General features: G+C 39.9%; 1 protein-coding gene across 3 annotated transcripts; it reads right to left on the bottom strand.

Moving 5' to 3' along the window:
* Positions 1–8,985: 8,985 nt before the first annotated feature.
* ARID5B (AT-rich interaction domain 5B) lies at positions 8,986–200,811 on the bottom strand. Of its 3 annotated transcripts, XM_048858417.2 has the most exons (10): positions 154,443–154,839; positions 153,813–154,067; positions 135,123–135,348; positions 90,785–91,015; positions 54,545–54,657; positions 45,846–46,050; positions 43,282–43,334; positions 33,554–33,651; positions 19,440–19,638; positions 8,986–14,963 (listed from the first exon to the last, which is right to left on the bottom strand). In XM_048858417.2, exons 1-10 carry the CDS (start codon positions 154,461–154,463, stop codon positions 12,801–12,803), a joined length of 3,564 nt encoding a protein of 1,187 aa, XP_048714374.1. In that variant the 5' UTR covers positions 154,464–154,839; the 3' UTR covers positions 8,986–12,800. The 3 variants fall into 3 exon arrangements, with proteins under 3 accessions (XP_048714374.1, XP_074986923.1, XP_048714375.1); XM_075130822.1 differs by lacking the exons at positions 153,813–154,067; positions 154,443–154,839 and adding an exon at positions 200,338–200,811; XM_048858418.2 differs by lacking the exons at positions 90,785–91,015; positions 135,123–135,348; positions 153,813–154,067; positions 154,443–154,839 and adding an exon at positions 56,034–56,160.
* Positions 200,812–210,863: the final 10,052 nt, after the last annotated feature.

Below are 210,863 nucleotides of genomic sequence, written 5' to 3'. Positions count from 1 at the left end.
TTATGTAAACCTTAGAAAAGCAGAATAACATCTGCACTTTTCCAAAAAGGCACCCAAGTAGCTGAGCCCCACAGAGAGCCTAGCATCTTCCCTTTCCACACATTCTCAGATGTGCACCACAGAATATCATCATTTGTTTCATACATCGACGTCTCTGATGCCACGTGTGATTTGTCACCGCATGGACTTTTGCTTTTTTCAAGCTAGTGCTCAGACTTCAGGCTGTGGGTGGATGAGATATGCCTGGGGACCCATGCTAAGGCAGCATCTAAGGGCACTCTGGTAGCTGGTTGGCATGTGCAATCAGACCCTGAGCACTGCACACGGGTGCAAGGATCGGAGAGCTGGCAGTACCTTGCAGGATGGGACCCTTTGTAAAGACAGAGGAATGATTGCCTTGAGTCTGCTAATTGTCTAATCAAGGATTTGTAAAATTCTTGTGTATATGGCCATAAAGGCAGCTGGAAAGCAGCCCAGCTGCTGTGTGATTAAGAGGAAGGTATTCTAGGTTTGCAGTCATTGATAAAATGAAACAGTTATGGATGGATAACAAATGTTATATTTTTCTTATTTTCTCTGTGTGAGAAAAACAAAGTTGGTTTGGCGGTTGCTTAGTTAATTTTTTAGCTCTAGTACTGTTGTTATTATTTGTTGTATCGTCACCTACCTCTTATGTACTTTTCACCCATAGATCTGAGAGTCTACACTGGAGATTAAGTATCATCACCATTCCATAGATGGGGAAACCGAAGCACAGAGGTGAGGTGACTTGGCCAAAGTCATATAGCAACGTCATCAGCAGAGACAGGTCTCTTGACTCCCAGTCTAGTGCCCTATTATCTGGACCACACTGCCAGCCCAATGTGAAGTCTTCAAGCTGAACTTCCTGGGCTTCTTAAGACCCTTTGGAGGGGATCCCATTACCACCAGGTGCACATGGTAAGGGAAGGTGCATCTATCTACCAAGTTTCAGAGTAACAGCCGTGTTAGTCTGTATTCGCAAAAAGAAAAGGAGTACTTGTGGCACCTTAGAGACTAACCAATTTATTTGAGCATAAGCTTTCGTGAGCTACAGCTCACTTCATCGGATGCATGAAGGATTCATCCAATGAAGTGAGCTGTAGCTCACGAAAGCTTATGCTCAAATAAATTGGTTAGTCTCTAAGCTATCTACCAAGGAGTCTCATGAGGCTTGTCAGGGGCATCCCTCCCATAGGCCCTATGTTTGTGAGACCTTAGGAGATTGGGCATTATGTGGTAGAACACATCTCATGGGTGTTGCTGCAGCCAAGTGCCTGAAGAGAACCTGCAGCATGGGCTAGTTGGGAGAGCTGATGGGAAGTGCACTACTGCTGAGGTGTCACAGGGCTGGAGTACTAGCCCTTCTCTGGCTTCTGCAGCTAAGAAACAGCCCATGGTTTGCTACAGTGGGACTCCCCTTTGATAATCTCCAGGAGATGCATCAGGTGGAGATGGCAGACAGAGGACTTCAGCCTTCACAGTGGCCAGGCAGCTTGTTTAAAAGGCACTTCAGCTCAGCTGGATGAAATGCTTTTGATAGCTAAGTGGCAAATGCACAGCCTGTTACTGCAGCTCTGTTTTCGTGTAGTTTGACTAGATTGTAAGCTATTTGCGACAGGGACCATCTTTTGGTGTGTCTGTACAGCACTTAGCACAATAGGCCTGATCCTGAGCGCAGTCTGGGATTGTTCTTGTTCTTTTGAACCAGTTTTAAAAAACTTTACTGCAGGGAGGAGTGTTTTAGTTAATTTCCAATTAACTTCTGAAGTGGCTAATTCTTTTCCAAGATGTCTATAAAAAGATAATCAGCCAAAGCAGTTACAGGCCCTGTACTTTTATATGCAAGAAAGAAGGGTCAAATTATTTAGCCCCCCCCCCCCAAAATATCCAGGGGACACTGCTTAAAATGGCATTAAGCTCCCCATACAGGGGCTTGCCCATCACATTTCAAAGTCTCATTCCTCAGGTAAAACACTAGATGGAGTATGTAACATTTTTTAAATGAAAAACACTTCCATGAATGCAGGATAAACAGAGCTAGGAGAAAACAAGCACTAGGGGATGCATATAAAAGTTAGGTATTATGATATAATAGACCTAATTTTCACTGGGATTCATTCTGAGCCAGCTCTAAGGCGTGTGGGAAGGTATCTTTGCCTCTCAGCTACAGAAGGGGAGCAAAGCTACTCTCCAGCTAGGGTGACCAGATGTCCCGATTTTATAGGGACAGTCCCGATTTTGGGGACTTTTTCTTATATAGACTCCTATTACCCCTCACCCCCATCCCGATTTTTCACATTTGCTGTCTGGTCACCCTATCTGCAGCAGATTCTTCAGCCTCAGTGGATCTACATAATCACAGACTCAAGAATATATTAGAAAATAGTAGGGAGAGTTTGTTCTCGTCTATTGGGTAGCATCCTCATTATTCTTAAAAATTCAGCACCTAAGGTGCTCTTCAGAGCAGAGGGACAATATCAAGGCTACACATAGTGACACTGGCTGGCTCATACAACAAGTGCTGTTAGTGTCTCTTCCCCGCAACATCCCCTTCTTTAACACATCTGATTGAGTTTCCCAAAAGCTGTCTAAGAGCTCTCCCCCAACACTGTAAAGGTTCTCAGTCCCTCCCCACTATGCAAAGTTAAAAGTGGAGCATGGAAAGGGGCAGAAAAAGGCCTTCAGCCAGGGATGGCCTGGAATTTGCAGTGGGCATAATATGGGTATATGTAGTTATAATACTGAAGATCAGAATGTCTACATACATTTTGGTGCACTATTTTCTCAAGGAAGTTATACAAGTCATGACTCATATTTCAGTGTTCAATATTATATAAACAAAAGTTGAAAACATTTGATTATAGGAAAATGACAATAATGCAAAGCTGTAGGCTTGAAGCATTAAGCAATAGAAGCATGTGGCATTAGATGACCAGTCCAGGTCCATCTGGCCATGCAGCATTCTGTAGCAGAAGACCAACTCTGATGTAGTGGATAGATCAAGGCTGTTCCTCAGTTCTGAATGGATATATCCGAAGTTTGAAAAGATTTATTCTATGCTTGCTGTAATTGCTGGATACTGATGATTACTTTTCCCAGTTTAAACCAGGTTTAAGCTGGTATTTACCAATGCCCTGTGTCCTAAACTAGTTTTTCCTGGGAAATTGCCAGTCCTGCCTTCAACAAAGGAAATTTTTAAGAACTCACCTTTTCATTTACTCTTTTCCTTTCTTTGCATTTTGCTTGCTTGAGGCTTCCCTGAAAGAAGCTTGTGGCTCCTCACACTCTAAGAAACACTGGGAATTAGCTAGTAGTTTCTTAAAGTAACTAAAGGGACAACAAAGATTGCATGTGATTAAATGATTGGGCATAGCATGCTCTTGCCAGTAGCGTTCTCAAACATCTTTTGGATACTATTGCAATGATGATAGGCACAAACTACCAGACACTGTGTTAAAAAGGAAGCTTTGAGAGCTCTCAGAAATAGACTCTGATGCTATCCCAGGCAGTACTTAGGCCTATGCTGGAAACTGCAACTAGTGGTATAAGACCCTCCTATTCCAGGATCTCATCCCATACCTGGCATGGTGGTGGTGCTGGTTCCTGGGGTAGAACGCTGCAGGACCAGTGCGTGGCAGAGCGTGCATGCCTCTGGAAACTTCCCCAGTGTCAGGCTGTGGGGGATATCAGTGTGTGCTGGTCATTGATGCACTGAATAGACAATAATAAAGGTGTCTAACACAATTATTCTTTATGTAAGGTATTAAGCAGAGAGCCCAGATCATTTAGAAAACAACCACCTCCCTGAATGAAATGCTCCTCACTCTAGCTCAACCCTTCTCTGTGTGTGTTATCTGTGATTAGGTAGACAGCATACTTCCCTGCCCCCCGCCCCCAGCTTCTCTCTGATGAACATGGCTAAACATGCAGAGCCTTGTTATAACCTTCCAGTCTCCTCTGCCATGTGACCTCCTGATCAGCCTCAACAGCTGAGCACAGATCCCGACCAGATGACTTGAGTGCCAGGTGACCTCTCCCCTGATAAACCAGTTCTTCGGAGTAGGTGCCTGCTTTCTGGCTTGGGTGTTCGTGTTTGAATAGATGCCCACCGCCAATATTTAACAACACTTGCTAGCCTTGTGCCAATCTATGGAGGCAAAAGTACAAGAGAAAAGGCAAACAAACCCACATTCATAATGGCGTTTGCAGTCTGATAAAGCCACATACAGAGCGTTTAGTAGATGAAACGGAATTATTTAGAGTACATAGACAAAGTCCCTAGCTAGTCACACTGTGCTGTCATGTCTGCATTAACTGGAAAATCCTGTTGCAACATGGATGTCCCTAACTGGGTCAGGCAACCACGGGCCAGGGCAGTTAGACTTGTAGGCCAAGATTTTCAAAAATGAGAGTCTAACCCTAGGCTCCAAGCTCCAGCGGTAAGCTCCAGTTCTAAATATGGGCGACCTCATTTGCTAACGTGCTGAGTACCCATAACTCCCACTAATGCTGTGTAAGCAGCACATTTGAAAAGCAACCCAACGTACTTAGCAGTCTAAAGATGTATTCAGGAGCCTGACTTTGGGCCCACACTTTTGAAAAGCTATGGTAACATTTTCAAAAGCACCTAAAAGTAATTTAGGTGCTACACACCTTTGCGGCTTTGGGCCTACGTCGCTTTCGAAAATGAGTCTTAAGAACCTATGTCTGATTGATTTCAATGTGAAAAATCCCTTAGTTTTAAAAGGCATTTAGGTGCCTAAGGATGCAGATAGGTGCGTAAGGGCATTTTCAAAAGCAGCTAGGTAACTAACGCCATTGACATTCAATGTGAATTGAGCTACAATGGCTCAGATGCTCAAAGGTTTATGTGCTTAAGGCTGCCTGAGAGGTACGTGCCCCAGTACCTTTAAGGAGCTGGGCCTAAGTGCCTCATTTAGATTTGAAAATGGGACTTATGAGCCTAGAGCATATAGATATTTTTGAAAATGCTACCCCGTGACCATATGTCCTGAGGGAAATGTGCTTGAGTTAGACAATCCTCTGTAGGCACATGGGGAGCTAATGCTGAGCAACCACCTGAAAACTTGGCTCTGAGTAAAGGTGCAAAAAAAGGTGCTGTGCCCTTGCAGTTTGAAACAGCTTTTAAAAACTTTTTCGTGCTGAATAACCAGCCTTAGCAGTAGCACCTCCTGTCTGCCACTGAAGGCGAAGGGGTGGCACCACAAGGGCCCATTCAGGCTGCCAACAGTCCCAAAGTGACCGTTACAGTGGAGACACGCTCAGTTTTAACTTCAGATGAGTTGGGTTATTCTGTCAGCAGAATGCAGCAACTTAATCCGAGTGGAAAAGGGAGCAAACCAGAGCCTGCTTTTGTCATCGTTCACTGGTCACGGCAGTATTGAAACATTGTGCAGGAATCGTGAATAGTTCCTCTTGCTCTTTTTTTTTCTACTCTCCCACTGAATTTTAACCCTGTCAGTACAGCGATCCAGACTAACATTAAGCACATTCTACAAAAAGTACTGACCCCGAAAAGAAGAAGTAAAGCACCCTAATAATAATCCTTTGCTGTTCTATAGCACCTTCCATTTTTAGATTCACAAAGCAATTACCCATTAGTTACAGCTGGGGAAACTGAGCCACAGCATGGTGAAGGGGCTGGCCCGTGATAATGCAACAAGTGAGTGGGCAGCGTCCAGCTCCGTGCTGAAATCCCCTGTGACCCAGTCTGCTGAAAGGACTAGACATGCTGCCTTCAGTCTGAACATAAATATCAATGTTTTGCGTAATTTACGAAGAAAAGATTTTGTTTTTCAAACTAAACAACATCATTTAATTTGTAAACCCTGTATAAACGCATGCCTTGGCAGCACACAAGCTTGTGCCCGGTTACTTTAAGCAGCGTCTAGCCCTGCATGGCTGCTCTGATGGCATTTGAAGGGTGGTTTATTAATGTTCAGCTTAGACCTGTTCCTTAAATTACGTAGACTGACCACACAGCCTTCTGCACTGGTTTAACTACGTTGATATAAAAGTGTAACGCTGTATGTAGATGTGCCTTTAGTAATGCGCAGCTACCAACCCCTGGGTCCCGTTGGCTCCCTCTGCCTTCTGAAGCAAGCCTGCATATTTGACTGATTAAAAAGGGGTTGTAATAGGTTCAGCTCTGCAGCGGCACCATAGTGGCAGAAATTCAAACTGCAGTGTATTATGCCGCAGGTACCACCAACAGCAGTGCCAAACACACCTGCACAGGGTGTGTGCCTGTCCTGGCCGGTAGCAACAACGTATTATAATAGATTGCCATAGCAGGTGTTCGTATCCCAGCCATATAGAGTACATGACACGTTCTGACTTTGGGCCAGATGGGCTACCCCAGTGATATAGTTTCAGTACATTTGAAACCCTTTCTATAAGGGCTCAGCACTGCACAGAAATGGGTCCATAGACTCACTGGGGCGGCCGGGGTGGGGGTGGAAAGACACCCCCCCCCCCATTACTTGCACTGATGCATAACTTACCATATGTAACTGACTAAAAAGGGTTAAAAAAGATGACAAAGGGACCTAAGGTCCATTGGGCAGCCTGCCACACTATAGCTGTGGTGTGCAAACTGTTCCAGTCCCCCTCCCAAATCCACAGACTCTCTTCCCACCTCCCCCACCCCCGCCCCATTACTCCAGTGCCAAGGATTTCTCAGCAGCAGAGCCTGGGCTGAAGATAGAGCTGGGGCACAGCACTGGGGCTGGGGGAATTGCTGAGGGCTAGAGGCTGAGTTGGGCTGGGTGTGTGCGTGGATGTGTGTGGAGTGTTTGTGTGTGTGTGTGTGGGGGGGGGGGGGGTTAGAGACAGGTGGAGCTGGACTGAGGAGGGCCAGAGAAGAATGGCCGGGGGCATTGAATGGGATTGGGGTGGAGCTGATCGGGGGGGTGGGGGGGTGTGAGCATGGGTAGCCCAGGCCCCGCTGCACCTGCCACCTCCCCCCACAAATATTCCTCTGTGATCCACAGTTGGGGCGGGGGGCACTGCACTCCAGTAGCCAAATACATACCATTTAAACATTTGACGTGTAGCTGGTCAAATTACCCCGTGCTCTCATTCTGCTCTGCCTCCCCAAGAGCAGTAGATGGGCATCGACCTAAAACATGACGGGGAGGCCTGCATTGTGGTCCCAGCTCTACAGCAGATTTACGATATGCTGTGGGGCCAATCACCTAGACTGACATTTTTCAATGGCACTTAAGGAAGTTAATGGGATTTGGATGCCTAATATGTTTAGGCAGCTTTGACGATCCCAGGCATTATTCCCACTGTGCCTCAGTTTCTCCAACTACATAGCTAATCCTTTGTGTGTGTGTGTGTGTATGTGTCATTCCTTAATATTTAAGCACTTTGGCAGGTGCTGTAGAATAGTGACATTCACCCCTTCTGTGCAGGAGGCCTGAGTTGGGGAGGACTGGAATGCCTTAAATCTGCAGGCAGGCCATAGGGCTGAACTGCAGCATTTACATGAGCCCAGGAAATGCAGATGCCCCTGTGTGGCTTATGGCATGTGGAGCACTTTGACAAAGCCTTTGCAGCTCAGTCCAGCTCCCCCCATATGTAAAATACAAATGCTGCCTATCTAAAACATTTCTCCGCATTGATGTCAGCTGTTAACACAGTCCCTCACTTAGTAGCTACCAGGATAGCTCCTTTGAGTTCAGTGCAACTGCACTGATTTACACCCACCCCTCATCTAGACCCTCAGTCTTTCTGGTATTGTCTCTCATTTCCCTAATGTTTTTGGTTATTTTCCTTAAACCACGAGCTATGTCTGGCAGCCTCATCTGGTGCTATCAGCGTAATCAGTATTTGTTCTGTTGTACTGATGATTGATGAGATACCATTCTCTCGCTCTCTGTGCTGTACACGGAACTAGTTCCTTTGGGTGGGAGCTTATTTTGTTCAGACTGTCAATACACTAACTCGGTGTTTGCAGCGTGCTTTGCGCTCCTCAGCTGGAAGATGGCACGTGAGTTCAATGCGTCATCATCATAATTGCCAGTAGCTTTACCCTATCGTCCTGTAGGGTACAGCCGATGAGAGGGAAGCCCTAACATAACGTGGCGTCAGCTTTTGGGAATTTTGATGAGGTCACGCTCACTTTTGCTTGGTGCTGGGAATTTATGGGTGTGGGGGAGGTTTCAGTGTAGTCTATGCATAGGATGACATGCATTCTAGTTCTGAGGGCCCATGGAATCACTTAAGCCATTAATTGGGACCATGCAATGGCCCTAAGCATTGTGGTGAATTTGCCCTTAAAGCTGAGGAGGTCTGGTATATGGCTGCAATGTAAATACATGCTGAAAATACACAGAAGTAAATGATGTTCTCCAGCTAGACAGGCTGGGAATGTAACAGTGTACTGGCATATTTTATTGAAAGGCAGTTTTTTTAAAGGGCCACCATGATTTTTGGAACCAGCTGGGAATATAACTAATGTGAGGTTTAGTTAGAGGTTGTTTACTGTCATCAACTAAATTCCTAGCTAACATCTGACTCCAGAGTCTTTATTGTTGGTTGAGCCAGAAAGAAGAGAGATTGATTTTCAGATGCCATCCTGAATCTGCAGTGCTAGCAGTTAGAAAAATCCCATTCTGAAATGCAAATGGAATAAATGTATTGTGGAAGTCATTGTCTGAGCCTGAATGTTATCCAGTGAAGGACTATTTTTACAGTCCCTTCTGACCATAGCCCCACTTTAATGAGAGAGAAGTGCAGCCATGGAGGAACCTTGAAGATGCCTGTCTCTTCCTCCTTAGGAAACTGTGAACTTCCAGTTCTTTAATCTAATCATTAGTGGGAGGGGATATTTTCTCAAGAGAAGCCAATATAAAAGGGTTGAAAGGTCGTCTGGGATAATATGTAATCCCTTGTGATAAGAGCTATTTACAGAATTATTAATCAAACACAAACGGGAACAGATAGTAGCCTTTTTTATTAAATATTACAGTGGATCAAAAAGTACAAAATATCTTTTGCCTGCTATGTGATTGGGAAACTATTGGCACATAATACAGTATCAAAAGCATTAATAAGTACAATTTGGAAAACATACAAAAATGGAGTGTTTATAGTTGGCTCAGCTTTATTTCTGGTAGTGTTTAAACTAATGCAAAGGTTACTCAATAACCTTTTAAATGGGATACTATATCATATTACTGGGCCGTTTTGCTATATACAGATAATCACCTTACAGAGCATATAGGCTACATAACTTGAATCACAAAAAGTGTACAATATTTACAACAAATGAAAGGTAAAAAAGTATAAACAGCTAGTAGATTATGCTGCCATTATTAGAACATATTTGAAACTGGGGGAGAGGGGAACAAGTAAAATATCAAACACATTTACAGCAAACACCTAGTAAGTGCTTATGATAATAGTTTCAATGTTGTCAGCCTCACATAAGTGAAATAATTCCCATTTCTCATTAAAATCATGACAATTGTAAAAGAAGACCAGCTGTGACCTGACTGACCACCACCACCACCACACACACACACACACACACACACACACAAAAAGTGACTATGTTGAACAATGAATTAAAGAAATTAACCCTTCTCTTTGAAGGCACACTACACAAAATGTTTTAGTGACCTCATAGACGCATCAACATAGTAAGATACAGTACTTAAGGACTCATGCACCAATTCAATAAGTTGTAAAGTAAATACTTAGTTGCAACAAACTACTTTGTATGCCCTGATACGAATGGGAACTTATCTTGTCCAGTAACTAAATAAATATGACAGATCTATTGCGAAATGCAATCATTACAAATTTTGACCCTTACTAGAAATATATTTTGTTGCGAAAGTCAGTTAGGTTCTGTTTTCTAAAGTTAAACTCAATCTGTAACCAGAAGTTACAAGAATATTGTTTTTGCTGGGCTTTTATATTTAATTGAATCTCACAACCTTCAGAATCTGTAATGAATCTTGAACATAGTACATTTGAATTGCAACATTTCTTGGCACTGGTTCTTGGTAAATATATTTATGACTCTATTGCCAATTAGATTCCACAGTTTCCTTTACAACCCTACCAATAACAATGGTTTTGATTGCACAAAGAAAGGCTTGTGCAATTTCATTCAATAATAAGGCCCCTTGAACTCAAACAATGCAAACAAAGCCCCATTTAAGACAGTTTAAAAAAAAAAAGTAGTTCTCAGCCAATGGAGAATTCAATGGTCTTTCTGAAAGATTTCCCAGATTTCTGGTAAGAGTTTTTAAACAAATAATGTACTACTTCTGCTGGGGAGTTATGCCACCATTTCTTTTTATTTGTCCTGATGTTTTGCCCAGTATATTATGAGCTTCCTCAGACTGAAACAGCAAGTCTCCTCATGGAATAAATGAAGGAAAAAATCCTGCCCCCGCTACCCCCCGCCAACTCTGCACTGTGTTAACATTGTTTTAAAATGCTCTGATCAAATTCCAACGTGTCATCAAAAGTGAAATAAGAGACTTGTTGTAAACAAATGCATGAATCCAGGATGTATAAAATATTATAAACAAATAAGAGAAATGTTCCATTTTCTGATTAAATGGCAGGCACATACATATTTGTGTTTGCTGTAGGTTTATACATTTCCCCCCAACCCTCCATTTTTACATGATTTAGGTCTCATGCAACTTCACTAGAGATGCCTTCTATGCTATGGCCTGTGACCAAATGAGCTTGTGATTTTGTTTTCTATACAGTATGTGGAATAGCAGAATAATTTGCATTGGCACATTTATATTCTAGATTCTACTAGTCTGTTTACTGATCAATTAAATCTTGTTTTTCCACAGAAATATGAAGTATTTAATTGAAGAAAGTGGATCTTTAACAGTAGATGACTTCATAATTCTGGTTTCCACCTTTGGATATTAAATATGTTCCATAATATATTGTAATTGGCATTATATCCTGGGAAGTTCTAATAAGATGCGTGGCATGCAAGGTGTTTCCATTTTTATTTTTAACAGTTTTGATCATGCAGCATTTGAATAATAACTGAGATGGTTTAAATCATAACCCATTTTCACATTGTCAAATACCTCCAAATTTAACCTCTGACTCAATTTCTGTATTTAGCTCTCAAGTGACCATATGCATAGGAAGGTTCTTTCATTATGGAAACTGAAAACCTGTACTCATGGGCTTTTTATACTTACAAATTATTCCCAATGACTGGGGTTAGTTGTTCAGCATGAGTGCAGAGGGCTATCACAAAAGGTGTGCAGGCTTTAAGTCCCAGCTATGCAAATCATCACAGCTCCTTTGACTTCAGCGGAGCCATGCGGATTTTTGCCAGCTGAGAACCTAGCTCTCTGAATAGGGTTTACCTGATGCTTAGGCTTTGTGCTAGCTGGGGTGAGTTTCACTTGATCTGAACTAGGAGGAAGGGGCTGGGTAAGTGAGCATCACCTCTTAACCCACTATTCAGAATATTGAACCTTGGGCGACTATTTAGTGGTATTCTTCCTTGTGGGGGGAGGCACCTGCCCCCATCCCATCCCTGTTTCGAGGCACCGGACTCTTAAAACCTTTTGATTAAAAAATAAAGGTTGGCTCCTGTTCTATTTTTTGACATTCTTAACGTATTCTTACAACCCACAAATCTGTCTTCTGGACTCCATTGTTACTCAGCAGCTTGTTGCCAGTAAGATTTTGTTCTTTATTTCTCTGGTATGCAGGAGGGTTTCACAGCCTAGATAAGGTAAATACAGTTGTTAACAAATTCACAGACCAAAAGCTTCTGTGGCCAGTAAAGCAGTGTATGAGCCATTGTGACAACACCAGTGGGAGCGACAGGTGCTCAGCACCTATCAGGAACAGACCATAGAAAAAAAAAGAACTTTGTTTGCATCAGTTGCATTGTTGTATAATCTACAGTATGTTTATAGCCTGAACCAATTGCTTCGGTTTGTAAACAATAATGTCACCACCAAAAAAGCTGCTCAAAAGTATAAGAACTGGAAAAACTACAAACACAAACACACACACACACACACACACAAATTAGGACAGCCACAGCCTTTAAAATAAGTTGCAGATAAAATGATACTGTTTAATTTAAAAAAAAAAAAGAGCACATGATATACTGGACAAATGAAACTATATAAATTATGTGACCAAATGTGACACTGATAGTTTTCAAAGCGGATATATACAGTCAAATTAAACAGTGTTTACCTTTCTGTTCTAATAGTGTTAAAATGAAGAATCTATTGCAGTTTTACTATACATTGCATTGATTGAACCTTTGAAAGTCAGGAAAGTTACCCCCCAAAAGCATATCTATTGATTGTGTGTATTCCCTGCCTCCTTCTCTTTTTCAGATTCATCTAGAGTTCCATTCAGTCAAGGACTATCTAAGTACCCTCATCCTCCACTCCCTGAAAAAAAAAGCAAGTTTTTCCACTGGCTTCAAAGAGATCACGATCTGTCCCTAAACTTCCATTGGTTTGCTCTGATCTTTGCTCTCGACGTAGGTAAGACCTTTCAAAAAACTAATATGCAAAATGAAATGATTTGGGGAGTAGGTGTGGGAGCTGGAATTACAAACTGAAAAGTTGTTTTGTCTCAATCAGATCTGAAGCATTCAGCTACATGGGATGAGACTTACTGGTTAACAAAAATATTGATTTCTAATTCTGCAAGACATTATCACAGGGAAAGGAATGTAGCTAACAACATTTTTTCCTCCGATACTTTTTTTTTAAAAAAGGGATTTACAGTTTTGTGCTCGGATGTACAGAAGACAGCTGGGAAGGTGGAAAGGCAGCTTGAGGATTTATAGCAGCTAAAGGATAAATGCTGTTGTGCAAAAGGTCACCGTATGAACTTCCTACAGGTGTTGCTGCAGCTAAGTGTCTATAGAGCTGCTGAGAATTTGCAGGGGATGTAAGAAATTGTCTTTGCACCATGAAGGAATGAAGAGCCAAAGGCTGCATTAGTGGAGAAAGCACAGTCTGATTTTTCAAGTACTGCAAAGGATGAGAATATCCAGCTGGGATGCGATTGTTCAACCCCGCACACAGAGTTCCTGGGTACAAGCCTGTGAAGATAGGGGTTGAAAGGGGAAATTTGTGGCTTTCCAACATGTTGCCAGAATGTAGACCATGAACTGATTTGCTGCCTTCGCCCTCTCGGTCGGGAACCTTTTCCTTTGCAGGTGCCTCCTTTGGTAAGTGCAGAGGGGAGACAGCTCGGATTTTTTTTTCAGAAATGACTTTGTCCAAATCCTCTAGGTTCCGTTTTAAAGGCCGAGCTGCCCCAATGTTTTGGGAGCTACTTTTGCGGCTTATTATTGGATGGACCATTCCTTCCATCTTTCTTAAATTCTCAAGTCTCTGATTCTGCTGTTTTCCGGACCTGTGAAGGGATTCACCATGTTTTTTAGGTGCTGACATGGTCATCGGAGAAACACGGCAAGCTTTGGGATTACAGTCTATGCTCACCCCCTGGCTGCCTGATGCATGGAATTGGGAAATACTTTTGCTTTCTTGTGGCACCATTGATGAATGCGGGAGACTGGACCCTGGAGTCTTTACAATCTGTTTGTGTACGCTCTTTGGAAGACTCAAATCCGTAGGCTGATCATCTGAAGAGGCTTCCACTGCAGTCTTTTTTTCTTGCTGATGCAAAGATGGGTGATAATTTAAATTAAGTTTTTCTTGGTGTTTGTGTTGAGCAAAAGTAGAAATATTTTCTGAATCTCTGAACATGTCTCGAGGGAGGTACTTTGATGTCTGTTCATTATTAAGGTGGTGTTCCGTGTGCCTATAAAGGCTGTGCAGATGAGGAGATGAGTAAAAGTCTGCCAAGAAACTGGGCACATGGGAATGCTGCAGTGCCCTTTTCTCATTCATTTTATCTTTGCAGTCCTGGATATCTGGCTTCAGTACATAAGATTCAGCAAGAGAGTTAAGGTGATGTTTTGAAAAATCACAACGCTTGGGATCTGGTTTACTTAACATGTCAGGCTTAAAAGCTTCATTAATAGATTTCCTTTCCTCTGAATTCTTGGTTTTAAAACTCTGCACATGTTGTATTACAGATGGTCTATTAACTGCCACAGAATCAGAATTGGGGGCATGGGGAGCCTGAGATATGCTTGCAGACAGTTCATCTCTGCTGTTTAATTTCTTTTTGCTAATCAAAGGTGGAGGTGACCCATAAGGATAACTACATGACAGGGTTGCCCCACTGACCTGCGATAGAAGTTTTTTCTTTGCCAGTGGTGACATGATGCCTGGATTACCCTTTGAATAGATTAGTGGTGTGTAACTAAAACTGGGATCATCGTTAATGGAACCTGGCAGTTCCTTTTCTTTGAACATGTCAAAATTCTGTACCACAAGAACTTTGGGCGTTTGCTTTAGTGCATTGTGTATGTCGTCACTTCCTAACTGATCCAGTTTCACGGTGCAGTTTGCAATATAATCCGCCATCTCTGGCAATTTATCGTCTTCCATGTCGTTTTGACCTGGTAACTGTACTTGGATTGCAGGGAAATGATTAAAAGTAAGTTCTTGGGGTTCACTTTCTAAACGGTCTGTAAAACTGTGCCCTCTTTGCTCTTGCTTTGTGGCATCAAGGGCATCTATTGGGGTGTGCAAGGGTTTGTTGACTGTTGGCTCCAATATGGTATCCTCTTCAGGAGGCACTGAAGCCCTTGAAAAAGAGACTGAGTGCTGAACTTCCTCCTTGGACTTTTCACTGTTGGAGCTGCTTTCCACCAAGTCTGTCTTTTCCAGAGATACTGGCCCTGTTGCCTCTGGCAGAAGAGGCTGGGACCCTTCAATGGGTTTCTTGGTCTCCTCCACTGCAGGATGCTCAGGTAAACTTTTCTGGTCTGAAGAGTCTTGATCCTTCTCTTGTTCTGACGAAACCTAATAAAATGTTTCAATAGACAGTAATAAGAATACAGTGTGTGTTGACAGATTGCCTATAAAATCAAATACAGTACACAGAAGCTTCTTTTGGAAATATGTTTGTCACTCATCTTGTTGAAATCTGAAAGTTTTAATACCATGTATCAGATTTTAAACAAACCAATCTAACTCCCCAAAATACTGGAAAATATACCCACACCCACATTAATGACACAATAAGACCTATTAAAATAGCAAAGCTTGTAACCAGACTATAAATAATTGGATCATCTGATGATTTGACCAGATAGTTTAATGGTAAGGTTGTCTTCTTTCTGAATCAATTTTCTAAATAAATAATTGCACTTTTCACAACACAACTGAGAAGAATGTAAAATATTCTCAGTATTCTATCCCACCTATGAAAAATATAGACCAGTCCAAGTTGGCTTTTCTTATCGTGTCTATATTGTAGATATAATCCCTTCAGTTTGGCTATTTTGAAATTCAGTGACTGCAGAACAGATGAGCCACATTTCTTTAAAATGTTAAAAATTCTAGAAATGGAATACTAGAAATCAGTGCTGTAGACTGAGAAATCACTGGTATAGCGTAACTGGGGCATGCTTTTTTTATTAATGGATTAAAATGAAGTTGTCAACATTCAGAGAGTAATGTGTGCGCTATTACAAATATAGCTTTTATAAGTTGTCGTCAATGAGACTGCAGCTCTTTATGCTTCTCCATTAATAAAGCTTGTGTGCACAGTTCACACTATTCATTCCATTATGTAGACGAATGAACTGTGACCCTGGAGGTCATTATAACGTTCCATCTGTCATACAGCTGACTGACAACCCTTTTCAAAATTGCTGTCATTCTCCTCTGACATGCCTTGGTAGAAGACAGTCAGAAAACAGCAGCATTGTGTGAGCCTTTTATTATTATTTTTTTTCTTTCTTTCTTAGTTGTAAAGATAAGCGGCATCAAGAAAGTTATTATCCAAATGCTGCATTATGGTCTATCATGTCAGGGAGGGATATAAAAGTATGTAATGAATCACAACCATCTTAAAGATTTATTTCTTCACAGCTGCTTTTAAATATTCCTCTGTGTTGGGTTTTCCTATTAGTTACAGTGTCTGTTAGTCTTCATAAGCACTATTTTTAAAAAAAACCCTAATAGCTGCCTTTTTCAATTCAAATACCATCATTAGTCCTTCACAAAGTACTATCACTGGTCTCCTGAGATTATACAATTACAGAAAAATACCAGACAGATGAGCAAAGCAGGGAGGAAAGGCAAATGAAATGTAATAATTGTACGTTCTTGCTCTTTGTTTTTGTTAAGCAACAGTTTGAATGAAGTTTTAGCTATTTTAAAGACATGCACAATGTAAGGCTAATAACATTTTTTTCTTCTATTTAGTTACATTGAGCAATGTCATTATGACTCCTATAGAATAAAGGAGTACAAAACTGAGTAATCAGCTAAAGATTCTAGTCTCCCAGTGACATCCCTGTTCATGTTTATATCCAGGAAAGTGGTGAAAGTGCCTTAGGAAGGACTGTACTCTTACATCTCTTTTTTACTTTTATAACTACTCCTGGCACAGATCATCCCCTTCCATGGAAAGCCAGCTTGCTTGGGGGTGAGGTTTGACCCCAACCCTAGATGTGGTGGATCCTTGAGGATTTTCAGATGGCCAGAGCCATCTAGCCAGAGGCCATGTGCTTCTGCACCTGATCAATCCCCAATGACCTCTGATTGCCTAGCAGTAAGGCTCCTTTGCAGACATGCTACCAGGGCCTTTCCTGGCTGGGACTGCCCCCCACAGGTGAGTTCACTGGAACCACTATAGCCATCAGCTGTACTATATTTTCTGATTAATTTTCCTGGGGACCGAGAGAGAGATGGTGTGGATATTCTCACCCCAGTTCTTGCCACCCACCCCAGCCTGGACTCTAATCCCACCGCATTCAAATGTAGCTCCTCAGGAGCTGAACATACAGCTGAGCCCCTCTTTCTCATGGACACTGTAGGGGCATGATCTGGGAGCCCATGGCGTGGAGCCCTCATTCGAGGCAAAGCACAGAGGAGTGCTGCAGCTGTGGATATTTCTATGCTAGAAAGCCCCCCAATTTAGGTGGTTACATAGTGCTTGTGCAGCTGTCCTGACCCTGCACCAACCCCAGGGATGCAGTCCATTATGTCACCAACTCAGAAGGCCATTTATAGTGGCTGGTCCCTGCGCAATGATTTCAGGGGAGGCAGAGTTACCCCTGCATCGCTGAAGATGGATGGATGGTTTATTGACAACTAGGGAGGCTAAGTGGGCTGTACAGGCTTGGCGTTCCAGATCTGAATAGAGCTTCTTTAGGGAAGTTCAATTCCATGAGCTATTGCCGTCACTGAACACCCACCCATAGAACAGGTGCATATACCCTCCACTCCAAGTTACACACTGAGTCCAGCTATCCTGTGGATAACTTGGCCCAGTAACATAGCCATTCCCCTTATTGCCTCATAAACAGGGACAGCATTTGGCCCTTAGTATTAAAAATATCTAAGCTACAATCAGACAGCAAAGAATAATTCTGATACAGGAGGTAAAATTTTACAGTAGGAAACCACTATAATTGTGCATTACAGTGTCTATGGCTCTATTTCTTACACATTTCCGACAAACACTGCTAAGAACTCTTCCTGAAACTCGCATACAAAAATAACTGCAGTTTAAGCAGCAGGAAGTTTGAGATATAAAACAACAAAAGCAAGGAAATTCAAAGTTAAGACTGACACTCCATCCCTGGCTCGTTATGTTGTGCTTAGCTGCTGCAGTACATATGGTATGTAACATAACTCACTGATCTGAGACCACGGCAATAAATAACCAGGCACAAAGGGATGACTGAGGAAAGGAATGCTAGCTTTAACTTTGCATTTCCTTGCTTTTGGCAATTTGTGTTGCAACCTTCCAGTTACTTAAGCATGTTTTTTGTGTGCTCTTTTCTTTATATATTTGTAATTAGTAGTGGAGATTTTTACAGTGTTTCTTGCTTTAAAATTGAAATTCAAGGAAAAGTCTCTCTCTGTGAAGTATCAACTTTAAAGGCTCTGTTGATTACGTCAGTATAAAACACACATTCTGAATCAGGCAGTCTCTTATGGGTCCATTGTAAACCTGACTTTTGGGGTTTTTTGACATGATTATAAAAATTCACTATACTTGAAACTTAGCAGACAAGGCCTCAGCCATGTACATATTTAGCTGCTTTGCTATTTTTAAGCCATAGAAAGAAGGATTTTTGGTAGTCATGTCAAACTAGATTTTCAGACTGGTCTAAATCCAGTACATCTGTACATGCCAGACAGCAATTGCATCGAAGGGACTGCTAAGCTCTGTTGGCTACACAAAGCATGTCTTAAAAATTCTTTAAATACTTATTTCCAAGAAGGGTTGTAATGGCTATTGTGATTTCCAGTCAAGGGGAACACAGTATATTTTGTATGCCACAGACAACAACAACTTGATTAGGTCAATGGCAAAGGGTGTACAATACTGTATATAAGAGAGGGAGTAGGATTTTCAAAAGTGTCTCAATGATGTCATAGCATAAGTCCCAGTGACACTCAATGGGACTTGTGCTCCTATGTCACTTGCATACTTTTGAAAATCCCACCCACCGTGTGCAATACTAAAAACTCTTATGTACATGACTTAAAACAGATAAAAGTGTATTCTGCTGACTCCTGAGGGCGAGCCTGTTGCAGGCTCTGGTCCTGTAAGCTACTCTATGAGGTCTGATCTCTGGGTCTGCATGGAGCCCCACTTAAGTGAATGGGGCTCTGCATAGGTGTAGGGGTCAGTCCATTTGAGAGAGCTTGAAGGACAGGGGACTATGGCAAAACTCCCATTGACTTAACTGGGAAATCTGTCAAGATTAAGGACTACAAGGCTGTGACCCTTGAATTTTAGATTTCAACCCAAAGGGGATATTTAGTCTTGTTAATAATCCAGGAAAAATGAGTTTTTGATGGAAATGTGAATACATCCATAAGTGTGGAAGTGCCATTAAAAAGTCTGCATTTGCCAACATTTACCACAATGTTATCAGAGGCATTTCAGTTCCCCCTACCCTATATTTAGAGTAGGAAATCACTGTGGAAAATGCGTGGTTTCCTGTTGGCTAGTGTTGACTTTTTAATGGTGACCACTGGATAATACAATGAGCAGAAACTGTATTTCCTAAATCCAGTCTTGGTATTTTGCCATCATTTCTATGCAACATGGAACTTGCTGGTTGCTGTTTATAGCCCAGCACAATCATAACACTCAGAATGCCAACACAATTGGATTTCAGCTACTGAGCAAAGGAAGGCCAACTCATTTCGGAATTGTCAGGTTTAAATGATTTATTTTATCATTGGGTTTTATGTTATTAAAGCAGTACATTGTTAATTGAAAAGTTAAAAAGAAGGAAATTAACTAACCTCAGATACATCTTGGGGTTTCTGTGCATTATCTTTTTCTTTCTTGCTCTTTTGGTTTTCATTTTTGATGCGTTTTGTTCCAGACACTTTTGTTTTAGTTTCACTCTCCTGGGAACTGTTATCCTGTTTTCGAGGTTTCACTGGAGGCAATGGCTTATCTTCCTCTCCTTTAATAAATCTTTCATATGGCAGGATTAATCTAAAGGATTAAGGAACAAATAATTGATCAGTTTTTGCAGTTCTCGTAAAGAAAAAAAATGTAGCACCTCTGAGCAGTTTATTTAATAAACCTAATTTTTCTACAGCATAAACACAATTCTGTAACCTGGACCTTAATATTTATCCCACATATGATAAAGCAACATATTTGGCAAGATTCTCAGCTGGTGCCAATCAGTGTCATTCCACAGATGCCCACAGAGCATGTTGGTTATGGAGCTAAGGATATGTCCCACAGTGTTTTCAACTCGTTTAAAAGTCAATCATATCTTTCTTTTGGCTGCCTACTCCTAAACCTGTAGAGTGAATGCCAGTAAAATGGTACAAAGCTAAGGCAACCTAATAGCACACCCATATATTTCCAGCCTGGAGGTGAACATAAAAGCTGTAAATTTGCATGTAGACTGAAAACTTGGGAGAGAGATTATTTCACCCTGCCTCCAATGGAGGGTGTAGAACAATTTGACTAGCACAGAGCTGCCTTTTCTGGCAAATCCATGAAGTGAAAGCTAGGTTGGTCCCCATTCTGGAGGATGTTCCTTTGCTCTTCTGTCAAAGGGCAAGAGGGGTGAGGGTTGCTGCTCGGAGGACAGTGGCAGGGGGAGCATGACAAAGCAAATCACAAAGATTTAAAAAATAAAGAACTTTAATTGCAGAACTTTCTTCAACAAAGGGTGTGAAATCACTTTTTAAAAAAGAAAAATCTCAAAAAGTTTGAGTTTTAATCTATCTGTTTTCCCTTTGCAATGTAGCTCTTGATCTAAAAGGAAAAATAACTGATGTAATTAAAAGGGATGGATTGCATTACAATCTCAGTTTCAACTTCAGTGATTAAAGTTTTTATAATGCATTTGGTATGATTAATGACTCACTGTGGGATTAATACAAGACTCAGACTTTAAAAATATGAACTTTAATACAACAAACATAATTTGTTTAAAAAAAAAGACAAGTTGACTCAATGAAGAAAATGTACTTTGCTTATAAACAACATAAATCTGTACAAATGCTGGGAATCCTTAATTATCTTGAATCTAAGACTCCAAGGCAGAAAACTCTTTGGTTCAGATATATGTTTGTTATCCTACAATCAGTTTCCAACCATGCAATTTTGATTTAAATACTTAGATGCTGAAACACAGTTTGGGCTTAAGAGAGCAGAAATTAGATTGTTTGTGATCTTAATGTTTCACATTTTAATAAAATACAACATAATTTATGTTAAAATATAAACCTAATTTATGCCATATTAGAAACAAAATTTAGTAACTGAGCATGCTCTGACATGGTATGTGCAAAGAGGCGTGAATAATATTTTCTAGCCCTGAATTTGGCAGTGCTCCAGTAATGAAGCTAAGCAGAGCCCACAGGGAATATTCATCTTCAGATCCCATTACAAACTGAGTTTAAACATGTTACAGCTGCTAAAACTGGAAACTGCTCCCTCTATGCAGCCTTAGCAAAATAATATATAGTTGCCAAATACCTGCTTCCCACTGTAATATTACAGTTAATGTTTATATAATAAAAAGCATAACTAGGCAGAATAAGAAAAAATAATCTTGTTCATACTTGAGGCTGGTAAATTTCATTTGTAAAGCACAAATATTCATGAAACACTTAATATCTCCCTCTGCTGCATGCAGCATTTGGGACTTTACTAGAGAGACAAGTTTTGGTTTCATATTGGGCAATATTTATATCTTACTGCCATGTGTTAAATATTTAAAGTCACTTTTAATAAAAACACATTTTATTGCTATAATTGTTCGCACTGCGATAGGATTGTTTGACTTTGTTTTGTTTCCATGGGAACATGTCCTCCATTTGCAATCTCCATATACCCTCAGTAAATGTTTCAATAGCTGTTCATAGCTCTAGATGAGATGAAGATGATATTGTACCGCTAGTGGTCCTTTTAATAAAAGATACTATGTGATTAACCTTCTGGTTAAGGCAGAAATCGGAATAAGGATGGGCCTGACAAGATAAATCACTTTTAGCATTCTTTCCATGGATTCTTTTATGGCACTTTCTGACAAAGGTTCCTCCTCTTTGTTGCCATATAGAGCACCAGGACTCATTAGGTTTGGTGCTAATTAGGAACCACAGCTTAAATGTCCTTTTCTAATCTTAAGAGTTCATGTGGGAATACAACATTTTCATTTCAGTTCTTTTTCACTGAGTTCAGCAGTTGGCTCTGAGACAGCAGTAAAAAATACATTTCACATAGCTGGTCAAAGGCCTAGAGCCAGCAGCAGGAAATCTGGAATTAAATGTTTCTTGTATCGGGAAAGAGGCATGACTAAGGTAAAACTGAATCAAAACACACGGATGGCTTGTTCTAGAGGTTTCCCCCCCTTTTTAAACTAAGGCCCAATGTGCTGCTGTTTCTCTACAGCACAGAGATAATTTGTAAGCACGCGCATACATACATACACAGGCACAAAGCAAAAAGGAAGCATACATGAATATGCACTGTGAGGCTCTAGAGAAGCCTAACACCATGAACAATTGCTGCTTCATATAGAGATTTCCGTTTGTTACAATTTGCACTGAATGTTTTTTCAGTTATCCTGTCATGGTACAACATGATTACCCACAGGATATGATCTTATCATTTGATTATTAGAAGTTTTTATAGTACAAGAGTAATAAAGCTAATACAGCTTTCAGAATATTTAAACAACCAGCTAATACACCATTAAAACACACTGTTCTTATCCAATTTAAGGTCAACGTTGCCCAACACAGGAAAAATGTGGTTATCTATAATACAAATAGGTTAGCAGAATGCAACATGCCTGGAACTAGCTCAAGATTTTTGTCAAATATTTGCAGCACAACTAAGATTTAATCAGTCTTCAAGCATATAAAGGTAAAGACATATTAAAAATATGGCTACCTGGAATACATTAAACTTTAAAATAACAGCTAAATTTTCAGCTGGTTTGAACTGTAACTGTGTTTCACATGGCAGGGCTGGGGTAAGTACCAATGTATTCATAAGAAAAATTAAAAGAATATTTTGTGGTCTAAAGAATATTTACTCCTAAAGACTGCAAGCAGCCCAAATAAAAGGGCCTTTATCATGATCAAGATTCCAATATTAAGATTAACAAAATGTATTATTTATAAGGCAATTAACATAAATAGAATATGTAAGCAGTAGTGTATTAAAAAAATCTGTCCAAAGGCAGCAGATTTTTAGCAGCATGAGGTTTTTTTCCCTTGGAATGAAACAAGAATAACATTTTCCAGCCAAGAGCAGAAACAGTAGGGGAGTCTTTGCTATCACAGAGCTTCTTATTAAATTCAGTCACTGTGAAAACTGAGACTTTACAAAATAAATAAATAAAGACAACTTAAAATCAATACAAGTTAGATTAACAAATCAGTGTTATACTAATCCTGATTTATTACAATCAGCAATATTAAGTTTAATCACATATAAATGGCTAGTCTAAAAATATTCTGCTTTACTGAGTCTTGAATTAAATAATGGTGCAGAGTGTACCAAGTTTTTAGATCTGCATCATCTGATATTATGAAAAATTCAATGTACTGCTCTGCAGCAGATGTCAGAGGTCAGCAAATCTATTACAGTAATGTAAGTAATCTGGCTTTCTGCCAATTTAAAAAGAAAAAAAGAAAGAAAGAAACACAGAGGCAGATAATTTTATATTTATAAATTCTAAAATCCTCCAGGGACTGCATCTTTTTCCCAACAAAAAGCAGAATTCACATCAGAGAAATGTATTTCACCCTATAACAAACATATCTTCGTCACTGGCATTTCATAAAAAGAAAAAGAAAGAAAAAGCCCTTAATCTTTATAAATCAACATTTTTTCCAGCTACAGGAAAAAACAATGCAAAATTTAATGTGAACCAGTAACCACTAACGTTTCATATATTGATTAATGCACACACAGAATGAATGAGCTTTTTAGCTAAACTCTGCTTCATAGGACATGAGAGAGTGTCTATTTATAGGAATAGTAATAATAATTAATAAAATGGTTAGAATAATGTAAAGGGTCTGACAAACCCAGGAGGAGGAGGAAAATTAAAAGTTAAGGCTGCCAATTCTTTCTTTAACTCTCCCCACTGTGCTGGGGTACTACAGGGCTCTCTGATCAGGAAGTGACCATATGTACAGTACACGATGCTCTATCCACAGGCTCCATAAGGTGAGTTATGGGCGCAAAGGCAGCTTGGGTGCTGAAGTCTAAACCCTTTCACTATTTTAACATAGCTCATGCCTGGGTTTAATTCTTTCATTTCTTTCTTTGTGAATGACAGAACAGAAATTCCCCAATGTGTCTCCCTTTCATATCCTATTCTCTTCTCTAGTATTCCAGACTTAACACAATGCAAAATGGAAACTTTGGATTTTTTTAGGGATGATTTAAAGGTCTGGTGACCAGGTTTTTTCCATTCGCAGCTAAGGGTTCAGAAGCCTGACTGAAATTGAAAGGCAGAATATTTCAATCTGATAAATGAAACAAGTTTGTTTTACACAATGCATAATTAACCTGTGGAACTCATTGCCACTGGATATCACTGAGGCCAAGAGCTTAGTATGATTCAAAAAGGATTAGCCATTTATATGGAGAGTGGCAATGTCCACAGTTACAGCAGATAAGATTTAAAAATACAGAGAAGGGATATAAACCCTTGTATTTCAATCAAGGAATAAAAAAACTCACACTGACAGGGGTTTGGAAGAAACTTCTATTTCCATCATTGTCCACTATGCAGTTTCTTGCACCTCCTTCTGAAGCACCTGATCCCAGCCATGCTTAGAGACCAGATAAACTGGACCACCTGTCTGATTCAATGTAGCAATTGCTGTGCTCCTAAAATAACAGCCCCATCACATAAACAATAGCAGCTGGGTAGGGCTGCCTGACACGTCTCAGACAAGAACCTGAGATTGGAGTTCAGAAGTTAGATTAAAAATGGGAGGAGTGAGTCTTACCCACTCGTGGTTCTCTACAATAAATTCAGTACATTTATGCTATGGTGATAGGCATAATAGAAATGCCAAAATTCATATTACAGCCTCAATCACCCTGGCCTGATTTTGTTTCCTAAGTTCATGGCAAAACTTCCATTTACTTGAAGGGGAGCAGGAATGAGCCACTGTGATCTCAATGGGATGTGTTTCTTGCTTTTTTAATATGCTACTGTTGAAATGAAAACCCATAATTTCTCAAAGCCATATGGCCTGATATTAGAAGCAGCACTATCATGAAAGGCATAAGATCATGCCATCACTTTAGCTAGAGGCTTTGTCATGGGATACAGTGCTCAGCTGTTTGAAAGCATAGGAAAACTGGACCAAGAACACAGCTCCTAATGACCAAGGCAAATATGCAGTAGAGGAAGGGGCAGAAGAGAAGTTCAAAACCAGAGGCCTGATCCCTGAATCCAGAAGAGGAAAATGAAGTGTGCTGGGGGAACCAGTAATGTATTCCAAAAGGCTGATTTCATTTGTACTGTGCAGGGGTTCCGAAAGCAAGCGTTGCACTCTTTTGTGTAGAATACAATAACAATCGCATCATTTGCATTTGTCTGAAGTACGAAAGGGGCATGTATTTTATCAGTACAGACAAAATTTGTTTGAGTTCAGTTTTGTTCCCAGAGAACTTTCCTGCCTTACAGAAATGGATCTTTCATCTTTTCATCAACAACTTGCCTTACAGCACACTGGGAGTGCTGCTGGGTATGGAGAGCGCTCACACCATTGAGAGGTGGGAACTGCCTGTGTGTAAGAGAGTTCAAACACACTTTGATTTAAATAAACTGGAAATTAGTGATATTACAAACACCGCCGTTGATTTACCTGAGCAGTCTGAGGATGAAAGCTTAGGAACTCTCCATCCTATAAAGCAATAGGAAAAGATAAAGGACCAAATCCTATCCCCAGTGACCAGCCCAACTAGATGGGCTGGATGCAGGGGATGGGCACTGGGCCAGGGGTGCTGTGGGGAGAGAATCCTCCAGGCCACTCCAGAGAAGCTTCTTTAGCCTATGTCTCTGTTGCAAACACCATCTTCTCCACCCAATGCAGTAGTAGTCGTAGTGGATCCACACAATTGCTCACCCACCAGCCCTTCCTGAGCAATGCCTACCCACTAAGGTGCAGGGAGCTTTGCAATGTTCAGCCTTCCCCCCGTGACGTGCTCAGTCCACAGCAAAGTTCGGTGCAGAAGAGGGGTGGCACTCAGAGGGAGTTGTTTCTGTATAGGGACTGAAGTTGGCCCTCTCCCTTGTTTGGGGTGCTCAAGGGATTGGGAGCACAGCTCCTTGTGATCCCTCCTCCACATGCAAGTGACAAAGACAATCTGTCCTTAAGCATTGGAAGAGAATGTCCTACTATCAAAATACATTTTTACATGTAAACTTATTTCTATTGACTTCAGTGCTGGCCAGTAAGTCTCTAAAACTGCAAAACAAGTCTTGAGTAAGTTCTGCAAAAACACAATGTTCTGAGATATTTTGAATGGGCAGCTAAGAATCTGTTTTAATTGTAAACAATTCCATTCTTCTGTCATCTGATACTTTATTTTTTAAAAAATTTTGTGAGGGAGGGGAACCATGCTTTCTGAATTTTCAATAGTTCCTTTGTTAAAGCATCTGTTACTCACATAATTGAAAAGATGTTTGTTCAGTGGCATGCTTGAGACTACAGTTATTTAATCTTAATGATAAAGCCCCGAGGACAGAAAATCATAAGTAAAAACTTCTTGTTATTTATCAAAAAAGAAAAAGGGCTAACACACCTAATCTATCCTCAAATTTAAATTCATGCTTGATAGAAAACTACTGATACAATTCGCAACTTCCAAAGTTTTCTTAGAAGCTATGAAGAGTTCGGGATAAAAAGCAGGGTGAAAAGCAAAATAAAACAACAAAGCTAGTATGACAAAGAAAAACTGCTGTTTGGCAAGTTTTTTGGGTCAAACAAAGAACTAGCTGTAGTTTACAGAATGACATAACACTTAATTAATTTTTCCCTGAGGATGTTTTCACACTCAGTGTAAACCAAAACCTTCTATTAATTACAACTTGTATTAAAGACAACCATAAGCATTTTTATATAGATGTTATAATAGGCTCCTATTTTTCTATCTAGGAGACTGGTGGCTGTTTCTTACAGAACACTGTTGAAATGCCCACACTTTATGAAGTTATCTAAATACTTTAAGAAAACCAAACAGTATTTGTGTGGAATGCTAGACTCTCTTGCATATTGAATTACTTTACAGTATCCTTAGGGTAGAAAGTCTTTATAGCTGTTAAAGAGAAACCTTTTAAGGGCCTTATTTTGACCTGGCTTGTTTCCATAACACAATGATGAGTTGTTGTTTTTTACATAAGAGCTGCCATACTGGGTCAGACCATAGTCCATCTTGCCCAGTATCCTCTCTCTGGCAGTGGCCCATAGATTTTTTGACCACTGTTGCACACTGAGTGGGAGTTTTCGGAAAACTTTCCATGGGGACTCCAAGATCTCTTTCTTCAGTTGGTAATAGTTAATTTAGAACCCACCATTACATATGCATACTGGGGCAGTGGTGGGAGAGCAATCAGTAGAATGGAGCTCTCCTATTTAGCTTTTGCAATCTTCTGTTGTCACCTAGATTTTTTCTTGTGCACAAGGATATATATTTAGTATGTGCTGCAGATCTCAGATATTACAGTGCAAGTACAGTTTAAAAAACCAGATAAACTAACAGACTGTTTCTCAAAGTATGGGACACACCTTCCCTGGTGGGTCAAGAAGAACTACCCAAAGGGGTACATACAGACCTCTCAGTTGTTCTCCAGTGTTTCAGCTTTCATTTCTTAAAAAAAGTTAAGTTACTAACTGTTATGGTTGGGCAGAAAACTTTCCAAATATGAAGCAACTGTAGCTGATACCTGAGTCTGCAGAAAGTCTGAAACAATGACTCTGAGGTATGAATTGCCCCATTCATTTCAATGGGTGCTAATTCGATGCTAATTAAATACTTGCAGTGTCAACATTGTTAACTATTTCACTGTTCATCAAAGCATGTAAGACAGAAGTATCATATTACAAATATCAACTGCAGCATTTCCCAAGTTGTACGTGTGAACTCTCTGTGTTGAGCAGGGGTAGGCAAACTTTTTGGCCTGAGGGCCACATCGGGTTTCCAAAATTATATGGAGGGCCGGTTAGGAAAGGCTGTGCCTCCCCAGACAGCTAGGCATGGCCCAGCGCCCACCCCCTATCCGACCCCCCCTGCTTCTCGCCCCCTGACAGCCCCCCCCCCCCCCGGGACTCCTGCCCCATCCAACCCTGCTGTCCCCTGTCCCCTGATGGCCCTCCGACCTCTGCCCCATCCAACCACCCCTTCTCCCTGACCTCCCCCGGAACTCCTGCCTCTGACTGCTCTCCGCTGCCCCAACCAACCCCCCCTCTCCTTCCTGACTGCCACCCTCCAGGACGCCTGACCGCCCCGACCCCTATTCACACCCCCACCCCCTGACCACCACCCCGAACTCCCCTGCCCTCTATCCAAACCCCGCTGCTCCCTGCCCCCTTACTGCGCTGCCTGGAGCACCGGTGGCTGGTAGCGTGACAGCCGCGCCACCCAGAGCACCAGGACAGGCAGCTGTGCCGCCCGCTGGAGCCAGCCACGCTACCGCGCAGCACAGAGCACCCGGTCAGGCTGGGCTCCGCAGCTGCGCTGCCCGGCAAGAGCTCGCCGCCCCACTGCCCAGAGCATTGCGCCGGTGGTGCAGTGAGCTGAGGCTGTGGGGGAGCGGGGACAGCAGGGGAGGGGCTGAGGGCTAGCCTCCCGGGCCAGGAGCTCCGGGGCCGGGCAAGAGGGTCCCGTGGGCCGTAGTTTGCCCACCTTTGGTGTAGAGACTGCTATGGGGAAAATGTAAGGTCTGGCGGTCAGAACAAGGCCCTTACATTTTATTGCTCACACTTTACTTTTTTTATTACCTTTTGCTTTGAGCTTTTAAATATGTCACAAATTGTTTTTCTTGTAACCCTTATGAAAAATCCCTAATGCAACGTCATGAACATTACAGAAACGGAGCCTCTTGTTTACCCAGGACAATGGATGCTGTCAATCATGCATTTTGTGCGAAAGCAAAAGAAACCCCAAACCCTTTGTGTGAAAACCGCATCTGCGTTATTACTAATATCCTAGAACACACTGTGAAAAAGAATATTGCTTTGCAGAAAAGTAGCCATTTCCGATTGTTTCGTGTACCAATGATAAAAGATCCAGATCCTGAAGTGAGGTGTGAGAAGTGTCAAGTTGTGTAGGTTGGGGAGGAAAGGCTCAGTCTGAACCAGATACTGTTCATAACACACTCAGACTGAGCTTCTTTCTGTTATCACCCAAAATAACTGCGTTAAAGAAAAAAAGTAATGACCAAAATAACAACCATTCGTAAGCTTTGTACAGTTCGAGTCATCTACATAGTAACAGCCCCACAATGGGAAAACATTAATGCTTTTTATATTGGTAATCATCATCTGTAACATGAGCAATTAAGAACAGTCCTAATGGACTATGGCCAAGAGCCTGGTACTAATATTAAAAACTGACAGAGATGAATAGGTTTGGAAGCAAAACTAGGCTGACAAAGGCATTTTTATGAAGTGCTTGGGCCTATTTGATTTAAACCAATCAGAGGCAGGTTCAGACCAGTCAGGCCTACAGTGACAATAATGCATTCATTGGCATTATATGATTCCTGCAAGGCTTTAAATAAAAACATCCATTGATTCTATTCAGCAACCTGCACTTTCATTCTGACACTCATTAATAAACCAAAAGTAGCCTAACTAATACACAAATAACACGTACGGAAACACTGGCAATCTTGCCTTGTTTTAAAATGAAAACATTTACTGGAAACATGAAGCATGTTACATGAAAAATGAATCACTTGATAATGCATACTAAATCGTTCTTCCTCTTCCAGAAAAACAAAGCAGACAGACTCAGTGTTAAAAGCAAGCTATCTTAGTCACAGTGATTACTATGTGCAATGCTGAGGTAACAGCATTAGAGGTCTGTTCATTCCAAGCTGTTGGCTACACACACACTGTCAAAGTTCTGTGAGCTGGCACCCAAATCCAGACTAAATTCTGCAGCTGTCACCCTTCATAATGCTAACTTTAGAAGAGGTGATATCGTCCCGAATGCCATTGGGTTTCAGGTGATGTCTTGGCCCTCTACCTATGCATAGTTAGTTTTAAGCACCTACTGAAAGACAACTCTCTTCGTCACAGTGATCAGAAGATTCAGCTCATCTCTCTGGAACGGTGGTGGGCAACCTGTGGCGCGCGGGCTGCATGCGGCCCATCAGGGTAATGTGATTGCGGGCCGTGAGACATTTTGCTGACATTGAGCGTCCGCAGGCACGGACCCCCGCGCCGCCCAGTGGCCGCGGTTCGCCGTTCCTGGCCAATGGGATCTGTGGGAAGCTGCGCCCAGCATGTTCCGTCAGCCCGCAGCTCCCATTGGTCAGGAACAGCAAACCACGGCCACTGGGAGCTGTGGGGGGCCGTGCCTGCGGACGCTCAACATCAGCAAAATGTCTCGCAGCCCGCAATCAGATTACCTTGATGGGCCGCATGCAGCCCATGGGCTGCTGGTTGCTCACCGCTGCTCTAGAACCAGTTCAGAACTTTCTGAAACTCTACCCAGCAGGAGGGAAGACTTCCTGAGAACATCTGGGAGCAGGCCTCCGGCCTGGATAGACAAACTCATGTTAGCTCTGCTGTTGCTGGAGTGCTCAAAATAACAGGGTAATGCCATACACAGCTTGGATTAGCCACCTGAGTCCAAGCCCATCCCACCCTGTTCCCAAGCTTAGGCTGTTAGTCAGCTCTGCTGTCCAAGTCACAGCATCCACACTGATGTATTTAGTGCAATAACTTGACAAGAGCTAGGGCAAGTCTGTCCCCCCAGGCTGGGAAACATGCTCCCAGCTGCAGTGCAGAAATAACCCTCCTCAGCATCAAGAAAGCAGCGCAATACCAGACCAATGGGGGGCAAGTACTATTTCACTCTGAGGCTTACTAATGCTGTCACTCAAAGGTCATTCAAACTCAAGCATTTTCAATATTTTAAAGCCAGTGTGTAAACTACTACTAACTTTTTCATCTTAGGAAAAACTAGCTAAGGCAACATGACTGTCAGTGATTTCCAGTTTTAAAGAAGAACTGCAAGGCTAAGCCAAACAACAGTAGTATCAGAGAAGTCAGGGAATCATGCAGTCTGTCTCCAGTAAACAGGGAAAGGCCAGCAGACTTCAGAAAGGAAAAGTAAATTGTAAAGCAGTTCATTTTTCTGCTGAATGTCCCACACAGCCTGAATAGTGGGGTCATTCAGTGCCTACTTCCAGGCTTAACTCAATTTCCAGTTATCTTTGCAGCTCACCTTTAATTTAAAAAGCGTACATGTGTCCTGAATCAGAAATTCTGATCTATTTCTGTAGTGCAGCACTAGTTTTAGATTAAATGTCATCAGAGCATTTTGGCTATAAATGAGCATTACATTTTCAGCTGCTGTAGTCAGAATTACCAATTGAAACAAACCAAGGCAACTTTATTTGTCTTTTTCAGCATGAATACTCTTTTCCTGTGGTGGAAAAAGTAGCTAATACTCTAAATCCAGAGATTAGCCCGGCCCTGCTCTTTTCAGATCAAGATTTGGTAAAGGATAGAATATGAGTTTCATGCTTGAGGCTAAATGAAGATTAGGCTTCAGATTTAATGGTGCCAAATCTGACAAGATTTCAACACCAAATGCCATCTTTTGATGGCATGCACATGAATTAGAAAATAGGCCTTTTCTGATTTCAGGTCTAAGCCAGAACCACAACTATAAGAAAGAATTTGAATTCAGGCATTCAAATCCAAGCCACATGAAATATGAAGGAGTTTGGACCGCAGGAGTTCCACCTAAGGCCTCTCTCAATGATAAACCAAAAAAAAAGCCTTTTCTTCAAACAACTCATTGAGATGTCTGCGGGGGAAGTGTATTTCTCCTTTGGTAGCCTAGTGAATGCTCGCGAATCCAAGGAGTGTCACGAATCTAGTTCACGTTGCTATTAGTGCACTGGGTTGGAGGTACATAAGGACAGATTCAGACTGACATATTTTTCAGCATAGCCTCATTGAACTGCTCAAGATGGCACATGAAAAGCATATCTATATATCAAGAGCAGAATGTATGGTTTCATATGCAAAATAATAAACCACTAACATGATAGGGGAAGGAAAGAAAGGGATATTCCTGGCCCCACCTTTGTGTCTGGCTCATTCATCTCTCCACGACTACAATGGAGTCTCTCTTAGCAAGAGAGCCTCTCCTTTCCACTTTTACAATTTCATTCTAAAGCCCAGTAGAGGCCTCTATGTCTTCTGGGCCCAGCCCGACTGTAATGTTTAAATCTCATGTGCTTCTCGGGATTCCCTGTCAAATAAACAATATGCTATAAAATACATCTGGTGAGGGGAGTCCCAGCCTGCTGGATTTGAACAGATCAGCTGGCCCAGGCACAACAGAAAGACAAGGGGCCTGTTGAGGGTGCAGTGATGGAGAGGCAGAGTCTAATGTCAGTTCTGATTAGCACACAATCTGATCAGTCAACTATGCATACAAAACATTTGTTCATTCCCCTTTCATGTTAGTGGTTTATTATTTTACACATGCAACCCCAGAGTATATTCTTCTCTTGATGCATAGAGATTTACTCATGTGACTTCTTGGGCACTCAGATGAGGTTACACTACAAAGTGTGTCAGCTGGAATTTGCCCCTGTGCACTGTTAGCCAAGTAAAACATCTTACCCTGTTGATCCTGTCTATTTGGGTTGGATTCCAGAACGTTTCTAACTCTAGCTTTTGTGATGGCGGTGAAGTAGCTTCTTCATAATGGACCAAAGGGCCTTATGTTGGGGGTACCGATGTTGGAATTTAAGATTAGCAATTCCCCCCATCAGTTATGTTATTGTATCCAGCAGTATGTCCAATATCTAATGCTCTACAGTAAGGTGCAGAACTCATGCTGCATATAGCTTAATTATGCAATGCTTTGCATGGGCAAAACCAAATGCTTTCCTCCTGACCTCCACAGGCAGCCGCTTCATAACCTGGAACATGAGGTCAGATTTCCCTTATTTGAACTTGAATACACACACACACACACACACTTGATTAATAGTAACTGTATAAAAAAGAATGCCTTTCAAAAAATTCCAACAGTATTTTATTTAATGTGTGTTGGCTTCCTAAGCCCTGGAAGTTATCATCTACATTGGAAGAACAAGAAATCTGCAATTCTAACCAGCAACACTGGCTGCAAAGAAAAACAGTGTGTTGGCAGCAGCTTCTATGCAAGGAAGAGAGAAGAAAGTACCGAGGAATAGAAATGCAGTGCTTTGCATGACCTTCAATATTAACAGCATCCAACAATGCGGGCAACCCCATTATTTTGGATCTTGACAACTCGCCTAATTTGTATTCCTGAAAATTTCTGAATACAAATGGTAGACTCAATTAGTTGTCATTTAGTATTTTCTCTTTAATATGTTTTGTTCAATTTTGCAGCTTCTCTACTAGAAATGCTATGGTAAAATGTAGGTATGAAGCAAAAAGCAATCAGATGTGTGTGTTGTTTGTTTTGCCATTGGAGACACACACACTCTGGTTTAAATTACAGTGGATTATAGGACTACATTGTTGGAAGAATATTTACTATGCCTTTAAGAGAGCTCTCTCTCGCTCTCTCTCTCTCTCTCTCTCTCTCATTCTTTACAGAATGCTTTGAAGGCTCTCCAAATTAATTTTTTCTTTATTAAACAAGCATTTCGTATTAGTTATCTTACCTTTCATAATGTCTGCGGGTACATGTAGCAGCACTTGTGCTTCCAGGGTTACCGCCTAATTCATCATAAATATGTTTCCATTGTCGACGGGCTGTTATCTGTAAAAATGGCAATGGAAAATTTAATCTTGCATCTTTACAGATTCTACAGCATTTGAGTTCACAGCAACAAATGCCATGTGTGGTACTTTCAGAACAGCATGAAATACAAATACCATAAAAGCCCTCGCAGAATGTATAGTGTTCCTATGCTTTTTTGGTAAGATTACATTATATTAATCTGTTTTCTTTTTTCTAAGATGGGGTTTTACCATTAGTTCATTGTCAAATCACAAGCAATTCGGTCTTGCAATAAAGAACCTCAATCAATATAGGGTCATTACCATCAGAAGTTATGCAGACAAATCCCGCGGTACATTATGAAAATGAACCGAGAACTAACCACAAATAATGAGTATGTAGTTATTTTAACTGAATTAGAGAAAATAAATCTGTTGCAAAATCCAAATCCACCACAGACTCCCTAAATCCACAAAAGCATAGGCTGTAACTCTATATGTTACAAGCTGTTTATTTTTATCCATTTATGTCAGTAAAATATATAGATCAAATGGTAATGAAATCTTAACTTGCTCCAGTATTAATATTTGAGCTATGTATTTTATTGGACTAAATCGAAGAAAATAAACATCTTCTAACATATTGAGTTGCATTCCATGGTTTTGTTTTTTGTACAAAAATTAGGATTCTGCAGAATAACAGATGGAAGACCTGGCAAAAGAATTGTTTCTGAATGCCACCTCGTTATTTTATATATTCTGCTATATTTAAACCAGGAAGAAAAACAGGAATAGGACAAACATAACAGATCACTCTCTTCTCCATGCAGCTCATAAAGAGGGCCAGTGGGAAATTGTGGGGAAAAGATTGAGACAATTGTGGGGGAATTTTGTCATTTGCTTTGGAATGCTGTGGAGCTTAATATATTCAGACCCAGAGGCTTCTTCAAAGTTACCCACAGAGCTGTCAATAGAGGTCACTTAGGAGCTAAAGACAGCAATCAGAAGAAAACAAATATCATAACTTGCAATCTGGGGCCTATAATTTTAATCTAAAGAAGAAGAGATTAGTATGGTGGTTAAATATTACAGGCGAAATGGTGCCTTCTTCTGCTTTGCATAAAAGGAGATCCTTCCTTTGCAGAAAATATGCTCTGAAAACAAAAGGATAGCCGGAGATATGTTATTTGGTAATGTAATAATTTCTGTGAAGGTTTCTGACGTTTATCATTTGTCTCGTTCTCATTAGAAATAACTGTCACCTACTTCTAGCTGCAGGTAAAATCAAAATGCTACGATACTTTATTCATCAGTAGCTTGAGCTTGTCACAGAAACTTATGTGAAAGTATTTAATGCATATTTTGGGGAAAATTCAATATTTAGCTGCAATCTTCATCCAACCTTTTTGTTTTACATAAAGAAATGACTGCATTCACTCTTTTCATTTCCTTCTTCCTTAACCCCCACAAAGTCTGCAAGCAAGAGGGGAATAAGATGTGATATATCGCAATTAAGGGACAAATTTTGGTTAAATGGATGATTTAAATAGGAGTCATACCCTCCACTGAGGTCACAGTTTGGTCCCAAGTGTATTTCGTTCAGTTTCTTACATCACCTCACCACCGTAGTATCTATTTATCACTACAGTCTATCATAACCATGGGGTTAAACTCACAGCTCAAAAAAAGCTGAAGTCACGAGTTTAACCCCATAGTGATGCGAGCATGTGAGCATGAATGGATTCTTCTTCCGCAATTAACTGTTTGTTAAGGGCTTGCTCTTACTTCCGGTGAACTCAACAGGAGTTTTGCCATTGGCTTCAATATGAGCAGGATCTGACTCGATGGGGCAAATGCTTGGCTCTGATAAAGCTGTTTTGCACCACTTGAAGAGCACAAAACCACCTTAAACCCAGCCAAGCTGCTAGCTCTGGATTTTCCTGCTATAGAAGCATCTCTGGATAGTGTTGCTGGCCATTTCTAGTTCTCAAAGCATAGGAGTGTGCTGTGGACGAGTTGGAGGAAGGTGATCCCTGTGTACTACAGTGGCATGATGAGGGTTGTTGCAGGGGGCTGTAAATTAGAGCAGTCCATAGGCCTCCAGCAGCCCCAGGGATTAGTGGAATGCAAAGGTGTATAAAATCACCATTGACCCCATCTTGTGTCCTGAGCCAAGCACAGCTCAGCTGAATCAAAGGATTGGGGTGTGTCTGTGGGGGGCGGCAATGCTTGTTTGGCTGAGAATATTTATACTATTTATAAGTTGTAAGTTAAAGCAGAAGGTAAGAGTGAGCAACAAAAAGATTAGAGCTTCCATTTTCAAAAGTGCCTAAGTGACTTAGAAGCCTAAGGTCCATTTTCAAAAGTGATTTGAGCACTTAGGAGCATAAGTCTCATCTGAAGGCAATGGTAATTAAGCCCCTAAATCACTTTATCACCCTTGAAAATTTAACCCTAAAACTGAAATGTAACAATTTCTTTAAAGTAGTAGAATATGCTTTATAGATTTCTGTCTCATCTATACTAATACAAATATTATTATTTACAAAACATGGTCATTAAATTATTTATTTCTACTACAAATTCAACCTGCTGTAAAGGTCAGTACGCCACTGAAATCAATGGGGTTGTGCCTTCTTATGTCAGGGCTAAATTTAAAGTGCTGATGTAGTGTACACAGCATGGCACCGAGTACCTCTTGTGCTTGAAAAGTCCAGTTGTTATGATTAATACATTTCAAAAAGGCCCAAAAATGTGATTATAATTTCCTTACCCAACCTGAACAAAATATATGATTGTGAAAACTTTACCAAACAGAAGCTATAGCTACTGTCATTCAGGGTATGATCATTCAAATTTAACATTAATATTGTCCAGGTCAACATCAAAGCTTCCTTTGGTCCTTTAATTGAAGTCACTCACATCTGCCTTCAGTGACGGACATCCTAGTGTAACATGGGAAAGGCGCTGTTTGGTAATGGTTTTTCCACTGTTGTTATCCAGCTGCAGTATATACTACACAATGATTAGTCAAGCTAGGTCAATACAAATAGTGTCCTGACTTGGAAAAAATGTTAAATGTATTCTTGACTAAGGGGATATCTACATTAGGGCATTAGTTAAAGCATATTAAACCCATGTGGATGCTCTCATTCTGAAGGGAAGTGGCAACAATGTTTGAAGGGGATTCGCTAAAGCTAACTCAGGCTACTAGATGAGAGTGTCCACATGGGGTTTGATGGCCTTTAACTCGAGCACTAAATTCACACCTTTCGTTAATTTGGTTTAACTTTCCTGAGTGCCACTTGTACAGACCTGCTTTAATATTGAATGCTTCAAAGGCTGAAACTACCCTGCTGGGTGAAATTTCTTGTTTGTCCATTGTCTATGCTTCTGTCAGTGCTCTTGATAAACTTTGCTCCTAAAGCCAGAATGCTTGGAATACCCAAATCGCCACTACATTTCAAGGAAGTTGCATCACATGTCACCCTCACCTTCACCTGCAGTGGCTTTTCTCACCAGTGCTGTATTTAGTTCCAAAGTGCTTTTCAGAACTCTCCAGACATTTGCTCCATTCTATCATTCCAAGCTCATTTACAACCATGTGGCTCCATTCATTATAATGTGCCTTTACGTAGTTAAGTTAAAACACTAATTTTCAAAACACATTCCGTGTCCTCTTTTTGGATGCTTGAGTTTCTTACATAAATGGCCTGATATATGCATGCAAGGTTGTGCATGTGCAAAGATGTAAGTATGTCCTGAAAAGCACTGAGCACTGTTGTGTGTGGCTGTATACCTTCCATGCTGAGCACCTTACAGGACTGAACACACAGAGGGCTACTTTTCAGGCACTTCAGACCTAATCTCTGTGGTAATCATAGAAAATATTTTAGGGTTTAAATCCTAGGGTGCTAAAGAAAATGAACTCTCTGCAGTTTCCTACCTGCAATACCTACTGTTAGCTACCTAACACAAAGGCAGTACGTTTGGCATACACAGACTATGAAACTTACTAAAATAATAGGAGTACTTGTGGAACCTTAGAGACTAACAAATTTATTTGAGCATAAGCTTTCATGGGCTAATAATAATAATGTTAGTTCCTGTGCTCCATTCCAGGACCTCTAGCTTTCCAAAACTCCATGACATAATTCTTGGCCAACAGAATTTAAAATTAAACAAGAGATGGGTCTATGCAGATGCGTGAAGTCAGATTCAGATATCATAAAAACAAAGGCAAGCAATGATCAGTTACACATTACTATGTCAGCCATAGGCTGACAAAATTAAAAGCAATAACATTATAAATAAAAGGAGAGGACTGCTTATAGAAAAGCTTTTAACTGATGCTTTGGCTTTAAAACATTTTAAAAGTTATTTGCACAATAATCCCCATCACCAGCTCTCGCTCTCTCACAAAGTTTAGCATTTGTTTATTTCATGCTGCATACCTAACAATGATTTAACGGCCATGATGCTGACCCCATGTTTGTATGGCACCTTTCCTCCAAGAAGTATCTCAAAGCCCTTTAGACACTGATTTTGCACAAAACATGTACATATATGTATGGCTTTGCATCCCACTGCTTTATAGGCATCTTTGGGATGAAAGGTGGCAATAGTTTAATAGCACGTAGCAATACTATGCGACAGTTAGGGCACAGAGTAAAGAAGAGTATCACAACTAATTCAGGACAGATTAATTAATGGGAGGGATAGCTCAGTTGTTTGAGCATTGGCCTGCTAAACCCATGGTTGTGAGCTCAATCCTTGAGGGGGCCATTTAGGGATCTGGGGCAAAAATTGGGGATTGGTCCTGCTTTGAGCAGGGGGTTAGATTAGATGACCTCCTGAGGTCCTTTCCAACCCTGATATTTTCTATGATTCTGTGAAATTATGTACACTGGTTTAGCCAGAATACTGGTGATTGATGCCTTAGGATCTTGGGTAACATTGTCAGAAGCTCCTAGGCTACTTAGGCTAAGTCCCATTTGAAAAAGCAATTTAGGTGCCTACATCCCATCTGTATGTTAGTACATCCAGCCCCATGGTGTCTCCTTTAAATATGCTGATGTATTGCTCTAATGCTGACTCAGAGGGAAAGGTGTCACTTCCTGATTCACCAAAAATAGCTCCTTCAGCACTTCAATTTCCCTGGAAGTCTCCCATCTATGAACTGCTCCAGCTTGACCCAGATTAGCTTAGGAAGAGTGACAAGATCACAGTCCAAGGTAGTACAGCTACAGTGGCATTTAATTCAATAGAAACTGAATCATTTTATCTTTCTCTCAGGGGTGTTGTGAGGCTTTAGTTCATTTATGTTTGTAAAGTGCTTTAAGGTCCTAAGGTGGGAAGCACTATGCAAAGTACTTTGCTACAGTAAAAGCTTTGTTATTCGGCATGTTGTGGGAATGGGGGGTGCCAGTTCGTCAAAAACTCTGATTAACTAAGAGTTATACTTACCAATCAAGGGAGGGAGCTTGGGTGCGAGAAGGGGCTCAGGGCTGGGGTGCAGGAGGGGGTGTGCGGCACGTGCTCTGGGAGGGAGTTTGGGTCGGGGAGGGGGCTTGGGGCAGGGGGTTGGGGTGCAGGAGGGGTTTTCGGGTGCTAGATCCAGGTGGCACTCACCTCAGGCAGCTCCTCGCAAGCAGCCACATGTCCCTCAGCTCCTAGGTGGAGTCGCAGCTAGGCAGCTGTGCACACTGCCTCTGCCCGCAGGCTCCACCCCCACAGCTCCCATTGGCTGGACAGAGCCAGCGCTCGGGGCTGGGGCAGCGCATGGAACCACCTTGGCCATTCCCCCGCCTAGCAACAGCAGGGACATGTCGCCACTTCCGGGGAGTCAGGCAGGAAGTCTGCCGGCCCCGCTTCAACCGGACTTTTAATGAGATATCAGAAATGCCAGTTTCTAGAGCTTTCTGTTTGGTAAAGTGCCAGATAAAACAGCTTTTACTGTATTACTATGGTAGATGTCAATTTCAGCAGCTAACCTAAATGCTTACTTGAAGGGAAGTGGATCCCCCATGGATTTCAAAAGAGATGGCTCCATTTTGTGAGGAACTAGCCAAGCCTTTGTTTTTTTATTTAGCCTGTACTATGAGCCAGTGAGAGTTATATGGCACTGGTGATCGATATTACAGAAATGTTCCGACCCTTCACTACAAATAAACTGAGAATCTTTAGCAGAAGCACAAACATAAACGACACATTGGGACTGATAATGACCTGATACTAGCAAAATACATGGTGTTATGCTGATTTTACACCAGCACGAGATCAGAATCAGGCTCAATGGGCTTACACTGATGTTAAGTGAATGTGAGACCCGAACCACATCAGTTAACTCCAGCCAATTGTTCTATCTCTGCTTTACCAATAAATGTGTGTAACCACTTTTAGGACTCTTTAAAAGAGTTTGCATGCCGGGATAGGCAGGATGGGGTGGGGAACATAAAATCTGTCAGCTTTGATTATTCCACCGAATGTGAGAATGTAAACTTTACAGCTATTTCAATTAAAAAGTATCTGCACATACTAGTCAATAGCAGTCAGGCAACTTGCCATTGTAAGTGCAAATGGGTAATTTTAATCACACCTATATTTGCTTTCTGTTTGCAAAATGCATGCTACCCTAAACCACGCCCATATCTATATATGTCTAAGTGTTCTTTTCTTATGACAAGAAAACCTCTATTTCCAGGCAAAAGAAAGTTTCCAGTAGGAATGTAGCTAGCTCCTATTGCCCCCCAAGAGAAAGGTGAACAGAAGCTACTCGCAGCACAGAAAGCCATGGAGAATAATTATTTCATCCAACCTCTACAATCATTTACTCTGAAGGCTCCATTTGGCCTGATTTTCAGAATTTTTGATTTTTGAACACTCAGAGCTCCCATTGACTACAGTGGAGAGGACACATGCTCAACACCATTTGGGTCATAGATTTCTTCCTATGTGTGTGATTGTGGCAAAACTGGAGATGTGAATGGCTAGCCTGAAATAATCCCACTATCTCAAACTAACACCAGAAGTTTGGGAACATTTAAAGGTGACCAACAAAAATAAATAAATTCAAGTGGACTACATAATAATCAGAATATAGGATAGATTTAATTTAGATCTATTTATACTTTATTTAAGGACAAATTCTGCCACTCTTTAAATTGAATAGGTCCCTGCCATGCAGATAGTCCTATCAGTGCCCATGGGTTTATTTGCATACTAGAATACTCTGTGTGCACATCGGTGGCAGAATCTGGTCCTTAATAGACGACACTATCACTAAGTTGCTTGAAATTGTACACTTGGGAATGAATAGGTCTATCCATGATTCTGGAATAAATATTGCCAAACATCCCATTCTAGCCCCATGGGGCCTTTTTTCTCTCTCATCAATGCACACAATAGCACAAACAGTTAATTGCACTTTCTTAAATTCCATGGTGGTGAGTAGGGTGTGAATGGGTCAGAAAATGAGTGAAAGTGGGTGAAAGGGACAAAACACTCTAACAGTCTCCAATTTAGCATTCAGGATTATGACTGTACTGTAGTCGCTGAGGGTTTGGACAGAGGAAGACGTGTACTAAGAGGAAGAGCAAGAGGTGCAGCTAAAGCAGTATCCCCCACTACATACAAAATTTAATTTATGCCCAAACCATCCTCATCTGTCCCAGAGTAAGACAGTTCTTCAGTTCTGCTGTAAGAAAGTATAAGTCTCACTGATTTCAAAAAGAGTGGATCAGGCCCACTAGCTTCAATGGGAGTTATTCTAGATTATGCCAGAGCTAAATCAAATATCAGAATATCAAACTGGTGTAAAAATTATATTCATTTTGCACACCCAGTTGCAAACTACCCTACTTATGTGCTTACACATCTTTTGTGATCAGCACATACTACCATTTACGTTTCAGTTGAATAATCCCAATAAGCCTGTTCTCCTGGAAATGAGGAATGCCCTCATCATTTGAAGACATCTATTAATGAAAAAGGACAAGAGGTTTGAGAGAGGGATGTACTGTCACTAATTTCTATTGAACAGTGATACGCCTCATATTTCCCCTCAGACCCTCATTCCCCTTGCACCTTTCCATTACTGATGATAATCTCACTATTTTACCTGTCACCCAGGCTCACACTCTTGGGTTCCTAGTCAACTCCTTCCCTCCTCTCCACATGTTCAGAATTTCCCCAAATCCTGCCAGTCCACCTTGTTAAACATGCCTAAATCCATCCTTTCCTCTCTCATTCTGGCACTAAAACCCAGATTTATGTCTTGCTTATCCTACTGCAAACTCCTCCATGCTGGCCTTCCCTGCTTCTATCCTCATTCCCTGCAAGTATATCCAAAACATTGCTGTGAAAATTATCTGCCTCCCTGAGCATTCTGAACATGTCACTCTCATATTCAAATCTCTTCACTGCCTTCTCTTGAGTTTTCTGGATCAGGTTCAAGTTTTCAGTCCTTACCTTCAGCACATTTTACAACTTGGTGCAATTACTCATAGCTCATAATTACTGTAGATGTATATCTATGGTAGCTATTTGTACACATATACACAGGAACATACACACATCTGGGTGCATTTAATAAAGATGTTACATGTAGATTAATGAAAGGAAGCTAAATTGTAAAAACCAAATCAAATATCTCTATTACGAACACTAGATACTTGGTTTCACAAAATCTCCACCACACTCGCCCCAGTATAGCGATGATATTAATTAATAGAACAATATGCTTTATTGCGTGGAAAGAAACAGTGTTTATTACATTTTGGCTCAAATCAGTTTGAGTTTCTTGATTTTGTGTCATTTCTCAACAGTACAGATACATCCCAGATTACTTCGTAAACAAAGCAAAAATAATTTCCCCCAACCAACTGCAGCAGGAACTGCACAACTTAATCAGATCATTGTGTGTAAAGAAAATATTTCCAATGACGACATCTTCCTATGTCAATTGGTTTTTATTACAGATGTCATCTCTACATGCGTATTAATGCAGCTCTTTCTTCTCATTTCAAGATTTTAATCTAAGTTTTTTGCTCTAATATTTTATTAGTTCAAAATACATGCTCTAAAATCCATGGCCATCAAATTTTCCTGTGAGCTAAAAATAAACTGCTCTTGTCAGATATGGTTAGTTGATAAAAAGCGTCAGAGACTTTTCTGAATTACTTTGATAACTTCCTGTTTATGTGGTACTGACCCTTGTCTAATAAAGGCCTTTTACACTAGCAAAAAGGAGAAGATACTGCAACATACTATCCCTTAATGGCAATACTGATTACTTTTGAAAGCCTTTAATACATTTCCCATATTAGACATGAACAGATGTCAGGGATGTTGCCAAGCGAAATTTCTTTTATGCAATCTTGGCTTGTTGTACAATAATAGCCCTTTCTCAACATGGGAAAAAATTACAGACCCAACTAATTTCCTTGACAGGGAAGAGTTACATATGTTTTCCACTTGTAGTTTTTACGACAAGTTTACAATTTTGCCAAACCTGGAACTAATTGGGACCATTTCCAAAAATGGCCCAATAAACCCACAATGTGTACAGCTATTCTAAAATGCAGTAAATGATTGTTTGCTTTTACATTTTTTTCTAACAGGGGAAAGTTAGATTGCACAATTATTCCATTTAAGTTACTTAAACACTTACTGTTTCATATCCTCCCAGTTTTTGAGCAGCTTGAAACATAGTCCAAAGGTTAACTGTTAGAGGGACAATAAGTATTTAGATAAGCATTCCATTAACCAACTTATTTCAAAGAAATGTAAATTAAACAATTATTTTAAAGCAAAATAGAAAAAAATGTTCACAAACCCTGAAAAAGCTCTTGAGAAACAATTTACAAAAGGTATGTACATAATTTGAAGAGTGACAGTTACTCCTTATTATATCTTTTAAAAAATAACATGTGAAGGAACACATTTAGATATGTCTACAGGAGTGAAAATTACATTTAGACAGAGTTACGGAGTTTATTCTACTTTTCTAATAAGAAACACAGTATAATAGCTGCATTTTACATGTTCCCATAACTCTGCCGGTAAAAACTAGCACAAAGGCTATTATTTTTTAAAAACAGTTTTAGTTATCAGTAAGAGCTTCAGCCCACGTGATATAGAGCAGCCATTCACTAAACAACAATATCTTATATGTACTGCAGCTCAGATAAGTACCTCCATAATCAATACACTGTAGGGCCATGTGAGAATGCACTAATGGAGGGAGAATACACAGGCATGGTATTTGTCCTAGCACATCAGCACACATGTACAATAGACAGCCATAATTTGGTTGCGAGTGCTGGCAAGCTCAAAGGTGGAGACAAGATAGAATTACCACTATATTTCTTACTTCAGAGTTGTGGTGGTCCTGCCTTGCCTTTTGTGCACTATCAAGCCTTGACAGGGCTACATGGTGATGGTGGTAGTGGTGAGAGGGGACAGAGGAAACACCTTCAATATGGCCTAGCAAGAGCCATTCTTCTTTGCACTCCCTCCTGCATAGTGCCTCTTTCCACATGACTGCCTCCCACCTGTCCCGTACTCCACAGCTGAACAGGGCCATAATGTGATGTGCTAATTCTTTCATTTATTTATGTATCTTTAATTGATAGAAGGGTAACTGATGGTGATCATGTATTAAAGACCTATACAGGATTTCAGCAAAACATAGTGACTCCCAGTGGCATTCATACAAATATATCAAGCCAGAGTCAGCAATAATGCAGATCAAAGAGGACAGAATTTGTTCACCCACAGGAGAATTCTCTGTAGTAGTGTACATACTGGTTTCTCCCCTCTAACCTATTTATATTAGCAATATTTACACATATCATGTCAGACAAATATAGACCCCAGTCCTGCAAACACTTACACACACACGAGTAAATTTTCTCACAGGAGTACATTTACTCGCTTAAGTGCTTGCAGGACTAGGCCCATCCACTGTAATGTATGTCAAGCAACCCTATACAGTTCAGCTAAATATTATTGTATGATTCTACCACAGACCTGGGTATTTTGGAAATAATGGCCTTTCTTATCATTTGAACCTACAGTATCTCCTGGCTTGGGGTGTGTGGGATAATATGAAAATAAAAAAGCACTCCTCCACATAAAACGTTCAGAAAGTCTCATTGTGCAATTTCAAAGCTAACAAGAGCTTAGTTTAGGCCTTGATTTAATCTGAATCAATGCATAATGCAACAAAGCTGTTCATAGTACATTAATTTTACTTCTATTTCAAGCAGCCAAAACATTGTAATCACTCAGAGTTATATACGTTTATAATGGCTGCTAGAGGTCTGTTGCAATCAGTGCCAATTGCTATTAGGTATGTAAATTGTTATGTAAAACATACAGGTTTGACATTCTTCATCAAAATAACACATGGTTTTAATCTTTGGAGATAAGTTCGAGTAAATAATATTTCAAACCATGGATTTCTCCCTTTAAAGTAATTTAAGTACCATTCAATCTATAGACAATATATACATACATACTGTATATATAATGTGTGTGTACACACACACACTTATTTTTACACACACACATATATCTCCCAGGTACAGCTTTGTTGTAAACTCTGAAACAGCCCTACTTACTATGCAATATTTATGCTGAATTTAGTTACAACTGCATCTTCTCCACCTACAATTGCTTTACAAATTGTGTCACTAAAAACTGTACATGCCAAAGCAATTCTAAACATTGTATTCTGTGTTAAACAGATACAGTCTATTTTTATAGTCTCTGAAGTCAGTAATTTATTGCCTATAAACAAATTTTTAGGCTTAAAAATATGATCCCTTTTCTGCCTTTCTTGACCGCCTTTAAATGTCTCCCTTTAATATCTGTCTTTTCATAAAGAACATCTGGGCACAATAAATGTACGTCACATTATTAACTCAGAAGAAAGGCATTACAGACACTGCAGATTTACAAAACAGAAAACTAGAGAGTTTTCAGCATGCCTATTTCTAGTCATAATCAGTGGATTTAAACCTATAAATATCCTGCAGCAACTGCCCCAGAAGGAAGAGATGCAAATCTAGAAGTAAGAGACAGTAAAATGTCTGGACTGGAAAATGTGTAAATATAAACACAGTCACAAAACCAAAAAGGTTTTAAAATAGTCTCAGTGTTTGCATGTTTTCTACAAAGAAGCCAAACAGTTCTAAAACATCAACAAAATTTGATAAAAATTATACTTACTCTGCTTAAAACCTAAATAGGGTATTCGTTCAATGGGTGTTTTCCTTTCTTTCATGTATTTATAAAGTGCCACAAGGAAAACCTGCTCATCAGCTCTGCACTCTTCACCTACAGCAACCTTTGATTTATCTTCACTTGAGCCTTTTTTACAGTTGCTGTTGTTACTTTTGGATTTGGGCAAAGCTGACTTAGCCTCACATTTTACCTGGAAAACAAAAAGATGTCATATCAGATCTCGGTAATTGGCTGACCTTTAATTTGCATTTAAAAGATGAACAAAAAACTGCCCCCACACCCTCGCCTAACAAGTGTGTTTTTTAATATGAAGGCCAAACCACACAACTGAGTTGAGGGTGGTAGGGGGAAGCTATTTATATTACCTTGCTCTGAATCTTATTCACAACATTTTAAAATGGCCACACATTTAAAAAACTCTTGTAACCCAACAGCAATGTTCTCTCCAGATCTGTATTTTTATTACCCACCATCACTATTCCACGGAGAGCTCCCAGCCCTCACATACACTCAAACAGCAGCAAGATGAATAACCACCCTCCTTTAGGGCTTGATGCTGTGCGCTCCTGGGAGATAGTGAGCACCCTTAACTCTTACTGATTTCAGTGGGAGGTGCGGGTCTCAGGACTGCACAGGCATGCTTAGCACCTGACAGCATCATGCTCATAAAGGCCACAACTTTTTTTCTGGCCCATCAAAATATAGGCCAAATCCGACGGGCCTTATCCAGTCAAAAGTCCCATTCCCAGCAATGGCAGCTCTGTATGATTTTGGACCTAAGGCAACAAGGCTTAAGCATGTGCTCAAAATTGAATACTTTGTTGAATCAGAGGACCATTTAATGTGAGCCATTTTCTCCCTTTTCCCATGTATACCATCAGTAGCCTCCAGATACACAATTCCCCAAACTGCTCATTTGCCTGCTGACCCAGCCAATGATATTAGTGTGCCAATAAGGGAGTAAACAATATGGAACCATGTTAATTCTCCAGTACTGAAAACAAGGAAAACAAGAGAAGAAGTAGACTAATCCTGCAGTCCTTATGCAGATACAATACTGCCGCCGATCAATTAAATTTCAATCCTGTAATAGTTTATGTATCTCGATAATGAAGAGTACAAGGAACATTAAAAACTATTTTTGGAAGTTAGCCAACCTGGTTATTTTATAATGTGTGATCAATACTTTTACAGTAAATACTAGTAATAAAAAAATACTCTGCTAGAGGGGATGATGATGGTTACATGATTTATTTTGGAAACAAACTGTTCCTTCTACATAGGTACGCATTACAAGAGACTTTCCGATGTTTCCATAACCCGGGTGGAAATCTTCCTTGTGTCTTCAGAAAGGGAAAAGGGATACTGTAAACAAATTATTTCATTTCAGTGCCTGGAGGGAACAGCATGGACTAGTACAGGGATCGGCAACCTTTGGCACTCAGCCCTCCAGGGAAAGTCGCTGGTGGGCTGGGCCAGTTTGTTTACCTGCAGCAGCCGCAGGTTCAGCCGATTGCAGCTCCCACTTGCTGTGGTTCACCGTCCCAGGTGAATGGGGGCTGCGGGAAGGGCGGCCAGCACATCCCTCGGCCCGCGTCCCTTCCCACAGCCCCCATTGGCCTGGGACGGCGAACCACAGCCAGTGGGAGCTGCGATTGGCTGAACCAGCGGATGCTGCAGGTAAACAAACTGGCCCAGCCCGCCAGCGGCTTTCCCTGGCGGGCCGCAGGCCAGAGGCTGCCAATCCCTGGACTAGTAGCACAAACACTGGACTGAGAGTCAGGAACCCTTGGATTTTAATGATCGACTGGCACGGATTCACTCTGTTGCTGTGAGTTGCCAGGGCTAGGTTATTTAATCTTATTGTGACTCAGTTTCCCCACCTGTAAAATGGGAAATTTACACACATGTCTGTGTTTTGGGAATAAGAGCTTTGAAGCTGAAGAATGTAAGGCAAGTACCATGTAGAAATAGAAAATAAACCAGAGAAGGGTCAAATTATCAAATGTTTTACTTATGTCAAAAGAAGTTATCCTACCAACACTTCTGCATTTTTCTACCATTTTTTAAAAAGCAGGGGCAGGTCTCTTTTCCAAAGCATTAAAACAATGATTGAGGGCAGGATGCTTCCTTCTTCTTATATGGGCTGAGGAAGGAATTGGTGGCAGGTTCCCTACATGGTCTCTGTCTTCTTGAAGAAACATCTCTGTGGGATGTTTTCAATGGAATAGCCTTTTGGAGCCTTACATCTCCACAACAAAGAATCACTGGGATTAGAAAATTGGGTTTCCCTTAAAAGATTTATTTATTTTATCCATCCATCCATTCATCTAGGTGCTTTCACAGTATTCCTCAATATTCTCTGGTCTGATGTTAGGAAGAAATATTCTTCCTATGATGCAATATATTGTGTTCTGCCTTTTAGTCATATTTACTTGATGAGACTTCTGCAAAGATCAAAGCCCCATTGAGAGCACAGTGAAACTAATGGAAGTCTTTTCAATAACTTCAATGGGCTTTAGATCAAGCCCTTATTTTTTTTGTTTGGAACGCAAATCCCTTGGGTTTTTTTTACTCTGGTTACCTGGAAAATTATTCAAAGGCATCCCCACACAAATTTTATACTATATTATCATTATCAGTGCTCTGCAGAGGGCTAAGTTAGACCTTCCAGTATAATAATTTCAATAATTTCCATGTTTTTTAAATTGAGCCATAAATTTGTTGCAGGATAAAACTTGGAATAAACATTCCCAGACTGGGAGCATTTTTCATTTTCAAAACACGCTTGCTAGAAAAAAGTCCATCGGCCCATTTTCAATATGTTTTATTTTAAAATAGGGTGATACAAGCAAGCAATGATGGCTTACACATAAATTATAAGTCAGAAGAAGACTTATTCACACAAAAGCAAATTAATGGTAAGGGAAGTTATTCTCTAGTAGACATGAGGGAATAAAGAAAATAGGATGAAAAAAAGAAATTGGAAGTGAGGAATCTTTATGTAATACACAGCTTCCTCCACCTCACTACACAGAGCCAGGAGGTCAAAGTGTCTGCAGAACTCAAAGGAGCCAAAAATGCCAAGGAAGGGCACATAAGCAGTCTCAGATTTGATGATCCCTTGAGAAAAGCTGCAGTGTTTCATACTCTCAGTGTTCCAGGCATAAGCCTAGTTTCTGGAACGTCACCTTTATGTGACAGGCAATATGAATTAATGATCATTGAATAATTAGGACCTACAGAGCCAAATTCTGTTCTTGATTAAACTGGTATAAATCCAGCATAACTCCACTAATGTCAGTGGAGTTACTCCATGTTTACACTGTCATAACCAAGATCAGAAACTGACCCAAAATTCTTATCCCTCTTGTCATAAATATAAAGGGAAGGGTAAACCCCTTTGAAATCCCTCCTGGCCAGGGGAAAGCTCCTCTCACCTGTAAAGGGTTAAGAAGCTAAAGGTAACCTCGCTGGCACCTGACCAAAATGACCAATGAGGAGACAAGATACTTTCAAAAGCTGGGAGGAGGGAGAGAAACAAAGGGTCTGTGTCTGTCTGTATGCTGGGTCTTTGCCGGGGATAGACCAGGAATGGAGTCTTAGAACTTTTAGTAAGTAATCTAGCTAGGTATGTGTTAGATTATGATTTCTTTAAATGGCTGAGAAAAGAATTGTGCTGAATAGAATAACTATTTCTGTCTGTGTATCTTTTTTGTAACTTAAGGTTTTGCCTAGAGGGGTTCTCTATGTTTTTGAATCTAATTACCCTGTAAGATATCTACCATCCTGATTTTACAGGGGGGATTTCTTTATTTCTATTTACTTCTATTTTTTTATTAAAAGTCTTCTCGTAAAAAACGGAATGCTTTTTCATTGTTCTCAGATCCAAGGGTTTGGGTCTGTGGTCACTTATGCAAATTGGTGAGGCTTTTTACCAAACCTTGTCCAGGAAGTGGGGTGCAAGGTTTTGGGAAGTATTTTGGGGGGAAGGACGCGTCCAAACAGCTCTTCCCCAGTAACCAGTATTAGTTTGGTGGTGGTAGCGGCCAGTCCAAGGACAATGGGTGGAATATTTTGTACCTTGGGGAAGTTTTGACCTAAGCTGGTAAAGATAAGCTTAGGAGGTTTTTCATGCAGGTCCCCACATCTGTACCCTAGAGTTCAGAGTGGGGGAGGAACCTTGACACCTCTAAACCAGTGGTTTTCAACCTGTGGCCCACCGACCCATGGGGCTATGTCTAAGATTTCCAAAGTGGTCCGTATACCTCCATCCAAAATTTTTTGGGGTGTGCAAATGAAAAAAGGTTGAAAACCAGTGCTCTAAACACAGTCTTGGATCCAGTTTAATAGGAGTTTGCAAAGTGTTGACTACTTTTTTTTTTTTAACTTCCCAGAAGGCATAAAGAGATGGACAAAGACAACAAATGGGGGGAGCCCTACTTGGCCACATTCTCTGCAGCACTCTGCTAGTGGGCCTTACTGATTCTGTTATAAAACCAAAGTTCTAAATTTCTTCTGTAGGAATTTAACTTCTTTTCATTATAGCCACCCTGGATAGTCGCCCCATATCTCTTTCTAAAAAATCTGACACATTTCCTCATACCACATTTATACCAGGTGAGTTGAGGTGCAATCCCCCCCACACTTACTTTGATGTATCCCCTTCACTATATTTGAGACCAGACTCCATCTGGATCCAGTAAACTGTCAGTTACTTTCCAGATCCCTGGGAAAGTTATCCCAACCCAATTGAACCAGCTAACAGTAATTCATTTGCATGATTGATAATGGTTGGCCCTGGGAAAATCATTTAGTTTTTGAGTGTGTTCAGAGAACTCTAAACTCCTTTCCTGATTATTCAATTTTATAGTGAAGACTGGGATTTTCAAAGAGACTTTCAATTGGAATTGGGTGCCTAATTCCCATGGGCCTCTTTGAAAAATCCCAACCCAAAATAAAGCTTGATTCCCCTGTGGCAAAAATGACAGTCCACTGCCAACAGGACGAGGCTGAGGATAGAGGAAGTGGGTATAAGGAGTGGGGAGGTTTTTCTATGACGACTCTGGAAACATCTATCCATGTCTTTATTATATGCTCTAGCACTGGATGTGTCACTCATGGCAAGTGACAGGAGATCTTCCAATTACTGACAACGGGGACAACGCTCATGGATAAAACCTTACACTCATTTTGTTCTGCCAGAGGCCACATACGCACCTCACAGTTCCCTAAAGAACCAGATTAAATTATTTTAATTAGATAACGTTGGAGATCTAAGAATAACTCTTCAGGTCTGATAGTGTGCCAGACCACTTGTGACTTTTGGAAGAGCATATGCTGGTAACATAAACTTATTTCCCAGCCCTTGCCACCCACAAGAAGTGAGAAATTGATTTCAGTATTTGCACTAGGGGATGTTGTAATGAGTACATTAATTTAGGGAACAATTTCCATGTTTAACAAATTAATCCTTCCACCTCTTGGAACTGGCAGATCAGACCATTTTAACAAATCTTATAACCCATTTTTACAGATGTTGAATGGGACCTTCTATGGCAGCACAACACCAAGAAAACAGGATGGTTTAGTTTCAGATGTGGTTAGGTTCCACTAAAAATTGTGGAAGTCTATCCAGTAAGGATGACATATGAAATATTAAAGTCTCAGGATTCTTGGGAGAGTTTAGGCCACTGTTCATAAAAGAGAGAGTTTGAGATATTTCTTCCCACCTGGGATGAAATCCTGGCTCCATTGAAGTTATACTGGAAAACTTCAGAGGCCAGGATTTTATCCCTTGTATCTTTCAATCCAAGGATACTCCTAGTTGGTATAAGGTGGACAAAAAGGGCAGCACAAAGATCAAATGCAAGAGCAGGCACATTTCCTGGTGGAGGTATGGGTTTCTCAGTACAGAACTCTCAATCCCCGGACTGTTGATATAGTGCTGTAATTCAGTTTTTAAAAGGCTGCCGGAACTGGAATTTATTCCGAACTGAAACCAAATCAAATGCCTTTGTGTGTCAAGTAATAGAAAAAGTCCACACTCTTGTTTGCTCATAGTTAAGATAAACAAGCTTAATGAAAACTAGAGCCGTAATGGTTTTAAAAGCTTTTTAATCACTCAGTGACAGCTAAGAACATGAAGTTTAGCAAGTGGTTATTACTATGTGGTCTGAGCTGGTCTTGTACATAATCCTGACAGGATCAAAACCTCAATGTTCAAAATCCCAGCACTTTTCCCATGTACCTCACCTATGGGGCTCCAGCTACGAGAGAACTGACAGGCCACACTACTTCCCTCAGAAAAAGCCGTATTCCCTAGGAAACTGTCTGTTTGCTAATAACAGCAGTCAACAATGGGATGCCCTGCATCAGTGTAACTACTAGTTACATGTAAGTGTAGATGAGACAAAACCATTTCCAACACCATTACCAAAAACAATATTGTGACTGACACTGAAAGTGGTTTTGTCCCATCCACACTAGGAGTTAAACCATTTTCAACACTGGTTTAGGTGAACCCATTGACAGCTATTGTTAGATATAGGCCAATTTCCTAGGACAGAAAAGGGAAAATCTTCAGGGGAACCCAACTTGGATCCAAATATGACATCTGTGTTACCCAAGCATCCAGCAGTAAGGGTGAGAAACTGGGTTGGTTTCAACCCTTTCCACAAAGAAGACACAAAGTGCTAGATAAAGACTCAAACAGCTTGAAGTTCAATAAGCCTGTGTTTGAGCCATTCTGACTTGCTGGGAACTCATCCAGTTTAAAATATACACTCAGTCCTGCAACACATATTCATGTGACGAGTCCCAGTGAAGTCAGTGGGACTACAGGCACATGTAAGATTTTCAGCATCAGGGGCTATATAATTAACACTTTTATTATTTACAATGAAATACAATTGGACAGGATAATGAATGTTACTAATGTCTGCACAGTAATGAGCACAGTATGGCTAGATAAACAGGTAGATATTTCTTCTTCTATGAAATATTCTTACGTTTGACGAGTAAAAGTGTCCACATTGATAGAATAGAGATAATCAGATAAGGTGGGTTTTAGAAAATTGCCTACATACACATTGTATACAGCATAGACTATAATTACTTGAATGGTGCTTCGAAAATGCAGTCCATCACGTGCTTTGCAGTACAATGATGTAACCCACAAAGCATGGGGAATTTAGCCAAATTGGAATATTTTCATTGCAGGCTTTGCAAATTTGTATATATCTGAAGCTATAAAGTTCTGACAAAGTCCTAGCATATTTTTCAGGGTCCTGAAAGTCAAAACATCAGGATCCAGTTCCTTTTAATTGATGTCTGGGCATAACAGGGCACACGAAGGAGGGTAATGCTGACTTAAAGACACAGTTTCATCATTAACTTTGGATTTCTTTGCTGTCCTCAATTTATGCCATGATTTTAACGTAACTGAAAGCGGGGGAGTGGGAGATGGTATTTAATTTACCCTCCTATGGGTAATAGAGAATATAACACTTTCACTTGACCTCTTTAACCCCGTAATCGCCCCAGGACATGAAGCATGTAAAACAAAAAAGAACTTGGATGGCTCTGTAGAGGTTCACTGTATTTTCCAAAGAAATATTCACAACAATGGGGATTCCTTTCAGATGCCCATCCATAGAATTTGCTGAAATGTAAAACTCAAGGAGTTGGCATGGAAATTAAATCTATGCACACCTACTTGGTCAATATTTAGAGTATCATGGTGACAGAATTCGTGCTGAAATAGTTAGGAGTCTATTGGTATGTCCCTCTCTAACTTTCTGTCTTTGCATCTTACAGCTTGACCCTGACAATTTGCTCTCAAATTTAACTTGCCATAAATGTCCTGAAGGAGCCTTTAGTGGAATTTTTTTTTAAAAGAGAAAACCAAACTCATATTTAAAACACACACACAAAATACAAAGTAATTAATTAATCTACAGAAAATTAGTTTTAAAATAGTGTTAGCAGATGGACTGAAACCCACAAAAGCCTAAGAGTTAAACGTAAAATTACAGACTGACAGTGCAACCTTCACTAACAATGTGTAGCTATGTACCCCAGCCCATTGTATAAGAACATACACTATCCCAAGACCTCTGGAATGTCTAGGCACAACAGCATGTGTTAAAGATCCAGTCCAGACTTTTAGCTTTCATTCTGAATTTCTTTCATTGCCTTCCTTTTAAATCAGAACCTTAACATTCCTCCTCTAACATACTTTTTTTGCTTCTTGGAAATCATTATTTAGAGGCAGCTCTCATTTCAGACTCTGTTTATCTTCAAATGTATATTTAGAATTACACTGTAATGGTGAGACTACTTCTACTGGTTTATTTTTAATATGAAGATACTGTCACAAACTATTTTGTGTGTCACAGAATGTGAAAACTAGCACTAGATGCCATAAAAGCTTAATCACTGCCCTTTTCCCAGCAAGCCCATAGCCTTAGATTTTGAGTGATTAGGTTCTAGGTGATTATTGCTGTTAGTAACTTCTAAAGTGGAGGCAGTCTAAAGTAAAAAATACAACTTCTTGAAAAGAATCTGCACTTACTTACATGAAAAAATTATACTCTAAATTTGAGACGGTCTATTGGGAAACAAAGAGGACTACATTGTTAAAAAAAAAAGTGTAGTTAAGAGAATACTGCAAAATGATTTACCTTGGCAACAGCTTTGCTTTCAGAATTATTGTTGGAATCTTTAACACCATTTAATGAATCTCTTCTCTGTGGGCATGGCTTCTTTTTGCGTGGTCTGCCTTTAAGATTTGGCGCTGAAAATTAATTGAGAACAATTTGAGCACATTCTCTTATACAAGATTTTTAACTGCTGAAAGCATAATAAATCATTCCAATGAAATCAGTCACAGATATGTACACATCTATCTACAGGAAAGGCTCATTATGACATTCTCATCCTCTATGGGTTACATCTTGATATACTATACATTTCTACATCATATCTCTCAAGGTGTATCTATGAAATTTCAACATATCTAATTAATATAAAGTCAAGCATTTGGCTCCAAAGAACACTTCCAGAAAGTCAAGTATTTCTGCATGGTATCAAAAGACCAAAATAGAACACTGACACAGAACTTTGCATTAATCAGCATAATGCATCTATTTTATCCAAAGTGTAAGTACTAAGTGGTGTTTTAAATATTTGAAAATATTGGTCCTTCAGAAGAGTTTTGAAATCTTAAACTTCCCAACAAATCTAATGAGTTTTAATACAATATGTTATTCCTATCAAAGTTCTTTCATTAAGAAAAAACCCAAAGTATTTCTAAAAGTACAAAAGTATTAACGTAATTGATGGTTTCATAAAAACATAATAGTTAGATACGATACATCTTAATTAAAATGAATGACTTCCAGTTTTATCCAATACTTAAGATGTTTTGGTAAGATAGCTGTGAAATACCATACTGAATAAAGCCTGGCCATTCTGAGCTATATTTAGAAAACTGGTATATAGGTCATATAAGAGAAAAAAATATCAGACTTCTCTTTCAATTATTATAGCACAAGACCACTTATAACCCACATACAGAAATAAAAGGCAAAGCAGATGCTTTGTTCAATATTAAAAATGTCCTGCATATGCTTTCAAATTTAAATCAGCCCAAGTCACTAGACTACTCCAGCAACGTTAAAAATGATAAACAATCATTAACTAATGACTATACTGGAGAAGATAATTTGCTTTAAACCTTTAATTTCTAGGTAACCATTGTTTTCATTACTTCAAAGGATGATTATAACAATGTCAGAAATCTAAACACCACAAACCTCTTGAGTGTCTTCTAATGGTTTCTAATCTTACATTTGTTACATAGTAAGCCAGTGATTTCAGGACATTTTACATTTTAATCAGTTTGCAAACACAGTAAAGGGCGCTACTTTGATTTTATACTTTGAACAACAGTGTCATTTTTGGTTTGTTTAGAAGAAAAAAAAAAAGATAGCAGTCCTAGGTTTAAAACAAAAAGTCCAAAAAAATTCCGGTTTTGTTTCAGCACTGACACACTGTAAAACATCCTCTGAAGCACATTCTGCTTATTGAAAAGTACCAGAGGAAGCAATGCTGAAATTGTCCTCTGAGGCTAACATGCACAATGAAACAAAAAGATAAAGAAATTATTACCCATTCCAGTCGACAAACATCTGTCTGATTTATATCTGTACTCATGAATGCTACAGCATGTGACTGCACACTACATCCCTGGAAGTCTCGACTTGGTGTGGATGTCAGTCTTACACAAAATGAGCACTAGGAGTATTTGCTCTGTGCTTACAAATCCCCTCCCCCAGCTGCTCCATTACTCATATAAACATAGATGAGTGACTAGCACAGAGTGTGGGATGAACTCGCTGGACTTCAGCTTTTGCTGCCAGGCTGCCAGCTAGTGCTTTACTATCCCACCTTAATTTATAACTGTAGTTTGTGTTTTCATCTTAACCGTTTTGCTGATCCTGACTTCTTGTACACTGTTGGGACGTCATTTTGAGTTCCACAAATCCTAAACTACACGGAGCCTTGAGGCAAGGTGTTAATATCTTGTTTAAAAAACACTGTGTTAAAAAAAAAAAAGTTTCCTCAATTTATAACAACTTGGCACAAGTACTAAAATGTTAATGACCACCATAGAATTAATGGACCAAATTCATCCCTGGCACAATTCAACTAAAGTAATTAGAATTACAGGGATGAATTTTAGCCCAATATACTTTTATTTGAACTACTTTATTTTTATTTATTTATTTGTCTTTTTAGAAAGAAACAAGCAGGACTAGTTCAAGGCTTGATGTCTTTCAAAGACATTTTTTATCCTGAGTTTTGGCATTGTACTTTGTTTCATACTAAAAGCACTCCTAATGTTTTGTTAAAAGCTTTAAAAGCAAAAAAAAAAAAAAAAAGCATTTGTTACTAAAATTCCAGGTATATTGAGCTTGCATACGAATACAGTTTGAATTGGAACACTACATGGCAGGCGTGAAACAAAACTGTTATAAAATCAGGTTTTTTACATCATTTCAGTTGCTAAGGAGTTGCAGCAGAAATATTGCTCTTTCTAGAATGCTATAGAACTACCTCACATATGACATACTAGCATTTTACAATCTAATTCAAATCATATATACAAGTAACGGAAAAGCATGAATATAAATTAATACTGACAAGAGCCTTTCACTCTGATGGCTTAGGAGAAGGCATTTGCCTCTAAGATCCACTCCATAAAAGAAAATATTTGAAATATTTCCATTCACACTTGAAACATATACATCAACATTTGCTCCCAAACCCATTACAGATATTGTTCTAAGACTGTTTAAATTTCAACTATATCCATTTTGTGCTCTTGAGCTGTGATAACTGACTAAAGCTGAGTGAATAATTCAAAACAAATAATGTATTTGACTAATTTAGCCTCCTTTTCAGCTTGTGGCATGTTCATGAACAAACTGCTATTTCCTTGAATTTGTTTATTCATAGTTATTCCTACTGCAGTTTTTAAAAATACTCTGCAGTTTGATTATGAACAGTTTTCTGAGAGAACTGGATATTCAAGATGTGTTGGCTGGTTGTGACTGATCAGATAATTCACACAATTTTTTTTTCCTGTTCCCTGACTGGATGAGAAATTTTGGCATGAATACTCATGTATATATGTGAATGGAAAATTTGGTTTCTGGGAATACTCGCGCATATGGTTTGAAATTCACTTTCTGCAAACATTTATGCCAATAAGATCTGATAACTTCAGTGGTCACAGAAAGTCAACACGAGCAAAACAAATGAAAGTGAAACTCTGAACAAATAGTTATAGAAAACTGATGTTACTTATTTGTCACCATTCTAGTCAATGTGACCTACCCCATGTCCAAAAATGAATCTGGGAGGTTTGAAATACTATCAGTTTAAATAAAAGCCATTTTTGCTGTAAACTTGACAACATATTCCTCTTTATCTACCTGGCTGTGCGTAATTTTCTCCTCCTATAGCTAAGGGAAGAGAGCAAACCCAGCCACTGAAATGCCACTGGAACCCTTGGCGGAGTGCAGCACGCACTCATCAGCATGGTGCAGTATATCTTAAGGGCTGAAAGGTGCTTGGAACCTCTCCAGCAAGTGTACACCACAATGAATCCTGAAAACACAGCCCAAATCCAAGAGCTTCAGTTTCAGCTCTGAACGTCACTATACTAAGTTGTGAGATTTTCAAATTGGGATCTAGGCAGATTCTTTCTTAAAGCCCTTAGCTTCTACACACTTGGAATCTAATTCAATCTTCAGTTACAAATAAAATGTATTCCGTCAGGTCATTCTCGTCCCCATCAATAAGTTACCACATAGTCTGGAACAATTCCATAGCACTGGAGATCTCTGCTCCAGAGGGTCAGGCATTCAGATAATAGATGTGCTGAAGTTCAAGATGCATGTGCATTGACAGTGCTGTGTGGTAAAACTTGCATAGCACCTGCTCACAATATGAAAGGTTCAAATCTACTTGTCTAGGCCATGATTCAGCAAGGTACTTAAGCATATACCTTTCTTTTATGCATGTGAGTACCCCCACTGAAATCAATGAAATTACTCATGTGCTTAAAAGTGGACCCTGGTCTTCAAGATTAAAGTTTATTTCAAGTTTAGTAGTTCACCAAGAGGATTAAATTCACTCACAAAATTTATACATATAAAAAGAAGTTATCGTCACAGTTAAAATTGTGATTCAGACAGCAATCTAAAACAGAGCAGGAAAAGACTGCACGGGAGAATGCTACTTCAACTGCTGAGGTCTGCCAGACATTTCAGGTATGTCCAGGTAAAACACACCCAACTGTGCTGCAAAATGTAGCAGGCATGAGCTAACATTCCATAGATTTCTCTGGTGTGCTAGTCTATTACTTTCACGTGCATTTAATAATTTTGCTGGCCACTTTTGCTAAATTAACAGACAGAAAGGGGGCCTAATACATCACTCTGTTCTGCCATTTTGCAGCAGTGTGATTTCATTAATTGAGTGGAGAATCAGACCCTTGTTTCTTAAAATCTGATTTTCTCCCTCACAACCCATCTGCTCTTCCTACTTGGTCATGCAATGAAGTCATAACACTGGCCAGAAGTCTGATGCCATGGACACAGGATTATGACTACACTGCAGCATCAAGCAAAAGGTGCAGATGAAGAAAAGTTTATTTCAAATACAAACATTTGTAATAGTAAAACAATAAAAGGGAAGTATAACAAATTACTGACAAAGTAAATGGTATATGTATAGTATGAATGATCTTGTTTTTCAGTTTACTACTTCCTGGTAGTAAAGTCCTGTATTCCTGATTAGATGAAAGAGCATGAAATGGAAATAGCATGAATGTCAACAGTTACAAAAGCCATGATGACAACCATCCCTTGACAGCTCTTCCCATACAGGAAAACAGCTTATTGCCACCTTAGCTGTAAATTCTCAGGAGAAATTATTTATAGGGATCTGCTCAGAGATGGGAACACTTTTTTTCCTGTGTGTGAGGTGGGATGAGATTTGGCAGCCCAGTAAAAATCATATACACAGACTGTGAGAGGGTATTTCACACAGTTTGATATCAGAGGTCAGTGTCTATGGGAAGATCATGGACACTTAACCAGCGTGATCAAAAATTTTGCCACATGGCAGAAAACAAAAAGGCAGCAAGTCATTCACTGACGCTGGGGTGGGGGAGCAGAGAAATGTAGACTACTTATCTCCTTGCCATTGAGGGGAGAGGGAATACACTCCAAGGACATTCACCTCCATGGAGGCTAGGTGGAGTTATCGCTGTCTCCTTCCCTTGGAGTTAATGTTAGGAAGGGAGATGGCTTTCATTCCCACCAAAGTCTCTACTGGGGTCCTGCCAGCAGAGGCTCCTGAGGAGAAGCTCTCTATAGTCACATCCCCCACCTTCCTGAGCCATACCCATCTATTTTTTATGCTGCACTGGCCCACTACATGCAAGGATGGCAGTGGTAGCCACTGTGATACACAGCAAAGCAAAGGCTGTAATTTATTTCCCTACTAGCTGGTGTGTGTGTGTGTGTGTGTGTGTGTGTGTGTGTGTGTGTGTCCTTAGAATATTCTAGCCAATTGGTGAAAGAAATCAAGTTTAACTATCATTAGCTGTGTTCAACTTTTTCTGAATGTTCCCTTTGTGGTTATCCACAAGCTCCTTCCATAATGACAATCAAACAAAAGAAACATTGCACAATCCAGCTCTTGGTAAGTTTATGAGTGTGAAAGGAAACATTATGTTCATAAATTTCTGACACTTTTTCCTCTGTCCAAAATGCACACAAAAACATGTTTTAAAAAGAAAATTAGGAGTTGGTCCTTATCATGACTAAGTAGCTCTTGGTATCTTGAAAATAAGATTTAACCATTCTGTGCTTCAAGCTAGCCCACCTCCTTCCAGACTTTGGCTGAACATAATATAGCTTTAGAAAATAAATCATAACAAATGCTACAAGAGTTTTTTTTACATAGACAGACTGCAATTACCCCATATTATATGTAGCACAACAAAAGAGGGCCAAATTATCTGTTGGTGTAAACTGGTATAGCTTCATGGACTTCAGTGAACCCCTGTAAAAATTTGGTCCAGGGTCTGTTAGGCCCAAAGCTGACTTTTAATAGAACTGCCACAGACTTCAAAGATAAACATCAAAGCTCCAAAGTTCCTGTTACCATGAGTGAAATATATGTGGCCCTGTGCTCTGCCTCCTTCCACATCCTTATGAGGGTGCAGCACATACGGGAGCAAAATGGAAGACAGTTCTACAGGCTGCTCCCTCCACATGGTCACCTCTCTCCCTCCCGCTATTCAGAAAAAGAAGACCTGGTAAGGGTGTAAGGGAAGCCACATTTAGCAGCATGTTCTTGGGAGAACCATAGAAAAAGGGGGCATCAAGCTAAGGCTGATCAAAGCAGCATGATCATTCCTGTGTGCCCTGAGATCTTTACTCCCCCTGCCCAAAAGGCCACAGAGTGGGCCGATGACTGATGACAACACACTTGCTGGCCCTGCTGTACTTTAATAGCTGATGGGGACTGCAGAGGGAAAGTCCCTTTGCAGGTCTGACCAGGAATCTGCAGGGTCAGAGGAGGAGCCACAGATCCCCTGCCTCCATTGGCCCAACCCTCTGTAACACTGCAAGTTCATCAGACCAAGGGAAAAAAGCATCCAGTTCATACCGCACAGAGCCATGGGCTTCACTGTCTTAGTTTGTTCCTCCCCATGCGTGTTTGAACATAAGGGAAAGTACCGAACATGGATTTCAAGAATTATTAAATAGCATATTTGAATTTTGGAACTATTATAGTGTATTCAGTAAATTCTATGCACTGAAGCACTGTTTCTCGCTACATATTGAGGCAACAGAGCTACGATACAATTATGTAGTACGTTTATGTACTGTTAAAATTCTGAGCCGTACACAAACCAGACTAGTACACACCTAAGCTCTGAATCTTTCCTTTCCTGAGAGCACATCCCCAGGATACTGGAGAGATCTCACAGCACCATGTGGGTACAGCCACACTGGAGTGTAGGTACAGACAAAGGGATGGCAGCATGCCAGCCTTGGTGTTGGCCTGACTGGGTTTTGTAGGATAGTGTTACAGTTTAAAATATTTTTGGACATTGCTTATAATCACAAGTCCAACTAGTTGAATCCTCATGATAATACTGTTCTCTGGATTTGTGTATTTTGACTGACATAAAAGACATGTTGTTATAGGGAGGGTGAGAAAAAGCGGCTTTTGCCCAGTTGAGATCCAGCAACAGTGGCATTGTGTCAAAATTGGTGCTGCAGCCAAGAGTCTTTAATGAGAGTGGAATGTATTACCTCATTTGTCATACCTGGATCACTTACGCATGCTAAGTCCAAAATAACCTTGGACTTTGCTGGCTGCTCAACAAACCATGTAAGTAAACAGTCCTGTAGTAATGCCTAAAACATGTACCCTTTCTTGATCACTCTACATTACTTATTCTAGCGAATGTCTAAGCAATTGTAATGCCCCTGATCAAAGTCTCAGACTTTTTCAGGGCTCTCTGAACTGCATAACTATTTCGTGATATGACTTCTCATCCTGGCCTCTAGGTTTTAACGTTTCTCAGAAACACTTAAAAAGAACAAAAAAGCCTATCACCACTTCCTTAAAAGAGGAATGTCCTGTTCTGCATTTCTGCAAGGTAGCTGTTCTGCATTTCTGCTTCTAACTTGTAGTGCCATACTGCTTCTTGCAGCTTGTAGAATTTATTTCTTTGTTATTGTTTTGTGGAAGGATTGGGGTGGAGGAGAAGCAACGGTACTTTTGCCTACAGCAAAGATGATTAACCATACCAATACAGAAACCAAGTGACTTTGTAATAATATTCAGGGCCACAGTTGGACATCTGGCATGGGACTGAAGGGATGATTTAAAACTGAACCTTGCGAAGAGTGGTGCAGATGCACTCGGGCCTTGAATTAAGGTAAAGAGATGGATGCTACGCCCTGGATCCCAGAAACCCCCAGAGTTGATCAAGTGTGACGGAAGGTGGCAGGCAGTCACTCACAGAGAATGGCACACACAAAGATTATTATTACATGTTGCACCTTTTAAAACATAATTACTAGAAAGCCAACCACCTTACTAAAGAAGGGTCCCTTACCATTCACCCCCCATACAAGGGAGCTTCCAGCATCCCACAGTATCTGGAAGATAAGAATGAACGTATCGCTGTATTTAGGTGAAGTCTCAAAAGATAGCCTAGGATTAGATTATCTCCAATGTGATTTTGGACTCATAGCTGCCACCTTGACTTCCTCCTCTTCTTGGCCTTCTTTTTTTAATATCTCTAACCTCATCCCCAGTCCCTGTTCCACATCCCAAGTTACAGGTTTTGCATTTAATTTTTGAAAAGTCCATGTATTGGCTACTGCCTCCTGGAAGCAGCACCCACTGCACACAGACTAAGAGAAGCACAGCTTCTGAGCTTATGCCATGAGGAGAGGGTGGGCAGTCGGCACACAGCATGGGATTGTGCAGATTGGGGTGAAATGAAAGTGGCCCATAATGCAAGGCAAAAGCTCAAATGTCAGGCAAGGGTGGAAAGTCAGACCCTAGTTTAGAAAAATCTCAGTCATTTTAATTTGGGGAAACTTTTCTATAAACCAAGATACAGGGCCCCATCCTGCTGTACCCTTCCCCCCCCCACATCCCCCAATGGAAATCAGTGGCAAACTCCTACTGATTTCAGTGGCAGCCAGACTAGGTTCCTACCTTTTTCAATATAGAGATTAATATTAATCCTTCTAACACAACCTTCAGAACAATATTTCCCTTTATAGCAGGATTTTACTGCTATTGCTATAAATACTAGTCAATATTTGTGTATGTATCTGTACACAAACACAGACTCAAGATAGATAGATATTCTGAGTGTCCAAAAAGTTTTAATATTAAAGTATTTTTTTCATGTTCTTCTAATCCAAGGACTTGCTCATTCTTTTCTGTAATTTATATACACTGTGGACTTATAATGGAACATGTCAGAATAAATCTGAAAACTATTGTGGACTCGATATCCTTGAGAGAGGCACTCAACAATTTTCTAACTCATAAGTATACAGAGTGTACTTGTGTAACCATTTCTAAAGGTTTTGTTTTGGAAATGAGATATTCTATTCTCAATGTGGGGAAAATCAATTTGCTTCCTCTCTAAAGAAAACATTCCTCATTTGGAAATAAGTGGAACAGACACTTTTTTGTGGGGATTAATATGGAGACATTTGACTTGTTGCAGATTGATTTTGGGTTTGCCTTTCCCGCTCCCCAGACTACTGCTTAAAAAAAAAGCAAAGACCACCACTGTGAGGATGACTATTTTAATTATTTTGTTAAAAATAGAAACACTGGATGTATTGCACATATCACACTAGATAATTAAGGGCCTGATTTTGCAGAAGACTGAATGTTTTCAAATTCCACTGAACACAATACAAATTGAAGGCACTGAACCGTGCAGGATCAGGCACTTGGACTAATTTTCTTCACTGCTAAATGGCTAGAGTTCAAAACTTTTGCTATAAAGGCTTGTTGCTTCCCTTTCGCTATGTTAGCATTGACGAAAAGAATGAGTTTTTCGATGAAAAGAGTGAGTTTTTGGAATATTCACAACAGGAAGATGGACATTAAAGGTTAAAGCCCTGATTCAACAAAGCACTGAAGCACACACCTAACTAGCATGTAGGTAGTTCTGTTGGACTTCAGTGGAACTAGTCTCCATGATTAAAGTTAAGCACATGTTTAAGAGCCTTGCTGAATTCAACCCTACATCCAGTTCAACAGGGGAGCAGGATTTAGCCCACAAAGAAGAAGCTATCAGAGTTAATTATAAAGTAGGACATGTCTGGACTGTGGTAGAGTATCTGACCCTTGTTCATTAAAGTTTTTCTTTCCCCCAGTGTGAAACTGACTTTTAGCCTCCACACCCACAAACTTCAATGGACACTTGTGTATGTTGCTTCCAATTACAGTGGACTCTGAACTTGGTATCAGATAAAACTGTATGCCGATCACAGCACTTGCAAAAGAAAATCTGACTCTTTAGAATATTCTGTGTTTTTTTTTAAACAGGGCAAAAGAGTGAACAGGAACAACTGATTATGTAATAGCCAAGACAAAAGGACTGCAAACACAGCAGCGACAAATGACAGTGCGCTGCTAACCCGTGTAAATCAAGTAATCTCATCCAAACTGGGCAAAACACACAATGCGCCAATAGCAACTAACTTCTCATTAGGAACCTTTACAAAATAAAAGACAAACAAGAACATACAGCACATGTTAAGGAGGTTTTCCTGGCAACATTTCCTTCTATTTCTGACAAAAACTAGCATTCATTAAACTGCTCTCTAGCAGAGTCAGCACTACTCAATGAAGACATGACCTACATACCTTGATAATAAGATAGCTACATACCCAATCATTCCCACACAGATAGAAAGATTAGACACATCAGCTGAGCTGACAGACAGGTAAGAAATGGGCATTGTAATAAGAACCTAAATAGATACATAGAGATTCGCCCAAGAGGAGTAAAAAGGCATATTTCCAGGAACCTTGCTTTTGGGATTGATAGTGGGAGCTATGAAGCCATGAACACCTTACTGCTCGCATGTGGAAATGACAAATAAGTTATTTAAGCCCCTTATTGCATTACTCATTTGTATCACATCATTGTGGCAAGTAAAACTGCTTTACTTTAAACATAAGAATGCTATGGGTTCACTTTCTCCCTTTCCTTTTCTCAGAACTCTACCACTGCACTGGGATGTCATTATAATTTGCTAGAGACACTCACACTGGTTGAGGATGCAAGAAGTGAGATTAGCAGAAACTATGGCATGTACTCCGTTCTTGAGATCTACCTGTAACTTCCATTAGAATGAATAGCGTGAAAGGGAATCAGGTGGAAAATGCACCCAGACAGCAAGGGTGGGATTTTCCAAAGCACTCAGCCTTGGCCTAACCCTGCCCCTATTGAAGTTATTGGGTTACTGGTGAACATTCCACTCTAGGTGCACAGTATCTCCACTGTGCAGCATTGTGATCAACTGAAAAATTATTATTGGGGCCACAATGATCACAATTTTTCTCTAGTTGCTTTATGAGCCGAGTTCTAAAAAATGTGTCCATTTATGTGAGTACATGTTGGTGGTACCAACATTCCGCCTTCTCTCCAGCAATTTTCCAGACCCACATTTCTTTCCAGTAATCTTTCTATATCTAGGTATGTATATGATCCTCTTCCGTGGTTCTCAACCACGGGTATGTGTAAGCCTGGGGGTACATCAACTCATCTAGCTATTTGCCTAGTTTTAGAACAGGCTGCATTAAAAAGCACTAGCTAAGTTAGTACAAACTAAAATTTCATACAAACGACTTGTTTATACTGCTCTAGATACTATACACTGAAATGTAAGTACAATATTTATATTCCAACTGATTTATTTTATAATTATATAGTACAAATGAGAAAGTAAGCAATTTTTCAGTAATAGTGTGCTGTGACCCTTTTGTATTTTTATGTCTGATTTTGTAAACAAGTAGTTTTTAAGGGAGGTGAAACTTGGCGTCTACAAGACAAATCAGACTCCTGAAAGGGATACAGGTATCTGGAAAGGTTGAGAACCACTGCCCTATAGTATCCCTACACCTAACAAGCATTCCGAGTTAGAAATAACAATCCCTCACCCTCTCTTTGTATTGTCCCATCCAGTAGGAGATGGATCTTAATTAGTTTATAGGAGTTTTGTTTGTCTGTGTGTGGGCAAGTGAATGGATGTGTCTGCGCATTGTGTATGTGCATAGATGATATATTTATTGAGGGAGAGCCACGTCAGAGAAATTAGTTTTGTATTTTTGGTTCAGAAAGCGGAGAGGACCACAGTCACTCTTATTTCTTGCAGGAATGATTTCAATAGTCCAGGTCCAGCTCCTGTTACAGTTTGTGTCCCACACTCATAAGCCTCCCTTGGCAGTTTCATCGAGCCCCTGTAGCGTAGCTGTCATGAGAGGCAATGGTCACAGAATGAGAAACTATCTTTCAGGTAGCTAGAGCTTTGAATAGCAACACAGAGACCTTGAACTGGGTCTGCATTCCTTGGGATTCAGACTTGGAGCAGGGCAGAGCACTGGGGTGATGTGTCCACAGTGACCTGAGTTACTCAGCAAATGGGAAACTGTATTTTTCACCAGCTGGAGCTTTTTCAGGGAGTGCAAGAATGGAAATAGTAACCATAGTCCTCATCATAACACCTGAGAGGTTTGTGGTTTTAAATAGAATAGCCCTGCTGTAAACCCACTGAGTTCAGTTTAATTACTCCCAATTTACACAGGTGTAAATAAGATCAGAATCAGGCCCATCTTTGTGTGATTAGTAAGCACTTAAACAAAAATCTATATACAGTGAAAGTATATTATTATTCTTTACATTTTAGTAACATAGAGCAAGGTTTAACATTAACTGTGAAGATGGTTGTGTAATGTTCTTTTGCAGTCAGTGTTGGTTCTTAGGAAATTATCTGGGTGGATTAAACAGAAACACGATTAAACAGTTTACACATTTCCTTGTGTTTCTGATGTCTAACTATAGCCGTGTTTGTCCCCATCTACAGAACTGTTTTATACCACATGGTATGCATATTTCAGCATCCAGCATTATTAACTCATGACCAACTGTCAGTTGATCATTATCTAACACATGGGGTCTCCAAAAAATCCTTATTTGGGCAAAAGCAGCCTTCTCAACCACTCTGTCTATATTTTCCCCTCAGAAGAACTTTATTTGGATTATTATTTGCTGTCAATGGAAACTCAGAGGTTATATATGTAGAAATTTGCAGACAGGGAAATAAATCCTCAATGAGTTTAAACACTTAGTTGATATTAAAACCATCTCCAGCTTTGTTTAAAGAAAACTCTCAGTTGCCCTCTAGTGTTACATGAATGTCATGCAGAATAGCAGCAAGAGAGAGGGAAATACACACAAATTGTACAATCATGTTTAAAATATTCAGGGATGAACATTTTCAAGAATAAAGATCACAGAACTTATCCTAATTTAATATTACGTGATCTACTGTACAGATAATATTTCTTATAAACAATGAGGAGGAAGTTCTAACCTTGTGGAATTACAAACATGATGCTGGGATTATGTTTACCACTATACTTGCGATGTATGGCAAAATGATTTTATGAGTTAGAACCTCTGAAAAGAAGACAGTACCTACTGCATTCTATATCGTTCATTCATAACTAAAAATAGACTGGTGTATAAGCTGGTTCAGCTAGGGAACACAGGAGTCTGTAGAATTCCCTAACATAGAAGAGAGTTTGCAAAAGAATCAGTATGTTTCTGAAAATGGACAATATATATAAAGATTTACTATACAAAACCAGGTATATATGTACACTGTATATCTTCATATATACCCATTTTCTTTCTATACAAAGCAAAAATATCAAATACAGCCTGAAACTATAAATTTAATAATAGATTACCAAATTAAGTCTGCACAATCACTTCATTAAAAAAAACATTTCAATGTAAAATACAGCTGTAGGGGTTTGGACAATTTCCTGCATAATAGATCCATCCCTGAAATGTAAATAACACCGGTATTAAAACAAGCCAATAAGGGTACATCAGGAAAAAAAGAGTACATGAAAACATAAATGCACTTTCCAGCCTATCCTGCCAAATCTTTATTTAATTTGAGTGCTGCTTTGATAAATCACTATTGCTTCAGTCAGGGTTTTTTTTTTAAATGTTCTGTTATTCTTAACACAACTCCAGGGCAGATTAAATCTTAACATTTGAAATATAACAAACCAACAGAGTTTTGCAATTAGAATTATTCACTTATTTCCTGTGTATCATCAGCATTCCTGAAAGAATGTTGCTATAACATTAAACAACAGTGTGATCTTTAGAAATACATGATTTGCTTGTTCTGGTTTTTTCCAATGCAATTGTGCAACTTTAAAATCCTCTTCTTTCCCAATTCCTTACTCCCAAGCATATGCCCTTGATAGTGACTTATAATGTTTATAAAAAAACAAGTTTGAGGAATTTTTTTTAAAAAGGACTTAAAAACCACCTACAGTATCACTCAATGGTTACACATTCAAAAAAGATAAATATAGCTCTATCTGGAAATGGAAATCCATAAAAACTTAATTATAAGGATTTCTCTTTTTAGTTTGACAAGACAGAAATGCCACAAGAAGTACATATGGCAATTCAAAAAACATAATCAGGGAAAAGGCAAAATGAACATTTAAAAGATGAATAGTTTAGATTTGCATAATCTGATATTTATATAGCACATTCTTTCCAAATGGATCACAGTGTTTTTCAATTTTTAATCTCGCTCAGCATACAGATTATAGCTATAGGAATCACTTTTTCCGTCACCAAAGTGCAGCCTCCTCTGGGGTAAATTGGGGCATTTGTTTAACAGCACACAGCAACACTACACAACCACATTAGGACAGGCAAAATTACATGCCTGAAACTAGAGTGGGAATTCAGGTATGTATCCAGGCCTGATCATATAATGAATTCTGCGTGGGTGGAGCTCTGCACACTTTGCAGAGCCTCAGTGGAGTTCAGTAAAGGATCCAGACTCCTCCGGGTAAAGCCTGTCTCTTACCATGTATTTACACAATGGTGGGTAGTTCCTAGGGGCCTCAATTTCATCAAGGCCCCTAAGTATTACTGCAATAATAAGTAGAATATAATTACCTTATTATAAATTGCAGTTTGGCCAGATACAAGGATTAATACCCCACGCCTTGTGAAAGATGCTATGGGATTTTGAATGACCACAGTGGGTAAGGACTTCACGTTTACATATCATCTGGAAGGACCTCAGCACAGTGTCTTAACACCACCCTGGGGGAATGATTCTGTTCTGGCAGAAGGAAACACCATAAAGCCACAGATTCACCAACACTGTATCTGGGTTTTTCCAAAAAGTCTCCCATGCAAGTGCTTATCCAGCCTGATGCTGCTTAGCTTAGGAAACCTGACAAAAATCACAGCTTAGAGAGAATAAACACCAGAAGTGTCTACATAGCTACTTTTCACTAGCTTCAAACACCTCGAGCCAATCCATAAGAAATGAGCACCTCTAACAGATTTCCATGTTTCGTATTAAGAAGATACGGACTTCTGCTGAGATTAATATCAAGATTCATCAACTCAAGAGGTAAATATTGACTGAGGCAAAGCAAAAATCAATACTGGTCAATATTTACTCAAGACACATTAAATCTAGACATAATGTTACATACATTCTGAAAGCCTATCAGAAATCTCTGGAAGTCTTCATTATGGCTAAGGATTTCAAAAGTGTAACCCTGTTTCCTTTTAAACCAACATTCTAAATGGAGAAGAAGTTAGAGAGAACCTATTATTCATCTAGTGCAAAGTGAATTATAGCTTTCACTGACCACAGCTGTAGCCAGAGCAGAGGCACATACAGTATTTACATATGCTATCTGTCTGGTTTGCATTCCAAACGTCAGTATTTCTGACCTCTGAGGATATGAACAATAAAAATGTACTGATTCATCACACAACATTGTTTCAGACAACCAGGATTTTCTTCTTGGGTAGGAATGTACCCTGCTCCCCTCCCAAATATACATAAATTCAGGCTGAAACTTTATCTCAGGGTTCTGCTTCCCATGAGCAAACTACTTTGAGGATGCTGTCAATCAAATCTTTGGGGGAAGTTAGTTACAGCCTTATTATTTACTGTGGCAAGTATATTAGTCCTAATATTTATCTCAGGTTCCAAACTTACTCTCTCATTTCTGAATAGGTCTTCCACCTGGCCATTTTTGTTTGAGGCCACAGTGTACTCAAATAGCCTACCACAAAGTAGGAATGTTTAAAATAGAAATTCCAAATAATTTATAATGATTAGATTAGATTTTCAGAGGCACTTGAGGAAACTCTTCACCCAAATCCCATAGAATTTCAATCGGATTTGGGATCCTATCTCCCTCAGACACTTTTGAAAATGCCAGCCAAAGTGAACAATAAATGTGTAGTTCCTCCTTCTCTTTTATTCATCCAGATTCAAGTACCAAAACATGGTAATGAACACCCATTTTCAACTCTGTGCCCATTCAAATGTAGTATACGGTAGATCCTATGACCATTGGTGTCAATGAGCTTTGGATCAAACACTAATTGTTTTATTCCATTCATATTCTTATTTTGTTCTGTATTCATCCCACTCTTCTCTCTCTAGTACCATCCCTCTCTACTGGTGAATGGGATGATTTTACTTTGCTGTGAAGTCAAAATGAAATCAGCCATACCCCACACCTTTCTTCAGGGCTGATCTACACTACAAAGTTAGGTTGGCTTAACTAGATCATTCAGAGCTGTGAAAAATTTCAAACTCTGTGTGATGTTGTTAAGCCAGCCTAAGCCCCCGTGAAGACACTGCTAGGTCGATGGAAGAATTCTTCCATCGACCTAGGTACTGCCTCTCGAAGAGGTAGATTTACTACAGCGACAGACGAACCACTTCCATCGCTGTGGTAAGTGTCTACACTACAATGTTACGGGCTGCACCACTGCAGTGTTTCTAGTGTAGACATAGCCACAGTGAGTAACAACAGTGTTCTGTCATTCTGAAACTTCTCCTTCAGGCTTGGTGAGACAAAAAAAATTCAGGAAAGGTGAAACTCCAAATGTGCACAGTTCTAAACTTTGGTGATGGTGTAAGCTCAGATGTATAAGATTCACTGTTTCTTATAAAGCAACTAAGTCTTCGCAAAGAACTAAAATGTATCTGCTTCTGAAATAATATGGAAGCCATAATGTGGAACTGAAGTTTAAATTCAAATATACATTTTTTTAAAAGCAATAAAATGCTTTTCTAAACCAGGAGATAGATCTGCAACTTAAAACTTAAAGTAATATAATATTTTAGAACTTTAATAAATAATGCTTTTACCTTGGTTACGAAATAATAACCTGCCATGAAAACCCAGAGATTAGAGGTAGGAAATCGTTTGACAAAAATTAAAATGTCACACTTTTTATAGAACTAAGTGTTATAATTATTGGTGAAATACCCCTTTTCAAACTTGTTAACACAAAATTAACAATTATATACATCACTTAATTTTATAAGTGCATATCTCTTGAAGAACCCATTAGCTAACCATGCCTCGTTCAGTTTAAATATATACATGCAGTACTTGTAGCACGGAGGGGATATAACTATGTCAATGCTGGCACTGTACACCCTGAAATGGCAAGTGGTATTAAACTGAGATGTAATCATGTTGAAAGGGAAACATTAACAAACAGCAGACAATTGAGAAGAAAACACAGTGTGCTTGTGTTCTACTACATGTGCTTCAAAACCTTATATAGCTGTTCATTGTCTATTTCATCTGGCTATGGTCCCGGTTTGTTCTATTCTATGGTATACTAATTTTACAATAATAAACTATTACACAAGCTTTATGCAGTCATGCATATGAAACGGTTGTGGAAGACATTACATTTGATTATCTTTCTACCAAAGACACCATCTTGAAATTAAACAATGGCCTGGTAGAAATATATATGAGTTAAAAGGGGGAAAAAATAGATCTTCACTAAAAAATAGAAATAATGTTCAATCTCAGAAGTGCAGCCTTTAAAAACAGAGATCTCCCCCCTCCAAAATTCACACTCCAAACCCTCCATGAGTATACTACAGATAAATACCGCTAAACTGACAATATTACATGAGGGTCAGCATGGTACTACACCATATTGAGTTGATGACAATTAGTGATGTTGGAAATGCAAATATTTGTTATACACCACCTTTAGGTAAAAATGAAGCAAGGCATTTTACAAAGACAAAAGGAATGTGTGAAATAGTTTAGGTTTAAAAAAATGATGTATTTATTTATGCTTCAACATGAATTGATGAGATGCCTAGGTTAACAGTTGTCTGTACTTTGGACAGTTGCTAGATGGTTACTGCAAATAGAAAAAATGTAACAAAGGAAGTTACAGCGTATGCAAAGATAAGGTCCAAAACAGCGACTTCAGGTTCTGCATTTGCCTATGGAATTATCTTGGAATCTTCTACTAAACCTGGAAATGAACTTTAATCACACTGGTTCAGGATTGGTTATATTTAGTCATGGAGCAGTGCCAAAAGACACTATTGGTTTATAGTATCACTGACATATTTACATCTAATATCTCATCAACCATTAAGGGCAGAAATAAATGTCTTTTACCATTGGAAAGGGTGCGATTCTCAGATCTCCAAGATATAAACGATTTATTTCTGGCCCTGCCAAGTCACAAAACACCAAAATTTAAAAATCATAGTATTTTGATTACCATCTTGCTTTCCCCACAAACTTCGATTCCAACATTTTAGCAGCTAATCTCCCATACCACTAAATCTAGTAAACCAATGTTTTATACGGGCCCGAGGGACACTACCACAATGCAACCAAATCTTGCCAAAAGCCGAGGCTCAGCTTTCAGATGACATAGGGTCTGATTCTGCCCCACTGAAATCAATGGCACTTTTGCATTGACATCAGTGGGAGAAGGATCAGATCCAGGTAGCTTCAACGCCACATTTTGATCTCAATTACACTGGTATAAATCCAGAATTACTTCATAGATTCCTGTGGAGTTCCTTTTGATTTACATGAGAGAATCTGATATCAGAATCTCATCATTAACCTTCATCTTTGAAGAAGAGCTTGTCAAAACTCAGAATTTCTGTCCAATAGAAAATTCCAGCATTTTGAAATTTGTTTTCGTCCCACATCAGGACAAAAAGTCAAAATATCAATTTGTTTTTATGGAACAGACAGTTCCGATAAATGTTGGTTTGGAATACTCAAAATGTTTTCTTTTGACATTTCCAAACAAAACGAAATGTTTCCGCATTCCCAAATCAAAATGTTTCATTCATTTCGATTTGATTCAGCCATAGTCTGTGTTCCCCTGAGCTGCCACTGTGCCTTGTGGGAGTTGTAATTTGAGTGCCTCATGCCCTCTCTGAGTTCTCCTCTATGGGTGAGGCTCCTTTGCCAAATTAACTCTCCCGTGATGTACCATGTCAGTTCACTGAGACGTGAGACTGTGGAATATCATGGAAGATGTAGTCTAGCCGGGCAAACCAGCCTACAGCGGCATGAGGCCACCTGAACTACAGCTCCCATGATGCCCCACAGCAGCCAGATTATTGTTGAAATGACTGAACATGAAAAGTTTTAATTCAGTTGGACAAACTAAAATATTTTTATTTGGGCCAACCCAATCCCAAATGAAATGTTTCTTTTCAGTTTTACTGATGGAAAATAGAAGCATTTCAGCAAAACTGAAAAGCCCCGTGGAAAAATTTGTTTTTGGGGAAATAGCATTTTCCATAAAAGCATTTTGGTGGGAAATTCCCAAGCAGCTCAGCTTTCAAGGCTCATGAAATACGAGTAGCTAAAATCATGTCAGAATTAAAATGGGGGAAAAATACCTAAGTGGAGAATCAGAAAATGGAAGGAGAACGGTAGCGAAGGTCAAAGTCCCATAGAGTGGGTTTATTTGTGTGTTTAGACTTGGGTCTAAAGAGCCCCCCGAACCCACCAGAATTTTGAAGTGTTGAAGGCTGTCCAGCTGCAGGTGGGATGTGGCTCATGGGGTGCTACAAAGCCTTCCCCCAACAACTGATGAGGTCTTTTGTTTTGTTTAGACTGGGTTTTGGCCTGTGAGACTAACAAAGCCTATCAGACTTAGACCTCATTTCACGGGGTGTAGATGAAATCCTACATCTTGTTTAGACTGTTGTTTTATTTGGATGTAAAGACAAGTTGGATATTTGTTATCTCAAGACCTCCCCATTTCCATGAATATTAACTTTTGGACCCAAATATGCAGCACAGCCCTAATGCCTTTCCTTAACTCACCTGAAATGAGAGCTCACATTTCTATTCATTCATCTCAGCCCCTCTTGCTCTCCAGAATATTTTTTGCTGGTTGCTAGGCAGCTATTGTTGAAAATATGCATGAAGTATTAATTGTCTGAGCAATTAAAAATTCTTTAAAATTGAGAACATCACCATACCTAAAATAGGATGTTTCCCTTACATCAGGCAACTCCAGATACAATGTTGGGAATGTTGATGGCTGCAGTGTGTCAGGGGCTGGATGAGTCTTGAGAATTATTCACACACAGTACACGTCACAGAAACAAACAAACCAAAAAAATTAATAACCTCATTCTATAACAGAGCCTTATTCAACAGATAAATTACTTCATGTCTTGTTAATCTTTTTGCTTGTTACTTTGTTTACAATTTTCCATACTTTTCCTCTGACATGTACATTTCATATTTTCATTTTTTAAGCCACTGATGACTTTGGGCTCCTCTGTTATTACAGTTAATTTTAGAACTTGCTGAACATATCAGCCAATTATCTTCTAAACCCAAAATGGAACCAGCAAGTTTATTCTTACTTGCTTCACTTCAAAGAGATACTGTAGCCTCATTGCTGATGCCAAGTGCTCTGTGCTTCATACCAGTAAATGCAGATTTCATTTTATAGAGGTTTTTTTTTTCTTCTTCAAAAAACATTCCAATGTCATGATCAAGCTCGAAAGACAGTAAACACAGACTTCCATAAATTGACTCTAACTTCTAAACTAAGCAGCTGAAAGGATTTACAGCTAGGTAGGGTTGGGGTTTGTGTGTGTGTGTGTGTGTGTGTGTGTGTGTGTGTTTTAATAACAAACCCCTCTCTGTCATAACTAAACATACACAACACACATCCAACATAATGACAGAAAGAGTTTCATAATTACCACCACCAAAAAACCTTAAAGAGCTATAATTTTTGGTAAATCAGTCAAATGATTGTAGTGCATTCTGATACGATCTAATAAGGATAACTACATTGCTGATACTTGAATGTATTATTCTGCTACAAAAGGTTGAGGGAATAGCTTAAGTATTTTATTAAAGATATTTTTCCTGCTTTTCAAACATTGATTTTTCACCCATAGCCATTATAGAATAGGCCATGGGACTGTCTTGGTACATTTCAAGAGAACCAGTAGTTAGGGCTGCAAGATCAGGATGTACATTCCATGTCGTGCTTAATTTCACCATTGAAATGAGAAGCAAAACTATCAATGCCTATTTAAAGTACACATTCCATACTATTGTAAGGAATAGTTTTCACTGTTATATGAACTTTTATTTTATTCCCACCTTCCCTGCTTCTTTCACTGTAGCCTACTGTAATAGCAAGTCTGAAATGAAACCCACTTTGGGCTCCAACAATGCTGAAAGCTTCCTTATAGCAGCACCCCTGTCATTGTGACACCAGCTGTTGTTTGTGTATGTTGTCCTCATTGACAAGGTTATTACAATTGCCCCTTTCAGTTTCCCTCTTACCCTTTCTGTGGGTTGAAGCCACCTGTTTAAAATCAAATTCCTCCTCTTCTTGTACTCAGGTGGTGCTAACAGACTTTTCAATTAACACAGTCTTTCAAACTATTATGCAAAAAGTTCAGGTAACTAGAGATACTCCTGAAGGATCTATAAAGAGTCACATTAAGTCTGTATGTGATTTTGGAGCATGTTATTAGTTAACATATTTTATGAGATGCTATCAAGTTAGATTTTCAAATCCTGCCACAACTAAAACACAATAGGGCAGTTACAACACTTCCTATGTAGGGCTAATGTATTAGGCACGATCTGTGAAATTAAAAGCCAACAACTATGCTTCAAATGTACAGCTCGCTAGTACAAATTGAAAGGTAGGCGTATATGTCTGAAGAAGGACAGAGCTCAGTAAGTTCTCCAAACTCCACCAAACATTGGACCACGGCTGAATTTGTCTAGCTTCAGCCACTAGATCTTGTTATGCCTTTGCCTGTTAAACTAAAGAGCCTCCTACTATCAGAAATCTTCTCCTTATGTAGTTACTTATAGACAGTGAGTGCAAGTCACCTCTTAACATTCTCTTGGATAAACTAATACATTGAGCTTCTTTAGTGTCTCATTTTAAGGCAAGTTTTCCAGACCTCAAATCATTCTTGTAGGTCTTGTCTTAACCCTTTCAAATTTTTCAACATCAGTTTTAGTGTGGAACCAGAACTGCACACAGTGTTCCAGTAGTGATTTCTCTAACACTATAAACAGTGCTAATACCCACCGCTCTGTTTCATACATCTAAGGATCACGTTTGCTGTCTTAGCTACTGCATCACACGATTGGGTATCCATCATTATCCCTAAGTCCCATTCACAGTAATAAGGACCAATATAGCTGCCCTGACTCACATGGGGGATGTTTGACTGATTTGAATTAGGTAAAGGACTAAGGCAAAGCTACACGTATTAAAGGCCAAAAAATCATACTTCCATTGAAGTCAATGTCAAAACTTCCACGATTTCATTGGCATTTGGTCCTCAGTGTACAGACAGTCAAAGTTTCATTGTACAAGTTCTAATGGCTATTATAAAGCTCAGAGAAGCCAAACCTATTATTTTTTCTGCCAAAGGTAATTACTTTTTGATTTTTGTCTAGTTAGGAAAATATATTCACTACTCACCCATAGAACCAAAATATGGGAAGGCACGGTGTATCCATTTACTATTACTGGGAAGAGGTGGTGTTTAGAAATGCTCAGGGGTAGTTCAGGTAATGGCAGGGGAATAAAAAAAATAGATTATTGAGGGGTTCTTTTGCTTTTTAGCTTGAGTTATGAACCAGTCAGAATGCTGACATTCACCACGCTCCTCTCTGATCAGGTTTATGATGAGTGAGTTTGGAGACTAAGGGCCTGATCCAAAGCCCACTGATGACAGTGTAAAGACTCCTGTTGAACTCAGTAGGCTAAGGATCATGTCCTTATATCCTAGTGCCTAATTTCGGGGAGTAGATCATATCACAGTTTTTTCAAGTGGTACATGGGTATTTTGCTAATGCTTTAAAAACTACAATCATGTCAACATGACATTTAAAAATCTGCAGAAATCACAGTCTCTCTCCAGATCATATTACTAGGATATTTTAAAATATAAAAACTACTCAAATTTGCTATTAATTTTTTCCTCTATTAATATTGCTGGCATATTTAAAATATAAACTACTGACATTTGCTATTCATTTTTTTCCTTTGACTTGTCTCTACATTGCATCATCTCCCAATTACTGTGATTTTGCTGAGTATGCCAGTTTCTTAAAGGCCCAGCTATAAAATGTATGGACTAATTGTTGAGCAGAACTGAAGAGCTATTAAAACTGCAATAGTACAGCACTTCCAGTGGTAGTCTATTATTTCTACATGATTGGTTTTGTACAGCTCTAACTCATGCATTGAAACTCTTAGATAAATTAACTCCTTCATTTTGACATAAGCATCACAGAGAGAATTAAACATGAATGAACATTTTTCTTCAGATATTTGATATGTAGTATAGATCATTTTAAATGCATGTTACTGAAGATTACATATTATTTGAATTGAGAGCAGTTTACTGTTTTATAAAGACTATAATAAATTGATTTTGATTTCAAAATTATCCCCATGTTCCTATTTCATATTTCTCTGTCATATACTTGTTGGACTATGTTTACAGAACTTTATGAACTATAATATACATCTCAGGCATTTCTAAACAGCTATATAATAGTGGGTCTGAAATGTACACATTTTAAAGATTACTTTGTGAACACCAAGCTCTTTTCCCAGCTGTTTTACATTTTGAATTTCCCAATAAATGAATAACATACTAAAAAAGCAAACAAGATCTGACATTATTTAGTCTAAGTTTCTAAAATGGCGTAACATCTGTAGCTAAAAACAATTTTGAATAACTATATTTAACTATCATCAGTATTCAATTATTCAAAACTAGTTTTCTTTACAGTCCAGCTATGTGACTTAACAATGTGGTATTCAAATGTTTCTTTTAATTGTTTCGTCCTTCCAACAGCCACAATACAGCAAAATGAAAAAAAAAATATTTTCTCATCTCTTTTTTATATATATTCATGTGACAAACCCATGATCTCAGTTAAGTGCCACAACTGTTCATTAACACGCATCACAGTCACACAGTCAGTTCTACAAGCTTTGATACCATGCCAAAATGAGGGGCTCAGCAAATGGCACTTTGACCTTTTCACTACTAACTTCAGTCTTTATTAAAATCTCTGAAACTTCAGGTCTGTCTCCTGCTTTACCATCTTTTATCTGCTTTATAAATACCAAATATTCACTCATTAAACAGAAAAATTTGCTACTTTCTTATGTAATGCTAGATTCCCCTTTCCACTCACAACTGGCTTGTGAAATGCCTTTGATTAAAAAAACTAAAGAATTCTAAATCTGCCTTGCAGGCTCATTTCCAGAGCACTCAAGCATGTTGTCCAATTTTGAAAATCTATCAGGATACATGTAAATTTATCCAAGTTTCAGAAGAGTCAATTTTCCTTGTTGAATTTTAAGTAACAATACATGAAATGCTCTCTCTCTCTCTCTCTCTTTCAAAAAGATGCTCGGGTGGCTTCAGCTTGACCATTTGGGTTGGGACAGAGACTGATCTTTTCCCCAGCAGGACATCCACTGCCAACAATAGAGTCACCAAAACCACTGGCACCAAGGAGTTAAATGTTACCCCATGAGAGACAAATAGAGGCTTTGATCATTTTTATGGTTCTCAAACAAAGATAGTGGGGAAAATCATGCAAATTATTTTGGCTAATTGTAACTAACTAATTACAGGTAAGAAAAATCAGAAAATGTTCACGAGTCATTCATGTGTTTTCATTCTTTGTAAGCTGGCTGGCACACCCTGGCTGCTTCATTTCTTGCTTTAAATAAGTAAGCCCTGGAAAATATGTATAGTATTTGGAACTACAGGGAAGGACATATTAATTCAAAGGTGGCTTTGTATAAGTTTGCATTTTCCATATTTGAAATGTAGCTTTAAGGAAACTCAGGACCTGCCTACAGCGTTTAATTTATACCACCCTTCACCCAAGGATTAGCTAGACTGTATAAACTACTTTTTCCAAGTTATACAATGACAAGGCTTAAAAAACGGAGGTATCATCATTAAGCAACTCAGTAGCCTTGGCTGATCCTATTAGCAGTACCATTCGGGAACCGAGAAAGCCCTCTGCTAAAAAAGACTTAAAGTAATGGGTATCAATTCCAACTCCTTGAAATGTGTACACTCACCTGGGTATTAGGGAAACTATTTGCTCTTAGATGCATTACTGTAGTCTGATTAAAATAATGACAAATATTTTGGAATTTCCATCTGAAGCCAAAACAAAATTATTCAAGTGCACTCCAGAAGGAACAAAGCTTTTTTAGTACCTTCAAATTAACTTAGGTAAGTTTACAAATGGCCTATACGTAAAACAGCATTAACTAAAATTACATTTGTTTTTATTGAAAAAGAGCCTCAAGTGCTGACATGTAAGGTATGACATGTGATACATAATAATTCTTTTAAACCAGTTCTGGCATAATATCTCCCAAGGCATAATAACCACAAATGACTGCTTTAGTTCAGAAACTAGCCAGAAGCAAAATAGATCCATGTAAAAGTAGCTTTAACCGTAAGTACCTCAACAATATTTTATGTCACTTTGTAAAAAGTTAAAGGAGTCCCATAATAATTAACAACAAAAACTTCATGTTCTTTACTATTGTATGGTGATTGTGAAAGGTTATTTCATAGCCCCACAGCTGCCAATGCTGTAAATTATGCAGGCACCATGAAGCATTAAGAAGAAATAATAGCAATTTAAACTAAGGCTGACGTAATTCATGATAAACAGTCATTGGAAAATATTACAATGTTGTCTTTTTTTGAGTGGGTTTAATCAGAAGAATGTGACCATATTCTGACATAAACCATTTCTCGTTTCCATTGTACTGGCTTTTGGAATGTTGGCACTGAGACTGGCTGCAAAGTTCTCTTCTATTCACAATAATTACTGATTTTAAGGCTTGAACACCTGAGGGAATGTAACAATGTACATTTGGTATTCTGATTGATTGAAAACTCTTCCAAGACAAAGCTCAAGAGCTCTGGCATGCATGGTGGTCCAAGAGAGAGACTGAAATTGGAGAAACATTAAACAAGGATGCTCTAAAGAATACATATCAAAAAGATGACTCCAAAACTGTCAACATATCCAAATGACTTTGTTTTCACATTCACCGTGAGCTTACACAGACTCTGTTTTACTGCCCTGAAAACGTGGCTCTTAATATGGTTTTGTTAGCTGAATCACAAAAGCAGCAACACACTGAAAATCAAATATGGGAATCAGTAATTTTAAAAATTGTATCGAAACCCACTTAATTAACAGAAATCAATACATGGGTACACACATTATACTTATGTGATAAATTACATATATCACACACATTTGTCCACCTCACCAGTACTCTGCCCACTAATCTTTTTTGCTGGAACTATTTCTGACATCATCGTTATCCTAAACCTAAGCAGATAACACTTTTAAACCATATCACACTACCATGTATTCCCTAAAAAAAGAGAGAAGAATGATGGTTTTCTGGTTGAGGCATTGGACTGGAACTCCAGAGACCTAAATTTCTATGCTGCTGAGCCACAGACTCTCTCAGTAAAACCTTTGCAAAATAAAACGTATCATGTTATGTTACAGCACGTGATCATGTTATCGGTCTGTATTGTAATGCACACACAGGGAGGGCAGAGTTAAGGTTGCATGCGAAACTTTAACTTGGGAGTTTCTTGATTTTTAAGTGCTTAACACAGCAACCTTAACGCTTCTTCACTATAGTATTTTTAAATGGAATTTCTAAGCGCGTACATGGATGGGTTTTTTGTTTGTTTTTTTGTTATTCACAAGAAAGAAAGATGGGGGTGGGAGGAGGAAGCTCAGATGCTACCTCCTTAAAAGGTCCATAGGAGGGAGCCGCCCTTCTCCACATCTCAGAAGCCGCACAGTTTTACCTTTCAAACTGACAAGAGATTGAGGGAATGGTTCCTGTAAAGCACTGAATGAGGAGCCCTGCCTGCCTGACAACGCACTGTGTGCTATCAGTGAGGCCCGGTGGGCGCTGAACAGGCCAAGGCTCTTACAGAGCGCTGTCTCATTCAATGTACAGTTTACAAGTGTGCTCTGGACTATGCTAGCTTTCATGCCAGGTATGAAATATATATGCACACATATTATAAAGTGTGCATACCTCACTGCAGATTTACAAGATACTGGATGCCCAGGGAATACGGCAGAGGTTGAGGATGTATAGTGCTGCCTACTGTACTCTGAATACTGGTTGAAGAGCTTAAAAAAAAGCCAATGAGATTTCACATAGGATTCACCCCTCCAATAGGCTTTACTGCGGGGGGGGGGGGTGTGAGCATATAAACCTGAAAAAAATAATTTTCCTGTAAAAAGTGACTACATTAGATATTCTCTAACAAGGAAATTTTAGATTCTGGTTTTGTTTAGTAAAAGTGAATTTATGGAGTATGTGTAGAGCTCAAAAATATGGTTGCTATTGAAAAATATACTTAGCAAAAAAAGGAAAGAAAGAAACATATTTTGCTTCTTTTGAGTTTATACGGATCACAAAATAATAGAAATGTAGAGCTGGAAAGGACCTTGAGAAGTCATCTAGTCCAAGTTTATCTCACTTTACAACATGTTAAATTCTTTCACTTAACAACTCACTGCTAACGATTCTGCTAGATTCTGCTTTCAGTTAATCTGGTGTAAATCTTGTGTAACATCCACTGAAGTGGATGGCGTTATTCCAGATTTACACCACTGTGAGACAGAAAAGGATCCATTATCAGTGTTTATTGCTGCAAGTATACAAATATTTTATCCTTTACAATGAGTGACATGATGCAAAACTTGCAAATATTTATTTTTAGATGTGGGGGGAAAAAGCAATTAGAGCTAAAACTGTTAAGAATGAGGAAATCACTTAACAGAAGCAATTAGGCTGGGCATATAAACAGCTCTGCCTTCCGATATTTTATTCAAATGCTGCAGAGCATACTGGGAAATATCACTTGTTTAAAAAAACTGGAAGTATTATTTCACAACTGCAAAATCAATCATTATAAACAACGTCTGGGGATCATTAATAACTTACTCTACAGTTGGATTAACAAAATTAAAAAAAAAAAGATCTGACCAAGAATTCAAAACATTTGCAGATTTTCTCTTTAAAACTAAAGGCTTATGTTTGTAGAGATGAGGGGAAAATATATATATATATACACATACACATTAGATATAACTCTGTTATGCATTAATCATTACTACCCCTCTAGCTACGTCCTGTTTTTTGTTTTGGGAAAGTTAAAAATTATAATATTTAGCTAAACCACTCTACCCAGAGCCATGGAAAATATTTGCATATTTTTCAGACTGCTGAAGATGCCACTGTAAAGCTGCATCTGAGGAGGTCCCAGCATCCATGCTAATACAAAAGCTTTCATATACTCGTATAATATTTTTAAGAACACATATAAATGCTAAAATGTTCTAGCCTTACAACTGGGATACTAGCAACTTTCCCGCCATAGTACCATACTTGTATTAAAATACAGTACTGGACAGCATGCCCTGGGCACATTAAAAATGGTGGTGGAAAAAACTAAATAGATTCTAAATAACATTAAAGAATATATTTTTCAAAATCCATGGAGTAAGTTTTTCTCGCTACTTGACTTGAAAACAAAATGAATTTTCTTCTTAGGGGGTTGCAGGCTCAATCTGGCATGTTGCTGAGCACTCTGGTCCTACTCCAACAAAGCATTTGCACATATGCATATCTTTAAGCACATGAGCTGTTGGGTTTACACTAGAACCCTAATTCCTGTTATACAAGTCATAGGAACAGACCAGAAGCCTCAATCCCAGCAGGCCAGGTTACACCCACTATTACAGGGCATGAGCAGGAGACAGGCAGAAATGGCTTACTGTTCCCCACAATGTACACTTTTTAGACCAGTGGGTTCAAGCCCACTAGCCATATAATCAGCTGCCCTTTTCTGACAGGGAGCTGTGTGGTGCATAGGATGGGTAGACTCCTGGGTGTGGGCTTTCCACAGCCTAGATCCCCTGTGTCTACACAGCAAAGATATTGGGCCTGATTCTGATCTCACTGATGTCTAAAGTCAATGGAAAGACTACTTCTACCTTCAGGGGGGTGTATATCAAGCCTTGGCACTGTGGTAAATCAGGAATAGCTCCACTCAAGTAAGTAAAAGTTACACTAGCCTAAAACCAGTGTAAGATCAGAATCAAGACCATTATATTTTCCCCTTCCCTGGATGCATGGAGAAACCTGAAAGGTTTTACCTCACCCACCTTGTCTTCCTACAGCAGGCACTCGCCCTGCTATGTTACCAGAGGGGTATCCATGGGGGTGGGCAAGTACATTTTTTAAAAGAGAGGAATAGAACACTGAAATGCTTTTTTTTAAAAGAGTAAAATAATGCAGCATAGAAGAGTCCAGGGAGCACTTAAGCATGAAAGAAGATGCCATCTGCTGAACTTGTCAAATCTACCAACACATTCTGGTGCTGGATACAATCCCCAGAAGGCACAGAATTTGGGACATGTTGAGAAAACTCTTGCTTTCGATCACATTTAATGCCAGCTAATTAAGCTTTGGTAGAACTCTTCTAATGGAGTCCAAATGTTGGTGTGGTAAAACATCCTTCCCTAGACAAATCTTCTGGATAATGAATGCTGACCATGCAGGAGAGCTGCTATTCACTGATACAGACTATATCAGACTGAGCCAAGAATAACATGCATCAAGATCTCTTCATGATCCATAGAAAGCAATGACTGATTAATATTGAGAACAACAAAATTAATTTAGATGTAAGAGATAAATACAGAGTGATGGGGACCACTAAAAGAAGGGAGAAGACCCCCAGATACCTTTCCTGAGGAGGGAATAGCATTTTTTATGATCGGAGGAAGGACAGTCCTGAGATTAAAATACCGTCCTCGGCATCAGGAGATCTTAGCTCTAGTCCTTCTATTGAAATAAGTTACAGTGCATGTAAAGGAGCCAAATGCCAATAACGCCAGTATTTTACTTTATAAAAAAATGTTTTCGTCCAAATTGAGACCTACATACTAAGGTTGGGTTAAAAAGGAAGCTGCTTTTGAGTTACAGGAATAAAGAAGTGTCACCAACAGGAAAGTTCTCTGTATTTTATTGCACTGGAACTGTGCATATTTTTAAAGTAATTTTATATGCCAGTTTTTTCTAAACAGTTGATTTTATCTAGGAGTCACAAAACTCTGGCCGTGGAGACATATATAGAAAGCAACAACAAAATTTCAGTTATACTAGTACTAATGGCACCACTGCAATGTCTCCAGTAGTCTGCTTTCATCCTGCTCATTCTTTATGGAACATTAGCTAGCCCCCACAGTCCTCTCTGCTCTACAGCCCAATCCTGGAGCCCTCTCATCTCAGCCACAAATTACCTGGCCAAAGAAGACCAGCTAGATAACATTATTTTTTAGACCAGAGGGCATCCTTTTATTACCGCATAAGCCCAGGAGGGTGACCATAATGCCTTATATAGTGATCCTAACTTTGCTAACCTAGGAAGTGAGAGGTTTCAGAGTAGCAGCCGTGTTAGTCTGTATTCGCAAAAAGAAAAGGAGGACTTGTGGCACCTTAGAGACTAACCAATTTATCTGAGCATAAGCTTTTGTGAGCTACAGCTCACTTCATCGGATGCATTCAGTGGAATTTTCCACTGTAGCTCACAAAAGCTTATGCTCAAATAAACTGGTTAGTCTCTAAGGTGCCACAAGTACTCCTTTTCTTTTAGGAAGTGAGAGACTCTGCTTTCTACATTGTTTTAGGGAAAGATGGGGATTTTTTTAAGGAGATAATTTTTCCTAATGTAAGTGATATACTGTTGGTTTTTAAGGAGGAGGGAGGGAAATGGGTACTGTAATGACTTTACACGTCATTTTCCAATTAGCTGTTTTTTTCTGTGCATTGATCTTTTTATGTAAAAGGAATCAGTTTCATTTTTCAGGGGGAAAATTGATATTAATAGTATAACTAGATACAGCTCTTTCACTTTTTGGTATGAACTGTTTAGTAAAAGAATGTCCTTTACAGACATTAATAAAACTTTTAACTTTCTTTGGGGGGTGAACAGGTGTTTATTGTAACCCAGGGACGAAACAGCTTTTTTAATGGTATATTGGGCCCAACGCGCTATAAAAGTAATCCAGAATGATTTAAAATTTACCAAGCATATTTGAAAAATAAGGAAGAAATGTTATCCAGCTTTCCCTCATACTCTGCTTATATTTAGAGCAAGCACATGCACAAAACCAAGAAAAAAGTCTCCCTGTTAACATCTAATAGCCATGATATTTATTATCCACCATACTGTTGAGATGAAACATTCTGCACCAGCTTCTCAGCTGGTGAGGTCCATGGAGCTGTACTGATCTATATCATCTAAGCATCTGATCTTCTGACTTTTAAGGCCTGTGCCCAAACATTCTTATTTTCTTGCTTGCTGTTTGCTGCTTGTTCCTGAAGCCAATTTGACATCTCGTTCATTACAAGCAACAGAAGAGACATTTGAAGACAAAGTTTCCAGAAGCTAGAGACCTCCTTTTACATGCAAATGTGCACATTGTGTGCACATCTACAGCAACCACCCATACAAATATGACAGTAGCACGCATAAATGGGTAATTAGACATCTACCCATCTGCACAGACAAGGCCTGATCCTCCTCTCACTGTCATCACTGTGCATCGGCAGTAGCTCCAGGTGTGAACCTGGCATATTGGGAGAATGAAGCCTATCCTTACCTAATGTGCACAGACAATTGTAATAAGTGCATGTGCAACTCCAGGTGCACATTTGCACCACACATTTCAGCACACTGACCCGCAACTCCCATTTTCCAAAAAGCGGCTGTTGACGTCTGTACAGACAGTTTTACCTATGGCTAGTTCACTGGAATTTATAATGAAAATTAATAGGGGCCCTTACTTTTTTGTTCTTTTCTCTTCTTTGGCAGCATATATATCTGCCTAGCAATAAAAGTAAACGACAGGCCTTTACAAAAGTTACTCCATAATAGCAACCAAAAAAATGAATCATATGCAGTGTGTATTTTACTGATAGTTTTCTGTTTAAGAGAAATTAGTCAATGGCCCATAAGCAATCTTTTCAGGGAGTTTTTTTACATACCAATTGATGTGGGCATTTAGAGGGAAGTGAATATGTGTATGGAATCTAATCATGCATACATGAAAATACAGTGGGATCAAGATGGAGAACCAATCCCCCTTGATCCTTTTTCCCTGGCCTATTTGCCCCTTATGGAAGGATGGGGAAGAAGGAGGATGTAGCAGGGATTCTGACACTGGCCTGCCTTCTGATTGGCTGCGTGAATGCCTGCTTTCAGAACAACCTTTCTATTGGCCATCTAGAATCCTAGTGGACCTAAAAGTAGTCACAGATAGGGATCATGCCCCTTGTTTCTGCCCCACAGTGGACAATGGTGCTCCTGCCTTTTTGCCCAAGTTCAAATTTTCTCAATTCTTTTGCTCGTAACCACTATTGCAGCTCGTTTTCTGTATGGGTGATGCTTGTCTGCAAGGGTATCTAACTGATCTTCCTTGGGGTGGAGGAGACATGCTGTTTAACCACGGCTGTTTCCATTCACTTTGGGTATCAAGAGATGTGAACTCAGTTTGATACCTCCTATTTCCTGTGCACATGCAAGCTCACAATTTTTAAGTATGTTTGCCTTTGAGAGCGGGATCCTTCAAGCCAGTTAGATAAGTTAGTAAGTATTTACCACCAGTAAGGGTGAAACTTCCAGGCTTCCTTATCACAGCAATCTTTTCCTGGTAAATTTAAGAGAAATTAAGGGCTAGACATGAGTGGGTCCATTCTCTCCACTGCAGAGCTGCGCCCCTTATTACTTGCATCAGCAATCAGACTGTGAAGCCAATTTGCTAAGCAGGGCCTTGGTAGGGTATATCTACATTGCAATTAAACACCAGAGTCAGCTGACCCGGCTCATGGGGCTCGGGCTGCAAAGCTGCCATGTAGATGTTTGGGCTCAGGCTGGAGCTTTGGCTCTGGGACCCCATGACGGGAGAGGGCTCCCAGGGCTCAGGCTGTAGACCAGACTTTGGGACCTGGCAATGGGGGAAGGTCCCATAGCCCAAGTTCCAGCCCAACCCTAACATCTACACCACAATTTTACAGCCCCGCAGCCTGATCCCAGTTTGCCAGCCACAGGTGTTTAATAACAGTGTAGATTTACCCATAGTGTCTTTGGGAAAAGATATGGAGAAGAAGAACGGGATGTGCTTATGCCCAGATTCAGCTTGCAATGCCTGCGGGCATTCATTGCAGTAATTTATCTAAATTAACCTGAGGCCATTCCCTGGTGGCAATCCTGCAGGAAGTTCTAAGTGAATGTAGGGGTCCACCCATGTGGAATTCCTCACAGGATCCGGATCTAAAATGGTGTGTAGGTAATCTTCTTCCACCCATGTCTGTGATGATTGACAGACACAGTCTAGCTGCCCTTGCCACTTACAGAACAATTTCCCACCTTTCTTTTTTTCATGAAGAACACTGAGGCAAGATTTTTTTCTCCTGTGTTGCTGTTTTCCCCCCCCCTTCTCTGAACAGAAAAAAGGTCATACCTAGCAGAACAAAATGTTCTTGCTAAAAATGCATAATAAAAACTGGGAGAAAGTTTGATGGAAGAACATTTCTCTCTATTAAAATGGTCTAACATGTACAGCAGCTCCTATGCTATGGTGAATGGAGTTCTTTGTCTAGGTGTTTTTGGTATCTCATTTGTTACACACTGTATTTATCACAAGGTGCTGCAGTTCCCAGAATAAGTGTAAGATTTTACTGAGTAGCACAATAAGTAAAGTAGATCTCGCACCCACATCAGAAATCAGAATGGGTAAGAGTGTTCTCAAAAGGAGCTGTGAGTGTAAGATACCCTCTTAAAGATTTTCACTTCCTTTGTAATTAATGTAGATATTTTAGGAACGGGAGAAATATACATCTGTACCTTTCCCTTGGCCTTCTGCACCCTTTTCCTCACATTATCTTTCCCAGTGTAAGAAACATCCAAGACCATCAAATTAAATGTGTCTGGATTTTTTTAACAAACACCTTTTAAGAATGTTATTCACATTTATGTAATCTAGTCTCCTCCTCAGATTTGAGTGATAAATACCAGTGCCTTACCTTAGAGTAATCCATTTATCTACAGTACCACCCTGCCTGTTTAGATTTAGCAGTCATTACTTTACACATGTGACATCAATCTACATGTTATCAGTGTAAACAGTTTGTATAACAACGTGTTGCACATTTTATTGTCCTGCCAGCAAAAAAAAAAAAAGGTACTTTGTGTACTGCATGCAACCAAGGTAATCTAACTGACACCATACATTTTACAACACAGCCACAGAATTATATGTAGCCCAGTCTGCAACATCCTAACACAGCAGGCCTTGCAAATTTTACCACATCATTAGTTTTGTAAATATATTTACAAAGACTGCCAGTTTTTCTTTTAGTTATTTAAAGAAACCTGCTGGTTAAATTAAACTGAATTTCAAATACACCTAATTAACTTGGGGGAAAAGATTTCTTTGGCTCTGGTTTGATAATCAGATAATTGTCTTGCAAAGGTCAAGAGAATGGCATAGCTTTCAGAGCCTGAACAAAGGCACTAGCTGTAGTTTGCCAAATGTGGTTCCTGTATTGCTCCAGTTCTCTTTGACTCACCTATTACTAATATCCCATGCTATACTTACATTATAGGTCCAACTATTTCAACAAAGCTGTCGTCAAGGAATGACCCGGAATAAAATATAGTGCAGAAAAAAGATGGCATGCTCATCAAACTCCTAAAATAACCTTCCTAATGTAAGAAGGATCATCAGTTAAACCCAAACTTTATATGCTATTCTGGATATCTCAATGTAAATAAAAATGAAGATGACACTATCCTGCCATTGGACCAGATTTTAAAGATATTTAATTCATTTTTTCCCCAGTACCAACTAATATCTCAGGTCAATAGTTTAATAAAACTCTATGACATTTTACTGAAAGTAAATGACATGTAGGGGCCAATCCCTTACTCATGTAATCACGAACTTCAGTGCTGCCATTCATGGAAGAAAGAATTTCTCCCATGAGTTAATGACTGCAGGATCAGATCCTACAAGTCGGCATCCTTAGTCTTATAATAAAGCAGGTCTGCACTGCATATATGAAACACCCAATTCCAGTCACAGAGGTGCTGAATCAAGGGCACAACTCACAGGAAGGATTTAGCACTTTTAGACTCAAACTCTTCGCTTTGGCAACACTCCCATTGAAGTTACCACGACTGCCAGTCTAGGTTTGCACCAACACATAGTGTATGGTTGCTCTTTCTTCTATGCCCTGTTAGAAACAAACAGTCTGCGCCAGGCGTTTGAGCACCTAGTTAGAAACCAGGCGGTCCTGAGTTCTAATGCTAACTCTGTTTCTTTCATATGGCAATAGTGGAACAGTGAAAGCAACTGTGTGACTACAAACCTTGGGCAAGTCACTTGGTCTCCCCCTGTAAAACAGAGATGATAATAATACAGTTGACTACCTCCAGAGCTGGTGTGAGGGTTAATTAATGTCTATAAAGCACTCTGTAAACATGCTGTAGCATGGGTAGGCATTATTATTATTATGAGCACTGTGATAAGAGATATCCGATAGCTTGTTTACAATGGGACACTCAGAGAGTCTTCTCTATTTTGCACTACTTAGCATGTTGCAGCAATGATTCCTTTAAAAAAAAAAATTCATAAAACTAGAGTCCTGAAGGGAAAGCTACAGTATAGGTTAACTGTCAAGGTAGGTCATTTCAAACCCTAACAAAGTATCCCTTTAATTTACACTGAATAATTGTGCAACGTACTCCACCCTAATAACATCAACCGTGGGTGTGATAAATAGAAGTTGTAACATGGAGACTGCAAGTAGAGGAAAGCCCATTACCAGCTCAGAAATAGTGAAGGGGGCAGCACATTTGGTACTTAGCACTTCAAATGTAAATAGCATTGCTCTTCTTTAAAGGATTCACTCTATTATGATTTTTCACTTGGAAACATGTAAACTCTTAAATGGGGAAAAATGCTTTTTCTTGTCATACAAAGAAGGTAGTTGCAAAATGACTTACCAAACTCATCACATACACTTTCATTTTCTATAAGAGTTGGATGATCAAATGTATCCCGACAGTAAAGGATTTGGGGGTTCTTGCTGATTACTGCAATGCCACCAAGGGCTAAAACGAACTGGTCTGTTAGTATTGAAGATGGCTTGTCTTGAACACGCTTTAGCATGGAACGATATCGACAGTACTGTGGATAACTGAGGATTAGCAAATTTGAATCTTCGTCATCCTCACCTGGAAGAAAAATATCTAAATTAATTATATTTAATATTACACAAGGAGTAATGCAAAAAAACAAAAAAAAAAACCCCAAAAGCAAATAAGGGAATGTATCCGTCACTTCTGGGGCACAATCCAGCTCCCATTGAAGTCAATTGCAAAAGTCTCATTGATTTAAATGGGAGCAGGATTAGGCCTTCTGCTCTTCAAAGTTCTATCTTCTGTAGGAAAGTATTTTTCAAACACAGAGAAGGCCAACCAATAATACAGACAATGATACATTCACACCCTTTTTTCTTACAGATTTAGGCCCAGACTCTAACACTGTTACTCACAATGAGTCTGACCTTACACCACTGGAGTAAGATACTACTTGACTTAAGTGAGGGTGGCAAAATCTGTCCTTAGCTATTCTGAAAGTGATATCACACTTCATGAAGTTTGTTGTAAATGCTTTAATAGAGATATTTCATGACCATTTGTACTAAATTTCTATATAGTCTTATTAAACTAGTCTTTATACCTTTAAAGTCTTTTTAAAGATAATTAATTGATCACTATGGATCTTCTTTCACCCTCCTTTGAAATATCTAGTATTGGCCACTGTCATTGACAAGATACTGGACTAGACAGGCCATTGATCTGATCCAGTCTGGCAATGCCTGTTATCCTAAGCAATCCCACCAGATGGAAATAACTTTCCTCACATGAACTGTAAAGGTAGTACCTCAACAAAACACATGTACAGTACAATGCAGTCAAATGAACTTCTCCATAGCTTCTTAATTACAGATCCAAAATGGAAAACATCCAAAACTGAGATTTCCATTCTGTTATGTTTTAAACAACATTAAGCATCAAGGTAGCTGATTTAGAAAGATCACAATAACGTCTGATCTGGTAACCAGTGGGAAATGTAATAGCAAATGACAGAACATATGAAACAACAGAAGGCATTGGTATGACCTTTGCAGGCCACTGTCCTGCTGTATTTCTATTCATGTTCACTTAAGTCCTCACACTGATTAGCGGGATCTATCTTTCTATGTCTATCTATTGAGATGAGCTATAGTCTGTAGTTTACACTTTCTAGTCTACTGCTTCATTACTGAGTAACCTAGCCACTATTTCTGTCATCAACCAGATAATTAAATATTTAATCACACTACCAATACCCACATAACCTTTCTTCTTCTTAAGTGAATAGTATGCTTCAAATGTTAGAAAGAACAGTAGGAGAAATCCTGGTCCCACTGAAATCAAAGGTAAAACTCCTATTGAGACTATTTTATTCTTCATGTCTACAGGTAATGCTCATTTTGATTAAGTTTCTAAAGCAGAAATACAGAACTTTTTTAAAAGTATGAAATGTGTGTTTTGAGTGATAATATGGAAAAAAATAAATACTAACGTACTTTAGACTTTCTCCAAAACTCTACTGTTATAGATGAAAGCATTATTTGAAAAATCAACATTACATGTTAAGCTGAAAGTACTAGTTTTACAACAGTTCTTGAAAACAATCACTTTCCTAAGTACTGAGCCTTTTCACCTCCTCTGGCGTCAACAGAGGAAACCAAAACCATTCCTTTTGTCTACATGCATGGGTAATACCTTTTGGTACACACCATCTGAATGACTGTTCTAAGAAAGGTAGACTTTGTATCTTTTGGTCAGTTAGGGTGTGGCATGATCTTTTTATTTATCCCATGAGCGAATGCAACAACATGATTGTGAAAATAGCACCTTGCTGTATGTGTCGTCTCTCCTCATTCATAAGAACCCCTAAATCAGGATCAGGGGCCAGAGTCTTCAAGAGACAGCAAGCACATGATCCATCCTTGAGGTACAATGAAAGTTTAATGTAGGCCTGCTACTGCTGCTCTATCTCTTCACAGAAGTATTGGTGAATTAAATCTGTTGATCAGACAGCACTTTTCTTATGCCAGGATGTGGTCAGCCTTTGTAACAAGGTGTATATAAATATGCCTCCCATAAGTCTTTGTAGCAAACCATTTGTTTCCACTAAAATGTATAATAAGTCACTACACAGAATTCTGTACGCTGTTCTGGGCTTGATGAATGACATTTTAACTCAAGCTGATTCCATCAAATAAAGCCAAATCACCATTTACAGAGCTGTTATTCTACATATTTGTTGCTTTAGCTATTTTTTTGCTTCTTATGCAATTCGTAAGTGCATAAACAAATTTGGATGGAAAGCTAAGCAGGCAATAACTGTCGCCAATACATGCTTTGTAATGCATTTTCCCCTTCCCTATTCACAACAGGTTCAACAGAGAAATCTAAGAATGGATAAACTGCACTTTTTTTTAGCGAAAGACAAAGAGTGTTCCTAGAACAAAGATTTTCTTTCACCCACACCCACAGGAGCAAAGAAAATCAAAGTAGATCTAACCCCAAGAAAATAGACCCCGCCCCCCCAAAAGGAGTTTTCTTCTAAAAGAATCTAGTGTAGATGTCATCCAATTCCATTAGTGTATTTGGCTGTACTTGTCTGTATAAAAGAATCAGAACGAGTTTGCTGCCGCTATAAACTGATATTTAAACAGTGATAATCACTTACCCTTAAAATAAGGAAAAATAATTTTATTTTAAAAATATTTCATTAAGCTCTTATTGAACAGAAGACGTTAAATTACTGAAGCTAATTTTAGTTTCAATAATGAGAACTGTACATAGTAAAAGATTATACCTACAGTACATTGCTTGTAAGGCTTAGCTGAAATTACTCTAATCCTATACTTATATCATAATTACATATTTAATAACCTCTTTCAATGTCAATTTTTCATTTATTTATATATTTCAAGTTCAAAACAGATTTCTGTAGAGAAATGGTAATTACAATGTGTGGTTCCACCCGTGCTTTGCAAATATTAATACTAACTATATATGTATAGATTTAATCCATATAGTTTCTTTGAAGCGGTGGGGCAGCTTTGGCATGGTCTGGCATTCATGTTGAATTGCATGTTGTTCAAGTTGTCTTTGTATGAGCTTCAGGGAACACCAAACACAATGAATCTATGCAGCATTGACTTTCCAAATGAGTACAGCCATTTTTGATCTTTCAGATCAAAAATTACTTACAGAAAGAAAAGAGATATACAGAAACTTGCTTTTTGTTTGCTTGTTTCTGAAACATCAGACTATAATGGTTATTGCTAACCACCATAATCTACTTCTAACATCAGTAAGCTTTTTTCTTTCTTTAGAAAGACCTTCACACCAGGATTTTATAGAGCTTGATGGAAAAAGTATGCATGTTCCTTCCTGCACCTAATTGCCTCTACTGCAAAATCTGCCAAGTATTTTGCCCTTTAGTTCTTTTAATCGTATTAGTGTGAATGCATTTTGATGCCAACAGAAACAAACATTTAAAGATTTTTGCTTAAAAGAGTCCAAATAGGCCTATGTTAGAAACACAAATTCTCCACTTCCTCCCCGAGTAGATGTAGTTATTTTTCAAAAGAAATATGAATTTGCTCTTCTCATAGGACTAAATGTCTAGTTTCAACCCAATTTAAGCAAAATAATGTCAATATTCACTGCTCTCACAATGATTTATGCTACCTTCTGTTACTTTATTATATTAGACATTCCTTTCTCTAAGCTTTATACTTTCACTGTGCTCCTAGCAACCAAGCAAAGGCTCAGCACCAACTTTATGTATGTGGCACAACTCCAGATTTCACTGTTATTGATAATTATATTGAAGTTTTAATTTAATTGCTACTCTGTTGTGACACAGAATATTTTTCATAATAAGACAATTCTCATTTGCTGCCCATTCATTTCTGATATTACTGAAAATGAATTTTTATTCCAGAAAACAGAAGTAGAATAATGATACAGATAAGAGTACATACATCTGTTACTACCATTACCAACACTGTAATGTGAAGCAAAAAAAAATTGTGAATATAATTTCTCGGAAGGTAATTTTCCTTTCAGTCTAAGTGCTCTTAGTCATCTTACAGTTGCTCAATGATTTCCTGTTCTAATTACAAGACATTATACAGAAAGGCGTTTGTAAAAAGGAAATGTGCTAGAGCATAAGACTCAATAGCTTGAATTGGCTGGTAGTATTTAAAATTCCAAACTTGTGCATCAACTTTATCAATTCTCTGTTTCAGCTTTGTGCAATGTGTCCCACCACAAATCTAAATATCTCCCCCAAGGCAGTTAAGTTAGCACAAATGTATACATCAAAGAGGAAAATACACTCACAGCTAAACTGCTGAAAAAAAGATCAGTTATTTTTTTCTCACTGAAGCTGTTAAATTGGAGGCAAGCCAAGGCAAGGAGTGGAAAATATTAAAAAGTAAAGAGCTTGATTAAAAAGAGACAGAGAGATTCAGTCCTAAATCTAAATGAATGTGCCACAAAGTATTTCATAAAAACATACTGTGACGTAAATTACACATCAGTATTGTACTGTTGTGGTTATTTTGAGAAATAGTTTGTACTGTAAGTCAGCTGGTAAAGCCCCACCCTTAATGATTTTGTAATTCTCTATACAGCAATCAACTGAAGCAGTCATGAAATTGCCAAGAAGGAAAACAGACAGAGCTGTAGAGTATGTAATAAAAAGATAATGTACTTTTAACATAACAGAACTAGAATATTGTTTTTATTAACTAAAAAACTACTAAAAGGTCCCAGGCTTGCCATTTGTTTTGATAAATGTTAACACAGGTCTTCATAAGATAAGCAATGAAAGTACTAGGGGAACTAAATAAAGTGGGACGATGCATTGGTGTATGGGCTGCAAATTGAACAAGGCAGTTATTTTGAATGCACAGTGAAAATAAAGAAAGATGCAAGGCTTTGACCATCAAACTTTTTTCCTGAATAATCTGCAAAGAAAACTATGAAGAGCATTAACACAGCTGCTTTCTTTCGTTGCAGATTGTTACGAAGAAGGCCTCATGGATGACATGCCTATCTTAATTTATTTACCATTTTCTACATACGTTTATTTGGCTACATTGCCAACAAGAAGCAGAGAATCAGTAATGGATGAAAAAGTGGGAGACTTTTAATGATAAAGAATGGAAAGGGCTAGCCACGTCAACTGACTGGGACTAGAGCTTTCAATGGGAGTTGAGTGCCTGACTCCCTTAGACGCCTTTCAAAATCCCAACCTGCATCTCCACGGCCCTGCAGCAAGACTGGAGTCTTAGCTCAAAGTCACCAGCTATCACCAAGGCAGGTTAAAATGACAGGTCTCCACCTGCGGCACCTGGATCTGCAAAGCAGATGCATCCATCTGGCACTGTCAGTAGGTGACACAGTAGCCCGCCTGGCCCCCTATGCAAAGGCCCATATTTGGGCAGGAAGTGGCTATCTTACCTGCACCTGCCATCTGAGAAGATAATAAAGCTTTACCCCATGAGTGCTAATGAACCACAGAGCTGCCACCCTTGACAGAAGGTCACTATCCTCCTATCTTTACCTCTCTGTAAAATCAGTATACATGTGTATGAGAAATGGAGACATGTGGCTGTTTCAACAAAAACCAATGACTGTGGACCATAAAGGAAGTAAAAACAAATCTACACCATGAACGTGTCCATTACAATAAAATCCAAGAGCCGTAACACAGCTGTCCAACAGGGATAAACAAACTATACACATAATTATGAAAAACAGTAGAACTATGAGAAGGGAGGGAGAAGAAAGAGCTGGTACCTGGTGTGCAAAGTTTTAAATTGACTCACCAGGTGAATAAGGATCACCATTCCTCACCAGCTCCTTCTACCACCACCCAGTCACAACTGCCTTGTCCACTGTCAGGTGTGTGCAATTGATGCAGTTTCAATGTCAATAACATGCTAAATCTCTGAGTAGTCCTGTGGGGCATGGGACATTTCTCCTAGCCAAAGAGCTCTTGCAGGCAAGTTATTGTTGGCTGGGTGGGGAGAATTAATCAGCACACACTGCTGTCCTTTCTGGTAGTCATGAAGTGAATGGATGCAATATGGACCATTTCCCTTTGTCCGAAGAAATAGCTGTGACTTCAACTTCATCACCATGGGCTTCAATCAGCTATTCTACAAGGGCGAAGCATCTTCTGCGTTCTACGGCATACTGGTGATCTCCCCCCAGCCGCGAAAAAGAGGGAGCACACTGAAGAGAACTCTTAATTTCCAGCCTAACATTTCATTTCTGCTGTCTTCATTTGTTCTTGTAAAACTACGCAGTATGCCTTGACTAGGTAATTAACTACAACACTTTTAAAATATTAATGTTTGAATTATTGCATTTAGTTCATGAAGAAATGCAAATAAAATAATTAGTTAACCCTGCTAGATGAACCTGCAAATCTTTGTTTTCAGGATTAAATAAATTTGGGTAAATTATCCACACAACAGGGATACGGCTTTGTTGACAGGACTTTTAGGAAGTAAAGCCACCCATGTTTACATGTCCCTGTTTTATGCAACTCCCCTCTGTTTGAATGCTAATGCAATCAAGAACAAAGGCAACGTATTATAGTAAATGGAATAACGTGATTTTTAATGTGTTTACTGGATAATGGCGACATTAGCAAGTTGTCCATCACAATCATTTTCCATGGATATTTAGTTGTCCTATTTTATTTTTAAATTGATAACTTCAAATAGAAAAGATATATGGCCAATATACAGAATGAAATGCAGACAAAATCTTTCTGGATGTGTCAGATGTTTTTCCCCCCATAAGGAGAACAGGGGACTAATTCACAGAGTCTTATGTCATTTCCACAACCCCTCTGTTTTCTGTAAGAACATCACTAGTTCAGAGAGTTCCTAAAATTAGTTTAACATCTGAAAGAAAGAAAACACTTACAAATCTACTGGAGACTGAAACTACTGTTCAATCCCACGGCAATGCAGTCATATAAAACCCCCAGCACTATCTAATATGTACTTAAAGCCTGGGGCTGAAGAACATTATTTTACAGCTAGTGATTTGGATCTGATCTGTTCTAGTCCTACTTAACAAAGTCAAAATTGAGTATGTTGATCAACGACTGGCAGTGGACCCACATAATCAAATCTTCCATAATATTTATCTTGTTAAATCATTTTAAATTCAAATAATAAATTCAATTTTTGTAGAAGATGAAAGAGATTTAATACTGAAAAGGAGAATTATGTATACAAGTATCCAACCAGACATTCTCATCCTTTTTTATACCATGAACAAATATCAAGCTAATCAAAACTGCAGCTCCTGAGCTCCCTCCCCCACCGAATCTTTTGTACATCTTGGGAAGCAGATTCTGAGGTGCTTCTAGCATTTGAAGAGGTCTGGCTGACAAGCATAATAATATTCAGCTCTTATATACACTTTTCATTCATAGCCCTCAAAGTGCTTTACAAAGATGAGTAAATACCATTCTTCCCATTATACAGATAGAGAAACTGAGAGAGGGCTTAAAGAAAACCTATCCAAGGTCACAAATTCTAGTAAATGACAGCGCTAGTAAGAGAATTCAGGGACGAAAACCAAGTCAATGGACGTTTTGCGATTGACTTCAATGCGGCCAAGATTTTCACCCCAGTTTTTCCCAATTCCCAGTCCAATGCACTATCCACCATTCAGCTAACATGCTTCCAAGAAAGACCAAAGAAACTGGCAAAATTCACATTGGACATAACCAAACAACTCTATGAGGTTGTTCTTGCCTATTCCACAGGTGAATTAGGCTGAGAAAATGAGAGCTGGCTCAAGACGCTCCACACTTTCCATGTTAGACAATTGCCAGCAACTCCCTCAAAGCTCACAAATCACACACTGAGGACCACAGTTTTCTTTCTTAAGGGAAAAATAGTCTGTTTGAAAATTATTTTCTGTGTCCTATCTCACCCTTACTTTACAGAATTACATTGTGTGTCTTCTTGTCCTCCTCTCTGGCCTGGGAGACGCTATCTTCCTTCTCTCTTGTCTGGTATTTTTCAGACCCTAGTTTTCATCTCCCAGTTAGTGGTTGGTAATTGCAACACAGCAGAAGCCAAGGGTGCAGAAAATTTAGCTCTTGCAAAGGGTACAGCCAAGTTCAGAAATGGGCTCTGATGTGCTCTCCTATCACCCCCCAAGAGATTGGAGTTGTATGACCCAACCCAAACAAAAGTGAAACTAAAGATTTGTTCTCTCTCTATTTTTAAAGCTATAGGACTAGTTTTGGAAATGAGTCAACCCAAATCCTCAAGGTGATAGATCATTTCAGGAAATCACACACGGTGATACAAAAGGTTTTGTCATCTGCCTTATTAGACCTCTAAAGAGAATGTAGATGGGGGAAAGGGAGAATGAAAATAGACCCATGCAAAGGCTCGCTGTTCTCTTTAGCACACTGAATGTTCTGTGTAATATGGAACATTCGAGTTATATGTACATCAGCTTTGAAAGAAATGTTTATCCTGGTTGTCTTGGTTACTGATAAGACACTTCAATTCCGCTGATAATGAAAAGAATGAATAAAAAAGGAATAAAATATAATTTGGGAATATGACGAGGCCAAGAAGAGGAATCAAGTGACATCAAACAAGCTGATTATAATTTAAATGTCTTTATTTTTCTGTATTTGCTTTTAAACAATCTAATGCCCTAATATGGCAGCTGCTTCAGTTTTAGCAAACAAACAGTAAAAATCCCTTTTAATAATGAAGGAAAAATAATATATTTTGCTTTAACTGAATTCAAACACCATTTCATTTTTTTTCTGCCGTGGGATTGGCACAGTGAACAGCCAGATAATAAGTGTTATCATTCACACAGACATAACTGAACCAGCACTTTGTAGTTAAATGCAATTCACAAAGTGCAATTTAACTGCACCATTTTCAACAGTCACTGAACACCATCCAAAGCACCAGTGAAGTGTAGTTAAATCAGGCCCTGATTCTGCAAACACTTAAGCAGGTGAGTAACTTTACTCATGTTAATAGTTCCATTGACTTCAATGGGACTACTCATGTGCTTAAAGTTGTGCTTATGCTTAAGTGTTTTCAAGACTTGGGCCATACATTGTACTTAAAAAAAAAAATCTATGTTTTGGTCTCCTTCCATCCAAGATGCAACATAGCATCTTCATTGCCCCGCCCTGACAAAGCAACTTTAATTTTGAGGTTGCTTAGTCGTAGGGCTTTGGGAGATAAATGGAAAATCTGATGTTTTCAAACCACCTTTTTGTCTTTCAGTGTCTAGGCATTCTGATCATGCCCAGTGCTGTGGTATGCCCTTCACACTATTTCGTTAGTTGCTACATTTTTAGCTACCTACCTCAAGCTGGGGAGAGAGCACATGTGTACCTTTCTCTTATGCCAAAATCAAAATGTTTCTACAGAACCTCCAGAGCCAGTTATTTGATCAGTAGCAACAAATTTCTGCCACATCTGGGTATCCCCAGATACCCTGCCTTTGATGGCTGACCTGAGGAAACTGAGAAGATGAAGACCCCTCACCAAATTCCATTTAAAGGTCCTAACCCTTGATTAAATAGGTTATGTTGCCCTTATTCTGCCAGCTTGAAACAGTCTGTGTCTCCCACACACAAAGAGAGAGACATTTATGCACCATTAGTTAAAAGGGACTGTTATCACAACCTTTTCCTATAAGGCATAATGAAGTGCCTTCACTTTCCACTATCCCCAAAAGTATGAGTCAAAAGCCTTATCTTTGTTTTTCATGCAAGAGCCCTTTCACTATCATTCTGAAAATTCAGAGGAACTTTGGCCCCCTTGAAATAGCAAGTACAGTAGCCACCACTCTCACACGCCATGTAATGAGGGGTGGAGGGTGGAAACCATCCAGTGATTTAAACAGTTAAGCTTTGCTCTTGACATTTATGCCCTCTTTGAAACCCTTAATGAAATTACAACCCTGTTAATTCTTGCAGGGTATAATTTATTTAGTATACATAAAAACTGCCTTTTACACGATTTACAGTTTACAACACACAGGCAATATCTGGCTCTGTATAAAAATAACGAGCTCACTAGAGTGATTTCTCTGACACATGGAGAAGTGAGAATAATTACATTTTACTGAGTGTGTCTCATTACATTGATTTACATAAGATTTTCAAAGCTGCAAAAATATTATTTTCAATTTCATTTGTTTCTAGCAATTCTCTGTGAAGGTGGTTAGTAAAACCTTCAGCAATCTTCATCAATATGGACCAATATTGTACCCTTCTCATGTGGACATGTGACAGAGGGATAATAGGGTCTAGTAACACCACAGTCAGGCGTTTCTTTTCTATTTAATGTTTCCGTGTGTGCCAAACATAATGTAACAGACAAGTGTTAGAGAGACATGCAGGGAGGAGGAGGAATAGAGAGCTTTAAAAGAGATCCTTACTAGAGACGCAGTATGCTTAATCTTCAACAACATTCAGTAGCAATTTATTTGCAGCCATTTTCTCTGTTAACCTTTCACACTAGAACAGGTAAGATAGAGCACAAGACAATTTGTCAACTGCCAGATAGGAACAAAAGAACCAATTTTAAGAAGCTCCAGTATTCTTTTATATTTGTTTTGCAACATTTTAATAACTTTTTGTGGAAGCCAATCAAAGAAAAGAAAAAAAAATCAAGCTAGGAAGCAAAAACTCTGTTAAAAATATTTTACAGATAAACTCATGGTATCTTTTTCAGCATAATTACACATTTCTGCTCTTAGAGCCCATAGTGAAAAATGCATTTAATGCTGGGAAAATGTGATTGTTTTTAAAACAAGAATAATCACACATTTCCACTTGTTAATTATTTTCTTTAGTCTTTTCTGTCCATCAACCAATCTCTATGCAACAAGTGTCTGTTATCCACTACCACCTGGGAGCATCTCTCCTCCTTCTCCATGACTGAGTGAAAATGAAGATGAGATGGAAGCAGAACATAAATTCATAAATCATAGGGCCAGAAGGAACCATTGTGATCATCTAGTCTGACCTCATGTCCCAAGGAATACCTTATCTTGAAGGAAAACAATAAAAAGGAGGAACAGAGGAAAAAGATAGCTAACATTTGCCCTCTCTTAGATAACACTGAATAGCATTTTGACAGGAAACTAAGGGATATCCAGGAAAAAGATGAGGGAGGGGGGAAAGGTACTGGATTGGGATTCAGGAGACCTGGGTTTGATTCTCAGCTGGGCTGCAGACGCCCTGTGTGATCTGTGATAAGTCACTCTGGGACACATTCTCATTTCTTTGGGGAAAGGAACTCTCCAGGCATCCACCCATGGGGTTAGGAAGGGGCAGCTCCTACATTTGGATTCCTTCCTCTGCCAAGAAAGGGGGTGTATTGGGAGGAGCAGGGGGCATGCTGGGAATGGGTGGGTATGAGGTAGAGCAGATTCGTGCTATTTGGCCAATTCTTGACCATTAAAGCTTATCTTTGGTAAAAGAAGAGCCCTCAACTTCATTTTTAAAGGAATGTTTCTGCTGAATAAGCACATCTAGAGTGTCTGATGAGCAGGCAATGAAATACCAACAACTTGGCTGGAAATCTGATAAAGTGTTCAGAAAATTTATTAATTTTATTAAAAGTTAGAAAGCTTCCTTCTAAATTCCCTTGGAAAATTTTGTGCAGGTTTCCCCATGTTATTGAACATTAGTTATGCCCTGAGAGAAGTGTGATGCACAAATGGAGAGAAATAAGCACCTGACAAGTCCGCTTGGATCAAATCCTGGTCTCACTGAAAAACTAGCTTATCTATCAGACTTCAATGAGACCAGGACTTGGCTCCTTCTGATTTGTTTGTTAATGGCATCTTTAAGAGAGATGCAAGAATTCATGGTGAGAGAAGATGTGCAAGTGAAGAAAGAAATTGTTAGGTCAGCCTGAGAGGTAAAGTCTGCTGGTTAAGGGATATATGTCCTTATCGAAAGCCCATTGAAATCAATGCAAAGACTCCCATTGACTTCAGTAGACTCTGAATCAGGCACTTTACTATACAATTTGCTGTTCTATACAAAATCAGTTTTTTGGGGTGGGGGTCTTATCAGAAAGCATCCTTTTTCTAGACTGGATGATGAACAGGGAGAGCTGGGATAGACTTCTTCCCCTGCTCTTTAAGAAAGGAGAGATGTGCCCTTTCAAATGAGAAAGGATTCAAGATGACAGGTATTGGCCATTCACTTCAAAAGAGATGGAAAGCCTTTCCGAGATCTTTCAGGCCTCATATCCTAACTGAGGACTGTTACAGTGTTACCCAGTGGCGCTGGAACACTTTTTGGAGTGGGGGTGCTGAGCTGTACCCCCCTCACTGCCCCCTAGAGCTGGGGCTGGGAGCAGGCCCATGGCTCTGGGAGGGGGGGATGTGGACAGGGGTAAGGCAGCCAGGATTCCACATGCGGGGCCAGCGGTCGGGGCGCCGTGGCTCAGCAGGGACCTTGGGTCAGCAGCGAGCCACTGGCATGGGGCTGGTGGCCGAGTGGGACTGGTGCCCAAAAGGACCCAGGGCCAGCAGCGGAGCCCTTAGGCAGTAGCAGGGCTGACGGCTGGGACCCCAGCCAGCAGGGGCGCAGGGCTGGTGGCTGGGACCCTGTGCGCAAAACCTGGGGGTGCTACAGCACCCCCCCCCCCGCACCCTACTTCCTGCGCCTATGGTTTTACCGCTCCTCTGCAGAGTGCCAGGAAACAATTTCCCAGGCTGGAGGAGAGGTTGTGGTGTATAAACAGTCTGGAATGGCACCACAAAAAGGTTTCCATGCATTTTACATTCTCAGGCACAGAGAGAAAAGGATTTTAGGACTGGTTATGCCTGGAGGATAAAGGCAGCAATTGTTAGTCAGAACCCACATTAGGGTGAGGTTCCTCCCACTTCTTTCTCTAGGCAAATAGTCCCTCCAAGTCTTCCACCAGGGAGGAAGCCTCTAGTGAAATATGCCCAGGAGGGCCTGGTGAGCAAGTCTATTGGCAAAGTGAGCACGAAGTCATACCATATGTGTGTTGAACTCATGCAACAGTGCAGTCTGGTCTCTGGCAGAGAGGAAGGCCAAGGAGTAGACAATCCTTCTAAAATACTATCTATTAACCTGAAGTGTGTTAATACATAGTGCTGTCTGTTTTCAAACCACTTAATGGACACTAACTAATCCTCAGAGCATCTCTGTGAAGTAGGTACATAGATAAATATTTTCTTAATTTTACACGAGATAACTGAGTCAGGGTAATATGTCCTAGGCCACAAAAGAAGTCAGTGACAGAGATGTGATTAGTTCTCAACAGTTCCTGGCTCCCACTCTTGGACTTGGACTTCTAAACTATACCTCTTTTACAAATGTAACTGCAAACTCTTGAGACAAAAGGGGGAAAAAACCCATGGAAAGATACTTTTTGTGAGGGAAGCTGCCACCAATGTGCTAGGACCAATTAGAGGCTGGGAAACAACTGAAGAGAACAAATAGGCAGCTCTCAAGGGATTGGCTATCATTTGGGTGACAGAGCCGAAGAACTGAACCTTGCACTCTACTGGATCCCAAAAATCAAGCCTCACACAACTAAAGTGATACAAGATAAGCATATTCAGACTCTGCGACTATAACTTCTCCTTTACATGTTTGCTTTAGGTAGTAGTAGGCACTTATTGTGATAGGTATTCGTCATTGCTTTAAATGGAGCATTATAGAATTCTTGGTTTTTTTTATGTAACCATAAATGTTTATGAATTTATGTTTATAAGCAGCTATTTTCCACAGTTTTACTGCATTCGATTTCATTTGCAGCAGATATAACATGAAACATTGTTTCAGAAGAAACAAATGGACAATAATCCACATCGACTGTGCCTGCTTCCCAGCTGCCACATAGACTATTGGAAACGTTGCAGCAAAATTATACTCTGGGTAAGACAAATAGCAAGGAAATTTTGAGACAAAGCTGCCCTGCTATCCTTATTTCAACATTCAGTGTTGCCAGTTATTGAGATTTTACTGTGAATCTCTAGGTAGTCAGTGGGAGGGGGTTTAAAGCCCCAGCCTACTGGCATCATGTGATTACATGACAATCTCACCAATCTCACCACTCCCTCTCTCCCTTTTCTTTTTTTTAAAGTAAGTTTCTAGCCCTGGTGGTTGTGGAGAACTGATTGAAAATGTGACCTCATGGCACCGAAACCTGAAGAACCTCCTCCTCCGCCCCTCCCCCCCAAAACACCCCAACATTTCTTATTATTTCTAAATCTCCTGGTTTTTAAGCCACTCTTATGATTTTGGGAGGCCTGACTCACGGTATTTGAATGGTGGAGGCTGACAACACTGCGTCACTGTCCCTCAGGCACTACAGCACACATTGCTATCAAAGGGTCCCACAACTGCAAACAATGGTACTTAATCCTGGAACAACTAGGTACCCAGAAACCTGCAGTGTGTGTGGACATAACTCACACTAGTGATGCGCACTGTAGCTGAGATCTCAGAGGGCTGCACAGAAGTCAGGTTCCCAATGTCCACTGAACCTCACCACCCTATTGGGAACAACCAGGACCAGCCTGAAAAAGCCTCAGCTCTGCAGGACCTCATGCCTCTTAGTCTAGGCTCCAGGGAACTGCCTCCAAACTTTCTGATACTGTTGCTATTCTGGGACTCATCTATGTTGCCATATTGGTTTACTGCCTTGGGGAGCGCTCGTGTGAATGAGAAACACACTGCCTCACCATTGTGAATGAAGGTTCCACCATCAGGCCCAAACATTGCAAGTGCATTTAAATTACACACACACACTCTCTCTCTAAAGGTTAAATGGAGGCCTTTCTCCACTCCAGAAGATCTTGAGGTGCAGGATGCTGAGCTGAAATAGGTGAGTGGTGGTGGCCTGAGAGGTAGGTGGAAGCATGCTGTACAATGCTCTTTGGAAAGCAATATCAAGTGCTTCAGCCAGCATCTAACAGACATTAGCAGATTGACTTGGGGGCCAGGGCCCTGACTATACCCTGAACTTGCCTTTGAAACCATGGAGTGCAGATGCACCAGCTGGTCACCTAGCTTAGTAGACAAGGCAACAGTGAGTCTACATAGTGTCTGGCTCCTGCTCAGCAGTGAGGGAAATGAGGAGACTCTTCCATCATCCTCTTCCCTTCCTACTCAGTGCACTAATGCATGGGCACGGAGAATTTTCCCAATAATCTTTGGAACCTGAGTTAAACATTTTCTTTGAATTTTTTTTTAATATGCCTTTTTAACATCGTGCTTTTCCTATTCATTCCAGTTTGCCCTCTGGTGCAGGTTCAGCTCAGCCTACAGTCATCAATTTGTTCATGAACATTACCACAGGTTACAACACCTCAGAATGGTGCAATGCTAATTCTTCTCTTGGGCTAGATCATGAATGCAAGGTGGTTCCAATACTCACCCCACCTCCCACCACAATGCTTGCCTCCTAGAAGCCCTATTTTTCTGAAACATCCTACACATTTCAGGCTTTAATGTAATTCAGACAAGAGAGCTGATTTATGTGACTTTCATTTACATCATGGAAAACTGGCAATCTGGCTTCAGCAAAACTGGGTCCATTATTATTATTGTAAGTAGTAGTAGCAAATATTTATTTTATGATAGTAACAAATCAGGATTAGGACCCCATTGTGCTGGATGCTGTACAAACACACAATCTCTGTTACGTTCCTTTTCTTATGAAAGGAGCTACATGAATATTGACACCCAAAAGATCCCTGTAGAACTGAAAAGGATGTATATACAAGAGCGGTAACAGCAATGGTCCTGTGTTTCTTTATCCAGAAACTCTCCAGTCAGCGTATTTCTGACTCTTACTATGCAGTTAAGTGAACCAGGGCCCTTGAAAGAAGCGGGTGTGATGTGCCAGTCCCCATAATGTTAACTAATCACTTGTGCTAAAGTAATCATAATTTTTGCTACTATAATATTCAAGGACTAATTTTCTGTAACTGTAGCCTACATAAAACATTACTAATTTATCACAGAAAAACTATTTATGCTGTGCATTATCAATTTCAAATGGTGATGTTTAAGTATAGGTTTGATAAACTGTACACTGTGTAATGCAGCTGCTTTGCATTTTGAATCCTTTATTTATAGAACAAGTCAAATTAATAACTCAGAAATGTTGTTTCAGGGAAAGTAATGGACATACAATAAAACTATTCATTTCCTAAAAGGTCACTCTAGGAGAAGCATACATTGTTTAGAAGCGTACCAACAATGCTATTATTCCACAGAATAGTGAAAATGTATAATAAGCAGTTAGTGCATATATTTGCGTTGGAGACCCTGGGCTAATTTAAAGTACAATTTCAAGGCAATCAATCATACTCTAAAATTACTTCATTTTCCAAACTGTTTACACTTTTAAAGTTACAAATCCACTTTCTGCTATTTCAACTCACGATTTACAGCTACAGATTTAGACTGCCTTGGCTTGCTGCCAAACTCTAGTCATGAGGGAACTAATGATATGAACAGATCAGTGTTTTATAATGGAGAAAAGCGCATGTAAATTTCCAGTATGTCTGCAAGTAATCAAGGCATGCTGACTATAAATGAGGCAGTCTGAAATTTATTTTAGGAGAAATATCTTAAAGCTTCACTTTTTATCTTGGCCCCCCCCAAAAAAAATCTTTTAAAAGGAACGTCAAGATTACTCAAAATTATTCTAAGTAAACTGTTATACAAACAATATGTTAAAGAATAGTACAATAGCTAATTTCCTTTCGTGGGTCTATCTTAAACAGATCATATCCTTATCATGGCAAGCTGGAACATTAAATTCTCTAGTTCATGGAATCAAAACAGAAGAGTGCTTCATATTACATTTTACAAAAATGAACCATTCCCTACAAACAAGGTCAGATTTCTGGAATGCCAGAGGTCTACATGTAAGTGGGCAGGGGAGGAGGGAAGGATCCATTTATTCCTCTCTCTAAAAATAGTGGGAAACTCTACTAGGAATTTAAATGTGTTTTAGTAGCCAAAACACTTGAAAGAAAACAAGAAGTCCCTCAGGCAATGATACCTAAATTAAATATGATCTTTATTGTTTCATTACAGCGGTGTAGCCAAATAATGACTTTGTGTTATTGTACAAATAATGCAGGATCCTCATTTTCTAGTGGAAATAATTACCCTATTCTATCATATTCTGCTTGCCGTCAAAATGTCCTCCTTTGTTGTCACTGGGCTGTGGCTCCATATTAGGCTTAGAGCTGGATTTAGCAAAGGGCCTTTCTTCAAAAGCCAAACCAAGCAGGCATATTCTAACCAAACAGTGGCTTTAAGAGTGAAGCTAGAAATATTCTGACATCGTACTTCATGAAATTCAATCCACTACGATGGATATTTCTGTTAGAGCTTTATTACACGCCTAACCTCAATTGTATAATTGTATGGGGCCAGAAACAATAAGCTGGCATTGCTTTGTTATAGCATCCAATAGATTTAAGATACCTATAAACATAAATCAACATACTTATTTGACATACCGTCATGAACTAGAAAAGACAAGAAAAAATAAAATAAACTAGCTACATGACAGGTTTCAGAGTAACAGCCATGTTAGTCTGTATTCGCAAAAAGAAAAGGAGTACTTGTGGCACCTTAGAGACTAACCAATTTATTTGAGCATAAGCTTTCGTGAGCTACAGCTCACTTCATTGGATACATCCGATGAAGTGAGCTGTAGCTCACGAAAGCTTATGCTCAAATAAATTGGTTAGCTACATGAGAATCTCATTTTGCTTTCTGGGGACTAAAGCTTTTTACTGGCATTGATTCCCAGCAACATTATGGTTGGCAAAGCCTCTCTCCTTAGATAAAATATCAAGCACAAATATAAAATATCTAGGTAAAATATCAAGCACAAATATAAACTATTTCAGTGCCAAAGATTAAAAGGCAATTTCTCCATTAAGAGTAAACTTGTAGACTTTCAATACAATGGTCTGTGCTATATAAAGGAATCCTACAACTCTATACTATAATGAATACGTTTGCATTACAATTGCTCAGGAATTTTCAACATGACTAGGATAACTCAGTTTTGGAAGGTGGGCTTGGAATTAGAGAGTGCCTGATCCAAGCCCACTGAAGTCAACGGGAAGACTCCTTCAGTGGTCTTTGGATCAGACTCAGAATATCTAGCACCACTAGTGACATTCAAAGTAATGTTTGTGGTGTTGGAGGGAGATGTGTCAAGCCCCTCCTTGCCTCAGAAGTAGGGCAATCTGAGCATCTTTGCCAGGCTTGTGAAATATTTTGCAATCAACCTGCCATTTACCCCACAAAAAAAATAATATAGCACCTCCTGGCCGACCTTTCTCTGACTCTTGTCCACTATACTTATGCCCCACAATGCAGTAGAGCGAAGGAGCAACACAGTCTTATAACCAAAGAGGTAAGAGAATTGGGAATGTCCCTCTTTTCATGGACTGTCCGCGCTGGTTTTACAGAAGACTCTACTGGCTCCTCATTTTTATCAACTCCAGCAGATTGGCTAGCTCAGTGAGCCACTGGCCAGCTGAGCTGGGTGAAACTGACATGGTTGAGCATATATGCACCTCAGCTAGCTCAGGTACGAACCGTACTAAAGCCACAGCAGCATGGGTTGCACCGTGGGCCAGCCACTCGAGTATAATCCTGCCGGCAAACACATGAAGGCAGCTAGTTCATGCGGCAGTCCATGCTCCTGTGGCTTCAGTGGTCCCCAAACTAGTTAAATTAAAGATAGCTCAGGTATGTCTATATGAGCTGCAGTCACACCCACAGCTGCAGCGTAGACAAGTACTAAATCTCTTTATGTGCAGCAGCTACCATCGTCATGGTAAGTTTCTTTTATTTGTGGCCAACGCTGATATCAGACACTACACTTATGATGGAAAAAAGCAACAGTTCATTATGTTTCCTCTTCTCTTTGCCCCAACTCCCCACTCCCCTCCAATACAACTAAAAAAGCAACCCGAAAAACCCTTTGTAGGAAAGTGCTTGAAACAACATGAATGCGAAGTTCAGTGTGAGACACATAACACGCAGCATTCGAATGCTGACCATTAGCTGCAGCTCAGCCTTGCTTGAATCATGTGTGTTTAATGTCTCAAATGTGAAGGGACAGAGTCAACTTGAAATTGTTTTTTGAAAGCCATTAATGATTTTTAAAAGTGTTTGAAAAGTTTCTGGGAGAGGCCCCTTTAATCAGCATGCACCGACTTTTTTTAAGAACAAAATCCCCTTTTTTTAAAAGGTGTCACAAAACATTACTAATTTATCACAGACAGACTATTTATGCTGTGCAGTATCAATCTCAAACGGTGATGTTAGGTGATATAAAACCTCCTCCTGCTCCCACTGATCCCCAGCACCATACAGGGGTCCAAGGAGGGATGAAGGTGGCTCCCCTGGCCTCCACTGCCTCCCAGGCCTCCAATGCTCCTTAGTCCAGAGAAAGAGAAGAACAAGGCCCTTCTTGACCCCAGGTTTCAGTTATTCTATGGCTCTCTGTAGGGGTTCAGTTAGTGAAGGGGGGCTCCCTGGTCCTTGCAAACTGAAGGGGGTTTCCTCAGCCAATTCCGGCCTCCTGTTCTTCCATAACTCCTTGCAGAGGCCCCGAGTAAAGACAGCACCAATCACTATCCTAACCTCAGAAGCAGCAGCAGCTCTTCTGCTGTGGTACTCATAAAACACCTTCCTGCAGAGCCCAGGGAAGAGCACATATGTGAGCTCCCCACAGCAGCAGAGCATGGAAGTGGTGGAACAGACCATCGCAGAAGCAGTGAGACTGCCATACACAAGGTGACATGAAATGCACCATATAAACTAACTGGAAAAAGATTCCCCTTCTGCTGACGTCCGTCATTTATAATTATCTTGGGTGTTACTTGTACCAATAATGGGCAAAATACAGCTCAGACAGAAAAGTGATTGATTCTCAGGTTGACAAAATCACTTTAACTTTTCATCATAAACCCCCTCACCTCTGAGATTTAAAAAAAAAAATTGGGACAGGGATAAAAGATGTTGGGTGGAGACTAGCAGGGGAGGCATTAAGGAAGACATTCAAACATGGAAAACTAAGGCAACGGAGGGTGAAACGTAGCAGCGGCAGCAGCACAGAAGGACACAGGTAGAGTGCCAGGAGCAGAAGAGGAGGTGAAGTGAAACTGGAGTGATGGAAAAGGGTGGGGTGATGACCCAAGTGAGGCAACTAAGGGCATGTCTACACTTACCTCCAGAGTGATTGATCCAGCGGGGGTCGATTTATCATGTCTAGTGAAGACGTGATAAATCGAGCGCCAAGTGCTCTCCCGTCAACTCCAGTACTCCACTGGAGCGAGAAGCACAGGTGGAGTCGACGGGGGAGTGTCAGCAGTTGACCTACCGCAGTGAAGACACTGCGGTAAGTAGATCTAAGTACGTTGACTTCAGCTATGTAATTCATGTAGCTGAAGTTGCGTAATTTAGATCGATATTCCCCCCCCCCCCGTCCGCTCAGTGTAGACCAGGCCTAAGGAACAACAGGATCTCTTTTCAGAGTAACAGCCATGTTAGTCTGTATTCACAAAAAGAAAAGGAGTACTTGTGGCACCTTAGAGACTAACCAATTTATTTGAGCATAAGCTTTCGTGAGCTACAGCTCACTTCATCTCTGAAACACTTATTTTACAGTCACTTATTTTCACTGGCTCAATCTTGAAACCAATGAAAGTTTTGCAGTTGACTTCAAAGGGAACAGAATCAGGCTCTCTGTTTGCTACAAAGCCTTTCTTTGTATAGCTACCAATTTTTCGTGTCTGGGTTAAAGGGTTCAAGTAGTTTTTTTTTCCACAGAATATTCATTTATATTAGGCTTAGTTTCCAGCAGCAGTTTAACATGAAGTCATTGGGATCTTCAACTTGCAGTTGGGGAGACACTGTCCTCAAAAAAGGAAGACAATATCAAAAACATGATTTGCAGCAAAATGGTGAAATCAATCAAATTATAATGGTTGTCAGTAAAGAGGGAGGCAACTTAGTTGAACCCATTTCACGAGTGGGCAGAGACCAGGGAAATCTAAGAAATATTCCTGGGGTTCTTAAGAACATAAATAAAAATGAATATAACATCAGGAATATGGAAAAGGAAATATTTTGTAGCCAGTTTGATACTGAGATCTGTGTACCAGGAAAGTGGAAGAAGCTGTTCAAGAAGAATCTTCCTTTGGTGGCTCAGGATTTGTTAAAATGGAACTGTTCAGGATGCTAGAAGTGTAAAACCAATAGATATAACTACTTCCAGAAGAAGCTGGAACAGACAATTGGCACATGGTGATTCAAAACTATACAGCATTCACAGTTACTGCATGATTGATGTTATCTTGCAATAGGCAGTATGCAATAAAATGTAATACTCTTGTTCCTTGGGTTATTTAGTTCAGCACCACAGTCAGAGACAGGATATAGCACTTGATGAACCACTGACCCAGTATGTGGCAATTTTCTATATTCTTCGACAACTTTGTGCTCAATGACTGGTGATTGTTGTAAGTCATTTGACCAGGGTCTAGTCATTTAGTCAAATACCAGAATAGAAGGGTCATTTGATCCAACAATTCATTTGATGAAATGACTGAAACATATCTGCACAAACATGTTCATAGTCTCTAAAGAGTTAAGGAGAGAAAATAAGCCTAGCCCTTTAACCAGAAGATTTTTCAGAGTGGGATTTTCAAAAATACTTTGCATTGGCTGAAGTCTGCTCCCCTTTTATTTTGCTTCTCTGTATTGTATGAAGAAGGGCTGAAAGTTTGTTGTTGTTGCTGTGTTTTTAAAAAAAATCTTTTTCTACTTGCTTTTTTCACCCTTGCAGGTCTCAAATAATGCATATTGGTAGTTCTGACTCCTTACCCGAAGGGTATTGAATCTTTCACAAATACATTCTTTTGCCCGAGTGCTCATTAGGCATCAGAATTCAACAGGCATTAACAAAAAACATCTTTAATGATCTCACTAAAAACCCCTTCTCAAATGCTCAGTTTTTACTATCTTATAATGTCATTATTTCTCCAGTTGCCATAGAGAAGGTAGACAAGCCCATAACTTCCAAAATAAAGAAAAAAAGGGGCGGAGAAGTGGAAGGGATGACAAACACTTTTTGAGGGGGTCAAAAAACCTTATAGGCCTTTTTTATACATCTTAAAGAAGCAATAAAGGGCACCAGCCCATTTTCCCCCATTGCAGATCACCTTTTCTGTTCACAAGTTTTACTTACAATTTCCAAAATATGTAGCTACAAGGCAGTTATATAAAACAATTTTAGAGGGGGAAAAAACATTTGGTGTAATCTCAGTCTATGTCAAAGTGTAGCTATTAAAAGACATAAACATTCATTTTCAGTCACTTTTCTGAGTCATATGGAACAACTAGCTCTCAAATAATTCAGCTGGAAGAAGGACTCCAAAGCCCTGCTCCACTATTCTTCACTCCAATTGAGAATTACTGTACAATTACGACACAGAATGTCATAATACAATAAACAGAACTGAAAAGGGGAAAAGAAAACAATTTTTTCTAGGAGTGAAGTTTGGTGCTTTTGCCTATTAAAGTAACCAAATATGCTTCTCTCAAAAAACAAAGCCAAAAGGCAGCATGCCAAACGCAGTTAACAGATAAATCACTGTTCTTGAAGGTTTTTTTGTTTTTTTGTTTTTTGCCTGACAACAAACTTGCAACAAGCAAACAGAACACCCACTACACATCTTGTCAATCTAGTCACATAAAATAGAAAGGGGAAAGTGCCTACTTTTGAAGATCAATGTACTGTCTGGAAAAAAACAAAGTTCTAATCTTTCTGTCAAAGGTCAAAGTTTTCATAACTATGAAGTCTTCAGCTATTGTAAAGCTCTCTATCTATAACTTGTAATTGAAGTTAATTTATCACCAAAGGCCATTGTAAACTAGCTGGGAGTTTGTAAACAAGAATGAATATCAGGTTTCATTTTTGTGTCCCTTTCAAACTGGACGACAGTTTCCTGTTTCAACATCAAAATAGTATTGCTTCTATAAACCTCCTCCGGTCTCCTTGCCAGCAGTTTCCATTTAATTAAACTGACAGCAAAACAGGGCCCTCACTAATGTGATCCAGACCAGTTTTCCTTCAATGTAAATTCTCAGGCATGAAATTACATCTGAAACAGACACAATAATCCTTCTATATCTTAGACACAAGTTTAATCTACACTAAAGTAACGTTTCCTTTGTCTATATTGAAATCTGTTTTAGAATTCAATGATCTTGAAGGTCAGAGAATTATTCAACCTGAATACACTTTACAGTCAATTTAGATTTTTCTTCTTGCCCATAATTTATTCATTCATTGTTGGCTTGTGGGACCAGGGTAGCAGTGCACAATGATCCAGTATGTCAGAATCCAGATTCAGGACCTACTTCAAACTTTCATTGCCCAGAAATGGAATACGCTGATAAAGTTGACTGTTGCTTGGGTAACCTATCCTTCCTAAGACACTGCTTTCAGAAAGCGAAAGCACCTTTGGAACAGACCCTTAGTTCATATAGTTTTAAAGGAAGACCTTGGATCAGATTTCTGCTTGTCTTCTCCAAGAAAATGTTTTTAAATGATCCTATGAAATAATAGCATTTTGTGACAGTCCAGTGACTCTGGTCACTAGTAATGCAATATGCAATCCCCCAGTCTCCGGAAAGGCTAGCACAGGCAAAGGAACGATTGCTTACCCTACAGTAATGGTGGTTCTTTGAGATGATGTCTGCATGGATCTCACTGGAGGTGAGCATGCACTTTGTGCATACCAGTCCGGATTCTTCTGAACAGCAGTGTCCAAAGGAGCTGCGCATGCCCCCTGTGCCTCCTCAGGCTTTCTCCCAGCTCCCTTACAACTTGAAGCTCAGGAGTCTGAACTACAAAGATGGGGGGCAGGTCATGGGATCTACACTTGACTGCAACATATGGAATAACCACTGCTACTGTAGGGTAAGTAACCATTCTGTCTTTGAATATTGGTCAGTGTGGATCTCACTCTAGGTGACTGGCAAGCAGCTTCCCCTCAGAATGGTGGGAATGAGGAGTATCTGCTGCACTAGTCATACAGTGAGTGTAGTACTGTTCTCCAGAACTTGGCATCTGACATAGAAGCTAAGTCCAAGGCATAGGGTTTTACAAAGGTCAGTGGGTTACTCCACATCCCTGCCAGTCTGACTGACATTGACAAGGTCAAGCCAAAGTTCTGGACATATCTAATGTGCATAATTTCCTTTATCCTAACGCTGCATGATTTGGGAAGACGATACGTAGGTAGGTTGACTGGTTTAAATGAAGTTCTGAGACCACCTTGGGGATGAATTTCAGGTGAGGTCTTAGTACCACCTTGTCTCTATGTACTGTTGAATAGCAGGGCTCAGACATAAAAGTGTCTGAGGTCACTCACTCTTCTGGTTGAAGTGATAGCTGCGAGGAAGACCTTTTTCAGAGTGAGGTGGTGTAAGGAGAGTTCTGTGAGAGGTTCAAAGGGAGACTCCATGAGTCTTAACAGGAGTAGGTTGAGGTGCCACACAAGAGAAAGTTTTCTGATTCAGGGTCTTCTGGGAAAGTAGGTAATAGCCCTTTGAGGAACTTAGATACTGCCGAGTGAAAAAAGACTCAGCACAACTGTACCAGAGCATGGCAAGGTGAGATTGCTGCAAGGTGGACCTTACTAGAACTGAATGAAAAGCTAGATTGCTTCGAGAGCAACAGAGAGATGAGGATCTTCAGTACTGAGGCCTGAACTGGGTCCAGACCATGTTAGGCTGCCTATATTGAAAATCTCTTCAGTTTAGATAAATACATCTGGTTGAGTTTTTCCTGCTCTGTAACAAAATTTCCAGGATCTGCAGGAAGCAATTCTTGTCTGTGATACTCAACCAGGCAATAGCAACACATCAGTGGCAGTGACTTTGGGTCTGGATGGAGTATCAACCATGGTGCTATGAGAACAGGTCTGGGAAGTCTGGAAACTGGATTGGTGGCTGAATGGACCTCTGTAGCAGGTCTGTCAGGCAGAACTACCTCAGCCAGGAGGGAGCTATGAGAATGACTTTGTCTTTGTCTCTTCTGATTTGGAAAACACACTTGGGATCACGGGAATTAGTGGAAAGAGGTACATCGGAGACCTTGGGACCACTGCAGAAGGAAGATATCTGGTAGTGAGCCTGGGCTCATGCCCCCTATAGAACAGATGTTCTGTCCCCTGGTGTTGACACCGGTAGCAAAAAAAACCTATCCCAGAACTCCCCCAATGCAGAAATATTGGCTCTATGAAGGACATCCACAGGGACCACTTGTGAGGGGGCCACAGACTGCCTGCTCAGGAAGTCTGCCAAGTTGTTGGTGACCGCTGGGAGGCGAGGAGGTTATCCTGTGTCAATGGTACCAATACTAGAACTGGTTAGCTTCCAGACAGATGGGAGATGAGTATGCATCTTCTTGCTCTTTCATATAGTTGTGCCTCATGCCCATGTTGTCTATCAGGCTCTGCACTGTGGAGTTCTGAAGAACAGATAGGAAGCCCATTCAGACTAGCTGGTGGCTCTGAGCACTGCGATGTTGATGTGGAGCTTTGGGTCTTCTGGGGACCAGATCCCTAGCATGTGTAGGTGGTCCAGGTGAGCTTCGCAATCTTTCCCTGGCACATCCATGATTAAGAGTCCTTCTCCTGGAGGGGCACAAAATGGTACCCTTCCACACACATTTGTGGGCTCCTCTCACCATCCCAGTTCTGCAATGATGTAAGGTGGAACTATGACCTTCTGACACATTTAGTGTTTCGTTGGGGGAACAGACTGACCTAGTCAGCATTGAAGTCATCAGTGTCAGTTCTGCCAGCATCCTCGTTGTCTTCTTTCCACTACCCAAACCCAAGGTATGATATGTGTTTGAGGCAGTGCTGGCCAACACTGATTTTTCTAGCTTTGCTCTGGTAATGACCGTCACTTCTGGGTTCAAAGTTACCCACTTGGGCTGCTCTAGCAGATGTAGTTTGAGCTGAGTCTCCATGGATTTGTGGGACCTCTTGGAAAAGGACTCACACACAGAACATTTGTGGCTCTCCCCTGGGCAGAAGGGACATCAGCTGTTTCTGTCCTTGGTAAGGGTCAGTCCATTGCACGATGGACAGGATTTGAACCCACTTAGGTTTTGGAGTTCACCACGAAGTTGGTGCAAAGTGCCAAACCTTTCTATACAGGGAAAGGGTCAGTGAGTGTTTCCTTTTATTTTCTTTTTTTGGAATGTCCTTTGATGTTTTAGGAGTGTGAAGATAAGATTTCTTCACAAATTTGGTTGAAGAAGACAGTCTTTAGAATCTCGTAAGAGAGTAGCAGGTTGGACACTTCCTGGGTTCCATTTCACTGCCATGCAGTAAGAGGAAACTGAGGGAAGGTCGTGGCTGCCCTGCCCCTTATGCTCTCCCATGGGAGCAGGAGCGATCAGAAGGCATGGCCCTGACAGACACTGCTATTCAAAAGAGTCCTACCTCCCACGCACAAGGCACATGCACACCTACAATGGGATCCCTGCTGACACATACTCAACAAAGAAAGAAATGTTGTGATTGCAGCCTAATTTTTTTATAATCACAAAAGGCCCAATCCCACATGAGGCTGAGCTCCTCCTGTGAAGTGCTCTCAATTCCCATTAACTTCGTAGCATCCTGCGCCTCACGTGAGGAATTCGGCACCTTGCAGCATTGGACCCAAGAGTAAGTATTGCTTATAAGTGTGCATGCATAGTTTGTACGCAAGTTATCTCATAAGCAATCTGTGTGACAGACCCACCTCAGAAAAGGAAGAAAACAGAACCACAGAATCAAAAATTTCCTCAAAATGTAACCTGCCTAGTCATGCATTTTGCAAAACCTTGGTATGTGCCAAACCAAAACATCACTATTGCCCATGAACTTTTCAATGCTCTATATGTTCAGAATTATTACATGCCTGATCAGGTATGTGATACCACCTTTGATATGCTCACTCAAAATGTTTACATGGCCAGGCCATGTCAGGCAATGTAATTTCCAAGCACTGTTATTGTAGTACTTATCTCTCTTCAAATAAGATAATTAATTGTATTCTTTTCCTAGAAAATAGAAAGTGAAGTGCTTATTTAAGAAAAACAACCATACACCAAATAGTCTGACAGTCTTGGTGAGAATGGAACATTTCATTTATACAGCAGAAGACGACAGTGATGGCAGGATTAGAAATCATTTCAGACCTCTCAGGCAATCAGGCTACAGTTTCATTGTGCACGCAAATGTGTCTTGTTTTACAGAGAATGCTAAACAAATGTGCTATGGGTAAAAAAATGAAAACCATCTATTATTGATCCACATAGTGTGGTTATAAAATGTAAGGGGGAAGAACATGCAATATGTAACAGCAGTGTAATCTGTCTCTGCTCTTTAAAGAGAAGCTCCTCTTGCATTCTGAAAGGGGAAGCAAAGGAATGGTGCTGTTCATATACATACATGATTTTGATACTTAAGAAGGATATGACTGGCTAGAAATGAGGTAATGATTTATAATATTAATTTATATGTAGATCTGTGGATGATTTATTAGATAAGTGTCATCTCCCAAGAAAGCAAAAGAGCTACAAATGAAATGCCTGCTGTATGGGAGAAAATACCTCCACTGCATTTGTGCAAGTATGTTGGACACCTGGTATCATACATATGTATTCCTGACCACACGTGCTCCATCTCTCTCTGTCTCTCTCACACACACCCTTCTATGGACATATCTGTGACACACAGAAAGTTGGCTTCATTTCCTGCATATTTCATATAAATCTAAATATACATAGCCATTGACAGTATGCTCTATATTTGAAAGCTATCATGCTCACCTCTGCTCTCCTATCATATACTCCTGAGATATTAAATAAGCCTAACCCAATAATTTACAAGTGTGATGGGTTGCCCCCCTTTGGGATGCCACCTGATGTGCTGAGATACCACTGAGCCCACCTGTTCTGCCAGCCTGGGCACCCTTCTTACCTGTCTTGCTGAGCCAGGCTATGAAGCCTCCTCCAGCACACACACACAGGCAGGGCCACATCCAACTGGAGAACAACACAGTCACTGAGATCAGCTCTGGGAAGACTCAGCTTAAGGGACTTGCCCCAGGACTCAGGTGTCCACCTCCCTTGGAATGCAGACCCAAAGGTATATTAGAAAATCTGCCTCTTCCCTCATCTGTTGAGGGAGGTTTGCACAGCCTCTTCCCTCTGCCGCCGCCGCGCCCCCCCCCCCCCCCATTATGAATTGCACAAATTGGGTTATATTATAAACAAGAAATAAGTTTATAAACGACAAAAGGTGGCTTTTAAGTGAATATAAGAGATAGAATAAAGCAGATTCCTAAGCAAATAAAATGAAAAACTCAAGCTAAGCTCAATATACTTAAGAAACAGGTTACAAAATGTACTTTCTTACCCTAAATGTTATTTTAGGCAGGTTGCAAGGTCTCTGTGGTTTAGAGTTCCAGTTATATTTTTTTTCACACTGGACCCCAGCTCAGTCTGACTCCCCAGTTCCCTTCCCTTCAGGTGTCTTTAGCAGTCTTTCTTCTTGGGTAGACAGGCTATGGAGAGGAGGAGTTGTATTTCATAATATACTTTTGGGTCTGCACTCCAGGGGAGGTGGACACCTGAGTGCTGGGGCAAGTCCCTTAAGCTGAGTCTTCCCAGAGCTGATCTCAGTGTCTGTGTCGTTCTCCAGTTGGGTGTGGCCCTGCCGGTGTGTGTGCTGGAGGAGGCTTAATAGCCTGGCTCAGCAAGACAGGTAGAAAGGGTGCCCAGGCTGGCATAATAGGTGGGCTCAGTAGTATCTCAGCACATCAGGTGGCATCCTAAGGGGGGCAGCCTGTCACAACAAGTACACATTAATTCCATGTTATCTCAAACAGAACCAAATTCTGGACCATTCACATCCATTCTACATGAGTCAGAGAGCCAAATCCTAAAAAAATGGAGTAAAAATTGAGCAACAGAAGTTTTTCTTTACTCCAAGAAAAATACAGTGAAGCAGAGACTGTGGAGTAAGCAATCCTCAGCCCTTCCTCCAAGTGCTTCCTCCAGTCTAGTTTTAAATGTTAAAGAATAACAATAGGGAAGAGGGCACTGACCTCTTGAAAAAATGGAAGGACGGAATAGGTTGGAAATTAAATGATGGTTCATACGATTAAATTAGAATTGTGCTTCCTTTTGTGTTAAAGTGTGTTATAGCAGGGCAGGAGAAAGAATTGCTCCAATTTTCCTTTGTTTCTTGGATTACTCATCCTTTAGTACATACAGGGTCTGATCCTGCTCCCATTATAAAGTTACTGGAAGTTTTGCTACTGAATTCAAAGGGAGCAAACCTAGGCCCAAGGACATAGCTTGGGGGCTCCATATAACTGTATTAAGAATAACTATTTAAAAAAGCACCTCCAAGTTTTATTGAAATGAAAGTTGGTATGTCTCCTTCCTCTGTCAGAGGAAACAGTCAAGAGATTTCCTATGGGTAGAAAATTACAAGGATCAGAGTATTTAGCCAACTGCATGACCCAAATTGGCTGAACATTTCTAAGCATCCAATCCTAAAGCCCCAACTCAAGACAACAAATCCACTGAAATAATGGGACTTATGCATGAATAAGAGCTATAGGATCTGACCCCTGATGCTTTACAATAGCACAAGGACAATATACACATAAATCAGGAAGAAACATGACAAATGCTTAAAAATTTTAATAGAACATTCCCTTTGGAAGAGAAGCCTTTTCTTAGCCAAACCACTGAGTGATTTTACTTTAGTGACTCACACAAATGGATTCTGGATTACAGTTTTAAAACTGGATATTTTCTCCTCTACTTTAGCTTCACCTCACAATGTTTTAATGAAAAAAATATAGCAATAAGAATAGGAGTCTGGGTTTACATTCACCAACAGCCTTTAAATAGGGATATTCTAAATCTGTAAAGCTTAGCAATTCTAAGTAGTTGGACATTCAAAATATATCATTCTGAACGTACAACTCCCCCTCAAGAGAGGCTGGACAAGGCTCATAAAACTATAAAAAGATACATTGTCCCTTAGAACTGAGAACAGCTAATCATTAGCCACCCGTTTATAGTGTCTACCTGTTTAGTACATTATTTTAACATTTTTCTTCAGATGCACTAGCCATTATTTCTCCCATATGGATAATGAAACATATCCTCTGCCCACTGGCAAAATTATTTTAGAGCCAAAGACATTTGTTGGTAGAAAAAAGCCAAAGCTTGTAGTCCATTATTGTTGGGCATCTGGAATTGCACACATTTTTTTTAAAGAATTTCCTTCTCGTTTGATACATGTGACATTAAAATATGTACCCAAAAGCTACACAAGAGGAATAAATTAAAGAAAGAATTTCCAAAATATCATTTGCATTATATTATAGTATGCTTGGAAAAAAAAATTGGGGGGGGAGAGGTACTGGTGTTTTGAAATCCTCTACATTCTTTTGCCTTTTAACATGGATAGTAAACAAGGTGTATGACGGTCTGGTAATTTTTCTAGTAAAAAAATATTCAAGAGCTACAGTGAAGCTATTTAAAAAATAGCTATTCCACACTTAAGGCCAGATACCAGTATAAATATGAAACTACATTCACACTGGCAGATTATTTTTAGTTTTTGCTCTGAACTACCAAAATTATTTGGTTGATGCTTGATACTATCCCAACTACATCGTTATGGAACAGGAACACAGGTTCAATGGGACTTTTGCACCACTTTTTTTAATTCTATGAAAAGTGCAGCTTGCTGCATATAGGAAGTTAAGTGTCACTAATGGAGTAAGGAAATTCAAAATACAGACCTGATTCTGCATTGACCAGAGTTGTGGGAAATCACCACCTCAAAAGAGGCATTTAGCACTTTACGGGATCAGCCCCTGTATTTGCATAAAAATTGGATGGCAATGGTCATTGTTTGGTACTTCCAAAAGGCTTATCTGGGGTCATTTTGATAGCATTTTTTCCCCCAACATGCACTTCTGGATATCTGTTATGTGGAATGTCCAGATCCGTAACTAGGAGCTTATAAAGCTGATGTGCAGAAGCTTGGAGAGCAGGGTGGTGGGAAAACATTTTAGATTCTTTGGGGTTTAAACAGATCTTTATAGAACACAAGAATTTAATTGTGGAAAGCTTTTACTAGACAATAATGGATATGAAAGAAAACAGGAGGCCATGGTTATAAGATAATGTCATGGAAAATACCTACTGTAATTCCGCACACATGCTTACATGGGTTTCAAACAGGAGCTCACCTACAGCTTGTTTGAAATATCAAGTTACAGTCATCAGTAATCAATGAAAAACAAAGAGCCAATGATCTCATGACCTCGCAATAGCACCAACATTTTCCATTGTGTTTGCTCCGTTAAACAGGGAAACCACAGCATATAATGCCTAATTTGGAGCCATCCAAATAGAGCTTTATTTAATTGATGAAATCAGACAACTAGCCATCTCCATTAAGTATCCTGACCTCTCTGGAGGTCAGTGGCAATGGGCCTCCTTCCATTATTTATGTATGGGTGGCTATTCAGTAACATTTTCCTTCCTCTGCCCTGTTTAAAGCAGTTGTTATAGACAATAGGCCCAGCACACATATTAAGGGACTGATCCAGCTAAGGATCAAGCCTTAAATGAGTACAACAGGAAAAAACATGAAGAAAGAGCGTGCATGTGTGTGGGAGGACTAAGCACAACCCCCTTCCCATCATAACTATTGCACACACAACTGAAGGCAGAATGGAGATAAAGCCTGAGTGTTCACGTTGGCCAAGCTTGGGTCAACCTGGTATGCAAGGGAACAAGAGAGATGCCATGAATCAACATGCCAGTAGAGGTGAGCAGAAGGAATGCCTGTTTGAGCAAGGAGCTGGGACTGCGTCATCAGGTGGCACTAAAGAATGTGGAGAAGAGTGAGGTCTTGCGGTGCCAATGGATCTGGTACAGGCACTGATTTGTGCTGCCATATAACTTCTGAATTGTGAAAACTTTTGCAGTCAGTGGTTTGCATATACTCTGAAATCTGCCTTAAGCCCACACACAAGGGACCAGCAAAAACTGGTTGCTCAACAAAGGTGGCCTTCTAGTGAAGGTGGTGCACAAATTGAACTCAGTACATTTGGGGATATAGAGGTTTCCTTAGATAGTATGTTGTTTAATAAAGATATTAAGGATACCAGTATAGGATTCACTGTACCTACTGTTGTTATTATTTCAAATCAGGATTGGGGCCTCCTAGTGGGTGCTATACAAACATATAAGATGACAAGAATCCTACAAATCAGCTTGAGGTGGAAATTGTACATACTGTGGAAGGGACGTCATACAGCTGTAAATAATTTGGGATGGATTTTTACCCGCACATCAGGAGCAATCAATTGCATTAAAAATACTACAGTCACATGATTACTTGTTATCATTACGGTACAAAAAATACCTAGCTCAGCCCCAGTTCAGCAAGGTATTTCAGAACGTACCTAAACTATATATATGTGAATCCTCACTGAGCCTACTCACGTGCTTAAAGCTAGGCATGCACTTAAGTATCTTGCTGACTTAGGCCCCCAATATCTCTAATTTTCCATTTATCAATTACTAGTTTTTATCATGTACAAATCTGACACCTAAACTGTGAAGCCTCCCTTTTGCCAGAATTGCTGGCTATTCTTACATTCCCTGGTATTTAAAACCCACGTATAAAATGCATCACTCTCTACTTTAGATAAAACTTGGACCAGAACATTTGGGTTTTGATTGTTTTGTTTTGCAATAACAAACAGTGAAAAAGTGGGTCGAGTGCTAAGGAAAGCAGCAGCCACACTTTCACATTCTACCTATTTCCCTTTACCAGAAGAATAGGACATGAGGGAGCTCAAAGGAGAACTGGAGGTCACATTTTCTATTTTAATTATATTTTGGATTTGTTATAACATCCTTGTGTTATAAAACACACATGGATCTATTCTACTCTAGACACACATGTATAACGTCCCTTGGCACAAATGGAATTCATGAGCGTGTGTTGAGAGAACTGCTCCCCTAAAACTGTAGGACTGTGAACAAGGTTATAAGTATATCCCAAGGTTCTGGTAACTTTTAGAAACCACTCTAACCACTTTCTCTTGGTTTACTGTGATATCAGCAAACCACCCTCTCTGTATGTGTAGCCTTGTAATTCACAATTATTCTGGGCCCACCAATGTTTCTGGCATCTGAGCATAGAACTGATGTTATTAGTTCATGTATTATGGTACTGTCCATGAATCCTAAACATATTCCAACACAGCTTCCTGGAGTTCATTCATCAAATATTTTATGCTACTGTTCTTTTAATGATTCATTTATCCTTAGTAATATTTGTATTCTGGAGTGTGGCATCTCTAGCTGACAGCACAATGCGCTGCTGAATTATCCTTTTCTTTCACAGCATAACAAAATAGAGCACAGTCAAACTGAAGATGGCCTTTAGTTCCTTGTCAGAATAATACTGCTTACCAAGCATATCCAGACACATTTCTCAAACCACATGCAATGCTCTGACTACAAACGTGATCATAAAGTCATTAACCAGCATCTTAAAATGACGGTGTGATATACATATTTAAATGTTTAGGGAAGCCAAATGTATGCTTTTATAAAAACATATTCCATTTCAGCTTCAGCTTATATCAATTATGCAACATTGCACAGATGTGAGAATTCACCTTTATTTTTCATGAGCTACTAAAATACACTCCTTTAAAATAATATATATTATCTATCACTAACAGAAGCTTTTTTATGGTATTAAGTATTTGTCCCTCACAAAATAAGAGTCAGCTAGACAGAGATACAGGCTGAACATTCACAATATTGAGGATTTATTTTTATTAGCAAATTATCATTAGCAATAAAATTAAGGAAGAACTCATTTTACATGGTACAGCTTTCATTAAAGGAAGTAAATAAAGGTTATGCAACAATGAACCCAGCCAGTAAATTAGAATCCATGGCATTTTATATATTTTTAAACACACACACAATTCAGATTTACCATCTACTAGGTTAAACAAAACTATCAATTACTTCCACCTCCTGCAAACATCATCAAGCAAGTGATGACAAGTATAATCCAAATTAATTTAAAGAGATTATGAAGTCACAATACTAATAAAGGAAGTCTTAAGACTTCATTTAACAGTGCTAAATGCTCAGAGTCCACTGTGCTCTTGAGGGGTGTGTGTATATAATTCCCATTAACATTAATAAGAGCTATGCACACACTAAGGCAGATCTCTGCTCCTCAAATCCAAGGGGGAAGCAGGTTTGCCAGCTGGCTACCACATAATCTATCATTGAGGAGTTGCTATCGGCAGAGTGAGGTGTCCCCCACGCATTTCTGCCCAAAGGCTAACACCAGTTAGCTAGTTCCTACACCAGTTGGACAAGTCAGAGGTCATGGGAAATGATTCAATTGTCACATGCTTATCCAACCACAGAAAGATTCTCAGTTCTTTTTCTGCTTTTCTCACCTGCCAGTCACTCACCTTTTCCTGCCTGCCTAAGTGAAGATGTGCTTAGCAAAGATGATGCTGAGCCCTTACGCACTACTACCTCTCTGTCCCGGCGTTTGCTGCCAACATTCACACATGTATGACGGGTGTCACGATCAGTGGCTTGTGTACCTCAGATTTTTGTCTCTCTGTCTCTCTCTCTCTCTCTCTCTCTAGGAGCAGACTGGCCCATAAAGGGGAGGCAGGGAGGAGAAACTAAAGAAAAAGCAAGTACTGGCAAGTGACCTCCTCAGGCATCACATGAACAAGGGAGGTTTATGTTGCCAAATATCCATGAAATAAGATTATGCCGTCTACAAGAGATTGAAGACTGAACTCACTTTACACAAGGAGCTTGGTTGATCCTTTCCTGAAATAGGAAATGGTGGTGCCCAGAGGAGGCAGGAGAAGAGAGGGGTCTTTTGACTGGTTGTTCAAGTTCCTATATGGCGCACCAGTTTTTCAGGAGGAGCGATAGTATCTTGTGTGGAGGCTATGGAGAGCACATTGGGTTTAACTTTGAAGACCTAATTAGATCACCTTGCCAAGGGCTAACAATCTGATACTGCTTATGTTTTCCACATTCAATGCGTCTCGCTCACACGCTGCGGCACGGCACCAGTGACAGACCCCCTCAGTACTTAATCTGTGATGAGCCACAGGTTAGAAGAAAAGCAAGGAAACGATTTCAATCCAAACTGCATTTTAGGAAACAATTAACGGTCTTCAGCAGCAGAGCAGACAGAGGATAGACACAGACGTTTTGGGAGAAATGAAGATGATAGGCCACCCTCGCAGAATTGTACATATGTAAGCAAAAGACATTTAAAACCAATCTATTTTTCCTCACCAAAGGGCAGTGAAGTTCTCTGGGCACAGGAGTAATTCACTTATAGTTCTTGATTCTGAAGCGCAACATGGAGGTGAGGTTCTGAATAAGTTATGTCTGGCTCTACTCCTTACCCCCACAAAAGGAATTACACGATCTGGTCGCAAAGTCATCATAGCGCACATAAGAGCTTCAGCATCTTAACAAGGTAGCATAGGTCACAATCTGGACCAGTGCATGATCTGCACTGAGACAGTTTCATAAGTTGATTAACAGAGGTTTGGAGTCAAAGATGTCAGCAAGACTCCAAATTCTGGACTCTGGTAGAGCAGAATTACTACAGAGGAAAACAGCCAGGCGGAAAGAAAAAGATGTTAGGAGGGCCCAATCAACAACAATGCTACTTTTGTAGGTCTTCATTTTAGGGACATTAGCAGTCAGCCCTATTTATCTATGTGACTGGAAGTGATACAATGCAGGAAAAGGTCCCCTGGATCCATAAGGGCCAGCAGTTCTAAATGACAGCTAGAGAATCACAGAACCACAAGACTGGAAGGGACCTTGAGAGGTCATCTAGTCCAGTCCCCTGCACTCATGGCAGGACTAAATATTATCTAGACCATCCCTGACAGGTGTTTGTCTAACCTGCTCTTAAAAATCTTCAGTGATGGAGATTCCACAACCTCCCTAGGCAATTTATTCCAGTGCTTAACCACCCTGACAGGAAGTTTTTCCTAATGTCCAACCTAAACCTCCCTTGCTGCAATTTAAGCCCATTGCTTCTTGTCCTATCCTCAGAGGTTAAGAAGAACATTTTTTCTCCCTCCTCCTTGTGTACCTTTTATGTACTTGACAGCTGTTATCATGTCCCCTCTCAGTCTTCTCTTCTCCAGACTAAACAAACCCAATTTTTTCAATCTTCCCTCATAGGTCATGTTTTCTAGACCTTTAATCATTTTTGTTGCTCTTCTCTGGACTTTCTCCAATTTGTCCACATCTTTCCTGAAAATGTGGTGCCCAGAACTGGAAACAATACTCCAGAATTAGAGGAGAGAATGCTGATCACATCCCTGAATAGTACTAAGCAAAGGAAAGAAAGAGACACAAAACAATAGAAGACCCAGTTTCTTCCTTGAGGGATCCAGAAACAATATGGGCAGTGGTGACAGCTGTGGTACTGGGCCCTAGAGAGTCTGAGTGAGGCACTGTGATGCTCTAGTTGTTATGCATAGCCATTTGGACCCATCAGACACGGAGCGAAGCAAATCTCTTGCAAGCTCCTTAAGCACAGCGTGATCACTGAACATCAGAAACTGGCTAGCTGGAAAGAAAGCACCCTAAAAACCCAAGAGAAACTTACGCATTAAAATAGGTAAGATTCAAACCATACCAGTGCTGCATCAGAAGGCAGAACACAAGTTTTCAGTTACTGGAACAAAATCTCCTGGTTAGTAAGATTTAAATGTAAAATTCAGCAAAGACCATATGGGAAAAAAATCCTGAATAGCAAACATATTCAGGCCCAGGGAAGATCAATCTTGGTGCTAAGAAATAAACAAAAACCAGACTAAGCTTGTCTAACACTTTTAAAGGGACATGGTCACATAATAGCTGGCACCTTTTTACTGTTTTATTGTAGTACTTTCTTAAGAGTTTGAGAATTCTTATAATGATTTGGGACTAATCCTGCTCCTATTGAAGTCAATGGGAAAACTCCTGGCAAATGGAGCAAACTGGCATTGTTTCAGGTTTACACTAGTGCAACTTGGCCCCACTGACTTCACTGGGACCAGAATTTGTCTTTTTGTCCTTTCCCACTTAGCAACATTGATTTTCCCTAATGTTTGGAATGGAACTGAAATGAAAATGGCTGTACTCTATACTAACAAAGTGCCCTGTCATACTGATATGTAACTGAAAATGCTGACACAATGGTAACTGATATCAGTACATTCTGAGAATAATGTTAGTTTACTGTTGCTGTAGGAATCATCACAGGAAAAACACACATCGTTCCTGTAGGGTCTACAAAAAGAGTAGTTATTTGGGGTTTGGTTAAATTTCTTGGTGAAGAAATGGCAATTAAATTACAAACCAAGCTAGTTAGTATCCAGAGGATTTTATTCCCCAGTTTATAACAACGTTAAACTAGGTCAAAATGTGAGATTAGATCCAGTCAATGCCTCTTTAATAAGGTAAGTTGTGTCGTGTTAAAACTCTCTTCTCAGTAACTTGTGGCCACAAATAGAAAAGAGGCTCCAGACAAAACAATGATAACAGAAGGGCTTCCATAGCCAGGCCACAGCATCACCATAAGCTTCAAATGTAACAAAATGTGTCGTCCCAGGAGAAAAGAAGAAATTAACAGCACTTAAATCACACAAACGCTCCTTGGGCAACCAAGTTACCCAGGGAATTGAAAGATCAGGTGGTCAAACATAACCTCCAGAAAACCCCATCATGTCCTCAGACTGTTGCTGAAGAAAGTTCAGAGGGGAAAACCAGTGGCTGAGCAGACTGGGGAAAGGGAAAATGAGGGGGAGAAAAGGACCACTAATGGAGAGCTAGGTGCAGACACTACTAGTGTCTGAGAAAGGCAGTAGTCACAGAGCTAGGAAGATATGCCAACCCCAAGAACAGCACTGCCGCTCAGCATTTAAGGGGCACCAGGGATTCTAAATAAATCAACAAGTCTACAGATCCTGGTTAATCTTAATTTAAGAGTACAAAAATGCATTTAAAAAAATTGGTCCAGTGCACACAGAAAAGATATAAGAACCCAGGAGGTTGCAAGGTCAAATCCATGTACAGGTCTTAAATGCTGTGCGAACGCAGCAGCCATTGGCTTCAGTGGGAATTTCCTCAGTATCTTGAAGGATTGGGCCCTTGCTGTGTGACTTTGGTCAAGTAAACGGTCCATTTTGTGCCTTTAGCATCCCAATTCTAAAAAAGGAGTAAAAGACTAAACATTAGAAATTGTACGTCAATTGAGCTACCCTAGATATGACCAAAAAAAAGGCCTAACCTTCAAAGTAGCTCCATATAACAATCACTAGAGTCCTGTACACCAGCCTGCATCTATTGTTATTTATAATGCAGTGGTGCTCAAAATGTGTTAGAAGCTGTATGAACGCATATCCGGAGACAGTCCTCTTCCCAAAGAGCCATCTTTCTTTTCTCAAACTCCTCAGAGCACCACAGACAAGCGAGGGTAATCACCCTTATCCACTGAAGAGTAGCTGAATTGATAAGACCGGCTAAAACAGTGTAATAAGAGAGCACCTTGATCCCCAAGAGAGGACAAAATAAGGAGTGCTAGGACAGAGGTGGCAGCGAGTATCAAAGGGAAAATGAAGTGATGTGGATGGGATGCTCACACAAGGTTAACCAAGATCAAGATGGTGATCGATAAGAACGAGAAAGACAGGAAGCCATGGGGAAGACAGAAAAAAAAATAACTATACTGAATGGGAGACATTTAGCTGATCAGAAAATTAGCACGTTGAGTTAAGCCAGAAGATTCAGAAGTCAAAAGAATGTGATAAAGGACGAACAAGAGAACTGATGTCAGTTCTAAAATCATCAAGAACTGTAAAGTCCAGATGTCCCGATAACCAAAATCGTAATATTCACCGAGAGAAACCATAGCTGTTCTCCAGTTATTGGTAAGTGCAAGCATACACACCGGGCCATCGCCCTGCTCTCACCAGGACACAGAGGCCAGGTGGTGCTGGGCACTGCAACAGTGCTCCATGCCGCCCTGGTGCTACGCAGATTCTGAGAAGTCTGCATCCTCACCAGGGTAGCTGCTCCATTCTTCCTTCCAAATCCATTGTGATGTGCTGAGGAGCAGCAAGGACATTGCAGAGCCACACATGTGGCAGTAACGGAGCTCACATGGAACCATGGCCACTCTTTGGCCCATGCAAATTAAAAGATGAGACAGGAAAAGGCAAGGCGAGTGATTCGCCACCATGCTACTCCAGCTTTATGCCTGTGTAACTCCATGGTAATCAGACCCAAAGTGTTCACAAGAAAAGATTTTCAGAGAATTGACAGAATGCATCACCGGATGCAGACTTCAAGGAGCTCATAGTACGACAACCTGAGCTGCAATTTTTGGCATGATAAAAGGCCAAACACCGTGCATGCAACCCTAATAACAGGTATGGGCCCAGATCCCAAAGCTTTTGTCCTGAAACGCTCAAGAGAACCAATCTATCTATCCTAACTGATCTATTAGCCCAAGAAGGACAAGAGTAAAAAAAAAGCTATCCCTGAGTCAGGAGTCAAACCGTCCCACCCCCACCCCCCAAAAATCTAAAAACCCTGCACACTCCGATCAGCAACAGCAGACGAGGTGGGAAAGCAGGTCATTTCTCAACTAACCACAGGCAGTGCCACAGTACAGTAGAACCCCAACCAACGGTGCCCCCGAGCACTAAATTCAGTCATTTCCCCGTCAGTCTCGTTTCTCAATTTCAGCTCTGACTCCTTTATCTTTTATTTCTTTTTCCAAAGACACACTTAGAGATGAACCCATTCATAACTGCCTATCCACAGACAGTTTGTGGCAGCATAATTGACAATGAGTCTGCTGCAAAAATGAAAATGCTGTTTTAATAACCTGAGCCTAAAATACGTTCTGTTGTATGCCTCAAAGGGTTTCAATAAAAAGTCAACCTGTAGAGACATATTTTCTTGGCTTAAACAACAATCCAAAGCATATAAATGTAGTCCAACTATAATGACATATTTATAGGCCAATAAAGCTTACATTGCAGCTTTCATACTTCACTTAAAGGAACTCTGTAAGAAGCAGTGTTATATAAAATAATTTGAATTTTTTTTAACTATAGCCCAAGGAATACAAATTTGTAACTTACCCATGTTTAACTGATAGTGTTTACACTGCTTAATTGCGAAAAAAAAATTTAAAATGAAATGACTCCTCATCTGGCTATTTCCAATTGATTTACCAAATATGGGTATTGAAGTCTATTTATTACAAATAACCCCAAGCTCCTAAATAATTCTAAAGACAAAAATAAATAACTAGAAGCCCTGGCAGTGAATGATTTTGTTAGGCCAATTCTTCTGGAAAAATAGGTTCTCATGTTTATTATGAATAATATTTACGCAACTATTCTATTTTTATATACTGCATTGTTGTTATTCCTTATTTGTACCAACATTTGAAATAAATAGTTAGAAAAATATAAATAGACTTAAGACATTAACTACTCACATGACATATTTGTAGAGAGAGAGAGAGAGAATGTATAAAATACACACCCTGAAAGGCAGGGATAGAATTTTTGGAATCATGTTTCAGGCTGAAAACTTAACCTCAGAAATATGAGATTTTTATATATTTAATGCACTTCCTAAGGAAAAGACCTACATAATTTAATAGGGATGAAAACAATAAGTTTCTATAGAAATGTAATCTATTTCTACAGAAATTACCTTTAAAACCTATTGAATTTAATGGAAAATGATATGGGGTTTTTTGAGCCATCGTTTAGAATTCCTTAGCAGGGATATAATTTTCTGTTTAATTTTAGAGGAAGGTCAAATATATCCTATAGGAAAGTAATCATTTTTATTCAACTACATAGGATTTTTTCATAAAGGAAATGTGCATTTCCACAAGGAAAATGTTTTCAGGCAATCACATTGTTTATCTAGGTCTTGTCAACAAAAGAATCAGAAATTTACTAGTCTACAACCAGCATTAAACATCAGTATTGCTAGCAGAGTTCACGAATCGTTTTCCTGACTACTTCAGGCAGGGATCTGTTTGTAAGAACTAGACTACAGACTACCTCCCCTAAAGGCCAGTCTAACACTATAAAACTGACCATCAATTTGCTGTATGTCATCTACAGAACAGAGAAGAAAAACCTTGCCCAAGAGACCATGCTTGGAACCCTACTAGCCATGATTACAGCTAGCAAATTTCTAACCACAGCGTGCACGGTTTCGTTGGCATGATGCGGAGTGTTGGAAGAGTTCTCCGGGTGTGTACTTTACACTCACTAAAGGTGCCATTTTGACAAGAGAGAAGTTTCAGCACAGGCAGGTCAACCGCTCAAGCTTCCCTACTCTAACTGGACTCATTCGTATTACAAATTTTATTGTGTTGACCAAGAAAACTATAGTTCCTCCCCATTATTTACTGAACAGGAAAACTACAGTAGAACCTCAGAGTTATGACACTAGAGTTACGAACTGACTGGTCAACCACACACCTCATTTAGAACTGGAAGTAAGCAATCAGGCCGCAGCAGAGACCCTTCCCCGCCCCCCCCCGCCCCCCAAAAAGAAAGAAAAAAGCAAATACAGTACAGTACTGTGTTAAACAAACTACTAAAAAATAAAGGGAAAGTTCTTTTTTTTTTGGTCAAGCTAAGGAAATTGTTTCTGTACTTGTTTCATTTAAATTAAGAGGTTAAAAGCAGAATTTTTCTTTTGCCTAGTAAAGTTTCAAAGCTGTATTAAGCCAATGTTCAGTTGTAAACTTTAGAAAGAACACCCAGGATGTTTTGTTCAGAGTTACAAACAACCTTCATTCCCGAGGTGTTCATAAATCAGAGGTTCTACTGTACATTTATTTAATCCCTTTAATATTAATATTACATTTAAATAAACCAAGCAGCAAGAGAGTTCTTGTCTATCTTTCAGCAGTTGCACCCATTCTCAAAAGCAACATGCCCAATGGCTAAATGTCTTCTTGTGCCTGTGGGGGGTTTCAAACCAATGATAACCAGTCACAGAGAGAAACTTTAAAAAAAAATTGGAGTCAACTTTTTTTCTGTATAGGCACTGACAAAGGCAGCCTGATTCATGACCAAAAAGAAAGCCACATACAATGCTCTCAGTGTTGGGTTTTCACAATTACTTTGTTATAGTTCAGATACCATATGCATTTTTAGTGTAACCCCTCTTTTCAAAGGCTTAACATGCAGCTATGAACTGTGTGTGCTACGTTTGAAGATAATTTTCTTTGGCTCTTGAGTCAATAATACTGGTTTTATAAACTTACCACAAAGGATTTGTTTGTTTGTTTGTCAAAAACAAAACAAGAGAACGTTAAAACTCAAGAGCACTGTCTGAGAAGCATTCAGATTCTTTTGATACACCAAACAGATGCAAGGAAATGTACATCTAGTTACAAAAAAGAAGAAACCTCTAACAAAAGTTTTGCAAGTGTTTTACTGTAGATATTGATTTAAAATATCAACTTTCAACCATAATGAAACATCATCCTGACTAGCTGATGAAGTTTATAAAGTAAGACTGACAAATTCACCTCACCATTTGCTTAGATGGGAAATGAGAGACTCAGCACTGTTGTAAGCTAAGTTCTATAAGGCAAATCCTCAGCTAGTGTAGGTAGACATAGCTCCATTGTAGTCCATGGAGTTATGCTGCTTACACAACTGAGAACTTGGCCCACTATCTTCAATTCATGTAGATGAGAAAAAAATTCTGCACATGGACTTGGCAGAGTATCAGCCTTAACTTTTGATTTCTTACCTTTCATCCATTTATATGCTAAGCTTGAAGCTATCTAAGCTTAGCTTTCTAAAAAAAAAAAAAAATGTACTACAGGAAATAAATTTCACTGAAGCACACGTTGAAATATATTTACCTGTCAGCCAATGTGCATGTCAATCTCCCAATAAAGCTAATGGCAATTAGGCATATTTACCAACAGAAGACCAGCTGCCTCAGACGTCATCCTACGGCCCTTGCATAAGAATGTGTCCCATTAAAGGAAATGGGAGTTGTGTGCATAACTTCTACAAAGTTGGCATTTTTAGACCCAGATTCTGTAGCCACTTAGGCCCCAATTCTGCAAGCTGATACATGTGGGCAGATCCTGCCTCCACATCCCACTGACATACTGAAGTCAAAGGAGAGCCAGGCAGTGCAGGAGACTGTCCATGTGAACCAACTTGTAGGACTTACATGCATATGGGGAGCAAGAAGCATCCCAAAAACTGTAAGCCTGCTTGCAGAGATCCAAAGCATTAGCGAGCCCACGCAGCAGAAAAGCTGTCTATCTGAGTTCCCATGCTTCTCCATTTTTGCAGAGAGGGAAAAGTGAGAAAGAAAAGATCCACTTCATCATGAAACCAAAGTGACGGTACAAATGGGTGTAAGTATGATTAATTAAATGGATTTTTTTAAAAAAACGTATGCTGAATGTTACAAGAAACTTTAAAATAAAACGCATTGGACTGTGGAACAGTGTCGCAAAGGGAGTTGTGGAAACCTCATTACTTAAGACAATTAACACTGTATTGGACAAAGACTAGAGAAGCACTAGTGATAGGCAACAACCCTTCGTTGGCAAGAATATAGGCAATATGATCTAATAGGTCTTTGACCTCTCTCTTTCTTCTGTGATTCTAATTGCACAGAGAGAAGGCATCAGATTCAATCCCATATGATGTATAGCACATACTTGAGCCCAGTGCCTACATGGTTTCTGTGAGAAGCCCTTGTAAACTCCCTTTGCTTGCAACTTCAGGATTTGAGCCTTTGTGCTTACAGTCTTAGAGTCAATGACAGTTTTGTCTGAATAAGCACTGCATGATTGGGCTTGTTACCCTTAGAAATACATTCACAGGTAGGCAAACAGCAATTTTAGAAAAGGAAACTATATTTACCAAGATCAGCCTTTTCCTTTAGAATGTCTTTGAAGTTCAGGCCACTGTTGAGTGTGGACTGCCTGTATCTCATCAAGGCTTCCTTCTGCCCATTCTTGCCCAGTTCCATGGTAATGACTGGGTCAGCCCGGAGACCACACTTCCACTTGGAGAAATCTGAATGTGCCCATTTTGCCAAATCTTCGAGCTTCACAGTCACCTTCTCTGAAACGGCAATAACTTCATCCTGCAAGATGTAGTCAAACGAGAACAGAGCGTGTCATGTGTGGCTTATGATGAAAGATAAGTTTGTAGCACTGCCTCTTTGACATGTTATTGGAAAAGTTTATCTTGCTCTTGGCAGATTACTTTTTCTGTGATACAGAATATCCAATAACTCATGCAATTTGCATGCCATTTTAGTGTCACTGTTGGTTGTTTATTTGAAGCAAATATTTATGTGATAAAAAATGTCCAAGAACATCAGGGCAGCAGTCCTAAAATGTATTTTAAATGTGGATTGCCAAAGTGCATTTTGTATATCCCAAAGGCTTGGATGAAAGCTTGCTTTTTAGGTGCAATTAGCTGCAAATGTAAAAACTCATGGCTGGATGACTAATGGTTATAGCTAGTCCTCAAATAAATGGTCTAAGTAAATCTTAGATTCTTGGAACTCTGACTCACCAGAAAATTCCTGTGTTTATGGTACATTTTCCCTTGGCTTATACACAAATATTGAATTTAACTTTTGTCCTAAAAATTAAATAAAACTGTGATGTAATCCCAAAAGAAATACTGCATAAATGTTATGCGTTTCCCACCAAAAGAAACTTGCATATTCTCATGTTTCTTAAAACTTTTTCAAGAACAGAACTGTATTTTTCCCTCTTCTTAAGCATACATTCTATGAAAAAGCAATTTAACTTCAGTTTAGCCTGCTGAATATATACTTGAATTAAACATCTCTAATTGCTACATTTTTATCCTTCCAGGAAACAATCAACTCTTCTCAGTCATGATGAATAAGCAGAATGTTTTATAGCTGCCTACTGTAGGCAGGGCTTAAGAAGGCTTCAGAAAAAGAAAAACCTAACCCCAACTCCCACCAAGATAAACTTGAGATCTTTAAGTTAAATATTTGAAACAGTTGATGTTTTAAACTTGAACTGACTTATAACACACCTTTCACACCACACATTTCTAGGTAAAACATGGGTAGTATAGTCACTTTAAAAATATTAACCATAATTCTTTCTTTCTCCAAAATAAACACAACTATTTAGGAATGGGGAAAAAAGAAAAAAAGAAAAAAATTCTTGCATGGTTGGTTCTGTATTTTTTGCTTAACACATTCCTCAAGAAATAAAATACTGCTCAATAGCACCAAAAAAAAAAAAGGGGTGGGGTGTGGGGGGGTGGGGTGGGAAGTGTGGGTAAGTTTTGTGATAAGTTACACACAACATGAAACCTACACAGTAGCTTTGGTAAAACGTAGATCTGATATTTCACTCTTCCTTGTATAACACAAAGTTGTTTTATAAGCAGTCATCTTCTATTACTTTTAGTGCAATAGCAAATATTTACTCAAAAATGAGCCTCATACTTGTACGCTAAGTAAATTTTAGTAATGGAATCTTTTCCTTTATCACTGTGCTGAATATGAACTTCCATTGAACAACAAACAATCAAGACAATGTTTTAACTTTCTGCTTATGACAAATGTTATTACTTTGTAAACAATGCTGCATACTACACAGTACATTTTCAATGGATGGTTTCACCCAATTTCATTACACCATCCACTTGAAATAAAAGATCTGTAGTTGCTATGCATTTTATAGCTATTACATGGTGATTATTAAATGTCAGAGTGAAAAAATTGAGTCTGCATGAAGACAGACTTAACAGCTTCTGGATGGGGTCTGCTGTATAGGATGTTGAATGGAATCATTAAGTATCACAATTTCTAATATAGAGTACTTAGAAACATTCTATTTAGCAGCATCTTTCATAGAAATCTGACTTCCAGATTAGATATGTTTTTGGTTAAAGTGTTATTTTCAAAATAACTTTTATGGCCAAATGATTATGATTTCAATTACCAGTTTCTTCATATCCTTTCCAAGAATTGGTATGACTAACTTTGGCTGGCATACAAAGTTAGCCAAGCAAACAACCTATTAACTAAAAGAAAAGTACAATCACTGTTACATCTTCAATGAATTAACCAGTTTCAGACTACAACCTTCACAGACACGGTACATACAGAAACCATAAATCCAAGAATATTGGTTGATAAACAACCCGTGTGTTTTACTAACAATTCAGCAGCAAACCCACTTTGCAATACAGTCATATGCCAGAATTTAGTTGGAAATTTGATAAGGCAGCAGCAAAATATGGAAGATATAAGTATCAGGAAACACTAAAGAGCATAAATCACATGTTCACACAAAGTTTTATGTGACAGCAAAATGACCACACACCAGCAACCATGACCAAAGTATTTTATACTTAGTTTTGCCTACATCAGTGTGAACGGCTAGAAAAAGAATCTTTGCAAAAATTGTCATGTGATCATATTAGCAATTTGCAAAATAAGTATTATGACCATAAATACTGTTGTGGCAGCTAATGTAATACAAAAGGTATGCACAGAAAGGCATTTTGAATCAGATTAGCACATAAACCAAGAGTATGAATACAAACCGTAACAAAAATTTAGCCGGTTACTGTGGTAACAGATGCAGTTAAGGATGTCTCATTTTCTAAACATTTTATAGATGGGTGAGGAGGAGAAATAGATCAAAATGCAACTAAGTACACTGGGTGGAATTTTCAAAAGTACCTAAGTGACTTAGGAACAAAAATATCTTTGAAAATCAGTGGTACTTGTGCTCCTAAATCATTTAGCTTCTTTTGCCTATAAAATAATTGTTTGCATCATTACCTATAAAGAAATTATTTAGTGTGAGATTTTCAAAAATGTTCTATGTTGGCCTAACTCTGCTCCCACCAAAGTCAATAGTAAACTGATTATTGTGGGAGCAGATTTAGGCCAATGATGAATGCTTTTGGCATGAATTCAGGAAAGTACCTATAAGCACATGTAATTTTAAACACTTAGGATGGGATTTTCAAAAATACCGAAGGGAGAAAGGCACAAAAGTCCCACTGAAGTGCCTAAGTGAAGACAGGAATCTCCCTTAGATTTTTGAGAATCTCACCCATAAGCAACCCCATTAACCTCCATGAAACTACCCACATACTTAAAGTTAAGCATGTACACAAGTATCTTCTTGAATCAGGACCTACACTATGAATGTCATAGGCCAATAGCCAAGGCCATATCATCCCACAGTAGAATCAGAAAGGGGACAAAGGGACTCGGAAAGTCCTCCGGGTTCACCCTGCTGAGTTTCCTCCTAATGCTTCCTTAGGGGAGTCGTATCAAAGGGATTGCATCACGCTCCTGAGTTTGTTGTGAACAAGATGAAAATGATTCAGAATTGCAGCCAATTGTATCTCAAGGCCCTGATTCTACAGTCTCTATGAAGCAGAAACTCCCATTGCCTTCAAAAGCTCCTCTGACTTCAATAGGAGTTATGTCTCAGGTTAAGGATACTGGAGTCAGAATTAGCTGGGGGCCTAGAGGAAAGCATGGCAGAGGTAGGCAGAATGGATAGAATGTTTTTGGTGTCCAGAGGAGTCAAAACACTAGCAGCCATTGGTAACCCCGTCTAACAGATGTGATGTGATTACTCCAGGAAAGGTCTCCTGCCACTTGTCATTGTGCATAGGGTGCTGGCCTTGCCATGACCCCAGCCTGCCCAAACACACCTCCTCTGACAATGCTAATGACCTCACAACTACACTTGGGGACGTATGGATATAGCATTCTGAGTACCTCTGGTGAAGGAGGGCTGGAGGTGTAGGGGCTACCCAGTGCTTAGGTACTGGAGCCGCTATAATCTGTCCCATTGTGTTATTAATATATAAAACACTATAACCTAAATTCTGCAGTCTTTACTCATGCAACAGTCTCACTGAACTCATCTGGGAGTTTTGAACTATTCTCGCGGGCAGAATTTGTCCCTGCACTGATCCAAACCAATGCAGATCTCCATGTTGCTACATTATCCAACATCACATTAAACTGGAACACAACCCTTCTAGTGGGCTCATGAACCAACCATTTATGTTCAGGCACTCCCTGTCTTAGTGCATTCTTATTTGCCAGGCAGTTAATCTTAAAGTAAACCAGGGGAAACAATATTTATATTGGTTCCTACAGCATTTCACTGACTTTATTGCAAATATTTTTATATAGAAAAGGACAGTTTGTGGACCAATAATTATTTTGTTCAGTGTCCTGTTAGAATAAAGATATCCTGACGAGTTTTTAGCAGGGGAAATCCAGATCCGTGTATGGAAAATTTGGGCTTCTGATACTCTCGGTGTTTGAAGCCCTTCTCTGTTTGTCAAGAAACAAACAAGCAAAGAAGATATGTAATTCTCCAATAGGGCAGCAATGGGGTTACGAAGCACGATGGTTAAAAACAACTAAGCTTTGTCTACACTACAGCTATTCCCAATTCAACTGGAAGAGCTGTGCTGGCAGTGAGTTACAGGTCTGACTTTTACCACTGTAGAGAAATCCTGTTTTGTGATGGCGTCCTTCATGAGCATTGCAGGGTTTTCGAGTCTGTGGCCCTAAATGTTGACTCAACAGCACCACCAGAGGTGTGAACTTTCCACATTTATCTTATTGGTGGTATTAACTTCAAAGCCTACTTGTGGCCATTAAATAAAACACAAACACCCATCTTGACCATTAAAATATAAGGATAAGGAGACAGCTGGGTCCAGCTTTGGTTTTGAATCCAATACTCCAATACAATCTTGTTAAAAACAAGATTCCTGGGGTTTTTTTTCTAAGTATTTAAAATAGCTTCTAAGGTTCTGTTGTGAATTTAACCAATAATTTGCCTTCTCTTGATGTACCATTTGCCGGGCCACCTTAGACAAATGATGCTCTGGGCAAACTTGTATTTTGGCACCCCTGGCTCCCGCTGCCTCCCTGGGCTCCCTCCCCCATCATCTCCGGGCCCCACTGCCTCCCCCGACTCCACTCAGTGCCCCTGGCCCCTGCTGCCTCCCCAGCCATCTCCCCATCACCCCCGGGCACCCTCATTGCTCCAAATTCCATTCTGCGGCCTTGCACCTGAGGCCCACCCTGCTCCTTGCCTCTTGACCATGGTGCCCTCTGAACCACAGTGTCTTGGGCAGTTGCCCACATCACCCACCCATAAAGCCAGCCCATACCATTTGTCCTGAGTACATTCTACGAGGCAAATAAATTTGAATTAATTTTAAACTGAAAAATACAAACCCCCCTGTCTGTATATTTCAATGATTCCTTCCCAGTTTGGGATAATCTGACAAGCCACAAAGTGGGGGTTTAGTTAGCAACACAGTAATATTTGCACAGCTAATTAATGGCAAAAGATACCAGGCTATTTCATGCTTTAAAGCACAAACCAAGTGCATCTTTCTGTTTTGTGTAACCTCCTCTTAAATAAAAACATCATTTAAACATGCTCCCTCTTGCTGTACTTCTTTTTTTCCCCCCCCATTCTGTTCACTGTGATTCAAAGCCATTGAAAGTCACGGGAGTCTTTTTCATCAAGTTCAGTAGGCTCTGGATTCCTCCCTTTGCAGACCCATGTGGTTAGCCCTGACATGTGCAATGCCAGCTACGGGACAGACTTTGTAACTCTTACTCATGATGGTGAGCACTTACTCACTCCTACAAGTAGCCTCACTGACTTCAATCAAATGAATAAGTGCACACCAGGGTGAGTAAGAGCTACACAATTGAATGATTGGAACCACAGCTTCAGTTAGAGTGCTTAGAAATATTTATCCTGGATGAGATGGTTGAAAAAGTGCTTAAGTCTGAGTTTCTCCACAGTGGTGTTATCAATATGTTCCACTGTGGTAAATAATTCAGGTTACAGTCTGATATAAAAAGAAAAGGAGGACTTGTGGCACCTTAAAGACGAACAAATTTATTTGAGCATAAGCTTTCGTGATCTACAGCTCACTTCATCAGATGCATGCAGTAGCTCACGAAAGCTTATGCTCAAATAAATTTGTTCGTCTCTAAGGTGCCACAAGTACTCCTGTTCTTTTTGCGAATACAGACTAACACGGCTGCTACTCTGAAACCAGTCTGACTGCAGAAACTTAAGTCCTGATTCCTGCAGTTGACTCCATGAATAGATAGATTCCTTACCCATGCGGAGTGACTTCAATGGGAACCAACCATACAGAGTCAATTAGTTTGAAAAATATTCAGTCTCTCTCTCCCCTCAGGCAGATTAAACTAATATTAAGGGGAAAGCAAATTTACAACCCAGATTGATGACTTGGGTATGCATATGTTTTAAAGTTTCCAAAAAGCACATTTGGTTCAAAAGTCAGCTTGTGTGTTTGTCCCGTCAACATTTTTAAAGCTAAACCTTGTGTTTTGTGTCCATTACCAATGTGGAATTTCTTCCCGAAAAGGCAGTTTGGGCCACTGGATAGGATACTAGAGTAGCAGACATGGGTTCTAGTCCCAGCTCTCTCTTTGACAGTGCAATTGCCCAAGTTCACACTATCTCAGTCTTTCATCTATTAAATGGGGATACTAATTATGCTTATCCGTCTTTGTAAAGCACTTTGAGTTTTATGAATGAAAAGCCATATTGGTGAGAAGGGCCAATGCTTATGCTGTGCCCTGGGTGTGCCCAGTGCTGTGTGGGCCAAAGCTTCACTGTATCTCACACCCAAACTCTTTAGGGGGATTTCAAATTGCAAAAAACAGATAATCAGTGTAACAAGTTCTAAATACTAAAGAATCAACATTTATCCTTAAAAACAAAACAGATTTTGATTAACATTTCCAAGAATTGACTTGTGATTTTGGAGCTTCACCTGTTCGCTGCTCACTGAGAGACGGCTTAAATGGGTCTGATTGTCAAAGGATAAGTGCTCATTACTTTCTTAAAACAAGAAAACCAAACCAACCAACTGAACAAAAACCAGGCTGCTTTAAAGTTTTCCAAATTGGGCATCTAAAAATGGAGGCTCCCCTAATCACTAGTCACTTTTTAAAATCTTGGCCTTTGGTTTTACATGGCACCTTTCAACATTTCAGTACCCAAACCAACCACACATATTTCTGTTCTCTGGTGTTACGTTAAAATCCAAACTAGAAGGAACATCTTTTGTGCAAGAAAATGAAAATAAACAGGACTATTTCTTCAAAAGGAGTTGATTTCTCCATGATGCAAGTAATGATAGTAGAGTGCCCCTCGAGCACCTCCATGGCTTTTCAAGGTATCAGGCACAACCAAATTATTAATCTCCTGAGGGCATGGATTCCCTCAGAAAACCAACAAATCCTGGAATCACTAACACAGTGAAGCCTTCTTAACTATTTGACATACATTGTTGAATATCTCTTTCTAGACTCCCTGGTTATGAAGAAACCCTTGAAACAAGATGACAAATGAATAGAGATGTTAAATAAATAAAAACCAGCTATGCAGTGACTTACGACTACCAAACCTTTAGAAGATTAAAGAAATCTGCTGTATACCATTTATGTCATCCATAATTATATCTCCACAGAAACATGAAAAACCACCCAAGTTGATTACAGCATAAAAATATTCAACTCATATGAGATTAACTATGCTCTGAAGAGATATATTTATGAGATCCCCATTGCATGGTAAGACTTTAATGAAGGCAACATTTACAATTTTTTCCTGCAACAATGAAATTAGGTTTGTGATAGAAAGAGGTGAATTTCAACTCTGCTTGGGAATTAGATTTATCTCTGCTGCCCCCTTAAGAATATTGACCAGCCAATGGGAATGCTTCCCCTGTCCATGCAGTTATCTAAATCTTGAAATAACTGCCTATAAAAGGAGCCACTTTTTTCTTCTATTCCAATAAAATGTGGCATCTAGTCAGCTTATAATTGCAATACATCTTACAAGACTCCAGAGTGAAGTAAAATATGTGCCACTATCAAGCTGAGGTGTGGGGAGAGGGCTAGAAAAGACACTATTACAAATTATCCTTCCTACGTTCTGTTTTTAACCCAACTGAAGGTGTCCGATTATTATTTTTGGAGGAGAAGTTCAGTAAAAAGGGATGGTACCTCTTTGAGAGCCATTATGCTAAAATATGTCATTGTTGTCTAAGCAACCGTCAGAGCCTCCTGAAAGCACAAAACCCTATATTGCCCGCCTCAGCAGATGGTTGGAATGCTTACATCGAAGGAAAGAGAGCAGGTAGTTAGAACAGTTTAAAGCAGATTATTATTATTATTATTTTTTAAAGAAAAATTAACTCTTGGAAGGCAGATCACCACAGGGAGGCTTGGTGCGACTGTACAACTTTATTGTAAGCGGGCACACAGTGCATCACAACTTCTCACTCGCTGCCAATAAGTAAGAGTTGGTTTTTTTTAAAGAAACGAAGGCAGTTTTTAAAAAATTATGGCAACTAAGATATCTCAAAACTTTGACACGCTGAGAATGTTTTCACTCCAGTGCTTCCAGGGGTCATTTAAAGAATTCTGGAGGTCAGGAGTGATTTGAACACCTGCTCGGCTGTCTACTGAATTACTGATCTTGTAACATCAAATATATGGCCTAGGGAAACAGGAGACATACTGTAAAAACTGTTGTTGATAATTATAGGAGACACTGTGTGCCATTTATCTGATCAGTATAATTTGCATGAGAAAAACATCTTCAGCCTTTTTACTGAAACCTTTACCACAGTAGATAGCTGGGGATGCATATTTTACAACCCAGTGCATTGTTGCTGAAAACACATTCACCCACAGGAGCACAAAACACAATTAGACTATTATGGACTACATTCGCTAAGGATAATAGAACTGTATGTTTCATTTTGATATAAAGGGCTCTATTATCCTCTTTATTTACACCTCATGTAGTTTTGATTTTTCTGTAATTTAGATGGAAATTGATACTGCACGACCCTCATGTAAATTATACAAAATTGTTGTTCTTGCCTCTGGAATTGGGTGCACATCTTAGATCGCTTGGTAGATGTTAGGACCTCAGTGCATGTCCAAAGGGGGGGGAAGGGGAAGAAAGGGGAGAAATTATCTTAAATGATCGAGTTAATTTATAAACAAATGGAAATCTCGAAGAAATTCGTGCATGCAGCTTTAACGTCAGCTACCAATGCTCTGCAGATTACTATAGATCCCTGCACACTTACTTACATGGGCCCAATAACCATAGTGTCTGAGCACCTCACATATATTAATCATGAACTTATCCTTGCAACATCCCTGTGAGCTAGGGAAGTATCATCCCCATTTTACAGAGAGGGAACTGAGGCATGGAGAAATTAAATGATTTACCTAAGGTCACACCTGAAGTCTGTGACAGAGCTGAACCCAGGTCTTCTGAGTCCCAGCCAATAGCTTTACCCACAAAACCATCCTTCCTCCAGTGACCTCACGAGTATTAAAGGGGCAAGGAACATTTTTATAGGAGAAAATCATTCTTAAACAACCTCTCCAATGCAGGAAGCACCTATCTTTTTGCCCCTTCAAGCTTATTTACTGTGGCCATTGTAGGCAAATACTATTTAAGACAATAAGGCGATAAATCAGCTAGTGGAGTTTATGGCTCTATTCCTGAAGGGTTTTGCTTTTTGGAGGGACCAAAATCAACAATCCTCATCTCAGAAGATGAAGCTCCAAAGTGTGTCCTCATCCCATCTACCATTAATGTGCAGGGTCAACAGCAGCAGAGAGCACTGGGCGTTAGGAAGGTCATAGAAGAGGTAGCAACATACAGTTTACTTTAATGTAGCAGGGCAAAGCTGCCTTACAGTGGCAAAATAGATACTACATTACATCTCTAGAGCACATGAAGGCTTGGGTTGTCATTTAATCAGTAAAATACTTTGCATTTCCACAGCATCAAGCCACAAATTAAGCCTGACAGCAACTAAATGAGGTAGGTACCATTCCTCCCATTTTGTAGATGTGTTTAGTGAGGCACAGAGAAGTTATGTGATTTGCCCAAGGTCACGTGGTGAGCCAGAGGCAGAGCCAGAGGTGAACTGACTGACCAGTAGTGTGCTTTAACAAGAAGAGAATGCTTTCACTTTCACTTTCCACTTAAATTCCTCATTCAGCACATCATACCCAAACAACCTTCCCACTGCCTCTGGCAGACAGTGATTCCAGCACATACTCCTGCATTCTGAAGGGCATCTGGGCAGACTGCTTTCTTGACTAAGCAACTAACTTGTCAGTCACCCAGAAGAGGCAAGTGTGCTGGGAGTGAAGCATATGCACCTCAAAATTACATTTATATGGCCGCCATTTTTCATTCAAGCACTTGAGGGCACTGTATAAAGTCTAACTGTAAATACATATAGCACAGAAAATTAAGTGACACAGGAGAATTTTAAAAAGCTAGGCTAAAACCTTTGATCTGTAATCCTTAGCCAATTTTAAAGGGCAACAAAGATCTTATTTAATACAGGTGACTGGTGTTGCTCCCATTTCTCTGATCTGCCTACTGGCATGTGTTTAGTTTACATATTTGTTTGCAACTTAATTATATTCAAAAATGCAAAACCTGGGAGCATTAGGACCTATAATATAGCTCCAAGTCTACTGAGGTCCATAAACAAGGCAAAGACACAACATGAGGGATCTGCGTAAAGTAACATAATTAAAACGATGTGGAATTCTATTCCCTTGGCATTAATATATCTTTTGTACAAACTCCTCTTCATGATTCAGCATTTGCAAAAGGAATCACATAAAATGATAAGGAATGGAGCATTACCGGCTCTTTGTGGGATACCAGTAAAGCTGGACTGTGAAGGGAGTGGGGGCTTTTAGAGGGATGAGTGCAAACACTTAGATTTCTGATTTCTATAGCAACTCCTGGGGGGGGGAGGGCTTCTGAACAGAAGTTCAAATTGAATTTATATCTGCCAGTGCAGATAGAAGTTATGACCAAGGAGAAAATAGGTTTCACTCAAAATATTTTCTCATCAGATGGCCTACAGATCTCAGGTAGTTGTTTTGGTTTAGGCAAGTTGACAAGCATTTCATTGCTAATTTTGCCTAGTACTGTTACAGTTTGAAAAGCTTTCCTTGTGGATTACATAATTATATTTTTCTAAACAAAGAGTACATTGCATTAGCAGATTTAAATTATGCAAGCCTATTCTTTTGTCTTTTGTTGTATTGTATTCTATTGTGCTGGTAAAACAATACATGCTTTAATTAGCAAATATCTGTAAATAATTTACTTGCTTTTCATACAACGGAACAATGGAGCCAATTTTCACATACATCTACTGAGCATTTACAGTGGGTTTCTTGCCAGAATCTTCCATTGTTCAATATCTGTATCAATTTGCCCATCATTCAGAACCAACACTGTGCAGTGCAGAAAGAAACGAAAGTTCTTAGCTTTCCAGTGGCAGCTCCATCACAATATGCCCTAAAAGAGGCTAGTTTGTCCAGACAGGGTAAAATACCTTGAAAATGAAAGCAAACTCTATTATGTATAACCCTGGCACCTTCACATAGAAACATGGATGGCTGCCAAATATTAATGTCACTGGATAAATACCATAAAATGCCAATGTCCTTCTGACCACATTTTAGCTACAAAATAAAAAGCTCAACTTGATATGAGACTATCAATCATACCTTCATCTAGTCTCTACAGGGTTAAAACAGGGTGTGAACCCACACACATAAACACAAAGAAAAATCTCTTCAATCAAATATGTATGATTGTTTTAAGATGTGAGGCATTGTTATTTTGAATATGAATGAAAGGGCCAGAATAGGCATTTCAAGAATATTTCAGTTGTGCATTTCCCAGAACTATATCTCTGGGCAACTAATGCAAATACTGCTCCCATCATAGTAGAGCTTCTTCATGAATAAAAGCACATAAGAACTTGAACCAGAACATACTTTCTATATCATATGCATATTGTTTGAATATTATTAAAAATGCAAAACCTATGTATGCTTTACTCTCCTGAGCAATACAGTAATTGTGATTAAGGGACAAGCAGCACAAAAAGAGCCAATTTATCTTACTTGTGCTTAGGAATACTATTGTGTAACTAAGCAACTAAAGACAAAATATAGTCTAATTAATTCACTCCTATGCTTATTTAAAAGACACAATTAGAACATTTTTATTTTCCAGCCTGCACAGTATCTCAACATGCTTGAGGGTGTAGCATGTAAAGCCTATTATTCTCAAAAGACAAGAGTTTAATGTTTAGTGCCACTGATCAGGCTGGGAAAAGCGACTATGGAGCGCAGTGGGTGCATTTTACAGTCTGAATACACTGAGAAATGAAAGGTAAGGGGAAAAAAATCTGCTTAAGTGACCATAGACACCAGATTGCTGGCTAATGGCTAGCAACATGTGGCTTCACTGAGTAATGTCATTTCCCTCTTCTTCCTTTGCCAATGTATGTTACTGGTAGTGAGAGAGACATAAATATAAAGAGTGGATATGCAATTACCAAAACCATGATCTTTTATGAGGAATATCATATCTCTAACATTGCTATTACAGGTGTACCTGATTTCCAGTGCTGCATTAATCTGAGCAACAATACATTGGCAATTGATGCTATGAGCTTGATTTTTAAAGCACCCTTTAATAATTGTACTCTGCATATTTGTTGACTTTATTGGTGTGGATAGACCTGGTGCAAGATAACCCTTCTGAATTCTAAGGAAGGACTCAGTTCTAATTTCAACTAAGAGAATACCAATCCTTACAGATCTTGAGAAAATCCATTCATATGCAAGCGACATAGGAGGTTTTCCAGGAAAGGTGGCAATACGTGACCATGGGAATAAGAATGCAATCAGTTGCTTAAGGCCCAGATTCTGCCACCCTTACTCACTTACTCATCTAAGTAATCCCATTGAAATCAGGGAGACTCTTTGAGGAGCATGTTACTGCTCAGCATCTGTAAAGGTGAAAGAATCAGACCCTCAATGAAAAAATGATAAATTTAAGAATGTAAGAACATAAGAACGGCCATACTGGGTCAGACCAAAAGTCCATCTAGCCCAGTATCCTGTCTTCCAACAGTGGCCAATACCAAGTCCCCCAGAGGGAATGAACAGAATAGTTAATCATCAAGTGAGCCATCCCCTGTCACCCATTCCCACCTTCTGGCAAACAGAGGCTAGGGACACCATCTCTGCCCATCCTGGCTAATAGCTATTGATGGACCTATCCTCCATGAACTTATCTGGTTCTTTTTTGAACCCTCTAATAGTCTTGGCCTCCACAACATCCTCTGGCAAGGAGTTCCACAGGTTGACTGTACATTATGTGAAAAAATACTTCCTTTATTTGTTTTAAATCTGCTGCCCATTAAGATTTGGAAACTTGTTGCTTTCCAAAACTTTCTGAAAAAAAATCAGTCTTGTTATTATAAATTACACCTTTTTTAAAAGAGTAAAATTTTAAAAAAATAGTCTGAAAATACAAAATACTGTCTGTAATAAAACAGGGGTGGAGGCCTTGCTCCCCTTACTCATATGAGCAACTCTTACTCATACAGACTACTTGTGTTAGTAAGGGTTACTTGCATGAGTAAAGGTAGAAGATCAGATCATCATTTGGTAAGAGAGACTGAGTCAATGTTTGATCTCTACTAAAACTAGATTTAGATAAATTCACTCAAAGTAAAGTAGAATTAAAATTAACAACAATGTATTCAAAAGAGTGACATTTCACACTAAGAAAATTAATATTTTTAGCATGTACACTTCCTATCAAATACCATGCCTACTTTTAATGAACTCTGCTTTTCATATTTTTTAAAGAATAGGCTAATTAATGCTGACAGCTTTAAAAACATGAAAATGCAAGTTGTTAACAAGCATTCTTCTCTCAAATATCTTCTCAAAAAAGGTCAATCGTGTTATAGGGCCAAATTATCCCTGCTGCAACTTGTGTTGAAGAGGGTTAAATGAGCAGAAAATCTGCAGAAGCCTTTAACTACAATTCTGTTGGGTTTGTGAGGTGTGGTTAAGCCAATGTGGCATCATCCCCAGTTTCATCTGACTCATGTGAGTGCCACCCGTTTGGAGCTACATGCTGCTGGGGTGTGTGTAGACTGAGCTTGGGAGAGCTTGAGCCAGGGCTGTAGATTTGGGGGCAGGAAGGGTTTGGAGGGGGCAGAGTCAAGGATGCTTTCATGGCATCAGTTCCCTGCAAATCCGTTAGGAACCTTCCCTCCCCTGCCCCATGCCACATCAAATTATATTGATCCAGTCTGTCCTGTTTTATACAAACTCCCACTTGACACTTTCAGTTGTACTTGAGGCCTCAATCCAGCAAAGCACTTAAGTACATGCTGAACTATCATCACGTGATTAGTCCAACTGACTTCAAAAGGAGTAGTCCTGTGCTCAGTTAAGTACTGTATGTGCTTAAGTGCTTTGCGGGATGGGGCCTAGAGGAGTTGGCTGTGGGGCATTTCCGGAACTCCTGGCAACCTGATTCCCTATGGGGTCTCAAAGAGTAGTGTTGTGAATGCCCCAGGACCTGAAAGCTTTCCCCATGGATCTCGGGGCACCTACAGAGCTGGAGGACAACACCACCTTATACTATGCCAGAAGGCAAACCTCAACCGTCCTGCCCAGGTGATTAGAGAGAAAATAGCGGTGTGGTACTTTCACGCAATGTCAGCCATCCCACTGCCCTCACTGACATACACTAAGAGCGCACTGAGAGAACATCAGTATAAGCCTGACATACAGGGCTCTGTTCTGCTCTCGTTTCCATGTCTCTAACTCAGGTTTCATGGGTGTAGCCAGAAAGGTTAATTCTGTGACATTAGTACTGACACTTTCAGCTAAGGAAGAGACTGATCCTGCATTTGTTACACATTCAAAATTCAATTTGAAGTCAGCTAAATTTTGTTTGCTTGATTGTATGATGGAGCTCCATTGCCTCATCCAGCATGCTTAACTATAAGCAGATGAGTAGTTCTATTGGCATCAAGGGAACTGCAAATATGCTTAAAATAGAGCCCGTGTATTAGCAAAATCCAGTTTTACCAGTACAGATGGTTAAATATAGATATGGCTGATGGATAAACGGGCCTTTTGTATACACCCATCTCTGATTAGCTCAAACATTTGGCAATCAGATAAAATATGCCATCAGTAATTTCTGAGTAACAGAACCATTACACACACACTTCGCTATTTCCTCTATAAGTAGCCACTGACTGAATATTACAACGGTAAGAAATTGGGGGAGGGACAGCTCAGTTGGGAAGAGGGATAGCTCAGTGGTTTGAGCATTGGCCTGCTAAACCCAGGGTTGTGAGTTCAATCCTTGAGGGGGCCATTTAGGGAGCTGGGGCAAAAATTGGGGATTGGTCCTGCTTCAAGCAGGGGGTTGGACTAGATGACCTCCTGAGGTCCCTTCCAACCTTAACCTTCTATGATTCTATGTTCCTTAGTACTGCAGACACCACATTTAGAAAAGGCTGGCACTCCTAATCCTCAAACTAGTGAGGATGTCTGCTCCTGACAATAATTATACCTCTGACTGGCTTGATCAACAGTTTACGATCAAACCAGTTGCTCTGCTAATCAACAGTTTTACTCACAGCAAGTGCCTCTCTTGACCTCTGACATCACAGAAAACCTTTGATACAGCAGATTTACAATACACATAAAAGTGCAGCCTCACTTTATACCAGTTTTCTGAATGCAAGATAGGGAGTTTAAATCCATATATTTTCTTAAACCAATTTATTATTAAATTATTAAATTTATTGTTATAATTACCTGTATTTCAAGAATAGCATTTCCATACACAGAAGACATACAAAGGGTTACGAAACATCTCTATTCTAAACACAGCCCTGCCTGTGCTTTAGGACTAGATGTGGCTGTCATTTACATAAAAGAATTATTACTCTGGTTTAGTGACTTAAAATAACTGTGCTACATACGAATACAATATGTAAAATGTTTCCTTAAGTAACACATTGCCAATCAGTATGCAGCCTTTTGTCTTTTAGCTGCACATTTATGAACAGGTTTTATCATTCAAAACTATTTAAAATCAATGATAAAAAATCATGTCAATGTATATAAACAAGTTAATGGAGTAAGTGAAAACAAAGTACATTTCTTAATGGGAGTGTTATGTTGCCCTCTCTAGGCCCTGGCTCTAAATGCTAGTTTCTGTAGGCTCTCTGCCAAAGAAGTATCTCTGTGAGCTGTTGCTATTTCTTGCTGCGGCTGCTACTCTGCTAATGAATGACTAACTTAGGCCAGAGGGGAAATGACATCATTGGGGTGTAAAATAGACCTGCATTAGGAAACTTTCTACCTGCTTTACATTTGTCATAATTATTCTATACAATTCAATAATCATTTGCATAATTCCAAGGCATGCCATTATCTCAAATGAAAATTGTTTTCATATGGTTGAATAATTCAGAATGACATCAGTTAAAGCCCTAATGAAATATACAAGTATAATCATACAGCTAATTACTATCAGTGTTTGCATTTTAAAAAAAATCAAATCATGCATAATATTATGAATGTACATGCAGCTGAGAATTACTGCATAGAAGGAACATTCTTACATGTAATGGTAGGATTAATTTTCTCTGATGTTCATACCACAGTAACATGAGCTGATCATTAAAGCATATTAAAATGATTTGTGTCCCATTTCCCACCCCTCTCATCCAAAACTCTTTCATTTAAAACACTCACACACACAGGAGTATGGCTTCTAAATATTCACCACTAGCAATTTTAGAACCTCCATCCTTCACTGTCATCTTTTTTTATCCTTAGAAGAGGGTCCTCAATTTAAATTGCGAACACAGAAATTAAAATAGGTAAGTGGTAAATTGAGAAGAGGATTAAAAGAAATGTTTCAAACACATTTTCAAAAGAAGTTACCACAAAATATCTAATAAAATTCAGAATGATTTCCTGTCTGGTTTAGCAGAATGTCTATTACACTTGTAGTCTTTTCTGGATATTTAATCCTCCCCTTTTCCAGATCACAGCCCATGTTGAAGTAATAAATTTGAAAAGCAAATAATAAGTAGTAGTGAGGGGGAGGGGAAGAGAGACAGCTGCACAGGAAAGTTGGACAGGGGGAGGGGACAGAGGCACTTTCAGTGGAAGAGAGGTCAACCTGTTAATGTTTTTCAATACCCTCTCCATGCTCCAAAATGTCTTAATTATTGACATCAGAAAAGATGGGCAATTTAAAAAAAAAGTAAGACAGCAGAACTACATATTTATTTCAGAAGAAGCAATTTATAAGGGAATGTTTGAAAGGTTACAATAATTAAGTAGCATGTAATAGGAATGGGTAACTCGATACTTCGGGGCGGGGGGGGGGGGAGCTTGAGAAAAACTACAATTAACTCCATCAGCCTATGGACTGTTGAAGGAATTGGCAGCTCGGATGGTATGGGGGCTTATTGCGGAGATAAGGAAGGCTTCCAGTCATTTCCCCCCATGCTTGCACTTTAGGCAGCTGAAATATTATTGCAGCCACATCTGGCTATTTCTGGGCGCTTTTGAACTGGCCATCTCTCCGCATAAACATAGCCCCGTTTGTACACCACACTGAAATAGTTCCTCAATAACAGTGCAGTCAGCTGACTAGAGTAGCCAGCAAAATTGCGGTCATACATGAAATTACAGAGCTAGAAGAATACACTGTAAACGCAATCTGGGCTCCAGACCTTAGCTTTGCAGTTATGGGGTACTTCCAATCAAACTTTCCAGGATGAAATTGACAATGGGTTCTCCCTATTAGAAGTAACTCAGTAAAACGAAACAGCTTGACTTCAGCATTAGCCTTTAACTCATTCCCTTCCACCCACCGGTCTTTCTGGAAAATGTCCACTTTTTTTCATAGTAATTTTAAACTAACACATCTAGTGAAATGCACCAGAAAAGAGAGATCGTTGTTAATACTTAACGTGTTTGTGCTGGTTACATGACTGCTTTGAAATACGCCCAGGCATCTCTGCAAGTTATTTGAATGTATTATTCCAGTACCTGTCATTTATCACTTTATTCAACACGTCTTTGCCAGCTCAATAGCTTTTGATCTCACTCAGCCTCCATTTCGTAATTTCCGCCCTCTTAAACATATCAAATACTAAAAAAATGTTAACAATATCTAAATCCACCAAATCCCCCACTCCTCAACCAGACACTGAAAACGGGGAGGGGGGGGGGACACACAAAACACCAAAGCATGTGACGTTCACACAGCAACAGCAAGAAGTGGAAAAAATCATTTAAAAAAATCCTTAAATCCCCCCTCCCCCCAAGTTATTTGATTGTGGCTTTTTACAGAGCATCCCCCCTCGCCCCCGGTAGAGCTGCCATCGAAACTCTTACAATGGCAAACAGCTCAAGCCCCTGTTTGTGGCATTACCCCTTTAAAAGAGTCTTACGTTGCCTGCAGAAGGGAACATTTCAATCCTGTCCTTTAATAAACATTACGGGGGGAGGAAAAATCCGCACAGATACACACAGACGCACACACAGAGAGAGACAGAGTGAGATATGTTTACCACCTCGCCATGGTCACTATTTCTGCCCTGGGGAGTATCTTCTGGGAGGAAATAAAGTTTGGAGCTGGATAAAAGTTGCCGGGTAGTCCTCTCTTCCCACAACAGCTGGAGCTCCGCTATGCAAATCGGATCCTCTGGCTTACATCTTACAAAGAAAAAGTCGCCAAGGGACAAAATTCTTGGTTTGCCTTCAAGGTGGAACTGAAAAGCCTTGTAGAAAATGTAAGGACCGTGCAAACCACACGGAGAGCCGACCCACTGCAGGGAATTAAAAAAAAATCAAGTCAATAAAATAAATATAATCATCATAATAAATAAGACAGGCAATCGTATATAGATCACAAACACACACACAGGCTTAAGGTGGGAATATCATCATCTAAAATAAGGAGTCTGGCAGTACCCAGCAAAGAACCCCCCCCCCACGGGAAAAATAATCATCATCACCATGATAATAATAATCTGTGCCTATGTATGATCAGTGAAGGAATCTATAAAGGGGGGAAATGCCATTTGGGGGTGCAGAGGGGGAAAGTTTGGTGGAAAGTTTGTGGGCGGGGGCCAGAGAGTGGGGGGCTGGGGCTGGGGGGGGGGGGGGGGATCGGAGCAGAGAAGCGGAGGAGAGACGAATACCTGGACTGAGTTGGGCTCCATCTCGGCGTTCTGAATTGATTGAACTCAACATTCTCTCCAAACTTGTTGGCTTGAATGGATTGCATCAGGTCCTGGCAGGGTAAAGCTCTCTCCTCCAGCAGCCAGCCCGAACCCTCAATATAAAACCTGAACCTCGCCTTCCCAGCTCACCCAAAATGACCAGAAAAGCAGCCCAATATTTCTCCTGGCCCCCAATTTCCCAGAGGTGTGGAAAAGACGAGTTTTTTCCCCAATTGCTGCCTGATCAAATTGGCAACATGGGACGGGGCTGAGTCAAAGCATAGGACAAGGGCGGATGGATCAAGGCAAAATTGAGATCTAAAACCTAAAAAAAATATTGCAAAGCTGGGGCCTGTGTGGGGACATGAGTTAATTCCTGCAAAGTCCCAATGATGATGGATAGCATCACCGTTTCATTTTTGATAGGCAGAAAAGCTGCCCTGTTCAGCTGCGGATCTGACAGGACCTGCTTGTATATGTCTAATATAAAGAACGTTTCCTGCAGAGATTCTGGGGCGCAGCTCGTCTTTCTAATTCTCTTTAGCAGATTTGCCTTTATTAGACATGTAGATTTGTTTGATAGTTAAATGACGTTCCCTCACTGTCATATTTTCAAGGAACTTAATCTGTTACATTAGCTGCCTGATGCCTGTTTTCTGTGGGAAAGGAAGAAAGTGGGTTATCGATTATATAAACATATAAATATTAATGCAGTTGTTCGCTTTGGAAAAAAAGACGAGACTAATGAACACACACACACACACACACACACACACACAATCACTGGATTTTGCAAATAATATTGAACGGACAGCTACTGCATATAGGGAATGGAACAATAAACGATGCATGCTAAATCAATAAATGGGAGCAGTGGGTCTTCTCGGAATATGAATTCAGGCTGCTCCCAGATCTGCGTGTGCATACTTTAATTTTGATGTATATACATTAGTACGTGTTTACAATGCTGATCTCTGCCAAGGGCGATCTCAAATCATAATGTGTTTATATAACCAAGTGCTGCAGAAATACTGACTTTAACACACACACAGGAGAGAGCTAGAGCGCTACCTCAGTAATAGTTTGGAACCGGGAGGAGGGGGAGGAGAGGGGAAAAAAATCCATTTGGAAACTAGTTAAATATAACTAGAAATTAAGCTGTTTAAAACCGGGGGCATGAACCGTGAGACAATAAAGGCTTTAAATGTGTATATTTATTGTCCTGGAGCCCTGAAGCATTACGAGGTTTGCATGCAGGGTTATTATGCAAACATTGAGAAACTTAAGAGCGACAGAACAAGAAAAGGGCACAGTGAGCAATGAAATCAAATGGCAAAGCCCAGCACCAATCCAGCCCCTATGTTTTCACCAGCAGTCTTTAGATGCATTTTCGCAGTGTTGATGTAAAATGGTGCACCCTCGCTTTCTCTCTTCTAATGTTATTATATTGGCACCGATCCTACCAAAGTAGGTCTGGCATGTTATAAAGTAAACATGTAATATATGGGAAATAAGGTCTGTACAGTATGACAGTTGAAACCTGATCTGTGATAAAATTACAGGATGTTGAAATTACTAGTAAGCTATTTTTAACGCTTTCGCAACATTTCACCTCTAGTCACAGCGTCTAGCTGAAACAGGATTACTCTAATGAAAATTATATTCACATGGTTGAAGTTAATAGTTTGGGGGGGGGGGAACTAGGGGTGATAAATGTGGATTCTCAGTGACTAGCGGCTTAGAGCATAGATTTTTTTTTTTACATTTTCTTAATGCAGGCGCTCATTTCGGTAAGATTAGAGTATTTAACATTATCTAAACCTCATTTTAAAAAACGTGCTGAAGTAATAAAAGCAAGATCTAGCTTGTTTCTATACACACAGCGAGAAACGAAAGAAAATGGCAGATACTCAAATTACAATAAGAAATAAAAGCCCATGCCAAAGAACTGAAAGCTGTCGAAAACTATTTTAATAATTTAAACTAATATTACATCTATGCCAGATGTAGGAGGCTATATAACAATTTATACTGTTCTCTTCCATTCTTCAGCATAGCCACGTTAGGTGATCTGTTGGCATCACTCTTTAATGAGCTTTTCTCGAAATTTCATCTGATCATTATAGTATGTAGTGTAGAATATGGGGTTACTGAATTAGAATATGGGGTTACTGAATTAAATGACACTTCAGTGTTGCTTTCTTTTATCATGCAGTAAGTATAGTATACATTTAATTAAATTAACCTACTTTATCCATCTTTAAATAGTATGCCTATTGGTGGCCAGAGGGCATTTAAAGATTGCTTTAACATTAGAGGTGACTGATACGTGTATTAGGCAGTGCACTGTTCTGGTAAGCATCTAGTGTAGTTGAAGTAAGCTTGTTTTAAAGAACTTGGGTTGCAGTATTTTGACAAGATCATATTTAAGATTGACTGAGTCAGTTTCCTGTATAAGCAATGCAGCAGCATTTATGCAGGAAACCTCAATAGAAAGCCTCCGGGCATTCCTCTATTGTATATTAACCTCCCCCCCACCCCCCAATGCACAACGTTTTACAACAGCTGAGCAACTTCTGTTTTGTTTGAAGCTGTGGTCTCCAAGTGTCTATAAGATACTTTATCTAATTAGAAACACTGTATCACTGTCTGTTAAAGGTAGGAGCTCTATAGTACTGCATGCTGCGTAATCCTTGCAGGGAGAAAAAAAAATCTGTGATAAGGTTTTTCTGATGTTAACAATTGCGGTGCAATGCCTTGGATAGTTCTGAAAACCTGCAGTCCTGTAACCAGATTCGTGCTGCAGAGACCCAACCCCAAGGCATAATGATAGCCCGCCCCCAAGAAACTACCTCAAATAAAATTTTGCGTCCAGTTCCGTGAATGGCTTTTAAATGTGTATCTTAAAAATCATGGTATAAATCCACCTCTACTTTACCTTCCCTTAATGTGATGCTTGCTACACACCTGTAAATTATCTCCTCTGCAAATATCCATACAAAGAAAGTTTCAATTAAGATAAGTAGATTGTATTGAAACTGTTCTTTGAAGTAATGTAGTTAATAGCCTGTTTGATTTCTGCTTGTGAAAGAGTAATAACGTGTATTCAAGGCTCCATCAATCACAGAGCAGATGTAAGGCTTCAGACACTGACACCCAGGGGAAAAGCAGCAAACTCCTGCAGTGCAGGGTCTCTCTACTAATGTAAAGTAAATACTCATAACAGATTGAATGGTGTAGGAAGACAATCCATTCAGGACAGTTATAATCATGAAAGCAATTGCTTTATTTATCTATCAAAGCCTGTAGCCAGGCTTTTCTGAATATAAAAGAGGAGTGAAATAAGCAGTTTGGGGTGTTTATATTCCCAGCCATTTCTAGTGTGTTTCCTGGTCTGAGATTGAGTCACCTGCAGCCACACGCCTCTAGTACTGCTTTTCCTGCCATATGTATATATATAACACACACAGATATACATTTTTTAAAAAGTCCTGTGTCATCTTTTTAGCTGGTTTCTTGGAGGTGGGGCGGGGGGGGGATAGCTGGAGGGGGGAATGTTATTCAATGTGTCTGTGAACCGTTTCATAAAGGAACTGGCGGATTAAGTTAGTTGCAAAACCAGCAGTGAAACAATTAGGGGACCTTCATCTGTAATCAACACTGTCATAAAAAGTACAGTGTGCAGAAATTGGACCTTCCTTGGAAAGTGCAAGTGTCCCGCCCTCCTTTCTTTCTCCCCACTTTTTTCTTTGTTATTATTATTTTGCAAGAGAACTGAAGCATTTTTGACCTTGACTTCAATAATACTTCATGTTTTAGTACTTTAGTCAGCGGTTTATCTACTAATTGCTACACACTACCGCATGTGGCTTGAATCTGCAATTGCAGCCTTCTTTTATTGGTGAGCGAACGCCTTGAGAAAGCCTGGAGACTCAAGCCGGCTGTGCGCACCCCCCCGCCCCCCTTCCTTTCGCTGCTAGGAGCTGCTTATTTTTCCAGCGACACAAGAGACCAGAACAGAAAGAAAGCAAATTGTCCCGTAATCTCCATCCACATGTCAGACACGTCAGTGGGTCCGATCGGGGGGAGCATAAAGAGAAAAGAAGAGATGTTGGGGGTAGCCAGGGCCTTTGGCAGACTTAATGCAGTGATTGTAATCCTACTGGCATGGCTCCTTTCGCGTGTGCGGGGCTGTGTTTACAAGGAGGCGCTAAACCATTGTTCAGACCCGGAGAATCTGTTCCTCAGCAGCGACGTTTCTCTGTAATGATCTTCGATCTGAAGCGCTTCTCCCTCCCTTTCGCCCCCCCCGCCCAAAAGACCATCTGGGCAGATGCGCGGACTGGGGAATTTGTAAGCTTGATCACAGCTGATAATAGGATGTGCTTTACAAGCCAGTCCCTCTCCGCAGCAGTTACATTCCAGCCCTGGAAAAAAAGACTCAAACCGCTGTTCTTATTAATGACTATTATTACGGCAGGAGTATTTACATCATGAGCCAACATAACCCAGGGTTATGCTAATGAGAGGCAGCAACAAGTCTATTGGTTAAGGGGAAGAAATCAGACAGGTTACTCTGGTCATTGCTTTTCTTGCGACTCCTAGCGCTCAGAGTCTGGGTAGCAGCGGGGCTGTGTTTTGGTTGGTTTGTGTTTTTGATCTTGTTTTATTATAGAGTTTATTTGTCGTAGCCAGCCTAGTTCTCCAGTAAACTGCTATTTTAAGACACTTACAGCTTCATGGAAACATAGCCTTTAGTGGCTGTTAATTGATCCAAAAGGAGTTTTTAAGATTTTTTTAAAACTCTCTTGCACTGCAAGCTTTAAGGGGGTCAGAGGATATCTTTTACTATGTCTTCATACAGCCCCTGGAACAATGGGGCTCTGATCCGAACTGAGGATTGTGCTTGTCATTGCCATATGAATAATAGAAAATAATACACTTTACGATGCAAGCTTTGGAGGGCAGAAATGTCTTTATCTTTGTGTTTTGTAGGGGAGCCAAGCTCACTGTTGATGTTTACTAATAATAAACTTTTCTATAATTCCAGTTGGCTGGTTTTGAATTAGCCAGCATGGGGAAGAGGTCTTTCTGCTTTATACTCTGTGTGTGGCTTTTGTTTCCTGGCCAGGGATGCCTTTTTAAAGTTTAAATATAACGTTTTTTAAGAGGCGAATTCTGCTCTCTAAAGTGCAGGATGCTCCCCTGGAAGTCCATGAGTACCTTTGTGTGCATATCCACAGGCAAAACTTGCCCCAGTGGTTCTGATGTGGCAAGCACTTACGCACATGCTAAACTTCAGTGTCACATTGCCATTGGCTTCAATGAAACTATTCACATGCATTAAGTTAAGCACATGCCTAAGTGCTTGCAGGATCAGAGTCTGGGTGAGGGCAAATGTATGATGCTTTTGATTATATTTGGTTTAGAAATAAGTGTTCCATGTTTAAAATCACATGTTGTGCACATGAAGTACATTGCTTAGATAAAATGTAGTGTATTGTTTTATTTGTGCCAACAACTAGAACTCTGAGCATCTCAGTCTTGGATTGCAGGGTACTGCAGGAATTGATGGGGGTGATGTTTGTTTATGGCTCTCATTCATCTAACGCTGGCCTGAATTAATACCTTAGCACAGTGCTAGAGGCTGCTGGTCTGTTGGAGGTCCCATCCTTTGAAAACTGAGGTTCTGCCCACTTGTGGTCAGTAAACTATAGACACTAGTGATGGAGGGAGGCACCGAGAATGGGCTAAGGACCCAGGATGTTCTGAGGTTGCTTTCTAGGAGTAACTGTAAGGCACGGATGATGCTGATCACCTGTAGGTTGTTGTTATTGGTGTTGAACAATAAGGAGCCATTTCTCCAAATCAAAGAAGTTAGAATTAAAAATAGGAGTGTGTACCTGGGCTTTCAACAAGAAGGGATGATACTGATGTGAAAGGTAGGTGCAGCCCTTGGGTTCCAAGTATGCTCACAACAATTATGCACCTATTAGATCATCCAGTTCATGCTCCCCCAATTTAGCATATACTGCCTAAGTAAATTCCCTCTGTGGCACTAAATCAAGACACTGAACATTCCCAAAGCTCTACTTGTAAAAGGAGGTGGTTGCCTCAGGTGACTTGGACTGATTCCAAGTTGGGCAAGTTGGTATTATGCCTACCTAAATTCCCCTGTAGTTTCGGTTGGATACAATATTATTCATTCCCTGTCCAGCTTTTTGTAGTGTTGCCGTGCCCTCATTCCAGCTTCTGATCAGTGAGGAAGGTTTGGTTTCCAGGAATAGGTCTGGGAGAGAAATGAACTGACACCGATACACGATACTATAGTCTCATCAATTTATTGAAAGGAGGCACATCTTTAAGCAGAGCTATTTGATGACAAAACCAAAACGCACCTTATAACTCATAGATCTAACATACCGGAACTCTGGTAAAAAGTTCTGTGTTCAAATGGCCATCCCGAAGGTTTCTCTATCCCACTACTTCAACAGATGGGTAACTCCATGTTCTAACTCCTCTGCATGACTGTCACTCACAGTCATCACCCTCCAGTTCCCAGACCCAGGCATCAGGAAATGCCACATGAGCTGTGGGCCAAAATGACAGGCTTTGTTCTCTGCAGGTTTATCTCCAGCTGTTTGACAAAACAAAAGGAAGCCCCCTGGAATGTAGTGATTCTCTCTTTTAAAGATAATCAAAACCCTTGTTTGGAAATAGGCCTTTCCAAAGCAAGGAGTCTGGCCTTTGGTCTACCCGCTGGTAAGGAGGATCTCCTGTGATGACTGAGGGCCCTTTGCCAAACTTGCTTTCTCCACAGCCCCCACAAGATTCAGGGAAGGAAGGAAGGTCTTGGAGTAAATGCACTGGATTGGGATTCAGGAGACCTGAGTTTTGTTCTCAGACCTGCCACACACTTCCAATGTGACTGGGACAAATCATTTAATTTCTCTCTGCCATTGGTAAAATGGGGATACTATTCCCCTTCCTCACAGGGAGGGCTGAGAGGATGCATTAATGAATGATTGTGGTGCACTCAGATACTAAGGTATTGGAGGCCAAATAAGTATCCACACAGATAGCAGCAGTGGCCATATTAACTTGACCAGAACTTTGCAACCTTGTCTCTTATATATGGACTTTGCCAATGTGATTCCTGTCATTGTCATGGCTAGGCTAGATTGTTGTAATGAGTTCTGCATGGGGCTGCACCCTGAAACCACTTGAAAACTTCATGTGGTGCAAAATGACACTGGTCACTTCAGTGGTGCTTCTCACAGTGAGCATGCTATACTTGTTTCATGAGCTGCACTGGCTTCCAATTTACTCACCAGGGAAATTCAAAGCATTGGTTTTAACCTACAAAGCTCTAAATTGTTTGGTTCCTGCACACTTCTATGACCCCCTCTTTCCTTATATCGTGCATCTGGTGCTCAGTCTAACAGCCTTTTGGCTTAAATAGGAGGGGGCTGGAGGCCGGGCACTTTCAGTGAGGGGTCCTTGAACATGGTTCTTGCTTCCCCTGTTGTTTTTCTAGAGACCAAGACCTGCAGGTCACACTGGAGAGCTTTTCCACTTTCCCAGGTTGTGAGGTTATTTGGGGGAAGAGTTGAGTCGATAGGGAAAGTGATAGGAAAGCTCAGATGTGGGGATTTAGTTGGGAGCTTTAGTGTTGGACATTTGGATAGGCACGTTTCAAGGAAGTCGAACATATATAAACATCATGCTTTCATTTTTATTCCATATAGCTCTCTCTTATGTGGATCTTACATGGACAAAGTGGGAGAACACCTCTCACTCTCATTTGAATTGCATATACCTGCCACTTTTTCTGCTAGAATCTGGTGCTTGTTACTAGTAAGTGTTGCCATCTTAAAGGGGCGAGAACATTTCTTAAAGGGGAAGGAGATAATGCAAGTGAGGGAGATGTGGTTTTTAAATCCCTTTGAAGAACTGTGTGTGTGTGTTAATTTTGCCCACAGCAAACTTCTAGCCAGTGTAACTTGCATTTCTGCGGCATTTCACCCTAGATCTCACTGACCTTGGAAGATTTATTGGGGTTATAGTAAGAGAGATAAATTAGGCTTGGACAATTGTTAGAAGGTATTTGGCACAAATAGGTTTTTATTTGGTTATTTGTTTTACTTCAGGCAGGTTGATCTTCTTGTTCCTATCAATATTTCTTCAAACAAATCCAAAGTAATTTGTGAGCACTGCAAGAAAACCCCAACTCTCCATCCATGTTTGAGTTCTTCTGACTCCTTTGCATTATCTAAGTGCAGTAATGCAATAAGCCTAGAAACTTGTTCTACATTCTGATCTGTTGGATTGAGTCTCCTTCAAGCCTCTCTTGCTGTGGAGCATCTGCCAAAGATCAAAGCCAAGGACCAGCCTCGATAACATCTCCAGATTTTGGGAAAGTTCAGCTCCAAAATTCACAGCTGATCCCATTTCTATAAAAGGTTAATCCAAAATAACATCTCCAAACACCTTCAAATGTGGGGTTGGCCCAAATGTTATTGGAGTTTTATCTTTCAGGATGCAGACCCTTAATGGCAGATTTAATGCCAAAAGTGTAATGTACTGTATTGTATTCTAATTTAACATACACAAATAGCCATACCTTTACATGAATGCATGCACTCATGGATGAAAAATGTGAATACCCAGTATCAGATTATTTTGCTATAGCATTTTCCCGCATAGATCCCTCTAGCATTTTCTTTTCATTGTGTCAGATTAAAAAGCTGTCTTTTTAGAAATCAAAAATGTTCAGAGCATTGCCAAATTGAGTTTTTGGAAGGCCCTCTTAAAGGGATACCATCAACCTGAAAAATTACACACTTCTCTGAAAATGCAATACTTACCAGCAGGCCAGATAGTGATACTCATCTGCGATACTCCTCAAGTAGACCCATTGATTTAAATAATAGTTATTAGTAACCCCTAAATAACTGTAACTGAAAGAAGGAGGTGAAAACATATGTCTGTCTGTCTGTCTTCCAGTTTGTTTAGGGCCAAATTGTGGCTCAGCTGGCACCGGGGCTACATCTTTCCATCCCATCAGTACCTGCATTACCGGTAGCAATGTGAGCGGGGTGGAGGATCTTCGTAGGTGGGAAGGAATGGGTGGACTGAAGTGGAACTGGAGAGGGTTTTGGCTCTGCCATTCCAAAATGCAACTAGCATAGCTGTGCCAGTACACTGGGGAACATATGCTGAGCTGAGTTGAGACCCGGGGCAGTTGACTCCCACCCTGGAGCAGCAGGGGAACGGGGAGGGAGGTTGTGATTTTCTGAGCTGATAGTGACAGTGTCTTTTTAACCAACTCTATTTGTTCTTATGACTGTAGACATCCTGTTTAAGTTTAAAATGTATTTAACATTTCAAATGTGGTATCAATAGCATCTGTCATGATGCTGTAGAACATTTATTCCCAGTAACAAGAGAATATATATTCATCATTGCTCTGCTGGCATACGTTATATAGACTTTTTTTCCAAACTCCATACACTTAAATAGTTTGTTTATAGCAGGAATTTAAATTCCATGTATAACCAGAAGTTGGATTTTGTCCTGCAGGCACTGGCTACATTTCTTTGTATGAATATTTTGTAACTTTCTCTGGACAGAAGAAATTTGCAAACTGTTGTAATGTTTCTGCACTTTCCTTTGGACATTCCAGGCTTTTACTTAAGCTTCTCATAAAAGGCTATTTTCAAAGGGGGAGGGGAGGGGGAGAGAAACTACAGTGCAATGAGTCAATAAAGTAATGCAAAACCATAAAACATAGCAATGATAACGGAAGATCTGTAGATTACATGAGGGAAATAAGATAGGGTACAGACAGCGTAGTAGCTGGAACTGAATACATAAAAGCCAAAATAAGACTGTTTATTAAAAACAGTCAAAGTTGAACCAAAAAGCATTTAAAGTGTAAATTTATTTTCATGGCTTACAATTAAAAATATTTGTGGTTAGGAATGGTAGGAGACAGGAAACAATTTTAAATGGAAGTCTTCTAAGCCCATTTTTATACTTAGAATGAAACCCAGCCGAGATACAATCCTAAGCCTTGTATGTTTGCATGTGTGGAGAGAGCTTTATTTCATTTATTTATTTTCTGGTTAGAGCATTGCTCTCCCAGGGATTTAAATTGTGGAGGAGCTTTGGGGAAAGTGCTCAGTTTGTTAGATCAAGGAACAATCAAGCTCCTGAGCACATCAGGCCAGAGAGAAGGGCATGATCCAAACCACACATTTACTTGATTGGGCATTGGGCCACGTGCTGTGTCATGGAATTCTTCAGATCACAGTATCAAGCACTGAAAATTCATGAGTCAGGCTCCCCCAAAATATGATTGTTTGTTTTCCCATGTTATGATTTTTAAGCCAGACAAGTACATTTAGCATTCCTTTTATTTACCCTCTCATTTTTGAGCCTTTAGGCATCATGTTTTCCAGTTTTTCTCTGTAACCAGGAGAACTAAAAATTTACTTTTCTAAAAACCATGAATGCTGAGATTCTCATATATAGTTACATGACTTCCAGAGCTGGGACTTTAAGAAAACCACTGAACATTGTGACACTCGAGCTTAAATAACGAGAAGCTGGCAATTTTGCAGCATACATGGAAGTTTCTAAACTGGCAGAGTTGTTGGATGTTCAAAGCCCATAAGAACAGATATATGTCACCATTCTGAGTATGTGAACCCCTTAATATGGGCTGGACCCTCAACAGTTTAACAAACTGTTTACTTAGCCCTATGCAAAAATTAAGCTGGAGTAATCTCCCCATGCTAAATAAAGACCAGTTTCCTACAATAGCACAGGAAGATCACTCAGCTAAAATAAAATTCATGAGGTTTCCACCTGACCAGCTATTAACCAAGGTACACATTTGAGATGTTATTATAGTGGGTTGATGAGTGTTGCTCCAGAGAGACCCATTATGGGCAAAAACACTGGTGACATCAGAGCTATACCTCATAAAAATCAAGTCCCTAAATTACTTGCGAGAGAGATGCGAAAATACAAGTGGGGTTTCAAATGGTGTCAGATATCTTTCTGTCGTACCTTTTTAATACCACAACAGCTCATAGAAACAGCAATATTATCTAAAATATCATTAATAGTTATATAATTATGGTCATGTAATTATATTAACATTATTTTGTTCATACAGCCTGAAAAAATGTGATCAGACAACAGTTCTGAAACAGTGTTATTCAATCAGGTATGACTTGTATACAGGCTCAGAGCACAGACTGCTAGTTATGTAAAATTATGCCTTGTTATGTGTGGTGTTAGTGTGGACGAATGTGAAAAAGAGACAGAGCAAAGGCCACTGAGTTCATTTTATCTTGAGCTGCATGAGCTGAATTGTCACTTCAAAGCCATCACTTTATCCAATAAGCTATCCGAGGCTTTTCTGTTTCTATAACTACAGAAAACATGCAAATTTCCCTACTGAAAATAGTTGCTCTTTCACAAAACCCAGAATAAAACCTCTTCAATGGAAACAATAATAAGTGCAACCAAAAGTTTTTTATTCATAGCTCACAGAAAGGAAGCACGGCTGTTATGGCTTTAAATATCGTTGCGTTTTCTAAATGATGCACAGGAAATATGCACACCAACCATTTCACATCCATCTCCTGTCAAATAATTTACCTCAAACTGTTGTAGTGGACTATATATATATATTCTCCTCTGCCATAGCGACAGCTTGCAGTTGTAAATATCCTCATAAGAATCCCATGCCACATTTACTTAAGTCAGAGGTCAAAACAAGTTGCTATTCTCACTATGCCAGGTTACAATCAGTTGAAGTAAACAAATTGTCTTCTTTCCACTTCATTTTAGCCATAGAGTTTTTATTCCGAGCAAAAGAAATACTTAGTTTTTATGAATTAGGTTGACCAGAGCCGGAAGCATCAGTTATAGTGATCAGATGTTTCCAAGTAGAAAGGCATAGTTCTAGAAATGGGAACAATTCTGGGAGGGAAATATGGGATTCTTTCCTGGTGGAGTTATGATCCAAGCATAGGTTTTCTCTTTCTCACCTGCCCCCAACATGGAGAGCCCAGGAAGGCAGTTCTGATTTCCTTATTAATTTGGAATGTTTTTGCCACAATTTTGTGTGCTGTTGGTGACATTTTCATTTACACCTTCATTTTGGACTGTATTTTCCCTCCAGTTTCCCATTTTTTGTTTACATCATGACATCTGACCTTGTGGTCATTACCGGTGATTCACTCCTGCTTTTGAATCTGTGTGTAGAGCCCTGATTACACTAGGAAATGGACCTGTTGCTGAAAAAGGTTGTCAGCAGTGGGGTGCCCTTGAATTAGTTCTGGAAAGAAATTAAATACCAATGTAGAGAGGACAGAGATGTTTTCAGGCACCAGTGTAGAATGTATGAATGAGACTTGCTTCCACCAAGATGCCAAAGGCTTGCAAGAAACCACTGCTTGCAATGTCTTCATATGCAGTACTTGTACAACATCTTGCATTTACACATAAAAGGGATTTTACAAACAGTGTCTGTAATAGGTGGCTGTCACACCTATGAGCTTAGATCTGGCGGATTGGGTACAATCTACAGTGCTTTATCCCCAGTGGGGACAGGGAGACACAAATGTTGCAAGCTGCAGAACGTAAGTTGGTCCTCAATATCATTCCACAAGGCAATGCCTCACATATGGAAACTATTCAAAAAGCTCCTATTCCCAGCAATGGTGTTAGATGCTAGAGCTCATGACATTTTGTGTGTTAATACCATTATTTTTGCAAAAAAAATTCAGATTTGGGTCAACTGAAACAATTTGTGAGCTTGTGTTGATTTTGACAAACTGTTTTGGTTGGCAAAAGAAAGAAAAATCAGAAGTGTTAAAGGGTTCATTTCAGCATTTCCAAAATGAAATATTTTGACTTCTCATTTTGGAAAGACTTTTTTTTTTAATTTCCCTAAATTTTAATAAAAAATTTGAAACTCAGAATTGAACAAAACGTTTCTTTTTGGAATGTCAGTGGAGCCATGTTGGTCCCATGATATTAGAGAGTCAGGGTGTGGGAAGTAATATCTTTTATTGTACCAGCTTCTGTTGGTGAGAAAGACAAGCTTTTTAGCAACGCAGAGCATGTCTCTCTCACCACCAGAAGCTGGTCCAATAAAAGATATTACCTCACCCACACCCACCTTGTTTCTTTTTGAGTCAGCTGAAATTTGTCAACCTTTTTTCTTAATCACAAATTTCAAAACATTTGAGTTTCATGTTGACCCAAAGCATTTTTTTCTTTTAGATTTTTCATTTTGGTACATAAACTGAAAAAGTGGTGGTTTGCACAGCTTTACTGGGCATGATGAGTTACATGCTTCTGAGTCACAGATTATACTATACAGCAAGCACAATGGCTGTAGAATTGATCCCACTGTGGCCACCAGTTGGGTTTGAACTTGACCAGCAGTACTAAAGCCTGATCCAAAGTCCATTGAAATCAATGGCAATCCTCCTATTGACTTCAAAGCGCTTTAGATTAGGCCCTAAAAGCATGAGCCTTTACTACTTGAGCTTAAGGACTGAGTTCTCGAGCTGGCCACTGTAGAAAACTCTTTTGGAGAACAGTCAGTGGGGGACAAAGAACCACTACTCCTGTTGCGAGTATCAGCTATAAGGCATTCCTTGTATGGAAGCACCAGAACTAATCAGCTTTGATTTATGACAAATATCCACCTACTTTGAGAGTTGACCAGTGCACTCTGTATATTTTCTTTAAGTCACTACTGTGGCCTTTTATTTGTTCATATGTGCACCCAAGTACTTGGGCCCACTGTGTCTGAGGCTTTAATAGTCAACATAAGTGCTATCTAAGGGAACAGCTCAGCTTATGCTCACTGAATAGCTCTTATTCACTCAAGTAGTCCATTTGACTTTAGTGAGACTACTCACATGAATATGCATAATAGTTGTAAAATTAGGTTAACAAACAGATTGTTCCAGTTCTCAAAGGGAGGTAGATGCAGGAGTTTGGATCTCTGTAAGCTCTTATATAAGTATGGCATGTAAGGTATTATCCTATTCAAAGCACATGTTTCTCCCTTTTTCCAAAATTAATCTGTGTCTATACTTTGAAAGCCACTGGTTTTCAAACATAGCTTTCCTCTTTGCCATGGTGAGAATGGATATTCCCCTGGCATGGGCGGAGCCAAACACCCACTGTAATACAGTATGGTAGACAGTAGGTCCAACAAGAGTCTGATGCCTCTTTCTTACAAACAGGTGACCTTGGTTGAACCAGTCAACATCAGCAGGATGATAGTGTTCCGCCATGGTTAAGGGGGGTGAGGAGCTGTGTTTGACAACCAATGTCAAATCTGGTTCTGTTTGTAATAAGAGACAAGGCTTAAATGTCTTTCAGTCCTCATGGGCTGTTGTGGTGAAGATTTATTTTCCATAAGAAAGGACACTCCGTTGGAATCAAATACCACTTAAATATTAAACACATGACTAACCTTACTGCTTGGAGTAAATTAATTAAATCAAAAATAGGAACATATGGGACCCCCCCGATCTGCCCTTTTAAACTACACAGTGTCAGTGCTGAGAGACGAAACAAGAAAAGTCAAACATGTACTCCTAATAGGAATCACAATTTTCATAGGGAAATCCCAAGGAAAGATATGGGGAAGGTGGAGGAGTTCAGGACTCTCCATATGAGAACAATATTGTGCTGCCCTCAGTTTATACTTGTCTTGTACTCAAAACCATCTCAAGGAGATCATGTTTAATACAAAGGTATAGTTAATTCTACGTTATTGCTGGATGAATAGCCTGTGGTTGGTTGCAACTGATCTGGTCGTGTCTTCCTTTTATTCTTAGCCAAAGCTTTAGAGTCCGTTTCTGTCTATGGCATGTCTATGACCCCCATTTGTCCGGCAAGCGAGTACCTCACAGTGTTTCACATATCTATCCTCAAAGCACCCCTGTGAGGTAAGGCAGTGCTATTATTCCCCTTTTACAGATGAGGAATGGAAGCAAAATGACTTGCCCAAGGTTTTTAGAAGCAGGGAAATGAACCCAGGCCTCTTCAGTCCCAGGATAGTGCTCTAACCACTGAACTTCACGGGAGTTTTGCTTGAAAAAGGACTTCAGGATCTGGCCCAGAATGAAGGGGTAACTAAACCAAAGGCAAATGTTGATTTGGCACCTGCCCCCCACCCCAAAATCACCAGGTTATATTCTGCATGTGCTGGGGAATGGACTCAATAATCTACTAGCTCTTTTCTATTCCCGAGTACTATGATCCCAATGGCAGGATGATTGATTGACATTGCTGTGCCTTTCACTAAACCTTAGTTAGAACCAGGTTGACATGCCTGGCTATTTTAAATAGATTTTTAAACACATCATTTACCTAATAAATACCAGAGACTGTGCAGAAATAATTTTCCATTCTACTGGTTCATGTAATCTTGTCAAATTAAACCACTGGAAGTGAAATGAAATTGATTTGTAAATCCAGCTCTGCTAAACATACTATGCTCTCCAACTACTGTTTGTATGGGACAGTAGTTATACCAAGGAAAGAATCTTCTGTTTCCTCTTTTGTAACTTATTTCTGTTCTTACTGAAGAGGATTTTAGGCACTTTCCTAGGGACAGAAGGGTCTTTGAACTCTAGCCACTATGGGTCCAAGCCTTTGGGGGATGGTGGACTCTCTGTAATCTTCTGGAGAGACAGATGCTCTGGGTCGTCTTGATTATACCTAACCTGATTTAAACTGCCCTGGGTATCCTGCAATGATACAGTTGCCTATGTGCCCACATTTAAAAGGAAAGGCTAGAGGAGGTAGTCAAAGGACAATGTTGAATAAGGAGACCCCATCAGAAGAAACCTTGTTTATTTTGGGAACCCAGTGGAAAGGCATCTTTGAGTCAGTAACTTCTACACAAGAAAAGTCATAGGAATGATTTAGGGGACAATTTTTAAAAATGACTAGTGATTTTTGAGTGATTCACCTGAGATATCTTAAAGGGGTTGGACTTTCATAAAGTGTTGAGTACTCATGGTCTGAAAATTAACAACTCTTAAAATATCTCAAGTTCACCACCTAACAGTTGAGGCACTCAACTCACTAGACACTTAGGAAAATCTTAGTCTAGACGTACTTGAAATGTTATGATGAAGGTGAGTGGCTCTGTGCAAGCATCTATGGGCAGTCACAGACCTCACTGAAGCTGATGAGCTTGTTAGCCCCTGCCATTCAGGATCAATGCAGGAAAAATTAAATGCCCCTTTAAGTGATTGGCTTCCATTGTTTCATCTCTGTCCAAAGACTAGACTGTATATAAAGGCAGGGGCTGATGTATAGTTGGTGGAGCTGTGTGTCTGTGTCAGAAGCAGTAAGAAAGCCAGGAGACAGGAAGAGAACCACATGTAGTGTGCCCTTGAAAGAAAGCCCCGAGAGAGAGGTTTTTGGGTAGAGTGCTAGCTAGAAAAGCAGGATTGGAATTTTGAGCAAGGAAACTGCCTCTTGTTGCTTCATCCCCTACTGTTTTCAGAGAAACAGGACATGGTGTATTTTCCCTCTAAATAAATTGGATTGCATTAAAGAAATGCCTGACTCCATCATCAGTTTCTTCTCCTAGCAGGAGCAACCTGCAAGACCCTGAATACTGGCTAATCTCTTGGGCCAAAAAGGGTAGCAAACTTTCTTCCAGTGAAGATAAAATGAACTTTAATGGCAAATCAGCAAGTTCTCTGTTAAGGTGTTTTGTCTCTGAGTATGTTCCAGTCCCGGAGACAGATGATCTTGTTTTGGACTTCATAAATATATATTATAATTAATTAGTATGTTGTCTTTCCAGTATGGCATCTTTGTATCTTACCCTTTACACTGCATTACTCAATCTAGTGGACCAGAATCATCCCCACTATAACTACACTCTTCTAATCTCTGAAGCCAGTGGAATTACGCTAGGGAGGAGCTTGGCCAAATATTTTTAGAATTGCCCTCACTTTCTGGAATACTGATATGCTTCCCTGTCTCACGGAGGAAAGAAATTCCATAGACAACCTCCATCAATTTCAACGCATTCATTGTTTAAAAAAACCGATCAAAATGAATCCAACTTTTCAGGGTGAAATATATTTGTCTAAGATTAATTTTCATAATTCTTTTCTTTGTTAAATTTAAGCCAGATCAAATTTGTCCTTGCAAACTATACATCTTGACATGTGGTGTCACAAATATTATGGAAGACTTATCCCAACAGATGGCCTGATCTCATACTCAAAGTAAATGGTAAAATTCCCCTTGATTTTATCGTGTGCTGGGCCAGGTTCATAGTCAGCAAGGTTCTTCTGAGACGTATCGACTCTTTTTCTAATGGGAACGGTACAGTACATTTAATTTGATTTCACTTTGTATCATTTATCTGAGTGGGACTGGATTCAGTTAGGTTTTGATTATTTTATTTGAAACTAAAATACTCCAGAACTGCCATCAGCACTTAGAAACCAAGATGTTGAAAAATGTTGCACTTACAGTCACTGTTCTCTCTAAACTGTGCGCATGCGCACACAGGTCCTAAACCCCGCGCACACGGCAAAACACCGCACACACAAAGATTTTCACAGAAGTACAATTTGCACAGGAGAAAGTTTTTGCACACGCGGCCTGTCAAAAATTTGCACAGAAGAAATTTTTTGCACACATGGACTGTCAAAAATTAGGGGGAACATTGCTTACAGCTCTTCTATGGCTTAGGATGCAAAAACCCTAGTGTAGAGGCAGTTGCACCAGCAAAAAAGGTCCTTTGGCGGTATAGCTTACTCCCTTTAAGAACTGGTAAAAGCTATTGGCAAAATAACGCTCTGCAGAGGGGGCTTGCTGGTATATTTCTACCAGTATATCTCTACTGGCAAACCCCTTCAAATGTAGATAAGGGCCTTTGGTTGGGCATAATTTAACTACCACCGTTTAGTGTACTTTGGAAGTGAGGCATGTCTTGAGGAGCTTTTGGGTATTATATTTAATTAAGGTCCTGATTAAAAGTTCTGCTTAAAGATAACAAACCTTGTTGTTTAGAAAAGCATAGGGGATTCCCCTGGAGCCCTGACCAACATTCCTTCACCTATTGTAGAACATTATTGATTAATCAAAGGGAATGCTCACAGCCATTGCTTGATAGATAACGGCTTTGGCATTTGCCTGCGTCTAAGTATCTACTACTTTATTGATATGTTATTTATTTCTTTGTTAAGTAGTGTTGGATGTTTAGTTATGTGAAACAAAAGTGCAAATACCGTGGCTAAAAGCTACGGGAAGGTCTGCACAGAGCTAAAATCCAAGAATGAACTTTAAAAAAAAGTTGTATTTTAACAAAAGATGGTGTTATATTGTTATCTAGATGATACTGATGCCTCTGTGCCACATTCACACTGATTTGAAATTGTCTGCAAAGTAAAGGACTGTTTACTTATTTGAGATTTTTAATAAAGTTTACATGAAAGGCATGTCTGTATTACCCTGGGCAGCTGAGCAGTTAAAATAAGTCAAACAGAAACATTAGCAAACTTATTGTTTGCTCACAGCAACAGATCCCCAAACATTAGCTCCCAACAAACCTCATCTTTCCCCAAACCCAGATTTTGGTATCCCCCACTCATACTGTGTAGGACCTTACTCCAGGAGAGAGCTGGTCGAAAAGTTTCAGTTGAAACTGTTTTTCAATGGAAAATTGGGTTTTTGAATAAACACTTCATTTTGCAAACAGTGTCTGCTTTCCACAGAAAATGTCTAGATTTAATTGAAAACCAAAAAAACATTTTGGTCAAAACTGGCATTGGATCAAACATTGTTGGTTTTGCGGCTAAAAAAAAAATAATCAAAATTTTCTGATGAATTGTAAGCCCTTAGGGGCATGTCCCATCTACTGTTTGTACAGTGTCTAGCACAATGGGGCCCCATTCTTTGCTGGCCCTTAGGATCTGCCATAAACATGGTTATTAAATGGAAAAAATATGAAGTAGGTTCAGATGAAGGCAGGCTCTATAGCTGAGGGCCCTTCGTGAATTAAACTGAGCAGAGTCTGGCGTGAATGCCTCAGCTGATCTGAATTATGGCAGATGGGCAGGGCAGGGGGAGAAAGCGATCTCTCAATCAGGTAGCTCCTAAGCCATAGAGGTTTTGTCTGGACTAGAAAAACCAGTTGAGTTTAGGTGAGATTTAACTAACACATGCTAGCAAAGCCAGCCTACATCTAAACAGAGGGAAACATTTTGTAGCTTGATTTTAGCTGGTTGAGGTGCAGCCTTGGACCAGCTAATTACAGCTACAAGGTATTTCCCTGCATCTAGGAAAGGAAAAAGGTCATACTTAGCTAGCACATGCTCTATGAGCCGGCCTAAACTCAGTCACTTTTCCTACTCAAGACAAAACCTCAAAGATCATAGATTAAAAATCAACATATTAAATTCCACCCAGAAATCAACAGGCAGCCAGTGCAGATAAGGTTTAAGATTTATTGTGCCTTTTAATAATCCCTTGTTGTTTACAACATTTTTAGAAAGCCCCATACATTACATCAAATGTACCATAAAACAATCTACCTAGCCTTAAAACAAAACAGTCACCTCATGACCCCAGCTGCCCCTTACAGATCATGAACACAACTATAACATATCAGAAATATCCCTCCTGTTCTCCCCAGCCATCAAATAACTTCCACCTCCAACAACTGCCCTAAACAACCCCCACCAAACCACTTCCCCAAGAAAAGCACTGAAGACAAGAACACTTGCAGCATTTGCTTGGTATTCAATTTATTTATTGTTTGGTTGCTACTAATTTAGGATATTCCTTTAATCAGTGATTCTCAAACTTTCATACTGGTGACCCCTTTCACACAGCAAGCCTCTGAGTGCGACCCCACCTTATAAGTTAAAATAAATTTTTATGTATTTAACACCATTATAAATGCTGGAGGCAAAGTGGGGTTTGGGTTGGAGGCTGACAGCTCACTATCCCCATGTAATAATCTTATGACCCCCTGAAGGATCCTGACCCCTAGTTTGAGAACCCCTGCTTTACATAGATTTCTATAGCGCTCCTCCATACACAATAGACATGTTGTGAGCATAAATACATCAGAGACTGAAGTTCTCAGATACTACAGTATAGAAGCACCTAAGACAGACAGACACAGCCTGCCAAATACCCAACCTGTCTGTGGACACACTGAACTAGCAGGGGTCTCCGATTTGATGGCAATACTATCTCCCAGTGTTGAAGCATCATAACCAAAGCACCATTTTAAGGAATGTTAGGAATATCAGCAGCAATGTACAACAGCATGGCGTGTCCACCGGGTTCTGAGGTGGCGCAATGTTACCAATGAAATTACCAAAACACCTGCTGACTGAACTGAATCTCTGGGTGCCTCTTCTAACAGTTGTGTGATAGACATTTTATACTCTGGTCCTAACACAATTGCATCTGCCCCCTTTTTAGCTGAATTAAAATTTATATTATAGTAATGCCTACTAGGATTGGGGCCCCATTGTGCTATACAAACAAGGCTGGTTCTAGGGGTGGCAGGCAGGCAAACAGGGTGGGCCTCTGGATATCAATTCTTTCAGGGGCCACTGAACTGCTGCCCCACTTTTTTTTGTTGCTCTGCTGTTTGAGGGTGAATGTGCGCCAAAAATATTTTCTGTTCTGGCTGGCAAAATGCCTAGGGCCTTTGCTCTGTACCTTAACTAAGCTACAACCAGGGCAAAGAAGATGGAGCTAGGCTGTTCTCAGTGGTGGCAGATGACAGAACAAGGAGCAATGGTCTCAAGTTGCAGCAGGGGAGGTCTAGGTTGGATATTAAGAAAATCTATTTCACTAGGAGGGTGGTGAAGCACTGGAATGGGTTACCTAGGGAGGTGGTGGAATCTCCATCCTGAGAGGTTTTTAAGGCTCAGCTTGACAAAGCCCTGGCTGGGATGATTTAGTTGGGGTTGGTCCTGCTTTGAGCAGGGAGTTGGACTAGATGACCTCCTGATGTCTCATCCAACCGCAATCTTCTATGATTCTATGATTCACATACAGAAAGCACTGTATTCTGGTGTCTGACCAGTGGGCTAGAGGTAACAGTGGCAACTGCATATTTAACTCTTAAAGAGGTCAGTGAACTTAGGACAGGAGATTGGAGGAAATGGGAAGGCCAAGATGAGGGATCCGAAGGAATAGCGAGTGGAGAAAAGAATGGCGATAGCGGGATTTCTTCTTTTTGGTCTCTTTCCCCTTCCACCAACCCCAATTTTTTACCTATTTTCTCTAACCTTCATTCTCTGTCCCTTCCCCATCTTTTGCTAATAAAAAGACCCCCTTTTTGCTAATAAAAGAGCCCTTCTTTGATCCCAAGATACCAAGCAGACAATAGAAGGAGCATGATCTGCCCTACCCAGCGGGCTCCGAACACCCTTCCAATCGAGAGAGGCTCAGTGCTTTGATGACTATGGTGGGATTTTCTAGGGTCCCTATGGGAGTCTTAATGGGGGACTCAATGGGAGTCAGGCACCTAATTCCCATAGGCTCCTTTGAAAATCCCAGCCTATGTTCCAACTCAGAAAGCACCTCAGCTATTTGTTTAAATGGGGTATATAGTGAACGGAAGTTTACTGGGACTTGGGGCCCTTTGAAGAAAGGGAGAATAAAAGGTCAGATTCTGCTACTCTTGCGCTGAGGAATACCATGCTCACAAGGAATCCCATAGAAGTCAATAGGCCTATTCAGGGCACAGCTGACTGCTCAGCTGCGAAGCTGGCAGAATCTGGCCCCTGAATGGGGGATTCCGGGTTTGAGAGGACACTGCTAGGTGGGGAAAATTCAATTCAAGCAAACAATTTGGTTACAGTGAATGTTATAAATAACTCAAAAAGACTCAGTAGCTGGGATTTTCAAAAGGTCCTTTTCAAATATCAAAGCTGGACGGCAACACCCTAAACTCTTCTTCACAATCAACCTAGCTTCACCTATTAGTTTGGGATCTTTGTCCTTTTCTGTTTTTAAGATCATAAGACAGGTCTTTAAATCTACAATAAGTTAATGTCAAATGGACCACTGTGAGCAGCGTTTGGTGTTTACACTTCCTTCAACTACCCAAATTTGTACAGCAAGTTAAAAGTCTATAAGGCCACGACACATGAATTATGGACATTTGCTGCTCAGAAACTGCTCAGTCCCCAATGCCCCAAAATAAACGGTTTCAATTATGTTTCACCTCCACCCGCAATATTAACAGCCCTCCCAGTTGCTTGCTGGAGCTATTACTCCTTAGGCTGCGACTGTCACAGCTTTGTGCACGTATGCTTCCTGTGAATGTGCAAATCTACACAATACCACAAGCTCTGTGATGTGACAGCACTTGCAATGGGTAACCTCTTAAACCAGAAATATTGGGTCTCGTGGAGGGAAAGGGGAGGAAATAGTTGGTGCTTTTTAAAGCTAATAAAGTATGTGGGTGTGGCTTGAATTGTTTCACAGACATAAATGTAAATAGCTGAAGAGCTATTTCCACTCTCCTCTGTACTGATTTTTGATAGTTTGTAAACTACAGCTGAGCGAAATGGTCCCAACAGAATCTGGAACAATAGGAAAGTTGCTTGGTTTCAGCTTTCGTTACACACTTAAGACTGTCCAGATTCGTTAGAAAGTTTGCTAAGTTTCATGGCTCTTTCCTACAGATCTGGGCCCAGTTTCATCCCTGGACTTAGAACAACATCCGTCTCCTAATTGACATCTTGTAAAATTTATGGTTGCCTATGGTTTCCCTGTGAAGTCAGGGGAAATTTGTCCATTTTGACTGAGTTTTGAGTTCAAAACCTAAAATTCAAAGCCAAACTGGGGGACACAAATCCCCCCAGGGACCAAACCCAAGAGAAACAGTCCCAGGAACTCTGGGGAAGCAAAGTTCTGGAATATCTTCCAAGTCTCACTTATATAAAATGAGACCACTGGGACCCTGAAACTCCTTTCTAATGGGAATATCATCCCCTTCACATGTTTTTACATGACAAAGATTTAGTTTCTCTCAGGTGATCAGGGACTTTAGGCTACTTCCTTTGTAGCTGAGGGTGCACTCTCACAAGATCTCAAACATAAGGCAACCCTTCCGGAACAGAATCAGTACACCTGCCTCAGTTTTCCCTTTCAGAGTTGCCAGTAACTCCACAACAGCTCACTTGCCTTAATAATGCCCCTCCTTGGAGCTAATTTATTATCAAAATGTAGACTACATAATCCTCAACACAAGAAGTCTTAAACATAGTCAATTTCACACACCTAGTGGATATAGTCCTTAAAACCCTGCTCTTCCCAGCAGGGGCCCCCCACAGCAACCTCTCTGCTGGGAGCCCTTCCACATCATACTCTGGTGTCCTCTGCCTTGCCAGTCCTCTTTTGTCCCTCTGCCAAGACAGCCACCACAGCCCCTTTAACTAGAGTGGAATCCCAGTCTTCTTAGTTGAAACCCCCAAAGCCTCCCTGCTGGGAGAGCCTCCTCACCAGGAGAGCCTCCCCCAGGCCCAGAGTTCTCTCACTATTCTCCTGCAGCCAGCTCTCTGGCATGGAGGTATCATCAGGTAAGCTCCTCCAATGCAACTCTCTCTGGTCCTTGGCTGTGCCTCTTCAGCTTCAGCATCACCACTCACTGCCCTCTGCTGCTCTCTGCCTTCAGCTCTGGCCCTGTGGCTTTGGGAAGTAAGCCAGCAAAACCCCTCTTGCTGCTCTTGTGCCTTCCAGGATCTTCCACAGTTCCCCCGGTCTCTAACAGCTCTCACCTGCTCTTGTCCTGACTAACTCAGTCTGTGCTACAACCCTCACTCACTAGCTCTCACCCCCATTTTGGTCCCAGTGTTCTCTTTTAAGCCCATCTGGGGGGTCAGATGACCAGTCACAGGTACACTAGCCTCTTCGCTCTTAAACGGCCAGTGCCACCCTGTGATAGTATCCGTATCAGAACTGACCTCTATAGGAGTGCCCCAGTTGGAAGGCTTGGAGAGTTGGACCCTGAATATTGCATCAGCGCATGCAAAAGCATACAACTGTATTTCCATGACACCTCTCAGCTGGCACCTCAATGAAACCTGTGCATCTGTAACCTGAGAAAACATAACAAAACGAAACCTGTGCTGACCACAATATGACCTAAGAAAACATTATGACATTTTTAGGCTTTAAGCCACAAAATAAACAAACCAAAAATTAGGGGACATGGGCCTGTTCCCGCTCCCTTTGAAATCAATGGCAAAATTCCCATTGGTTTCAGGAGGAGCAAAATCTGGCCCTACTGTTGTTTAACTTTGCTTCCCAGGCTGTATCCCTGTTTTTCCAAGACTCACAAGAATTTTAAATTTGGGGTTTGAATGATAGTTTATTTCTGGCTGACCTGCTCTGTTTGAACTGTAATGTGTTTTCAACTGTTGGATTTATTTTTAATCTACTGTATTAGTGCACAAACTTAATCAAGAACAAAATGTTACCGATGCTGCTTTGTTCCTACATGCACATATCAGTTCAAAGTTCCCTAATTTCATAAAGATCTCCTTCTGACATCTGACTCATTTCTGAACATTAGTACATTCTTGTCACTGTAAATATACCGGGGGTGGGGGGAGTGGGGTGGAGAAGAGACAAACATGAACTCACATTAAATACAACTCTTTTGCTTAGAAGAAATACTACAGTGCAGATTTTAACAATTAACATTCCTGCCATGTATGCAGCTATGGATGAAGCGAATACATTTTTTTCAGAACTCCTCACTCAAATACACATTTGGTTTATTTTCTATTATTTGATGTCAGTGGTGGGTTGTGACATTCCTGTTTCCCTCCCTCCTCCCCCTTGTCAAAGAACAAGATCTTATCTCTTCCTCCCCAATCCCCTTCCTTTACCCCATGCCTGTTTTTCTGAAACCTGACTTTCAAGTCAGCATGCTGGTAACAGATTAATTTTACACTGCAAGAAACACCAAGCAAAGTATTTCTGCTTTGACATATGAGAACTCTGTTATAACAGTACAGTTTTTCTAAATTAAATATTAGGATAAATTAAATCCAATTGTGGTTCATACTCCTATGGAAAATATTTCTGTTCAAAACAGCCCTCCATGATATACGCCTAAGTAAGTGAAAACACAATAAATATACAGCAAGTTAAAAACCCAGATTATTCAGATTTTAAGGTTTATAACTAAAAGTGGTTTAATGTTTCATGCCTAATAATAGATTACTCCTATCACATTTCTAAATTTTATTTCTACCAGCTTTGAAGTTTGGCCATATAAAGGCTGTTTGTAGAACCACACGAAAGTTAAAGCAAATATTACTCAGAGTGATTCATATGAGCAAGAATTTGCAATGAAGGAAGAGGGTTTTTTGTGTCTGTATCAAAGGAAATGAAATGTTTGCAATATTTTCCAGCTGATAAATTTATTAAAACATTTTAGAGTTAGGTTCTATGAACATTGCTGACATAAACAGACTTTGACGTGAAACAGATTATGTTAGACTCTGTGGGGGAGGCAGAATTAAAAAAATTCCTAGATTTCACAAATTGCCACAAGGTCGCTGCAATCCTTAATTAACTGAATACATTAACAGAAGCGATAACAGAGATGTAAAAAAGAGAGAGAGTACATTTAATCCTCTATTCTTCATTTACAGACTACCCTTTCAGAATGAGTAACCTTATTTTCTTTTTAAGTATCTATTTACCTTTTTGAGCTTTGCCTAGCAAAACGTTTTTGCATTGTTGCAAAAGAAATTAATTTGTTGCTAGTTGCCACACATTGGCAGGATTTCTGCATAAAGAATGTAAGCAATCTATCTTTGTGTTCAAGATATAGTTAATCTGGCAGTTAAAATACTTTGGAAACATTTTGATGACTTATCTGGAAAAGTAGCTTTGCATTTTCAAAGAAAACTCAGAACTGTATGCAGGGGAAGATAAAAGATATATGAAGTGTTTGTTCTAAGCGATACTATTCATTTAAAGATCATAATGTAACCCCACCCAAGAAATTATTGTGGAAAAACAAGACAAATTTCCTTATATAGCTTTCTGACACAGTCTTGATTTGGAAACAAAATAAGTACATTACTGTTATAGTCTAATGGATTGCAAGCTGTTTTATTAGAGTCAGCTGAATCCTGTTTTGCATAAAAAAGAACTCTGTTTGCTATCAAGAACACATTTACATTAATAAGACTTTGACAAAGTAAAATAAAATCGCATTAAGATGATGTAAGTAGATAAGACAATGAAATCTCTTTGAGATAGTTTTGGCACACCAATTACAGTCAAGTCCCTACAGGAAAGAAACTATTTTTTACACCAAGTATCCATGTGTTTTAAAGTTGTAGAGTAGCCAAAATTAAACCTTTGTTTAAAATATTTCCAGGAAGAGGAAAAAATGAATTCTGATTATTTCCCCTTGAAAAGATAGGATGTCTGATAAATTACAATTTTATTTTGCAATAATACAAACAAGTTTTGTTCTCCTCCTAGCCTGTAATCATCCTGATTATTGCAAGGGACTTTCCAATATAGAGCAGCTGAAAACAAGGTTTTAGATTACATGGTAATTTAGGAATGCATGAAAAGCCAACCAGTTACCATAATAGAGCTCTGCATAAACTTCATGGCTTTTAGAGCAAAACATAACAACATATGTTTTGTGATTCATTCAAATGATTTTTTGGGTTAGGGTTCTATCAAAGTATTTTGGAATCTAGTGTTTGTCCAGCATTTATAGAAACTTACTTTTTTTTTTAAAACTCTGCTGTCTCTCTCTTTAGTTTAGTCATTAAAAGCAGGCAATGATGGATGATGATAATGCTGTGGATTTTATGACTAATCAGGCCTTGGCAGCCCTAGTATTTCTTCTATAGTGAAACTTTAATATTCTTTTGGCCTTGTATAAACTTTCCCTCCCTTGGAACTGTGTTACACAAGCTACTTATTAAGTATTACAAAACAGTTATTACACAAAAGTTAGCACTTTGACTTAATACCTGACAGAAGGAGGCATTTCCCCCCTTAAATACATGCAGTATTGGTGGGTGTCAATTCAAAGCACTTATCTATTCACATTGCCTTTTTAATTACACAAAGAATGCAAGAACAAACGTTAGGCTTGTGGAAGACCCTTGCAGGGGTAGATTATTTTCCCAGATACATTGGGAGGTGCTCTTTCCATAGTTGCCCAGTTGACAGCATTACACTTCTGCTTTCTGACCTTTGATGTATTAGTGGAATTGCAACAACAAACACCAGGTGTCTCCACTTAGCTGAGCTAAAGCTTTAAATAAGGGCACTTAAGAAAAAGCTTAGACTGTCCTTAACTTTACTGTTGCAGGATTGTATGTATTTTCAGATACTCTTATACCAGGATCATATTTTATTTTGCTACTTGATATACACGAGTCAGACAAGGCAGAACCTTTAAGGGTTTGGTATAATTTTAATTCAACCATTTGCTTTAAAGCTGCTACATTTTGCAGATCCTGGCAGCAGTTTTAAATTAAGGCAACATCAGGATGTGTCCTGATACTTCCAATTTCCTTGGGCAAGTGAAATTCTGATATCACATTAGGTGTGGTGAGGTGTTAACGATCAGCAAAAAAAACATATCACTATTTTTCTGCTAATGTACAAAAAATGTATGTGGCATAATTTTTTTTCTTATTCTGGATTAATTTTCTGCAATATAAAAATATAATATGTGGATTTTTACATTGTTTTAATGCTTTAAAATAATAGGCTCTGTACAAATTGATACATATGAATGGACATAAGCAGAACTTGAATAAACCCCAAAATTGCTTTTACTGGGTGCGCTATAAATACAGTTAAAGATCTGTATTTATTATCTTTATGTGTTTGCTTTGTTGTCAGTGAAGAATTAGAATGTCAGCAGAAAATATGAACAGTGAAAGCACAATCAGAGCATGTGGAGGGGATTTAGCTTAGAACTAGAGAGAATCTCAGTAGCAAAATCCCAACCCATACAAAAATCACCTGGTTTGGGGTCTTATTTTCAAACTGGAAACATTTTCTAGGTTTGTCAAAAGGTTTGCTGACTTGAGAAACATTTGCTCAAGGCTTAACTTTGTTTTGAGGAATCCTGGGCTGGATTTATGGTTTTAGACGAAATGTTGTGATTTTTTTGTTTTTGAAATATCAATGAACCCAAAAAATTTAAATCACAGTTCAGGGGGCCCTGAACCTGTGTGAACTGAAACATCAGAAACTCTTTGCACCAGCCTATGTGGTGTGAAATAGTGATGTTTTGCTGAACTGCAGAGTTTGTTACCTAGAGTCTCTGGATCATACCTACAGCTTCACGAAGGCCCACTTTCCTGAAACAAAAATATGACACTCATCAACGCTGAGTTAAAAACACGTGTTTCTCTAACTTTGATTTTTCTGTTATTTGTTTTATATTATTTGAGCGTGTCTTTCTCCTGTGATAAATGCAGCTTTTGCCAACACCCAGTGTGCTGTGACCTATTTAAAAAATGCAGTGTTTTTGAGGATTTAAAATCCTTTTATATAAATGAAAATAAAATCACAGTTCAGATGCTAACTGGGATTTTTAACCCTGATCTCGTAAGTCCAATATAGGATAAAAGAGTTATCCTAGTGCCTCCACCTTTCTACACTTACCATTTCTTAACATTTATGTTGTGATAGCATCTAGAGGCTTTAGCAAGGTCAGGGTCCCATTGTACTAGGTGCTGTACAAACATCTAACAAACAGCAGTTCCTGCTGCAAAAGCTTACAGTCTAATCAAGGATTGTTACTTATAGCCTTGCTATTTTTCTTAGTCATAAATTACGCTTCAGGCAAACACTGTTTGGGGCTAGTTTACAAAATAAATAAAAATGCCTCCAGGTTTGTAAGGGCAAAATTATGCCAGTAACATAGGCTGAGTTAATGCATCTTTAAAAATCTGGCCACCGTTTTCTGTTATGCGATAAGGCAATAAATTCTAACATAACTTAAATATCGTATTCACAATCCTATGAGAAACCTTCTGCTCTTCCAGCTCTAGAAAATGCAGTCCACAGGAATACATTTTTCAAATAATTGACTAAGAACAATCAATTTAGTTGTCTACCATCTTAAATCAGTTTTTTTAAAATTGCTGATTAACAATTTTGATTGGATGCTAAATCAGATTCACCTATTTCTGGTACCTTGGCACAGTCCATTAAAGGGACATTTTCAGGTGCTTTCTTTAGACTCTAAATTGCGTCAGGGTAACTACACCAATTTGCTACATCAGTGCAAATATCTCTAATACAGATAAGTCCTAAGACAGTTATATTCACTAATGCATCTAAAAGAAGGTTTTGTGAGGCAGACCTATGACAACAAAGAATATAGGTATAACCAGGATGATGTTTACTAGCAGAAGAATCAACGTGGGGGAAATTTGGCCTCAAATGTTTGCTAATTGTCTTTTATTTTGGGGGCAAGATTTTAACCGTCTCCTTGGTCCTACATAGTATCTTTCTTTATTGAACATGGTGTTTCTTTACTGAACATTTTACATGTAACATCTCAAAACATAAATTAATTTGCTACCTGTAAAACTGGGACTCCTGAGTCTAGTTTGTATTTCACCTATGCTGCCAAATTGTGCACAGCTTGGGGGGAGCCCTCCTAGCTCTAGCTGAAGTGTTTTAACCCTGCCACACCAATACCAACCCCCAGCCCCATTCCCTTTCCTGCTTCCTCCGCCATATGCTGAGGGCAGGGAAGTTTCCTGATGGTGGCTGGTGTTCCTTCCATTAGAAATACCTCCCAGAACACACCATAGTATCAAAACTGCAGCTCAAGAGAAATAGGGGTGATTATCCAGGATGTTCCTTTGGATTAGGCTATGTCCATCCCCTGATACAGTATTCCTAGTGTTTCCTCCATTTTAGAAAAAACAAGGCAAAACATTTAGCAGCTTAGAACTGAGGTTTCCCCATTAACCCCCTAGCACCAGATTGACAGATGGGTGCCTCAGGGAAAGGAACTTTGTTTTGTTTTGTTTACACCAGTCCCATTGATTCAGTGACGTTTCCTTTAATTAAATATTAGCAATTTTCACTGTCATTAATGGCATTGAATGAGATCTCTAATTGTGGTAAGGTGCTTGCCTGGCTTTTTTGTACTGCTTCTTTTAAAAGCAGCAACTGTAATCCTTCCCCCCAAATGAAATATGCAACTGCATGCTGGGGGGATGCTGAAGCAGGAACAAAACAGAGCTACAGGCACGGCGGTCTGTTCAGCAGGAGGGCATCTTTATAAATACAACCCACAACAAGGTAGCATCAGCAGGAGAAGCATTACTGCATTCTGGGGATCATCCCACGGTTGAGCAGGGAGCCACTGTCCCCAAACACTCCTCTTATATCCCTTGCCCTGAATGCCTCCCTGTAAAGGGGTAGGGGCTAAGCAAGATGGACTTCACTCTTTGTGTACTGCAGAGCAGGCAGTTCCTCTGCACTCTGTCACCATGTGTCTTGCCTTTTCTGGTCTCCTGCAGGGCGCAGAAGGGAGCTGCTTGCCTGGCATGGTTGGGCTCAAAGAATATTTGAATTTTTCCCATTCTGAGGGGCTATGAATTTGCAGAACTTCCAGACTCAGCAGCCCCAACTTGCCACCAACGTTTCCTTGCTTATAAACAAGAAGTAGGTTTGATATAGGATACTGGCAGGAAAATGACATGCCAGCTGTTGAAGGCAGATGCTTTTATACTCATACTTGCCTACAGGAAATCAGTTCTTGGATGAAGAACAGCTGGTTCAAGAATAACTCAGCAAGATCAAAGCAATACTGGTCAGAATGAAGAACCTCTTCAAAGAGCTGGGCCTGAGGTTGTGGCCATTTTCTTTTGAAAGTGTACAGCACAGTAGTGTGAAACCCAGGGGTCCTGTTTGACTCCTCAACTCAGCTTGGATGACCAGGTAGCTTCTGTTTCCCAAAATAACTTGTTCATGTCCAGCTTTCTCGGAAACATTGTCCCTTCCTCATGGATGAGGACCTGGTCACAGTGAGCCATGCCTTTATCACCTCCAGGCCGGTGGAATAAGGCCCAGAGCGTCCTGGTGCAAGAATAGGTTTCCGATTCCGAAATCAGAAATGTTGCTTGCCCTCAACATCCCTCGTTCACCCTCTACCCTTCTTCCCCTCCTCCCCAAACACTCCCCACTCACCCATAGCCCACCTGCAGCTTGCCCCGCAGCTCCTGGCCCATTGGCCCCAGGACCTTCCTGGCCACTCATTGGCACCTTCATCCCTTGGCTCAGTGCTCCACTCCTGTCCTGGGTTATGGTGGCTCCTTCCAATCCTAGTTGCCTAGTGGCTCTTCTTGGTCCCATCATCCCATACACTCAAGTGGAATGGGCCAAATTTGAATGGTGAGTAGAGTTGTGACCTGGTGCATGGAGTCACAGCGCCACTCGGCTTTGGCCTGCCCAGCCACCCTCCTTCATAATGGAGGGGTGATGGGGCCCCTAGTGGCACTGTGACCCCATGCACCAAGTTGCAATGTCACTCACTCAGATTTGGTCTGGCCACCCCCCAGTCATGATGAAAGGGTGGCAGGGCCAAATGTGAGTGAGTAGCATAGCAAGTCCATGCACCAGGTGAAGTGCCAGAGTACCACTCTGTTTGGTTGGACCCCAATAACTTTATGGGCCCTGGCATGACTTCAGTGCTTGGACCATGGTAGCTTGTCACTGCTCCAGGCTGGGTAACTTATTGTATCTGAAGCTGAGAGTGAAAATGATGCACGGGCTCCAGCATTACAGAATACACCTGCCTCCCTTCTCCATGGCTTAGGCGGCCATGAACACAGAAAGCCCATGCTAAAGTCCCATCACTGATTACCAAGGCCAGTGTAAGGCCTTGATCATATTTCTCAAATCAATTAATGGATCACACCCCAGCTACATCAAAGACTGAATTATGATCTATGAACCACCAGGACAGCTGTGTGTCTCAGGGACAATGCGCATCACTAAGCCCAGGACAAAGCATGTAACAGAGAACTCTTTGTCCCCAGCTATCAAGTAACTATGGAACAATCTTCCAGAAGAGAGCAGGCAAATCCTGAATCTGGCCCTCATTAGGAAACTATGCCAAAACTTCTTCTTTGAGAAAGGCTTTCCACCATAAGTGATGCTCACAATAAGACCATCCCTTCTATTCCTAACTCCCTCACTCCCCAAAAATGGCCCTCCACCCCAAGCAGAGTTTTCACCCCACACAGGGAGAAGGGTCAGAGACTTCAGGAAGTCCACTAGGGACTTCGCTTTTGCTGCTGATTTTATGTGGCAGATGCTAAGTCATTACTGTGATGGGTGATCCTATAAAACCCCAAGATAGGCATACACACAGACACTGAACAGTTGCATAGGGCCAGATTTTCAACTCATTCCTAACCAGGCCCCTATTTTTGTGGTGCAAAGAAATGCAAATGTGATTTTTTTTTAAATCGATAATCATTTGTGCCCTCAGAATAGGTCACCGGGTTACTCAACTCAGGAACTTTGCTTTCTAACTGACTTAAATTGCATGCAGAATTGCAGGTGCAAAATTAGACCCAGTCAAATATACATTGATCATCATCAACTTGTTTGATGATGATCAATGTATGTTTTTATTGACACATAACATTCCTTTGTTGACTGCATGCTGTGTTTTGTGGAGAAATTAAAGAGAACAGTAGCAAATCCACACACAAGGTTTTTATTCAGTTTGTATATCCAGGAATTTCTAATGCACCATCACCAAAGACTCTAAGAGCCAAACACATCATTTTAAAAGCTCAGGTTGTCTCTTAAAGGTTCTCACTTTTGACTCCTCCTTTATTACACTGCTTAAAGAGAATTGTTCTCGATCATTTATCTCTGGAAGGAATGTCAAGTTTAACCTTAATTTATGGCCTTATTGAAAGATAGCAGTAATAATGAATGAGCAATAAATGACACAGTTGTATCTTTCTGGATACAGATCTAAGTGAGATCTTCAGATAGCACAAAATCGCTCTAGCGTCATTAACTTATTCATATAAAAAAAAGTCTTGTTATTGTGCCTGACTTTACAACAACACACAGTAAGGTACAGTATCCAAATAAATCGGTGGAGATTTTCACACTGACCAGATGGTATGTGCACAGTTTACTAAGTTGGGGGTGGAGGTGTGGGCAGAGAAAATTCAGTCACAGAGAGGCTGCTTATAGTTAGGTATAATGCAAAATACTTGCAAGGACCTGGCACAAAATCTGTGCACTAACTGAAGCTTTCTGAAGCATTTGCAAGATGTGAAAGTTTGTCCAAAGGTGAACAGGCAGTGCCAATGACATATCAGATGCATATGTTTCTGAGAATGCCAACTGTCAACCTGGCATCCGGTTTAGGGTTGGAAGTTGTACTGAGCACACACATACACAAAAGACAGCCATCAGAGTTTTGTTGTTTCAGCATCTGTTGCTAATTTTATTAATTGCTATATATACAGTTTAGTTCTGTTTCAGGTTTTTAATTAAATACTGGTATGCTTTTGCAGAATCAACCTTTGGAACTCTGGGAAAAGGTTGAAACATAGCGAAGGACAATCCCCCAGCTAACAGTGGCTGCTACAACCTTATGGGGTCACCATGGCAGATTTTCTCCAGATTTAGAGGTGTGTCTCATTAAGATGGGGTAGCTAGTAGTTGTGTTGAAACAAAGAACTAAGTACTCTCTAGATAAGGGAATTATCTAGCTAATAAAATCACAGTGTGAATTGTGTAAAAACTTGTGTTTTCATTTATGTCACAGAGGTGTGAATGTTTTTCTCATCTTGGCTGCAGGACTCCATGGCTGTAGGACCAATGGAATTTCTTGAGAATTAACTGCTACTAGTAGGCTAGACATTGATTGAAGGTTCAGGCGATTAAAATCCAAAAGATCAAAATACATTTAGCTAATCAGAAGAAAACAACTGTTGATGTTGCTATGTTTATTATCATTTTGAATGATAATAAACATCAAGTAATACATTTGATAACTCTCTCCCTAGTACGTAGTATTCCAGCAAGCCTGAAATTCTTATACAAAAAGACTATCTGTTCAGAGCACTGAATTCTTTCTTTCAAATATCTGTAGCTCTTTAAATGCTTCATGCTATAATGGGCTCAGTCTCTCTGACTTCGTAAAGAAGGTTACCACCTGGCAAAATCTTAATAGTCTATGCATTCCAGAATCATGCAGTGGACTTGTGAAAACCTCATAATTAGAATAAAATATTTAAGGTGGGAAGAGTGGGTGAATATTATCAGGAAAAAATAGAATAGCAATATGTGTGGGTGAGGCAGGGTAGACAGAAAGACTGACAGGGTGGGGGTATGGAAGGAGAATCTGTTCCTTCTCAGGAGGCTTCCAATATCTAAGCAACATGTTTACACCAACAGTAAATCTTCCCTGCAGAAGAATTCCATGCTGCCATGCCCAGTGGCAGCAATGAGACATAATGATGGCCTTCACAGCACAGTGCTGGCCAAAGCAAGCTCAGTATGGAGGGACAAGGGCTAAAGGGCTGATCACACTCTAGTGGTGGCCCTTGATGACTTCTGTGCTGTTGATTCATCATTGGAATCACTGTGCCTGCCCAGATATTGAGGTTAGTCTATCCCTCTTCAGCTAAACATGCAGCAGTAGTCAAAAAAGCTAACAACATTAGGAAAGAGATAGAAAATAAGACAGAAAAATATCCTAATGTCACTATATAAATCTATGGTGAACCCCACCTTGAATATTGTGTCCAATTCTGGTCACCCCATCTCAAAAAGGATATAGTGGAACTGGAAAAGGTTCACAGCAGGGCAACAAAGATGAGCAAGGGTATGAAATAGCTTCCATACGAGGACAGATGGAAGATTAGGGCTGCTTAGAAAAGAGAGAAATAAGAGGGGATAGGACAGAGGTCTATAAATCATGAACGGTGTGGAAAAAGTGCATCGAGAAGTGTTATTTTACCCTTCTCCATGACACAAAAACCAAGGGTCACCCTCTGTTTAATACAAAGTAGTACTTTTTCACACAGTGCACAATTAACATATGGAACTCATTGCCAGGTGATGTTGCGAAGGCCAAAACTATAATTGAGTTGAAAAAGAACAAGATCAGTTCATGGAGGATAGGTCCATCAATGGCTATTAGCAAAGATGAGCAGGGATGCAACCCCATATTCAGGGTGACCCTTCTGACTCCCAGAAGCCAGGAGAGGAAGATGGGATGGATCACTCCACTTGCCCTTCTTTGTACACTCCGCTGAAGCTCCGGTCCTGTCCACTGTCTCAAACAGGATACTGGGCAAGATGGACCATTAGTCTGACCCAGAATGGCAGTTCTTATGTTCACTCTTAGAGCTACCTTAAAACTGGGATTTTTATCTATGGACCTGGATGACCCTTTCTACTCCTGCTGTTGTGTTTTTCCATGAGCTTGGCTCCAGCCGTTATGAAGCAAGCCTGTGAGAAAAGCCTAGCTGCAGGCCACCGTAGGAAGCAGCCCATGGATACAGCAGAGGTTCTGAACAAACAGATCTCATCTGCTTCATACAAGGTCCCTGAGCTGGAACCCAAAGTAGGGCACAGGCCTGGGTTTCTCTGTCTGCCCCCCAGAGCCAAAGGCTAGTAGACCCAAAAGCCTGATATTGAGCTGAACCTCCAGTGTGATGCTGCCAGACCGGTAGCGTATTGACCTTGGGTTTCCCCACAAGAGGCAGGATTAAAAGTGACTTGTCTGGAGGGCTGAGTTGCAAGGTGAGAGGTTTTTCGCAGGAGTGGGTAGGTGAGATTCTGTGGCCTGCGTTGTGCAGGAGGTCGGACTAGATGATCATAATGGTCCCTTCTGACCTTAGTATCTATGAATCTATAAGAAGGCTGGACTGGCTGTCAGCAGGGGGTGCTAAAGGAGGAGAGGCCTCTGCACCATGCCCTGCAGCTAGAGGATCACAGGCCCTGAAAATTTTGGTAAACCCAAACCCTTCTGAAATGCAGAGTTATTTTCTACCAAGTTATTTCTCTGTTGGGTCTACTTTTATAAATCCTTTTAAAATAAGCGACTGATCATTACTTCAGTAATACAGAGAAAGTGGAGCAATACCCTTCAAACATATGAATCAATATGATCTCTACCTCATTTTATAGTCTATAGCTAGACATAGTCACAATAAAGAAATGTATGTGCTCTTGTACATTACAAAGGGACATTTTTAAGCCTTTGAATGGACGAAGTGCAGATCCCTCATCTCCACCAAGCCTAGAAACATATTTTAAAAAGTGAAGCAGAAATGAAAAGAGAACAAAAGGAAAAGATAAATAGAGTGACACAGCAGAAACAATTGTCTGAATTTCCAAAGTGTCATAGATAATCCAGAATTCACTCTTTTTTTTTTTTGTTTTGTTTTTTTTAAGGTTTAAAGATCATAAGATCAGTCCTTTTGGTAACATGCTTTCACCGCAAAGAAAGATTCACAAGGAAAGCGAAGTGTGAACAGCAAGGAGTTGGTGTGAGAGATACAAGCTTAGAGGCAGTTAGCTGGGGGAACAAAAACCCTGTTTACTTCCAGAGTACACAGTACAGTAAAACTCCATTCTACATAGACAGATCACCATGCTGTACAGTGTTTATTAGCCATACCCCCCAAATAAACGTGCAGCTTCAAGAATTCCCCTCCTGGGGTGGGTTTTCATACTTTGACAACATTCAGGGAATTATCCCCCACCAAGAGCAACATTTTTAGACATGTTTTAAAGAAGGGATCTTAAATGTTTACAACTTCAATGTATTGTCTTTTTAACACCACGTTCTTGTGACAAAAAACACCATTCAAAATAAATACAAATTTGTGAATAGGAAAAATCTTAAATGGAAGACTCTTCTGTGTGCTGGGGTTCATAAACTCCCAGGGTACTCAAACACCTTGGCTTGGGACTACTGAACTGAACCTGAAAATTCCAGTGACCAGTTTGCTTCAGCTCCTGAAAGGGCTGTGGACTTCTCAATGCCTACTATCATCTGCAATGTGACTTCACAACCATTGCCAAAGGATGCAGAAACTATCTGATTTTAAATAAATAATCCATAGCTTTTAAAATATTTTCCTGGCAGACCCCCATAAATGGTGGGGAAGGGGGGACCCTCTTTTAATTTCTTTGGTTTTACATTTCTCCAGAACTCCAGCCTACCATGTTAGTTATCTATTGCTTAAGACCCTCCTGAGTATTATAGGACCAAGAAGATATTCTGTTCTCCAAGAACATTATCTTCCATAGCAAGTCATTTGTCCTGAAACACACTCAACTGAGGAACTACTTTATTGAAACAAATGCACTGGAACCCATAGAGCTACGCCAGTTTACATCAGTTGAGGATCTGATCTGATCTGTGAAAATTAACTAGAGTTGTGGAATTTTCCTATGTAATTTTTAAAAAACACGGTCCATGTAACAATCTGAATGTTTATGGTTGCAATTTCTTACTTACAAGTCAGTACACATGTAATGATATCCTGAAAAAAAGAAAAGAAAAGTGACAGACCTGGTGTAAAGACAACATTAAGAGTAAGGCGGTGCAAAAAGATAACAAACAACAACAACAAATCTTCAAGGAATTATGTGTATCTGGTTTTTAGTCCGTCCCCCCCCCCCCAATATTCTTAAAAGAGAACCAGTCAATGGTTTAGTGAACACAAAATCAATCACATTTGAAAAAACAACAACAACATTATTTGATGTCTTATTTGATCTTGATTTATTTTAATAGTTTTCCTCCTATTTCTTTCCTTGCCCATTGTAGATCTTGGCTGAGAGCCATCTCACAGGGCCCAGCACTGACAACTACTCCTTGTAGTTTCCATTTGCGTCAACATTCTTCTCTCGGCCTAGTTTGTCTTTGAGGAATGCCCTTCTGGATGTCATTGTGTTTTTGCTGAGTCTCAACAAGTCTCAACAAATGTGACTTTATGGGTATGGCTACACAGCAGCTGGAAGCGTGCTTCCCTGCAGGACTAGACAGACACATGCTAGTTCTGCTTGAGCTAGTGCACTAGAAATAGCAGGGTGGCTGCAGTGGAGGCTTGGGCTTGCTGCCCAAGTACATACCCAGGGGGTTGGCCAGGATTGTACTCAGGCAACTCACCCATGTCATGGCAGCCACACTACTATTCTTAGCATGCTAGCTCAACCCGAGCTAGCACGTGTCTGTCTCCCCATGCTGAGAAGCACCTCCCAACGTAGACATACCCTATATGGAGTAAGGGGGTAAATTTGAAGCTGTAGTGGAAGTATAGAGTAAGTTCAGCAGTCAATGGATGGATTCTGGAATAGTGACGAATTGGGAGCATCTATTCGTCTAAATCTACTCTGAATGTCCCATAATTACTTACTCATTTGTATTTTTATTACATTACACTTTTTCCATGTTTCACAAAAAACATGCACCCACCTTACATCTCCTTTCAAAAGATGTCATTCTTCCAAATTGGTTAACATAAAAATAACTCTACTCTGTAAGTCATTTGCACGCCAATGTTTCATATTTTATAATAAACATCTCCCACATGTAATGAAGCTGAAAATACTGCAAGTTTTACTAGTTCCTCTTGAGTCATATCAATATTTACCTTGGACACAGTTTTGTATCCTTTTGTTTGTAATACCAAAATTCTCCAAGACAAGCTTATCGTTCCTGGCTTGGCTTGTCTCTGTCACAGTTTAACACTTTCATTAACATATTACAGATAGCAAGGCAAATAATTTGTTGAGTTTGTATCTGCGGTTGGATAATCCTAATCCAAATGACTAACACCATCACACCTACGTCAGGAGAAAAATCTGCTCTCTGTACACTGATGTAAATTACTCAATTTAATTGGGCTCACTGCAGTTACTCTGGATTTGGGCAGGTGACCAAAACCCACAGGTAAGTCAAGAACATGGAGACCTGGGAGAAAGTTTGGAATTTGGGGGGAGCATGGGCTGTTATATCAGGGATAAAGGAGACACAAGACGGAACTGGGGCGGGGGGGGGGAATCAAATCAGTATCTTAGATGTCTGTATATAATGCAAGAAGTATGGGGAATAAGCAGGAAGAACTCAAAATGCTAGTAAATAAACACAACTATGACATAGTTGGCATCACAGAGACGTGATAATATACATGACTGGGATATAGGTATAGAAGAGTACAGCTTGCTCAAGAAGGATCGGCAGAGAAAAAAGGGATAACGTGTTGCCTTATATATTAAAAAGTTATACACTTGGACTGAGATGGAAATAGGAGACAGACTTGTTGAAAGTCTCTGGGTAAAGATATAAGGGTAAAAAACAAGGGTGATGTCATGGTAGGGGGTCTGCTACAGAGCACCTAACCAGGAAGAAGAAGTGGATGAGGCTTTTTTTAAACAGCTAACAAAATCATCCAAAGCACAGGACTTGGTGGTGATGGGGGACTTCAACTACCCAGACATCTGTTGGGATAATAACACAGCTGGGCACAGGTTACCCAATAAGTTCTTGGAATGTATTGGAGACAATTTTTTATTTCAGAAGGTGCAGACAGCTACCAGGGAAGAGGCTGTTCTAGATTTGATTTTGACAAATAGGGAGGAACTGGTTGAGAATTTGAAAGTGGAAGGCAGCTTGGGTGAAAGATCATGAAATGATCGAGTTCATGATTCTAAGCAATAGTAGGTAACAGCAAAATAAAGACAATGGATTTCAAGAAGGCAGACTTTAACAAACCCAGGGAGTTGGTAGGTAAGATCCCATGGGAATCAAGTCTAAGGGGAAAAACAATAGAAGACAGTTAGCAGTTTTTCAAAGAGACATTATTCAGAGCACAAGAGGAAACTATCCTACTGCGTAGGAAAGATAGGAAGTATGGCAAGAGACCATCCTGGCTTAACCAGGAGATCTTCAATGATCTAAAAATAAAAAAAGAGTCCGACAAAAAGTGGAAACTAGGTCCAATTACAAAGGATGAATATAAACACAAAACACAAGCATGTAGGGACAAAATTAGAAAGGCCAAGGCACAAAATTAGATCAAACTAGATAGAGACATAAAGGGTAACAAGAAAACATTCTACAAATACATTAGAAGCAAGAGGAAGACCAAGGAAAGGATAGGCCCATTACTCAATGAGGGGGGAAAAATAGTAACAGAAAATGTGGAAATGGCAGAGGTGCTTAATGACTTCTTTGTTTCGGTTTTCACCAAGAAGGTTGGTGGTGATTGGACATCTAACGTAGTGAATGTCAGTGAAAATGGGGTAGGATCAGAAGAGGCTAAAATAGGAAAAGAACAAGTTAAAAATTATTTGGACAAATTAGATGTCTTCAAGTCACCAGGACCTGATGAAGTGCATCCTAGAATACTCACGGAGCTGACTGAGGAGATATCTGAGCCATTAGTGATTATCTTTGAGAAGCCATGGAAGACAGGAGAGATTCTAGAAGACTGGAAAAGGGCAAATATAGTGCCAATCTATAAAAAGGGAAATAAGGACAACCCAGGGAATTACAGACCAGTCAACTTAACTTCTGTACCTGGAAAAATAATGGTGCAAATAATTAAGCAATCAATTTGAAAACATCAAGAAGATAATAAGGTGATAAGTAACAGCCAGCGTGGATTTGTCAAAAACTAATCATGTCAAACCAACCTAATAGCTTTCTTTGACAGGATAACAAGGCTTGTGGATAGGGGGCAAGCAGTAGACGTGGTATATCTTGATTTTAGTAAAGCTTTTGATACTGTCCTGCATGATCTTCTCAGAAATAAACTAGGGAAATGCAACCGAGATGGAGCTACTATAAGGTTGGTGCAAAACTGGTTGGAAAACTGTTCCCAGAAAGTAATCAGTGGTTCAGAGTAATGCTGGAAGTGTATAATGAATGGGGTCCCGCAGGAATCAGTTCTGGGTCCAGTTCTGTTCAATATCTCCATCAATGATTTAGATAATGGCACACAGAGTATAATTACAAAGTTTGAGGACGATACCAAGCTGGGAGGGGTTGCAACTGCTTTGGAGGATAGGATTAAAATTCAAAATGATCTGGACAAACTGGAGAAATGGTCTGAAGTAAATAGGATGAAATTCAATAAGGACAAATGCAAAGTACTCCATTTAGGAAGGAACAATCCACTGCACTCATAAAAAATGGGAAATGACTGCTTAGGAAGGAGTACTGCGGAAAGGGATCTGGGGGTCAGAGTGGACCACAAGCTAAATATGAGTCAACAGCATAACGGTGTTGCAAGAAAAGTGAACATCATTCTGGGATGTATTAGCAGGAGTGTTGTAAGCAAGACATGAGAAGTAATTCTTCCACTCTACTCTGCCCTGATTAGGCCTCAACTGGAGTATTGTCCCCAGTTCTGGGTGCAACATTCCAGGAAGGATGTGGGCAAACTGGAGAGAGTCCAGAGAAGAACAACAACAACAAAAAAATGATTAAAGATCTAGAAAACATGACCTATGAGGGAAGATTGGAAAAGGGTTAGTTTAGTCTGGAAAAGAGAAGACTCAGAGGGGACATGATAACAGTTTTCAAGTATATAAAAGGTTGTTACAAGGAGGAGGAAGAAAAATGTTTTTCTTAACCTCTGAGGCTAGGACAAGAAGCAATGGGCTTAAATTGCAGCAAGGGAGGTTTAGGGTGAGCATTAGGAAAACCTTCCTAACTGTCAGGGTGGTTAAGCACTGGAATAAATTGCCTAGGGAGGTTGTGGAACCTCCATCATTGGAGATTTTTAAGAGCAGGTTAGACAAACACTTGTCAGATATGGTCTAGATAATTAGTCCTGCCACGAGTGCAGGGGACTGGACTAGATTACTTCTTGAGGTCCCTTCCAGTTCTATGATTCTATAATTTACTAAAGGCAGAATCTGTCCTTTCATTTTTGGTACCATTAAAACATCAGTGGTAGCCTTTTCCATTTATCTTCTTAACTTCTGAGAGTGATGATCCGGAATCAGGAGGCTTTGCCATTTCCTGTCTCCCTTATCTTGTCTTTGACATTTTCTCTTTTGTCCACCTGCTATGTTGCATCATGAAAAGCCTCAAACCTTTCCTGGGGAAGCTCACTGCATTTCTATACTCCATCACCCCCTTTCATACCCTTCCTGGAATCTCTGCTCTTTCATTCTTGCTGCAAGCTGATCCTGAGCCTGCATCTCTGACGTAGCAAGTATGCAAACAAATCTTTGAAGGTTTTCAAGCCGGGAATCCTTGGTTCAAATGCAAGTAAGGAGAGAATACAGTACAGCATCTTGCAAAATGGTACCCCGCACCTGATTGGGACCTCTGGACACTACTGCAGTATATATAACAACTACAGGAAGCTTATGGGGACCAACAGTGTGCTGTGCAGGGACTCAGAAAATGCTTTCATGATGAATGCTGGAGTGTGATTAAGGGTCTCTAATGCCCTACTAGACTTTTTCAGTGAAGCATGGTGACATCTACAAATGGACAAACAAACTGATATGTTATTTATCGCACTTCATGCTGGGGGACGAGGCTCCTTGCTTTTCTCTTTGAGGTTTGCACAGACCCTGGAAAAATAGAGTAGGCATTGCCTGCCCTGCCTGCTCTGGATCAGCTGCCTCTGGACTCATTGAAGACTTGTTATCACAGGACTTAGACAATCCACTTGCATTTCAATAACACAAAGGTACTATGATTTATTAAAAGCTACCTGAGTTGTTTCACAGCGAGTGGTGTTCTCCTGGAATCTCTGAGACTTTTCAGAGTAAAAAGAGAAATTTAAATGGCATCAAAACCACAGCAGAGATATTCTTTTTGGGAGCTGGCTTCATTTACAGAATAAGTCTCTGATCATGCAGTTCAGTGCATTCAGGCAGACACCTGCACAGTGCCATTCCCAACGAGTTGCAGGGATCAACACCTAAGATGTAAGGTCTATCAATGCAAAGAAAAGATGCAGATAGACCTATAATGTAAAGATTAAATCCTAGAGCAACCTGTCTGGAATGGGGACAGAAGGGCCCAGGTTGCAGGAGGCACCAGGAAGCCAGTCTGTGCACAGCTGGCTGCAATACTAGCTGCAGTTGCAAAGAGACAGTTTAATTTTAGAAACAGGGAGACTTTCATGTTATTTGCACCCAGCAAACAGTATTTGAAACAGATCCTGCTACGTGCTAAGCATCTCATGCAAGGTGCCCTGAGCATCTGTAACTCCAGCTGTAGTCAGTGGGAACTGAGAGTACTCAGCACTTCTCAGGATCAGGCCCTTTATTTATAAATCCTAGTGCAATAGGGATAAGTGTTGTAAATCCATTTGAGAAAAGGATATTCTAAATAAAGATGAGAAAACAGAGTTAAAAGTTTGGAAAAAAGCGATGTAATTTTCTGGACACTTGTGACTTGTTCAGTTCATGTTCTTGCTCAAAGTGTTAGCACTAAAATATAGCGCCAGGTTTGATATACATGTATTTGTACTGAAATAAAACATTCTGAAATTTATATTGGGTTATGAAAGAATCAAGCTGGCAAAGTGCTCCAAAAATAAAAACAAAGGACTTTCATCTGGGTTTGTTTGAGGTCATTTTATCTGTTGCTCTTGACAGTTTTTAAAACGACTTTTAGATTGACAGAAAAGGCATACATCACTCACTGAGACCTGCAATGCATAGGGGCATGCCGCTGGGCACAAACCACATGGAGACATCTGGGGAAAGAAACTCACAACTTTCTGAGCTCTTAAGAGCCATGGATGCCCTCCCCACTCAGCCACATCTTCTAGGAGGTGACAGAATGACCTTTGGATAGTCTCCATCATCAGCCAACTTGTTTCTAGCTGGTTGAGAATGCTATTTTGTGCAAACTCCCCTTTATGAAGTGATTTTAGTAATAGATCAAGGAGACCATATTTAGAGCTGGATCCAGATGTGAATAGGTTTAGGACTAAAGTTCACTGTTTGTCTGAGGCTGAATCAGGGCTTGCATATGAGTGGCAGATAGACTGTGCTTAAATCTAGTAAGATGTTCTCATGTGATTTGGCCAAAATGGCCCCTAAGAATAGCCATTTTTGCAAGATATTAGCCACATCGAGGTCAGAATGAGGCATCTTCCCATTTTGACCCAATCCAGAATCAAGAAAAGAGATGGGTTTGAATCTGGAGATTTAAACCCAAACCCTTTGAGATGCCCTGCACCAATAAAGCCAGGGGTTTGGATCTAAGGTTACAGTTCTGGACCATCTCTCATTGATGGTCATAGCTGTAAAACATTCCCCAGCACAGAAAAAGGGAGGGGATACGACACATGCACACACAGAGAAGATAAAAGGGAAGAGTTTAATAATAAATTAACGAGTTTGATGTAAATTTTCAATTACAGAGACCTAATAAATGATACTGTGCAATATACTGTCAGGTTTTTTTCACTATCACTTTTGTTTTGCATTTGTCCTTAGAAAATTTTCCTCCTTAGAGGATAATGTTCAAGTTTTAACATGTCAGTAACTCCCTGTGAAGCAATTGTTATATGGAGTGGCTCTCTCTTTTGTTTTAACGTGTTAGCTTATTATAATGGAATATAAAGGTGCTTTCATTTTGCAGCATTGCATACAACAGGGGTGCATGTGCAGGCACTGAAAAAAACAGGATGAATAAATCACAGAAATCATAGTGGGAAGCAATATTTTCTAAACAGAAGAGGTTTTAAAAATGTAGGAAGTGCCTAAATTACCAATACTACAACCCAGGGGGAAGATCCTCAGCTCATATGAATGGTCATAGACTCTGTTGGGCAGTCCTTTCACCCCCTTGTGGCCTGATGCCGTCCTGCAGGAATACCCCACCTTAGTCTCCCCTGATTGGCAGCAATAGATTCACTTTAACAGCTCAGGCCAAGAAGCTGCCAATGTACATTAACAAAACAGCACTTTAAAAAAACAAAAGTAAGGCTTCCAGACAGAAGCAGTTACAAGAAATAGTTCATAAGGTCTGTCACAGTTTCACAGGTGGACACTCCCTGCCCTGGGTCATCACTGAAGGCACCACTTAAGGTTTTAGAGTTCCCAGCCACCACCTCTCTTGGACCAGAGACCTACGTCTCTCCCCCTACAGACCAGGGGGCTTAGCCCTGCAGTACTCCTGTATCTCACTGCAACTTCCCAGCTCATCTGACCAGGGTCCAGCACCTGTAGTTAACTCCTTCTCCAGAGGCTAGAACAGTGTACAGCAGTTATCAACCAACTTTCATAAGCAAACTGCTTTTGATCTTAGGGCAAAAGCATGACAAAGATAGACAGACGTATAAAAACCAATAAGAGTTCACCTACATGTGCTAAAAGCTTACCAGAAGGCACCCCCCAGTTTTATGGGGCCCTACGATGAAAAGTCTTTCCAACCCTTCTGCAAGTGTGCCCCCCCCCGGCCACTCCCTTGGACAGAGGGAGTCCCCATTTGCTGGACTAGCAGGAAGTCCATTAAAACAAAGCCTTTTTACACCAAAAGCCCCATGTCTCTTGGTCTATGGAAAACCCAGTTTGAACCAGTATGTGTTAGCTTCCCCATGGGGGCAGTACTTCTCTGGAGGGGTTTACCACCTGGGCAATTGACCTTAATGATCCCCTTCTCCCCATTTTTAGTTCTGGGGAGAGCTGGGGCAACCCTCCCCACCTACAGTTGCATACAATTCCTTGCCTACAATGATCCATAAATCATTCATAAACTTAATACAACATGGTCCCCAGAGATACTGCAATATCTGTCACACAAGATCCTCACCTCAGGAGCATGGTGCAGAGATCCCATACCTGACAGCTAAAACACCAACTTTCTGAGTCTCATGAGGCTAGTCTCCTGGAACCTGAGAGGAAAATCACCACCTGCTACAGCCTGAATAATTTCTACTCCCCCTCTTCCTTGCTCAGTTTCCCCGCTTTCCTCTTCCTTTATATAGCCCAGCCCTAGAACTGGGTAGGGCCACCTTGACTGCACTCCAGGCTGTCCCTTAAAGAGGCAGTACACTCCTTCACAGATTCATTTACTGCTATGGAGCTAGGACAATTTACACAGCTAAGGATCTGCCCACAGGTTACTGATAGGTCTCTCTCTCACGTATAGTTTACTGGTCACATTCCCATATGAATTTTCACACCTGATCTAGGGATGAAAGTTGCTATAAGTGCTAAGTAATGTTATTACCCGTATTATGCTTCACTGAATCCAGCTATCATTCCAATGGAGATCAAAGGCTTTATAGTTACACTTAGTATTTCTTTATATTCCATCTTGTTCACTCTCTGCTGATAGTCTGTTGTCGTCCTCCCCACTCCCAACACTTGTACACAGTTAACTTTAGTAATAGAAAATTTACTAGCAATAAATCTGTAGACACAGTTTGTGTATTTAATGTAAAAATGAGCACCAGTGCCCAATTCAACCACTGGGGAGAAGTTATAAAGGAAAAAAACAACAACTGAAAAGAGACTGAAAATATGAGAAAGTAGCGAACAATATGGCAGGCAGCAAATCACATCACAGAAGCCCTATTCAAATTCAAATTCTAAATGAATGACTCTGGTGAAAAGGACAATATCCATCTGACAAGAAAACATAACGTATTATTTTTACTATTGCTATCATTCCCTTTTCTAATTTGTTCCAGCTGCGACCTTGATGAAGCTAGGAACATAGAGATGTTTGATATGGGAGGATATTTTAGTATGTTTCTTTTCACAGAAGACCTCAAGAGCACAGATAAGGGAATGCAACATTGCACCCACCGCGCCTACACAACCTGTCCTTTCAATGCTTTACACGTAGTTTGTTGTGACTGCATGCAGTTTAAACTTAATTGCTTGAAACACAGATTGGAATTATGTGGTGTTAAATTACCAAACTAAAGGCCATACATACACTGCCTTTACAACCTTTCTTATGGTCAGAATCTGATATCCTTATGCATGTTAGGTTGCACCTTAATCCTGAAGTACTCCCATGAAACTATGTGTGGGGTAAAGTGCCACCCACCATGAGTGAGTGTACCCGAATTTGGCCTTAATGAGGAAACATTCACTTACTGGATTAACTGGAGGCAGGATAGTGTCGCTTTGCCTTTAATGCTTTAAATGGGGCCTGCATGGTGCATAGGCCCCTGTGTGAGCCCAATGCACTGGGGTAAATCCTATGCTCCAGAAATACCCACTAGGCCTTCTCTGTCCTCCCAAACACTGGGAAAGAAAAAGGGCCATTGACCTTGGGTATGGAGAAGGAGGGGAGGGATTAAGCAGAAGAAAGAGGATGGAGAAAAAGGAGGAACGAGAGACACAGGGGAAAGATGACACTGAGGGGATGGAGTCTGAAAAACCCTAATGGAATGCTGTTATAAATGCCTGAGAAGCTTTTCTCATCTTTTATTGAAACAAATGTAGATGATAATACAACCCCCCACCCACCAAGGGGCTAGCCTCATCTCAGAGCCCAAAGGAGTTACATATGGAATAGTCTCTCCTGGGTACCCCACGAGTTAAGCTGAGGAGCTAAAAGTACCAAAAGAGAGCTTAAACTAGTAACGGAAATCTGGAAAGTGCTAAGTGATTCCTTTGCTATGGGCACTGCAGGGATGAAGAGAAACTAAAACTGGGGCTTTTCTGCTGGGAGGACAGAGAAGGCCTGGTGCATATTTCCAGAGCGTGAAATTTACCCCAGTGCATTGGGCACACATAAATGCCTATATGCACCATGTGAGTTCTCCAGGACAAGGACTGTGGCTTCATGTGTGTAAACTTAGTACAGGGGTGGGCAACGTGCGGCACGCATGCCAAAGGTGGCACGTGAGCAGATTTTTACTGGCACGCTGCTGCCAGCCGAGGTCCCGGCTGCCGGCCCCACTCAGCCCACTGCCTGCCTGGGTGAACGGAAACCCTGGCCGGCAGTGGGCTGAGTGGGGCCGGCGGCCGGGACCCCAGCTGGCAGGACCCGGCAAACAGAACCCCAGACCGGAGGCGTGCTGAGCTCAATTCTCAAAGGTTGCCGACCCCTGACTTAGCATATTGTTGGTGTTGCTCGAGCATAGTAATACCTTGTATAACACAAGAGCTTAAAGTCAGGGTCTCTTTCACTTATCTGCTAAGATGATTTCTAGGCTCTCAGGATATTAAGGGAGTCCTTTATATCTTCACTCCATCCATATATCCCTGTGAGGCTCCCTGTTGCTCTCTGAGGCCTTGATTCAGCAAAGGCTAACTTGGCTTCTGTGGGACCTAAGCATTTAAGTGCTTAAAGTTAAGCATATGCTTAAGGGCTTTGATGAATCAGAGCCTGGCCCTCTTATTTTTGACTCTCTCCCTTTTACATTTTATCCTCTTTACTCACTTTATCCAAAAGACTTCAAGCTATTGAGAGTTTGTTTTCAGTAGCCAGATTGCCCTCTTTTCCCTGAGGCGAGCTCAGGTGGTGGGAGCAGCACCTGTAACACCAATGGGCCTGTCTTGTGATCTGTCTTCCTTTCTCTATTCTATCTATGCTATAGGCAGAGAGGAGAGCAGAGCACCAATCACCAAGGGCAGAGCTGACCTGACATTTCAAAGAGAGGCTTCAGCTTCTACTTCACCCTCATCCTTAGCTACTCCTGATTTCTCCCACTCCCAACCCCTCCCCCAGCCTCACTTACCTCAGTGCTAGTCCCAAAAAGTAATGGTCCCCAAGGATATTAGACTATATATCCTCTGCTCCCCACTGCCCATCCTAGGGATAGGTGGGTTTGCAGCAGCAGATCTGCTTCTTCCCCTTCAAAGGCTTGGATGGGGATCGTTTGCTGCATGGGATTGTCCTCTCTGATCAGCACCACCACTGCTCCTCCTGTTGTCAGCTACTCTTCATGCCTCCTTTCTCTGCCTCCCCACTGAATAGTACGGAAGAGGAAACACCTACCAGGGAGACAACAAAGAGTGGAAGATGCGGTGGGGAGAGAGCTGCCGCCAACCATAGATGAGAATCAGTCAGAGGGCAAAACAGCAGAGAAACACGCCAGCTCTCCCACTGCTCCCAGTGTTCCAGGGCAAGGTTAGATACCATGGTGACAGAGCAACTAGAGGTCAAGGAGGTCAACAGGAGCTTGTTTCTCTTTTCTTCTCCCCACTTGGGTCGAGTGAGGAGGCCTACCGGAGCTCTTTCCTTTTCCCTCTCTCCCCCTCCTTGGGGCAAGGAAACTCTGCAGTAGCCCTTGACCCCGCTCCTTTGTGGAGTAGACAGGGGAGCCAAGCAGCAGCTACAGTTTCTCTTTCCTCCCTGATCTACCCCTAAGAGATGGAAAGGCACTGCTTTAGCAGTGCATCACCTTCACTGCTGCCCTCCAGACCTGCCTCTGCAGCCAACGATGAATAAGAACATTCTCAGCTGCAAAAGAGTAAATTTAAGCCCAGATTTTCAGACACGCACTACAGACAATTGTTACACTTCTAGGCTTGGAAGGATTTGCTTTTTATAGGTAAACGTTGATTCCACTGTACACGCACAAACTAACGAAAAAAATATTTCCATGCACAGTAATCAAAATTTGCAGATAAGCGAAGTAAGAAAAATGCTACTTGAGAACTGGAGTTTGTGTTAAGGATATTAATTTTGTATATTTTGATATGTGATGGTGATGATTTATGTTTTAGTGGTTATAAAGCTTTAACTTTCTGAATCTCGCCATTCACCCCCATTAAATAATTATTTTCTGACAGCCCCCTGAATTTCTGCAATTGTGAAAAGTTAAATTAATAGTTTCAAAATTCTTAAAAATAAATATGGATACTATTCAATACAATTATTCAAAAAATCAAATTCTGCCAAGCCTATCTATCTCTGCACTTACATATCAACTGATCATCTGCATGTGTGCTATCCATGGATGTGAAGGCTGGGATCTGGAAATCAGGTCTTTGAATTTCGCACTGAATAAAGACAGGTTTCAGAGTAGCAGTCGTGTTAGTCTGTATTCGCAAAAAGAAAAGGAGTACTTGTGGCACCTTAGAGACTAACCAATTTATTTGAGCATAAGCTTTCGTGAGCTACAGCTCACTTCATCGGATGCATTCCAAATTCTTCTCCAGCTCTTCTGACCCCACCTCAACTCACCTCTTGATCTCTCCTTTCCTCCCTGCTAACATCCCTTCCTCATCACCTTCAATCGTCAGCTGTTCCCTTTCCTGGCCTCCGGTCCTTTATTCTGGAGAAGGGGAAGGGTGGATTGAGTGTATTTGTGGACAGGGATCTGGCTAGATTACCCGCATTCAAGAAGAGCATAGAAAAGAACTCTGCAAGAGCCAGGAAGCACAGGACTTCAGCTGTTGAATTACTGATTAAAAACATAACAAAAACAAAAAAACCAATAGGTTTGATTTTAACATCACTCACTCCAGTGGCAATCCAGAGCAACTCCAATAAAGTCAACAGAGTTACACTGGTCTGAGGTCCCAATCAAGATTGCATGTTTCAAATCAAGATTGTGTGTAGCACTGAAAAAAATCACATACATCTCATCTCTGGCTTGTGAGTTATGTTGAAGGTTTACACAGCAGCTACTGTATTTGCGAGCGTAGCAGAATTTCAGATTATGATCTCTGATTGCTTAAGATTTATTCAGTATCTTTAATAAAGTTTGAAAAGGTTCCATCAAAGAATGTCTCCTTTGATTGATCAATTGAATTTGATATTTTCTCTATGGGGAATGCAAGGCAGTATATCCCTTTGCCAGTTGTTTACAGGCAGCTTCGCAGCACACAATAGAACAATTATTTTCTAAGTCAAAGAGCTGTGATTAGAAATGTTAATAAACCACTTAATAGCGTAGCATCTTTCTATTCCCTTAAAAATACATAATAGGGAAGTATCCAGTCATATTCGAATATAATCTGCATAATTTCAAAACAACATATTCAAGTGAACAGATCCTTTTAAATGCCCCTCTTTGCATTTACATCTGGAACAGCTGCAGTAGCAGGCAGCTCTGCTGGAGTTGACTTTATTCAGTGCTTCAGAATCAACATAAAATCTAGGCTGAAAATTAAGGTGAGTAAATTTACCTCTGACATTCAAAGAAATGGTTTTGGTCCCAGAGAGTATTTCTGACCACGACTCATTTCCAAAAGCAGCATTGAACTTGCTTTGTCATTTGTGCCTGGCCTAGCTCCAATAAATGCTTTTACGATTTGTTAAATTTTCTATAGAACCAGGAGACCATTTATTAGCCCGATGGTTATTGTACTGTGCTTCAGTTATATAATAATAGTCATTATTGTGCTGAATACTGATGCTTTGTAAGAAAGTTAACCTACTAGAAAGAAATTTAGAAGGTTCTCAAATAAATGATTTTGAGGAAGATCAAACTTCCATTTTCTGCTAGTTGAAAGATGGAAAGGTCCCTTCTTGATATAAATCATGAATAATTTGAATAGCCTTTTTTCCCCTAAAGCAAAACTCCTTTTTCTTTTAAGGGCATTGATAGCTTGGGATTCAAGCAGAAGAGTATGAAAATGAAAGAACAGCTTATTCTAGAAGAGAACCTGACATGAAAACTCTGAGATTAGCAGGATTTTAATTTAATTCTAACTGGGAGAATGTGTGTGTAAATGAGGATGGGGGAGGGAATCTTCCCCATACTCAGTTTTAGGGAGTGTCAAACATAGGGGAGAAGCATTCGTATGGGGGCAGACCCTGAGGTGGTGTAAAAACTGCCATATTCCATTGGTGGAGCTATGATAATTTACAGCAGTTGATGATTTGTACTATATATAGTTTTCAGCTGACTGTCAACAGCCCAATCAGGCAAACTGCTGAGCACCTCATGTAAGATGCTGAGTGATTTCCACTTCTGCTGAGTTATGGGCAAACAGCAACTCACAGGATTAACTCAAATTAACAAGAGCCCCATTTCCTCCTTTCCGCCAGCAATACCTGCCAGAGGTTTCCATGCATCTTTCTCTTCCAGCCTAATTTCATAATTTCTCATACTCTTTCTTTTTTAAAAGAATATATACATTGAAATGAAAATTTAGCAGCTCTGAAACTGATTCCAACTAATTCAGTCCCTCAAACTTCACTGTATCTGGTGGGTGCTGCTGTCTTGAGCTCCTCCAGGAAGACTGAAGTGCATGTGAAATTTTCTCTGCACTCGTTCATAGCCATTCGGTACAGTGCCTCTGGCAAACAACACATAGGAGAAAAGTGTATTCAGCTATCTTACTGAGTTCTAGGAGACAAGAATATGGACCAAATCATTAAGTCTGAGAGTAACAATACTTGAGTGTTTTCAGCAATAAGCAGGGGAAAGGGGTGGAAAGGAATTGCTTGTCAGGAGTGATAGGGTTCAGAAACACATACTGCAACATTCTTACCCTTTAACATATATGGCCAAATTTACTCACAGATTGGTGTTTCAGTGGAGATTTTATGGATTTAAGCCCATTCAAATGAGAGCAGAATTCAGCCAACAGGCCTTTGTTGACTAACATTACACCATTTTATTAAAAAAAAAAAGTCAATTTGTAACACTGATGCCCCATCTACACTACAAAAAGAACCATGTTAAACAAACATGATGTGACCACAACCATGGTATAATGTATTTTCCCCCTGTTAACACAAGCAAAAATAAACTGTTATAACATGGGCTGGCCACAACCATGTTATCATATGGTTATTTTTGTAGTGTCAAGAGGTTCTGATTGGATCAGCTATGCTCACTACGTGGATTTCATTTTTCTATTCCAAACAAATTTCCTATTTTTCACAGCAAGAATTCAGATACAACTTTTAACAATAAAATATGTATTTAAAGTAAAAGTGTTTGCATGTTACACACACAGGATCAAATGAAAAGTGCCAGATGCTGGTGTCTTGTGCCCCTATGTAAATGACGAATGACTACATGAAGGTCAATAGTTACAGCAGATCCACATGATTCAGAATGGAGTTTGACTCACACTTAGAAAGTGTTTCCTTCCCCGATAAAAGTACAACTGTGTTGCTTCATGAAAAGTTCTGTGTTGAGTTCTAATAGAGGCTTTCACCATCAATAGTGTTGAGCTCAAGATAATAGTAAAACCAAAGGATAAACAAAGTAGATCATCTGTGCTCTAATAATCTACTTATATTTTTGAAAACAGCAATTCTGATATTTAATACTTACTGCCTTCATCTTGCAAACAACGAGCCTTCATCTTGCAAACAAAAGCCCCATTGAAATCAGTGGCAGTTTTGAGTGGGCAGCAATTAAATAATCAGGTCTTTACATAGCAGTGAAAAAAAAATGGCCAAATTTTCCTGTCATCCGTAAAAAGAAAAGGAGTACTTGTGGCACCTTAGAGACTAATTTATTTGAGCATGAGCTTTCGTGAGCTACAGCTCACTTCATCGGATGCATCCGTGTTACTCAAACTCTAAAATGGATTTGAAAAGTAAAGTTAATCTTATCAGCAGAATGGGAAGCAGATTTGTCTTCAGTCTAACATGCACAGAATACCAATATAATTTTTAATTGATTTTCATACAGGTGTTCCTTTCAATATAAAATTAGCCCCTCTTCCCTACAGGAATGGTCAATGGAGAGCATTAAACTAAGCTATCACTTCTACCAGTAGAAAAATATTTACAGTCAAAAAGCCAGAAATCAAGCTAACATTCCAGCCCTGGACACAATCAAATGCTAAATCAAATAAATGCACCTTGCATCATGCTCTGATACAAACAATGCTGAATCTGGAAAAGAGAATGTTCAGCAGAACTGTAAAATCAGTAGAGATGGGCAAACAGGGATTTTTTCAATGGTGTTTGTAATTTAGCCATTTCACAAAGACAGGTTCAGGTGTGCTGCTTTAAAACTGCTTATCTGGTCTGGGCTTGGAGAGACATTTGCTCTCTGTGATCAGCTAAGTATTGAATTTGAAGGGATTTAATAATTCTTTATGAGTTTCTCTCCAACCTTTCCCCTCTTTTCTCGGGAAGCCTGATTAAATGAGTATTATTTCTTCTTAAGTAATTTTACAGGTCATTTATCTTAGATTTATGGGTATCAATCTTTGTTAGAAGGTATTAGATAGCTTTAATGTTTAACACATTCTCTAAATCATTTACTGTGCTTTCCATTTGCACTAGACGATCAGTACTCTTTTCAATATTAGATTTTATTGATAATGCACCATACAGAGTTCTAGTTCATTATATTATAATGATGCAAGATAGCTGAAAGATTAGGAATTAATAAATCCAAAGGTTTACTCCTGATTGTTGACACAAAGCACAGGAATAACACATTCTTTCATATCAAAATGTTTTTCACGGATACAAAACATGTACATTTCTAATTCTGAGTGTAAACAGAAACTTGGAAATAGTATACTAGAATTTTTGATTTAAGATTGATGGACCAAATCCTGAAGTTCTGTTTTTACTCAGTTAAAACTCATTGAATTCAACCAATCAACCAAAAATACCCTCTTCAGAATCTGGCCCATTAGTTTAAATTTGTATGACAATCAACAAAAACGTAAATAAAACATGACCATGTCTTCATATAACTTTATCCGAAGGACCAGATCCTCAGTTAAGGTAAAACAGTGTTATCCATTGACTTCAATGGAAAATCTGTCCCTATATTTATATTATTAATGGAAAACTAGAGTTGATCGGAAGTGTGAAAGTTCACAGGGCCAGGTCCTGTTAATATGTCCACTGAGTTTTGTAGAACTATGACCCTTTATACCAGCTGAAGCATTTGTCCTCGCAAGATATATTGTTAGTATTCTTTGCTGTTGTAATGTTTTGCTGCAAATTGAAACAACCTGTTGCCATTATAGCTGCTTGAAATGTTTCAGAATATAGATTTTTGGCAATATATTTTGTTGAAACCTCAACTAAAAAAAATACCAGGGTGAATTTTTGTTTTTTATAGCAAATCAAAAAAATATTGATTAAATGATCTTTGTGAGTGTGTGTGAGAAAAAGATTCTTATTTTTCCATCTAGCTGTAGCTCATGTTACAAAATGTAGGAATTGGCATACATTTGTGTAACTGTGAGTAGCAACAAAAATCAGAGTGGACTCACCGTTTCTCACGTTGCTAATTCAAAGAATCACTAGTTGTGACAAATGCCATTGACCCTGATTTAGTAGCAGAGGCTCTGGTCTTGCAAGATGCCTCGTACTTTCGACTCCCACTGAAATCAATATTGGGCCCTGGGTAAGGTAGTAAAGCAATGCTTCTAGGCTGCATTACTTCAGTAAAACATTGCGCAGACAATTAGCTAACATACAGTGAAATATTACAAACATCCCAAGTCCCATTTTTTCCAAGTAAATGAACAAAATGCTTCGTTTCATGCAGGACCTAGATTATTTTAGCACTCATTTGCTAAATTGGGAAAATGTAGTAATTCTCTACGGGTCTTCCAATCACGAGTACAAATTCATTAACTACTGGGGGAGGGGTCAAGAAGGCTTGGGAAAATTTGTTAATATGGTCCACAATGTGTATCTATCAGAGAAAGGAACTGAGGACATTTCTTTGGAAAGCAATCAAAGGGCAAAGTTCTGTTCTCGGAGCTGCCTGGTGATTCTTGATTTACTGCTGTACTCTGGGGAAGGTTGCAACTCTGAACAGTATGGAGACCGGAATAGCTGGGCTGAGGTCTGCCTAATGGATCAGACAGTAGAATTTTTTCCCTTTGATAGTAGAAATGTATGATTGTTTATACAGTACCACAGGTATGTATGGCAGTTTAGAGGTGATTACTAAATGACAACTTTTGCCCCAAAGATTATAATTTAAATGATATAGCACAACAAGGAATAATAAAAGATAAGGACAGGGCTAGGGTGTGGTATAATGCTGGTAAAAAACTAGATTCAATTTACCTGAGATGCCTAAGAAGGGATTTGTCTTACCTGCATGTTGATATGTATCTCATGCAGGTCAGTCATCTGTAACTTTTTTTTCCTTTGTCATACTTGAACAGGCATAGAAAATATCATAATGTCACTTTATAAATCCCTGGTATACCCACACCTTGAATACTGTGTGCAGTTCCGGTGCCCCATCTCAAAAAAAAAAAAAAAAGATATATTAGAACTGGAAAAGGTACAGAGAGGGTAACAAAAATGATTGGGCGAAGGAAGAGCTTCCATATGAGGGGAAATTAAAAAGAATGGGACTGTTCAGCTTGGAAAAGAGAGGGTATGATAGAGTCCTATAAAATCATGAATGGTGTGGAGAAAAAGTGTCATTTACCCCTTCCCATAACACAAGAACCCAGGGTTACCCAATG

Source organism: Caretta caretta, chromosome 7 (assembly GCF_965140235.1).
Source record: "Caretta caretta isolate rCarCar2 chromosome 7, rCarCar1.hap1, whole genome shotgun sequence".
Classification (NCBI taxonomy): Eukaryota; Metazoa; Chordata; order Testudines; family Cheloniidae; genus Caretta; species Caretta caretta.
The sequence above is the reverse complement of the archived record's forward strand: the minus strand, read 5'-3'. Positions and strand labels throughout refer to the sequence as shown.

What these genes read in the sequence shown, in the direction of transcription:
- ARID5B (XM_048858417.2), bottom strand. Translation starts at nt 154,463, where the DNA reads ATGGAGCCCAACTCAGTCCAG. An exon ending in GAAATAGTGACCATGGCGAG is followed by an intron (nt 135,349 to 153,812) that starts GTGGTAAACATA and finishes TACATCTTGCAG; the next exon opens with GATGAAGTTATTGCCGTTTC. An exon ending in AACCCCAAGATGTATCTGAG is followed by an intron (nt 14,964 to 19,439) that starts GTTAGTTAATTT and finishes ACATTTTATTAG; the next exon opens with GTTTCGTCAGAACAAGAGAA.